This window comes from Bos indicus x Bos taurus, chromosome 21, assembly GCF_003369695.1.
Source record: "Bos indicus x Bos taurus breed Angus x Brahman F1 hybrid chromosome 21, Bos_hybrid_MaternalHap_v2.0, whole genome shotgun sequence".
Taxonomy (NCBI): Eukaryota; Metazoa; Chordata; class Mammalia; order Artiodactyla; family Bovidae; genus Bos; species Bos indicus x Bos taurus.
Genome location: NC_040096.1, coordinates 22,645,241 through 22,869,944, shown reverse-complemented (window position 1 = coordinate 22,869,944; position 224,704 = coordinate 22,645,241). Strand labels below are relative to the sequence as shown.

Sequence of the window (224,704 nt, the reverse complement as noted above, 5' to 3'; positions counted from 1 at the left end):
ATCTGATTTATCTGTTTTTTCCTTTGGTTGCTTGTGCTTTAAAAAATCATTGCCTAACCCAAGGTCACTGTGATTCATGCCTGTGTTTTCATCTAAATACTATACAGTCCATGGAATTCTCCAGGGAAAAATACTGGAGTGGGTAGCTGTTCCCTTCTCCAGGGGATCTTTCCAATCCAGGGATTGCACCCAGGTCTCCTACATTGCAGGTAGATTCTTTGCTGAGCCACCAGGGAAGCCCAGGAAATAAGAACCACCAGGGAAACTTCTTCATCTAAAAGTTTTGTAGTTTTAGCTCTCATTTTTAGGCCCTTGATCTGCTTTGTGTTAATTTTTTTATGTGGTGTGATGTACGGGTCCAACTTTATTCTTTTGCATGGAGATATCCAGCTATCTCAGCCCCATTTGTTGAAAAGACTGTTCTTTTCCCCATTAGAAGATCTTGGCACGCTTGTAGGAAATCAGCTAATCATAAATGTAAGGGTTTATTTCTGGACTCTCAATTCTACCCCATTAACCTGTACACCTGTCCTTATGCAGATATTACACAGTCTTCATTACTGAAGCTTTATAGATGGTTTTGGGCTTCCCAGGTGGTGCTAGTGATGAAGAACCTTCCTGCTGATGCAGGAGACATAAGAGATGCAGATTCAGTCTCTGGATCAGGAAGATCCCCTGGAAGAGGGTATGGCAACCCACTCTAGTACTCTTGCTTGGAGAGTCCCCATGGACAGAAGCCTGGTGGGCTTACAGTCCATAGGATCACAAAGAGTCAGACACAACTGAAGCAACTTAGCACATATAGAAAGTTTTAAAGTGATGAAATGTGCATCTTCCAACTTTGTTCTCTTTCAAGATTGTTTTGGCTATCCAGGTCTTAGGTATTTCCATATGAATTTTTAGGATCAGCTTGACAAAAAAAAAGGCAATTGGGCCTTTAAAAGGGGTGGTGTTGAATCCATAGATCAATCTGTGGATTGTATTAGCTTCCTAGGGCTGCCATAGTAAAGGACTACAAACTGGGTGTCTTAAAACAACAGGGATCAGCTTTCTCTTAGTTCTGAAGATTAGAAGTCTGAAATCAAGGTATCTTCAGGGCCATGCCTCCTCAATCCTATAGGCAGATCCATCCTTGTCTCTTCCTAGCTTATGGTGGTTTCCCAGCAACCTTTGGTGTTCATTGGCGTGTAGGTGCATCACACGTGGCACCTTTTTATAAGGACACCAGTCATATTGATTTAGGGGCCCACCCTATCCCAGTGTGACCTCGTCTTAACTAATTACATCTACAAGTGACCCTATTACAAATAAAGTCACTTCTGAGGCATGGGGTTGAGATTTGAACATGTGGCTATTGGAAGGGTATATTTAATATACCAGGAGGAGCAGGGGGGCGACAGAGGATGAGATGTTTGGATGGCATCACTGACTCAGTGGACATGCATTTGAGCAAACTCCAGGGAAGAGTGAAGGACAGGGAAGCCTGGCATGCTGCAGTCCACGGGGTCGTAAAGAGTTGGACACAACTTAGTGACTGAACAACCACAACAGTATATATCATTGATTCTTTATTCAGTATTTATTATTGATTCAAACAGTATATATAGTTGATCTTTTTCCATTATAGATTATTAGATATTACCTATATTTCCTTAATTTCATTCTTAGTCATTCATAGTGTGTAGAAGTAGATGATTTTCTATTGAAATATAATTGCTTTACAATGTTGTGTTAGTTTGTGCTGTACATGCAGTGAAGTGATAGGCTTGATTTTTATATATTGAAATTGTATCCTGCAACCTTGCTGCTTTTGGAAGGAGGACATTTCCCCCTACCCCTTTTGAGTTCTTTTGGCTGGTGTAATAATCGAATAGACACAAAACAGATTAATGGGAGGGAAAGGAACTATTTTGTACACATGGAGGTCTCATACAAATGAGACTCCCAAAGTGACCAAAGCAGGATATTTTATATATCAATTCTGAACAAAGAAACAATTATTTGTGAAAATTTAATGAAGGGGCTTGTGCTTAAAGTTGTAAAACTTGTTTATACAGCTTTCTTAGCCTTGAATTCCCTAACTCTGGTGATAAGGATGCTTTCTGTTCTCCTGGTATAGGGAGGAGATTGTCTTCCCTCTTTAAGGGGGAAACAGGGAGGTCAGAGTATTTTTTATATCATTTTGTCCTCTATTTCTCAAAGAACTTCAACTCAAGATCATCAGTATGCCATGGTGGCATATCTTGGAGTGGCCTGCTCTGATCACAAGTGAAAATGAAAGTGAACATTGCTCAGTCGTGTCTGACACTTTGTGACCCCATGGACTATACAGTCCATGGAATTCTCCAGGCCAGAATACTGGAGTGGGTAGCCGTTCCCTTCTCCAGGGAATCGTCCCAAGCCAGGGATCAAACCCAAGTCTCCTGCAATGCAGGCAGATTCTTTACCATCTGAGCCACCAGGGAAACCCCTCTGATCCCCAACATTAGGTCTAATGGGTTTGTGTGTGTGTGTATTCCTTGGGGTTTTCTATATATAAGATCATATTGTCTGCAAATAGACATAATTTTAATTTTTCCTTTCTGATCTGGAGACTTTTCTTTCTTTTTACCCCCCAGTTTTCCTGGTACTTTGCCTCAGTACAATGTTGAGTAGTATTGAGAGCAGGTATCTTTGTTTCATTCCTGATCTTGGGCAGAAAGTTTCCAGTCTTGCACCACTAAGCAAGAAGTCAGCTGTGGGTTTTTCTATGTCTAGTTTATTGGTATTTTTTTTATCATGAAAGAGTGTTGAATTTTATCAAATGCTTCTTGAGATAATCGTGTAGTTTTATTCTTTGAGTAAAATGTGTTACAGTGACTTTCCAACATTGGACCAATCTTGCATTCCTGAGATAAATCTCACGTTTTTATGTGTAGCTGCATTCAGTTTGCTAGCGTTTTGTAGAGGATTTTTGCATCTGTATTTATAAATGACACTGATTGATAGTTTTCTTGATATATATTTGTCTAGTTTTGGTGCCAGAAGGGTAATACTGACCTCACAAAATGATCTGGGAAGTGTTCCTTCCTCTTCTGTTTCTAGGAGGAATTTGAACGGAATTGGTGTTAATCCTTTTTTAGATGTTGGTAGAATACAGTGGTGAAGCCATCTGGTCTTGAGGTTTTCTTTGTGGGAAATTTTTTGATCACTACTTCTACCTCTGCTTATTATAGATCTATTCAGCTTTTCAATTTCTTACTGAGTCAGTTTCATTATTTTGTGTCTTTCTAGGAATTTGTACATTTCACCTAGTTATCTCAAGTGTTGTTATATAGTTATTCATAGTATTCTTTTATAATCCTTTTTATTTCTGTAAGGCTGGTAGTGTTGTGACCCCATCTTTCATTCATGATTTTCTCTCTTTTATTTTCTATCTAGCCCAAAGCTTTTCAATTTGTTCATCTTTCAAAGTATCAACTTCTGGTCTTGTTGATATTTCTCTATTGTTTTCCTGTCTTTGTTGCAATTACTTCTGCTATAATCTTTATTATTCTTTCCTAAGGTTTGCTTTGATTTAGTTTGCATTTCTTTTACTAACTTATTAAGGTAGAAAGCTGTTGATTTGAGTTGTCATCTTTTTAATGTATAATTTACAGCTGTAAATTTTTCTGCAAGCACTGCTTTCGCTACATTCCGTAAATTTTAGCCCCTTATATTTTCATTTTCATTCATCTCAAAGTATTTTCTAATTTCTCTTGTTATTCATTGATCTTTTAGTGATTAAGGATTATGTTGTTCAACTTCCACGTATTTGTGAATATTCAAATTTTCCTGTTATTTATTTCTAGTTTTATTCCATTTTGAGTAAAGAATATACTTTGTATGAGTTCAGTCCTTTTAAACTTATCGAGCCTTGTATCATGGCCTGTCATATTCTCCAGGCAAGAATACTGCAGGGGATCTTCCTCCTCCTGGGGATCTTCCTGACCCAGGGACTGATCCTGTGTCTCGTGTCTCCTGCATTGGCAGGCGGGTTCTTTGCCACTATTGCCATCTTTGAAGCCTAGTTGCTTTATAGTGTTGTTCAAATCTATCTCCTTGTTGATCCTCTGTCTACCCATCATTGAAAGCGGGGTATTGAGGACTCCTCCGATGATTAGGAGTCGGACACGACTGAGCGACTTCACTTTCACTTTTCACTTTCATGCATTGCAGAAGGAAATGGCAACCCACTCCAGTGTTCTTGCCTGGAGAATCCCAGGGACGGGGGAGCCTGGTGGGCTGCCGTCTATGGGGTCGCACAGAGTCGGACACGACTGAAGCGACTTAGCAGCAGCAGCAGCCGATGATTATTGTTAAATGGTCTAATTCTCCGTTCAGTTCTTTCGGTCTTTGCTTCATGCATTTTAGTGCTCTCTTATTAGGTATATGTTTATAATTGTTAAATCTTCTTGATAGAGTGCTTCTTTTAGCATGATAAAATGTCCTTCTCTGTCCCTGTTAACAATTGTTTGTTGTTTTAAAGTGTATTTTGTCTGATATCAGTATAGCCACTGCAGTTCTCTTTCAGTTGCTGAGGGATAGATCATTTGTATCCTTTTAGTTTCAACATGTTTTGTCTCTGAATCTAAGGTGTGTCTCTTGTATTGATTGGATAGCATGTAGTTTGATTGTTATAACCGCCCCCCCCCCTCAAAAAAAAGTCCCTTATGACAGTCTCCACCTTAGTTGCAGTGTTTGGTCCACTTGAGTGTCCTTTCTGACAAGGTGGGATTTACGCCTTCCTTTTGGCTATTTGTTTTCCCTGTGTCTCACATCTTTTCTGTTGCTCTATTTTTCCACAACTGCCTTCTTTCTGTTAAACAGATATTCCCTAGTGCACCATTTAAATTACCTTGTCATTTCTTTTGTGTCTTTTGAATTATTTTCTTAGTGGTTGTTCTGGATATCTTCATTTCTAATAATCTGATCATTGAGTTCAGATTAATACCAACTTTATTTCAATAACATGTAAAATTTTGCTCATACGCATTTCTATTTCTCCCTTGCTTTGTGTTATTATTATCCACATTAAATCTTTATATATCAGATGCCCACCCACATCCCAGTGCCATGGCATGTCACTGCCTTCTGACCTCCATAGTTTTATGATGAGAAATCGGCTGCTGCTCTTATTGAGGATGTCTTACACATAATATGTACTAAGTCACTTCTCTCTTCTGGCTTTTGAGATTCTCTTTCTCTGACTTTCAATAGTTTGATTATGATGTGTCTTGGTATGGTTGTCTTTGAGTTTATCACATTTGGAGTTCATTGAGCTTCTTGGGTCTGTAGGCAAATGTTTTTCATCAGATTTGGGCAATTTTCTGCCATTATTTTTCAAACACCCCTTTTGCCCTGTTCCTCTCCTTCTGGAGTTCTCCTTATGCTCTGCTGGTGCACTTGATGCTGCCCTAGTCTCTGAAGCTTTGTTCAGTGTTATTTTTCTTTCTGCTTTTCAAGACTGGTAAACCTGATTTACCTGTCTTCAAGATTACCAATTCCTTCTTGCATCTGCTGAACTCTGCTGTTGAATAGCTATAGTGAATTTATCATTTCAGTCATTGTACTTTATAACTCTAGACTCTTTATTTATAATTTCTCTCTCTCTATTGATACTCTCTTTGGTAATACATTGTGTTCATACTTTCCTTTAGTTCAAATAGTATTTCCTTTAGTTCTTTGAATATATTTTAAGTACCTGATTTAAAGTCTCTAGTCTGGTCTTTGAAACTATTTCTTATTGATAAGGTTTTGCCCCCTGCCCCGCCCAGTATCTGGATCACATTTTTTTTTGTTTCTTCGCATGTCTTGTGATATTTTCATGAAAATTAGCCACTTAAATTAATATAATGTGGTGGCTTTGGAAATCAGGTTCTTCCCTCATCCTCAGAGGTTTCTGTAGTTGCTGAAGTTACTTGTTGGGTAACTTCTCTGAACTATTTTTGTAAGGTCTGTATGCTTTTTGGTGTGTGTCCACTGACGTCTCTGCTTAGTTAGATTAGTGCTAACAGTTGGTCAAAGATTTCCTTTAATGCCTGGAACAATAAATCACCTGGTCATTGCCAAGGGGTTCTGTATGCTTGTCGTGGTATGCCTTCAACACTCGGCCAGAGACTTAGTAATATCTCTGCCTTGCACTTCACTTTCTGCTTGTAAAGAGCCTCGGTGTCAGCTTGTGGTGAGAGGGCCTTATCAGTTCCTTTCTGAGCATTTACACAATCATACTACCTGTGCCTCAGCCTTCTGGATTCTGGGGAACATTTCAGATTTTCAAAGCCCTTATGGACATCTCCTGCCCTAGATTTTACTTTTAAACTTTTTGAGGTAGCCTGTTGTTTGCCTCAATAGCGTGCAGTAGCCATAGCATCAAAAAAAATTACCTTGAAATGTTTTTACCAACACCCTCAGGGAAAAGACTTTCCTCACTGGACAAGCTCCAAGTCTAATCAATTAGGGCAGCCTTGCAATCGAGGCTTCCGGGAGCTACCAGACAGGTCACATGATGGCAGTTCTGTGGGAATGAGGCTTTCAAGAAGCGCCGACCCCAGCTTGCCTCTCCTGCTGTCTGCCAGGCTGCTGTTTTCCACTGTGATTGTGGTTGTTGATTTTCAAGGCTATCATGGAGCCGGAGAGAGGGGGGTGGAAATAAGACAAGTTAAATTGCCCCAAAGCTCACTGTCGTTACTGAGTTTTGGTCACTTTTCTTGATTGAAACTTCCCAGATTGCTGAAATCTTCTGGTTAATTTCCAGATTCTGAAAAGCTGGTTCTGACCACTTTTGTCAGTTTTCTTACTGCCTTTCTGGAGGTTGGTTAGAATTTTTGAATGTCCTTACTCCACTTTTACTGATACCACTGCCTGGGTAACATCTTGACTGTAACTCTGAGAGAGAGACTAAACCAGAACCATCCTACAAAGGCACCCCCAAATTCTTGACCCACAGACACCGAGATAATAAATGTCTGTTCTTTTAAGTTGCTAAGTGTTTGAGTAATTTTTTAGGTCATGATACCATTTGTAAGGAAATACATATATTTCTCTCCTCTTGCTGCTGCTAAGTCGCTTCAGTTGTGTCTGACTCTTGGCAACCCCATGGACTATAAACCACCAGGCCCCTCCGTCCATGGGATTTTCCAGGTAAGAGTACTGGAGTGGGGTGCCATTGCCTCCTCCAGTGCATGAAAGTGAAAAGTGAAAGGGAAGTCGCTCAGCTGTGTCCGACTCTTCGCGACCCCGTGGACTACAGCCCACCAGGCTCCTCCGTCCATGGGATTCTCCAGGCAAGAGCGCTCTACACCGTGTTCTACAAGTTTTTTACTTAGTGAATAGTGGTTTCTTTCTTATTTCTTTAATGTTTGGCTGCATCAAGTCTGAGTTGCATCATGCAGGATCTTCTGCCGTGGCACACGGACTCTACTTGTGGCGCGTGTGCTTCGTTGGTTACGGCGTGATGACTCAGCTGCCCTGTGGCATGTGGCATCTTAGCTCCCCGACTAGGGATCAAACCAGTGACTCCTGCATTGCAAGGTGGATTCTTAACCACTGGACCACCAGGGAAGTCTCCCCCTTTCTTTTTTATGGCTCTCTCAGATATTGTGCATACATTTGACGAGTAACTTATGATGCATATCTGCCTCTACTCACTCAATGATGTATATTAAGACTGTGTCCAGTCTTCTGCTCTTTTAAATAATTCTGGATTGTGGTAGTTTTCTTTCTGGCACATGTGTTAAGTTTTCAAATGGGCCTGGCTCTGCCACATATGTTATATAGGAGCTGGCAGAGGCTTGATGACAAAGAGGTCTCTTTCTAGCCTTTCCTGCACCAGAGACGGGCTCCCACATGTGGCAGGCTATGTCATAAGTTGATGTCCTTACAGACAGGCTGACATAGACCTGTCTGGCTTGAGGAAAATGTCTGCTGAGGGGTGTTCCTCCATTCCTGTGATGGATTTGAAGAAAAAAAAAGCATAATGCTGGGATGAATAGTCTTATTTCTTCAAGATTTCTGTTATGTGTAGAAAATTCCCATTTCTAGTTTTGTGTTTGCCCTCTAAAACCTGAGCTTTTACATTTTGTTTCCATAGAAACAAAAAACCTGAATGAATCTAGTATTCTCCCACAGGACAGGCAGTTATCTCACTGAACAGGAAGTCTAGAGTTTTGAGGGTTCCAGGGCTGGTTGATAACACTGAAAACCCAGGTTTCTTCCATCCTTCACCATTCTCTCTGTTGGAGGTGGCTTCATCCTTGAACTAGGAACAATATGGCTGCAACAGTGCTGGGTATCACATCCAGACCCAACCCACCTAGAGAGAGGGGAGAGAGAGAGAGACTCTTTCTGTGGCTCTCTGGGGGGAGTGAGAACTTGATTCACAATCATTCTTGCAGATTTCTCCTTATGGCTTACTGGGCAGGATAGGGTCACCTGTCCATTGCTGAAACCGTCACTGATAGCTACAGGGTAAGCATTCGGTGCGGGAGGCAACCCCAGCATCAGTGAAGCAGAGATGGTGGCCTTCCTGCAGGCAGTGAGAGTTAGCATTAAACCTGAACTTGGAGCTTTGTTCTAAGGTCTTTATGTCACGTTGTTGTTGTTCACTCACTCAGTCATGCCCACCTCTTTGTGACCCCGTGGACTGCAGCCCGCCAGGCTTCCCTGTCCTTCACGATTCCTGGAGCTTGCTCAGACTCATGTCCATTGAGTCAGTGATGCCATCCAACTGTCTCATCTTCTGTCGTCCCCTTCTGCCCTCAATCTTTCTCAGCATCAGGGTCTTTTCCAATAAGTCGGCCCTTCTCATCAAGTGGCCAGAGTATTGGAACTTCAGCTTCAGCATCAGTCCTTCTAATGAATATTCAGGACTGATTTCCTTTAGGATGGACTGATTTGATCTCCTTGAGTCCAAGGGACTCTCAAGAGTCTTCTCCAACACCACAGTTCAAAAGCATCAATTCTTTGGTGCTCAGCCTTCTTTATGATCCAACTCTCACATCCGTATATGACCACAGGAAAAACCATAGCTTAGACTCAGTGGCAAGCCACTCCAGTAGTCTTGCCTGGAAAATCCCATGGATGGAGGAGCCTGGTAGGCTATAATCCATGGGATCGCAAAGCGTAAGACACGACTGAGTGACTTCACTTTCTTTCTTTTCTTTCTTTCTTGACTATATGGACCTTTGTTGGCAGAGTAATGTCTCTGCTTTTTTTAATACGTTGTCTAGGTTTGTCATGGCTTTCTTTCCAAGGAACAAGCATCTTTTAATTTCATGGCTGCTGTCACCATCCACAGTGATTTTGGAGCCCAAGAAAATAAAGTCTGTCACTGTTTCCCTTGTTCCCCCATCTATTGGCCATGAAGTGATGGGACTGGATGCCATGATCTTTGTTTTTTGAATGTTGAGTTTTAAGCCAGCTTTTTCACTTTCCTCTTTCACTTTCAAGAGACTCTTTTGTTCCTCTTTGCTTTCTGCCATAAGGGTGGTATCATCTGCCTATCTGAAGTTACTGATATTTCTCCCAGCAATCTGGGTTCCAGCTTGTGCTTCACCCAGCCTGGCATTTCGCATGATGTGCTCTGCATATAAGTTAAATAAGCAGGGTGACGATATACAGCCTTGACGTACTCCTTTCCCAATTTGGAACCAGTCCATTGTTCCATGTCTGGTTCTACCTGTTGCTTCTTGATCTGCATACAGGTTTCTCAGGAGGCAGGTAAGGTGTTCTGGTGTTCCCATCTCTTTAAGAATTGACATCAATTTTGTTCTGTTTTCCCTTTGACTGCCAGGAAACTCTAAGCTAAACTTGCTGCTACTTGGAGCAATTATGGGACATCCTGGCATGTTTTATCCTCCCATTAGCTTTTTTATCTTCATTTTTTAATTCTGTGTGAAATTTCTGGAAACTACATTCTTGGAGTGGAGCTTATTGAAAATAGTATTTTTAATTTTCAGTTTTTGAAAGTTAATCTTAAGGGAAACTTGAGTCTTTACTTTTTGTAAAATCATTTGGAAGGTAAATTTTTTTTTCTCTTCCGAAATCATTTTCTTTTTGAGAGCTCCACCACACCTGCAGGTCTGTGGCCACATCACTAGGTACCTGGGGATATTTTAAGCTGAACAGTGGAGTGAGAGACCAGTGCCTCATGTGAAGCCAATCTCTGTCCAGAAGGAAACATATTTTTAATATATGAAAATGCTCAGATAAATTCTTATTTCTTCTATTATTAGAAACACTGCCTACTCCACACTCCGTGAGCGACTCGCGCTCGGGCCCCCTCTCAGTCTCCGGGACAGAAGCGCCCGGCGAAGCCTCAGTCCTCCCCACGCCGCCTCCTGCATTGTTCTCGGCCTGCAGTGTTGTTTTTGGCCCCTGAGTTAATGCTATTGCTTCCTGACGGCTGAGTGTGTTTCCTCCTTTTCTCGGTTTTAAATAGGATCTTTTCCACGGGACAAGAATGGGGCCTTTCAGCTGGGGTCTGAGGGGTTGGTGAGGTGGGGGTGACAGGAAATGGGAAGGGTGGCTTGTGAGAACACCATGTTGCAGGGCCCTTCATTCTACAAAGAGAGTGTCTGTTAAACCTTTTCAAAATCAGCGTGCTGGGCCCAGACTGCTGAAGGGCAGGCTCTGGGCAGCAGGTCAGAGGGCCAGGAGGCGACGTGTCCAGCCAGCTGCTGGCAGTGCCCACACTGCCGGTGCACTGAGAGGTTTCGTTTTCTGGTGCACAGGCCTTGTGGGAGGAGCAAAGACGCGCTTTTCTCTCGTGACGCGAGCCGTGACCGTGTCGGTGGAGTGAAAGGGCTTCTAACTGTACGCACGTGATGGTCCCTGACTTTCTGAAATTTCCTCTTTTTATAGCAGGATGAGACAAACTGTTCAAAGTTTATTCAGCTTCTTCCTGAGCTTGTTGTGAGCCCATGGTTTTAATAACTCCTTTCCCCATTGTTTCTGATCCCGATCCTTGGGGACAAGGTTTCCTTGTGACTCAGAAGCCTGTTCTTCCACATCCAGTTATTTCTTTGAAGAAGATGGGGGAGCAAGACTGCTTCCTACTTTCCTTTGACCTTTTTCTCCCCTTGCTGGAAAGGTTCAGCTCAAACAAGGTGGGCAGACAGACCTTTCTCTCTGCTCCCGAGGGCAGCACCCACTCACCACTGTCCGTTCCTGCCGAGTCCTCTGTGAGGCTCAGGCAGGAGGTGGAAGGTGTGGAACACGGTTATTGCTCTGCTTCTCCCCCGCCTCGGAGTGCCTGGGGGCTCAGGCCTTGCCCGCGGCCGCCCCAGGGACCCCAGCAGCAGGGACTAGAGCTGCGCCCTTCGTCTGCCCCCTCCCCGCCTTGCCCCTGACTGCCTCAAGCTTGTGTCGTGTCCACAGAATTAAACATGAGGTAGGCTTCACTGCAGAGTCCAGAGTCCACCTCCAGCTGCCTCCCTCCTCTGGTGTCCACAGGCCCTCAGCGGTCACATCCCCGTCTGGACTGGTGGTTCCCCTCTCGAATCCTGGTTATGGACTCACACCACCTCATCCGCCATTCAGATTTCAAACCTTGGAGTTATAGAAATAACCACAGGTATTACATTTAGAGAAACCCAGAAAAGCACAAGGCTGGCAGTGAAGCCCCAGTGACCCCTGCCTCCACAGACAGCCCCCGCCTCCACAGACAGCCCCCACAAAATGCCAGTGCATTTCCTTCCTTCTAGTTTTTTTTTCCTAATCACATGAATCTTCTCCTCTCCTTCCAAAATGGGTCATTCCATATTCTTCAATGAGTTTTCATTTAATAACACAGCCTTGAGGTTGTCCCGTTTCCCTGATTTACTAAATCATTATTTTTAGTGACTGCAAGCAACTCTGTTTTGGAATCACACCAAACTTTTCTTCTCAACAGTCCCCTTTGCTGGGCATTTTGATTGTTCCCAGTTTCTAACTTATAAACAGCTGTGGTGCACACCCTTGAGGTTTCCCTGTGGTCCCCATCTCGCTGGTTGTTGCTTGAGTTAGTGCTGTGTTCCAGCTTCCCCATCCCTCTCCAGCCCCTCCTGGCTTTGGCCCAGGGGCAGATTGTCTTGTCTCTTAAACTTGGGTGAAATTAGCAGGGTTTTGTTGTTCTGTTGTGAAATAAACTCTGTATTTTATATCATGCCTTTTCCACTGTGAGGTGATAAGGATATTTTCTTCATTTTTTTTTCTAATGCTTGTATGTTTAATTTTCACTTCTATAATTTTAAAAAAATTTTGGCTGCACAGGGTCTTAGTTGTGGCATGCAGGATCTTTGATCTTTAGCTCTGGCCTGCGAACTTGTAGTTGTGGCATGTGGGATCTCGTTCCCAGACCGGGGGTTAAACGTGGGCCCCCCCTGCATTGGGCGCGTGGAGTCTTAGCCTCAGGGCCACCAGTTGTGGTTTGGTTGGTAAGTCTTTCTGACTCTCTGCGACTTCATGGACTGCAGCATGCCAGGCTTTCTTCACATCTCCTGGAACTTGCTCAAACTCGTGTCCGTTGAGTCGGTGATGCCAATCCAACCATCTCATTTTCAGTTCTGAAGCGCTGGCACACTAGGAATCACTTTCTCAGATAGCTACGCAGTCCTCCTCACAACATGTATGGAGTAAATCCATCTTCCCTCCAGTGGTGTGGAGCAGCAGCTGTACTGTCCTACTGAGCCCCTGTGTCTGTTCTGATATACTCCTGGCTCTATTCAGTTTTATGTATTCATGTAAATAGGAGTCAGTGTCTCAGTGTTTTAATCATGGCAGCTTTTTATGTTTTCATGTCTTAGGCTAGTCCTTTCTCTTCACTCATCATTTTCAGAATGTTCCTGATTTTCCTTCATATGATAGATTAACATGAGAATGACAACTCCATTAAAACGACTTTGAATTCATAGAATAAGTTAGGGAGAAATTGACAGTTTTACAAAATTAACTTATCCTGAAAGTAGGGTTTGCCTTTTCATTTATTCAGATCTTTTACATTCCTCAGGAGCACCGTTCAAAATTCACATATGGACACAGAGTGACCCCTGGTCCCCACAGGCAATCCATGTCACCTGTTCCGTGTGTGCATAACCAGAGATTTTGTTTATGTAGTATTTAGACAAATGCTAGCATGTATGTGCATCATTCTGTGTTATACCTTGGCAATCTCTCCATATTAGCACGTGAGGAACCTTCTCATTCCTTTTTATACCTAAAAAAAGCATAGGATTCTATTGCAGGGACAAACCATCATTTATTTACTCATCCTTCTTAAATCATAGACATTTAAGGTGTTTTCAATCTTCTACTAGTACGAGCAGGACTGTCATAAACAATTCTGTGTATGTATCTTTTCCCACATATTGAGCATATCTTTGGGGTTTCCCTCGTGGCTCAGATGGTAAAGAATCTGCCTGCAGTGTGGGAGATCTGGGTTCGAATCCTGGGTCAGAAAGATCCCCTGGAGAAGGGAATGACTACCCACTCCAGTATTCTTGCCTGGAGAAAGAATCCCATGGACAGAGGAGCCTGGCGGGCTACCGTGCGTGGGGTCACAGAGTTGGACATGACTGAACATGGCTTTAGGAAGATGTTTCTGGAAGTGGAACTGCTCGGCCATGATGCACCTACAGTTGTGATCCGGGCACCCTCAGCAGTGCTGCCCTCCAGAGGTTATACCGTTTACACTCGCCGCCACATGTAAGAGTGCCTGTGTCCACACTCGACCAACACTGTCTCTTTTGTTTACTAACCTTAAAAGTGAGAAATATCTCAAATTGGTTCTACTTTGCATTTCAATCACTATCAGTGAGACTCAGCATAAACTGGAATCATTTTATGCTTTGAACTTTCTGTTCATATCATTTTCCTATTTTTTCCTACTGGTTATTGAGTTCACAAAAATCGGTATTTTGGGAAGTACACTTTTTGTAAAATGAATGAGAAACATTTCGTTTCTTTTGATTTATTGTGGTTGGTATCTAGAATATTTTTATAGCTGAGTTCATTACTGTTTTTTCATATGGCTTCCCTGTGTTGTATATATACCACTTAGACTTTCTCTACTTAACATATTCTCCTAGCCATCTAATCAGCAGGCATGGTGACCACATTAAAAAAAAAAAAAAATGAACTATTTCAACATTTAGAAGAGTATAGTGATACATTTTTAAAAGACAGATATACCCATCACCAGGGCTTCCCAAGTGGTGCTAGTGGTAAAGAACCCTCCTGCCAATGCAGGAGATGTAAGAGATCCCTGGGTTGGGAAGATCTGGAGGAGGGCATGGCAACCCCCTCCAGTATTCTTGCCTGAAGAATCCCATGGACAGAGGAGCCTGGTGGGCTACAGTCCATGGGTCACAAGAGTCGGACACAACTGAAGCAACTTAGCATGCAGCACATACCCATCACCAGAACTAATGGTAACGTTTTGCCGTGTCTGCTTTAGATTCGTCCCTTTGAACGTCCCTCCAGTGACAGTGCCTCCCCTGCCCCTGAGATCACTGCCTTTGTGAAGTTGCAGTGTGCCCTCCTGGTCATGGTCGGGGGCCTTGACTTTGAGACTGAAGAACCCCCTCAGGCTAGCTGCACTGGAAGGGATTTATCAGAACTCTTGAATGAGTTTCCTGGAAAGTGTCCCTAAAATACAGATCAGGGCTTGGGCTGAGTCAGCTGCTGTGCCCCAGAGCCCCTTGCTTCCACTGCAGTCAGCGCTGCCAGTGGGGAGAATGCAAAGTCAACAGCTCTTCACGTGTTCTCCGTTTATGACGTGATTCTTTTAATTTTGGTTGCGCAGCACGGCATTAGTTCCCTGATCAGGGATCGAACCTGCACCCCTTGCAGTGGAAGCACAGAGTCCTAACCCCTGGAGCACCAGGGAAGTCCCTGTGCAACATTTCTACATAGAGCCTTGTACACTTGCATCTTTGCCCGTGTATGTGCTACGTCGCTTCACTCGTGTCCAACTCTTTGCAACCCTATGGACAGCTGCCCACCAGGCTCCTCTGTCTGTGGGATTCTCGAGGCAAGAATACTGGAGTGGGTTGCCATCCCCTCCTCCAGGGGCTCTTCCCGACCCAGGGATCCAACACTCGTCTCTTACATCTCCTGCGTTGGCAAGTGGGTTCTTTACTGGAAAGCCCTTGCATCTTACAGGGGAACCTAAGGGAGTATGGAGGGAAAAGCACTTGCTTTTCTAGTTTGTGTCTACACCAGGAGCTTGGTATCACACAAGCCAGTTCACAGCTTTGGTAAACTTCCTGAACGTTTTAATGCTCCTACTATTAATTTTTCCATGAGCAATAGAGTATTGTTTCGGGTATTCAAAACATTGACGCAAATGGTATCATACTGCAACTTAGCCTTTTCTTTCAGTATTCTTAAGCCTTTCCCTGTTGACATCTGCAGCTCTACCTCATTCTTTTTAACTGCTGTGTATTGTCTGTGTATTAGTTGTTATTGTGTAACTATCCTAAAATTTACTGGCAAGGAACAGTGTTTACCATCTCCCCGTTTCTGTGGGTAGGAACCTGGGGGTGGCTGAGGTGGGTCCTCTGGCCCAGGGTCTCAGGTGTCTGCTGCAGCTGTGGTCTCATCCAAAGACCCAGCTGTGGCAGAATCTGCTTCCAGCACACTCGCATGTTTGTTGGCGGCATGACTCCATGGTGGCCGTGGGCTGAAGGCTGGCTTCTTTACAATGTAGGCCTCTCCACAGGACAGCTCACAGCATGGCAGCTTGCCTCATCAGAGCAAGCAGATAAGAACAAGAGAGAGTGCAGGGTGGGTGTCACCGTCTGTAATGAATTGTGGTTTAGTCACCCAGTTGTGTCCAGCTCTTTTGCAACCCCATGAACTAATGCCCACCAGGCTTTGTCCATGGGACTTCCCGGGCAAGAATACTGGATTGGGTTGCTATTTCCTCCTCCAGGAGATCTTCCCAACTCAGGGAATGAACCCACATCTCCTGCTTGGCAGGCAGATTCTTTACCACTGAGCCTCCTGGGAAGCCGAGCAGGTTGAATAATCTCCCCCCAAATTCAAATACCCTGAAACCTCAGAATGTGACCTGTTTCTTGCTATTATTCCCTGCTCCCCCAACTATACCTACTTAATTTTGTCTGGATGTTTACCAATCTGTGCTTACCATTGCTTTCTATAGATACCCCACCTCCTCTTTCTGAACTCGTTAAAGAAGTACATCTTTCAGCAGTTTTTTTTCCCCATAGTGTTCTGTTCATGATTAACATATGTGCATGTCTGGAATAATCTTTATTTACCTTCGCTCTTGAACCAGTTTGGTATGTAATTCTAGGCTGACAATTTCCTTTAGTATTTTGAAATACTATTTGTCTTGTTGTTGCAAATAAGAATTCTGATGGCAGTCTAAACGCTCGTTCCTTTGTAAGCGATCTGTCTTTTCTCACGGCTTTCAGGTTTTTCTCTTGAAGCCGAACACTCTGCATTTTCACGGTGTTGTGTCGTCCTGTCTGAGATCTGACGTGCCCTGTAACATGAGGAGTTGGTTGTCAGGTCTGGAGGGACTCCCAGGCGCTCTCTGGACAGCGCTTCTCCCCACTTCTCCTCCCCGCCAGATCACCTAATTTAGACACAGTTCGGAGCATCTCATTCTACCCTCCATATTTTAACATTGGTTTCACATTTTCCATTTTTAATCTCTGTGCTACACATTGAGTCATTTCCTTAAATCTTCCAATTGGCTACTTCTCTCTTTAGTTATGTCTGGTTTTCTGGTAAACCTACACAGAAGTTTTCCATTTGTTTTAATGACTATGTTCTTCATGCCTAGAATGTCTCTCTGGTTCTTTTTCAGATTTTTTTTTCCCAAAACTACCTTGGTTTACCTTATGGTTTTCATTGCTTCAAACATGTTAAGTGCTTTCATCCTAAAGTCTCTTGCTGATTATTCTATCTCTGCCTCATGATGGTTGAGTTCCTCGTGGGATCACTCTCTTCTTTCCTGGAGGGGAGAGGACTTTCTTCCCACGTCAGTCAACAGTTACCAACTTGGGTCACCTGTCTCCACACAGGAAAAGGGGGGGTTTGTTTCCTTAGAGAGACCCTGAGGGGCTGGCCTTGTCAGACCTCCAGAGTGAATGGGCATCAGGAAGCCAGGACCATCCCTGGGAGCCCCTGTGCCAGCCCTCCGGGGCACATGGTCTCTCTGAATGGGCACCTAGTGGTGAATTAAAGGTATCGCTGAGAATTCTTCAACATATTCTGGCCCTTAGTGACCCCAAAAAGTCATTTAACTATTTATTTCTTCTGTCAAAAAAAAAAAAAGGTATCTTCTTTATTTATACGGAGAAAAAGATAGAGTATTTTAACTATAAGACTTCAAAGAAAAGGTGACACATGTTTTCTTTAAAACAAATACTTTAATTTCATTTTTATCTGGAAAAAAAGCATACAAGTTTAAAGGAAACAGCAAGATCTTTGACATGTCACTGTTGTCTTTTTTTTTAAACGGTACTATAACTTGTTCAAAATGTGAAGATACAGAACTGTTATAAATTTCTGGAATCAAAGACTCCAAATACAGATGAAAACAGATTAGTTATAAAATGTCAATTCACGAAATATTCCATTTTCTCTGTTTTTTATCAGGAATATTCTATAGAAACACTGTATACAAAATAAGGCAGACTTTTAGAAATTCAAGTATAAGAGTTTTAGGAAAAATAAGTGTGAAGTCCGATTTCTTTCACTTTGGGGAGTCGCCTGCAGAGCTGGTGTTGGGGCTCTGGCTGCTGCACAGAAGAGCCCTTTGGAGCGCTTCTGGGGCCACTAGTGGTTGTTCAGTCACTCAGCCGTGTCTGACTCTCTGCGACCCTATGGACTGCCACACGCCAGGCTTCCCTGTCCTTCACTATCTCCTGGAGCTGCTCAGACTCGTGTCCATCAGGTCGGCAATGCCATCCAGCCATCTCAACCTCTGTCGTCCCCTTCTCCTCCTGCCTTCAATCTTTCCCAGCATCAGGGTCTTTTCTAATGAGTCTGCTCTTCGCATCAGGTGGCCAAAGTATGGGAGCTTCAGCTTTAGCATCAGTCCTTCCAATGACTATTCAGGACTGATTTCCTTTAGGGTTGACTGGTTTGATCTCCTTGCAGTCCAAGGGACTCTCAAGACTCTTCTCCAACACCACAGTTCAAAAGCATCAGTTCTTCAGCACTCAGCTTGCTTTCTGGTCCAATTCTCACATCCATACATGACTACTGAAAAACCATGGCTTTGACTATACAGACCTTTGTTGGCAAAGTAATGTCTCTGCTTTTTAATACAGTGTATAGGTTTGTCATAGCTTTTCTTCCAAGGAGCAAGCGTCTTCTAATTTCATGGCTGCCATCACCATCTGCACTGATTCTGGAGCCCAAGAAAATAAAGTCTGTCATTTTTTCCATGTTTCCCCATCACTTTGCCATGAAGTGATGGGACTGGATGCCATGATCTTTGTGTTTTGAATGTTAAGTTTTAAGCCAGCTTTTGCACTCTCCCCTTCCACTTCCATCAAGAGGCTTTTTAGTTCCTCTTCACTTTCTGACATAAGGGGCAAATCATCTGCACATTTGAGGTTATTCATATTTCTCCCAGCAGACTTGATTCCAGCTTGTGCTTCATCCAGGCTGGCATTTCACAAGATGTACTCTGCATATAAGTTAAATAAGTAGGGTGACAATATACAGCTCTTAACATATTCCTTTTCCAATTTTGAAACAGTCTGTTGTTCCATGTCTGGTTCTACCTATTGCTTCTTGACCTGCATACAGGTTTTTCAGGAGGCAGGTAAGGTGGTCTGATATTCCCATCTCTTTAAGAATTTTCCACAGTTTGTTGTGATCTGCACAGTCAAAGGCTTTAGTGTAGTCAACAAAGCAGGTGTTTTTCTGGAATTCTCTTGCTGTGAGCCAACAAATGTTGGCAATTTGATCTCTGCTTCCTCTGCCTTTTCTAAATTCAGCTTGAACATCTGAAAGTTCTTTGTTCACGTACTGTTGAAGCCTAGCTTGGAGAATTTTGAGCATTACTTTGCTACCATGTGAAATGAGTACAATTGTGCAGTAGTTTGAACATTCTTTGGCATTGCCTTTCTTTGGGATTGCAATAATAATATACCTTTTCCAGTTCTGTGGCCACTGCTGAGCTTTCCAAATTTGCTGGCTTATTGAGTGTAGCACTTTCACAGCATCATCTTTTAGGATTTGAAATAGCTCAACTGGAATTCCATCACCTCTACTAGCTTTGTTTGTAGTGATGCTTCCTAAGGCCCACTTGATTTTGCATTCCAGGAAGTCTGGCTCTAGGTGAGTGATCACACCATCGTGGTTATCTGGGTTATTAAGATCTTTCTTGTATAGTTCTTTTGTATATACTTGCCACCTCTTCATATCTTCGGTTTAGATATCTTAATCTTTTTATGTTAGGTCCATTCCATGTCTGTCCTTTATTATGCCCATCTTTGCATGAAATGTTCCCTTGTTATCTCTAATTTTCTTGAAAAGATTTCTAGTCTTTCCCATTTTACTGTTTTTCTCTATTTCTTTGCATTGTTCACTTAGGAAGCCTTTCTTATCTCTCCTTACTACTCTTTGGAACTCTGCATTCAGATGGGTATATCTTTTCCTTCCTCCTTTGCTTTTCGCTTCTCTTCTTTTCTCAACTATTTATAAGGCCTCTTCAGACAACCATTGTGCCTTCTTGGATTTCAAAAGTTTTCCCAATTAACATCAATCAGAAAAGCCTAACATACACAAATTTTTTTTTTTCACTTAAAAATTTACTTATTTTTTAAAATTTATTTTAGTTGGAGGCTAATTACAATATTGTAGTGGTTTTCGCCATACTTTGACATGAATCAGCCATGGGTTTACATGTGTCCCCCATTCTGAACCCCCCCATCCCATCCCTCAGGGTCATCCCAGTGCACCAGCCTGGAGCACCCTGTCTCATCCATCAAACCTGGACTGGCGATCTGTTTCATATATGATAATATACATGTTTCAATGCTATTCTCTCAGATCATCCCACCCTCGCCCTCTACCACAGAGTCCAAAAGACGGTTCTATACATCTGTGTCTCTTTTGCTGTCTCACATGTAGGGTTATTGTTACCATATTTCTAAATTCCATATATATGTGTTAGTATATTGTATTGATGTTTTTCTTTCTGGCTTACTTCACTCTGTATAATAGGCTCCAGTTTCATCCACCTCATTAGAACTGATTCAAATGTATTCTTTTTAATGGCTGAGTAATACTCCATTGTGTATATGTACCACAGCTTTCTTATCCATTCATCTGCTGATGGACATCTAGGTTGCTTCCATGTCCTGGCTATTATAAACAGTGCTGCAATGAACATTGGGGTACACGTAACATACACAGATATTTCTATAGTGCAGTAAAAATGTATCATTTATTTTAAATTTGCATTATGAAAATAAGTCTATACACCAAGTGATACGTATTTTTAATGACTATGAATCATGTAAATTTGGTCATGGCATCTAAAGTTGGCTTTGGCTTTGAAGTATTTTTAAATTCATAGAAAATAGTGAACTTCTAATAAAATAAATAAAACATTTTAATAATTGATATTAATAATCAACTTCAGAATTTCTTTGTCTTTTTCATTTGCCGTTTAATTTTAAAAGAGAAGTCACTTTCAGTAGTGTTCCAAAGTGAATGATTGCACCTTCTATGATGTGGAAAAGATCCTATTGCCATTAGCTCTTCTTAAGCGCTGAATATAATTGAGAGAAACTGCAACAAGAAATTCTCTGTCATCAGCAGAAACTCTGTCAGCGTTCTTGGCTGGGCCTCCCGAGCTCAGGTTTGGACAGACGGACGCTGATGCAAGCCGTGTTCTCTGAGACTCTCCGCGGAGCCCCAGCAGCAGGCTGGCACAGTGAGTGGACGAAGCCTCGCTCTACGGCAATGGCATCAGGTGGTGGTTAGGGAAGGTGACCGCGTCCCTGGGTGCTCTCGTAGGCTCTGTGCGTCGGGGGGCTGATTGGCTAATACTGAAAGGAACTCTGGCCGCCCTTCCCCGGTGACCACAGGGGTACCGCACTATTCGGGAGGTGGGCGCAGGCTCCGCAGCTTCATGTCGTCCAGTCCTTTCCAGTATTTAAAGTTGTTGTCGAGATGCTGCATTAACTCAGGCAGGTCTACAAAGGCTGCAAGAAAGACAAGAGTGTGATAAGACTGCACCTTCCCGGGATGCACATGGAGGCTTTCTAAGGAGAGGGACAGACAGGAGGGGACAGTGCTCCGTGCTCGGCAGACATGGAACAGCCCACGATAGGCTGAAACCCCATCTGCACCCAGTGCCCACCGCGCCTCTGCCACCAGTGGACAGAGTGGAGGGGGCTCGCCCGTTTTATCACCATTAATCAGCACCCTGGGGCCTGGGCTGCCTGATTCCAGCCCTGACCAGCTCTCTGGGGCGTCCCATCCCCCTTCCTTGAGCCTATCCCCTTCTACCTGCAGCTCGTGGCACGAGCAGCAAGCTAGTGAAGAAAACTTGGGCCAGGAGTGGCCACATCTGGTCTGGGCCCAGAAGCAGTGAGCAGAGCCTGCAATCTGGCCCGAGGCCCCAGCGCCTTCCGCCACCTCAGTCCTCCGTCCCCCGCCTCTCAGCATGGGCTCGTCTCCTGCTGACGGGATCCAGACTGGACATGGGTCTGCCTCCCGGCAGGGGCCCCTTGCCTAAAAGCCCTCTACCTGCCAGGGGGCTCCGCCCGCGCTGAGGGCTACAAGGAGGGCCGTGCCCCCGTCAGAGACCAGCCTGCCCGCAGGTCGGCTACTGGAGAAGGTGGAGAAGCTGGGTGAGGGGACAGCAGAAGAGCTCCCTCAGAATGTTGAATCCCGGGCTTTTGACCAGCAGCCCCTTCAGCCCCGTGTTCAATGCTCTCATCTTTGCGACTGGGACAACAGGTAGCCCCGGAGCCGGGGGCAGCTGAGGAGAAAGCAGAGAGCGCCCCATCTGCCGGGACCTCCTTGACAGCGCCTGGCTTCTCGGCCTCTGCACACTCTGAGCCGCTGAACATACTCTACAGTCAGAACAGCACTATGCGGTCCTTAACGTGGGCTCCCCATTACTGAGGGAGATACACTCGGTGCATTCTTACCATCCCAGGCATCAAACATGTCTGTGATGAAGTAGTCGATGAAAGAGATCTGGGATTTGGGGATGCTGCAGGTATTTCTGTCAAAAACCGGCATCACCACAGGCAAGTCCCGTTGCTTCTCTTCGTCTGTCTGCAAGGCAGAAAATGCCAGAATTAGGAGACCCCAGGACCAGGCTCCATGCCCACCAGAAGCATTCCCTCCACCAGAGCCTTTCCGGGCAGCCCAGGGAGCTCATGGGAGAAGCCGGTCACAGCGCCAGCGAAGCACCCGGACCCTCCATGACATGTCATGTTGTCCCCGATGGGACCACCCAACCCACATCTTCAGCACCTGAAGGCTCCTGCCGAAGCTCCTGCAGGTGCTGTGTGCAGTTCCTGCACTGCAGGAGCACAGCAGTCTGCCCAGCCGTCTCCCACCTGTGGGCATGTCAGGGGCCTGACCCAGGGCCACAGTGCGGAGAAACAGCCCCCCTCACAGAGAAGGGACGAGTGTCTGCTTCTTACCTCAGGCCAGATTGTTTCATTTAAAAAAGGTCTAAACACCCTTGAGGCAAAAAAGCTCTAGGATGAAGATTTTATGTACTCTGATAGACCCTTAGAAACATCTTCAGTATTCCAATAGTGTGTGTACAAAACTGGAAATATAATGAAGATCCTAGTGGGAAGTAGGACGCAAGTTTATCTTAAAAGATATAAGGGAATTTCTTGTTTTTTGTTTTCCTCATGTTGCTTTCATCAAAGGATCCAGGAGAAAGGATGAAGTGATGCCCAAAGGGTGATGATGAAGCAGGGGGTCCTTCCTGGAGTGAGGTATGAACTTGGAGGGTTTGACGGCGCCATGGGAATCACTGAGAGATCCCTGGGGAGCCAGGCAGCCAAGGATGAGAGTTAAATAGATGGCTACCCAAGGGGCAGGATGAGGGGTCTTGAGTGCAGGACCAAGTACGGCTGGGGTGAGCCAGGCAAGAGGACTGGAACCATCTCCTGGCTCTGGAGGCACAGCTATCCTCAGGGGTCCAGGGTATTTGTTCTGTTGGTCTGGGCAGGCTGCCCCTGTGGGCAGCTAGTGAGAAAGTGATGGAAGGGGCAGCTCAACATGGAAGACAGGCTGGGAGTTAACACTTAGGAAGCCTGGTCTGGGTGCAGGAATTGGTTCTCTAGGGGCACCCAGCAGGGAGGGTGGAGATCCTGGGACGAGTGGACCTGCTGACCAATCCTGGCTTCTCTGGACAGTGGTCAGTGAGAGCAAGGGCTGAGGATGGGAGGTATGCAGTGCATTCAGCCATCAGCCAGAACCTGGCTCTGTGAATGAGCTCTGTGGGCCATGTGGGGCTGTGGGAAAGTGAAGGACCTCTGTTAAGCGTCTAATACGGGGACCAGAATTCAGGTGTTCCACGGGAGCAAAAGAAGACCTACACTTGGGGCTGGAAGCCTGTCCCTCCAACGCTTATACCTGGACCTGTTCCCACAGGGCAAACCGGGCCAGTCCTCCTTGTCCTCCCAGCCCAGGGCTGTTCTGGACAGCTGGCCAGGAGCTGCCTCCCTGGTTCCGTTCTGCTTCTGTCTTTTCCGAGGCCTGGCAACCACAAGCAGGGTGGCAGGGACTGGTGAGAAGTTACGGCCACCTCGCCCTGCACATCGATGGGTCCGAGGCCCAAGACACTGGAAGAACTGGCTCCACAGCTGAAGGCAGGTGACTTTCCTTGGAAGTGACAGTGATTCGCTACAGCTCTCAACGTGAAATCTCCACTGGAGGACAACAGGCAACCTCTGGGGGTTTTCCCGGGAAGGGCCGTTCTGCACGTAGCACCATGCTGCAGAGACACGCTTGTGCGAGGAGCTGCGGACAGTGCTGGGGACAGTGCCAAGGAAGAGGCCTGGGCTCCCTGTGCAGGTGGGCGGTGCCAGACTCCGGGCCAGGGCAGGAGCCAGCAGGAGGGGCTGCTGCTGTTCCAGGCCTGGGGGCCGAGGCACACAAGCTTGGCTGTGACTGCTCAGGCCAGGCTTTCCTGGGAGGCAGGGCAGGGACCATCTACACCAGCTGTTGGGCCAGGAGCACACCCCAGGAGGTGTGGGAGGCAGGGTTGGGGGCTCTGGGCAGAGGATGAGTGGGGAATACTGCCAAGTCTGGGCTTCTGCTGTGGTGGAGCCTCTGCTGTCAGGCCAGTGCTGGCTCAGCAGGGTCAGCTCCGTGCGAATCTCTGCCCTGGTGCGTGTGTGGCAACGGGTGGAGGGTGCATAACAGCCTCAGATGCACAGCCCACCGGCCTGACTGCTCAGAGAGCAGGGCCCTGGGGTGGGTGCTCTCCTGACACGCCTTCCCTGGTCAGCTGTTCAGTTAAGAATCTCTGCACGTGTTCCTGAGGGTAATGAGCTGTAACTCTTTCCTGGGATGCCTTTGTCAGCTTTACGTACCAGGATAATAACAGCTTCAGAAAATGAGTTGGGAAATGTCTCACCTCTGTTTTCTGGTTTAATTTGTAAGACTAGCATTATTTATTCCTTAAATGTTTGACAGAATTCCTCAATGAAATGATTTAGAGTTTCATTTAAAAAAATCATGAAAACATTTTGACAAAAAATTTCTTTACTATGGACTTTCTTTACTATGGACTTTCTTTACTATGGATTATTAATCCTGTCAGTTAGGGTAAATTGTATTGACAGTTTTTAAGGTATTCATCCATTTCATCTAAGTGGTCACATTTATTGTGACATTCCTGATATTGGTGATCTGCATCCTTCTTAATTATTTTAGCTGTGTATTTACCAATTTTGTTAATTTTGCCAAAAAAAAATCCAACTTTTGGCTTTGAAAATGTTTATTATTCTTTTAAATATTCCTTACTTTTTATTTTATACTGGAGTACAATTGATTTACAATGTTGTGTCAGTCTCAGGTATACAGCAGAGTGATTCAGTTATACATGTATCTTTTTAAAAAAATTTACTGGAGTATGGTTCATTTTCAATGTATTAGTTTCAGGTGTATAGCAAAATGGATCCGTTTTATATATATATATATATATATATATATATATATATATATATATATATCCACTCCTTTTTAGCTTCTTTTCCCACATAGGTTATTAGAGAATATTCAGTGGTGGTCCCTGTGTTATACCGTAGGAGCTTGTTGATTATCTCTTTTATATACAGTAGTGTGTATCTGTTAATCCCAAACTCCTAATTTATCCCTTTCTCTTGAAGTCTGTGAGTCTGTTTATGTTTTGTAAATAAGTTCCTTTGTATCATTTTTTGAGATGTCACATAAAAGCTGATGTGATATTAATATCTGTCTCTCAGATTTACTTCGCTTAGTATGATAATCTCTAGGTCCATCCATGTTGCTGTAAATGGCATTGTTTTATTTTTTATGGCTAAATAATATTCCATTTTCTTTTCCATTCCTCTGTCGATAGACATTTAGATTACATCCATGTCCTGGCTATTATAGTGATGCAGTGAACACGGGGGTGCATGTATACTTAATGATTTTCTTAGGATATATGCCTAGGAATGGGATTGCTGGATTATATAGTAGCTGTTTTTAGCTTTTTAAGGAACCTCTATACCTCCATAATGGCTGTACCAATTTACATTCCACTAACAGTGTAGGAGGGTTCCCTTTCTCCAAACCCTCTCCAGAATGTATTGTTTGAAGACTTTGATGAACATTCCTGACCACTGTGAGTGGTAAATCATTAGAGTTTTGATTTGTATTTCTCTAATAATTAGTGATGATGAACATGTATGTCTTCTTTGAAGAAATGTCTATTTAGATCTGGCCATCTTTTTATTAGGGCTCCCTGGTGGCTCAGAGGTTAAAGCGTCTGCCTGCAATGCGGGAGACCTGGGTTCGGTCCCTGGGTCGGGAAGATCCCCTGGAGAAGGAAATGGCAACCCACTCCAGTATTCTTGCCTGGAGAATACCTCGGATGGAGGAGCCTGGTGGGCTACAGTCCATGGGATCGCAAAGAGTCGGACACGACTGAGCGACTTCACTTTCACTATCTTTCTATTGGGTTATTTGGGTTTTTTGATATTGTGCTACATTAGCTATTTATATATTTTGGAGATGAATCCCTATCAATCACTTCATGTGCAAATATTTTCTCCCATTCTGTGGGTTGTCTTCATTTTGTTTATGATTTCCTTTGCTGTGCAAAAAGCTTTTAATTAGGTCCCATTTATTTTTTCATTAATCTAGAAGTGGATCCAAAAAGATAACTGCTGTGATTTATGTTAGAGTGTTCTGCCTATGCTTTCCTTTAAGACTTTTATAGTATCTGGTCTTACATTTAGGTCTTTAATCCACTGAGTTTTGTTTTTGTGTATGGTGTTAGAGAATGTTTTAATTTCATTTTTTACATGTAGCTGAGAGTTTTCCCAGCACCACTTATTGAAGAGACCGTCTTTTCTCCATTGTATCTTCTGACCTCCTTTGTCATAGATTAAGGACCACAGGTGTATGGGTTTATTTCTGGGCTTTCTATCTTGTTCCACTGATCAGTATTTCTGTTTTTGTGCCAATACCACACTGTTTTGATGACTATAGGTTCGCAATATAGCCTAATGTCAGGGAGACTGATTCCTCCAGCTCTGGTTTTCCTTCTTGGGATTGTTTTGGCTATTTGGGGTCTTTTGTGTTTTCATACAAATTAAAAAATTTGTTCTAGTTCTGTGAAAAATGCCATTGGTGATTTGGGAGAGATTGAACTGAATTTGATTGCCTTGGGCAGTAGAGTCATTTTGATAATACTGATTCTTCCAATCCAAGAAGGCCAGAGGCATCCCAGAAATGGAGCCTGCAGGCTGCTGGGTGGGGACAGGTCTCAGTGCCAAAGTGGTGACCTCTAGGAGAGCTCAGCTGAGGAATTTACCACAGGGCCTCCCCCACTGGTGTTCCTGCCCCTGCAGTGGGCCACAGCCGACCCCCACCTCCAGGAGACCCTCCAAAACCTGCAGGTAGGTCTGGTTCAGGCTCTAACGGAGTCACTGCTCTGGCCTGGGCACCAGTGCTCATGAAACCTTGTGTGTGCCCTCAAGAATGGAGTCTGTCTCTCCCAGTCCTGTGGAGCTCCTGCACTCAAGCCAAACGCTCTGGGGGCTCCTCCCCCCGATGCCAGACCCCCAGGCTGGGAGCCTAACGTGGGCTCAGACCTCATTCCGGTGGGAGAACCTGAGCAGGTGTGGGATTTGATTACATCGTGAAAGTGCTCGTCCTCCTGTCTTGTGGTTCTTGGTCTTTGGGTGTAGAGCATCTTTCTAGGTAGGTGCCAATCCTTCTTTGATGAGGTTGTCCAGCAGTTGTGATTTTGGGGTTTTCATGAGGAGATGAGCTCAAGTCCTTCTACTCCACCATTTGCCCTTCAATTTTTTCTAGTGTTTCTTTACTGTTTGCTCATTTTTTTTTTTGCTCTTATGTTACTTCTTTCCTACTTACTTTGGGTTTACTTGGTCTCTTTCTAGTTTCTTAAACTGAAACCTAAGATGTTAACTTTAGGGCTTTTCCACTAATTATAAATGTCCCTCTGATAACTGTTTTGCTTGCATCCCACAATTTTAATATACTTTGATTAATTTCCTTTATCTGAACCTTAGACTATTTAGAAATGTCAGTTTCTGAATATTTGGTGTTTACCTAGGTACCTTATTCTTACTAATTTCTGATTTAATTCCACTGTGCCTGGAGAATAGATTCTGTATGATTTCAATTATTTTAAATTTACTGAATCTTGTCTGTGACCCAGCATGATGCATATTGGTGAACATATCAGTGTCCTTAATAAATATTCTGTAGACATGTGATACGTGTTTTATAAACATTAAGTAAGGTAAGGTGGTTAACAGTGTTGTTGGGATTATGTGTTTTTACTGATATTTTAATCTGGTTGTTCTATCAATTGCTGAAAGGGGGTACTAAAATCTCCAACCATGTTGTACTTGTCTCATTTATTTTGAAGCTCTGTTATTAGATACACACACACTTATGCTTATGTCTTCCTATAAGACTTTTTATCACTATGACGTCTCTCACTATCTCTGGTACTATTCTTTGTCTTGATGTCTGTTTTGTCTGAGATTAATATAGCCGTTCTAATCTTTATATTTACAGTCTCCATGGTATATCTCTTTCCATCCATTCACTTTACACCTCTCTGTTCTTTATATTTTAAGTGTGTCTTTTGTAGACTGCATGTAGTTGGGATTATTTTTTCAAGATCCATCCTGATGATCTGTATTGGAGGGTTTAGTCCACTGAAGTAAGTACTGATGATTAGAGCTGGAGCTCCCATTTGACTGTTCTCCTGCTGCTTTTGTATAATTTAATAAATTTTAGAATTCCATTATAGTAATATATCTATTAGCTTTTAAGGTACACTGATTGCTCTAGGGATTACTAAGTACATTTTGGGATTACTAAATATATCTTTCACTTCTCAGTCTACTGAGCTAATACTATAACACTTAATGTAACATGTAGAAACCCTGGATTCAGGTAGATCCATTTTACTTTCTGCCATCCTTTATGCTATAGTTGCCATATAGCTTATGGTTACATATATTATATCCTTGACAATTCAGTGTTATAACTTGTACTTAAAATAGTCCTATGTATTTAGAGAAATTCCAAGGAAAAAAACTTTTATAGTTAGTTACCCAGCTATTTATCATTTTTTAAAGTGTTTTTATCTTATTTTTACTGAGGAATTTGATAAATAGCATTATATTAGTTTCAGATGTACAACATAATGATTCAAAATTTTCATATATTGCAAGATGATTACCATAATAAATCTACTTAACATCTGTCACCATATATAATTACAGAATTTTTCCTATAATTACAACTTTGAACATCTACTCTCTTAGTAATACAGTACTGCATATTTGAAAGTTGCTAACTACAGTTCCCATGCTGTACATTACAACCCCATGACTTCTTTATTTTATAGCTGGGAGTTTGTACCTTTTGACTCCCTTTAACCATCTTGCATCCACTCAGCTAGCAACCACAAATTTGTTCTCTGTAAGATTCCACATATAAGTTAGATGATATCATAGTTGTCTTTTTCTATTTCACTTAGCATAAACCAAATGGCAAGAGTTCATTCTTTTTAATGGCTACATAATATCCCATTATATGTGCACACACATACCCACATCACCTTACTCACTGACCTATCAATGGGTGCTTAGGTTGCTTCCAACTTGGCTACTGTAAGTCATCCTGCGGTGAATGTGGGAGTGTGTGTATCTTTTGGGGTGATTAGTGCTTTTGTTTTCTTTGGATAAATACCCAGAAGTAGAATTACTGGATCACATGGTAGTTCTGTTTTTAATTTTTGGAGGCAGCTCCATAGTGGCTGCACCAATTTACATTCCCACCAACAGTGCACAAGGGCTCTCTCTTCTCCACATCCTTGACAATACTTCCTATCTTTTTGATAACAGCCATTCTAACAGATGTGACGTGCTATCTCATTGTGGTTTTGTGATTCACCATTTTCAGCGCTACTCTCTCAATCTGTCCCACCCTCTCCTTCCCGCTGTGTCTACAAGTCTGTTCTCTACATCCGCATCTCTATTTCTGCCCTGCAGATAGCACCGTTCTTCTAGATTCCACATATATGCACTATATACGATATTTTTCTTTCTTTCTTCACCCTGTATGCCATCTCTAGGTTTATCCACCTCATTAGAACTGACGAGTTCTTTCCTTTTACATACAATGGAATATTACTGAAGCGACTGAGCACACACACACCACAACTTCTTTTATCCACTCATCTGTCAGTGGACATCTGGGTTGCTTCCATGTTCTGGCTATCATAAACAGTGCTGCAGTGAATGCTGGGGTGCATGCATTTTGAGTGCCGGTTCTCTCAGGGTAGATGCCCAGCAGTGGAGTTGCTGGGTCACAGGGTGCTTTTACTCCTAGTGAGAGTTTAAGAAACCTCCACACTGTTCTCCACAGTTTGACAGTGTCTATTTTGCCTCCATTCTTGAAGGATATTTTCACTGGTTACAGAATTTTAGGGTGACAGTTTTCTCCTAACAACTTTTTAAAGATGATGTTCTGAGGTCTTCTGGCCTCCATAGTTTCTGACATGAAGTTAGTGTAAGTAATATGTCATTTCTCTGAGTGATTTCAATTTTGTTTCTGTATCTTTGGCTAGTAGCTGCTTGAGTATGACATACCTGGGCATGGGTTAGATTTGTTGAGTTTCTCATATGCATACAGATTTATCTTTCACTAAATTTGGAAAAATTTTAGCCATTTTATATATATATATATTTTTCCCCCACGAGAATTTTTTTCTACCTAGAGAAACTGGGAGGGGCAGCCAACAGTGTAATAACATCTTTAAAGTGCTATTAGGAGAAAACGTCAAATATCTGTTGAAAATATCCTGAAAGAATGAAAGCAAAGGCAAAATAAAACACATTTTCAAATGAGGGAAAACTAACAGAATTCACTGCCAGTAAGCCTGTAATATAAGCAATGTTCTTCAAGGACAGAATTTCATTTAGAACTCCACTTCTAGTTTTAAGTCCATTACTTCCTATGGTCCTCATGGTGTTTCTCTCTTTTACTTGAGGGAACTTCAGAAGCTGCATCTTACCTGAGAGAAATACTCTTCTGAGATGCGCGCAGCCCACTCGATGCACTGCTCCAGGGGCCGGCAGGGGTTGGACACGTCAGCACACTTGATCAGCATCCTTTTGATCAGAGTCCGGTTCTCTGGAGCCCTGAGCATGGTATTTATGGCTTCTTGATCTTTATCAGTTTCCTAAAGCATGAGTGGAATTCAAAGCAATCAAAACGGGACCCCAGGTACCAAGCCCTGTTTTACTGTTGTGGCCCCACCGTAACCACGGTGGGGCTCTGTCTGGGATCTACGGTTAGGGTCTCTCAAAATAGTGCCGGGGATGCTCTGAGGTTGGCCCTCACTCTGCAGTGGGGAAAACCAAGGTCCAGTGAGATTCCAGCAGAACCCAGAAGTACAGCGTAGCACTAGAGGCTGGCATATCTACCTTTCCCCATCTTGACTCTTTCTCTGTTTCTCACAGTTGCCTTTTCTTTCTGTTCTATCACTCACTAAGTACTCAAAAGACTGGCTCTATCTTGTATTATTTACATTCATTAAAAAACACTGAACTGGAAAGTGAAACCTTTCTCTGCCCTTGCCACTGACGGTCCTGTGGTCCGCCAGGGGCTCTGCTGCTCCCCACCCAGCCCTGGGAGAGGCATGATCCTGGGAGTCCGCCACCGGTGTGCACAGCGTGTCGGATACACTGATGTTCCTAAACTCTGCCCTCACATTTTATGGTGGACAGAGGACTTAGTCATGGTCTTGTGATCTGCACTCACAAAGATATCTTGTGGTAGGCATGAAAATCAGTATAATTTACCATTATATTTTACAGATGAGGATGACAGGACTCTGAGAGGTGAAGAGACTCAGCCAGAGGTACTGAGCTGGCCCAGGATCAATGCGTGAGCCCTGCCTCTAGTCTGGACTCTTGTCTCTCCACAGTAGTGCCTGTGTCTGACTCACAGGGAGCCCCTCTGGATATGGAGCCTCAGCCCCTGGGGTGAGGGGCCTCTGAAACAAATTCAGGTTGGAAGAGTGAGTACCGGGTCAAAGACATGAGCAAGCATCTCCTCTGATTCTGAGCCACCAAGCAGCTTCCAGAGGAGTCAGCCACGTGGTTTCTGTAAGCAGTCACAGTCATCCCCTCTCGGTGGGGACAAGATGGGTGGGGGGGACCCTGAGCCCAGGCTGCCTGGTCTCCTCAAAAGTGACAGACACCGTGACCTCAGTGATTCTCATCTCCCACTGCCCACCAGCTTTGTGCTGACCCTTCTCTCTGTGCAGGTGTGTGACTACTGTTCTGTACTGCCCGCTGGGTGACTATTTTCTTCCACCTGCTATGACCCACTGGATCCTGGTTTCCAGTCTCTCAGTAAAAATCTAAGTAGTGACAGCAGAGAGGAGGAACATGACTGTCAAGGAGAATGAAAACTCTGCTGAGTCTGGAAACTTCCCAGAATGAATGGAGGAAGCCAAGTCTGCGAGGTACGTGGTTTCTTTCTGTGGGGTGGGGTCAGCTGGGGTATCTGTGCATGGGAGAATGACTGAGTCCTTGGAAAGGGCGTAAAGTCTGACAGACTGGAGAGGGTGAGGAGAGCAGAGTTCTCAGCAGGTTTCAGATCAGGTGAGACAGGGACAAGTCTGAAGGGTGATAAGCTAGAAAGCCAGGGACAGACAGAAGCCCCGGCCAAACAACTGAGCTGCAGCAGTAGAGCTGGAGTTCAAGGGCTGTCTTCTTAGGATGAGTCGTCTCTGTGCTCGGTGAAGACTGGCAGGGGGCGACAGGAGTGGGGAGGAGCCTGGGGTTGGTGGTCGGGCAGCTGTGGGCCTCAGGCGGGTGCTGCGCTCACACTGACCTAGCGTAGCGGGTGCTGTTTATCCAGAGCACACCTTGTGCCGTGTCCTCAGCGCTGCGCCTCGAGGGCTACTGTGCCCACTCGAGACAAGCAAGTGGTGAAAAAGAGCTGAGAACTCAGAATGCCTGCTTTCTCAGCTGTGGGCTCCTGTCTGGGGAAGCAGTTAATGTTCTTCTCTTGCCAGAAAGTTCTGGACTCCATGCCTCAAATCCAACACCACCAGCACCCTGTGGTCCAAGTCCAGGAGCCTCCCCAACCTCCTGTGACACAAATCAGCAGAGGACAGGTCGGCTGCACAATGGGCAGTGGCTGGCGAGAGACCTCGTGGTCTCCAACTGGCCCCAAAGTGCTCAGAGGCAGGGGACAGGGCAACTGTTGAATGGCCCACCTCTCTATCGTCAAGTCCCTTCAGAATTGTCATGCTTTTTCTTGTATGTCTTGCCAGGTCTTTGTACTTTAATTTCCATTGGTTAAAAAAGTATTTATATGCAGTGAGCCCAGTGCAGGGATGATAATACTCATGATCTCTTAAGCCCAGGTTTCCCCACAACACACAGGAGGAAGAGCCCTAAACACAGACTCCATTTGCAGTCAGCTCACTTACCTCTTCTTCTTCTAATGCTACCAAGGGCTTGTTGATGATGTTGACAAATTTGTTGACGTGCTCAAAGTGCTTTGTCATTTCTGTGGCTAAGACCATGTCAATGATACCCTGGCGCAGCGTCTGGTAGTCGTTCCTGTTTCAGACAAAAAAGGAGAGGCTGCTGCTGATTACTGATCCAGACCAGACAGGTGCTCCTGGAAACCAGCTGTGATCTAGGCCCTGTGTCCACTGCGGCTGAAATTCTAATGAACTGGGCAGCAGTGGCAGGCCATGCTTTAAAGAATGTGAAGGTTAAAGGTTGCTGCCTAGACTGCTATTAGTAAGGAGAACCTGAACAGAAATTAAAATGAGAATCTTTGGGCAAAACTATGGGGTTCCTTGGTAGCTCAGCTGGTAAAGAATCTGCCTGCAATACAGGAGACCCCAGTTCTATTCCTGGGTTGGGAAGATCCCCTGGAAGAGGGATAGGCTACCCACTCCAATATTCTTGGGATTCCCTGGTGACTCAAACTGTAAAGAATCTGCCTGCAATGCGGGAGACCTGGGTTCTATCCCCAGATCCCCTGGGGAAGCACATGACAACTCACTCCAGTATTCTTGCCTGGAGAATCCCCATGGACAGAGGAGCCTGGCGGGTTACAGTCCATGGGGCTGCAAAAAGTCGGACATGACAGAGTGACTAAGCACAGCACATGCGTAAGACTATAGATACAGTGTTCATAGTGTTCTCATAAGCAAAAGGCATGTAGTTCTTAAGATTAAAGAAAAGCTAGAACATAGCCAGCTGGGGTTATTAAGAACATATCCCACACAGAGGAACCTTGAGACCCAACAATCTTGGAGCCCAGAAACAGAGGGTGAACCATCTGAAAGCTGAGAGAATCAATGGTGCGTACCTGATGCCTCTTCCTCTAGCCCTTTATATTTATTTTAAAAATTTATGTTTTGAGGATGGAAACCATTTAATTAAAAACATAAAAGGTACAAAGAGTATAAACTGAACTCTATGCAGCTATGCTGTTCTTTTCCCTGGAGACAGGCATAGCTGTCAGGGTCTTGTGCATTTTCCAGCGATAACTGATGTATATGTAAGCAACTATGGAAAAACCTTTAAGTCCACATATGAAATTCTAAAACATAGAAAAAAAGGTTTTTTTTTTAATCCCTTAGGTTTAATAACTTTCCTTAAAATCCCAATTAGTAAGTATTCCTCATGACAGATCACTTCTAACAGCCCCACCCTAGACAGTGAGGGCACCATCAAGAAGAGAAGACACTAATCTCACAGCGTCACCAATCAGACATGAGACGTTTGCTGGGCAGAGTATGTTGGGAGTCTGCCAGGCAGAGATGTAAGATGACAGCTTCTGAATCTGTCAAGGTGTTAGCCTTACACTGTTGTCTTGAAATGTTCAGGACAGAACGGAACTGAACCTTGAAAACATCATGCTTGTGAAAGAAGCCAGACACAGAAGACCACATCCTGGGGTGCTTCCAATCGTCTGAAATGCCCAGAACTCACAAAGCTACGGAGGCAGAAGGTAGATCTGCGACTGCCAACCCGGGGGCAGGACAGTGACTGCTCATGAGTTCGAGGTTCCTTTGGGGGTGATGGAAATGTAAATGTCGACTATACAGAAGACTGCACAACTTGGAATATACCAAAAACCCCACACGCTTTAAATGGGTGAACTGTATAGTACCTAATTATATCTTAACAAATTGTTTTTTAAAGAGCAAAAGTAAACATACTTTCCAGCTCACTGTTCTTACCGCTCCATGTTTTTAAAGATGTTGCATTTGTCGTCGCCGGTGGTCAGCTGGAAGGCCAAGGCCGCGTGGTGGTGCTCCAGCACAGCCATGTCGTTGTAGAGAATGGCCAGCTCGCTCCCGGCATTGCACAGGAAGGAGTTAGTCCTCCCGGGGTGGTCCACATCGTGGATAGTGGCTGCGATGAGGGCAGCAACCTCATCAAGTGGGTCTAAAGTTTGCTGAAAACAAGAGTTCTTTTAAAAATTGCGGCATGGCACTGAAAGCAAGGTAGCCTTCTGTGTAGTTCTCTTTCTGCCCTTCTGACTTTAAGGTAAGAATATTTCAAACTTCTGAGAAAAGCATAGTGTTGAGCAAATCCAGTTTTCCTAACTCTACTCAGAAATAGTTTCATTTTTGCATGTTTCAGAGGAAACATTATCTGATTCTCAGTCTCGCACAAGTTAGGGATTTACCAAGACACAGGGTGTCCTTACCAGACCGGAGTCACCTCCTCAGCCAGTCTGTCTTTAGACCCATCACATAAAAAGGTCCTTAGTCTGAGGTATTGACTTTCTACTTGGAACATTGATTTAAAATTATCAATTGGGAAAGTAAGATCCCACATGCCATACAGCATGGCCAAAAGTTCTCATTTAAAACTTTAAGTACAGAAGTGCAGGGTACTTTCTTCTAGTAGTCTCCATTTCTAATGTGTATATTCCTGTTTTCTGTATTTTGATTAGTCTGACTTGCAGTGAATTCTCTTGGTTGTTTCAAAGAACAATCCCAGATGATCACATTGCTCTTCTCATTCTATAGGTTTTGATACATAGGTTTCTCATTTTGTTGTTTTCTGTTATTTTTGATTTCTTTGTTTAACCCCAATTTGTTCGAAATATTTTCTCATTTGTAGTGGCTGACATTTTTAAAGTTTTTTGAAGTATATCAAAACTGTGTCTTAGTATCAAGATCATTTTTGGAAATATCCTACGAACACTTGAAGAAAAGGTGTATATCTAATTAACCAGGCTTGTAAATTTATTTAAATTGAAATTCAATAGTTTTAACTTAAAAAAAAGGTTTTTTGGCCGTGCTGCATGGCATGTGGGGTCTTAGTTTCCAGCCAGGGGCTGGACCTGCAGCAGCTGCACTGGAGGCATGGAGTTCAACCACTGGACCACCAGGGAAGTCCCCAGGGAGTTTTAACTTTAAATGGGTGAATTTTATGATGTGAATTACATCAGTAAATTATGTTAAAAATTAACTTATTAATAGCTTTCTGAATGTATATTTGTATGTTATCTATCAAGGAGTTTCAAAAGCATTAAATTACAGCAAAAATTAGGTTCCCTTTATGCTGAACCACATTGACGCAGATGTCTCTCCTCTGCCCTCTGTGTTCATACTTCATGAGAACAGACCTCTCCCTGGACTCTTGTTCTACCTACAGTCTTAGTCGTGACCTTTAGTAAAACAACAACAAAAAACCACCAAAGAACACAGCTAGAGGGAGGCTGGACTTGCCTGCCCTGCACTCGTGCCGGGAGGCTGACCTGTCTCATTCCTCACGAGGCCCCGATTCTCACTGATTCTTCCGCTTTCAGGTGCTTCTGAAAGTGAAACGGCCGTGCACCAGCGCTCCCTGGTCTTCTGTGCCAGTTTATGGCGGATGCTGATGGAAATACTAATAACACAAATACTCTGGCAAAGCAGTGCAGGTCTAGTTGCTGCTTCGAACATTTCCCTAATGAAACAATTTACAATGTGAAAAGCTTTCTTAGGAAGCTTGGTTTGGAAGTGGGCAGTGAGCAGAGTGCCTTGGATGGCACTTTCTTCTCTGACACTCTTACTGTGACACACTCACATTCCCTTTGCTCCTGAGCCCTCAAAGCTGGAGCTAAAGTGGCTCCTATTTGAAGGCGGAATGCCCAGGGCCACATTTGGAATTAATTATCCACTCCCCAGAGCCAGGGTGTGGTCCTGCTCCTCAGGAGGCCGCACCCTTCCCGGGCCAGACTGCACCCTATACCCTGCACCCTCACCCCTGCTGTGAAGCACAGGGCACCAACACAACTCACCTTGATCCTCTCTTTGCAGAGAAAGTAGGCAGTGGCATGCAGCACATCAGCAGAGTGTGTGGAGTTGTGGTAGGGGTTGGAAGCGTGATAATTGGCTTCGATCACCTGTAACCAGGATCTCAGCGTTGCCTCGGGGCATTTTAAGAATTCACAGACTCCGAAGCGAGCAAACACTTTGAGACCAAGGTAAATCAAAGGCCTATAGAGAAAAACATACACAGCATTAAATCAAAGTAGAGAAACAGGTAGAGTGTCTGATCTGTTCAGATCCAACAGGCAAACCTGAGCCAGACTTCCGGGAGTAAGCGGGACAGAAAGTGGAGCCTGTGAGGGTGGCCTGCAGGGGGCACCCTGTCGCCCTCTCTCCTGGTGGCCAGCACCAGCCCTGGGCAGAGCCCAGCTGCAATTCTGGGGGCACCTGCCTGGTGCTCCTACTGCCCTAACTGCTGCAGAGTCCTCCCGGCACCAAGAGGGTCTCTAGGTCAACGTGCTGCCAGGCTAACTGCGTCCTCCCCTGTGGCCTTGCTGGATGTGTGTCACTGGCCAGACGTCTTGTTGGAAGAAGATACCAGTTCCCCACGGCAGCACACAAGCCAGACGCTGGCACACATCATGTGATGGTCTCAACACTCTGGAGGTGGGGGTTTCCCCAGACAGGTGACCAGCTGGTGCCAAATGAGGCCTGTCCTTGAGAGTCACCGTCATCCAGCCTCTGGCCTTTGCTTTTGGCTCTGTTGAGGCAGTGGCCAAACTGGCTGGGCTCCCAGGACTTGGGCAGACTTGCCCTGTCCCAGCTCACATTAGGATGTAAACCAGTGCCCACAGCTTTGTTTGCCGCTGTCACTGGCCCTGTGGGGCACACAGATGCAGAATGTCTTAGAAGCTTGACTTGCTCTGAGTGTGAGCAAAGGGCAGGGGCTGTCATGGGGACCACCACCCACATGGGATGAGACCTGACGAGTCTCCTGTAACGGCCCCTCTCTGCCTGTCTGCTGGGGTTGATGCCTCACCCTCCTGAAGGGCAGCGCTGGCTGGCATCAGGTCTGAATGCCCTTCCCGTGTGCCAAGCCAACCACACTCCTCTGGCTGAGTGTTCTCCAGTGAGGTATAAAATGGGAGGGGAAACCCAACCCTTCCCTGCTCTAGGGGACCACACTCAGGTCAGGATGCTGGAGTGTGGGGTGTCCCCATGCCTGTCACCAACACAGCAACCAAGATCTGGGGACAGCTCTTATCAGCATGTACATCCATGTATTATTTTTTTGGTTGTGCTGAGTAGCATGTGGGATCTTAGTTCCCTGACCAGGGATCAAACCTGAGATCCCTGCATTGGAAGTGTGGAGTCTTAACCACTGGACTGCCAATGGTTCTGAGCTCTGAAATGAGACTCTTTGCTGCAGTGTCAACATATCACTACTTAATACCTACAGGAGAAATTAATAACCGTATCTTACAAAAAGAAAACCTCTGCTACTTGGAGACTCCAAGTAAGTCACTTTCTCTCTCTGTGGCAGTCATGGCCAGGCGAATTCCCCTTGGCTTCTCCCTGATCCCTTGCTGACGCTGAGGCCCTGGAGACTCAAGGTATCTGCTGCTCTTTCCCTGGGGCCTCCTCCCTGACCAGGGACCGGCTCTGGGCAGAGCCTACACTCCCGGAGAGGCTTTCTCCACACTGGCCCTTGGAATCAAACTCCCTGTCTGCTGAGCTTCCGTGGGCTCACCTTTTATGAGTGGCAGCCTCCAGTTCAAAAATACTGAAGTCCCAGTACTCCTCCTTTTCCATGGCCCGAGTTATCTGTGATGGAACATCATGAAGGGAGATGGGGACAATGCTGCTGCTGGGAGCCTGCTGAAGGTCTGCAGGGTAAACAGAACGGGATCAACAGGCTTGATGGCGTTTGCTGTCCCTCAGGGGGAGCAGCAGAGCTTTGGGGGCGGATGCTTTGTTTCTTCGGGTTTATGATAAACCAAAAACTTCTTACTGATAAAAAAAAATCTCAAAATTTTTATCTGAAACTTTATCTTCATTACTTAAGTGTGGCTATAATACTAATGAAAGTATTAGTCACTCAGTCGTGTCCGACTCTGCAACCCCATGGACTATAGCCTGCCAGGCTCCTCTGTCCATGGATTCTCTAGGCAAGAACACTGGAGTGGGTAACCTTTCCCTTCTCCAGGGGATCTTCCCAACCCAGGGATCGAACCCAGGTCTCCTGCATTGCAACCAGATTATTTATTGTCTGAGGCACCAGGGAAACCCCAATAGTATTAGCTAAAATACTAATAGCAATCCAATACATTAAAAAGGAAAAACTTACTTTTTGTTGAAAGAACATACTCATTTCCAGATAATCTTCGCAAACCATCCTGATAAAAATCAAGGAAATAAACAGGGAAATCAAAAGTATTCCTTACTCCTTGAAAACCCAGGACAGCCAGTCACAGAGGACAGCTGCGGGCGGCTGTCTCCATCCACACGCGCACACCGAAGCTCCCCTGTGATCACCCGTCTGATGACTGCTGACAGCCTTACTGGTATGAAATCTAGTGGCTTTAGCAAGCACCAATTAGGCAGGGAGGTGAATTTTTATTTCTGAACTTTGTCACCAAGACAGAAGGTGACAGATGGTAATGGAATGGTCTGTTTTCCATAGAGCTGGAGGCCTCTATCCTAGACAGCTGGAGGCGGCACCTAGAGCCCGTGGTCCAAAGCCTCCAGCTAACAAAATGATCCCCCAGCCTCCTCCCACGATGTCACCTAGTCTGTACAGGACACTCTGGAGGGAGCCAGTCGTCCTGTTCTGTAACACGGTATCAAACACTTCGTATTTTTTTCTGCCCCAGTTTTCAAAATCTTCAAGTTTTATTTAAATCAACTACTTGTAGAGCCCTTAAGTAAAAATGGAGACCCAACGCAGCAGACAAGCTGGCTGTCCTGAACACTCTCCTCCTTCTGTTCCAAGCTGAGGTCCCCCGTACCCACCACCCCCCTGGATAGGCAGCAAGTGGGTGACGGCTCAGCAGGAGGGCAGCTGAGCCTGGGCAATGCATGATCTATGCCATGGCTGACCCCACACACAGAGCACTGTGTAGGACAGCTTGTCAACAAGTGACCTCTGAGAAAACGAATGAGAGCAGCGGGATGGAGCCAGCGGCCTGTCAGGACACTCACAGACACCAGGCCCCCGACGAGGTCATTGGCGTGAGGATCATCGTCCTTAGCACCGAACTGTGGTGAATATAATTCAGTGGTTCTTAGAATTTCCAACACACGGTCTAAAGCTTCTGTCACAGGCATGGGACTGCTTTCCTGGGCAGCATTGATGATATTGATGACCTATAATAATACGGAAAGAAAAGTCCTGACTTTCATCACCTTAAAGGCAATGTGAGAGCAACCCAAAGAGTCAGGCTGGCAGCAGGACTCATTGTTAGCTTAAGAAAGCCAAAGTGCTCCTGCCACCCTCCTCCCTCCTCAGAGGCAGCAGCTCCATACACCTAGGAGAACCTCATCACTGCTGCGGGTCACTGTGTCACCTTGGTGATGGGCGCCTCGATCGTCATGGAATGGATCCGGGCCATGGAAGAGTGTCGTCTCTGGCTGGAAACTGTGGAGAGACCAGGTGGTACAGGGATCAGGGTGAGCGTGGCCTCACTCACTGCCTCCCACCCTCTTCCAGGCCCGAGTGAAGGGGCAGGACCAGAGCTACCAGGTGGCTCAGCTCCCTCCCCATCCTACCAAGCCCAGGATTCTGGCAGACCAACTCTGCCTCCTTCAGTTCAAGGCACTGGGAGGCATGTGACCCCCTAGACTGAACCTCTGAGGTCACAGGCCATCGAGAGAACAGAGGAAGCAATCTAGCAAGTCGAGGCCACACATTAGCCTCTCTGTGTCTGTAACAATAACGTTTTATAATTCAGCTTGCTGCTACCCAGGAGAGAAGCGTTCTGAAAGACAATGCCACACAGGCCCTTTGTTTCACGGATGGCGGGAACAATACATACAACTCAATTAACTGAAATCTGTATTTCTGGCTCAGTTTTTCAAGGCATCCTTGGGTGCTTTTCACTGTTCTGCTTGAGATAGTTACCTAATCCGTCTAGATTAGCTGAGGTAGGTGGCAGTATTATGCTCTAATGTTTGTTAATTTTTTGTTGCTCCTGTCAAGACTCAGTTCCTCTGGGGTGGGGAGAAGCCCGGGCGGTGAACAGGCAGGAAGACACTCACGTGGTGTTCTGTCTCTCCCTGAAAGCCCCACTGTCCAGCCACATGCTGTTTACCAAGGGCCAGAGAGGACCACACACTGCTCTACCCGCCTGAGATGTCGGCCTTATTTTACCAAACAAGGGCCTGAGGAGAAACCACCAGGACTAACCTACTCAGGGGCTCTCACATGCTTCAAATTGCAGAGACCAACAAAAACTACCTAAATCTAATGTTGGTGACCAGCACATGGATGCTGTCCCATTTTACCCAACAAGGTCATTAAACCAAAAACAGAAACCACTATTCTATCACTATGTCATAACAGGACTTATTCTCATTAAAAAATATAGTGAAGGTGACATATAAAAACCAAACAATACAGTAAATACAATAAGGTGAAAAAGAATAAAGATTGTTGTGACTATGTTTGCAGAAAATCTGAAAGACTCTACAAATGCTACACTTACAATCACTAAGTTTATCAAGATTACTGGGTGGAAGGTCAATACACAAAAAGTCAATTATATTTCTACATATTAGCAACAAACAACTGGAAACTAAAAAACCATTATGACAGCATCAAAAAAATCAGTATTCAGGAATAAATCTAACGGATATCTAAGTGTAGGACTTCTATACTGAAAATGCGAAACACTGCTGAGAAAAAAAGACAACCTAAATACAGACAAAGAGCATGTTCATGTTTTGAAAGACTCAGTATTATCAAGATTTCAAGTTTCTCCAACTTGATCTATAGATTTAAGACACTCCCAAATAAAATCCCAGGAGGGTGTGTGTGTGTGTGTGTGTACACTAAGTAGCTGATTCTAAATGCTATATGGAAATGCAAAGAACCTAGAATAATCAGGATAATCTTGAAGAACTTTACCAGATATCAAGACTTACCATATAACTGTAGTAACTGATCATGGTATTGGTGCAAGCAAGGACTAACGGAACAATGAAACAGAACCCATGAGTCCAGAAACAGACCATATATTTACAGTCAGCTGGTTACAAGAATGATACTATAGCAAAAGATGGATTTTCCATATGGTGATGGGCCGGTTTGGGTTTCCCTGTAGGGAGAAAATTCATCCTTGATCCCTACCCTCACTCAATATAAAAATTGATTTGGAATGAATCATAGAGCCAAAGTGAAAGATAAAACAATAAGGCTTATAGAAGAAAATGTGGGAAAAGTCTTCATGACCTTGGGATAGAGAAAGAGTTCTTAAACACGACACAAAAAAGCACTATGTGTAATAGAAAACACTGATTAAATGAACTTTAAGATTCATTAAGAACCTCTGTTCATTAAAAGACTATTAAGAGTGAAAATGCAATCCACAAACTAAGATCAGTGTGTCTGGAATACTTATATCCACATCTAGAATATGAAAAGAATTCCTACAACCAACAAGCAAGAGATAACCCAATGAAAAAAGTGGGCAAAATTTATGTATATCACTTCACAGAAGAGGATATCCAAATGGCCAGTAGGCATATGAAAGGGGTGTCACATGGAAAATTAAAATTAAAATCACATCTGGTAGAGTAACTATAGTTTAGAGCCTAGTGTAACCCAGTGTGAGAGAATGAGGAGCAACTGGAACGCTCGAAGATGAGGGATGGCATGAGGCACAGCCCCTGCCGGGAGAACTGTGCACAGGTGCCCAGAGGCCCAAGGTGCCAGTGCTAGGCGATGGACCCACATGTCCACAAAGAAAGACCTGCACAGAAGCATGCACAGCAGCCTTACCCTTAACAGCCCTCAAATGGAAAGGTCAACACAAAAGGACCATTCCTAAGAGAATGGATAACAGATCGTGGCACATACAATGAAGTACTACCAAGCAATAGGGAAGAACCAACTGCTAACCACCCCCAGCAACGTGGATGGACCTCCAGACGCGAAGACGAGTGAAAGGAGCCATGCTATGTGCATGCTGTGCGACTCCATTTCTGTGAGGCACAAGAAGAGGCCAGATTAACTCGTGCAAGAAATGAGTGGATGCCTCTGTGTGGTGGGACCTGTGCGCAAGTGCAGGCCTGCAGGTGTGTATTTTCTGAATCTATTTTGGGGTGGGTGGTAACAGTCTATACAGGTCAACGGCACAGAACTGTCAAAACTTATTGAACTCAACACTTAATATGAATTATATGTAAATTTCAAGGCAATCAAAAAGAACAAAGGTTAAAACCCAAAAACATTAAAAGAAAAATGTTTAACTCTTCAAAACAGAGAAAGGGACGAAGGAATGCAAAGGATGAAGAGGAGTCACAGTGTGGCAGCGAAGATGGTCTGGGGCACCCGAGTGACCTCTGCTCTGCTCAAGGGCCGTGACAGGGAGGACCATGGTGAAGATGGTGCCAGCAGCTGCCATGACCCCTGCCAGGCACCACACACACTCAGTTAATCCTTACGTTGTCCCCTGTGGACCGCAGAATTATCCCCACCTGATGACGTGGAAATGGAAGAACTCAAGTCCACCCCCAAGGCTGCACAGAAAGTAGATGAAGCTGGGACCTGAACCAAGGTCAAGCTGAGGCCTGCACCCACACACTTCCCTGTACCACCTCTGCCCCCTGCCCCTGCAGCAGAGGGGGGCATCTATTCTTTATTCCCTGACTCCATCAGAAGGGTCAGATGAACCTACTGGCAAAGGAGTCAGGGGCGAGGGAGAAACGCACGCAGACTTCTATAGGGGCCCCCTGCCTGCTGAGCTTGAGGGTGGGGCAGTGACCCAGACAAGATGAGGAAGGGAGCCTCATGTTTCCACGTGCCCACCACTCAGAGGAGCACGTTTTTCCCCTCATCTTTGTCACCTACCTTCATTTGTTCGAGAGGCAACAGTTTTGACATCGAGGGAGCTTTTTCTCCTGTCTTTATGTTTGCCTGACTGATTATCTGTGGAAATAAATGATAAATTACCTCCATGAAGAGATTTTAACAACATATTAGTAAAATTACCAATATGAAAGCTTTAAAAGACAAAATTTAAGATTTAGAATGCCATTTAGGATGCTGCAAAAATCAACACAGTACACCAAGATGAACTCTCTGAACAACTGGGTTTAAGGGAGACCAACTTTCTCAAAAAATTTTCCACTCACCATAAACGAGGGTCTCAGGCCACAAAAACTGTCAGAAATGAACTCAGGAGAATTTCACCTACTTCTACATAGTTGGGCAAGTGGTGGGAAAATTTTGATCCCCGTCCACCCTTGTCCCAAAGTGAAAAAGTCTTTTCTGTGTTTTTTCTACAATACAAGCCCTAAAATGTCCCGGGGGAGACTGTGCCTCTCTTCTGGAGGCAGGACAGGGAGCGCTGGTCTGGGGTCTACTTCTCTGCGCCCACTTCCTGTGGATGGCACCACTGACCCTCCAGCCCAAACAGGAGGGGTCCGACTCCTCTCTCCCCGCAACCCCTCGCCAATCAATGACAAGGCCAAGGTAACCTTCCTTCCTGAGCCCTCCTCGGTGTCACCCGTGGTGCCAGGCCTCTCCAGCCTGTCCTCATTTCACAGATGAGGACATTGGGAGCCCCGTGAGATGAGCTCGTCTCTGCCTTCTCCTGGCTTCCTCCCTGGACTCTTGCTTGCATACAGGATCCGGCCCTTGGTACTCCTCTCCACCATCCAGAACCTTCTCCACTTGCTCGCTGGTACATTCTCCTCTCTGTGGGCACTGGTAATGACCTTGCCAAGGTCGCTGATGACCTCCCTGTTGCTACCTCTGAAGGACTCGAGTCAGTCGTAACCTGACTCGTCTGACTTGTGTACTAGACACCAGTCAGTGCTAGACTGAGCTCGCTTTCTGGAACCTCTGGTCCACACACGTCCACCCTGGCTTTCTCTGTGCCTCTTGCTGTTCCTTCCTGGTCTCCATCACCAAGTCTCCTGTTCCTCAGCACCCTGTTGTTCCCATAGGCTCATCCTCTGCACCCCCTTCTCTTCTCAGACAGCACAGTCTCCTCATTCTTCCCTACAGCCTTTACTCAGTCCCGTGCTGCTACTGTATTCTGGGCCTTTCTCCCGAGCCCCAGACTTCCATCCTCCCCAGTCACTCGTCACTTCCATGCGGACGGCCCTCAGAGCTTCAGAAGAGCTAGCCGTCTTCTCCAGGCCACTCCTCATCCCAGTCACTGGGCAGCATCTACCTGTCCACTCAGCTGGAGGCCAGTCGTCCGTGACGCCTCCCTGCCGCTCTCCCTCAAGTGCGCAGGTGTGGTAACTGTCTAGATTCTACCTCCTAAACATCTCTCCCCGCTCCTTCACTGTCCAGGCTCGGACACCTGTCATTGTCCTCTGGGTTACAGGGACAGCCTGCCTCACCGGTCCTACCAGGCCCAACCTTGCCCTCTCCGACCCATTCTCTCCAGACAGTGCTCACTCTTCTGATTAGAACATTTTAATGGTGCTTCACTGTTTTTAGGGTCAGATGTAAATTCCCCAGTGTGGACCCAGGGTCCCTTGTGTCTGAACCTCGTCTCTCCAGCTACCATGAGTTACCTAGGATGTGCTAGGCCACCTCCCAGACCTCTCTGCCGTGGCACTAACTGCTCACCCCCACTTAGGAGGGCGCCCCTCCCCGGCTGCCTTCTCCTCCCTCTCTGCCTTCTCCACCTGGTTAACACTCCGTCCTCTTGGAGATGCAGTTCAGGTATCCTGCCCTCTGGGGAGCCTACCCCTAATGCCTCAGCCCCAGCCCGACCCCACCCCGCCAGGAACCACTGGCTTTACTCTGTAGCTCACTAATTGTGAACGACGTGAAGGCAGAAATGACGTTCCCCGCCCCTTCCTGGGTGACCAGCACTGCCAGCACGTTGCAGATGCTCAACAGACACGCGTCTGCTTCTCCACACATATGCACACACACAAACCAAAGCACCACTAACAAACCACTCCGAGTCCATGGCTCACCTGCTCAACACCCTCAGCACCTTGGAGGTAAAGAGGAACTCCCTGGCAGTCAAGGACAGGAGCAGTGTGCTGGCTGCAGCCAGCCGTTGATCTCTCGCAGTCTTGACCACATGTGAGCTGCATGGGCACAGCTCTCCTGTCTCAGGAAGAGCCTTGACTCCGCTCTTCCACCTCCAACCAGGGACACGGTGCCCACCCAAATGCTCATTACCCCGTCCAGCCACACCTACTCTCAACCACTCAGACTGTGGTGTCTCCTTGCTCTGAGCTCAGAGGAGATCCATGTCCAAACAGCAGGCAAGAAGCTGCGCTGTGACCTCCTGCAGTTCCCTTCTTCTCCCTTTCTGCCACTCAGCAAACATTCGCTGAGCACCTGGGGCAGGTCAGGCTCTACGGCAGGCATGGGGATGTGAAGACGACTGAGGCTGCTGCCTCCAGATGGAGATCCTAATTTCCCCCCAATACCGAAGGACCCTCCACGATCCCACCTCCTTCCCACCTTTTGTACTGGTCGGAACGTCACCCCGCTCTTTCTAGAACACACTCTGCACTCTCCCTCTTCCGTCTAGACCACTTTTCCTCTGCACCCGTCCCCTCCCCTCCAGTCCACCTCTCCCTGTCTGGAACCTGCCTCGTTCCCCTGCCCTCCTCCCCTGTAACGGTCATTTTCGACCACGTGCTGTGTGCCCCTCTGTCCACATGGCCCTCTTCTTTTCAGGTTAAAGCCTGATCACTCCCGGGGCGCCCCGGGGAACTGTCCCAGCACGTGCCTCAGACTCCTAGAGCTGGCCATCTGGGCTTGAGTGCCAGCTGACCGCTTCGTAGCTAGATGTCCGGGAGCAAATCATGGGGCTTTTCATCTCCTTGTCTGTAAAAAGGGAACCTGGTCTGTAAGGTGTCTCCCGCACTTAAGTCCTCCGGAGACAGCCCTGAGGTGAGGCAGGTCTGATGGGGTGTCCCTGCTGAAGACATGTGGTCCGACACCAACACCACTGCCTCTTCAAGCATCAGGCTGACAGACCACACTCTGCTCAACACACTTCACGGACGTGCACGCACTGGAGGTAAGACCTGCCCAGGACACCTGTCAGAATGCCCACCTGTGCTCAGGACCCAGGAGTCGGGGAGAGAGATGCTGCTACAGCGCTAGGAAAACACAGTCCCACCTACGCACCAGGTGAGCTCATCGGAGGTAGGGCTTGTTTTCAGTTTTTCCAAAGCTCAATGAACCCTAAGGATGAATACAGGGCACCGTACCTGCGTAACTGTCCGTCTGAACACATTCAGCTATCGTCTCCGCCTAGAAATGAATATCAGAAGCCATTAGTTCTGAGTGCCTGGTGACGCAGTAAGGGAAATCTTGCTGGGCCCCTAGGGCCCCCAGGGCCCCCCCTACATACCTTATTGTTGCCATTGCACACTCTGATAATGGACACATAGTGTCTAATTTTTCTGCAAGTAGAAAACAATGCATTATATTCCTCCTGGCCCACAATTCTGGTGGAGAGCTAGCTAGTTTTTCTAAAAGCATCTCTCTTTCACAACACACACAAGGCTTGGAGAGAGCAGTTCTATTGCTTGTGTTCAAGGCTGCCAATAAACAAACAAGAGTCCACATGCATTCCCTGGTGTTTCTGGAGAAGAGAGGCTGACTCTTCAGTAAAAATAACAAAATCCTTCCAAGTCATCACAACATACAATAAAAAAAATACTCAGGTTTCAAAAATATATCCACGTTAGCCAACCAAAAGCCTTTAGTTCTGTCACATGTTTTCATGTTTACAAGCCTTTACTCTGATGCTCGTCTTCGAGTTTCAGCAGCGTCTGCTCACAACACTCGTGGAAACAGTCACAGGCCCCTCTGGGGTTGAATGTGCGCATCTAGAACCAGGCAGCTGAGGTTCTCTTGCGAGTTGCTGACTCTCCTCACTTATTTACTGTTCTTTCCATTTTTCAGCTTTTCCCCTTGATAATCCAATCCCTACACAGTTAGCCCCCACCCAACGAGGGAAGGACATAAAAAGGCAGAGTCAGAACAGAGAGCGCACACAGAGCCATTTCCCTGAGGCAGTCGCCAGCTGGAAACCAGGTCTGCTGACCAACACGTGAGCCTCATGGGCAGTGTGGGGGTCTGTAGCACGGCTCCACCAAGCTCTGTGACCAGGCCCTGGGCTGAGCCCACCTCTCTCAGCCTCAGCTTCCTCATCTGTCAACCAGAGACGGTCACAGTGCCACCACTGCAGGGCCGTGGTGAGGAGGAGGAGAAGGGACGCCCAGCAGGCCCTGAGCACCTGCCCAGGGAGGGAAGGGCTCCCAGACAGCAGCGTGGTTACAACACTGTCTCCACACCTCCTCCTTGTCTTCATGACCAAGAACATACACTAGGTATGATTTTACATTTTGACTTTTGTATTTATCATAAACATTTTCTCCTGTGATTTAATTCTCTATGATCATCATTCCTAATTGTGGTATATTTTATTGTTGAGTGTTCTGCAATTCACACTCAATTTTCCACTGTTTGTATTATTTAACATAGATTCCGAGACAAACTATGACACTTTTAGGCTCCTGATATATACTGCCTTTTCCAACCTGTGGTCACACCTGTTTCATATGAGTTTCTATAAATGACAGTATTGGAAATACTTTATCTAATTTGATAGTTCTGTGCAGAAATGATACAGAGGCTACCAAAACCAGATGTGTGCATGTGCTCAGTCATGTATGACTCTTTTGAGACCCCATGAACTGTGTAGTTTGCCAGGCTCCTCTGTGCATGGGATTTTCCAGGCAAGAATACTGGAGTGGGTTGCCATTTCCTCCTCCAAGGGATCTTCCCAACCTAGGGATCGAATCTGAGCCTCCTACACTGCAGGCAGATTCTTTACCTGCTAAGCCAGACAGAAAACTTTTAAATATAGAGTCCCAGTGAGTGTTCTTGGCACAAAACTCAGTGAGGTGGCATCGGATTTAAATGCTTTCATCTTTTATGTATGTGCTCACACAGCTTAAGCAGGACTGTTGGAGTCTGGTGGCTCTGGGCTGCCAGCAGGAGGGTCGGGCTGTGACCATGGGGAAGCCACCCTGGAAGGTCACACTTTGGTGGTAACTGACCTGGTTACCAGTCCTTCTTAGAAGTTTCCATGTGCAGTTCTTAACTTACTTAAGTATTTAAAGCATATGCTGCAATAAGCCAAACATGGTATACTGACTGAAGTACTTGTTTTTTCTACTTACCCTCCCTGTCCAATGACAGGTATTATCTTCACATTTTGTTGTACGTTATCTCCATTTTTCTTCCTGACAGAGTAAATTCCTTGCCATTCCTATAAATGGAATGTGAGCATCATTATACACTGTGTTCCAAACATGAACCTAAGAACATCCTCCACCCCAGGCTCCTGTTCACTCCCAGTGGCCACTAGAGCAATTAGGAGAACAAGATCCAGCTCAGGAGGACAATTCAGCCAGTGACTCTGCTTAGATAGCAGAGTTGCCTGTAAGTTTTCCAGTCAAATGGAAACAAAAAGTATTTGCTCAACACAGATCCTATTTCTTAGCAAAAATACAACAGAAGTCAAAGTTTCAGATCCTGAAAATAACAAAGTCCTACCTAGAAAGCTATCATGAAGAGAAAATCTGTAACACTCACAAACTCCTCACCAAGTGCTGACACACAGACGGCCAGTAAGTGGCCTGTTTGGTTTGGCACGTGTCTGTCTGTCTGCGCTCCTCTCAGAATGACACGAGGCCTGCACCTCCCTCTACTCCAGGGCCAGCTCGGCAGCGAGCGGGACGTCTCTGACTACTGGGACAGGCCCTGCGTGGTGGGGTCCGCGGCCTGAACAATTCCATCATCGCCATCCAGCTGTCCTACCCGAGGGTGAGCACAGAGCTGGCACATGGTAAACGGTCAAGGACCACTTGGGGCCTTCGTTTACTGACCAGAAAAGCTAGACCAAGGTCAGACCATGGAATCCTGGCGGCCAGGCTGAGGGACCTGAGCGCTCCACGAGGGGGTGACGTCATTGGCGCGACGACCTGGCGAGACCGTCTCCAGCAGCCGTGGGACTGCCTGGGAGTGGGTCCCGGGTCGGGAGGCCTCACTGCGCTCAGCCACCGCTGTCTCGGAGTGTGGGGAGGAGGCCCTGAGCGTGCTCAGCACCAGGCCGTGGACCCAGCCCTGCTGATGGATTTGATAAAGAGGGGACGAAGGGCGAGGGAGAATCCAAAACCACTCCAGGATTCAAAGTCCAAGCAGGTGTGAAGACAGTCAACAAGCAAAGACAGATGAGGACCCAGAGACACTGGGTTTTCTGTCAGTGGGGGATGAGAGAGAATCATCGCTCTACATGTTGGTTCCAAGATGACAGCAGGTGTTGAGACAAACCTTGGAAAAGACCTTCGGGTGAAAACTGGGGAATGGGAGCCATGTATGCAGAGAAGGAAGGATGCGCAACGACACAAGAGCTTTTGAGGGACCAGCAGGGGACAAAGCGCCCTGTAAATCTGGGAGGAAAGGATGGGAGAGGGGAGCTGGAGCGGTGAGTGGGAGACTCCCGGGGGCTGCAGAGGGCACAAGGGGTGAAAAGCCGGGACTCCCTGGTTGCCCAGTGGTTAGGACTCTGCACTTCCACTGCTCAGGGTACAATCTGCACAGCGCAGCCAAAAGAAAAAAAATTATAAAAAGCTGAAGGGCTCCCTGTTTGCAATATTTTCCATTTGAACATCACTGGAATTTCTCCTGTGCCCCCAAGAATATCTGGCTGGTTGGACACCTAGAACCTGACACTCCAAAGTCCCCACCCATCATCTGACCTGTGAAGGCTCCAGCCCAGTCCCCAGCACAGGTCTGAACCCTCTCCACGGACCACAGCCCACTGTTTGTCCAGGCTGGCCCCTTCTCAACAACCCCTTCTTCTCCCTGGGAAGACTCCATTAGAAAGGCCATGTATCTTTCTCCTCAAAAAAAAAAAAAAAAAAACAACTGCCCAGCTAAGTGGTCTGTCCTGCTTCAGGGCCAGCCAACTAGGAATGACCAACGACGGACATGTGGCAGCTCTCACACTCTCCCCAGGAACTCAAGACCATGCAGAACCAATGCCCTGGCTCCGTTCTGAAATAAAGCAGTTAAGTATAGAGCTTGATAATAGGATAGTATGTCATATTCTCTGCTCACAGCAAACACAGATGTTAGAGAACACGTGTCCTACTGTTGGCGTTTGAGGCCCTTCATACCTAGTGCCCCATGGCATGACTCAGGAGGTGAGACGCTGCCCACAGGGGTCTGGGGGGATCCCTGGGCCTGCAGCTAATCCGCTGGATTCCCCCATCCCACCCCATCTCCACTTGCTCTCCTGAGAGGGAGAGGAGTGCCTCACTGACCCTGCTGCTGCCAGATGGAGGGGTGTGAGAGCCCTCGTGTCTGTGTGACACCCCACAGAGCCTTGCGACAGAACCGCAGGCTGACCCCGTGGCTGCCCTGGACCTGGGCACCAGGACTGGGGAGGCCACCATGGGTCTGCATGGCTGCTCTTCTGTGGCTGCCTTTGGAGGACGGCCCCTCAGACCAGCAAAGAAACACCAGTGGGCCTGCGTTCCTACCTTCTCTTTGTTTATTACCGCCTCTTTCTCTTTCCAGAGAACCTGCCACTCATTCGGGTAAGAAAATCTTCATCCTTGACAGAAGGAAGAGCTGAAGGAAATCAGGATGCGTGCAGCGCCCACATCAGCTACTCCCCGACGGTGCACCACCCGGCCCTGCAGCTGGCCAGTCCCTTCCCTGTTCTCACTGCAAAGCCACCCCTGAGCGCACAGGACACCCACCCACTCACAGGGTCCTTGGCAGGCCCAAGCCAAGTGGGGCTATGAGCCCTGCACAGCCCTTCTGCCCCTGCTGGTAGCCTGCCCTCGTGGGTGACCAGACAGGCATGGGGCCACGTGCCCCAGGGACAGGGCTTCCATGGGTCTCCAATGGCCGGCAGGACAGCAGCTCACAAATTTCTCAAATGTTTTAAAAAATCATATTCACTGTCCCAACTCCTAAAAGTTAAAAAGAGCCCAGCAGAAAAGCCTGAGAATGACTATGGAAAGCAGTGGCCTTTTCCTTCCTGGCGTGTTTTAAAAGCTAATACCAGTGAGGCGCTGACAGAAGCCATGGTTCAGAGAGAGAAACAACCTCCAGCTGGAGCCCGCCTCTCTGCCTGTCCTCAGTACCGTGGAACTGCGACTTCTCCTGTCACAGTTTATCTGTCTGTTCTGTGTCCTGGAATGTATTCTCTGAGCAGTTTTTCTCTGCTCGTCTTTCTATACGGGAATTCCGCACAGTGCCTGACGTTCAAAAAATGCTGACCAAGTGAACAAGGCCCAGAGAACTGATGGGCTCAGCTGTGTTCTGAGAACGTGTGGATTCACTGGCCATCCTTTACCCTGACCGCTGGAAATATCCATCACTGACAAGATTAATTATTAGAAAGATCAACTTACTTATTACAAAAATGAAAACAATGACTTTATGTGTCAAAGTTACTCTTCCTGGCTGGGCAGGTTGTATGTACTTTCCTAGCCTCAGTTTCCTCATCTGCAAAGTGGGCACAATAAGGATAACACCACCTACAGTTCCCCAGGCCTGAGGTCCCCCAGCTTTGGCAGTACTCAGTGAGTGCTCAACCTCCTTCCACCCCTCTCTGTTTGTGGAAGGGACCAGGGTGCCACTCTCTTACTCACCTTGCATGAATTTATAGTATCAAGCAAATCAGCCTTTTTTTCGTTTATAGGCACTTCTGCTATCTCCTTCCCTATTAATTCACCTGACTGATAGCCCATTGTCGTTTCGAACGCTGGATTTGCATACTGGGAGGGTGGGGAGACAAAAGAAAAAATCAAGTGAATTAAAAGAAATGTTGTAAAGAGGACAATCAAAGGTGTTCAACCTAAACCATCATACTTTCCCCCCAGAAAGCCAGGAGCCTGGCGCTCACTATGACGGTTCTCAAGCTACAAGAGCACAAGCCCAGGAAAAGCCTGGAGTCTGGAGAAGCCTCTGCTCTAGTGATGCTGGGCTGGGCTTGCTGCCCCGTCCTCCTGAGGCCCAGGGAGGGCGGTCGGCTCGCTCCCACTTAAATGCCCTTGGAGGAAAGGCACATGGAGACAGCTGGGGCTGCTGCACAAAGGCTGTTGGGATTTCGATACTGAAAGAAAGCACTGTCTGGGAGTCTGACCCACCCAGCCCCTACTTCCAAAAGTCACTTAGCTCCTCCCAGGTTTCAGTCTGCACACCTGTTTAATGGGGATGAAACATTTATTTAGCCTCTTTCACATGATGCAAATGAAAAATGAGTTTGGAAAGCAGGCTGTGACAGAGGAAGTGTTTACAAATATAAGGCTTTACGGTTAAGTTTCAAATAGGACTGTAAGAGTACAAGAAAATGCCTGTGAAAGCTGTGTGTGTGCTAATAAAAATAACAAATAATGACGATGATAAACAACAGCCATGCTGTTTAAGGTCTGTTTTCCTTGCTAGGCACCACAGCAAGCAAGTTATACACATTAACTCATTTCAGTCCTCAGAACATCCTTACGAAAGGCAGGTGGTTGTCAGCATTAATATTATTCCCATTTGTACAGACGAGAGAGCAGATTCAGACAGATTGAGTAACCTGCCCGAGGATGCTCAGCTCGGGAGAGGCCGAGAATAATGGAACGCAGGCCTGACTGACACCAAGCCTGTGCTCTCAACCACCGGCCAGTGTCATGTCTCAGGGCCCTGACTCCTGAATGTGGACATCATCAGACTCTTTACCAAGAAAGTCACAGTTACAGTGAAGAACTGCAGTGCTCATTACTAAAATCAAAGTGGGGCTCACTCTCAGACACAAGGAACATTCCCCTGGCACAACTCCCTCTTTTGCTGTCATCTAGAACACGTGTTATCTGTTTGCTGTTATCTGAAAGCCATGTGACCCTCTTTTACTTTTTAATTTTATTGAAGTCTAGTTGATTTACAATATTGCTTTCACTGTACAACAAAGGGACTCAGTTATACATACACATATATCTATTCCTTTTCAGATTCTTTTCCCATATAGGTCATTACAAAACACTGAGTAGAGTTCCCGGTGCTGTCCTATAGGTCCTGTTGCTTATCTATTTTTTTAAAGGTTATTTCCTTTTACTGTGGACCATTTTTAAATGAAAGCTATATTATCTTAAGTCACTTATATGAAGCCACTTTGCTAATAATTTGTTAAGTAGCTACTAGATTATTTTTGAAATTTTGAGTAGTGTCCAGTAAATTTCTATAGTTTCTATAGTAAACTACCATCAAAAACAGTTAAGAAAGGAAAGCGCACACAGCCCTTATGGGCAGGGCCTCTCCTTGTTGCAACAGTCTCTCCCCACCCAGCTCCAAAGTCCTGGATAAAAGCCCCTCCTCACGTAATAAACAAGCAAAAAGGAGAGAAAAAGTAAACGCCAGTGCCATATGTCTACAGAATACTTTCCAGCACATTAAGTAATTATTAGAAAGAAACTTTTCTTACCCCAGAGGGAATTTATCTTAGACTTTGTATTTTACAGATTTTGTTCTGATAAACCTCTAAGGAAAAACCGGTCCCTTGAACTTCAAAGAGAGAAAGAAAGAAAAAAAAAAAATACCAAAGGGGTTCAACCCTAAAAATGCACACAAACCAGAAATGCAGGACAAACTTCCAAAATAACAAACCTGGATAATGTGGTCTTCACTTGTAATTTCAATTGCTTCTTGACTTTTCTCTAATGCAGCGAACATTGAATTACAAGCCCTTTATGGGTAGAAAAGAAAAAGGACTGATTAATATAAATATTATAAAATGAATTATAGTCTTAGGATACTACATTAACTTACTTGAGTTCTTTGATTATAAAGGTAACTGATGCTAACTTGAGAAAAAGAAGGGGTTAAGATTAAAAAGCAGAAGGAAGAAATAAACGCCTCCTGCAACCCCGCCACTTGGGATCACGACTCTGCACAACCTGGTGCTCTTCTCTCCATTCCAAGGACAGGTGGGCCGGGGGAGCCCACACAAGGGTCAGAGCACAGCCCTTCACTGGCTGTGGGACGTGACTCAACCTCCCTGGGTGTCTCCCTTCTCACCACATGCAGAGTCCTCATGAGGACTCAAAGAGAAAGCAGACTCAAGTTTTGGCAGAAAAGAGGCGGCCCATCGTTTGCAGCTGCCACCTTCAACAAATTCTTTTCACAAAACAGATCACCAGGATCACTGGCTTTGTTCCCTGCTTCTACTTAGCCTTATATTGTGAGCATTCTCCCTGTCCTTGGTGGTTGAAAACATTTTTGAGTTACACAGGTAACAACGGTTTTTTTTTTTAATTAGAAAATGAAAATAAATGAAATACTACATCATACCCACTAGGATGGCTATAATCAAAGACAGTGTTGGTAAGGAACCCTCATACACTGCTGGTAGGAATGTAAAATGATACAGCTGCTTTGGAAAACAGTCTGGCAGTTCCACAAGCTGTTAAGCACAGAGTAACCAATTTTACTCCTAGGTAGGTACCCTACAGAAAAGAAAACATACATCCACAGAAAAACTTACAGCCCATAAGTGGAAACAACCCTAATGTCCATCAACTTATGAATGGATGAATAAAATGTGATGTGTCCACACAATGGAATACTATTCAGATATAAAAGGAAACACAGTCCTCACGTGTGCCATAATATGGATGAATCTTAAAAAACATTATGCTAAGTTAAAAGAAGCCAGTCACAAAAGGGCCACATATTGCGTGATTCTATTTTAATGAAATGTCCAGAATAGGCAAATCTATATATACGGAGAAATTAGATTAGTGGTTATCTAGGGCCGGAGGTCATGGAAATGTTCTAAAACTGTGGCGGTGGTTGCACAACTCTGTGAATATACTCAAAGCCACTGAACGGGGCACTTCAAATGGGTGAATTGTATAGAACGTGAATTATATCTCAATGCTAATGCTGCTGCTAAGTCGCTTCAGTCATGTCCGACTCTGTGCGACCCCATAGATAGCAGCCCACCAGGCTCCCCTGTCCCTGGGATTCTCCAGGCAAGAACACTGGAGTGGGTTGCCATTTCCTTCTCCAATGCACGAAAGTGAAAAGTGAAAGTGAAATCGCTCAGTTATGTTCAACTCTTAGCGACCCTGTGTACTGCAGCCTACCAGGCTCCTCCGTCCATGGGATTTTCCAGGCAAGAGTACTGGAGTGGGGTGCCATTACCTTCTCCTTATACAGATTTATATCTCAATAAATCTGTTTAAAAATAAATGAGATTAAATCATCTGAAATCCCAACACCTACACAAATCAATTGGTGTTCTAGGCAATTTCTTATATAAATATACATGCAAAATATATATATATTTATAAAAATATAATCATACCCTACAGTTTTATAATCTTGTCCCACTGAAAAAATATATTAATATGTTTCCATATCATTAATTAGTTCCTTATCATCACTTTTAATAACATATGTAATATTCTAAAGTTATATAATAATTCATTCAAACAAATTTTCCATTACTACACATTTAGGTTGCTTTCAGCTTTTTTTTCTTTTTTTTGCATATGCCTCAGATGATGAAAAAAAGAATGCAACTGTCTACTTCTTCATAAAATTCGTAATTGTTCATATAGTGCTGTTACATTATTCCTGGTATTACTAAGCTATCTAGGTAAATAAGACAAAACAGCTTAGCCGATAAAAACTAGTCCTTCTTTCTTGGCATATATGTGAATTAGCCCAATAAAGCTATTATTTAAAAAAACAAGAATGAAAAATAAGAAGTTTCTACCTCTGATATAGCAAGCTAGGAGGAGATGGATCTGTGAGAAGCCCTACTGGGTTTTATCACGTTTTTAAATTTTTGCTGATCTGGTAAATAAAAAATGGTGAATCATTTTAATTTCTTTGGTTACTACTGAAGCTGAACATTTTTTTCATGTTCACTGGCCATTAATAACTCTTATAAACTGCTTGTTTATGACATGTCCTTTGTAATTTTTTTTCCATTTTATTATTTTTATTACTATTTTTTAAATTTTATTTTATTTTTAAACTTTACAATATTGTATTAGTTTTGCCAAATATCGAAATGAATCCGCCACAAGTATACATGTGTAATTTTTTTATACTGGGTGTTTCTATCTTTAAACTGATTCATCAAAGCTCTTTACATATTTAGGATATTAATCTGTCTGTCCTGAACGTTATGAATGTATTTTTCCTAGTTTGCTATTTGTCTAAATTTTTAACATTATGTGGGCTTCCCAGGTGGTGCCAGAGGTAAAGAACCCAGCTGCCAATGCAGGAGATGCAAGAGATGTGGGTTCAATCCCTGCGTCAGGAAAATCCCCTGGAGGAGGAAATGGCAACCTACTCCAGGTTTCTTGCCTGGGAAGTCTCATGGACAGAGGAGCCTGGTGTTAAGGTATTTTTACCATCTGAGCCACCAGGGCTTCCCAGGTGGAGGTAGTGGTAAAGAATCTACCTGCTAATGCAGGAGACACAAGAGATGTGGGTTCAATCACTGGATCATTTGATCCCTGAGTTGTAAAGATCCCATGGAGGAGGAAATGGCAACCTGCTCCAGGTTTCTTGCCTGGAGAATCCCATGGACAGACAAGCCTGGCAGGCCACAGTCCATAGGGTTACAAAGCGTCAGACACGAAAGAAGCAACTTAACACACAAGGTGTTTTCACTGGGACAAGCTTAACATTTTTATCTTGCCTAATCTGCTTCTCTTCCTTTATGCAATCTTTTTAACACCACACTGGGTTTACCAAGGCTTCATTATCCAACGACATATGTTCACTTACACTTTTAGTACTTTTGTGGCCCTACTTTTTAACATGATGCACACTGCAGTTTATTTTGGAACTGGGTGTGAGATTGGGATATAACTTAATTTTCTTTCCACATAGTTAATAAATTGTCACAATTCTGTTCACTGGAAAAATTTACCCTTTCCTGTGTGGATTTGAACTGCCATGGTGAACATATATACTTATGTTCTCAGTTCTTAAATACACTCATGCTCGTTTCTAGACTTTACATTTCTAGGTTACTGATCTAGCAGTAACACAGAGATGCTTGTGACACATAGCTTTTTAGTGTGCTTTAGTATCTCAGATGAAGTCTCTCTCTATGGCCCTCAATTCTCAGCCCCACACCCGCCCCTTCCCTGTCCTATCATCCTATCTCCCTGCACAGCAGACCTCTCCCTCTGGCTGTCAGCTGGCACACCAGAGACAAAGCACAGCATGAGGAGAGACGGTGAGTGCAGCTCTGAGGCTGTGGGTTACAGCCAGAGGATGACCTTTGTCCTGTGCCACGTGTGAGAGCTGGGACGAAAGGCAGTTAACCTCCCTGGGTATCGGTTTCTGCCAACAATAAGCTCCATGGCTCACAGCGGGACTGTGGCAGCCAAGCTGTGGAAGACCCAGGAGTAAGGAAAGGGGCAGGCTCAAGGCCAGCCATCCATCTCAAGCTACCCTGAAGAGTTTAGCAACAAAAAGGAGCTCTTTTGTAGACCTCACCAGCCCTGAAACATCTCTGCTCACAGCACTTCTCTGCTACCTCACGCTTCATTTCGTTTCGTCTATGAAGTATTTTCTTCTCCGCATGTGGTACCCTGTGCTGGTCCCCGCCAATCTTTATACTCCAAATTCTAACCCCCTTATCTCCCCCTGAGCATGTACAGACAGAGTGATTCCATTCTCTCTTGGATCCTGGTAAAGGAAATGTCAAACAGAACCCAAGGAAGAGACTGAGGATGAGAAAGAGCTACTGACATTTTTTTTCCACTTCTGTCAACCTCAGATAATTTTACTAATTTTGCTGCTTTTCTCACTCTACAAAGAACTAGGTTTATATTCTTTTCAGGTAAAAAAAAAAAAACTGTTTAGCAAGAGCAAATTACAAAATGTTTATTGTAGAAAAGAAAACATGTCACCTACCGGAAATATGTATGTACATATCAAAAAGAATTTTTAATTAAAAAACAAAACAGGTAATTCAATATATATACTTTCACATCCTGCTTTTTCATTTGCTATTATTTTGGTGCCCCATCTGTTTTTTTTTGGCTGTGCCATGCAGTTTGTGGGATCTTAGTTCCCCAACCAGGGATCAAACCTGGGGTCCTGGCAGTGAGAGTACTGAAATTCAAACACTGGATCACCAGGAGTCCCCACTGGAGCCCCGTCTTTAAACGTTAAGTCTCACATCACTAACATGCCTATCTGTTAGACATCCAGGCAGACTCTGAAAGTCTTATGCAAGGAGAGGTGCTTTCCCTCCGCTCCATCCTATTTTAGCAGGAAGTCAGTAACAGCCACAATGGAGCCAGCTGCCCACACTCAAGACCTCAGTTGCAGCCACACCCTGGGCGGTATGGTGGGCTCTCCCGAAGCAGCAGAATTACCTGAGTTTCAGCTGTGAGCGCACCTCTCCAAACTCCAGCTGGAGCAGTTCATTGTAACAGGCCATGGGGCTGGGGTTTTCTATATACCTCTACAAACAGAAAGGGGATGGTGTGGATCAACACACGTGTACCTTTAAATTATTATACACAAATAATGCTTTCCAACAGACTTCTCAATTTGGTATCTGACATCTAAAAAATAACTTATCCTCAATGATAAACAGGAAATGAGATGAAAACTTACAATACCAAATCAGCATTTAAAAAATAGTGCTTGCACATACCTGAGAACATATTAAGAAACCACTGAATTGTATACTTTAAGTGGCTGAATTGATCAACTGTACCTCATTAGAGAAAAAAAGGCAGAAAGGAGGAAAGAAAGAAAAGGGAAAGTGTTTGCTGGAAAGAGAAAAATAAAATTAAAAATCTTTAAAATAGTTTTTTAAAACTAGTATAACCATTTAACGGAACAGCACGCGGTGGTGGGGATGTGAACGTATATGGAATGATGCACAAGATACACCGTCAAGTGAAACAAAGACATGGAAAATCATGTTATAATTAGTTATGTATTTCTTCTATAAAAATGTTATATCAACTTTAAATAAATAGCTGAATTACATGGAAAGTGAATTGTATCTCAATTAAGTAGTCAATAAATGAATAAGAAAAACAGGGTTCATTCTTGGGCATATCCAGAGAAAACTATAATTTGAAAAGACATGCACCCTCAAGTTCATAGAGGCACGATCTACAACAGCCGAGACATGGAAGCAACCTCCTAAGTGTCCACTGACAGAGGAACGGATAAAGAAGGGGTGTGTGTGTGTTAAAGAAGGTGTGTGTATCCCCAAGTAAGAAGGGGTGTGTGTGTGTTAAAGAAGGTGTGTGTATCCCCAAGTAAGAAGGGGTGTGTGTGTGTTAAAGAAGGTGTGTGTATCCCCAAGTAAGAAGGGGTGTGTGTGTGTTAAAGAAGGTGTGTGTATCCCCAAGTAAGAAGGCGTGTGTGTGTGTTAAAGAAGGTGTGTGTATCCCCAAGTTCATAGCAGCACTATCTACAAAAGCTGAGATGGGAAGCAACCTCCTAAGTGTCCACTGACAGACAAATGGATAAAGAAGGTGTGTGGGTGGGTGTGTGTAATAGAATATTACTCGGCCATAAAAAATGAAACAATGCCATTTGCAGCAACATGCATAAACCCAGAGATCAGCATACTAAGTGAAGTAAGAAAGAAAAAGACAAATATCATATGATACCACCTATATGTGGGTTCTAAAAATATAAAAATGAATTTATTCACAAAACAGAAACAAACTCAGACATAGAAAAAAAACTTACAGTCACCAAAGGGGAAGGGATGTGGGGATGGATAAAGTAGGAACTTGAGATTAATAGGTACACCCTACTGTATGGAAGACAGGAAAACAAGGTCCTACTATGTATCACAGGAAACTACATTTCAGTATCTTGTAAAACCATTAATGGAAGAGAATCTGAAAAAGTATATATACATGTATGTATATACTTTGGCCACCTGATGCAAAGAGCCAACTCATCGGAAGAGACCTTGATTCTGGGAAAGATTAAAGGCAAAAGGAGAAGGGGGCAGAAGAGGATGAGATGGTTAGATGGTATCACCAGCTTAATGGACACAGATCTGAGCAAACTGGGAGATGGTGAAGGATGGGGAAGCATGGCATGCTGTAGTCCATGGAGTCACAAAGATTCAGACGTGACTGAACAGCTGAAGAACAGCATATATATATATATATATATATGACCAAATCACTTTTATGTACACTTTTCTGTGTTGTTCTAACACAACAGTGTAAATCAACTATTCTTCCACTAAAAAAGAGCTCAAGGGAAAAAAACCAGGGCTTAAGAATACTTTTCTTTCAGTGCCTTGAGCTATGAGGATTTTTTTGATGTCTACATGTCACTGGTAGAGGCTAGAATATGCAAAAGGAAGAAATTTATTAACGCAAGTCCCATTTATATTAACTTTTGGAGTCTCGTCACTTAGATGAACAGTATTTTGTCCTCTTTCGAGCTGCACAAGCTCACAGTAAGCAAAAACACACTTGCACACCTCTTCGCAGCTGTGTCACAGAAGTCACTCCCACTAGGCAATATTTCCCTGTACTAACATCAAACAGCAGCTCAGCTAAGCTGACAAAGGATCATCCTTCACAGCAGAGGGACTTGCAGAGCCATGGCTTCCCCCAGGCGCTCCTATTCCTGCGGACACTAACCATTCTCTACATGATGAAAACATCTCAACAAAGCAGACCACATGGAAATAGGAAGCCTGAGCCCATCCCACCAGATTAAGAATTTCATGAAGACATCTTACACATCACTATGTACCATCGCATAATTCCACTCTGCTGTAATATTTGTATTTACTTGCCCCCGTTTCTGTGGCACACTCTTGATTTCACCTGCTCAACACATGGATAATATTCTATCTGGTGAGGAGGAAGCTGAGGCCTCAGAGGTAGGGTATATGAAGGTCACTATCCACAAGCCAAAGCCAGACCAGCCTGGGGCATGGGGCCTCTTGTGGTGCTCCTTCTACCACCAGTGAAGGCAGACATCCCCCTGTTGGAACCATGATCTTATCTGTGTGTCAAGTAACCTAAGAGCCCAGCCCCTGGTTCATGTCTTAGAGCTGTATGATCCTCTACGAGGCCCTGAAGCTTCCAGAGCCTGCTTCCTTACCCGCAAAACAAGACCACCCTACATCTCTGACAATGACCACGAGAAAGCACTGTGCCTGCAGACTGCTGCATGAACACACAGCAGTCACTGCGGGCCCCTGGGAGGGAGAGCCAGGCCTGCTGGCCCTGGGCATGATGGTCCCTAGGCCCGCAGGCCAAACACAACCATTCCTAGCCACACAAGTCAGACAGGGGACATGCCCGCCAGCTCCCACCAACTGGGAGGGCTAAGAGTGCTGGCCTTGGGACGTCCTGGCGGCTTGGTGGTTAAGAACCCACCTGCCAGTGCAGGGGACACAGGCTTGATCCTTGGTCCAGGAAGATCACACATGTCACGGAGCAACTAAGCCTCACACCACCACTACTGAAGCCATGTACCCTAGAGCCTGTGCTCCGCAACAAGAGAAGCCACTGCAATAAGACACCTGTGAACCACAACCAGAAAGGAGCCTCCATTCGCTGGGACTAGAGAAAAAGCCTGTGTAGCAATGAAGATCCAGGAAGGCCATACATAAACAAAATTATTAAAAAGAGAGAGAGAGAGAGAGTAATGGCCCTGCAGCTCTCTCAGTCAGTCACGACCCCACAGGAACACCCAAGAACACTGCTCATCTGCACAGGTGCCCACCGCTGACAGGGCAGGAACAGCGGTGAGATTTCTGGGGCACAGAGTGTGCCACGCCAGGAGACAAGAGGTGGGGGACCTGAGATGGGCAGGGGTCCCCAGCTATCCCCGCACTTGCCCGGCCTCACCTGTTTTGCAGGCGACATCCTGGGACAGGGAGCCATGTGTATCGTGTGTCACAGCCTCCTGTGCATGTGGCCAGAGTTCTCACTGGGTGTGTACATCCAAACATCTTTATCCCAAAGGTGGATGTTCAGGCTAGAAAACCAGTGCATGTGGATAGAAGGACTGCATCTTTCTCCTGCCGTCTGCTCCCCACCTTGCTACCTCTGCTTGGCTCTGTGTCTAAACATCCTGTCTTTCCTGCCTTCTGCAGGTTTCATTCATGTCCTGAGGATTCCATGGGGTTGTGGAGGGTAGAGAAGGGCGTCAGGCCAAAGGAGCTTCAGGAATCAGGCTGCTGTTCCTTCAGCTTGAGCAGCAGCTGGTCTCTTCACCCCATCCCAGCCCATGAGAGTGGTAGGGCCACTAGCACCCAGCCAACTCAACCTGCCTCTCCCCAGAACACATCACCCACACGGGGGCCCCCCACCCCCAGTGCATCTGCATCCCTGGCTGCACATTAGAACTCCCTGCAATCTAAAAAGTAACACCAGCGTGCAGGCCCCTCCCCAAACCAACAGAACCAGGACCTCCTCAGGGACGCTTCTGAGGGAGTTCTAATGCACGACTAGGGCAAGAGACACCAAACCCTAACCTCAAGGTTCTGGTTCAAGATGGCAAAGTAGAAGGACGTGCGCGCATCTCCTCCTGCGAGAGCACCAAAACTGCAACTAGCTGCTGAACAACCATCAACAGGAGGATGCTGGAACCCACCAAAAAAAGATACCCCACGTCCAAAGACAAAGAAGAAGCCCCAATCAGATGGTAGGAGGGATGCAATCATGATAAAATCAAATCCCATCCCTGCCAAGTGGATGACCCACAAACTGGAGAACAATAATACCAAAGAAGTTCTTCCGCTGTTGTGAAGGCTCTGAGCCCCACATCAGGCTTCCCAGACTGGGGGTCTGGCAAAGGGACTGGGAATCCTGAGAATCTGACTTGGAAGACCTGCGGGAATTGATCACAGCACTGCCACAGAACAGGGGGAAACAGAGACTCCACTCTTGGAGGACACAAACAAAATATCTGGTGCACACCATGACCCAGGGGGAGGATGCAGGGGACTGAACCAGACCTACCTGTGACTGTTGGAGGGTCTCCTGCAGAGGCGTGGGTTGGCAGTGGCTCACCGAGGGGACAGGGACACTGGCAGCAGCAATCCTGGAAGGGGCCCCTTGGAGGGCGCCATTAACCCTACCAGAGAGCCTGTAGCCCCCAGGGCTGGGTTGCCTCAAGCCAAAAAACTAAAAGGGAGGGACTGAAACCCCGCCCATCAGCAGATAATTGGATTAAAGCTTTACTGACCCTGCCCACCAGAGCAACACCCAGTTTTCCCATGCTAGTCTCTCCCATCAGGAGGCTTACACAAGCCTCTTAGCCTCATCCACCAAAGGGCAGACATAAGAAGTAAGAAGAACCACAATCCCATAGTGGCTAGAATGAAAACCATATTACAGAAAGTTAATCAGGATGAAAAAGCAGAAGGTTATGTCCCAGATGAAGGGACAAGATAAAACCCCACAAAAATAACTAAATGCAGTGGAGACAGGCAACTTTCCAGAAAAAAAAAATTCAGAATAATGATAGTAAAGATGATCCAGGATCTTAGAAAAATAATGGAGAAGAAGCAAGAAACATTTACCAAAGACCTAGAAGTAAAGAACAAACAGAGAGGAACAATACCCTGGAAGGAATCAATAGCAGAATAACTGAGGCAGAATGGATAAGTGACCTGGAGACAGAATGGTGGAAATCACTGATGCAGAACAGAATATACAAATAAGAATGGAAAAAAAAAAAACGAAGATAGCCAAAGGGACCTCTGGGACAACATTAAATGCATCAACATTTGCATTTTAGGGGTCCCAGAAGGAGACGAGAGAAAGGACGGGAGAAGATATCTGAAGAGATAATAGCTGAAAACTTCCTTACCATGGGAAAGGAAATAGTCAACCAAGTCCAGGAAGCACAGAGAGTCCCAGGTAGGAAAAACCCAAGAAGGAGCAAGCACACACAGTGATCAAACTGACAAAAATTAAAGACAAATATAAAATATTAAAACAGCAAGAGAAAAACAACAAACAGCAAAAAAGGGAATTCCCATAAGACCATCAGCTGATTTCTCAACAGAAACTCTACAAGCCAGAAGGGAATGGCATGATATATTGAAAGTGATGAGAGAAGAACCTACAACCAAGAATACTCTACCCAGCAAGACCCTCATTCAGATTTGATGGAGAAATCAAAAGCTTTACAGACAAGCAAAAGTTAAAAGAATTCAGCACCACCAAATTAGCTTTACAACAAATGCTAAAGGAACTTCTCTAGGCAGGAAACACAAGATAAGGAAAAGACCTACACAAAATAAACCCAAAACAATTAAAATGGTAATAGGTCATAAATATCGATAATTACTTCAAATGTAAATGGATTAAATGCACCAACAAAAAGACATAGACTGGCTGGCAGATGAAAACATGTGCATGTATGCACTTCCTCTTACCACATCAGTCTACTTAACCCCCAAACCCTATGAAATTATTTTATACTGTTCAGCTAATCATGTTTTCCTTATGGCTTGCAATTGTAATGATCTTTTATTTTTTGTCAGACTATTGATTGTGAAAACTGATAAATATCTTTTACTACAGGGATTATGTAACTATCATTTGCTTAATACCATTGTACTATGATTGGTCAACAGAAAATAATAGAATTCTGTATCACTAAAACTACCATTTAATAAGAAAATCTGTAATCACTTTTTAAAATCCAGATGTGTATCAGAATGATCTTGGAATTTTTTGAAAAATACAAATGCCCAGGTTTTGCTTTTTCTCTCCAAAGCTCCAGATGTGTTTCTAATGAGCAGCTATGTTTAGAAACAACTGGATTATATGATGATCTTTTACTTTTATCTAGATGGTTTCACTTTTTCTATTTCATATTCAGTGTTCATATTTCACTTAACGTTTTCCAATTTCTCATCTTTTTTTAATGTTCTTTCTCAAGCCTTTACCAAGTGCAGTCAAAAAGCTTTTGTAAACATAAATAGTATGTATTAGATATATTTTAGAAAACATAAATGTTTGCCTATCTAAAACATTTATGACATTTTGATTCTACTTAATTGACTTAGTATGAATAGGATGCTAGATTTCTAATTTATATTCACTCAAAACTTTGACATAGTTCCATGTATTCTGGCATATAGTATTACTGCACTGCTAAAAGTCTAGAAAGTTTATCTTAGTCACATTAAAACAATTTTTTTGAATGAGGCTTGAAACTTCTAATCCAATTCTGAGGATATAAAGAAATACAATATTATAAAAAACAAACAAGAAATTAACATGTGATACAGTATTATTAACTAAATACAGATTTTGTTAAATTTCACAAAATTTTGTTAGTGTCCATTATTTGTTTTCATACCTTATTCAAGACTCCACACTGTATTTAATTACACTGAGCAGCTTCAGATGCATGCAACAAATTCTGGTAAATTCTCTTTTCATTTTTATTCCAATACAAATATATTTCTAATTTTCCTTGTTATGGCTTCTTAGATATATCCATCATTTAAAAGTGGACATTTAATTTCCAAATGCCTGGGATTTTTAAGGTATCATTGATATTAATTTCTAATTTTGATACTAATTTCACATTTAAATGCTTTCTTATCTTGAATCACCCTGTGTTTTTTCAGTCTTCTTTATTGAGGCTCTCAATGGCTAAGTCAAAGATCTCTCTTGGTAAAGTTACACTTCACTTGAAAATATGTGGATTGGGTTATTCTCAAATATCTTTTGATATTGATCTCTAACGTAATTTCACAGTGATAAGAGAACAGACTCTGTATGATTTTAATAACTTTAAACCACCAAATTTTTGCACCTGGTCTTATGTCCCTGGATATCTATCTTTCAGTGTCTCCTAGTTTATAATCTATGGGAGCTTGAATAGAATTTGTATCCTACTGCTGTGTGAAAATTGTATAATAAATCATAATTATTTCAAATTGGTTCATGGTGCTTTTCAGGTCTACATAAGATTCTACTTCTCTGTACATGCATTCTATTAATTTAAGAGTTTGATATTGAAACTACAACTAAAAAATCTTAATTTATCTACTTAAAAAAAACAATTGTAATATATATACTGGAACTATATGTAACTTTGTTCTGTATTTTCCAAGTCTCCTGTAAATGTGTTATCATGTTTTCATAACTGAAAAAATAAAAAAGAGGGGGGAAAAATCCCTAACCTCTGAGATTTTAGTCAGGAAGCTTAACTGCCAAGTCCAACTGAGGAGGTAAGCAAGTGTGCATCCACTGTGGATCCTGCACTATGGCCATTTACAGAAAAGCTGTCTGCCCTATGAATCCAGAGATCACAGTGCAGTGATGGCTTTCAGGTCTGAGGTTGGGCTCAAGCCTGGGCCACACTGCCTCCCAGCCATGAGACTTGGGAAAACCACCTTGCCTCCAGGCCTGAATGCTCTGCAATCTGTGCCCTCTGTCACCTCAGTATCCTTCTGATACCTGACAGTATGGGACTCTGCGTGAGAAGACAAGTTACCTCGTGTGGTCTTGGATGACTGGTCACCTAGTTGGATTCGTCACTTACTAAGTGGTGAGACTACTACATCCATATTTCCTAAGTCACAGACCTCTAAAATGACTATTTCAAACCTGTACTTTTTGCATGGAAGTGTTTTTCATAGAGACATGCACTTAACCACAATTCTGGCAGAGGCAGCAGGGAATACCTTGATTAAGTAGTGCAGGTGAGAGGGCAGGGAGAGAGTATGTGTCAGTAACCTTTGAATTTTACAATTAGTTTAATGATAACACAATTGTACTATGAAAACACGAGGCCCATGGTTAACTAGACTTTCTACCGGGATATACTTTGCAGTCCATGAAGCTATGCTGACGGACTTCCTTGTACAGAATTTTAAACACGTATTTCCAATATTGCTTATACAACTTCATACAAATAAAAAGCTTAATGACTCCTGGCAGCTATCAGTTCAGTTCAGTTGCTCAGTTGTCCAACTCTTGGTTACCCCATGGACTGCAGCATGCCAGGCTTCCCTGTCCATCACTGACTCCTAGAGCTTGCTCAAACTCATGTTCATCGAGTCGGTGATGCCATCCAACCATCTTATCCTCTGTCGTCCCCTTGTCCTCCTGCCTTCAATCTTGCCCAGCATCAGAGTCTTGTCTAATGAGTCAGTTCTTCACATCAGGTGGCCAAAGTACTGGAGCTTCAGCTTCAGCATCAGTCCTTCCAACGAATATTCAGGACTGATTTCCTTTAGGATTGACTGGTTTGATCTCCTTGCAGTCCAAGGGACTCTCAAGAGTCTTCTCCAACACCACGGTACAAATGCATTCATTCTTCAGCACTCAGCTTTCTTTATAGTCCAACTCTCACATCCATACATAACTACTGGAAAAACCATAGCTTTGACTAGACAGACATTTGTCGGCAAAGGAATGTCTCCGCTTTTTAATATGCTGTCTAGGTTGGTCATAGCATTTCTTCCAAGGAGCAAGCGTCTTTTAATTTCACGGCTGCAGTCACCATCTGCAGTGATTCTGGAGCCCAAGAAAACAAAGTCTGTCACTGTTTATGGCAGCTATAGGTAAGCAAACAACTCGAGGCAAAATGAATAATCTGTCCTCCTAGTTTCATTAGCTTCACTGGGAAGTCAGAAACATCAAAGGTCCTTGTTAAGAATGGCCAGTTCTGTAGCCTAAGAGTACTAACACAAGGAACTTCAGAGTTCTCAGGGGAAGTTTCTTCCTCATGTGAATGCTTCCCTAGGCAGTTTAAGGAGGGGTGACCCAAGGATCCGCTGGGAACAGGTGACCCACAACCTCCAACCTCGTATCCTTATGATGCTCACCTGCACGCTGGCTAGCATGGCTGTTCTCATACAAGTTCAACTGGAAGTCAGGGAATGCGGACAGGTGCTGACATGTGTGAATGTTGGCGAGGGTGGTGTCAAAAAAGGAGAACCACAAAACTATGTAATAATAACAATGTAAAATTTGTATATAAAATGTGTATTTAAAACAAAGTCTTAAGTTCCACCATATCTGATGTTGATATTGGAATTCCTGTGTTCCTTTTGTTTGCATTTACTTGTTACCTTTTTCTTTATTATTAACTTCCTTTTATCACTATCTTATAAACAACATATAATTGTATTTTCATAACCCAGTCTAATGGCTTATCCTTTAATGGGAGAATCCAGCCCGTTTTCATGCACTTGCTTTTGCTCCCATCTTACTCTGTTTATCACTGATTTCGCACTGTTGTTTCCTCTTCCTAGGATATGCCAATGGGATCCAGTTGCTAAAAATTCCATACTTCTTGGGCAAGGGTTGCTGCAAAGCTTAAAGGATCTTGGTTCCTTGACCAGGGATTGAACTGTGGGGCCTCAGCAGTGAAGTGTGGAGTCCTAACCACTGGACCACCAAGGAATTCCCACAAACTCCATATTTTATTAATTCAGTTCTTTTTAAAAACAATTTATTTTTGGCTATGCTGGATCTTCGTTGCTGTGAGGGCTTTTCTGTAACAAGCTGTAACAAGCAGGGTCTACCCTCTAGTTGCGGTGGGCAGGCTTCTCATTGTGGAGCACGGGCTCTAGGATGTGCGGGCTTCAGTGGTGGCGGCTCCTGGGCTCTACAGGCTCAGTATTGGTGGCTCATGGGCTTAGCTGCTCTGCTCCAGGGCACGTGGAATCTTCAGGGACCAGGGATCAAACCAATGTCTCCTGGGTTTGAACCATAAAACTGTGTAATAAGAGTCTAAAATTTATTAGATTATTTTAATAACCTAAGTGGATTTAGATTATTAAATAAATCTAATTTATTTAATAATAAATTAATGTATTTTATTTAGGCAGCAGGTGCTTTACCACTGAGCCATCAGGAAAGCCCCCAGAAGTTTTCTTAAACTTTTCTATTATTGGTTACTTTCCTTTTCACTGATCTCAAACGTAGACACAGATTTCTTTACTATTATTTGAAAACAAGATACCAATTAGTTCCAGAACAAAGTCTCTCCCATGAGCAGTGCTGTAGTCTGCACATTTCCCACAAAGAAGAAAGCTTCAGAATCCTTTCACTGCCCACCCACTTCCCTGTCCGCGAGATGAGCCACAAGAATGCGTTTACTTCCACTTTGTCCCCTGAAACCTTGAAGACACCTAGGGCAGGGTGTACTTAGATACCCTAGAATTTAAAGACTGAGGTATTATTGGATGTTATATAGTTACATATAAAGATACATATTCTACACTACACACACACACACAAATGTGTGTTATGTGCACACACCACCTCTCTCCAATACTTTCTCCCTCATCTTAGAGTTCTGTTCTACTTCATTGGTTGAATGGTTGAAGTCCTTATTTAATTATTTTCCTCAGACAGGGCTTCTGGGGAAATACATCTCTGAGTTTTATGTATCAATATAATGCCCAAAGGAATGCCTCTTGTGCCCTGCTGGGTAACAATCACTTGGTTGCTGTCGGATTCTCAGGTTATGGTCATTTTCCATCTGTGATCTCTAGTCAGATGAGATGCTGTTATTACTGCTTTACACAGTAGGAAAAGATGCTGGTGCTGGGCAAGATTGAAGGCAAAAGGAGAAGGAAGCGGCAGAGGATGAGATGGCTGGAGGGCATCACCGACTCAAATGAACATGAGTTTGAGCAAACTCCGGGAGATAGTGAAGGACAGGGAAGCCTGGTGTGCTGCAGACCATGGGGTCGTGAAGAGTTGGACACGACTGAGCGACTGAACAACAACAAGTGTGTTTGTGTTCACCCCACATTCAGGTTCTTGCTCCTCTTTCTTGTCTTTCAGGCCTCCCACTTGGGACTTAGGACTCATCTTGCTTCTGCTTTAAGTACATCCTCCAGAATTGTCCTTTGAGAATCTGCTAGTTACAAATTGCCTCAATTTTCATATTTCTGAAAGTCTTGATTTCACCTTCATTTTTGAAAGTATTTATGCTAAGTATAAGGGATCCCAGGTGGCACGGTGGTAAAGAATTTGCCTGCCAATGCAGGAGACGCAATCCATTGTAGTTATTCTTGCCTAGGAAATCCCATGCACAGAGGAGCCTGGCAGGCTACAGTCCATGGGGTCACAAACAGTCAGATATGACTGAGCAACTGAGCTGAGCACCTGAGCACAAGCTAGGTATAACACTCTAGGAAGGCAGTTATTTTCTTTTATCACATTGAAAACACTACTCCACTGTTTTCTAACTTCAACCTACTGCTGCCGTGAAGCCAGCTGTTAAGTCTACTGCTCTAATCTTTTTCCCCTCTGGCTGATTTTAATAGTCTCTTTGTTTGTTTTTTCACTATGATATGTCCTCTTTTTATTTATTCTACTTTGGAATTCTGGGATCTGTGGATTATAGTCTTCCATCAGTTCTGGAAAATTCTCTTCAAATATAACACCCCATTCTCTCTCCTGTTCTTCCAGATCTCCAGTTATACAGATTCTAAACCATCCGCTCTATCCTCCACTTTTCTAAACTTCTCTAACTTATTTTCTGTTTTTAGATCTTTGTGCCACATGCTGGATAATTTCTTCTGACCTACTAAGTTTTAAAATTTTCAGTTATTATATGTGCATTTCTCAAAATTCAATTATGTTCTGTTTAAAATTTGCTACGTCACTTTTTATAGCTTCCCATTCCTTGAAGATATTTCCAAGCTTGTCCTGTCTTTGTCTCTTTACATATAATAAGCATAATCATTTCACAATTTTATCTGACAATTCTAATTTCTGAGGACTGTGAGGGCCTGCTCCCGCTGCCTCTCTCCCCCGCTAGTTCCCACTTGCAATGCTGTGTTTCCTGATGGATGGGTTAATGCTGACTGAGGGCTGCCTGCCGCCCTTGAATGATTATTTGCAGAGACTCTCTGAGGCCGAAGAAGAAGGAATCTCCCTCTGGGAGGATGGGTATTTGCTTCTTCCAGATACTCGGTAGTGCTACCAGCCAGAATCAAGGGGTCTGGTTTCTCCATGACCTCATTGATATTTGGGCTACAAGTCTGCCCAGTGATCAGCCTTACGTGAGCTCTCTCCACCATGATTCCCAAGGCTCACTAGCAACTAGCTGACCTGCATAAGCTCTTTGGCTTAAGAGAAACCAAGAGATTAGAGCCAGGGGTAGAAAGAAATGGAGCCATGTTGGGGAGGTCTTACTTCCAGAATCCTTGAATGGGCTTTAAAGTTGCATGTCTGCCTGTAAGCATTATGACAACACATCCTACGGTACAACTTTTAACTAATAAGTAATTAAAGGAGATTAATTACTCATTAATTAATTAGTTTAATTAAAACTAATTAAAGGAGATTTTTTTATGTTTAGATGCATTTAGTAGGCATAGTTTTGAGCAACTGAGAAAGCAAAGTATCGTGGATTATTAGATTACCAGATTATAAAATTAAATCAAACTATAACACAGCACAAGGACAATTTTCTTTTTCAAATTAATTCAAAACTATTGCCAGGCTCTAAAGCTGAGATAAAATAATGTGTCATGCTGAATTGCACTTGCATAACAAAGAAGTGAGTACATACCCTTGTGAAGCCAGCAGCAATGAGGGACATTACACACGACTCCTCTCTCTCCACTCTTGAAAAGAACAAGTACATGGTTAGAGACAGTTTTGTCTAATCAGGTACAGCTCACATCTTTATTTACTAATTTATATAATATTATCATTGGCATATAATGAATAGTTTTAGATGAATTAGATTAACATACAAATCAAATGTACAAAGTTAAAACAATTTTCTGTTTTAGTTTCACACTGGCTTTTTGGCAATAGATATTAATGCTTGAAATACAGAGATTACACTAAGAGCCAGAACACAGGAGTGAGCACGTAGCTATGTGATATGTAAAAATTTTAATTCAGACTAAATTATTTTTATTCTTTTCTTACCTCCCATTTTAAAATGAAATATAAGGTTTCCCCGAATTATGTATAATGTAAATTCTCATAGATATTTTAGAAGTCCCTAAGAAATATATCCGGAAAACATTCATACTTCAGGAATGGCATTCTCCCTTGGTTGGCCCTGTTCTAAAGTGAAAGACAGTCCAAAATCACAAAACCTAGTGTGAAAATACAAACTCCAGCCATGAATTTAACTGCCAAAGTGAAAGAAAATGAGAAAGAGGAAAGGGCCAAACTAGAAAGGGTGATGCCTATCACAGGACACAAGCTGATACTCAGGCCTCTGTTAAGAACACACATTACACTGACATCTGAATTTCAACACTAAAAAAATAAAATTATCTTACCTGCGTACTACACCAATAATAACTGTGTTTTCTGAGAGTTTTGATGATCTGATTGACCTTTAAAAAAAAGTTTTAAAATAAATTTAAAGCAATTCTTTAAAAACTAAGTACACCTAAACCTAAATTTTGGTAGAACAGTTAAAGTTGGGGGAAAGCGAAAGATCCCTCCATATTCTGGAGTCACCTTCTTGGCTAACCTGACCTTTCTTTCTTCAGGGGACAAACTGCTAACCAGTGGCCCGTGGTGACCCTCAAAATTATGGAGCATGAAGACAGCAGCCAGCTCTGATGACATGCCTTCTATTTGTTCTTGTTCTGGTCTGAGCTGTTTCAGATGGAGAATTTTCCCTACCTGGGGAATCTCCCTTACACGAGAAGGGTCATTCGTCTCTTCCTGTCAAAGGAAGATGCAGGTCTACATGTATCACAGCCAGCGGATGGCAACCGTTACAGTGGGGGTGAGGCAGCCCGAGGCCAGCTCTCCACTGCATTCTAAGCAGTGCAGAGAAGGGCTCCTGAGCAGGAGGCAGGCACAACAGTAACAATAAATATTTAAAACTCAGAAATGCAAAGTATTCTTATGCAACAGAAAGAGGAGAATCAAACCTCACAGGCAAAATTAAGAACAGAAGACTGACTGCTCTACTGAAGTTACCCAAGGAGTATGAGGCCGCCCTTGGATGGCAAGCAGATCAAACCAGTCACTCCTGAAGGAAATCAAGTCTGAACATTCATAGGAAGGACTGATGATGAAGCTGAAGTTCCAATGCTTTGGCCACCTGATGCGAAGAGCCAACTCATTGGTAAGGACCTTGATGCTGGGAAAGATTAAGGGCAGGAGGAGAGGGGGATGACAAAGGATGAGGTGGTTGCATGGTATCACTGACGCAACGGACATGAGTCTGAGTAAACCCTGGGAGACAGTGAAGGACAGGGAAGCCTGGCTGCTCGTGGGGCCCATGGGGAAGCCTGCGCTGCCGTCCATGGTGCTGCAGAGAGTCGGACACGACTTAACAACTAAACAACAACGAGGCTGCCAAAGGGACTGAATTTAACCCTTCTGGAGAAGCAGCTCCCAAAGAAGCCATGGGGAATGAAAATTCAGCCATGAGATGAGAGAGGGCAGAGATAAACATGACGGAGAAGAGCAGAAGCAATATAAACTGCCCACTGAGACGTGCAATGGCTTTGACCCACCCAACACTGCAGGAAAGAGCAGGACTCTCTGGAGAAGAGGAGCCAGGCCATAGGAACGGGGAGGAACTTGGCCCCTGGCCTGGAAGGAAGACACACATAAGAGGGTGACTGCAGATGGAGGGGTATGCAGAGGGCTGGATTTGGACTCCCCCTGTCAAGACAGAAGCAGGCTGGCCCTTGGAGGATGTGTCCACGATGGGACAGAGAAGAGCCAAGACTCACGGCCTTACTTCAGTTCTGCTGGTTCAAGAATCACTCCTGTCACTTCTGAATCACAGAATATAGAAAATGACTGGCATGACTATTTCTCCACTGTCCCAAGGATGACACATTACCATTCCAGATGTGTAAGGGAAAAGCCAAGTCATCATATGCAAAGGATGCCTCAGTTTGGGCAAACTTTTTCTGCAGAGGGCCAGACAGTAAGTATTTTCGGCTTTTCATGTCATATGGACTATGTCACAAGTACTCAGTCCTGCCCCTGAAGCATGAGAGCAGGCACACACAAAACATAAATGAATGGGCCTGCCTGTGCTCCCCTGTGCTCACCCCTGCCTCAGGGTATTGAGGCTAAGTTTTCTTCTGGAGCTCAGGCAGAGGAAGGCTCAGAATCCAACAGTATATGCAGAACAGCTCTGAGGTTGGGAAGCTGCTCAGTGATGGAGATGCTTCTCCATCTCCAGGGAACAACCAGTCTCTCTCATGGGCCACACGGCTCATAACACATACACACTCTCTGTCAACATTTTTGCTTTTCCCAGTGTCCACTCTAGTGCTATAGCTTCCATTTCTGCCTAGCCTCTCCAAAGGGAACCAACTTAAAGGGCGCTTCTTGCATGGCTCTATCAGAGAGGTCACTGCAGGGCCTGCTGACCAGGCCCCAGTCCCACCGTGGTTGCCTGCTTGGAACAGAGCCGAGCTTACCTTCCTGGAGCAGGAGCCATGGAAAGGGCTGTGTGAGCTCAGAAGCATAACTGGCATGGCAGACACTCACACAGATGGGCCCCAGCCACTTTTCAAACCTACTGGCTGATACTCACCACAGCACTAACCTTAAACAGGGAATGAAAGATGTGGACTCACAAACAGTAGTTCCATGGCTCTTTAGGACATTTCTAGTTGTTCATCTGTTTATATTTCTATCATATCATGAAGATTTAGAGGGAGAAATGGCAACTTTGAAGTATGCCACCAGCCACCTCAAACCAGCTCATGTCTTTTTACAGGAGAAACAGAGATCTGAGTGGTAACAGAGCAGGTAGGCAACCACACAGATGACCTCAGTAAGCAGGTTGGGACACAGGGATAAGGGACATGAGGCTGAGGACAAAGTGGAAGGAAAGACCATGTTTCCCAGAGACAAGCACATCCCTCCAAAGGAGGTCTAACACTGTATGAAAAGGCAGGGGTGCTGTCCACTCTCACCACTATTATTCAACATAGTTTTGGAAGTCCTAACTATAGCAATCAGAGAAGAAAAATAAAAGGAATCCAGATTGGAAAAGAAGTAAAGCTCTCACTATTTGCAGATGATGTGATATTATACATAGAAAACCCTGAAGATACTATCAGAAAACTACTAGAGCTAATCAGTGAATTTAGCAAAGTTGCAGGATACAAAATCAATACACAGAAATCACTTGCATTCCTATATACTAACAATGAAAAATCAGAAAGAGAAATTAAGGTATCAATCCCATTCACCAATGCAACAAAAAGAATAAAATATCTAGGAATAAACCTACCTAAGGAAACAAAAGAACTGTATACATAAAATTTTAAGACACTAATGAAAGAAATCAAAGATGACATAAACAAATGGAGAGATACTCCATGTTCCTGGGTAGGAAGAAGCAATATTGTGAAAATGATTATATTACCAAATGCAATCTACAGATTCAATGCAATCCCTATCAAATTACCAATTTCATTTTTCACAGAACTGAAACAAAAAATTTCACAATTCATATGGAAACACAAAAGACCCTGAATAGCCAAAGCTGTTTTGAGAAAGAATGGAGCTGGAGGAATCAACCTTCCTGATTTCAGATTATACTACAAAGCTACAGTCATCAAGACAGTATAGTACTGGCACAAAACAGAAATACAGACCAATGGAACAAGATAGAAAGCCCAGAAATAAACCCACACACCTACAGGTACCTTATTTTTGACAAAGAAGGCAAGAATATACAATGGAGCAAAGACAGCATCTTCAATAAGTAGTGCTGGGAAAACTGGGCAGCTGTGTAAAGGAATGAAATTAGAACATTTTCTAACACCATACACAAAAATAAACTCAAAATGGATTAAAGAGCTAAATGTAAGAAACTATAAAACACATAGAGGAAAACACCGGCAGAACACTTGATGACATAAATCAAAGCAAGATCCTCTATGACCCACCTCCTGAAAGACTGAAAGCTGCTCAGTTGTGTCTGACTCTTTGTGACCCCACAGACTATACAGTCCATGGAATTCCCCAGACCAGAATACTGGAGTGGGTAGCCTTTCCCTTCTCCAGGGTATCTTCCCAAACCAGAGATCAAACCCAGGTCTCCTGTATTACAGGCAGCTTCTTTACCAGCTGAGCCACAAGGAAAGCCCAAGAACACTGGAGTGTGTGTAGCCTATCCCTTTTCCAGGAATCGAACCGGGGTCTCCTGCATTGCAGGTAGATTCTTTACCTCAGCTCCTAGAGTAATGAAAATAAAAACAAGTGGGACCTAGTTAAACTTAAAAGCTTTTGCACAGAAAAGGAAACAATAAACAAGATGAAAAGACACCCCTCAGAATGGGAGAAAATAATAACAAATGAAAAGATTGACAAAGGATTAATTTCCAAAATATACAAGCAGCTCATATAACTCAATACCAGAAAAAAAAAAATCAATCAAAAACTGGGGAAAAGACCTAAACAGACATTTCTCCAAAGACATACACATGGCTAACAAACACAGGAAAAGATGCTCAACATCGCTCATTATCAGAGAGATGCACATCAAAACTATAATGAGGTACCACCTCAAACTGCTCAGAATGGTCATCAACAAAAAGTCTACAAACAATAAATGCTGGAGAGCGTGTGCAGAAAAGGGAGCCCTCTTGCACAGCTGGTGGGAATGTAAATTGATACAGCCACTATGGAAGACAGTATGGAGATTCCTTAAAAAACTGGGAATAAAACCACCATATGACCCAGCAATCCCACTCCTAGGCATATACCCTGAGGAAACCAAAACTGAAAAAGACACATGTACCCCAATGTTCACTGCAGCATTATTTACAATAGCTAGAACACTGAAGCAACCTAGATACCCATCAACAAATGAATGGATAATGAAGTCGTAGAACATATATACAATGGAATATTACTCAGCCATAAAAAGGAACACAATTGAGTCAATTCTAATGAGGTGGATGAACCTAGAGCCTATTATACAGAGTGAAGTCAGTCAGAAAGAGAAAGAGAAATATTGTATACTAACACATACATATGCAATCTAGAAAGATGGTTCTGATGAATTTATTTGCAAGGCAGCAGTGGAGAAACAGACAGAGAACACTTACGGACACGGGGAAAGGGGAAGAGAGGATGAGATGTATGGAGACAGTAATATGAAAACTTACATTACCATATGTAAAATAGATAGCCAATGGGAATTTGCTGTATGTCTCAGAGAACTCAAACAGGTGCTCTGTATCAACCTGGAGGGGTGGGATGGGGAGGGAGACAGGAGGGAGGTTCAAGAGGGAGGGGACATGTGTATACCTTTGGCTGACTCATGTTGATGTTGACAGAAAACAAAATTCTGTAAAACAATTATCTTTCCATTAAAAAATAAATTTAAAAAAAGGTAGGAGTGTATTCTAGGCTTTTTCTGGTCCATAAGAAAGAAGAACTGGCCAGGAAATAGAAATGTCAGGAACCTGGATTGAAAACTAAGCCTCTTTACCTTAGAATTCATGAAAACCAAGAAAGAAATGACATGGTGCCATCAAGATGTACCCCCAGATGTGAGGAAGGAAGACTTCAGGAAGTCAGGAGAAAAGATGGGGCGTGAGTCCACAGCGTGATGTTCTGCAGGCTGCGCAAGCACAATGGGAAGCCCCCAGAACCAGGCTCCCTGGTGTGACACTTGTGTCTGACTCAGCTGCGCACAACAGAAAACTCTAGAGAAAGCGGCTTCAGCAAGACTCAGCTCCCACATGGAAGATGTGCAGAGGCAGGGAATCCAAGCTGCTATGGCACTTTGCAACATCAGGAACCTGGCTTCTCCTGTCCTGGTTTCTTCCCATAATCCAAGATAGATGCCGAGCTCTAGCCATAATCTAGAGAACCGTTAAGGGCATGCTTCTCCCTTCATGGACACTTTCCAGACAATGCATGTGACATGCCCACTGCCCAGCGGCAAGAAAAGCTAGGGGGCGCAGTGTATGTTCCAGGTGGCTGTCTTCCCACCCAAACACTAGAAATTCTACTATTTAGAAAAGAGTAGGGACTGCACTGGCGGTCCAGTGATTAAGATTCTGCACTTTCACTGCAGGGGGCGTGGGTTCGATCCCTGGTCAGGGAACTAAGATCTTACATGCCCCATGGGACGGCCAAAAGAAGAAATGAAAAGAGCAGAACTGGATATGGAGAGGGGAGAGGGGGGCGGGCAACTACCAGTGTCAAGATGCACCAGGAAACTACAAATAATTCTGATGATGGTCTTGACACGAAACTAGAGGAAGGCCACAAGCCGGAGGCTTACTGTAAGAACACAGCAAAGCCTTTCCATGAGTTAAATTTTACAAAAGCCCAACTCCATCACATGTACTTTGACACTGTTCCCTCTGCCATGGGGAATGAGGTTCACATGGACAAGAATGGAATTTACAGTAGTAAATAAAGGATGATCTTCAGACCACGGTAAGTGCAGAGATGGTTATGAAAGCATCCAGCACTCTTGAGTGCAGTCTCGCTTCTACACTTAACACAGAACATTCTGTCCATGTATGTGGGGTTTCTGTGTGGTGCTTTATTTCCCCCATCTCCTTTTATAAAAATCTCCCCTTTCATTACGGTGCCCTGCTCCTGTTGCACAGAGGAGTATTTCTTCATTTCTTCTGAGGACACTAAGTGTATGTCTTCTAAAAGGTTCTTCGGTGGGGGGAGGGGGGCGGGTTTGTGGCAGCTTTTAAAAATAGATTTATTTATCTGGCTGTGTTGGGTCTCAGTTGTGGCATGCTGCGTCTTTAGCTCTCGCCTGAAAACTCTTAGCTGCAGCATGTGGGATCTAGTGCCCTGACCAGGGATGGAACCCAGGCCCCCTGCATTAGGAGCACAAAGTCTTAGCCACTGGACCACCAGGGAAGTCCCTTCAGTTGCTTATAGAAAATAATTTTCTTAGTCTTTAAGGCCATTCTTTCCCCCTCCATTACTTGGCAGCTTTTCACAGGGCCCCATCTTTGCTCTTGAACTGGAGCATCATCAACCAGGCAGCATGTCTGTAGCAGGGAGGGTTGGAGGCATCTCCCTGGGCATTAGCAGCCATCCTTCTCTTAGGTCTGGGCCTGCAGAGCAGTCAACAGGAGCAAGTTCATGCTCAGAGCGTGCCGCCAGCTGGTGTGCACGGGTCTGCTACACAGAGTGGCCTCCTGGCCTGCTCTCTCTCTCCTTCTCTAAACTGAGAATTAATGCAGTTCGCTGCTTTGATACCACAGTAGGTGAAGGACTGATACCAGGCTCCTCACACCTCCAGCCTTCTTAAACACAGCAAGAGAAACCAGATATTTGTCTGCCTCCCTCTGCTCCCTGTCCTGTGTTTCCAGTGGATGTAGAAAGCGAGTCACAGAAGTGGTGGTGCTCGGCTCTGGTTGGTGGGTGTGGCTCCAGCAGCAGGCTCAGAGGTACGAAGTCGGAGTGAAGGTAGCTTCTTCCCTCTTCCTTCCTCTAGGGCCTGGGATTTCCGCTGCAGAGGACATTCCTGGAACAGGCTCCTCTACTAGTCCCCATAGCATAAGAGACTTGGCAGGGAACCTGTCCTCCTCTGTCTCCCGACTTCTGACACATCTGTCATCTTATCTTGGTTTGCTAATGGCTGTGGTCAGCTTTTGTCGCCATGGAAAGTTGGGAGGTGGCCCTGGCCTCAGCGGGCTGGCTGGGCTCGGCCCTGTCCATCTCCTACTTCACTCTCCAGGTGGCAGCCACGACTGCTGAGAAAAGTCAGCAACTGACAAAAAACCCTACTCAGGGGTGTTGATCAGGTGTCCCAAAAGGAAGATGAAGGGACAGACAGAGCTCCGCCAGGGCTAAGGTCTCGTGAGACGTTTAAGTGGAGAGCAGGTTCAGGAGGGAGATCCTGGACAGAGTCCTTGAAGGGACAGTCAAGCAGGCAGGAGGGAGATCCTGGAGAGAGTCCTTGAAGGGACAGTCCAAAGTGGGCAGGCCCCCTTAAAGGGATGATCTCAAGGGACATAAACCAGGTAAGGGCCAAAATGGAGACGAAACTGACCAGCAAGATAAATCAAGGCCCATTCTTGCCTCTAGAAAACTCGTTACAAATGGCACAAGGGTCCCTCCCCCTTGCAAATCCTCAGCCAACAAGACAAATATGATGTGGTAGAAAACAGCTAGTGAGAGACACTCCGGATTCTCGACGGGGCTGTGACACAGCCATCAGGAAGGGAACGTGACTGGGGTGCGTGTGTAGAGGTCAGCTCTCCAGCCAACACAGGGGGGAACACTGCTCTGCTTGCTCCACACTCGTCCTCCCAAACCTGTGGGCTTTTCAGTTCTGGAGCCAGGCTGACAAGAGCTCCTGACTGGAGGAAGGTATGGAGAAGAGACCCTCTTTCTGGGACTGGAATATGAGACCACACTTTGTGACAGCAGTGAGGATGTGCCACCCCGAAAAGACCGTCACTGCCCTCAAATGTTGGAGAGTGGGGGAAAGGGATTAGAACTGCTCTAGTGACCCCTGGGCCAAATATGGACAAAGCTGGGCTCAACACGGAGAACTTCTGAAACTCAGGACTGCCCCTTGGGACCCCTAACCCCCAAGAGAGGCTAGACGGATGGTGGTGGGGACTTGGAGAGGACATGCACACATGACAGTCTATATGTCTCTAAAACCACATAGGAAGCAACTCAAGCCACTTTCTCTATTTTCAAACTGTAAAACTGGACATTTATATATCAATAAAAATTTACGGAATAACTTACCCTATTTGTTTACAGGGCTTCCCTGGTGGCTCAGATGGTAAAGAATCTGCGTGAAAAGTGAGAGACCCAGGTTTGATCCCTGGGTCGGGAAGATTCCATTCCCAAAATGTATAAAAATAGAACATTTTCCTACCTAAAAAAGCAGAGCATAATTGCATGTTATATGTATTGGTTGTTGTTTATTCACTAAGTTGTGTTCGACTCTTCTGTGACCCCATGGACTGTAGCCCACCAGGCTCCTCTGTCCATGGGATTTCCCAGGCAAGAAACTGAAGTGGGCTGTCATCTCCTCCAGGGGATCTTACTACTCCCAGGGATTTGGAACCTGTGCTTCCGCCACTGGCAGGCAGATTCTTTACGAGGGAAGTCTTATATGTATTTTTCAGTTCAGTTCAGTCGCTCAGTCGTGTCCAACTCTTTGCGACCCCATGGACTGCAGCATGCCAGGCCTCCCTGCCCATCACCAACTCCTGGAGCTTACTCAAACTCACGTCCATTGAGTCAGTGATGTCATCCAACCATCTCGTCCTCTGTCGTCCCCTCTCCTCCCACCTTCAATCTTTCCCAGCATCAGGGTCTTTTCAAATGAGTCAGCTCTTCACATCAGGTGCCCAAAGTACTGGAGCTTCAGCTTCAACATCAGTCCTTCCAGTGAATATTCAGGACTGATTTCCTGTAGGATGGACTGGTTGGATCTCCTTGCAGTCCAAGGGACTCTCAAGAGTCTTCTCCAACACCACAGTTCAAAAGCATTAATTCTTTGGCGCTCAGCTATCTTTATAGTCCAACCCTCACATCCATACATGACTACTGGAAAAACCATAGCCTTGACTAGATGGACCTTTGTTGGCAAAATAATGTTTCTACGTTTTAATATGCTGTCTAGATTGATTATAACTTTTCTTCCAAGAAGCAAGCGTCTTTTAATTTCATGGCTGCAGTCACCATCTGCAGTGATTTAGGAGCCCAAAAATATAAAGTCTGCCACTGTTTCCCCATCTATTTGCCATGAAGTGATGGGACTAGAGACCATGATCTTAGTTTTCTGAATGTTGAGTTTTAAGCCAACTTTCTCTCTCTCCTCTTTCACTTTCAACAAGAAGCTCTTTAGTTCATCACTTTCTGCCATAAAGGTGGTGTCATCTGCATATCTGAGATACTGATATTTCTCCCGGCAATCTTGATTCCAGCTTGTGCTTCTTCCAGTCCAGCGTTTCTTATGATGTACTCTGCATATATGTTAAATAAGCAGGGTAACCATATACAGCCTTGACGTACTCCTTTCCCGATTTGGTACCAGTCTGTTGTTCCATGTCCAGTTCTAATTGTTGCTTCCTGACTTGCATACAGATTTCTCAGGAGGCAGGTCAGGTGGTCTGGTATTCCCATCTCTTAAAGAGTTTTGCAGTTTGTTGTGATCCACAGTCAAAGGCTTTGGCATAGTCAATAAAGCAGAAATAGATGTTTTTCTGGAACTCTCTTGCTTTTTCCATGATCCAATGGATGTTGGCAATTTGATCTCTGGTTCCTCTGCCTTTTCTAAAACCAGCTTGAACATCTGGAAGTTCACAGTTCACACACTGTTGAAGCCTGGCTTGGAGAATTTTGAGCATTACTAGCATGTGAGATGAGTGCAACTGTGCAGTAGTTTGAGCATTCTTTGGCATTGCCTTTCATTGGGATTGGAATGAAAACTGACCTTTTCCAGTCCTGTGGCCACTGCTGAGTTTTCCAAATTTGCTGGCATATTAAGTGCAGCACTTTCACAGCATCATCTTTTATGATTTGAAACAGCTAAACTGGAATTCCATCACCTCCACTAGCTTTGTTCACAGTGATGCTTCCTAAGGCCCCCTTGACTTTGCATTTCAGGATGTCTGGCTCTAGGTGAACAATCATACCATTGTGATTATCTGGTTGTGAAGATCTTTTTTATATAGTTCTTCTGTGTATTCTTGCCACCTCTTCTGAATATCTTCTGCTTCTGTTAGGTCCCTACCATTTCTGTCCTTTATTGTGCCCATCTTTGCATGAAATCTTCCCTTGGTATCTCTACTTTTCTGGAAGAGATCTCTAGTCTTTCTCATTCTATTGTTTTCCTCTATTTCTTTGCATTGATCACTGAGGAAGGCTTTCTTATCTCTCCTTGTTCTTCTTTGGATTCTGCATTCAGATGGTTGTATCTTTCCTTTTCTCCTTTGCTTTTCGCTTCTCCTCTTCTCACAGCTATTTTTAAGGCTTCCTCAGACAACCATTTTGCTTTTTTGCAATTCTTTTTCTTGGGGCTGGTCTTGACCCCTGTCTCCTATACAATGTCACGAACCTCTGTCCATAGTTCATCAGGCACTCTATCAGATCTAATCCCTTGAATTTATTTGTCACTTTCACTGTATAATGGTAAGGGATTTGATTTAGGTTATACCTGAATGGTCTAGTGGTTTTCTCTACTTTCTTCAATTTAAGTCGAATTTGGCAATAAGGAGTCATGATCTGAGCCACAGTCAGCTCCTGGTCTTGTTTTTGCTTACTGTATAGAGCTTCTCTATCTTTGGCTACAAAGAATATAATCAGTCTGATTTTGGTACTGACCATCTGGTGATGTCCATGTGTAGAGTCTTCTCTTGTGCTGTTGGAAGAGGGCGTTTGCTATGACCAGTGCATTCTCTTGGCAAAACTCTGTTGGCCTTTGCCCTGCTTCATTCTGTACCCCAAGGCCAAATTTGCCAGTTACTCTAGGTGTTTCTTGACTTCCTACTTTTGCATTCCACAGTTTAAAAAAAAAAAAGTAGAGCATATATTTAAAATGGATAACCAAAATAAATAAATAAAGTAGATAACCAACAAGGTCCTAGTGTACAGCACCAGGAACCCTACTCAGTGTTATGAGGCAGCCCGGATGGGAGGGGAATTTCAGGGAGAATGGATACATGTACACGTGTGGCTGAGCTGCTCTGCTATGCACCTGAAACCACCACAATACTGTTAATCAGCTATACTCCCACAGAAAACAAAAAGTTAAAAAAAAGGCAGAACATAACTACCACAATTTAATCTCTCCCTTAGAGCCCTGGACGGTCTAGCAAGGCCATGTTTATAAGTGTGAAGGTCACTGTTCTGCACACACCTGTGGCCAGGTATGGACTTGAATAAGACTATAAAGGAAGCCAGGGTTTCCTCAGCACCTCACCCCTCTCACCTCTTCTATCTGGGCTCTCTGGCCCTCTTCAAATACCTCTCCTGCCTCGCAGCACTCCATCAAGACTATAAGCACCATGTAACTGAGACATTTTCTTCCCTTCCTCTGGATGCCATCCATCAAATGTTTGAGAGAGAAAGGATCGTGGAAACCAAATGTTCCAGATTTACAGCTAAGAAAACACATCCTCAGAGAAGATGTAAAGTGACCTGAAGGCCAGAGGCTAGGCCCCGGGGTCAGGACTCCCTCCACACCTCCGCAGCCCTCACGGGTGCACTGCCAGATGGCATGTCTGACAGATCTGGCTCCAGGGACAATGTTACTGTAATCAACCCGACAGGAAAGGGACACAGGCAGCACAGCAGGCCTGAGACCAAGGCCGGGGGCAAGTCTGAACAGACGTGGATCACACCAAGGCAAAAGCTACCCTGTCTGACCACCTGACAGGTAAATTCTCAAGTACACAGGAAGTCACCATGTACCTGTAAACAGCCTTTTGATGGGATGTCAACTTCTTGTCAGCTCAGTTTTTAAATCGTTACATTAATATTTAGCTTTTCATCTTTTCTAGCTCTTAAAAGCCAAGATTTAAACATCCCTAAAATTAACTCTTAGCCCCATCACTTCATGGCAAATAGATGGGGAAACAGTGGCAGACGTTATTTTTTTGGGCTCCAAAATCACTGCAGATGGTGATTGCAGCCATGGAATTAAAAGACGCTTACTCCTTGGAAGGAAAGTTATGACCAACCTAGACAGCATATTAAAAAGCAGAGACATTACTTTGCCAACAAAGGTCTGTCTAGTCAAAGCTATGGTTTTTCCAGTAGTCATGTATGGATGTGAGAGTTGGACTATAAAGAAAGCTGAACGCAGAAGAATTGATGCTTTTGAACCGTGGTGTTGGAGAAGACTCTTGAAAGTCCCTTGGACTGCAAGGAGATCCAACCAGTCCATTCTGAAGGAGATCAGCCCTGGGTGTTCATTGGAAGCACTGATGCTGAAGCTGAAGCTCCAATACTTTGGGCACCTGATGGGAAGAGCTGACTCATTTGAAAAGACCTGATGCTGGGAAAGATTGAGGGCAGGAGGAGAAGGGGACGACAGAGGATGAGATGGTTGGATGGCATCACCGACTCAACAGACATGAGTTTGAGTAAGCTCCGGGAGTTGGTGATGGGCAGGGAAGGCTGGCATGCTGCAGTCCGTGGGGTTGCAAAGAGTTGGACACGACTGAGTGACTGAACCGGAACTGGAAAATTAACACATTATAAAATTTTATATTCAAATTGTGATTTGTCTTCCCCCAAGTAAAGCCTCCTTTTAAATAAAACTGATATTTCACTTTTGCTTTGCTTCCATCAGCAACAAATGACTTTTCTTGAGAAAGTACCTTTCTTAGATTTATGTCTGCTACACAAATTCTCTCATGATATTGATTTTCTGCAAGTATTAAAAACAAGGCACATTTGCCTAAGACTGGAAGACAGTTTTCAAATGTGTTGTAACTTTTAAAACATCTAGAAAGTGACAGTAACTGTTGCTGCAGTCCTATGCAGGTGACAGTTGTGGTTCATGACATACGGGATTTCATCTTAACCCTTAACAGTTTACATTCATATTTTCTTACTGCTTTAAGCAACGCGAAACGCAACAAAAGAGATAAAGACCACTCCTAGAAGTAATAAAATTCTAAAGTGAAAGTGTTAGTTGCTTAGTTGTGTCTGACTCTTTGTGATCCCATGGACTGCAGTCCACCAGGCTTCTCTGACCATGGGATTTCCCAGGCAAAAATATTGGAGTGAGTTGCCATTTCCTTCTCCAGGGGCTCTTCCCAACCCAGGAGTCAAACACAGGTCTCCCACACTGCAGATGAATTCTTTACCGTATCAGCCACCAGGGAAGCCCAATAATATAGTCTAACGTCTTGTTCACTTTACAAGCATGGAAGGCACCTTAAAAGACAGTGAATTCAACTGAATGTATTTCAGGACTGCATTTATTGTCACAAATGCCACAGGACTCTCGAGGCCCACTTCTCAGGCTCACCTGCACAGTGCCTCAGCATCCAGATGTCGGGAATTTCTGTGATCTATGATGATGATGTCATGGTGTTTGTCCAAGAAACAGGCGAGGGCAGTCTGAGCCTCCTTGGTAACTGTACACATAAACCCTGCTTTTTCACACGCCCTGCAGAATCCATTACACTGGTTATCTTCTTTGGTAAACACTAAAAGTACCTGAATCAAAAAAGCATGAACACTTCTTTAAAAAAAAAAAAAAAGATGCTGTTAGAACTGTGATGTCTTAGAAGCCCATAGAAAACTCCCAGGTGTTTTCAAGGCAAGTATACAGAGGTAAGCATTACAATCTGTTGAGTAAATCCTTTTCCTCCATGTAACTCAGCAACGTTACTGCTCAGCTCCCTGAAACCAGTGCTATTCTAGCTGTTCTGAGTCTGGAAGTCAAAGCATGGGTCAAATGCTTATTTCTTTTGCTAATAAGCCCACTGGAAGAATCAACAAAGACAGTATTTCATCTTAAAACCAAATTGATCAAAACACAAATTTTAGTTAACAGGAAGTTAACTAGGTTAAGTCCTTAGATGGTAAACACCAATATTTCAGTCAAGCTCTTAAAATACTTAATACTTTAAATAATATTTAAAGTATTAAATAATCTGACTCAAGACTTCATAATTCCTCCAAGTTTAAAAAAAAATACTACTTTGTTTGTAAGAGAGGAGATTCAAAGCAGACCAAAACGTGACACTTTCAAACCTGCTCATTTAGTGACACGGGAACAGCTCCAGGTGCAAGAAGCAGCTGGCTGTCCCTGTGCCCTGCCTGGGCAGGTGAGGCCTGCGGCTGCCTCTGCCCTGTGCGGCCAGGTCCCTGTGCCAATCTGGTACAGGCGTGCCGCCCCATCCCCCTTCACACCCAGGCTGACCGGCCTCAGGAGAAGAGAATGCAAAGCCGACAGAAACCCTGTTCCTGAGGACTGGGTTCCTCTAAGCTTACTCGGGTGCACAAATACAACAAAAGCAAACAGCAAATTTCCACCAGTGTTTTTCACATATTAAAAAGTCTAACAGTTTGTGTACGTGAGGCATCAGGTCACTTTGGAGCTTAATTTCAGTTGGTTATTTTGTTTAAGATTTTGAACTAGAAAATTTGCAGATAGTTTCTCTCTGCTGGAGCTGATTCAGTACCCTTGCACAGACTACGCTTTTACTCTGTTTTAGAAAATTTCAAACCTACAGGAAGTTATGAATGACAATGAATGCTAGTGACCCCCTCTTCTAATTTCATGAACTGGTAACATTTTACACCTTTGCTCTCTCTTTCCACACACACACACACAATTATTATTATTTTTTTGCTGAACCTTTTAACTTTTAAAGTAGGTTGCAGACATTTCTTCATCTGTAAATACAGATGATTCATACAGAATAAATACAGAATAAATTCATCTATATTTCTAAGAAAAAAATATTCCCTGATATAACTCTGGTACTGCTATCAAGTTCAGGGAATTTAACATGGATCCAACGTTTTATCTAAAAGAGAAGATTACTTTCAGTGTATACCTTTAGATCCTTTCCCTCCCCATCTTTAGAGACAATTAAGGTGAGGATTATAGCGCTGTGTATTATTACCTGGAGTTGATCTGGATGAAATCTCATGGGGCCAAATTGCACATCAGCTATTGCTACCTGAAAGAAAAAGATCTGCTTAAAATTAAAAAGAAAAAAAAAAAAAAAGATAAACTTGCTTAAATGTTGCTCTCTCTAATCAGTGCCACAGATGAAAGTGAAATTTCTACTCTAGAGAGAAATTACATAAATACTTATTAGATGGAGGGAGCCCAGATTTCTCCTTATAAACCCCAGGAAAGGTAGAGCGCAGAGAAGGACAAATAAAATGTGTCTGCTCTCGGCTTTTCTTTTTCTAGCTGTGTGTGACTCTAAGTGAACTGCCCACCTTCAGCCTCAATTCCTCACTTGTTACAGAGATCAAGAGGCATATAATTATAAAGAACCCCACAAATCAGACACTGAACGAACACCGGGTCCTTCCATGTCTATTTCCATCTTTCCCCTGACGGACAATAAACCCTTACATCTAAAACGGCACAAAAATCATGAAATCCAGTGAGCAGAACCACAGGACATCAGAACCAAAGACACCTTCCTTATATGCGATGGTTATCAATAAATGCTTATTGGAAATTCCCCGGCAGTCCACTGGTTAGGATTCCGCACTCTCACTGCTGGAGTCCGGGTTCGATCTCTGGTAGGGAAACTGTGATCCCACAAGGCACACAGAGGAAAAAAAAAAAAAAGCTTATCTACTTGAGAACTTAAAACCAACACACAAAGATAAATACAGTATCATTGGGGACTTCTCCGGTGGTCTGGTGGCTAAGACTCCACGTGGCCAACGCAGGGGACCCAGGTTCGATCCCTGGTCAGAGAACCAGATTCCACATGCCTCAACTAAGAATTTGCATGCCACAAACATAAAAAAGATCCCATGTGCTGCAACTTAGGCACAGCACAGCCAAATACATAAGTAAATTAATAATTTTTTAAAATACAATGTCATAACCCAACCCCAACAAGTAATAAGAATCACAGTGCCAATGGAGAGCTCAGCATACCTGGGTGCTGCACTAAGGGCTGAACATATGTTATATCTCACTGCATCTCTGCAACCTTATATCTCACTGCATCTCTGCAACATGCCGGGAGTTCACACTGGGAAACGGAGGTTCCAAGTACTTCGTTTAAGGCCACACAGTTGCTGGGACTGCGCCAACCAGTCTGTTTAGTTCTATAAACTGTGCTGCAAGCCCAGGGCCACTGGAAGGGCTGGGAAGTCTGTGCGCTACAAAAGGAGCACAAGGGAGGCGGAGTGGAGGCTGAAATCCAGCCCCAAGCCATGAGCCCCGGCCCTGGGCTGCTACCCGGAAGAACAGACACATTTTTGCAGTTTCTCCAGAAACACTGTGAGTGTTGGCAGGACTCCTACACTACTTGAGGCCTCTGGGTGATGGTACGATTTCAAACCAAAAGCACAGCAGCAGTAGAACTAGATCTGGAAACCTTCTCACAAGATAACTTCCTACCTGCCTGCCCAGGTCACAACTCTCCCCTCAAGAAGTGATCTGCTGCTGCTGCTAAGTCGCTTCAGTCGTGTCCGACTCTGTGCGACCCCATAGACGGCAGCCCACCAGGCTTCCCCGTCCCTGGGATTCTCCAGGCAAGAACACTGGAGTGGGTTGCCATTTCCTTCTCCAATGCATGAAAGTGAAAAGTGAAAGTGAAATTGCTCAGTCGTGTCTGACTCTATCGACCCCATGGACTGCAGCTTACCAGGCTCCTCTGTCCATGGGATTTTCCAGGCAAAAGTACTGGAGTGGGGTGCCATTGCCTTCTCCTATCCTACAGTAAATCCATGTAACAAAACCTGTGGAGTGATGGAGGACATCCGTGTCTATTTCTAACTGTGAGAAGCTGATATCTACTAATTATGGGACAAAGGCTCAGTCTCCTTGCTTTGTAGGGACCTCATCTCTCAGAAGGTGTAAGAATGAGGGTTGCTGCTCCTCTAGACCCGAGACTGAGGACGGACCTCTGCAGTGTGAAGGAAGGGTGAGCACAGACATCCCATGGCACCGTCTCTCCTCCAGAGCTGGGCGGCCACAGGCCAACCTCATCAGGAGCCACAGATGGATGCTGCCAGAATTTCTGAGAGATGATGATCCAGGAGGCCCCAAGAGAGTCTCAAGAGAGAGAGAGGCACTCTGTACAGTCACTCTCACAAGGCATTCATTAGGAAGGAAGGCAAGAGGCACCAAGAGACACCAAAGAACAATGAGGTTTTTGTTGCTTTTTATTAAGAAATGAATGAAATCAAAGAACAAGAAATGGTAGAAGCCTACTCCATGAAGAAGACAGTGAAGCCACTGAGGAAGAAGGAAGAAAATGACAGGAAAAAGAAGGAAAATTCATTTTGCTAATTTTCTACAGTGTTGAGAGGTGGAGTTTCATGAAAGAAAAGAGAAAACAGTCAACAAGAGGGCTGTGTCACCACCCAGGATAAAGCAGCTGCAACACTTGGGTCCTCCATGTGAACCACGGGCTGCAGCCTCTTACAAAGGATGCTCATGACATTTGCTGTGAAGGATCAAGGAGATAAAAAAATGAAGTCTGAAAGGGGAAGAAAAAGTACTTATGAATAGCATAAAAATATGTACCAGGTCACAAAGAAAACCTTAAAACATATTCCTAAAAGCAAAACTTGTACAGTTTTTATTTCCAACCATAAAGCAATCAAACCAAAAATAAAAACATAAGAAATAGCCCCTCCCTGGAAATTTTAAAAATATTAACTCATGTAATTGCTGGATCAGAGAGGGGAATACAAACGCTACCTATAGATTACTTGGAAAATAATAAAAACAAGAATATAATGTAACGAGGCCTACAGGATACTAGGAAATTTTACTCAGAGGCAAAACTTAGTCTTAGATCTTTCTGTCACAAAAAAAGAATTAAGTAAATATACTAAGCTTCCAATTCACTAAATTTGAGAAAATCAACCGTTTAAACTTTAGAAGTAGGGGAGAGAACAATAAGTTAAAGGCAATAATTAGCAAAACTTTAAAATGCTAATGACTAGCTTGATTTTTAAAAATACATATGTATTTGTATATAGTGTTGGTCACAAGCTGAAGGACAAGATAAAAATATGGGCAGCTAAGGGCAAAAGTCCCACTCCTCCTGGGAAAACCATTCTGAGGATATGGTCTTCACCAAAAGTGGATGAAGCAACTTTTACGAAGGACAATGTAACTTTATGATCTCAACTTATAAAAGTAACTCACCATTGCATTAATTCTAAGAAGGAAAAGAAGCTCCAGATTGTCTTTAAAGATCTTAGATTCCACCTCAATATAATTTTAGCAGTGTCATTTCAAACATTAATGTCTCAGCAATTCTATTTTGTCATGAACACTGACTGTATTTACTTAACTTGACTGCATTCTAACCTTACATCCTGTCTATGGGGTATGTCCGGCTCTCAGGACCTCTGTTGAGCGGTGTACCGGCAGGGCCAGACAGCTACTTACCATTGCCCCCCCCAAAATAACCACCACCAGGAAATCTGATGACATTACTCAGCAAGCAGACGTCAGCAGCTGGTCCTCAGAGAGTAAACAACTTCCCAAGAGCTCTGGATTAGGGGATCGGAATGACTAGAATTGGTGGATCCATTCTTTCTTTGTGTATCAAAATCAGAATCAAACTGACCTAATACTTCAGACCACGGCCCTCTTAATTTTTTATTTTTCATATTAATTTTAGAAGGGAATAGTCATTTTCAATTTTAATAACACAGCTATCAGCTTCGAAAGCAATTGATACTTTTAGGTAATATAAAAACAACAGTATATTTGTGGGCTTATATTAGTAATTATACAAGGGGCTGAGTTAGTCTTTCGGGTTTTTTAATATTTATATGTTTGTTAAGATTTATTGTTAAATTGGGATATTAGATTAGGATGATGTTTGTACTTTAATAGTTCAAAGTAATTTTTTGTTAATATGGCTCATGGAAGTCTAAAATAAATTATTATTAGACGCCTTGATGAACCACCTTTCAGTGGTTCTTTTGTTTGCCTAACTGACCTAACATCATGACACTGCAGGGCAAAGTTACCGTGTTATGAATCTTGATCACAGTGGGAGAGGACAGGAAAGAGATATATAATTCCATCCTGTCTACATATTCTACTCCCCTGACCCTCCCTGTCCTGTCCCTTGCCTGCTTTTTTTTTTCCCTGTAGCTTTAGTTCCCATTTCCCACACTACATATTTTGTTATCTTCTTATTAAAAGAGTGTCTCAAGATTTATCTGCCTTATTCATTGCTAAATTTCCAATACCCAAAACAGTCCTTGGCACATGGTAGGCAGTCAAAAAATATTTCTGAATCAATGTTTACTCAACAGCTAATCTTTTTTAACCAATCATTTATCTAAAAATCATACTCATACAAGCTTATACATAACACGGGTACATAACACAGCACTTCCAGGTTTCAGAGTATTTTCACTTATTAAAGGAACACAAAGAAAGGGAGGAATCTTCGGAAAAGCCTGAACACCAGGAACCACAAAAGAATCATGTGATCTATCTTTTTCCTACATCCCCTTATTAGAAACAGAAAGTTATGCTGGGATCAATTTATATTAATTGTTTACAAACCCAGGAACTACAGTGAAGATGTAAATCAGATTTTGTCTTCAGCCTAACTGTCCGTGCCCTCCAGGCTTGCGGGTGCAGCCAGTGGCTGGCTGTCTGCCTCTGCCTCTCCCAGCAGAGTGGCAACTTCATCAAAGGGGCCCAGCCTGGTAAAGAGTCAGGTGTGTTCTTAGGTGGGAAGAGTCAAAATTAGTTCAGACATTTGTGGACCACAAGGCATGCAGAGAGCCAGGTACTAGGAGTGAAAAGACCAAATGCCCACCCTGTCCTTGAGTGGTAGCAGGGGAATACGTAAATGATGACAATGTGGTGCAGGTTTAAAAGAGAAAGAAGGTGTCTGAAAGTGAAATTGAAGTCACTCAGTCATGCCCGACTCTTTGCGACCCCATGGACTGTAGCCCACCAGGCTTCTCTGTCCATGGGATTCTCCAGGAAAGAATACTGGAGTGGGTTACCATTTCCTCCTCCAGGGGGGTCTTCCCGACCCAGGGATCAAACCCGGGTCTCCCGCATTGGAGGCAGACACTTTAATCTCAGCCACCAGGGAATGTCCCTACCCTATGAGTAGGATAAGCTCATCAACTCCATTTTATTGATGACCAAACTACAGCGTCCCTGGAGGAGGAAATGGCAACCCACTCCAGTATTCTTGCCTGGAAAATCCCATGGACAGAGAAGCCTGGCGGGCTACAGTCCATGGGGTAGCAAAGAGTCAGACATGACTGAACCACCACCACCACCACCACCAAACTGAAGCTTAGAGCAGTATGGTTAAAGCGCTGGTAACAGGCAATGGTGGCAACTGGGTCCAATTCTTGGGAGCTTAATTCTCGTGGTCTTTTCATGATCTACTGGGAAAGACACCTGACTGTAATCTGTATCTAACTGAAACAAGACAGGAACCTGGAAAGCAGCATCTGTCCACTCCACAAACCTTTGTCAGGCACCCACAAGGTATCAAATGGTTTCCCAAGCACTGGGCATTCAACAGAGACCAAATAACATCTCTACACAGCAGGGAGGGATCTGATGGAGAGTAAGTGGGCTGCTGTTTGGAATCAGAGTCAAGGAAGTCTCTCTGAGGTGGCACAGGGTGGCACTGTGGAAGGTGAGATTTGGACGAGGAGTCAGCCATGCCGGGAAAGGACGGGGGGCACCAGGCAGAGCATAGGACTGGGGGTGGGAACAGGGGAGACATCTGAGGAAAGGAGGGGGAGAGAGGGAGATGAGCTTAAGGCCAGGCAGGAGCTGTAAGATGCAGAGCTTTCTAAGCCGGGACAAGAAACCAGGGTTTTATTCTAAATTTCATGAAAAGCCACCAGGGAGTTTTACACAAGGGAATGATATGATCCAATTTTTGTTTTCTAAAAAGATCCCTTCAGCTACCTGTGGAGAAGAGTCAGTGAGAGGGTGAGAGGGGAGGCAGAGAAACAGGAATAAAGCTCTTGGAGTAGTAGTCCAGGTAGGTAAGAGAAGATGCTTGCTTGGCCTGGTAGTTGCCATGGAGATGGGTAGATGAATCTGCAATGTTTTGGAGATGGACTGATCAGGACTTGTTGATGAACAGAATACAACCAAATCCACTGATTCCCAGATACAGCTGTCATATCTGACTAGAAGTTTTGTATCTGCGTTGTGTAGAAATCTGGGGTTCTGAAGCAGGGCATCCTGGTAGAAGCGGTGTGGATCTGCTTGGTCTTTTCCAGATCCACCCACAAGATGGCACCAAGAGCTACCCTGAGGCAAAGCTCCCTCCTAGCTTCTTCCCCTGGTCCTTGTCTCGGGGCAATCTAAGCACTCCATGTGTACGTACTAAGTTGCTTCAGTCATGTCCGACTTTTTGCTACCCCCTGGACTGTAGCCCACCAGGCTCCTCTGTCCATGGGATTCTCCAGGCAAGAACACCAGAGTGGGTTGCCACTTCCTCCCCCAGGGGATCTTTTCTACCCAGGGATCAAACTCAAATCTCTTCTGTCTCCTTCACTGGCAGGTGGGATGTTTACCGCCACCTGGGAAACCCAGTATCTACTTTCAATGTCCTAGTCTCTTCTCTCCGCTTACCTACTCTTAATTTGCCCTCCAGTCAATTTACACAGCACATATTTACAAGAAGCCTTTTATGTGTTACCTCAATTGGATTCCAAAATCAAGTCACAGGCTACAGTGAAACTGTTCAGGCTCTTTTTTCCCCAAACCCCATAGTGTTGGGCAAAAAATGGTGTCTGGATTAAATGAGCTATTTAAAGAGCTTAACACAATTCCTGATAGTGAGTAATGTGCAGTAAATTCTAAATATCTACAGAAAAGGTTTTCCAAGAAGTTTTTGCTATGAAAGTATACTTTTACTAACACACACACACAGAGGCATTTTTAAAACTATATTTTTCCAAACAGCTATTTCTTGCAGAGCACTCAAGTAATCGCTAGTAAGAACCATGAACATCATAATACCTTGAAATACTGTACAAAATAGGACCCACTTCTTAAATATTAATGTAGTTGGTACAGGGGACAAATCAAGGTTTTCTTGAAACCCTTGAAGAGGACTGACTGCCTCTGAAGGTGAAAACAGAAAGAACCAACCCAGAAAAAAATGAGGCTAGCCAACTGAAGGATAACCCAACCCATGTGCCTCTCTTTAACTGTGTCACTGAAATTTAAGAATCCCTCAAATCCAACAGCAGAAATCTGAGATGTAACATCACGGAGGCCAGACGAGAGTCTACTTCTCACCCATGCATACCTGCTTAGTCGCTCAATTTGTCCGACTCTTTGCAACCCTCTAGACTGTAGCTTGTCAGGCTCCTCTGTCCATGGGATTTTTCAGGCAAGAATACAGGAGTGGGTTGCCATTTCCTTCTCCAGGGAATCTTCCTGACTCTCCCGTGTCTCCTTCACTGCAGGCAGATTCTTTACCTGCTGAGTCATGGGGGAAGCCCACTTCTCCCCCAGATCCTCCTAAAAGAGGAGAATGACCACTTGTATGAACTGGTCAGAACGAGAAGAAGGTTATACAGGCTGCCAGGGAGTGCAAAGAGAGACACCGAGAACTCAGTGTTATTGACTCAGCTCCCTCCCAGAGAAAACCTGAATCCAGAAGGCATGGATGACGTGCATTCAAGAGGATATTCCTGACCAAAGAAGTAAGTTAGCACCTTGCCTCTGTCTGGGACAAGTCTATTTCCGGCATATTTTCATGAACAGGTCATGTTTATTGCGCACCCGGCACACTCAGACAGCAGCCCACCTTGTTCAGAAGGCCCCAGCTGCCTGCCTGCTAGCTGACCACACCAGCCATCCCGAAGCAAACACCAGCCCAGGTTTTACCAGGTTAGCTTCATAAACCTCAATGCTCTCTGAAGTGGGTTACACTGAGAATGGCAACCCACACAACACAATGAATTCTCCACTATCACCCAAGCTTCCCTTCACCAGGGAAGGGAGGTGGGAGAGAGAGGGGTTTGAACTCTGACCTCTCTTCCCTCAAAAAACGGTAACTTTAGGCAAGTTTCTTCGTTTTGCTAAGTCTCGCCTGGGAAAAGCAGTGGCTGTGAAGCAGAAATGAGTAGCAGATTCGCAGCTCTCTGCATGGTGCCGGCATAGAGCCATTATCACTAGTGAAAGGGGCTGCATACACATTCGCAGTGCCCCTCACCAGCTTCCAGAGCAAGGACGAAATCCTTACTAGGTGTGGAAGCTAAACACGTAGGTGTTGGCAGAAAAGTGGGCTTCCAAACTGAAAGCTATTTGAAAAAGACACAGAGTTAACACTGCTCATCCTCACCTCCTTCCTGTGTTAAATCATCAGACGCCCTGAACACAGCAGTTCTCAACCCGAGGGTCTACTGTTGAAACCATCTCCCAGTCCTCTTTTACGAGGGCTATCCAGAGAGTCTCAGTAATGGGCCTACATGGTTTTGTTTAACAAATAATACTGGTTTCTTTAAAACTTTCTTTTGGAACATTTTTCACTACTAATTATATCTAATTCCAAATTTCAAATAACCAGCTCAGAAAAATCCAGGAAGAAGTCATTTTCGGTTTAGAAAACTGAACTCTACTCTGAGTTTCAGAAGAGAAACCACTAGGAAAAGAGGGAGGTATATATTAAATAGTGAAGACAGTAACACTATCAACAGAGATGAGGAACCCGTGGGGCAGATGAAAGCCTTGGATCCAGGATGGGGGTTCAGCATTGGGGTTGAGGGGAGAATGGCTAGAGCCTTGGCCCTAAGTCATGGAAAATCCCTGCAGTGCTCACAGCAGCAAACAGCCCAGGCGAGAGGCTCCCTGGGGAGGCTGTCTTCTCCCAGGGCTGCTTCTTCCTAATGGTTTTAAGCTAAAATCTTGACCAGAAGTTGTCTTATTGTATTTTTAAAATGCATATTTATAGCCTCCAAACTACATATATATATATATATTTAATAATTTTATTTTGGGCTGTGTGGGTCTTCATTGCTGCACGGGCTTTTCTCTAGTTGAGTGGGGCTACTCTCTAGTTGTGGTCCGCAGGCTTCGCATTGCTGTGGTTCCTCTTGCAGAGCACAGTCTCTAGGCACGCGGGCTCAGTAGCTGCAGCTCCTGGGCTCTAGAGCACAGGCTCAACGGTTCTTTGCCTTTTCTAGACTACCAAGCAGTTGGAATCACACAAGTATGTACCTTTTCCAGATTGGCTTCTTTGACTTAGTAATATGTATTTAAGGTTCTTCCGTAACTTTTTTGTGGCTTGATAACTCATTTCTTTTCAGTACTAACTAATATTCCACTGTCTGGATGTACCACAATTTACCCTTTCACCTACTGAAGGACACCTCAGTTGCTTCTAAGTTTTGACAATTATGAATAAAGCTGCTTAAAAACATCCTTGTGCAGGTGTCTGCGTAGTGTACGTTTTCAACTCCTTTGGGTAAATACAAGGAGAGCAAATGCTAGATCTATGACAGGAGTCTGTTTAGTTTTGTAAGAGGCTGCCAATCTGTCTTCCAAAGTGGCTGCCATTCTACATTCCCTCCAGCACTGTTTACATTTCCCACCCCACCCCGGCCCGTTGCACCACATCCTTGTCAGCATTTGGTGTTGTCAGTGTTCCAGATTTTGGCCATTTAAATAGGTGGGGAGCAGTATCTTACTGTTGTTATAATCTACATTTCCCCTGACACATGATGGGGTGCATCTTTTCATATGCTTATCTGCTATCTGTATATCTTTGGTGAGGTGCCTGTCAAGGCCTTTGGCTCATTTTTTAATCAGATTATTCATTTTCTTTTCTTTCTTTTTTTAATTGGAGTATAGTTGTTTCACAATGTTGTGTTAGGTCTGGCTGTAGAGCAAAGTGAACCAGTTGTACATATACTCATCTCCCCTCTTCCTTGGATTTCCTTCCCATTTAGGCGACCACAGAGCACTGAGTCGAGTTCCTTGTGCTATGCAGTAGGTTCCCATTAGCTATCTATTTTATACGTAGTAGTGTGTACATGTCAATCCCAGATTGTTCACTTCTAATTATCGAGTTTTTAAGACTTGTTTATGTATTTTGGACATCAGACACTCTCTGACATAAATTGCAGCAATATCTTTTTTCAATCCATCTCCTAGAGTAATGGAAATAAAAACAAACGGGACCTAATTAAACTCAAAAACTTTCACACAGTAAAGGAAACCATGAACAAAATAAAAAGACAATCCACAGAATGGGAGAAAATATTGGAAAACAGTACAACCGACATGGGATTAGTCTCCAAAATTTACAAACAGGTCATGGGGCTTAATATTAAAAAAAAAAATTTAAAAAATGGGCAGAAGACCTGAATAGACATATCCAAAGAAGACAGATGGGCAAGAGGCACATGAAAATATACTCAATATCACTAATTATTAGAGAAATGCAAATCAAAACTACAATGAGATAGCAGCTCACACCAGTCAGAATGGCCATCGTCAAAAAATCTACAAACAATAAATGCTGGAGAAGGTATGGAGAAAAGGGAACCCTCCTAGAATGTTAGTGGGAATGTAAATTGGTACACTCTCTATGCAGAATAGTATGGAGGTATCTTTGAAAACTAAAAATAGAGCTACCATACTGATCCAACAATCCCACTCGGGTATATACCCAGAGAAAAACATTTGAAAGGACACACGCACCTAATGTTCACTGCAGCACTGTCTACAAAGCCAAGACACAGGGCAACCTACACGTCCACTGACAGCTGAACGGACAAAGATGTGGTACATATCTACAACAGAATTCTACTCAGCCACTGAAAAAAGAATGAAAATAATGCCATTTACGGCAACACAGATGGAACACAGATGGACCAGAAAATTATCATACTAAGTCAGTCAGACAGAGAAAGACAAATATTATATGATATTGCTTACATGTAGAATCTAAAAAAAAAAATAATTAAAATAAACTTATTTATAAAACAGACTGACAGATTTACAGAAAAAATTTATGGTTACCAGGGAGGAAGGGGAAAGAGGAGGGACAGACTGGGAGTTTGGGACTGAAATGTACATACTGCTATATTTAAAAGAGATAAAAGAACTATGGTACGGCACAGAGAACTTTGGTCAATATTCTGTCATAACCTAAATGGGAAAATAATTTGGAAAAGAATAGATACATGTTTATGTATATGTATAAATTAATAACTTTGCTGTACACCTGAAAAAAAATTCTTAATTAACTATACTCTAATATAAAATACAAATTTTAAAAATGTTTGGTAGAATTCACCAATAAAACAATATGGGCCTGGGGCTTTCTGTTTTGGAAGGTTACTGACTACTGACCCAATTTCTTCAGTAGATAGGTCTATTCAGATCTATTTCTTTTCACGTGTGCTTTGGCAGATACTGTCTTCTCAAAGAATCGGTCCATTTCATCCAGGTAATCAAAGTGCAAGCACAGAGCTGTGAAAGTATTCTTTTACTATCCTTTCAATTTCCATGAGATCTGTAGTGAAGTCTCCTCTTTCATTTCTGAAATTAGTAATTTGTATCTTCTCTCTTTTGTAGTTAGCCTTCCACAAAGGCTAATACATTTTACTGATCTTTGCAAAGAACCAGCTTTTGGTGTCAAGGATTTTCTCTACTGATGTCTTGTTTTCAATTTCACTGATTTCGGTTCTTGTTGTTCGGGTGCTCAGTTGTGTCTGACTCTTTGCAACTTCATGAACTGCTGCACACCAAGCTTCCCTGTCTGTCACTATCTCCCGGAGTTTGCTCAAATTCATGTCCACTGAGTCAGTGATGCCATCCAACCATCTCATCCTCTGTTGTCCTCTTCTCCTCTTGCCCTCAGTCTTTCCCAGCATCAGGGTTTTTTCCAACGAATCAGCTCTTCGCATCAGGTATTGTATTGACCATGTAAGGTGTTGCATCAAAGTATTGGAGCTTCAGCTTCAACATCAATCTTTTCAATGAATATTCAGGACTGAATTCCTTTAGGATTAACTGGTTTGATCTCCTTGCTGTCCAAGGGACTCTCAAGAGTCTTCTCCAGCATCACAATTTGAAGGCATCAATTCTTCAGCACTCAGCTTTCTTTATGGTCCAGCTCTCACATCTGTACATGACTACTGGAAAAACCAAAGCTTTGACCATAGGGACCTTTGTCAGCAAAGTGATAGCTCTGTTTTATAATATGCTGTCCAAGTTTGGCATAGATCTTCTTCCAAGGAGCAAGTGGCTTTTAATCCTGTGGCTGCGGTCAACGTCTGCAGTGATTTTGGAGCCCCAGAAAATAAAATGTGTCACTATCTCCCCATTCATTTGCCATGAAGTGATGGGACCGGATGCCATGATCTTAGTTTTCTGAATGTTGAGTTTTTAGGCAGCTTTTTCATTCTCCTCTTTCACCCTCGTCAAGAGGCTCTTCAGTTCCTCTTTGCTTTCTGCCATTAGAGTGGTGTCATCTGCATATCTGAGGTTGTTGATATTTCTCCCAGCAATCTTGATTCCAGCTTGTTGAGTCTTCCAGCCTGGCATTTAGCATGATGTACTCTGCATATAAGTTAAATAAGCAGGGTGACAATATACAGCCTTGATGTACTCCTTTCCCAATTTGGAACCAGTCCATTGTTCTATGTCCGGTTCTAACTGTTGCTCTTGACCTGCATACAGGTTTCTCCGGAGGTAGGTAAAGTAGTCTGGTATTCCCATCTCCTTAAGAATTTTCCACAGTTTTTTGTGACCCACATAGTCCAAGGCTTTAGCATGGTGAATGAAGCAAAAGTAGATATATTTTTGGAATTCCCTTGCTTTTTCTACGATTCAATGTATGTTGGCAATTTGATCTCTGGTTCCTCTGCCTTTCTAAACCCAGTTTGTACATCTGGAAGTTCTCAATTCATGTACTGTTGAAGCCTAGATTAAAGGATTTTGATAATTACCTTGCTAGCATGTGAAATGAGTGCAATTGTTGGTAGTTTGAACATTCTCTGGCATTGCCTTTCTTTGAGACTGGAATGAAAACTGGGCTCTTCCAGTCCTGTGGCCACTACTGAGTTCTCCAATTCGCTAGCTTATTGAATGCAGCACTTTAACAGCATCATCTTTTAGGATTTGAAATAGCTCAGCTGGAATTCCATCACCTCCACTACCTTTGTTCATAGTAATGCTTCCTAAGGCCCACTTGACTTCACACTCCAGGATGTCTAGCTCTAGGTGAGTGACACCATCGTGGTTATCTGGGCCATTAAGACATTTTTTCTATAGTTCTTCTGTGCATTCTTGCCACCTCTTCTTAGTATCTTCTGTTTCTGATAGGTCCTTGCCATTTCTGTCCTTTATTGTGCCCATCTTTGTGTGAAATGTTCCCTGGCTATCACCAATTTTCTTGAAGAGATCTCTAGTCTTTCCCACTTTATTGTTTTCCTCTATTTCACTGCACTGTTCACTTAAGAAGACTTTCTCATGTCTCCCTGCTATTCTCTGGAACTCTGAATTCAGTTAGGTGTATCTTTCCCCTTCTCTTTTGCCTTTAGCTTCTCTTCTTTCCTCACCTATTTGTAAGGCCTCCTCAGACAACCACTTTGCCTTCTTGTATTTCTTTTTCTCGGGGATGGTTTTGGTCACCACCTCCTGTACAATGTTACAAACCTCCGCTTATACCTCTTCAGGCACTCTGTCTACCATATCTAATCCCTTGAATCTATTTGTCACCTCCACTATATAATCATTAGGGATTTCATTTAGGTCATACCTGAATGATCCAGTGGTTTTCCCTACTTTCTTCAATTTAAGCCTGCATTTTGCAATAAGGAGCTGATGATCTGAGCCACAGTCAGCTCCAGGTCTTGTTTTTGATGACTGTAAAGAGCTTCTGCATCTTCAGCTGCAAAGAATATACTAATTCTTATTGTTTTTCTTTGGCTTACTTTGGATTTAATTTGCTCTTCTTTTCCTCTAAGTTTAGATTACTGATTTTAGATCTTTCTTCTTTTCCAACATGTGCGTTCAATGCCACAAAATTTTCTCCATGCACTGCTTTTGCTGCAGCCCACAGATTTTGATAAACTATGTTATCATTCTCATTCAGCTCAAAATATTTGAAAATTTATCTTGAAATTTCTTGTTTGACTCATGTATTACTTAGAAGTATATTATTTAATCTCCGATTATTTGGGGATTTTCCAGCTACCTTTATGTTATTCATTTCTAGTTTAATTCCACCATGGTTGGAGGCCAGACATTGTTTGATTTCTAGTCTTTGAAATCTGTTAAGATGTTGTGGCCCAGAATGTGGTTCTAATAAGTGTTCCATAAGAGCTTAAGAAAAATGTGTATTCTGATACTGCTGGATGAAGTAGTCAATAGATGTCAATTTTATCCAATTGACTGATGGTCCTATTGAGTTCAGGGCTTCTCAAGTGGCACAGTGGTAAAGAATCTGCCAGTTAATGAAGGAGACACAGGTTCAATCCCTGGGTCAGGAAGATCCCCTGGAGAAGGAAATGGCAACCCACTCCAGAATTCTTGCCTGGAAAAATCCCATGGACAGAGGAGGCTGGCAGCCTACATGTACTTCACGGAGTCGCAAAGAGCTGGACGTGACTCAGCAACACTATTGAGTTCAACTATGTCCTTACATAGATTTTTGCCTGCTAGATTTGTCCATTTCTAAAAGATTGGTGCTGAAGTTCCCTACTATGTTAATCCACTATCTCTCCTCGCAGTTCCACTGGTTTTTGTCCGATGCAGTCTGATGCTCTGTTGCTGGGAGCATATATATTAAGAACTGTTATGTCTTCTAGGAGAGTTGATCTCTCCATCATATGTAGTGCCTCTGTTCAGCTTTACTCATTAAAAGCTTCCCTGGTGGCTCAGATGGTAAAGAATCTGCTTGCAATGCAGGAGACCCAGGTTTGATCCCTGGTCAGGAAGATCCCCTAAAGAAGGGAATGGCAACCCACTCCAGTGTTCTTGCCTGGAGAATTCCATGGACAGAGGGGCCTGGCAGGCTAGGGGTTGCAGAGTTAGACACGACTGAGTGATTAACACACAGCTTTAGTTGTTAGGTCAGAGTGTTGACTTCCAAACACCTTATATACAGAACTGGAAATCAGAAGTCCAATACATTTTGAATAAAATTACGTGCAGGAAGTCTCAAATTATTATCCAAATATACTTGTTAGATGACAGTAGCTATAACTGTATAAGCATTTTGGAAAGTAGGAAGTGTCTAAGGGGATGTGCATCTCTGAAATGCTGCAGAGAGGCCAACCTAGAACCATCTTCCCTGGGCCCACTCCCTGCTTCCTCTGACAGGTGATGGGGCTGCAGGAAGCAGGCAAACGGTCCTTATTAGTGCCTTCAAAGCAACCACTGGTTAATAACCACGGTGATTTGAAGGTGTTATTTTAAGCATTTTACACTTTAATATGCTAGACTTATTTATGTGTGGTAGTTTAGTCAGTTTCAGTTATGCTTTAGGAAATAAGTTCAGCATTTTGAGTTCACTTATAATGAATTGTAATCTTTCCCATTCGAAATAGTAAGAAATGACTCCTACTTGAAATTTTCACTTAGAGTACGTGATGTTCAGGAACCAACTATTAAGGTTAAGCCAAAACTGCCTATGCATACCCTACATTCCAGAGGTGAGAATTTTGGGTCTATTCACAAAGATCTTTAGGGGACATGTGCAAAGATGTTTGTCCAGGGTTATACAGTGGCAAGGAGTTACACGTGATATGGATATATCTAACTGGGGGACAGTAATATGATAGACCCTTTTTCGTTTTGCTGCACCAGGATCTTAGTTCCCCAGCCAGGGATTGAACCCATTCCCCCTGCAGTGGAAGCACAGAGTGCCAACCACTGGACCACCAGGAAGTTCAATGTCACAGATCTTAGAAGCATATGCTAAGTGAAAAAAGAAAACAGAATGAGATCTGGAATACAGTACTATTTATATAAATTAAAATACTTAAGTACGTAACAAAACATATTTTCTAAGAATACATAAAAACAAAATGACACACAGTAAATACATTAGAACGGTCACCTGCGGTAGGCAGGGAGGGGGTGGAGAGCCAAATAAAGACAAGCCAAACAACAAAATGAGAGAGGAACCCTGGGAAATACGCAAGGATTGTTAAACACGAAAAGCAATAACCAGGGGAGGGAGGAGGGTTCAGGATGGGGAATACATGTATACCTGTAGCGGATTCATTTTGATATTTGGCAAAACTAATACAATTATGTAAAGTTTAAAAATAAAATAAAATTAAAAAAAAAAAAAGAAAAGCAATAACCAAGCTTCCCTGGTGGTTCAGTGGTAAAGAATCTGCCTGCCAATGCAGGAGACACAGGTCAGATTCCTGATCTGGGAAGCTCCTACAAGTTGTGGAGCAACTAAGCCCAAGCACCACAACTATTGAGCCTGTGCTCTAGAGCCCGGGAGCCACAACTACTGAGCCCACGTGCCTCAGCTGCTGAAGACCACGTGCCTGGAGCCTGTGCTCCACAACAAGAGAAGCTACCACCATGAGAAGCCCGCGCACGGCAACTAGACAGTAACCCCCTCATTCAACTGCAGAAAAGCCCACACAGCAACAGATCCAGCACAGACCAAACAAACAAATAACAAAATAAATAAAAATTATTTTTTTAAAAGTAATAACCATAAAGAAAAAGATTAATAAATTAGATTTTTTAATTAGGAGTGTTGTTCATCAAAAGACCCTAGTCTGAGACTGAAAAGGTTAAGTAACAGAATGTATTTGCAAAACATATAACTGAGAAAGGATGCATACCCATGATATATAAAGAATGCCTGAAGATCAGCAAGACAAAACTAGACAACCCGACTGCAGAGAGTCTTGCACAGACGGATGATGTTAATACGCTAGGAACTGGGAAGGATAATTCAGTCCTCTGTGTCGGAATTCCAACCAGGAAAAGAAAGTGAGCTCATCAAGAATTTAAGTTTTAACAATTTTATAAGAATGTATGTAAGTAGGAAATTTGAACAGATATTTTAAACCTTATAAAACATAAACAAATGTCATTCGCTAAAATCTCTTCTATTTTAAGAGAGTTCTTGAGAGAAAATGGAAAAAGCATCTGCATTAACAATTTGTGTATCTACAAGGGGAAATGAGTTACTTATGCAATTACTACACAGTAGAAAGCTTTGTTTCCATAGAGATTATGACACAACTGATTTAGGCCTTAAATTAGAATATTCCGATTTGAATTGAGAAATGATCTTTTTGTCTAAATGAATAGTGTATTCAGTGCGAATAAAAGCTCTGCACATCTGCTGATATCATTTCCTCTGCACTTCAGTAATAATTAATAATGAGAATACATCCACACAAGTCCTAAAAATGAATTCATACCCCTAAAGTTTCACAAGTGCCTGAAAATATACAGGGAATGACACATTTCTACAGGATGTACGAAAATACATAAAGAACATAAAACATTTCAAGATGTCTTCCTGCTCATTTCACATCTATTACATTTAAACAGTCTTGTGAACAGTAAGACCAAAAATGTCAATTCTGTTTTCCTTCTGTCATCACTACCTGAATTTAACAGATAAACTATACTGTGGGAGATGGGAGGGGTAAGGAATGCATATTAATCCAAAGCACAAAAATATCAGAATGTTAAGTTTCCAAAGGAATGAAACATCATACGAGCCATAAATACAGTATGTGTAAAATCCTTCAATGGCCCCACACTGCCCAAGGTAAAGCCTGGACTCTGTTACGGCATTCAAGGCTCCTGCAGTGCTTAAAGCCTGAACTTTAACTGCCCCAGTCTCTCAGAACTCCTTGGAAGTCCACGTCTCTTGCTGCGGCCACGTCACTCATTTGGTGTGGCACATTCCTGACTTCTTCCTCTTCTCCCCTAATTCCTCCCCATCTTTCTAAACTGTATCAAGGGGAAACCCTACCTACACCTCTGGCCCCAACCTCCATCTGGATGAAGTGTCACACACCAATGTGTTTCCAAGGCATCCTGGGTTTATCTCCATCATAGTGGGATTATATGCACTTGTTTTTCCTACCAAATTGGCTTCTGAGTTCTATTCACTTTTTTTTTTTTAATTTTATTTTTGAACTTTACAATATTGTATTGGTTTTGCCAAATATCGAAATGAATCCACCACAGGTATACATGTGTTCCCCATCCTGAACGCTCCTCCCTCCCCATACCATCCCTCACTTTAAAAAAACTGGAATCTAAGAAAGTAGAGCCCTTGGTAACTGCTGAATCAACTAATGAATTCTGAACTCAATTACTAAATGACTGAAATCCCCAATATTGCCCCATGTTTCCATATTAAATGTTCCTAAAGGAAATACCTAAGAAAATAAAGGATGAACAATAATCCCAGATGTTAGAGTAATATCAAGATGGACTAGGTTTCCTGATAGGCTTCCTGATAAGTCACTCTGCTCTCTTTCTAATTTCACTGTGAGATCTTTCCAGCTGAATGTATGTTCCATCTCACTCTCAAAGGTCTCCAAAGCAACGATCCAATCTTTAGTTTTGTTACTGGTAAGTATATTCTCAATTAGTCCAATAGTCAAACTAAGTTCTGCTTGATTAGATTCTTGTCTTGCTGCTGCTCTGGGCATTTTGGCTCTCCAGTTGAACTGCTCTTGTCAACCACTTTTGTTTAGGTATCATAGAAAGGGCCTGACCTCCTTTTGAAAAATTGTTTTCCATTAAATTATAACATATAATAAGTGAAAAATAGCATTGGTTTTGAGCATGCATAATGGACTCTCAAAAGAAAGCATGATATAAAAAAACAGGATGTAAGCCCTCTCTACATCAATCAAAGGCACAATTTTCATATAAAAATGTTAGGATATGACCATATGACTTGTGGAAAAATGTGTAAGAAAAATCAATAAATAAAAGCAAAAATATTTTGGAGACTAATAACAAATTTTGAATGTGTACCTATATACACTCAAAATATCTTTACATACCAAAGTAAATAAAACTTGAATTTTATCATACTGATTTAATAGTGTAGGAAAACTTTCCCAATAAAAAGACTTATTAGAGAAAGTATTAGAGGGGACTTCCCTGCTGGTCCAGTGGCTAAGCACTCCCATGTGCGCTAACCACAGAGGGCCTGGGTTCTATCCCTGATCAGGGCACCAGATCCCACATGCCGCAACTAAGACTTGGTGCAGCCAAATAAATAAAAAATATTTTTTTAAATGAAAAAGTGTTAAAATATCAAACATACATGGCAGTGATAAGGAATAAATCTAAAACATGAAGTTATATTCCTAAATCAGCCTCAGAAAATAAATGACGGCAGACCACTTCTGTAAGTAGCTACTTTCATTTATTCTACATTAATTTCTCACAAACAATTTTCAGTAAACAGGTGGCTGAAGGATTTTGGGAAACACACAGATTCCTAGCACACTGAAGACTTTTCCAGAGAAAGACACTATGGGAATCCATGGTGGGGCTAGCTTAATTTACCATACTATAGGTAGTCTGAAAAACGACTTTCAACAGAAAAGAACAAAAAGTCTGAATATGTGGTTTTGTTTTCATGGCCATTTAACTTGGATTAGCTCTACGCACTGCCAGGCAGAGCAATCACTTCAGGGCATCTGAACTGTGGTGGATCTGAAGTCAGGGCCCCACAGGAATCACTGAAGATCTGCTCACAGAGGTGAATGTGCTTGCGGAAAGGGGATTCAGAAGAAAGTGCTGATAGTGAATGAAATGCATGAAAGAAATGTGGGAAAAGTTTTATCTCTATGGCCCTTCTGGAGGTGAACACTGGAGAGTTTGATATTCCAGTGAGCCAAAAGTTTGCATCTGCAACTGGTATGTTGAATATGCCAGGCTCTTGTGCAGGGTAACCAAAAGTGACTTTAAATCTTTTCCCCACTTTAAACCTGTTAATGGAAAGAGTACTTCCTCTACTCCTAAAATGAAAATGTCTGTGTCTATATCTGTGAATTTTGTTGTTCAGTCGCTCAGTTGTGACCGACTCTTTCCAATAGCCTGCCAGGCTCCTTTATCCATGGGATTTCCCAGGTAAGAATACTGGAGTGGATTGCCATGCCCTCCTCCAGGGGATCTTCCCAAGCCAGGGATCAAACTCCCATCTCTTTTGTCTCCTGCATTGGCAGACGGGTTCTTTACCACTGAGCCACCAGGGAAGCCCAAAACAAAGATAAGTCTTGTAAAATTTTCTGCCCTTTTTTTTTTCTTTCATAATTGAGATTTTATTGGTTGTTTTGAGGATCAGTACATAGACATTTCAAAATGTACGCAATTCTTCACATATGTACCAAAAATCTAAAAAATCATGTAGTTGTATTTCTTAACAGTTATTCCAGTGACTTTCCAGCTTAAAATTTGGAGCATATTTTCCTTAACAGGATATTAAGTACCAATACCTTCAAATATTGATATGCTGTTACATCCTAAGTCCCACTGATTCACATTTTAATATCATATACAGTACATACTCAAACTGTCAATCGTTCACAGCACATTAAAGAAGTAACTAGGAAAACTGGATCACCACAACCAAAGATGTAATAGGGTGCACAAAATCCTGACCAGGAGAGCCAAGATCAAGGAGTGAGTGGTTTGCTATAGGAAATACTACTACCAAAACAATATGGGAAGAGAAGTAATTTAAAGTGTTCAAGACATTAAATGCACAACTGACTCCAAACTGCCATTCATTATGCTTTGTATTATAGGATATAAAAGCTATCTCCCATCTATGGAATGTTAAGCTGACACCCAAGACAATCAAAGCCTCCCGTATTCAATATCCCGCTATTTTCTGGTTGTACCAAAAAATAAGCAACCAGCAAGTGATTTCACCTCTAATAAAAAGCATTTACACTTTAAAAATGGGATAAGGTGGGATTCCCTCCTTTTTAAAAATGTTTTTAGAGCTACTAAAAAACCTGCATCTACAAAATAGTTGATAAAAATATTCCTCTGGATTATACAAGAAGGGAACAGGGACCACTGAGAGGACCGAGTACGGTATGAGTCAGACTTGGCTTCTTCTGCTTCATCAGAGGTGGGCTCTCCTCGTTTTCAGTCTCTCCATTTTTTGCAAGTAAGTTTTCTTTAGTCTCTTGGTTGGCCACTTCCACCTGTTTTCCCTTTGCTTCTCTTTTTCCTTTTGTTTGCACTTATCTGTCTGAAGACTTATCCTTTCCCACCACCTTTTTTGGCTTCATTTCCACTTTTGCAGGAGCCGGTTTAGGCCGATCTCCTCTTGTGCTCCTCCTTTGTGACCTTCCTCTCGGGTATCATGGCGCAGGGCAGGTGCCTGAAGGCCGCAGCTCACCGAGAGCCTTTGCAAAGCAGAGTAGCCTGACCGCTGCCTCTCCTCCCCGCTGCCAAAGCTGCTAGGACCCATGGTGGGGGCGGTGGGAGAACCAGATCTGCCCTTTCTATCCTAATCCTAGAGTTGCATTTTGTTAGTTTCCTAGGGCTGCTGTAACAAGTGACCACAAACTAGATGGCTTAAAACAACAGCAAGGCATTCTCTCATGGTTCAGGAGACTACAAGTCCAAAATCAAGGTGTGAGCAGGGTTGGTTCCTTCTGCAGGATCTGAGGGAGAAGCCATCTCACGGCTCTCTCCTAGTTTCTGGTGGTGGCCGGAAGTCCTTGGCTGTGGCTGTGTCACTCCCATCTCTGCCTTGGCCATGGCAAGGCCCTCTTAGAAGGACAACAGTCATTGGATTTAGGGCCCACCCAAATCCAATATGGGGCGTCCCAGGTGGTGCTAGTGTTAAAAAAACCCATCTGCCAATGCAGGAGGCATAAGAGACCTGGGTTTGACCCCTGGGTGGGGAGGATCCCCTGGAGGAGGGCATGGCAACCCACTCTAGTACTCTTGCCTGGGAAATCCCATGGACAGAGGAGCCTGGCAGGCTACAGTCCACAGGGTCACAAAAAGTTGGATACAACTGAAATGACTGAGCACACATAATCCAGTATGACCTTAATGAACTAATTACACCTGCAAAGACAATTTTGAAGTCAGTCACAGTCTGAGGTTCCAGTGGACATTCATTCTGAGGACACTACTCAACCCAGTACACTAAGTCACTCGTATAGCCTCAATTTAGTAATTAAAAATGGTCAGTCTACTTCATTCACATAAAGCTCAAATGTGGCAAAACTAATCTGTAGCATATTCTGGCAGGGAGGTAGTTGCAGGGGGCGGGGGGAGGCAGTGGGTGACTGAAAGAGAATACCAGGAAGCCTCATGGGTTCCTGGAATGTTCTAGCTCTTGATTGGGATGCTGGTTATTACATTTACCAAATTCATCAGGTTGTACACTTCTGAGTTACGCATTAACTGCATTAACTTTCAAAAAGAGTTTAGGTACTTTAACAAGAAAACCACCCATCCAGCAGCTTAACGGCTCTTCAGTTTTCGGCTGAGGAAGGTTCTCTCTCCCCAAGCAGGGTAGGGTGGGCAGCATGCCTCCAGGGGTGTCACTCCTCCCCCCCACCTCCTCCCCTACTTGCCAGCTGCTTCTAAAGGAGACAGGGAGCGAAGGACCAGAGAGGAGGTCTCCCCTGACTGGTACTATTCGCCCATCTCTCACTCTAGGAGCCTGCTGAGTTTTAAAGCTTTTTGTCTCAAGGAGGCAGAGTTTCGTGGTTTCTCTGGGGTGTCCAACTGTGTCCCTCCCACTGCAGTGCCTCTGCTGTTAGGGATCCGTATCAGTGGAGTATGTGATACGACTGATGACCTCCAATTTCCACTTATATTTACTGACATGATAGTCTGTGGCCTTAGTTTCATCAGTTAGTTCTGTTACCCTTTGTAGAGACTGTTTATTTTCCTTTGTGTCTATATTTTGATATTTAGGTTTATAATCTAGTAGTTACTTTTATTAATAGCTGGAAAACATCTTTCTTTGGAGGGTATCCCCATGAGGAATGATGCAATTAAGGTATTTTCTTCTCTTGCACCATCGCTCCACTATCCTATTTTAGTCCATCATACTATATAGCATGTTTAACTTTGTACTCAAATATGTACCTCAGTTCAGTTCAGTCGCTCAGTCGTGTCTGACTCTTTGCATGAATCGCATGCAAACCCATGAATCGCAGCACGCCAGGCCTCCCTGTCCATCACCAACTCCCAGAGTTCACTGAGACTCACGTCCATCGAGTCAGTGATGCCATCCAGCCATCTCATCCTCTGTCGTCCCCTTCTCCTCCGGCCTCCAATCCCTACGAGCATCAGAGTCTTTTCCAATGAGTCAACTCTTTGCATGAGGTGGCCAAAGTACTGGAGTTTGAGCTTTAGCATCATTCCTTCCAAAGAACACCCAGGGCTGATCTCTTTTAGAATGGACTGGTTGGATCTCCTTGCAGTCCAAGGAACTCTCAAGAGTCTTCTCCAACACCACAGTTCAAAAGCATCAATTCTTCGGCGCTCAGCTTTCTTCACAGCTTTCTTCAGCGCTCCAACTCTCACATCCATATATGACCCCAGGAAAAACCATAGCCTTGACTAGACGGACCTTTGTTGGCAAAGTAATGTCTCTGCTTTTGAATATGCTATCTAGGTTGGTCATAACTTTCCTTCCAAGGAGTAAGCGTCTTTTAATTTCATGGCTGCAGTCACCATCTGCAGTGATTTTGGAGCCCAGAAAATATACCTACACCTCTATTAGTTTGTCTGTTAGCTGTAAACGATACCCTTTGAACCTCAGCTATTAGAGATGAGGGGAAAAGATTCTAAACTTACAACTGTCTTCTTTCCCCTTCTCTCAAATTTGGTTAGATAAAGAATTTCATATTTTCAGGTCATATAACCTTTACTTTCTGTTCTATTGCACTGATCTTCAAATTTGTTTCAACCTACAGGTAAACAGAGCTTGTAGCAGTTGTTTTGCTGGAGTTTTTCCAGTTACCACTTGGTGGACTGAAGTTTGTCTTTGACTAGATTCCTTAAGAAGAATTCAGGGGAATATTCTTTCTCAATTTCATCTATTTAAGAACTTGTCTTCTTAAAAAATACAATTTCAGTGAATATAAAATCCTTGAGTCAAACTTACCTTCTTAAGGATTTTGTCAGTCTTTTCCCAGATTGACTGATTATAAGCAGCAGCCAAATTTTCCCCTTTTATACATTAGTCCATCTTTTGGCCTAGTTGTCCAAATAATTTTTTCTTTTCTTTTTTTTTTTGACCGTGCTGGATCTTGATTGCTGCACAGGCTTTTCTCTAGTTACAGCAAGTGGATGCTACTCTGTAATTGCGATGTGTGGGCTTCTCATCGTGGTGGCTTCTCTTGTTGCCAAGCATGGGCCCAAGGGTGAACGGGCTCAGGAATTGCTGCTCCCAGGCTCTAGAGCACAGGCTCAATATCTGTGGTGCATGAGTTTAGTTGCTCTGCTGTATATAGGATCTTTCTGGACCAGAGATAGAACCCATGTCTCCTACACTGGCAGGTGGATTCTTTACCACTCAGCCACCAGGGAAGCCCCCAAATTGGACTTGGAATGTAAAGCTCAGTAACTTTACTGGGATGCCCTGCAAGGCTGGCCATTCATTGCTAATTTTTCCTGAGTATGGTGCATCCTTTCAAACTACAGATTCAAATTCTCTTTTCTGGACACTTTTGATGCTTTACATTTTCAAATTTTTGTCTACTGTTTTTTTCCTCCTTCAGCAAATTTCTGTACTTTTCATTCATAACTATCAGATTTATAAACTATTTTCACTTCACTTATTTACTTCACTATTTTCTATACATTGTCTTATGTCACTGCTAACTCTGCCTTCACTTCTTAGATGGCTTTCATTTTTAGCTTCACATTCCTGAATTTAGATTTCTTTGCCTGCCGACCTGCCACCTCTTCCCAAAGTTCCTGTATTTCTGATTTGTGCTCCAACTCTTCACAGCAGTGAGCTGACTTTTTTCTTTAACTTGTAAAATATTTGGTCAAATTTTCACTTGTTCTGTGCCAGTGTTTCTCTAGTGAGTACTGTTCATCGTCAGCTCTTTATTTTCATGTTTCTTCATCATTAAAAAAAAATAATTATGTTTGGTAAGATCCTGACCTGGTCCATTTTTTTTATCTATCTTGGTTTAGCTATTTGAAGAAGGTTCACTTGGGAGAGGAGCCAGAGCCACGTCCAGGGGGGTGGAAGTACTCTTTCCTTTTCTGGTGTACGTGGGCACTCAGGGTGGGGGGAGATATTCTTGAGCTTCTCGTCCCCCACCCAGGTGGTTGTGGGCGCTGTTCACAGCAGAGTCCTGTCCCTCCTGCCCCCACAAACACTACTTGTGTAAGTCCTCGTTCAGTGCACCCTCCTCTGCGTCCTGGAATCAAACTGGATCCGGTAAAGCTCCCGCCACCAGCCTGTGCGGTCGCTTCCACTCTTTCAAACCAGACGTTTTGGTTCTAAACCCCAGGGTGTATCCCTCACCTTGGAAAGTGCTATTTGCTAGTTGAGTTTTCTTTTCCAGAGGTCTGCAGCTACGAGTGTTTTCTACTTCCTCTCTATCCCTGGTCCAATCTTTCAAGAACTTTTTCCACTTGTTTTCTGGTTTGGGGTTGCAGACATCTCCTAATTTCTCCAAAGACAGAGTTTTCATTTCCAGGATTTTTTTCAACCCCCTCCCTAGTTGCTTGGGATAATTTTCAAGGGAAGTATGAAGAAAGGCTAACTTTACCACGTTCAAATCTTAAGTTTTCCTTTTTTTCCTCCAAAAAGAAAACGCTTTTATAGTTTCTTTGAATCTAAAGTAATACATGGTCACTCCAAAATCCAGACAGTACAAAAAGGATGCAAAGGAAAAAAGAGCTGTGACCTGAAATCTATCTCATTAACCTAAAGTAGTACTCCATGTTAGCAAATGAGCACATATCCTGATGCACACATAAATCAACTTTTCCCACCCTTTCCCTTAAAACTGAGAATTTTCTTGCAAATACGGATCTAAGTTACAATTTTTAATAGCTACATGATATTCACAAGAACTTCCTTTTAACTGAGAGTATCATGAGACACTGAAATGTTTAAACTTTAAAATGAAACAACCCAATAAAACCAGAAGTTGTGCCTCTTTAAAGACCAAATTTTCCACATTTTAGTTTCTGTATAAATCTGAGAAAATGAGGGACTTATTCCACTGGCTTTTAGAAATAAAACAAGGAGGCCTAGGTCTTTAAAAGCTAGGTTACTAAGGGTTCTTTTTAAAAGTTACTGTCTCCAAGACCTTTGTTCCCTGTATATAATAAGTACACTGTATTTTCCTGGTTTCTCATTTACAAGAGGGAGAAAATCCAAGCAACAAAATTATCCAAGTTTTATACTAAGGACAGTCTCTACAGGTTATTAATCAAGAAGAAAGTCTAGAGAATTTCAGGGTGCTCCTTTCACAACCCAAGGTGAGCCTGCACCATGGTGTCAAACCAGGGAATGCATGCAAATTGCCTGCAGTCTGAGATTTCATTAAATTGCCTTTTCTAATCCATTTCCTTGATTATTGACAATAGAGACTTAGAACTATATAAACACTGACCCTCAGAGCTGGTTGGAGCTGTTCAGTAAAGAGAAAACATTCTGTTCTTTCGCTCAGCAGACCACAGAGACATTTTTTCTTTCTACAAAACATCCCTGACACAAATAAGCAAACCTCCAAATGGCAGAGCACTGGCAGGCACCAAGGAACGACAGTTGTGAGTGAATATTATTCACAAAAATACTCCAACAAGTACTTGAGCATAGCCTGGAGGTTAAGATATGCACCTTACAAAACTGGGCAACGCCTGATTCAGCAGTAAAGCAGTCAGGCCCAAGAAGACCTGGAGCTCAAGAAGCATAGTGATCTGCCTCCAATGGTTTACTATAATCAAGCTACCACCACCAATAACAGCCTGTAACATCTGGGTGTTTACTATGTACCAAGGAATTTCTAATTCAATACTCTCATTAACCCTATGAAATAGGAACTGTTATCACTACTCCTGATTACAGACTAAACAGACTCAACAACGTTAATCTGTAAGTGGGGGAACGGAACCTGGAACTAGAGCTGAGTAACACCCCAAGACCCACACCTGCACTGCACCACACTGCCTCACGAGCTAAACAGTTAACGGAACTCAGAAAAGGGGTAAGGTGCCTTTGATCAAGAAAGGCACAAGAGGCGAGAATCAGGCTGGGTCTGGAGAGGCAGGCTGGACTTGGGCGAGCAGGCAGGCAGAGAAAGGGCAAAGTTCTTGTAAGCAAAAGCATACAGAAAAGGAAGGCAGAGGCAGTCTTTGACAGCCATGTGGGTGATGCTAATTACACAATCTCCTCCCCCTCGCCCGCCCCCTCCCGCGTCCCATCTATCTGGCAAACTCCCGTTCAAGAAATTGGAGGACGAGATGTGTGAGAGACAAAGATAGGAGTCCGGTCCCAGTTCTGCCTCTCATCATTATGTGGCCTTGGGTTAGTCACTTACATCTCTGGGCCTCTGTCTGGTCAGCCAAGTAAGGAATGTAATGGGCAATCACGTTCAGGTACCATAATCGTATCCCATGTATTTTAAAATCTTTTAGGATATATAAATTTCCTTTTGTAAAAAGGATATGAAATTAGGTATTTAATCAGCAGGTTTGGATACGAAATTGTCATTCCTTCATCCAACAAATATTTATAGAGCCACTTTTTATGGGCTAAACCTTACTGAATACTGAGGTTATAGAAATAAAAATATGGATCTTATCTTCCAGAAGCTAAATATAGAATAAACATAGAAGGGCAAAAAAACATAAAAAAAAATAATTACAACACTTTGTGAATGTTTAACAACAAACACTTGTACAGAGCATGGCTGAGAAGTGACTGATTAACCTGCCGGCAGGGGGGCAGAGGGAGACGCAAAATTCTTGACTGTGTTCAGGAGAGTGATGCCTACTCAGGTAAATCCTCAAGGAACTGCAGGGCTGTGCCCAGTAAGGAGAAGGAAAGGAGCATTCTAGAAAAAGAAAATGTTATGTACCAAGGCAGGCTGGAGCCAGCATGTTCAGAAACAGCCAGTGGCTCATTGTGGTTGAGATGGAAGATTCCCTGGTAGGTGAGGCCGCAGAGGGTTCGGGTCAGAGAGCAGACGGCCAGGTTCACCAGCAGGCCTCAGCAGTTAGCAGTGCCCCAGTCAGGTGAGTACTCAAGGGCCCAGGCACAAATTCCAGGTAAAAATAATAAAATGGCTCCCAACCCCCAGCAGCAGGTTCGAGCCGCTCCCAAATCCCCGACTCTGATCACAGCCAGAACCAGAAGTGAGCAACTAAGTCTCACAGAAGGAGGAGACCAGTGGGCTGGGGGACTGGTGCGGGCAGCAGCTGGGACATCAAGGCAAACTGGGTCGGGTTCAGTGGAGGCTGAGGTTCAGGAAACTCAAGATACCTCACAGGCAGGAAGACAACTCAGGAAAAGCCATGACAGCCGCTGTCAGACTTCTCAAGGACTTCATACACGGAGAGAAAAGCTGAAATGGCTGTGGGATTTCGCCTAGTAGGCCCAGCCCATAGAAGTTGATAGAGAGGTTCGAGCTGAATGAAAGACAGGAGAATGCCTGAGATGGCCTCTGTAGGATGCCTTCTCCACAGCATCTCCCCATCTCCTCCCCGCTGGCGCTTCATGCTGTGGCCCTCTGTGGAGCACAGGCACCTAGAGCCCAGGGCCAATGGGACCTGAGGGGCAGTCTGCTAATGGGGAAAGCCTGACTGTAGCCCACCAGGCTCCTCTGCCCATGGGATTCTCCAGGCAAGAATACTGGAGTGGGTTGATATCACCTCCTCCAGGGGATCTTCCTGACCCAGGGATTGAACCCAAGTCTCTTGCATCTCCTGCATTGGCAGGTGGGTTCTTTACCACTAGCGCCACTTGGGAAGCCCCAATGGGACACAGTCTGGTGGGAAACCGCTTCCTCCCTGTTGAAAGAGTGAATGAAGCTTTCTGGACTTCCCACTGGTGACTCAGTGGGAAAGAATCAGCCTGCCACACTGCAGGAGACACGGGTTCCATCCCTGGGTTGGGAAAATCCCATTTGCTGTGGAGCAAACTAAGCCCATGCACCACAACTACCGAGCCTGAGTTTTAGAGACCGGGGGCCGCAATTACTGAAGCCCAAACGCTTCTAGAGAAGCCACAGCAATGAGAAGCCCACACAGCAATGAAGACCCAGCATAGCCAAACAAACAAACAAAAAAAAAGTGAACCTTCCTGCCTGAGACCATATCGTGTGAGTACATGATGCTGAGGACAGAGCTGCTGCCCTGCAGTTGAAGGCAGACAGGCTGCCTCAGGGATACAGAATTAACCATCCCAGGACCCCTCCTCCAGACTTTTTGTTACGTGAGAAAAGTAAGTAGCTTTGTAGTTGTGAATGCTGTTAGCTGCAGCACAGACAGTCCAAGACTCAGAGAAGAACAGACCAGAAGGGGCAGCTTCAAAGAAAGGTCTTGGCTGAGGCCTGGAAGGGAAACTGTAAAGCAGAGTCTGGCACAGAACATGTGTCTTCCCCAAGGTTTCACTACTGGACCTTCTCATAGTTTTACTCAGCATCACCAAAAGTATCCCAGTAGGGGGAGGAAAAAAAAGTGGAAATAGAATGCTGTATACTTGGGAAGAAGTAGGATAGAAGGTAAATGCAATGGGCACTGTAAGTACAGAAAAGAACCTTTGGTTTAAAAAATATCTCTGCAGGGACCTCCCTGCTGGTCTGGTGGTTAACTCTCTCAGGTCCCAATGCAGGGGGCCCAGGTTCGATCCCTGGTCAGGGAACTAGATCCCACATGCTGCAACTAAGACCTGGTGCAGCCAAATAAATGAATAAATATTTTTTAAAAAATCTCTGCAAATTTGTAAATGATGCACTGATGTTTAAAGAAAGTTTAAAAAAGACCCATGAGTTCTCCAAAGAAGACATATGGACGGCCAATAAGTACATGAAAAGATGTTCAACATCTCTCATTATTAGAGAAATGCAAATCAAGACTACAACAAGGTTTACTTTATACTAGTCAGAATGGCCATCATTAAAAAGTCTGCAAACAATAAATGCTGGAGAAGATGTAGAGAAGAGAGAACCCTCTTGTACTACAGGTGGCAATGTAAACTGATACAGCCCCTATGGAGAACAGTATGGAGAGGTCTTTAAAAATCAGGGATAAAACTACCATATGACCCAGCAATCTCACTACTGGCCATATATATGCCCTGAGAGAACCACAATCGAAAAAGACGCATGCACCCCAATGTTCACTGCAGCACTGTTCTCAACAGCCAGGACATGGAAGCAACTAGATGTTCACTGACAGATGAATGGATAAAGAAGTTGTGGTATACATATACAATGGAATATTAGTCGGCCATAAAAAAGGGATGAATTTGAGTCAGGTGAACTGAGTTAGATGAACCTTGAGCCTGTGAGAGTCAAGTAGGTCAGAAAGAGAAAAACAAACGTAATATATTAAAGAATATATACGGAATCTAGAAAAATTTTTACAAATGAAACTAATTGCAGGGAAGGAATGGACACACAGACAGAGAACAAACTTGTAAACACAGTTGGGGAAGGAGAGGGTGGGACGAAGTGAGAAAGTAGCATTGGCATATATACACTGTCACGTGTAAGACAGACAGCTAGTGGGAACCTGCTGCATAGCACAGGGAGCTCCGCCTGGATGCTCTGTGATGACCTAGAGGGGCGGGATGAGGAGTGGGAGATGGGAGAGAGGCTCAAGAGTGAGGGTTATATATATATATAGTTATGACTGATTCATGATGTTATATGGTAGAAACTAATACAACATTGTAAAGCAATTATCCTCCAATTAAAATAATAATAATAATAAAACACCCATGAGGACAGACTAAAGTTCGAGGCAAATACAAGGTGTGGAGGGAAGAGAAAAGCAATAAAAATAAGAAACGTTAACTTCCTGACTGCAGCCAACGCTAAATTACTTATTTTTAAATTTTCATTTATTTTTACATTGGGGAAATTCTTACAATTGTGTGTTGTTTTCTGCTGTACAACAACACAAATCAGTCATAATTTTATATACACACACACACCCCCCACTTCCCTCTTCAGCTCACCTCCCTTCCCTCCCCCATCCCACTCCTCTAGGTCATCACAAGCACCAGACTGGGCTCCCTTCCCCAATTTATTAAGAAAAGAAATTTTAATGGAAAGTTGGGTCATTTAAAAGAAAATTCTTGGCTTAAGGAGATCTTACTACCTATGGTTAAAATAAGTAACTGACAAAATATGTCAGTTATTATTAACAAAGCATTTCAAGGCTGGCTGCCTAAATGAAATACCATTCATTCTCCAGAGGGCTCTGCATGGTCTTTAATTGATGGGCGTTTTTATTCTTTGTATCTCTCTCTCCTAAGAGCCTACTTTCTGCAGCCATCAATCCTTTCTGGTGGACTCCAATTTAACTCAGTATTTACTAAGTCCTAAACACCCACACTGAAATATGCTGCATGCAAAAGAAGATTTTAAAAAATAAGAAAGACAGGGCTTCTCTGGTGGTTCAGTGGTGAAGAATCTGCCTGCCAATTCAGGGGCTTTGTCTGTCAGTTTCCTAAAAGGGTGGGCAAGAGGTGTGACATGAAGAGGGCATACTTCTCTTTGTAGATGGTCCCTGGTCTGGAAAGATGCCACATGCCACAGGGCAACTGATCCTGTGCACCACAACTACTGTGCCTGTGTTCTAGAGTCTGGGAGCCACAACTGAGCTCACACGCTGCAACTACTGAAGCCCACACGCCCTAGAGCCTGTGTTCCACAACAACAGAAGTCACTGCAATTACAAGCCAAGAGAACACACTGGTCATAGCAAGCACCCACTTCCAGCAACATAAGAGACGACTCTACACATGGACATCACCAAATGGTCAATATTGAAATCAGATTGATTATATTCTTTGCAGCCAAAGATGGAGAAGCTCTATACAGTCATCAAAAAGACCTGGAGCTGACTGTGGCACTGATCATGAGCTCCGTATTGCAAAATTCAGGCTTGAATTGAAGAAATTAGGGAAAACCACTAGATGATTCAGGTATGATCTAAATCAAATCCCATATGATTCTACAGTGGAGGTGATGAAGAGATTCAAGGGATTAGATCTGGTAGACAAAGTGCCTGAAGAACCATGGATGGAGGTTCACAACATCGTATAGGATGCAGTGACCAAAACCATCCCAAAGAACAAGAAATGCAAGAAGCCCGCGCACTGCAACTACAGAGCAGCCCCCACTCGCCGCAGCTAGAGAAGAGCCCATGCAGCAAGACGACACAGCACAGCCAGAAATCAATAAAGAAATCTTTTTAAAAATCAAATAAGAAAGATAGTGTCTGATGCTCTCAAGCAAACTACAGGTGTTTGAAAAGAACCAGACAAGCCCACAGGGCAGAGCAGAAGGGAATTCTTTGTCTTGCTGGGAGCAGGTGTGGGAGGGGTCAAGTAGGAGATGGGGTTGGAGATGAGCCTTGAAGGACAAGCAGGCTTTCCAGACGCCAAAAGGGCAAAGAGGAGGCTACAACTCAAGTCACACAAGCAAGCAAGAAGTGAGCTTTCTCCCTATCAAACTGCCAAATACTAGCAACAGACGACACTTTTGGTAGGAGTATAAACTGATAAAAGACAATTCAGCAGTATAAAGTATCTCTAAATGTTCATGCTCTTTGATTTAGCAGTTCAAGTTACATAAACTTCCCTAAAGAGAAATCATAGTATTTTGTATCAAATGCATATATTACATACTCAGAAAAACTTGAGAATAATGATGGTGTGGCAAAAAATATTTAATTATATGGAGGGTCCCCACAACATTGTTTATAACAGTCAAATATTGTCAGCAAGTAGTTAAGTTCTATCCGTATACGATGTGATGCTATGAAGTGTTTAAAATAATATAAGTACATTAGTTGGCATGGAATGTGTTAACATAAGTTTTAAGAAAGGTTTCAGGAAAATGTACTATAAGAGCCCATCATTTGTTTTTAAATGTATATATAGACATAGAAAAATGACAAGAAGGATATGCAACAAAAAAAATTCAGTGATTTTCTCTGAGTGGTAAAATAACAGACAATTTTTATTTTGACTTATTTGTATTTTCTAGCTTTCTAAAGTGAACCTGTATCATTTTCACCTTGAGGAAAACATAGAATTATGTAAGTTTTCTAAGATATCTGAATTAAAATGTTGTCTTTTTTATGGTACTACCCCTGATAGCTCAGTAGGTAAAGAATCCAGCTGCAATGGAGGAGACCTGGGTTCGATCCCTGGGTTGGGAAGATCCCCTGGAGAAGGGAAAGGCTATCCACTCCAGTATTCTGGCCTGGAGAATCCCATGGACTGTGTAGCCCATGGAGTTGAAAAGAGTTGGACACGACTGAGTGACTTTCACTTCACTTCACTCCTCAAATACAGTACATTTTGTGAGATGACAGTGAATGTCACTGCTCAGTCAACTTTACACATTTCCTTGAAGGGACAGAAGTAACTGCAGGGAGGAGAGAGGAAAGCAGATTCCTAGCAGAGTCCAATATCAATACTTCACCGTGGTTTCAACACCAACGGGGGACACCTCTCCTGAGACCGGTCTACGGCAAACTTCCCTTTCCTCACAGCGGGGTCATTCTTCAGCCAACATATCTTTAAATATTTCCTGACCATCTACAGAGAGAAGTATGCCCTCTTCATTTCGCACCTCTTGCCTACCCTTTTAGGAAACTGACAGGCAAAGCTTAGATTAAAATTCCAAGGAGGGGACTTCCCTGTTGGTCGAGGGGTTAAGACTCCACCCTTACGATGCAGGGGGCGTGGGTTTGATCCCTGGTGGGGGGCCAAGGGGCAACTACTGAAGCCCGTGTGACACGACGAGATCCTGTGCACCACGACAAAAGACCCCACAACCCCACACGATGCAACCAAGATCCCACGTACTGCAACTACGACCCAGAGCAGCCAAACAAATAAATATTAAAATAAAAAGAATTCAGGAGACGTTCAGGCTGCCAGTCCAGCCCATAGCCCATTCTGAAGCGCACTCACTCTCCAACGGGACCTCAAGTTTCTCCTGGTGGGAGACAACAGACCCAGACAGGAAAGGCCTCAGAGGCAATAACGATCAATTCCTTAGGCCTTCATCAGTGACCAAGAACTAAACATGGTAACCTATTAGCTGAGGTGTTAAGAGATAAAATGTGGTGTTCATAAACCAAATTAGATGTTACTACAGTTAAGCAGTGTTTCAGAAAAACATTTTGTAGAAATGTAAGGAAAACAAGTTACATCATGAACCAGAATATACAGATACACACAACTGAAGCACCAGTTTCACACCAGTATTTATTCTTACTACAGGGGCCACTTCTTTATTTTATATTCCATTTCATTTAAAAATAACACAGGGATTTCCCTGGTGGTCCAGCAGTTAAGATTTCACCTTCCACTACAGGGGGTGCACATCTGACCTCTAGTCGGGGGAGGCCAAGATCCCACATGCCTTGAGGCCAAAAACCAAAACACAAACCAGGAGCAATGCTGTAACATATCCAATAAAGACTTCAACAAAACAAAAAATAAGATAACCTGTAACGGTTTTTAAGACAATCACACACTTTTCGACCCTGACCTCTCCCCCTGAATCTGGGCAGGGTCAAGACTGTTTCAGACAGAGAATATATGCTCTCTGGACACTTCCTTTAGCAACCTTCTCTCCTAGAAAACCAGCCACCACGCTGTGAGAAGTCCCAACCAGATGGAGAGGCTACATGCAGGCACTCTGGTGCTCTGCTCAACCCCAGTGGGTCCCCCATCAGTCTTCACGGCATCCCAGCCCCAAGATCAGATATGCGAGTGAGAGAGACTTCAAAGCATTCTAAATTCCAGTCATTTGAATCACTCCGGGCCATCTGAGGCCCCAGGCCTCCTGGAATAGAGACAATCTACTCCCTATCATGCCTGTCTGAATACCTGCTCCCAGAATCCATGAGTATAAGAAAAAGACTGTCGTTGAATGCCACTAAGTTTGGGGTGGGTTGGTCACAGCCATAATAACTAGAACAGTGCTGGGCATAACCTGCAAACTCGATGTCATGATCCATCCGGGCAGACTGGTTCAGAGGACACTGACTCAGTACCAGAAGCCTGGCATGCAACCAAAGTTTCCGCTGAGTCTGTGCACACCCAGACAAGCTGAAATTTTTACAACTGGGAGCAAACGGGGTGGATGGAGTGGGGTAAGGTAGACAGTGGAGTGCTGGACCCCATATAAATGTGCCAGCATCAGAAAGGTTTCCAGTTCACTCAGGCCAAACTCTGAAACATGGTGAATGATGCTGAAAGCTGGATCACGTTGTTCTCGTCTGACTCTCCAGGTGTCCCCAGCTTCTGAGGGATGGCACAGTGCCACTGCAGAACAGCTGACAGAACGGATACTTATGGGTCTCCACGAAAACGGTTTGGTCTAAAAGCTGCCTATTTACTTATATCCACTTTCAATGCTGTCAGAGCCCTATGGTTTCAGACTTTTCTGTCAATGGATAACTTCTATCTAAATATAAACTCAGATCAATCTGTTAAGGATGAGCAGATTCTTAAAAAGACAGGATGGGGATGAAAGCATTTCTGATGAATGGAAAATGTCCAGTGGGTCTGGGGCCAGAGATTTTAACTGTCATTGGGCTTTTCTTTAATTGGGCTTTTCTTTCTTTAAATGTTATCCTAATATTACAGTACTGCCTCTGAGGAAAAAAGCAGGAAATTCATGAGTAGCACAGGACTGCCAGGAAGGACAGCCTCAGATGGGAACTGTGAGGAAACCCCCCCAGGGAGGGGCAGCGAGTTAAGCACACCCTCCTCATGGAAGCAGGACCTCTCAAGGGACTGGCCTCGAGGGAGTGCCCCTTGAAAGGAAAGGTCCAGATCAGAGAAGTAGTGGGAGTAGGGGCTGAGGGGCTCTCAAGTCACAATTCAGGTGACTTCAAGGGCAGCAGATCTGATGCAGGACTTATGGTGGCCTTGGGATATGAAGAGTCTATATTAGATTCTCAGTGACCGCAAAACCAAGAACACACACATCTGAGCTTGAGACAATGGAAGGTCAACCAGAAAGGTAAACTGGAAACCAGTGAAGAAGCCTAAGCAAACTTAACTGATTTATACATGTCTTCCCCTAACCTCTAAAGGAAAATGTTGTACTGTTATTACCTGAGAGAAATCTGGTTTGAGTCCTTTTTTCTTTTTTTTTAATCTAGATGTACTGCTGCTTGATTAATTCTTTAACGTGTAATGCGCACAGGTCACTGGGTATTTGAAAAACTGTGTCTGGGGCAACTGGTAAATAAACTGAAGTCACTGTTGATGAGAGCAGGGAGCAACCACAACTGCAGGCCCATTCACACATGTAAGCCAGTGAGCACCAGCAGGAGACAGACAGGAAGTACAGAAAAAGGCCTGCTTTTTGCTTGGCATGTAGGTACTCGGTAAGAATCCACAGGAGAATGAAATACATGGACAAAGAGGCTAGGAATTTTGGGGAAACTGGGAAAGAATGAAGACAAACTAGTTTCTTTTAACCTCTTCTACTACATGCAGAAGGGAGCAAAAGGGAAGTTAACAAAAACAGAAGCCTGAGCAGGATGAGGAGATGGACTGTGGCCTGCATAGACATTAGCTGGTCACTAAGGAACAACTCACTCACCTGCATGGAACTTGGCTGCTACTGCTACTCAGTCACTAAGTCCTGTCTGACCCTTTATGACCCCATGACCCCACCAGGCTCCTCTGTCCATGGGATTCTCCAGGCAAGAACACTGGAGTGAGTTACCATGCCCTCCCCCAGGAAATCTTCCCAACCCAGGAATCGAACCCATGTCTCTTATGTCTCCTGCATTGGCAGGTGGGTTCTTTACCACTGAAACACCTCCTCAGCCCAAGGAACTTGGCTAAGTTCAAACTAAGAAAGAGTCTTGTGACGTCAAAAAAAGATTCAACATGGGCTAACAAAGGAAGGTCATCTGTTAGGGAAGAAATCACAAACTAGAGCAAACTCACTTAGGAGATGGCAATTCCATACAGTTCAACCAAATGTGTGCCAGGCGCTGTGCCCAGGATGCAAAGACACTATCCCACCCTCCATCAAGGAGGTTACAGGGTCCCGGAGAGAGACAATGAAGATATACAATGTGCAGGAAAGGGGGCTACAGGAAGAAGAAACAATGTCAGCAAAGACTTACTGACCACCGTTTGGAAACCCAAGCAAACGGCACTCTCCCCTAACCTCCAGGCATCCGTGGAAGCTGTGGACAGCCAGTTCCAGCACACATCCACAGTCAACCTTGGCAGACGATCTGTCACCTTCCCTGAAGGTGTCCATGCGCTCCTGCTGCCCGGCTTCATCCCTGCTAAACTCTCCCTCCTTCCCTGAACTGGGACAGTCAGCCCTCCCCTCCACCAACTACGGCCTGCTGTACCCTGGTGGTGTCAACATCCAGGTTCACAGCCCTTCCAGCAACTCCAAGGTCCCTGACAACCCCCGACCTCTACCTCCACCCTACTCCACGCCAGCCTCTCATCACCCAGAACTGTCTCGCAGTGAAACGCTAAACTCCAACGTCCTTCTTCTCTGACATATACCTGGCTCTGCCAGCTCTCTGGAACACTTATTCCTCCTCCTTAATTCTCTGACTTCTAGTCCTGTCACTATTCCTTCTTCCCAAGTCACCACCTCCCATCCTGTACAGGCCACATGGTCCACTACACAGACCACCGCTCCAGAGTTCTACACTCCCAACCCACCTGCTGGTCTCCCACCTCCTCCTGCCTTTCCAACACAGTACGTGGCAAAGCCACACGCCCCAATCAGTGCAGCTGCTCATTTCCTCTATTTCTATACCGGGACTGCTGGAGAAAACCACACAGCTTTACAGAATGAGGCCATCTCTACCCTCAGATGCCTGGAAGCATTTCTGCGAGCCCAGCCAGCTCTTCCTCCTTCCTATCCAGGGATGTCTTCAAGGTCTGTACCCTCTCACTCTCAGGATATGTCTTCTTCACTTTCAAGATATGATCTAGCTCCTATTTCGTAAGAAAAATGAGGCAATCAGGCCACAATTCCTTCATATTTGTGCCTACTTCTAATCTATATAAAAAAACGATGTTCACTTCCACACTCACATTGTTCCTTCCAACGCCTTCCTAAAAGAAATGTCCATCCTCCTGCTCAGAGCCCAACCAGAGGACCCTCTGCCTTAATCATTAATCTCTCTACTGACTTATTCTCTTTGGCATGTTAACATGCTCATAAATAGCTCTCACTTTAAAAAGAAAAAAGAAAAAAAGAACAAATCTTCCCTTAAGCCCTTTGGCTATAATTCCACGACATGCTACCATCCCACACACACCCTCCTGAACGAAGCAACCTCAACTAGCTTAATCTACATGACACAGAACAAACCAACTAGACACAGCTCCCAATACGCAGACATGGCTGTCTGGACCAACTGGTGCTGGAGCTCAGAGGACAGCAGACAGGCAGAGGCAGCTCAGTGCCCACCCATGCAGCAGCGGGGAGAAATGGACCCAACCAGTCCTCTCTATGGGCTTCCCTGGTGCCTCAGCAGTAAAGAATCCACCTACAATGCAGGAGATGCGGGTTCAATCCCTGGATGGGGAAGATCCCCTGGAGAAGGAAAGGGCAACCCACTCAAGCATTCTTTCTGGACAGAGGGGTCTGACATGCTAGAGTCCACAGGGCTGCAAAAAGTCGGACACAGTTGAGCAACTGAACAGCAACAAGTCCTCTCTAAGGAAGTATAACAGAACCGCCAAGGACCCGCGTGCCTGGACCACTGTCGAGACCTACTTGCTCTTTTCCATAAAGCTGCTGTACCTCAACTAGAAAGGCAAGAAGCAGACCTGGAGTAGCTGAAAAACAAAGCATCAAAGCATGCTGCCCAGCATCTACACTTCCCACTTGGTGATCCTCATGGGAACTCTTTCAGGCAAAAATTATTAACGGGTAAGAAAACTGATTGGTCAAAGTTCAAAGAAAAAAACGGGACATTTACATAGCTTCAAAATACTTGCCCAGAAGTTATCCATTAATTTCAAAGGCAGAAATGTGTTAGGGGACCCAGCAGACACCATGTTAATCAAGGAAGCACAGTGAGCAGCTTCCATAATGGAACAAATGTGCCCTCCGATACGAGGCACTGAGGCGGCTGCAACGTCACTTGTGGTGGTACTCCAACAAAAACGCATGGTCTGAATCTACTATGAGAAAACATGAGACAAACCAAAATAACCACAATGCTACAAAGTAAGTTGCTGTACTCTTCAAAAATGCCTAGATCCCAATAGACAATTACCAAGGGACTGTCTCAAACTGAAGGCTAAAGAGACATGACCACTATATGTGTGATCCTGGGCTGGATCCTAGATCAGAAAATATAATAACTTTCTCTTTGGCTGCAGAGGAAATTAGTGAGAAAACTGATGAAATATGAATAACATCTATGGATTAGGTAACAGTATTGTAACAACATTAATCTCATGATTTTAATAACTGGATTGATTACAGAAAATGTCTTTCAGAAAGAGAAGAACAAGCTGCATATTAACGCATATATATGCACTGATGCACTATATATGCATCATAGGTACTGATGAACCTATACGAAGCCCAGCAATGGAGATGCAGACAAAGACAACAGACTGTGGACACCACCGGGAAAGGAGAGCGAGGAACTAACTGAAAGAGTAACACTGAAACCAACCCTACCATGTGCAAAACAGAGAAGCCAGTGGGAATCTGCATGTGACACAGGAGCTCAAACCTGGTGCTCTGTGACAACCTAGAGGGATGGATAGGGTGGGAAGCTGGAGGGAGGTTCAACAGGGAGGGGACACACACACACACACACACCCCCCTATGGCTGATTCGTGTTGATCAATGACAGAAACTAACACTACTGCAAAGCAATTATCTGCCAGTTAAAAATATAATTTAAAATGTTAAGGGAACAAAAAATGTTTTTGCTTTTAGGAAACACACTGAAGTATTCTGGGGTAAAAGAGTGTCATATCTACAGCTTACTTTCAACTGGTTCTGAAAATAACAGCAATATGGATGCAGAGAATGAATGATAAAAACACCTGCTAAAATGTCAGCATTCGGGGCATCTGAGTGACAAGTATGCAGAAATTCTCTGTACTATATTTTTTACAACCTTTCTGTTAAATCTGAAATTATTTATTTTAAAAATTGTTTGTTTTGTTTGTTTTTTAAAGCCCAGTGTTGTGAGAACTATAAGGAAAAACTGGCGAAAACCACAACTGTAGTGAAGGACTTCAAAATGCCACCCCCCTTGTTTGGCAGATTAGGCATGTACAAAACAAACACAGACACAGGATTCAGAAGATTAATAACCCCTTGATTTAACTGACACACTCAGAACTTTGTACCTAACAGAGAACATACATTATTTGCAAATGACCATGGCTATTTAAATAAAGGGACAATAATGAGCCTCCTTCCTTGACTCAAAACTGACTTCAGCGGTAGCTCCATCTGTGGTGTGTGGGTCATCACCTACAGAGTGCCAAGAGAAAGGGGCTCAGGAGGAATTCTAGACACTCCAGAGAAAACCCCCCAGCAGCCTTGTAAAGATCCAAGAAGAGCCTTTTAAAAAGTTTTCATTATGAAAACTTTCAAACATACACAAAAATAAAGAATGGTATAAAGAACCTCCACATGGCTCAGACTCAATAATCACCATCATTTGGACACACCTGCTGTATCTATGCCTTTTCTGATACGGTATTTTAAGGCACATCTCTGAAATTTTTCACTCCTAAAGATTTGTGTGTGTGTCTACTTTTCTACCCCAAAATTCCATTATTATGTCTAACAAAATTAAAAATAATCTATTAGTATCTATCATCCATTCACATGTCCCTGACACAAGAGCTTTTAACTCCTAAGTTTCTCACACCAAGACCTTCAGCCCAGAATGGCAGACCATCAGTGAAATGACTGCTTCAGAGGGCAGCCTCTCTAGACAAAGACTCAGAGAGCCTGGACCACTCCCACCCAACTAACTATGCTGCTGAGACTCTTACACAGAACAGTTTCTAAGTAACACAAAAGCATGAAAATCTAATTTTATTTATTTATTAAAAAAAATTATTGAGGGGACTTTCCTGGTGGTCCATTGGTTAAGACTCTGTACTTCCAATGTAGGGGGCCAGTGTTTGACCCCTGATGGCACAACTAAGATCCCACTTCCGTGCAGCATAGGCAAAAAAATATTTTACTGAATGAAAATCTGTTTTTAAGTGGGGGAAAATATTTTCACTGTAGAGTCAAAGAGTAAATGTCCTATCCCAAAATAAGAATGATCGAAGAACGTAAAAAATTAGCAAAGAGAGAACTATCAATTCTCAAAAAGATACATGAAAACTATTCAGTCTTACAGTAATCAAACGAATGCATATTAAAATAATGACTTTCTATGTGTCATCTAAATTAGCAAAAATTTCTTGAAAAAAAATTCAGTGATAGCAAAAATACGGCTCTGTAAGTGGGTACAATCTTTCTTGAGAACCATTTTTTCAATATGTTCCAAAACTCTAATTCTATTTCCAGGAACTGTGCTAAAGCAATCACAAGAAGACTTCCCTGGAGGTCCAGGGCTAAGAATTCACCTTGCAACGCAGGGGACAGGTTCAATCCCTGGTCCAGAAAGATCCCACATGCCACTGAGCAACTAAGCCCAAGTGCCTCAGCTGCTGAAGCCCTCCCACCCGTGCTCCACACCAAGAGAAGCCACCACAATGAGGGAAGCCCCGCGCACCGCAACTAGAGAAAGCCCAGGCGCAGCAACAAAGACCCAGAACAGCCAAAAATAATCAATACATTTTAAACGAAAGGAATCATAAGAAATACACACCTAACTAAATAAGAATTCAAAGCAGTATTATTTATTTCTAATACCAAAAAGAAGATGTGGGGAAGAGGTGCTGAAGCATCTCAATGTCCAATAGTAAGAGACTGGTTAACTAAACTGTAGCATTAAAACAAAAGTACTCGAGATTGGTGCTGCTCAAAGAGTGGCCCACAGACCTGCTGCTACCAGCTCACAATGAAATAAAGACTTTGAGCCAGAATGTGAATCAACCACAAAAAATTTTTAACAGCAGGATATTCTCAATGAAGAAATCAGCGTGTTGATTTACACCTGGCACAAACTCCTGACCTTGTCCCGAGACAGAAACGGTCTGCCTACGTGACTACCTGAACAGCACCACTACAGACTCAACCTCCCAAAATCACATCCCAAGGTTGCCCACATCTGTCCAAATCTACTGCTACCACCAAGCCCAAACTACCTCTGTGACTGGACTTAGCCTTCTGCTACTTATGTGTCCCCTATAATCCATTTTCCACTCAGCAGCCAAAGTAACTGGGGCTTTTTCTCCCCCGGCTTCATTCAGAGAGAATCAAAATGATCATTTTGAAATGCCCATCAAACCAGGCTTATTCAAGATACACTGCAAATACATTTAAAAATCTTGAAAAAAAATTTTTTTCTAGAAACAAACTGAAATTTATAAAAGTGGACAAAACCAGAACAGGACAATAACCAAAGGAAAAATTGAAAAGGTTATACAACTAGCACTAGCAAAGGTTCTAGAGCGTGGCAGGGGCGTCTCACACTCACCCATATTTGGTTCTCTCCTGGCACACACAAGGATTACTCTTCCCACCCCATGCAAGGAGGCCATTAAGCTAGTTCTACCCCAAAGACTGTGCACTGATGCATGTCAGTGAGGCACGTACTGGATAGTGTGCAAGTCACCAGTGTCTTCTGCACCTCCCACAGAAAATCCTGAACGAGGTGCTGAGATGGCAATGACGTAAGATGGCAGAGCCCCTGATAAACCTTCATTTATCTTTTTTCCTATACAATTGTTTTTAAAATTAGAATTATACAGTAACAGTTCTACTATTGTTTAAAAATAATTTTATTTATTTATTTGGCTGTGCTGGGTCTTCACAGCTTCTCAGGCTTTTCTCTAACTGTGGCGAGCAGAAGCTACTCTCTGGTTGGGGTGTGCAGGCTTCTCATTGCAGCAGCTTCTCGTCTTGGGAAACACAGTCTCTATAGTTGTGGCGCACAGGCTTCGAGGTTCCAAAGCACAGGGGATCTTCCTGGATCAGGGATTGACCCCATGTCTCCTACACTGGCAGGCAGATTCTTTACCACTGAGTCATCAGAAAAGCCACTACTATTTTTTAAATCACTTAAATATAGTATATATTTTCACATATTTGAAGACAGCCATTGAAATTTCATCAACTATTGAGAAAATGATTAGATACTATACTATAAAGTTGAGAGCAACAGATGATCAATTTATTACAACCATCCTTGAGTATATTCCTACCCCACTTTGAAAGGAAAAACAAATAAAAAATTTCTCCATGTAATTTCTTGCCACTGTTCCTTTTCTCAATGTAAAAGTCTGCTAAAGTTTAAGGAAGAAAATGGAGGAAAAACTAGAAATTTCCTGAAAAACTAGAAATAAGATACTATTTTATATTAAAAACAAAACACTTTCTTTTCTATTTTACACTGCACTGGAGATACCATCTAATGTCACCGGGTCAGTTCAGTTCAGTCAAGAGACTGCAATTAGTGATCTAAGAACTGGGAAAGAAGAGGTAAAACAATACACATAATATCATAGTATTACCAAAGACTTGATGGAAAAAATATTATAAATCAGAAAATGTAGCAGGTTATACAATAAACATACCAAAAACCAATGGGCTTCATTTACAGGAAATTCAGTTATAAAATACAATCAAAAAGAAAACACTACTTATAAAAGCAAAAAAAAAATTTAAACTTAAGCTTAATAAGACCCTCTATGCAGAGAAGTATAAAAGCATTCCTGAGGGTCTTCTCTGGTGGTCCATGGACAGAGGAGCCCGGCAGGCTACAGTTAGCAAAGAGTCAGACACGCCTGAGCACTCATGCACACACACACCAGTGGTTAGGACTCTGTGCTTTCACTGCTGGAGCTCAGGTTCAATATTTGGTCAGGGAACTGAGAACCCCAAGCCAATAAACAGAAGAAACAAACAAAAGGCCCTAATCTATTTTTTAGACTCTAATAGATACTATATGTTAAAACTATGACAAAGCTGAATCTTTCATTTTAGGCAACTGCTGTTTGTTGAGTGTTTATAATTTTTTAGGCATTGAGCAGATTGTTTTATAGTCATCATGTAATCAAACTGTGATGACTACCCTTACTTTAAAAATAAAACACTTGGGCTCAGAGAGGTTATGTGACTTGCCAAAGGTCAAAAGGCAGGGAGAGGCAGTGCTGGGATTCAGACCAGTACCGCCTGGCTCTACAACTCGGCTCCTGACCACTTTACACAAGAAGGAAAAAAATCTACAAAATCATCCAACAAACCAACTTAATGTAAATGCACTGTCTTAAACGCTTCTTTCTGGGTCAATGAGAGCAAAGCTCTTGGCTTAATGCTGCCGGTCAGAACAGTATATGAGAACTCTCCATTTTCCCACATCAAGTTGAAAGGGACAACTGAAGTTCAGAGATCAACATAGAAGATATTTACATTTCTTTCAAAGTTGCTTCAGAGAACAATTTAGGAGGGAAGTGTAGGGAAGACAGCCAAGATTTCAATACTAAGGAAAGAAAAAGGAAATAGGGACTCTGGAATGAACTTCCAGGACATATTTCTCAGGCTTAAAATAGGCTTGACCTTAGGACTGTCATGAGAAAAGCCAGGAGAAATGAAGTCATCATATATAAACTGTTTGTCCTCAATAACATGACTAGTGGGCACAGAGCTCAAAACTAGGTTAAGGGACAGTGGCTGGTCAGCCAGCTCTGTATCATTCTTTCCACTCCTCTACAGGTCAAATTTGAAGGCAATTAAAGTCACCATAATCTCAAAACGTTCCACACAATCTCATAAGGAAAGTTCAAGCTCATGGCTCCTTCAAGCTTGCACTTCACCCACCTAAAAGTAGAAAAGCATGGAGAAAAAAGGCTGCTCCCTTTAAAGTCAGCACACTCAGTTTATTCATTTGACAACTAGCAATGGATGTGAGCTCTGGGGCAGCCCTGGAGACACCGTGGCTGGTGGAGCCAGGCCTGGCCTCTGTCCTCCTGGAGCCTCAGGAGGCGTGCGTGCGTGTTCAGTCACTCAGTTGGGTCCGACTCTTTGCAATACCATGGGGTGTAGCCCACCAGGTTCCTCTCTATCCGTGAGACTTCCCAGGCAAGAAAACTGGAGTGGGTTGCCATTTCCTTCTCTTGGGGATCTTCTTGACCCAGCGACTGAACCCGAGTCTCCTGCATTGGCAGGCGGATTCTTTACCTTTGAGCCATCTGGGAAGCCCCTAAGATCAGAAGAGGCCTGCAAACACTCACACAGACATGTGGCGTCAAAGCTGTGCTTCAGGACATGGTGCCAACAGAGCCTGTGACAGGAAAACTGGACCCTGCGTTACTGGAGAAGGGAGGCAAGCAGGTCATCACGGGAGACTCAAAAGGATGAGAAGGAGCGAGGGCAGAGGGAGCGAAAGACTTTTACATTTTAGACTGGGGTGAAGGCACGTGCCAAGCAAGTCCTGGAGACCAGACGGACAGATGTTGTACGTCCACGAAAACTCTGACTCGAAGATGATACACAGCTGAGGTTCTTAATACAAATTTTACACTCAACAGTTGGCTTCTGAAATTCATCCACGCTGTCGCATGTGGCATGGTTCTTTATTTCCAGTGCTGCAGAGTAGTGCACATATCTCTGTGGGGTATATATCCAGGAGTGGAATCGATGGATGAGAGTAAATACTTCTGAAAGGTCTTCCAGTATTCTATCAAAAGGTGGAAGGGAGCTAAGGTGGTCTCAGGTTAACTTTCTACAAGACTGGCGCCTACTCACAAAGTAAAAATTCCTCTTCCACTTGCCCACCCAACCTTCTCCATTTTCAATATCCCCCGCCCGAAACAACAAAATCTCTCTCCCTCTCCCTCTCTCTCTCTTTCACACACACACACACACACACACACACACACACACACACAACATCCCAGGAAGAACAAGGAAAAACACGCAAAAGTCCTGTGAAGGGCACTTCCTTCCTTTTTCTTTTTTCAGGACTCAAAAATCTGTCCCTCCCATGTGCCCATTGTCAGCAGAGGAGCCCTGAAGACAAAGGACCGGCTGGCCTGGGAGGTGGCCAGGCGGGCGGGCGGCCTGCCTCACAGGCTCACGAAGGTGGAGTAGGTGCCTGGCTCCTCAGACACTGCAAGAGGGAGGCTCCCTCAGGCAGGAAGAGACCAAACCGGCACACAATGCTGGCAGACCCTGCCTGAGGGAGCCTCAGTGAAAGGCGATGGCTCAGCATTGGGCAGGATGGGGCAGGGTGGAGGTGGCAGCAGAAGATTCAGGGAGAGGGTGGGCGAGGGTGGGCGTCTGCCAGGTGCTGGGACCTCACCCTTGTGGCTGCAGGCAGAAAAGGGGGCTGGGGCCAAATTCAACAGAGGCCTCAGCTGTTGAGGGGAAGCCAGGGCACTGGCAGGAATCTAGGAGAGAATGTCAGAGCCAGACCCACACCTGGCAGTGGAATTAAAGATGGGAGTACGTCTGCAGCACCAAGGGCCAGTTGCCAGAAATGAGACTGTCCCAGAGCGTGGAACTTGGATGACTTTAATTTCCTCCAACTAAATTCCACTCCAGTACTCTTGCCTGGAGAATCCCACGGACAGAAGAGCCTGGGGGGCCCCAGTCGCAAAGAGTCGGATACAACTGAAGCAACAGAGTGCACACACACAAACTGCGGGGGAGGAATTACACATTGAGAAGGAATGGTCAGGTGGGGCCAAACAAATCTAGCCAAGGTCCAAGGAGAAAGGCACTGACAAGAAGCCAGGCAGACCACCACAGGTGTCAGCAGACTGGGAGTGGAATTCAGAAAAAAACACTAAAGCAGATGTCATTAACCTATATTTCACTGCCACAACCCAGCATACGTCACCTGGCTCTGACATCTCTCTGGGCCACCAGCTAGCTACACGACAGAGACTGCTGGGAAAGCCCTGGGATAAAACTCCGTGAAGGCCACAGCTGCTCTCCTTCAAACCATGCTGTCAGAGGGAGGCCACTCCTCATCCCCCCGCATCACCCTGGTCAGCCCCCAGCTCTGACCGTCTGAGATCTGCACCACCCCGAAATGCCACGGGCCGCTCACACTCATTAAGGGCCCTGGCCTCTCAACATCAGCCTTCTCCACTGCGAGTCCTAGGCAAGGCCACGGTCCATGTGGCCACGCCAGCACACCAGGGTTCCTTCCATTTAATTCTGACTGCTCCCAGGTCCACCCCACCCCACTCAGGACATCAACTAACAGAGTGTCCACCAGCTTTCTATGACCACATATTCTTTTTTTTTTGACCACATATTCTCAATTCATCACTTCTGTCTCCTATCTTTTCAGTTTATGCTAGCAATAACCACTGTTAACAAAAGTAACAAATACTAAGGAGCGTTTACTATGTGTTAGGCACTATTCAGAGCACTTGACGTGTACTGACTCACTTAACCCTCACAGTTCTCCTGGAGTGTGAATGCAGTTATTATCTCACATGACATGACTTGAAACTTGAAGTGAAGAAGGCGAGTAACTTTCCCAAGGTCTCGCAGCTCTAAGTGGATACAGAGAGCTTTGAGAACAAGTGGTCTGGCGCAAAGTGTGCTCTCGCTCTCTCATTTCCTTACATTCTACTGAACACGCACAGAGGAAAGTGCATATACCATAAATGCACTAGTAGGTGAATTTTCACAAACTGAACACCGTGCACAACCAGCACCAGATGAAGAAGCCACACTCCTAGTGTCCTGGAGGCCGTCGGGCTCCCCTTCCGGTGCCACTGTGTGCCTCTAAGGGCAGGATTCGTCTACCGCCTCCAAGCCTCTCTGCTGGCCTCGCTGCTCGCCGCCGGGGCAGGCTGCTGTGGACAGTCAGCAGAGCTGAGAGGGGCCACATGGCAGACGCTGCGCTCAGCACTAGGCTCGTGTTCCCTTCACAGGGATTACCGGGTCTCAGCCCACCTGTTCTCCTGGGTGCCCAGGCCTCTTCTTCGGTCGGGTACTCCCGTTAAACCCAAACTCACAGCCCTTACTCTTGCCCTCTCATCTGCCTTGTCAATAGCTAGTGGACATTCTGAGAAATGCCAAACTCTAATTCCAGATGAGCCCAACTGCCCAGCTCGGGCCCACACACACAAGACTGGCTGAGCACTGCTGGAGTCACATGACCTTGCAGGACGGTGTCAAGGGATGGCTGGGGGCCCGTGCAGCCCACGGTGCTCTCTGTACATCCTGCACACTCCTTCTCCACTCCTCCGAGAGGCAGCTCCCTACATTCCCCCTTCTCAAGCCAGCTTCCCTAACCCCATCCTCCCCCCAGCACAGTCGAGTATCGCACTCCAGTAGGCAATCCTAGAAACGTTTCCCATATGCAAATTTCAAAGGCAAACTAGAAAAAAAAGTTATTAACCATAAAAGACAAATGGACTAATAAGATTCTTAACTTTTAAGAAATTTCATGCAAATTAGAAAAGAGCTCCTTCCAGGTTCTCCAATAGCAAATGGCCAAAGTAAAAGACAATATACAAGACAGCAATTATAAATATCTGGAAAAAGACTTCTAATCAAAGAAATGTAAATAAAATTGGCCAAGATTAGAAAATGATATACCTTTTATCAATAAAAATATCCTTCTTTGTTTCATTTAAAAATAAATTTGTTCTACTGTTTAAAAAAAAAAAGTGGTAATATCATTCTCACAGAGAATGAATTTTAATCCCTGAATCCACTTAGCGGGAGCCTGGGCCCACGGACTCTGGTCTGACCTGGAGCCCACGTGGAGCATGATGCCCTCAGCTTGCACTAAGGGGCCCTTTCCACCGTATTTATTACGTGAACATTATTGAGAGCCTTGACCCTCAGAAAGGGCCCAGGAGGGGGGTTTCTTCAGGCTTCGGCTCAGAAACCACCTTCCCCTGAGTCACAAGCCCCTGTGACTTCTTGGGAACTCGGGCTGTTTTCCCATTTGTGGAGGCTGCAGAAGCTCCTGCCAGACGTGTGACCCAACCCCCTGGTGACCGCCCAAGTTCCCCTGGCGGGCGCTGCTGCACACAACCTGACTCCCGCCTGTCCCTGTGCTCCCTCAGCCCCAGTCCTCTCTATCTGTTTGCTTTTTAAGCCTACAGTAAGTGTTCTTTACCTCAGATCTCTTGAAATAAGCACAGGAGGGCAGCTCTAATGATGGGGCTGTCAGCCCTCTGCTGTTCTCCGAACTGAGTTGAGTCAGGCGGGACCTCCACGGTTCACATTTCGACACCACAGTGGCAGGAGGTGTCTGTGTGCTGAGCTGATGGCTTCTGGCTGTGCAAATTAGCTTCCTGAACAATTTCTAAATACCAGATTATTTTCAATTGCCTTAGTGAGTACCACATAATTCTCCCAAATTGTTCTTTAAAGAACACCATGTGGCAATTTTTTTTAAAGATAGAGCTACTATAAAATCAACAAATTTGACAAACTGTTCTAATTTCAGAAAGGCTTAAACACTTCAACTCAAGAAATAAAGAAGGGACATATATATCTCTATATACACTATAGAGATAACACTCAGCTATATAAACCAAATGTATCCTGCAATGTGTACGATATATTTATTCCGTAATATTTTCCTGATGAAAAAGAAAACTTTAGAGAAGTTGCTAAATAAAACACGGGAAAAGAAAGCATATGAACTATGTTCTGTTCACTTTGGTAGAAGATAAATAAAAATTCTGAATTTATTCTTCAATGAAATTATCTTTCAATTCAGAGAGAAATCATTGTTTAAAGGGTTTAAAAAAAAAAAAAAAGGAGAAGAATGTTAAAAAATACTTATCTCAGCTGTAATTCCAGGTAACTGAGAAGTCAAACTAGGATAACGTCCATTGAGGTTCTGCTTGGGTGTTCAAGAATTCGGAGAAACATCACAGATACGGTAGCAACGAGCCAAAGCAGAACTTAGAGATCCAGATTCTATCCTTTCTCTTTCCCTGTTCCCCCTCCCTTTCATGAGATCTTTCATAAGTTCTATCAGTCAGGACACAGCTGGCCGCAGGTAAAGAAAACTAACCTCAAATACTTTATGATGAAGTGGATTTATGGACTCATGCAAATGCGAAGGGCAGGGTGAGATCTTCCGAGCCTCAGGATCAGTTCCCTAAGGCTCTGGCTCTGTGACTGCAATTCCCCAAGCCTGTTCCTACATGAGCTGGCAGGGTCCTCACTGGGGGGTGGAGGTGGGCACATCCACCCTCCAGTTACTGCAGTCTGACTGAGACAGTTTATGTCATGTGGCTGCCTCTGAACTCTGGCTTCAGCTTGGGTGATGCGTCCACTGCTGAACAAATGACTGTGGCAAGAAGGACATGAGAGAGCCCCCTGGAGCTGGGGGTGGGCTCAATCCCAACCAAACTTTACTAGTGCTCTGCACAAGAGAAGGGAAAGGAGAAGAATTACAAATGTTTCCAAAGAGGTGTGGTGGAGACTGGCTGGCTGTTGAAAGCCAGTTCCTCTCCTTGCTGGGCACAACTGGCGTAGACGGATCATATTCCCCAGCCTCCAGGGCAGGGAGGTGTGGCCAATGGAACGGACAGACATGAACTATTTCCAGGTCTGGTCCCTCAAAACCTCTCACCCACAATCTTTCATGCTCTTTCCCCTTCTGCAAGCTGTCTGTGCAGACAGGCAGGGTGATCTCAGGGAGCCGTGTGTTGAAGATGGCAGAGCCACAAGATGGAATGAGCCTTAGTCTCAGAGCTGCCGCTTAGAGAAGAGTCCTCCACTGATTGGGAACACCTATTTTAAACTTTGGGCTTCCCTGGTGGCTCAGTGGTAAAGAATCCACTTGCAGTGAAGGAGACATGGGTTTGATCCCTGGGTTGGAAAGATCCCCTGGAGAAGGAAATGGCAACCCACTCCAGTGTTCTTGCCTGGAAAATCCCATGGACAAAGGAGCCTGGTGGGCTATAGTCCATGGGGTTACAGAGTTGGACATGACTTAGTGACTAAACAACAACAATTTTAAACTTTACGTGACTGAGCAACTTCTTTGGAGGTTAAGACTTTTGTTTATTTGGGGGTTTGTTACATCAGCCTATCCTAATAGGTGAAGAAATTAAGGTCTGCAAGTTTGAATGACTTGCCCAAGATACACTTAACTGACAAACACAAAAACAGGATGCAATGATCCTGCCACAAGAATGCAAAAAGGGAAGAGAAGACAAGTGACAGATATAAGCACCAGATAAAATGAGAAGTGATGAGCAACACAGCATCTTTGAGGCACAATGCACAAGTAAGGAAGCAGGTCAACCGGGAAGCCCTTTCTATGTCCAAACTGGTAGAAATTTCCCCACAAGTCATCCATTTTTCTCTTACCGAACAGAATTACTGGAAAGTTTCTCTGGTAAGTGAGAATGCAAACTGCCTCTGAGTCACAGCTAGGAACAATAACTCTCATTACACATAAAAGTGGGATTAATTCTCAAGCTGAAAAGCATTTGGGGACTTGGGCTGGATCCCAGTGTAGGGGAGGCTACTGTCTGTCTGACCAACACTCCTCTCTTCCTATGAGAGCTGCTCCCATCCAACTTTCTACTTCGGTGAAAGCCGCTGCTCATCAGAGAAGCCACTGCTGGCCACTGGGAAGGTAGATGTTCCGAGCTAGGCTCGTCTTGGTTCCTCCTACGGACTCTTAAGTAGAGTTTAGCCTCTACTGGAAGAGACTCAGTCCCACTCCACTGACAAAGCTGTGAAATTTAAAGCCAAGAGCTAGCGGTGGGCACTGCTTCTTGCTAAGCAGAAAAAAGCAGACCAAGACATGTATCCAGAGAAAAACATGATCTGAAAGGATGCATGCACCCCAGTGTTCACTGCAGCACTATTTACAAGAGCCAAGACATGGAAGCAACCTAAACGGATATTTACGGAAGGAGGGATAAAGAAGATATGGTACATCTATACAAGGAATATTACTCAGCTATTAAAAAGAATGCAATAACGCCATTTGCAGCAACATGGATGGACCTAGAGAGTGTCATACCGAATGAAGTGAGTCAGAGAAGGAGAAGTATAGTATGACATCCCTTATATGTGGAGTTAAAAAAGAAATGATACAATGAACTTACTTACAAAACAGAAAGAGACTTACGGGCTTAGAGAACAAACTAACTGTTTCCAGGAGGGAAGGATAGGGGAAAGGGCTAGTTAGGGAGTTTGGGATGGACATGTACTCACTGCTATATTTAAAATGGATAACCAGCGAGGACCTACTGTACAGCACAGAGAACTCTGCTCAGTGTTATGTGGCAGCCTGGATGCGAGGGGAGTTTTGCGAAGAATGGATACACATACGTGTATGGCTCAGTCCCTTGGCTGTTCACCTGAAACTGTCGCAACACTGTTGATCAGCTCTACCGCAATACAAAATAAAAAACTGAAAAGAAAAAAAACAAAACCCTGACTAATATAATCAGCAAAACTGCCTCAAGAGCTAAGACAAAAAAGTTCACAACATCTCACAGATCTCCTAAAGTGAAATGAAAAGCACACAAGTATAGCAATGACAAGTGCGGAATCAGAAACCAGGGCACTGGGGTTTAACCCAAGTGCTGCCAGCTTCCGGCCAGGAAACCTCGGGGAAAGTGTTTTAAACCTCCCATTTGCCTCGGTTTTCTTACTCCTACAGGGGAGCCTTTAGGATAACACCAAGCCCACTGGGTTTCCTTGAGGATTAAATGAGTTAATGCACATGAAGCACTTGGAACAACACCTGGGATGCAGTGAGCAGTCAACATGTGCGTTACTGTTACGCTCCGTCAACATCAGCTGACGGCTGTTAGTGACCCCCAAGCAAGTCAAGGTGGATCAAGCCAGGTGAAAGCAGGCACCACACTGACCACAGAAGAAAACACGTCTGTCCCACACTACCCCACCGTCACAGCACACCATCAAATCCTGACGCTCTTTCCATCTGTAAGGAAGGGACAACTTCAGGTGCCCACTAAGGATAGCAACCACCTCAGGCTCTCTGGGAGGTGAGCAAGGATGCACTGTATCAGACACCAGCATGCCCCTCTGTCCGCCAGGGTATCTGTTCTCTCCAATCTCCTTCAACTCCCTGGGCCCCCAGGAGCCACAGTGAGATAGCAGGGTTGGGGGCGGCAGGGACACAAATGCAGCCTCAGACCTGCCCATGGGGACCTCATCCATCTTCTGAGCATGCGTGATCTTGACCATTTGAACCCTTCATCCCATCTTAGGCTTGTCTTCCCTTCCCCACAAGGGAATTTCACAAACACAAAAATTTGAGGGTACTTGTTCCAGACATAAGATGCTTCCTATGACAATCACCTACTTCCTTCATAGAGCTCTGCCTTCAAAGTTATTTTTGCTCTCTCTGCTGATTAAGTTGGGGAGAAATTCTCAGCAGAGTGCTTTTCTGGAAACTGCACAGTTTATTAAGTCCCTGGAAGTACAAGGAAGAGCTTGAAGCGTTCAGTCTGTAAAGGCATGGGATGAAGCTAGAGGAGGATGGGTGTTGAGGTCATGGAAAGGAATGGGCAGTGGGCAGCCACAGAGGGTCTGAGGCAGAGAATGGCACGACCCCTCTGCACCTCCTCTGAACTTCTGCCTCCAGACATCTGCATGTGGGGCCCGCTTCTCTGGAAACTTGGAGATGTGGAGAAGGCTAAGAACACTGGGAGGGGGCAAAGCCCTCAGGACACCCATCAAAAACCCCCAACTCCAAAGCAACCTGGTGGGGAAGAACAGGGGCCCAGCAAGAGTGTCAGGCCCACAGGGCTTTCTAGAGCCTAGCCAGGGGTCAGGAGTGCTGCTGCAACTGGCTAGCGCCTGCCCACTGGAAGAGTAAGGTCAAAGCCCTCTAGCCCTGACCAGAGACCCCCTCCGGCCAGCCTACACGATTCTATTCCAGCAGAAACCGAGCACAGTAAGCAAGCTTTCACACTGTAGCAAAGCTAGCCATATAAACAAGTGACCCCAAACCAAAGCTGTGTGATGACCCGGGAGTACCCGGGAGATCCATTTGGGATCTGAGGCATAAATATCCTTAGCCTCTCAAAACAAACACAGGTTTTGGCACTGAAAACTGTTTTTTGGTTTACAGGCCAGCAAACCACGGCACCGCTGTTTATTTTTCCATTATCTGTATATTCAGCAGCACCGAAAGGACCGTAACAGCTTCCTACTCTCCTAACCCACTGGTGAGAAAATGCAATTCTGATCCATAAGCAAACAGACACCAGAAAAGTCTGTCACGTTTATGGTGCCTGACAAGTATCTTTCCACGCCTTCTCTCCAACACTTGTTTCAACTATGAGGAACTGTGGTTCACGGACAAGTGACACAGCTTGTCCCAGCTGAGTACCAACACCAGAATGCAAACCCAAGTCTGATGCCAATTCCCTCTCCTCTTTGACTGTATCACTGCAAGAGGTATGTTCAGATTTCTGGACAAGCACTGGAGAATCAAGGGTTGGGAAGACACAAACAGAGGCAAGCCAGTTCCCTGGCACGTGTACCCTAAAGTGGGGGCTACGAGCACTCGTCTCGCGTTACTGCCATGCCTACTGCAGACCCTGGTGCACAGGGAGCTCTACGTAAATGTGGCCTGAATGAAGCAAGACTTTGTTATGATCCAATACCTCGTGGTCCAATAAAGAATCAGGGACCATCATGCCAACTCACCAAACCAGAGTTCTTCATGGAGATGGAAAGTTGAGGCGGAAATTCCTACACTGGGGAGAAATGAGACCAGAAGACCTCTAAAACACTTCCAAATCAGCCTCTGAAAACTAATCTCACTGGAGATCAGAGTCTCGTAGAAGTACTGACTGACTTTTTTGAGTATTAAAAGTGAGTGTATGTTGGCTCATACTGTCACCTACCAGGTGTCCCCATAAGAGTGTTCTGAGCCTCTGATAACACTGCTCGACTCACTGCCAGGCTGACCAAACCTCATGCACACCTTCATCCCAGGCAAGGCTTCACTGCAGCTCACTTCACTTGGAATCTCTGGCTTTTAAAGACTATTTCTTAATGCTAGAATAACAAAAAGACATGACTTCAGCGCTTCGGGAAGAAAAAGAAACAAAACCTTCTGCTTTTACCTACAAATGTTAGGGCAGTAAAGAGAGCTGGTCAAGTACGTATTGAATGACTACATAAATACTGTAGGTTCCCTGCATGCCAACTCCAAGTCCAAACGTATGAGTTAAAAGCGAATAAATACACAGGTATAAAGAGAACAAAGACACAGGTATCTGTAAAGCAACTATCCTTCAATTTAAAAATTAAAAGAGAGAGAAAGACAGATATCTGTACATGACATTAAAATGAATACAGAACCATTCCGCAATACGCAACTCCATTAACAATATCCAAATTCTGATACCCAAATGATATCAGAAATTCCACGTGTTTGATTTCTTTTTTGCTTCTGATACAATCAAACCGCTAGACGGAGAAGGCGATGGCACCCCACTCCAGTACTCTTGCCTGGAAAACCCCATGGATGGAGGAGCCTGGTGGGCTGCAGTCCATGGGGTCTCGAAGAGTCGGACACGACTGAGCGACTTCACTTTCACGCATTGGAGAAGGAAATGGCAACCCACTCCAGTGTTCTTGCCTAGAGAATCCCAGGGATGGGGGAGCCTGGTGGGCTGCCGTCTATGGGGTCACACAGAATCGGACACGACTGAAGCGACTTAGCAGCAGCAGCAACAGCAACAGAGTACACTATGCCATTTCCTCCTCCATAAAATGGAAGCTTGGCAAGAGTAAAGTTAAACATCTCACTAAGTAATAAAATTCTAACAAAATGAAAGATTTCGATACGTAAATGTAATTTATCTGGCCAAATTCATAAATAAAAATTTTACAAAAAACACAATGCTTTTTCATTACAGACTCCCCAAAAGGTCTTAAAACGTGCTGTACCAGAATTGTTTTTAAATCAAGACTCAAAAATAATAGATTCTCCATCTAAAAATAAACCCTAATAAAATGATCACAGATATGCATAAAAACTTAAGATCGACACGGCAGCACAGCGCTGCCATGTAAATTAGGTTTTGAATAACTTTTAATGACATGGGAAAATGCAGTGAGCTCTCTGTACCCACATGTAGAGAACCCACAGGTACACAGGGCCCACTGTGCTATACTATTTTATACAAGGGACTAGAGCATCCACGGACTTTGGCAAACCACTGGGGTCCTGGAATCAATCTCCTGAAGATACCACGGATCTTTAAAAAAAAAAAAAAAAAAAAAGATAACCAAGGATCGACTACAGTTTCAATTTATTATTAAATTTAAAAGTCAGGATATAAAACTGTACAAAGTACCTGCTTAAAATTTACATTTAAAAATTGATTCAATGGATACACACTACTATATATAAAATTATAAACAACGAGGACCTACTGTATAGCATAGGGAACTATATGCAATATCCCATAATACTCTATAATGGAAAAAAATTTGGAAAGGCTATATATATATATAACTGAATCACTTTGGTGTACACCTGAAAACTGTAAATCAATTCTGTGTGTGTGTGTGTGTGTGTGTGTGTGTGTGTGTTAGTTGCTCAGTTGTGTCTGACTCTTTGCGACCCCATGGACTGTACTGTAGACCACCAGACTCCTCTGTCCATGGAATTCTCCAGGCAAGAATACTGGAGTGGGTTGCCATTCCCTTCTCCAGCAGAGCCTCCCGACCCAGGGATCAAATCCAGTCTCCTGCATTGCAGGTAGATTCTTTACTGTCTGAGCCACCAGGGAAGATTAAATCAACTATACTTCAATTAAAAAAAAATAGCAAAAACAATTTTTTTAATGTAAAATTTCCTATGCATGCATAAGAACAAAGAATGCAAGGAGTTACTAATATATTATGTACAAATATCTTGAAGCATATTGTCTTAAAACCAAAAGCAAATATCACAGCTCAGGGTGAAGAACGAGACATGTTGCTATTAACATCAGGATAAAACGAAGATGCACATTAACACCATTATTATTTAACAAAGTTCTGAAACTCCAAGCCAATAAGAAAACAAGAGATGAAGTATTACTTTTACAAAGGAAAACACAAAACCATCAGTCAGCTAATAACGTGAACATTTACCTCAAAAACCCAAGACACTATACAGTTAAAATTCATATATTTCACAACAACAACAAAAGACAATCAACTGAGAAACTACACAATTGTTTACTAAATTAGGTAACATCAATATATTTCATCTAATTGAAATAGTAGATTTAATGAAGATTCTGGCTACAACAGAATTATCCTATTAATAAAAAGGAATGAGACCCATATTAAAATATTTAAAGATAAATGAATAATAAATTCATACTTATGACAGAAGAATCCTATAAAGCTACCGATTCTTCTCAAATTACAGTGGATTTAACTCCAATACAGGCTTCCCTGTTGGCTCAGACGGTAAAAGTCTGCCTATAATGCAGGAGACCTGGGTTCGACCCCTGGGTTAGGAAGATCTCCTGGAGAAGGGAATGGCAAACAATTCCAGTATTCTTGCATGGAAAACTCCATGGACAGAGGAGCCTGGTGGGCTACAATCCATGGTGTCACAAAGAATCAGACATGACTGAGTGACTTGCACTCACTAACTCCAATACAAACAAAATCTCCCCCAAATTTGAGAGTAGAACAAAATCATTCTAAAATTGATATGGAAGGATAGAGAAGAATGGGTTAAGGAAGCTTTCTTTAATGGGGCATAATAAGAAAAAGGATTAACCTTATCAGTTCAGTCGCTCAGTTGTGTCCGACTCTTTGCGACCCCATCAATCGCAGCATGCCAGGCCTCCTTGTCCATCACCAACTCCCAGAGTTCACTCAGACTCACATTCATCGAGTCAGTGATGCCATCCAGCCATCTCATCCTCTGTCGTCCCCTTCTCCTCCTGCCCCCAATACCTCCCAGCATCAGAGTCTTTTCCAATGAGTCAATTCTTTGCATGAGGTGGCCAAAGTACTGGAGTTTCAGCTTTAGCATCATTCCTTCCAAGAAATTCCAGGGCTGATCTCCTTCAGAATGGACTGGTTGGATCTCCTTGCAGTCCAAGGGACTCTCAAGAGTCTTCTTCAACACCACAGTTCAAAAGCATCAATCTTTGGCGCTCAGCCTTCTTCTTCTTAACCTTATCAGACACTATTAAAACATATAAAGCTATAAAAATGAAGTCAGTGCTGTAACAGGGCGAGTAAGTATAGGTAATTAAAAATAGTGCAAAGATATGATAAAGGTGAGAGTATAAATCAACTGCGAATAAAAATAATCATCCACATAAAAAGATGCTGGAATAATGACTATTTTGGAGAGTTATGTCCACCAGGGAAGCCCTAAAAGTAATATTTTAAAACCCAACACATTCATTACCATTTGAGGCACCAACTCCTTACTATTAAAACTGTTAAAGGGAAAAATCAAGCACTTATACCTTATACTTATACCTTTCCAATAGGAACTGTATCTTATAGTAGTGACAGGCCTAACTGTTGAAGAAACTTCTGCTTTACAGAAGAACACTAACTACTTCATGGAAAAGTAAAATGAATTGGGAAACATCATTTCCTAATACCAGGGAGAACTGTTACTTTAGATAAGGATTATCAAGTGGTGCTATAAAGGAAGGGAGGCAGGGAGAAAGAGAAAGCTTAGGTGAACAGCTTATGGTGAATTAAACATTTGTAGGCACTTCCCTGGGGGTCCAGTGGTTAAGACTCCACACTTCGCCGAAGAGGGTGCAGGCTGATCCCCCATTGGGGAACTAAAGTCACAAATGCCCTGGGGCACAGCCAAATCAATAAATAGACAGATACACTTTAAACACACACACACACACATCTATATTATGCCAAGGGCCACAAGGTCACCTTCTAGTCATATGAAGAGAATCTACAAGTTCTAGTGGAGTAATCAGATGGTCATCACCCTAACCCAGCAGTCAATCTGAGCATCTGTAATGGTGGGCCAACAGGACATCGTGTATTTTCTGATGTGATTTGTGACTTGCCAATGATACAGCCTAACCCAAAACATCTAACTTTAATCCATGTTGGATGTGATTTCTAGTTTATAGGAAATACAGCAGATAGAGGGGAAAAGAAGGAACCAGTAAGATGAATCCAGAAATCAGGACCAAGGAAGTGGTCAGGTCTCTTCAACAACTCAGTGTAATGTAAAAGGTGGGGATGGGCAGGCTAGTTTAAAAGCAAGGTAAGGGTCATGACAAGCAGATGCAATGCAGGAGACATTTCTGGGATCACTGGGGATATTGGTATGGTATGATACAGCTATTAGATAAAACAAATTACTGAAATGGAAATATGCAGATTACTGGCTGCAAAAAGTCTATTGCCAAACAGTATGTACTTATGGTGGTTCCTCAAAAGATTAGAAACAGAATTACTGTATGATCCAGCAAGTTCACGCCCCAAAAGAATTGAAAGCAGGAATTCATAGATATGTATACCCATGTCTGTATGCAGCGTTATTCACAATAACCCGGACGCAGAAGCAATCCAAGTGTTCATCAATGGATGAACGGATAAACTAAATGTGGTGTGTGCATACAATGGGATATTATTCAGCCCTAGAAACGAAACTCTGATACATGTTACAACATGGATGAACCCTGAAGACACTGTATTATGTGAAATCAGACAGTGACAAAGTATGTGCTCTATGGTTCCACTTACATGAGGGACCTAGGGTAGTCCAAAGGGAATGGTGGTTGCCAGAGGCTGGGGAGGAGGAAATGAGGAGTTTAACATCTGAAGTTTTAGCTTTGGAAGATCAAAGGATTCTAGAGGTTGACAGAGGTGGAGACTGTAGAAAAATGTGAATGTACTTAATGCCACTCAATTGTACACTTAAAAGTGATTAAACTGGTAAATGTTATGTATACTTTATAATTTTTTTTAAAAACCATTATGTACTGTGTAATCTAATTTCAGTGGAAAAATGTAATTATATACAAAGATAGATGGGGGGAGGACAGGGAGACAGGGGAGGGGGAGAAGGAGAAGGAGATGGAGGGGGAGATAAAGAATCTGGAAGGACATGTACTAACATGTTATAATAAGTGATCTCTAGCTGTGGAGGCACTAGCTAATTTTCCATACTCTGTACTGCCTCTGTAGTAAGATAGGATGTTGTATAAAGCAAATAGGAAAAAACATAAAAGGAAGAGTATAGATTTGATTTCACAAAAATATAAAATGTTTACAATTTTAAAAATAAAATATTCAGTAAAGAGAAAAAGACTAGAGAAAAAGATATGCAATAAGCATGAGTGATCAAAACTTAATTCCCAAACACATTAGAAAGCTCTTATAAAATTTTTTAAATTCTAAAACCCAGAGAAATAGGCAACAGACATAAATTCAGTGAAGGCAAAGTTCAAGTGTTCAAAACACACTTGGAAAATAAAAAGGTAACCATAAATGAAATAAATTATAACTAAAATACCAATACAAAATATCACTCTCCCACAATCGGATTGTTGAAAGCCTAAGAAGCACTATCATATACTCCTGTGATATTAAAATTTGATCACATCTTTCTGGAGGGCAAGTTAACAATGTGGATCATGAGCCTTTAAAAGTTAACAGTCATGGGACTTCCTGGTGTGCAATAGGTAAGAATCCGCCTGCCAATGCAGGGGACACGGGTTCCATCCTTGATCCAGCAAGACTGCACATGCCTCAGGGCAACAATGCCCGTGTGCCGCAAATGCTGAGCCCACGCACCTAGAGCCTGTGCTTGAAGCAAGAGAAGCCTCCTCAATCAGAAGCCCACACACCACAGCAAACAGCTGCCCTGGCTCCCAGCAACTAGAGAAGCACGGCGCAGCAACAAAGACCCAAACAAAAAAGTTAATAGTCACAGTACTATGAATCACTCATACGTGAAACAGATGAATCTCAAAAACATAATGCGAAGTGAAAGAAATATTATATAAAAGATTGTATACTACATACTTCCACTTACTGCGAAACTCTTAAACAGACAAAGCTCACCTGTGGTGGGGAAAAAAATGAAAAGGTGGTTGCAAGGATGGCAGGAAAAGAGCCTGGGAAGGAGCAAGAGTGAACTTTCTGGAAAGACAATATTCTAACCTTGACAGAGGTTTGACTTACACAGATAAATGTATGCATCTGTCAAAACTCAGCAAATGCACAATAAATGTTTATGCATTTGACTGCATATAAATTTTATCTCAAAAGAAAAATCTAAATACTGGACTAATTAATGATATACACGCTGCAATATTTTAGGCAAAGTCTGCTGCTGCTGCTGCTGCTGCTGCTAAGTTGCTTCAGTCGTGTCCGACTCTGTGCGACCCCACAGACGGCAGCCCACCAGGCTCCCCCGTCCCTGAGATTCTCCAGGCAAGAACACTGGAGTGGGGTGCCATTTCCTCCTCCATAGGCAAAGTACAGATGTCTGCAATTACTTTAAAATGCATCAAAGGAAAAAAAAAAATAATAAAATGCATCAAAGGAAAAGGAAGTAGAGACGACAGAGACTGACACACGCTTGTCTCCTGGTTTCTGTGGGCACTGCTTTCAAGACTCCCTCAGATACCAAGCCCATGGATGCAAAAGTCCCTTATATGAGAGGCACCGAAGTTACACATAACCTAAGTACAGCCTTCTGTATGCTTGTACTTTGAATGGCTTCTAGATTACTTATACTACCTAATACTATGTAAATGTTACATAAATTGCTGGAAACACAATGTAAAGGATATGTAAATCATTACCACAAGGCAAATTCAAGTTTTGCTTTTTGGAACTTTCTAGATTTCCCCTATCACCCCCTCTCACACCCTCAATGGTTGAATCCCCAGAGGTAGAACCCATGGAAACAGATGGATGAGCATATATGATAAAGTACAGTAAAGAACATATATGATGCAACATATATGCAAGTAGAGTAAAATGCTACCATAAAATACAGGAGTTTGGGGTATACAAGTGTTCACTGCAAAATTCCTTCAAGAATTTTGACATAGTGTCTAATGAAATGTTAGAAATATTAGAAATACTAAATTATAGTCAAGAGCCACGAGGCAGTCCTCTGGAGTGCTGGAATATTCCCTCCTGGTCTGGGTGGTCATTATATGTAGCATATATGGGTACAATTCAATCAAGCCACACTCTTTAAGATTCTATATACTTTGCTAACTGCATTTATACGTCAAAAAATGTTTAAATAAACAGCATTCAGAATAGGACTTCAAAGCATATGTAATTAATATACTCAAAAAGATAACAGAGTATGCTCTAACCAAAAAAGAAAGAAAACCATGAATTAGCAGTTATAAAAAGCACACACCATAAATCTTGAACACAGAAACTGCAGCATTTAAAAACTCAATGGACTAGATAGCTGAGCAGACCCTGAGGAATGACTCAGTGAGCTAAGAGAGTTCAAAAACCTTTACAGATGCCAGCACAGAGATGGAAGCACAAGTAGTAAAGAAATACAGCACAAAGATGTGCCTAACTCCCACAGTGGGAGCAAGCTGCAGAAGGGGAGTGAGGAATGGAAGAGCACCAATCCAAAGAAGAACAGCTAAGTGTTTCCTAGAACTAATAAAGAACAAGTAAAGAATAAAACTATCAAGAAATATTTTAATTAATCTACATGAATGCAAGGCAACACCACCAATTTACGCGTTATCTATCTCCTGATTATGCAATTCAAGTGATCCATGTCCTTTTGCAAGTTTTCTAAGAAGAATATTACTTTTGTAATGAGAAAAATAAAAGCTTACTTTTCTTGTTTTGGTTTGTGGGGTTTTTTGTTTTCTATTTCACTTTTAATTGGAGGGTAACTGCTTTACAATATTGTGTTGGTTTCTGCCGTACTACAATGTCAGTCAGCTCTAAGTATACACACGTCCTCTCCCTCTTGAGCCTCCCTCCCACCCCTCCATGCTGTCACAGAGCACTGGGTTGAGCTCCCTGTGTTATAGAGTAACTTCCTATTAGCTATCTATTTTACATATGGTAATATATATGTAAACACTTATGAAATAAATCCAGAACCACGAGACAAGAAAGGCTTTTCTAAAAACTCCCCAGCCTCTCTTTCCTCTGGCTTCTACCCTATGCTATTACAAGAACCTGCTGCTGAAATAAGTTACCACGACCTTGGGCAAGTCATTTGATCTCTTTAAAGTTCTGCTTCTTTTAGGTCTTCAACAGGGAAAATAACACTGTCCTTTCTACTTCACAGGAGTTTGGAGAACATCAAATGAGATAATGGATAAAAACTGCACTCAGTATAATCTGATTTCTCTTCAGATCAAATAAATCTTTCCCCTTTTAATGAAGATTTCCATGGAGAGAAACAATTCTGAGATTCACAGTCCAAGAGAACAAATTTCTTGTTACCAAAGGGGAAAGAGGGGAGGGATAAATCTGGAGTTTGGGATTAGCAGATACAAACTACTACATATAAAATAAACAAGGTCCTATTACTATATAGCACAGGGAACTATATCCACTAACTTGTAATAAACTACAATGAAAAAGGATATATATATAAACTTGTTCACTTTGCTGTCCCCCAGAAACTAATACAGTGGAAAGCAACACAAAGTGCAAACCAACACAACAGTGCAAACCAACTATATTTCCATTTTTAAAAACCAGCAGCCAGTCACCTGGACAGCACAGTACAAACGGAGGCAGGCCATCAGTCCTGAGCTGCAGACCCCGTCTGCACCGCCCCTCACCCCTCACCCTCACCCCTCACCCGCTGAACCCACTCCACTCCCCAGCCGGCTGGCGGGCAGGCCCTGCCTCCCTTCCCAGAGCACTGCACCACACCTTGCGCCTGGCCCAGCACCACAGCCCCGAGACACGCCCCACCTCCAGCGTCAGTGCATCTTCCTCCTAAAACTTCATATAATATATTCATCCTGCAACCACAGTGTTGAAAATGAAAATGCTGAGGTTCAGAGGATGGACTCCGAACGCCTCATCCTGGCTTTCAAGCCTCCCCTCCTGCCCCTGGTCAACTCCTCACTGCCTGTGGAACAGTCAACTCTCTACCCACCCAAGTCCTCGGGTCTTCTGAGCCGAGCCCCAGGCAGGCCAAGCCCCTCCCGCCTTCCGCCCTCTGCACCGATGATGGGCCCAGACCAAGATCCTGCCTGTTCCCTGAACACCCACTCCACCCCTCAGGCGCCACCCTCACTTCCAGGTCACAGGCCCCACCTTTCCAGGGAAGACTACTACTGTCCTGAGGGCAGGGCCTCCTGCTTGGCTCCAGATCTTCTGTAGGAGGCACTCAAATCAACCTGCCAATCATTTCAGTCTGTAAAATAAACTTTCTCTGCCTAACTGAATTTTATAGTAATTATTTCTCTGGGTTTTCTTTACAGTTTTAATATAATATGCATGTGCATATCACATACATTCCTACATAATATACTGCTTAGCTATTAATCTTTAAAAGGGTCACACTTTACAAAGTCTTCTCTAAGTTTTCTTTCAACATTGTTTTGAGACTGGTCTATGTTGACACCGGTAGCTATAAGCTATAAGCCATTCATTTTTTTGCTCGTTTTCCCTGAACTTTGAACTTTCTCTTTTGTATTAGGGTGTAGCCAATTAACAATGTGATAGTTTCAGGTGAACAGCAAAGGGACTCAGCCACACACATGTATCCATTCTCCCCCAATCCCCACTGCCGTCCAGGCTGGCACATAACACTGAGTTCCATGTTAAGCCATTCATTTTCAAAGCTGAAAAGCATTCTTTTGCACAGTACAACTTATTCATCCATTATGTTGCTGAGGGATACTTGTGTTTTATCAAAAAGGTTGCTATTATCAATAAAAGCAATGCACCTATGAACATTCTTATCCATATCTCAGCACACATGTATTTCTAGGGTTAAAACTGCCAGGTCACAGGGTCGCATGTTTAGCTCTCCTTGGTAATGACAATGGTTTTCCAAGCAGTTGAACTGATTTACACTTTTACTTACACTGTTGAAGAATTCCTCAAAAATACTGTCAGGTTTTTAGAAGACACGGAAGCAACCTAAACATCCACCAACAGAGGGATGGATAAACAAGATGTGGTACATAAATACAATGGAGTATTACTCAGCCATTAAAAAAAAATGGAATAATGCTATTTGCACCAATATGGATTGAATCTAGAGACTGTCATACTGAGCGAAATAAGTCAGACAGTGAAGGAGAAATATCGTATGACATCCCTTACATGTATAATCTAAAAAGAAATGATACAAATAAACTTTAAAAACAGAAAGAGACCCACAGACTTGGAGAACAAATTTATGGTTGCCGGGGTGGAGGGAGGCATGGGGGGCAGGGTTAATTGGGGAGTTTCGGACACACACACACACACTGATGGGTTTGAAATGGACAGCCAACAAGGACCTGTTGTATAGCACGTGAAACTCTACTCAGTGCTGAGTGGTGGCCTGGACGGGAGGGAGATCTGAGGGAGAATGGATATGTGTGTATGTATGGCTGGGTCACTTCACTGTTCACTTGAAACTGTCACAACACTGTTAATCAGCTATACCTCAGTACAAAATAAAAAGTTAAAATACTGTAAGGCTTTTAAACATTTGCCCATTTGGTGGGTATAAAATGTTATTTCATTGTGGTTTTAATTTGCATTTCTCCAATGAGGCTGACATTTTTCACACATTTATTGGCCATTTGGTTTCCTCTTTAATGAGCTCCTTGTCCAAGTCTTTGCTTATTTTTCAATTAAACTTTTTCTTACCTATTGTAGGAGTTCTATATATATTCTGAATACTAATCCTTCATTGGTATTAGGTGTTGCAAATGTCATCTTTCAGTTTATGGTTTCCTTCCTTTTCACTCTCTTTTGCTGAGAAGTTCTTTATTTTAACCTACTTGAATTTATCACCCTTTTCCTTCCAGGTAAATGCTTTGAGTAACTTATTTAGTGCAAACAGGAGACTTTCTCATTTGGGCTTCCCTGGTGGCTCAACGGTAAAGAATCCACCTGCCAATGTAGGAAGCATTGGGTTCAATCCCTGGGACAGTTAGATCCCTTGGAGAAGGAAATGGCAACCTACTCCAGTATTCTTGCCCAAGAAATCCTATAGACAGAGGAGACTGGCGGGCTACAATCCATGGGGTGGCCAGAGAGTCGGAGGTGACTTAGCGACTGAACAACAGAACCCAGAAACCGTGATGACACATTTATATTTCCTTTTAATATACTGTTAAAATGAAAACTTCAAAAAAGGAAGTTATATAAACAATTAACACATGAAAACATTCACAAAATGATTAGCCATCAAGGAAATGAAAATCAAAACCACAAGGACATATCACTACACACCCACCAGAATGGCTAAAATTAAGACTGATAACACCAAACTGGGGCAAGGATGTAGACCAACCAAACTTTCATTATACTCTGTTAGTGGGAAGGTGAAACTGGGGAACCCTGAAGAAAGGTCAAGCAGTTTCTTAGAAAGCTAAACATAATAGATAATAGCTATCCTATGACCCAGCAATTCCACTTCTTGACATTAACCCAAGAAAGATGAAAGTACATGCCCACGTAGTAATTTATACCAAAATATTCATAGCAGCTGTACTCTTAATAGCCGAAAATGGAATGCAGGCCTAGCATCCACTGACAAGAGAATGAGTACGTGAGCTGTGATCTAGTCACACAACAGAGTACGACTCAGCAAGAAGGAGCCACCTACTGACCCATGCGACACAGATGAGTCTCAAAAATACTATGCTGAAGCCTTAGACAAAAGAATACATTCAAGGCTCTATCTCTATGAAGCCTAGAATAGGCAAAAATACTTTATAATGGAAAAAAATATAAGAACTGTGGTTGCTGATGGGTAGGGTTAGGAATGGAGAAGGAGCACAGAGAACTTTCTGGGGTGACAGTAATATTCTGTATCCTGACAGAGATTCTGCATTACATAAGCATACACATTTGTCAAAAAAAGAGACAAATTTTGAATTCTAGGTGATATACATAGTGAAGTGTTTAGGAGTTAAGTATATTGATGTATGCAACTTACTTGGAAATGGCTCCAAAAATAAAACAGATTTCTGGGTGGACAGAGAATGATAAAGCAAACGAAGGCAAGTGTTGCCTATAGAATCTTGGTGGTGGGTACACACGTGAGAATTCTTTCAACTTTGCTATATGTTTGAAATTTTTCAAACTAATAAAATATTAGGGGAAAGATAAAAATATATTTTTAAAAGGAAGAGATTTGCTTTAAAAAAGAAGCAGATAGAGGGTTTCCCTGGCAGTCCAGTCCACACTGCCAATGTAGGTGGCTTGGGTTCAACCCCTGGTCGGGGAACTAAGATCTCCCACGCTGTGCTGCACAGTCAAAAAAAAAAAAAATTAAATATAAGCAAATATATTTAAGCAAAGTTTGTCCTTGAAAAAGGTACCTGAAAGAAAAAGATCAATCCTTACATGTACTGGTGCTTTGGAATTAACAAAACATATGCACACAGACTATTTTAAATGATCTTCACCAAAATCCAGGTATTCTAGTCTCATTTTATGCTTGAGAAAATGTGGGTCAGAACTTGCTAAATATCACACAGCTGGTACCTCATGGTGCTGGCTTTAAAAACACACACCTGTGGCTCCTCCACTTCTCTTCTTTCCAACATACCTCACTTGGGAGCCGCTATAAACCTCAAACATGTGAAGACCGTGTGGAAACCGTCCATGGGCCTCCAGCCCTTCGCTCGTCCCAGGAGCAAAGGACAAGGCTGAAGCAGTGCTGCACTGACGTGCAGGACACGAAAGGGAGATGCATGCTGACAGGCAACGAGCACCATCTTAACTGAAGGTGAATTTTCAACCCACACAGAATAAAAGCGGACCGTTCCCGCTCTGTCCATGGGGTTCTCCAGGCAAGAATACTGGAGTGGGTTGCCATGCCCTTCTCCAAGGGATCTTCCCGACCCAGAGACTGAACCCGGGTCTCCTGCATTGCAGGCAGACTCTTTACTGTCTTAGCCACCAGGGAAGTCCTGGTGTTCTTTGAGCCCATCCAGAAAGTGTGGGGAAAGCTGAGCTTGCCTTTCCGTCTACGCGGATGAGGCCTGTAGCAAAGAAACTCCAGCACAAGACTTGTCAAAACAGCTCTCTCCCAAGATAGTCCAGCACTCATCTTATAGAGCAGAACAGAAGCAGAGCAGAGGGACGGGACCCAGGCACGTTTGCTCAACCCTGACACGGCCAACATGAGAGGCAAAAGCTTTACTGATCACCCTGCGGATTAATCACTGGCTTCAGGGTATTTTGGCTTTTTGTTAAAGCATAACACACCCCAATAATTTCTGTTAAATTTAAACAGGTGAGATAGATCCATGGAATAGAAATAAAAGCCCTTTCAGCCTTAGAGACGGGCGTATTTATCCAAACACCTACTCAGTGCACCAAACGCTTTGGGAACTGTACTGAAACCAGTGCATAGCCCCTGCCCTCCAGAGGCCTATCATCAAGCAGCAGGCTTGGGAGAGAAATCTGAGCCCACGAGAGCTATAGGAGAGGTGGCAAGAGCAGAGGAGAGTGCAAGTGCAACCGAGGGCTCAAGACAGGACATGTATGTGTGGAACTGGGGGCAGAAGAAGGGGTGAGGGGTTGCCCTCCAGGCTGGCTCCTACGGAGGTCCTAGCTAAGGAAGGCTACCTGCAGCCTGAGCAGGAAAGGGAGGAGAAAGCAGCCCCAAGGGATGCCTGCCGACTGATTATAGAGAGTTAAGAGGGGAGATTAGAGGCATTACCTGGGACAGGGCCAAATACAGCTGCAACATCCACAGACATGAGAACCTAAGCTAGGACTGGATCTCCACAGTAAATCAAGACTTGAAATTTTAATAACAGATTCAGGATGCCTGCTTAAAGCCCAGGTGGACCCACGATGCTCATAGCTGAGTGGGAGGCCAGAGAATGGTGGATGTAACACTGGGACAGGTGGTTGGTTATCAGAGCAACCAGCCAGGAGATAAGCACCAGGAACAACGGATTTGCATCCCTGCTTAACTGTTTGCCCAGGGTGAGTTTCTAACCTCTGGCACCTTATCTGCAGAAAGGAAATGACACCAGCCACCTCAGAGGGCTGAAGAGAGATAAGGTCCGCAAGGCATCCAGCAAAGTGCCTACAATACAGGAGGCATCGAGGAAAGCCAGGTGCAACTCGGACGAAGAGCTTGCACTCCAGAACCTCAGAGTCCGAGGCCTCCTACCACCGACCCCTGTGCACGGAGAAACCAGGCGGGAGCCACCAACGGTGGACACACCCAAGGGCTCACCCATGTGCCAGTCAACTTCTCCCTCTGTTCTCTGATTTCTTTTTAATTTTTAAAAATACTCTGTCCTTTAAGGCATTTTAGGTAATTCTGAGATGACTGCCTCACCCCATGGCCTCACATCCCGAACCATCCCCTACGGAAGAACCCAATCCAAACAGGCAAGCAGTCCAAGGGGTCACCAGCATCACAAGACACTTGACAGGGAACGTTTGTGCCAGAAGGGACCGAACACTCACTTCAGCAAGGAGACAGTCAAGGCCGGCCAAGGGTAGGTCTGAGCTGACAGAGCTGTGACCTTCATCACATCACGCTTTTACAGTTATGGTGGTAATGACATTAAGCACTAAAAAAAAAGTGTATAATACAAAATATTTTATGTATATAATAGGCATTCAAGAAAATTTAAAAAGCAGTTATCTTTATAGCTAGGCTTAGCAAGATAATGAGATTCTATATACCAAAAGGCATAAGAACACAAGGGATTAGAGAACTCAGAGCCCATGAGCTCAAGATAAAATTCTAGTCACTTACTTCAGGAACAGAAAGTTGGGTCCCATTTTCTCAACTATGCTTTTACAGGGAAACTTTCAGTACTTTATATAATCTATAATTCAAGGGTCAATGACCCTAACTTGGGGGGGGGGGGGCGGTGCAGGGAGAGTGGTCACTCAGGTCACACAAAAAGAAGACTTCACTTTCTTTTAGGGAAATATAAGAGTTGGATTAATCCACTCTATATATTAACAGCAGACAACAAATTTTACTCCAGAGCTAGGAAACACTAAGAAACCAGCAAATTTTGATGGCCTAGGATGATTCATGTCACCAATTTTATGGAGGATGGTGGGCTGGCGGGGAAAAGGAGGGAGAAAACACTGGGAAGAAGGAGAAGGTGGTGAAAAATTAGAGAAAACTAGGTGGAGGGAAAGAAAATGACACAGCAAATACTAGAGAAGGACAAACGGCGAGTCAGCCTGAGAGCTGACGGCAGTAACCCCTGGTCAGAGGTCAGCGTTGGCCGCGCTGTTACCGGTCACCTCTGTGTACTGCCCACCCGGCTGCACTAATCCTTAAGTCTTCACGGGGAAATCTGGGCTCACCAGAGCAAAGACGGATTATTTCCTGGGTACAAAAGCGCTGAAAGAGGAATACCAGACACTTGCAAAAACTCAAGTCTAAATTCTACAGCCTTCACTCTAGTTAAAACTGGCTTCTATTTCTCCTTTACTAGGACTGGCTGGATTTTCCACTTCTAACAGCCTAGTTCACACAATTCTCCAATTCAACCAATGTCTGTGGAAGGCCTACTGTCTGGGGCGGGGGAAGGGGGGTGGACAGTGGGGCGAGCACAGCAGAACAAAACAGAGGGGCTGCCCCTTCACAGGGCTGATGAGTGACACAGGGGGAGGGCGGACCCACCTTTAGTTGTTCCCTGCGTGTCTCCAGAAAGGGAGCGGGGGAGCAGAAGGTCTCCTTGGACACTCCCGCCCCCACACTCAGATCTTTCAAGGGCAACTCAGAGTCCTAGCCAAGGAGAAGGAAAACGGAGTAAATCTAAAGACTGACAAGAAAATATTAAATGTTACAGTTAAAGTGCACCCTGATTCAAAACAAAACAAAACTGTAAGTGTTCAAACTGAACACAGCATTCATTATCTGTAACCACAGAGACTATAACTCCTGAAATGAATAAACAGCCAGCGTATTTTTAGTAATACTTAAATGAGTTCATAAAGATGAGCCAACCTCCTGTATTACGAGATCCTGAAGTACCTTTGGAATCATTAAGAAGCAAGTTATATTTACTGAGTTGTACTGTTCAGTATATTTCTTGCACTTTGAATACTGGTTATCTCATGTTAGGAATCACGACTTAACATGTGGCCTGCCTAAGGTACACCGCAACAAATGGGCTCCATAATCAAACACGTTTGGGAAGTGTTGCACATTCTAAATACGGCTTGGAGGTTCACAATGTGTTTCAGGAAATTAAGTTTTCGACAAATCCTGTATTAAAGAAATCTGACAAATTTAGCCTGAGCCAGTATTTCCCTAACTTGACCACAGACCCTTTATTCATTTAATACTTATTAATGGTCCACAAATTGCTTCATGGAACACACGTGGGATACGCTACAGGTGCAGGGGATGCAGTGCTTAATTAATCTGAAAATACAATTGATTATCAATCTCCCAAGCATTCTGATGAACTGGTGTTTACTACATGGTATAGAAATACAAAAACTTCCCCAGTGAATTTCTGACTGGAATTCACTCAATAAGCTGACTTACTATATTTTAATAAGAAGTTATTTTTTAATGAGCTAAAATTGGATCTTTGTATGTTTATATAAGGGAATTTAAGTTCATTGTGTAATAATTTGACTTTGCTAAATTGCTGAAAGCTTATCTTCTCTAAACATGGGTTTTTAAATTTCCAGAACATACTGAGTATCTTAATTTCAGAAGACTCATTCCTTTAAAGGGAAAAATAGTGAATTAAAAATATGCTGATATTTACCTCTGCCTGTCACTTGACAGGGCGCGACCTGGCGACTAAACCACCACCATCACTTGATCTGGGCTCCCTGGTGGCTCACTAGACAGGCCTAATCACAAACATCTGTAACTGAGATGTGGCATCAACATGCTGGAGTTCATGAATAACAAGCATGGGACTATTGATTCTGTGGCTGTGGTGTTATTTATAATTTGGCTCCTCCTCTTGAAAAACTAACCTTAAATCCTGCACCGGAGGTTTTACAGAATCCAATTCCAGTGACTGAAAACGTTTCATCATTCCGTTAACAACAAAAATCAAACTCAACATTTATTTAGCACCTATTATATGCATGCCACTGGATTAAGCACTGTAATGATGAATGTATTTTTCCGGGTCCCCACTCAAGACAATGGTCTGACAAGACTCTTAGAAACTCAGGGGTTCTCCTGACAATGTGGGTGGCAGAGAGCAAACCGCTGCACTTACAGATGCTTACAAGACACCTGAGTGAATTTAGGACATCCACAACTGCCCCCAGTAGGCCAATAAGGCACAAGACTTCTTGAAAAACTACTGGTGTTAACTAAAACCTTACTATTACTTAATGCAAGATAACCAATATCAGATCTGGGTCAAAAACTTGACAGCAGTTAAAGCTTCGCTATTCAACTTCACCTGTGTAACACTTTAAAAAAAAGAAAAAGCCAGTTAGGTAGCTTACTTAACCCACAAGCATTACAAAGGTATTAAGTGCAGCTTAGGTAAGTAGTTCAAAACTATCACAGAGTTCTTCAATGACTCTAGGACTCCCAAATCGGAGGAACAGAGTGAAGCTGAATTTTCAGAGAGCGTATGAGAGGGGAAGAGTGTTGCATCTACGTTATGCAACACTGAAAAAGACTTTTCACTTTCATGTAGAAAAGGAATGATGACTGCTGGAAATTTAAGAGAGAAAATGAACCAATTTCTAACCCTCTAACTGGAAGATCTAGCAGTAAGCAAGAAAATCAAGACAATTCTACAAATTACTCTTAAAACACAGCAGCAAAGAGACTGATGAGCCTCAACAATCTATATAGCCGTGCATACAGGAATATTTCCCCCTAGATTAATACATAAACAAAAGCATGAATTCCAGCTCTAAAATTTCAAATCAGAGAACCAAAAAGCGTCTGCAGTCTGTCTTCACGAACTTTTTTTCCTTTTTTAAAAAAGGAAAAACACCTTTCCTTTAGAAAACCTTAACAAAGACGAAGCCCAGAAACTTTGGCAAAACACAGTCAAGGCAACAGGCGCTGGAGAAGACACGCAATTTAAAAAAGTTACCAAATGTCCCAGTAAGACTGGTTGATAAATTAACTTCGTTCTGCTGAATGCTTCAAAAACTGCGTTTCTGATAGTATTTTCTAATTACACAGGCTTTAAGAACAACATGTATGCTAATAAACGGGGACCTCAAATACATGTGCAATGAAGCAAAGCTGATATTCCAGATTACATTTTAAATAGTTCAAAGAAAATGGAAAACTGCAACTGCAGGCTTGCGCAAAGCCCAAACCGGGAAAACACAACTGGGCGGCAGGGTCCAGTACCCCGGCTTCGCAGGCTGGCCGCCCTTCCCTTCCACCGGGAGAACCAGAAGAACAAAGTTCACACTGACTGAACGTTCAGGGTCGCGCCAGAATATCCGGGGCGGGGGGCGTCCTCCGCACCCGCTGTCCGGCAGGGAATGGATTCAAGCGCCTCGGTCAAGTTCACAAGACGGCACGACAGACGTGCCCCAGGAACCGACACCGCGGTTCAGGGAGCGTCCTCCTCACAACTCGGCTAAGCGGGGCCCCCAGGACCGGGGTCGGTCCTCCTCCCGGCGCCGCCCGGGCCAGGACAGTCCGCGGGCGTCTGTCAAAGCCGAGCGAGGAGGGCAACGCGGCCGAGGACCGAGCCCCGCCCGGCCCTGCGGGAAGGCTGCCGCCCCGCGGGGCCCGAGTTTCACCGCGGACCGCAGTCCCGGAGCCGCCCGCCCGCCCGGCGCCCCTTTACCTTGCTGCCGTTGCCTCCGCGAGGCTCGGACTCTGCGAGGCTGGAGCCGGGGGCCCGGGTCGAGGCGGCCGTCTTCTGGCCGGGTGGGAGGCTCGGCCCGCCGGGCGGGAGCGGCGCCGCCGCGGGGCCCGGCACGTCCTCGGCCTCCTTGCCGCCGGGGTACACCCCACGGCTCTCGGAAATGTGGATGCTCGGGGCGCAGCCCATGCTGGCGGCAGCGCCGCGGACACGCTGGCGGGCAGCCGCGATCCGGTCAGTAAACGGCCCGCCCGGCGCCTCGGGGCCGCCGCGTGCGCCGTGTCATCTCCGCCTGGGCGGGCGGCGGCGGCGAGCGCGGGTCTCCCGTCAGGAAGTGCGGCCGCCCCTTTTATCGCGGTGCGGGCGCGGCGGCGGCGGAGGCGGCTGCGGCGGCGGGGAGGGGGCGGTGGGGCGGGCAGCGCACCGCGGCCGCCCCTCCGAACATGCCCTTCCAGAGGAGGGAGCCGCCGGCCGTCTTCCCTCACATCGCCGCGCTCGCCTCGGCCGCGCCGCGCTTCCGGGGAATTTCGGGGGAGGAGATTTGCGATCTCCCGGCCCGAGAGCCGACAAGTCCCCGCCGCGCGAGCGACGCCGCCCTCGCCGTGAGGCGGCGCGACCCCCCAGGGGAGGTGTGCTCCCGGCTACGCCCGCTCCGGCTCCGGAGGCGCTGTGGCCGGCACCTCCAGAGGCCCCGGGCTCCCACGTCCCTCCGCCGGCCGCCCCACGGATAAATGCCCTTGGTCCGAGGGCTGGTGGCGGAGAAACCTAGACTAGATCTCTGGCGGTTGAGCGGTGCGGGCCGGAAGAATCCCGTCGGGACAGCAAGGCCGCGTCCACCCCAGGAGGGACGGAGGGACGCGGACCTGAGGCCGCGCCGTCGAGAAGCGCTGAAGCGGCGGCGCTCGCCCAGGAGCTGCGGGCGACGCGGCTCCGGCTCCGCATTCCGGGCCGGGTCTTGCCGGCAGCACGCCGCGCCCAGCCCCCAGCGGTGACCTCCAGCGGGTGCTGGCGTCAATGCAAAGCAGCTGGGGTGCCCGCCGCCGCCTCCCGGCTCCGCCCGCCACGGAGCATGCGCGGCCACGACGGGAGGGGCGCGCGGCCAGGCTGCCGGAGAGAAAACGACTTACCCATGGCTGCACGTGGTCACCCCTGAGCCAGTGGTCTTGATCTCCGGCCTGAGGCCACTAAAACCCATACCGCAGGGTTCGAATCCCGGCTTCGGAACTTAGCAGCTGTGTGACTTCGGTCAGGGCCCTGTCACTGAGCCATTCAAGAGCCAGGAGGGCGGGGGCGGTGACGGGTGTTACTGACTCGGGCTCAGTCCGTGTCCTCGCGCGCCAAGACCTGGAGCCCTAGGCCCGCCTACACCGGCGACTGGGAGGCTGGGATGACAAGAAGCCACATTTCGTGTAAGGCTGGGGATGCCCTCCTACTCGTCCTTAACCAGAGGAGGCCTGTGATGACGCCAGACGCGTTGGCAGAAGGGCACCCCACACACATCGCCACCCGCTCACTGTGTGACCTTGGGCGAATCCCTTAGCCTCTCTGTGCTGGGTCTCCTCCCACGATAAACTGGAGGGTGGCACCCCTGGGTGTACATCACGTACCCTGGAGTTGCCCACCTCGGACCCACCCTCACTCCCGCCCCTCCATCCCTGCGGCTCGCGGTTAGCCGAGACCCCGGCACAGCACGGCTAGTCCCTTTCCTCTGCCGCCGTCCACACCTTTCCCTAGCGCGGCCCTGGAACGACCCTGAGGTGCCGCCCACTCCCGCCTTGGTCCCGGCTACTCTGAAGACCTGGAGGGGTATTCCGGGCTGGAGTCCCTGCTGCGGCGCTGGCACTCCCGCAGGGGCTCCAGCGCCGGGTACCCTGCGGCGGCTCAGGCTTCACGGTACCAGGGAACCGAAGATCCACAGCCCCCGTGCCCCCTCCAGCAGGGATCTTTAGGGCCCGAGGTGGGCACCGGGCAGTTCCCCGAGGGCAGCCGAGCAGAAAGGCCCGGTAACCGGGGAGCAGCTTCCCGCTACCCGCTACCGCTATCGGCCCTCTTTATTAGCCTAGCTGGCCCAATCCACTGGCACATGATTTACATTATCAAGTTCAAGCACATTTAGCAATAATCATAATACCCTCCCTGCCTTATAAAAGTACCAACGGCTTAATGACGATGTCTTAAAAGACACAAGGGATGATTTTTACTATCACCAGTAATTCTACCAAAACTGCAGTATTTTCTGCCTCAGTGCTCCTGGATTTAGAAGGTAATTTTTCCAGGCAGAACCTGACTCTTCTAAATAAAGAGTAATTGGTGAAGAAAATGCTTTCAACCATCATAGAGTTTGAAAGTCTGTCTCAAATCCTCTGTCCTCCCTGCCCTGCCTCACTGAGAAGTCTGGCCTTGATGACTACCAGCACTGACCTTGCCTCCTTCCAGCACTCCAGGGTGCCTCCTGGGCCCACCTTCTAATACAGGACATTGTTGTCCTGGCCTCTCTCTGGAAATCCTTGAGCCCTGCTCTAATTACGGGTGAGGACACTTACCCCCAGCTGACCCTGATCCCATTATCCATAGCTGGCCTCCTGCGCTGCCCTGTGCTGTCCTGAGCTGGTCACTTACCCTCTGTTCTCAGAGAACTGTTGCATAGCCACATTAACTGATTTCCAGGTCTGCAATTTAGGAATGCTAAACTTAGAGACCTAAAACCAAGAATGAAGTAGGAGAAGGCAGGAATGGTGGGAGACATTTGCCTACTTCTGGGGTCACAAGGAGCAACCCCCCACTCACTTTCATCCATACTCTGGAACTCAGTCTGGAACACTCCAGGAAGTCACAGCTTCCCCCCTCACCTCAGCTTCGACTGCCTAGCATCAATTCCACCACAGCCCTCCTTCCCTGGCCATCATCTGAACCTCAAAGTCCCTGAACACTTCTCTACCCAGTTTCCCCAGACCTCAGTGACAAGGGACACAAAAGGAGTCACGGTGACAGAACTAACCCAAACCTCACTGGCATGTGCCACTCACTGGCTCACCCAGGACTCCTGAGCCCCTGTGAAGAATCCCTCCATGTGGATGTGTGTGGAGAGAGCTCACACACAACCCCACTCCTGCTACAGGAGAAGCACCCCCAGCCATGTGGGTACCTGGAAGTTGGTGGCATGCAGGAGAACATACTCCCCCACCACCCCAATCCATTCTCCCCTACAACTGCAGGGACCCCCAAACAGGACTGCTTGACCCCCCACCAGGCTCAAACTTGTCAATGAATGTCGACTTCAGTTCTTATTCTGCATGAGGTCAACGGGACTGGGAAAGGACTCAGCCAAGGGACAGAGGCCAGCCTGGCACCCCCACTCCCACCCCCCCACACACAGGCCATTTCCAGGAGACTCCTCAGTCCTCTGACCCCCTCCCCAGTTCATGAGAGACATGAAGATGCAGCGTTCCACGCAGCTTTATTCTATGTAAAACCCAAACCAGCTTATTTCCCTCGCCTCTCACTTGTAAGCTGATCCTTTTCTTTACAACTGGTGCTCCCTCCGGCTTTATTTCCTCCCCCGGGAGTCAGCATTCAAAGGCTGCTCCTGGCAGCCATGGCACCCAGTGTTCCGCTCCTCTCCTTGCCTCCCCTGAACTGGGCTGGAAGCAGCCAAGAGCGGGAGAGATCCCACACCCTGAGGTGCGAATCCCAGTCCTGCCACACGCCCTCTCTCCAAGCCACTTTCCTTCACTGTAAATCTAGGATTAATGATATCTACCCCTCAGGGATTAAATAGGCTAACTGATGTCAGATGCCCAGAATAATTACTGAGCGCCTGTGTCTTAGCTTTTGCCAGCTTCTCCTGGGTCCTTTCAACACCATCTTCCTGCAGGCCTGCCCCTAGACTGCCAAAAACTGCTGGAGGAAATAAAATTACCCAGAGGATCCATACCACTATACATCTGTGGCGTCAGACTTCGGTTCATCTCTCTAAATTGCAAGGTTTTGTACAATGTGATTTTTAAATCTTCTTAAATCACGTTCATATGTGCTAGAAAAATAGTAAAAAAAAAAAAAAAAAAAAATTAAACTTAGCAGAAGTATATAAAATGTGCAGAGGCAAAGGAAAGCCTTTCTTCCTTCCCCACTCCCTTCCTTCCGTAGAGGTAACTATTGTCAACAGTTTGGACCATATGCTACCAGACCTGTTTCTATGTTAAATAATCACACACACACACACACGCACACACACAGCTATTAGAATATCACAAGCAGGGCTGCAGTGAACATCCTCGAATGCATCTTTTTCTGTTAAGATGGACTCCTAAAAGTTGAATTGTTTGGTGAAAAAGTATGTACCCTCTCATCCCATCCCAGCTCCAGAAGGGATGGAAGGAAATGAAAACATAGAGCTGGGCTAGCTGTGCGATTGAAAGGGGGAACCCTTTAGCCACGCCCTCTGCACCTGGGTAGGGAGGATCTAGCCACCCCAGATACAAAACTTCTGTTGATCACCCTTTCCAGGCCCCTGGCCGGCTTACATTCATCTCTCTCCGTACTCCCAAGCCCTGAGTACTGTGTTTGAATGTTCCTGCCTTTCTCGGGTAAGGGACTGGGTGATCCACCCTGAGGGCCAGAACCACAAGGAGAGAGCAGCAGTTCCCATAGGTGAGGACGGCAGAGAGAAGCCCCCGGATGCTGTCCTCTGACTCCACAACCCAGGCTCACCCCAGCACTTCTCTCCTCTGGCTCTGGACCTTGGTACTCAGGATTCTCCTGGAGCTTAGAACTGACCACCCACTATGCACCCCTTTCTCAGAATGACCATATTCGCTCCTGCCATCTCAGACTCCCCAACAAGGGGGCTCTGCCTCCAGTGCTGGCTCCCCGCCACCCTTGACTCCAACCACACTCTCCCACCAGGTCAGGGGGTCACACCTCTCCCACCTACTAGAAACAGTCTCAGATTCCAAACACTGCTGTATCTGGTTGTAAAGGTCAGAGCCACACTCTGCCAGTTCAGCCAGTGTTAGTTGCTCAGTTGTGTCCGACTCTTTGTGAACCCATAGACTATAAACCACCAGGCTCCTCTGTCCATGGGATTCTCCAGGCCAGAATACTGGAGTGCGTTGCCATTCCCTTCTCCAGGGGATCTTCCCAACCCAGGGATCGAACCCAGGTACTTCTTGCTTCATTTCCTCAGAATACAGGAAGGGAAAGGGAGCGCAGATCAGGGCCTCAGATGCCACTAGGACCATCTCACAGTCCTGACTGCTCGACTCTCGACATAATTTCTTGTGATGCTGAAAACATGACCTTTAGGAACTCCCATCTCTACCTTCCCAGCCCCACAATGACACTGTCGGTTTCCACTGCAGAGTAAGTTCCTTGTCCGAGGTTCCTAATTTGGTAGGTTCCCTACCCTCAGGACCCCATGCTTAGAGAGGCCCCAGTCTTGGTTGATGCTCAACCATCTTGAAATTCCTAACGAGTGTTGAACAAGAAGCCCCATATTTTCCTGTCACACTGGGCCCCACAAGTTCTGCAGCTGGTTCTGCCTCCCTCCTCTGAGAAGTGCTTTGTTCAGGTGCGTGCAGGGGAAAGAAGCACAGGGTAGTGCCAGCAAAGAAGGTGGTGTCTCAGGAAAAATTCACAGGGCCTTCCCTGAAGGTCCTGCTGTTATTTCACAACAACAGTCCTTGTCTCCATCTGCCCTGGACCCAGCACCCCAGCCCGGCTCAGCCTCTGGCCTCACCCTACCTCCCTGGCAGGTGGGACAGGCCTCAGGTTGCCTCAGGAATGGTCACCTCAAGAAGCAGGCCACAGGGGTTGGATAACTGTTGGCTTCCCCTTTGTGAGAGCAGGAGTAGGGGAGCAACACAGGGTCCCCCAGCCTAGAGGAGGAGAGCAGTGTGTCCAGACAGCCCTGAGATGGGACCCTGATGATACTAGCCAGCCAGACTGTGTTAGGATTTCTGCCAAGCACACCACGTGTGTGACCTCATTTATTCCAAAGGCACTGAGGCTTTTTAGAGCGAGGGCTGATGCAGGTCTTTAATAACCCAATACCTATCCTCTATAAAGGCTATGAAAAACAGAAGGATGCTTCTTTAATACAATTAAGTGTATTTATTTCCAGCTAAGAGCTTTCAAGACATTTAATAGTGAAGCCCTAGAATACTCCCCAGGGCTGGGACACAGCAGGTCTACTCTAAAGAGAGTCCCAAGACCAAAAAGCACTTGAATGGAGCATAATTAATGGATTCAGAAATAAAACAAAGGGCAACCACCCTCGCTACTGTTACCTAGTGTTGTCTAGATGGTCTGAGAAATGCAATGAGGTACGGCTTAGAAATGACAGCACAGATATTTGGACTGGAGAGAAAATTGATCATTAATGGTGGACAATATAGCTTTATATGTAAGATACTCAGTAATCAATGCAAGAGTTATTAAGATGAAAGATTTCTCTAAAGTGACGAGATTAGAAGTAAATAAGTGAGACTTCCCTTCTTTGAAATGAGAAGCTGAATCACAAAATGTTAGATCTAAAAGGGACCGGGAGGACTTCCCTGGTGGTCCAGTGGTTAAGAATCCACCTGCCCGTGCAGCAGACACTGGCTCGATCCCTGGTCCGGGAAGATTCCACATGCTGTGGAGCAACTAAGGCCGTGCGCCACAACTCCTGAGCCAGCGTGCCACGGCTTCTGAAGCCTGCCCACAACAAGAGAAGCCCACACGCCAAACAAAGAGTAACCCTCCATCACTGCAACTAGAGAAAGCCCGAGCAAAGACGCAAAGAACCAGCGCAGCCACAAATAAATACATAACTTAACTAAGTAAAAGACTGATACTCTAGACTATCAATGGCCCGTCAGAAAATACAATGACAAAATGGAACCCAGGTTTCCCCAGACTTCACCTGGGTCACCGTGGTGGTCATAACCCACATTTTGCTGGCTCTTTCCCCTCTACTAAGGCAGGCCTCCAGCCACGTTTCCCCCAGTTACTTCTGGGAGTGTCTGAAGGTGGGTCTGAGGGAAGGTAGTGAGATCACCCACCATCCTCTCGTTGCTGGTACCCCTGTACCGTGGTAACTGCAGGGCCTCTGGCACAGACTCCTGATGCTGTGAGAGCTGAGGCTCTGGGGTCCTCAGGGCACTGAAGCTCCTCAGGGCACTGGGCTCCAGGCACACACTGGGGGAAAAGGACACACTTACAGGGTCACCAGCCATGTATCAGTTTGCCCAAGACTCTGCTGGTTTGAACACTGAAAGTCCTGCACCCTGGAAACCCACAATCCAGGCAAACCAGGCTGGTTGATCATCTTACACCTCCTTCATACACATGTATGCACTCACACACGTGCACATATAAACACACACACAATGTCTCACATTGTCTCCTAGGCCCGAAAGCCATGCTGTCTGTGCCCTGTGTCTTGCAGAGTTTATATCTGGGCAAAGAGCCCTTCCGGGCTTCCTTGATGGCTCAGCAGTAAGGAATCCGCCTGCAAGGCAGGACACTGGGGTTCAGTCCCTGGGTAGGGAAGATCCCCTAGAAAATGAAATGGCAACTTGCTCCAGTATTCTTGCCTGGAAAATCCCATGGACAGAGAACCCTGGTGGGCTCCATGGGGTCACAAAGAGTCAGATATGACTTCATGACTAAACACACACACACACACATATATATTAACATTTAAAAATTCTATGACATTCAAATATCTGCATCCATATATGAAGTTTTACTGGAACACAGTCACACCCGCTTGTTTACACATTGTCTATTGTTAGGGAAATTAAATAAATCATTTTGTTTAGGCTTAGGAAGCAAAGCAGAGCAGGCCTCTGACCCTTGCTTCTAACCTGCCTGGACACTGCCCTGACTGTGAGTGACTGCCTGCTGTGAGTACAAGACTTGCAGCACCATAGATAACATGGGGGAAGCATTTTGAGATTAGTGAGCCCCTGGAGGGGACCTGGCCAACCAAGCCCCAGGCTTAACAACATTCCAAGTTTTACAAGACAAAACAAACAGCATTAAAATGAAACCAGGCTTGCGATTTGGTCACTGATGATGATATCAGTTTGAGTCCTGGGATTATAAGCAGGAACCCAGAACTGCAATCTTTGAAGTCTTACCACGGAGCAGACATGCTGCCTGGGACCTGGGCTTCAGATGTGCTGACAAGGGACTTGCCAGCGCTGTTTAAGTCTGGATGTTGGTCAAAACCCAGTTTGATGATGTGTCCTCTGCTTTTTATATTTCTCTTTTCTTTTAATGTTAGTATATTGAAAGTAAGTTAGATAATTCTCTAATAAATATATGTATTATTTATTTGTATATAATGAGTGGCTTCTTTTGTTAACAAATCCTTTAAACCTGAGACGAAAGTGAAAACTTTGGGCAAAACATCTATGGCTACTTTTGCAACCCTTCCAGCGTCAGTCCACAGACTTCCTCTTGGGGACTCAGACTCACACCCGTGCCTGGGTAGTGCAGGGAGACCCCAGAGCCTGGTGACTTGCCCTGTGCTCCACCCTCACCGGACAGTTTGCTCCTTCCCACCCCTTCCGTCAACCTGCCGCAGCATCAGCTAAACGTGGAGCCTGCCCTACATAGAAGCATCACCATCTACATCTCCCCAAAGCCCCATGAGGTTAATGTTATCTACTGGGGGGGACAGGGAGGCTCAGAGAGGTTAAATAACCTATCCTAGGTCACACAGACACCAGACAGCAGAACCAGGCTGCCCGAGCTGACGCCAAAGCCCAACCTGTCCCTACTGTGCCAGCATTTCCACAAAAATAAGCTTTGGCTTATTTTTAATAAGTTGTTGTTCTTGTTATTTAGTTGCTAAGTCTTGTCCAGGCCCATGAACTGTAGCCTGCCAGGCTCCTCTGTCCATGGGCTTTCCCATGGACATACTGGAGTGGCTGACATTTCCTTCTCCAGGGTATCTTTCAGACCCAGGGATGGAACCCACATCTTCTGCATTAGCAGGCAGATTCTCTACTGCTGAGCCACCAAGGCAGCCCTGATAAATAAGCTACATATGGGAAACTGAGGAGCTGAACATCATGGATACTCGAGAGGCAGAAAGTGAAATATGACACATCCCAGAGCAAATACAGGCTGCTTCACTACCAGGATAAATGGGAGATGAAATGCAGGGCAGCACACTGTTTACCAAAAGTATTTGGGGCTTTTGAAATGTCAGCCGCGATGATCGTGAATCACTCCTCTTAAAGCCCTTAATCCAGAGTAACCCTCCTTTTTCCGCTGGCTCCTCTCCTGATTCATCGAGTTGCCTGAATCACCAGCCCAGAGTTCTGGGTCTCAGGCCTCCCAGGTTCCATGGGAAAATTGTCATTTGCTTCCCTGGGGAGGTGTGTCCTATGTAAGTGTTCCCAGGCCTGCCTGCAGGGGAGAGAAGGCTTCCGAGGGGGAAGACTCTAGCCTAACAGGCAAGTGTAGCTTGAAAAAGTCAAGGTGACAGGCGGAGTCTGATTATCATAACCAGGGTCCCGGATTTATCCCCTTGTGCACAGTCTCTCTTAAGTGTCTAGCACGTGTAGGCACTAGGCTGGATACTGGGGACACAGCGATGGCAACATAGCCCCTGCCTATTAATGGAGCTCATAAGCTGCTCATAAGGCAGGCGTCGTTCAACTTCGTAAGAGTATAATTATAAGTTGATGAGTGCTGTGACGCACGAGGAGCTCTGAGAGTGTATCACAGCAGGAAATGACTTAACCTCGGATAGAGGAGGGTGAGCACCAGGATGTTTTCCCTAAGCTGAAATATGACTAGATAGCTATTCTCCATGCCCAGCACCCATTCATCCTTATTGTTCAGTCGCTCAGTTGTGTCCAACTCTTTGTGACACCATGGACTGCACCACACCAGGTTTCCCTGTCCTTCACCATCTCCCAGAGCCTGCTCAAACTCATGTCCATTGAGTCAGTGATGCCATCCAGCCATCTCATCCTCTGTCGTCCCCTTCTCCTCCTGCCTTCAATCTTTCCCAGCATCAGGGTCATTTCCAATGAGTCATTTCTTCACATCAGGTGGCCAAAGTATTGGAGTTTCAGCTTCAGCATCAGTCCTTCCAATGAACACTCAGGACTGATCTCCTTTAGGATGGACTGGTTGGATCTTCTTGCAGTCTAAGGGACTCTCAAGAGTCTTCTCCAGCATTCATCCTTGAAGCTACCTCATTTTCACCTCTAGTATAACCTCAAGCTATTTGGGTGGAATATTTAGGATGCACCACATCCCTGGCTATAGAAATTAATCTAGAAATAGGCACATGATCCAATCCAGAGTTAATGAGTGTCAGTGTTATTGGTTGAACCCCTGATCAAGCCATACCTAAAGTTAGAACTACATTTGGACTTTTCAGCTTTAACAACTGCTGCTTTTGATTAAGCCTCTTTGTGGGTCTAAAATTTTGGTCTCTTGCAACTAAAAATGTCCTATCTGAGCTACAAGGATGAGTCAGAAAGTCATATATAGGATATATAATAGTGAGTGAATGAGTGAGTGAGTGAAAGTCTCTCAGTCGTGTCCAACTCTTTGTGACCCCATGGACTATACAGTCCATGGCATTCTCTAGGCCAGGATACTGAAGTGGATAGCCATTCTCTTCTCCAGGGGATCTTCCTGACCCAGGGGTCGAACCTGGGTCTCCTGCATTGCAAGCAGATTCTTTTCATCAGAGCCACCAGGGAAGGGATCAGCGGGCAGGAGGAAGGGAAAAGCCAGTCTGGCTCTGGCAGCATCGTGGCAGTGGCTGTGGCTGGGTTGGTGGCAGCAGTAGTGGGGGGTGGGGTGAGCATAGGGGGCAGGACCTCTAGCAGCTCAGCAGTGAGGCGTGTGTCCTCCTGGAGCCAAGCAGCTTCTTGACCCCTGGGAAACACCCTTGTCACGTTTCTATGTCTCCAGCTCTTTCAACACCTGTTGGCCCATTCCCCTCATTAAATTGTTACCTTTGCCTGAGATATCTCGAGAGGTTTGTAATTTCCTGGTTGGCCACTGATGGATGTAATCACCGATGGGGTGACTGTTATGAACCGCTGCTCTCATTGGCAGAAGGTGTTACTCCCAGTGGCTGCCAGGGTAGTCTGCTGGCTTAGGAAATAGCAGATAAGACAGAGGAAGATGGGGTTTAATCTTGCTTGCTCTGCCTTGGGAGCTTTTAACCACTGTGCTACAGCAACTTCTCATTAAGGTTATACTGAATTTGGAGGCAGACACATTTCAAGGGCTTGAGTTAACACAGAAGAATTATGTCCCAGGATGACCATGGACTTGCGGTGACTCCAGAGAAAAAATATTTTCTCAGAGAATCAGATGTGTAGTTCCAGACTTGAAATCACCCAGGCTGGAACCAACAGCTTGTGATGAAATAGTTTGTCTGAGAGTCAGAATTACATTCACCCCTGACTGCCACCAACTCCTGGTGGAGAAAGGCCATGGACTGGAGAAAGGCCCCCTCACTCTCAGGTCCCTATCTATAAAAGGAGGAGCCCAGCCATGGCAGACAAGGTTTGTTTCCTCCCCGACAGGTAGCTGTCCCTCTCTCACCTGCTTCCCAGGTCCTTCCCAGTCCATGGGGTGATGCTTGATTGGTTCCAGCCAATCGTGGTCATGCCTTTCCCCACATCAGAGATTGGTCTGGTCATGAGCATGTGACATACCCCTGGCCCATGCGACGTCTGGGGTGCTCTGGGGGTGTCGGGGGTGTGGAGAGGGGTCTCTGGGAAGGTGTGCTCACTGAAACAGAAACACAACAAAGACACGTGGGAACTTCCCAGGTCGTCTGGTCGTTAAGACTTCACCCTCCAATGTATGCGGTGCAGGCTTGGTCCCTGGTCGGGCAGCTAAGCTCCCACATGCCTCGAGGCCAAAAAACAAAACGTAAAATAGAAGCAATATTGTAACGAATCCAATAGACTTTAAAAATGATCCATATCCAAAAAACAAGAGAGAGAGAGAGATTGGTTGCTTTCTTCCTCTGGAATGACTGGGTGAGAAAAGGATGCTCGGAGCCATTTCAGCTACCTGGCCCCTGTGAGGGGACAGCCTCCAACGCCTGAGAATGGTGGCACGGAAAGATGGACCGAAACTGTGCCGTCACTGTCCCCGGGGCATCAGAGACCTGCGCAGCATCTGAACTCCTTGTTATGTGGTGTAAAAGTTTCATTGTGTGAGCCACTTTCAGTTGGGTCTCCTGTCATCTGCAGCCCAAAGCCCTCTACCTGACATACAAGGCCACCAGTTGAATTTCCCTGTTCTTTTACTTTTTTTTTTAATTAAAAAAAAATTTATGTATTTATTTATGACTGCGCTGGGTCTTTGTTGCTGCCTGTGGTCTTTCTCTAGTTGCAGCGAGTAGCAGCCACTCTCTAGTGGTGCTGTGTGGGCTTTTCTTTTTTAAAAAAATATCTATTTGGCTGCTCTGGGTCTTGGCAGTAGCATGATAGATCTAGTTCCCTGACAAGGGATCAAACCTGGGCCCCTGCACTGGGAACGCAGAGTCTTAGCCCCTGAAGCACCAGGGAAATCCCTCTTTTTTTTTTCAAACATTTTATTTTGTATTGAGGTATAATCGATTAACAATGCTGTGATAGTTTCAGGTAAACAGCTAAGGGACTCAGCCGTACACAGACACGTATCCATCCTCCCCAGACCCTGGGCGTGCAGACTCAGCAGCTGTGGCCCATGAGCCTAGTTGTCCCACAGCATTGGGATCTTCCCTGGACCAGGGATTGAACCCGAGTACCCTGCACTGGCAGGCGGATTCCTAATTACTGGACCACCAGGGAAGTTCTCCCTGTCCTTTTTAGATCTAACATTCTTTGACTTGGCTTCTCTTTTCAAAGAAGGAAGCAGGGTTGGCAAGAGGGGACTTGTCCAAGGCCACACTGTGTGTGACAGAATTCAGACTCCAGGCTGCTGCAGCCTCCCCCACCTTACCTGCTTTGTCTGAGCCTTACTACAATGATGGAGGTCAGTTCTTGTTTCTAAGAAATGCTTCATCATGTCACTCACAACTTCTCTGAGTGGGAGGGGAATACAAGATTGGATAAAGACGATCCTAGATAATCTCCCGCCCTGCAGCCTGCCCCTCTGCATGTGTGCCCTTGAGACCCAGAAGAACATGTCCAGAAGTCTGGATGGGGGCGGGATGTTTTCCCAGCTCGTAATTAGTAACCTTGGTAGTGAGGGTGCTGCCGGCCTCCATGGACCCCCCCGATGACTGTGCTCCCAGCTGCAGCTGATCAGAGGATCAGAGTTCAAAAAGAGTCCTTTTCCTTCTGAAAAGTGAGAGCCCGCCAGCACCCACATGAAGGATACAAAGAGCTCAGGGAATCCTGATTTCTGGCCCACCTTTAGGAGGAGAACCTTGCGTTAGTCTTTCAGTCGTGTCCAACTCTTTTCGACCCTGTAGACTATAGACTGCCAGGCTCCTCAATCCATGGCATTCTCCAGGCAAGAATACTGGAGTGGGCTGCCATTCCCTTCTCCTGGGGATCATCCTGACCCAGGATCAAACCTGGTCTCCTGCATTGCAGGCAGATTCTTTACCATCTGAGCCATCAGGGAAGCCCAGGAGACCAGACTTGTGTAAATTTACTGTTCTCCTGGCTCTTGGTGGCAAATTCTGAGATCCTCTTGGTTTCTGGCCATCCAAAGGACAGAAGCTGGAAGTCTCTGCTGGAATCAGCTCCATTCCAAAGTTGAGCAAGGAATCTCAGACAGGAGAGAAGGAGGGGAAGGATTCCACCCCTCCACAGAGACTTAGTCACAGACCTAGCTGGAGAAGCAGGCAGCACCAAAGTTGTATCATTACAGCAAGCAATTTTCTTTTCTTTTTTGGCTGTGCCACATGGCACATGGGATCTTAATTCCCTACCAGGGAACTAACCTGTGGCCCCTGCAGTGGAAGCTCGGAGTCTTAACCACTGGGTGTCATTGTTTACTTGCTCAGTTGTGCCCATCTCTTTTGCGACTCCATGGAATGCAGCCCACCAAGCTCCTCTGTCCGAGGTATTCTCCAGGCAAGAATACTGGAGTGGGTTGCCATTCCCTTCTCCAGGGGATCTTTCCAACCCAAAGATCAAATCTACATCTCCTGCATTGCAGGTGGGTTCTTTACCACTGAGCCACCTGGGAAGCCCCTTAACTGCAGGACTGCCAAGGAAGCCCCTTTCTTTTGTATTCTCACCTAACTGTGACTACTTAGGCATGTAAAAGCCAAGTTTTCTTTCCCCTTGCAGTGCTTGTTCTTAGACCCTAGATGACCAAGTCAGATTTGTGAAGTTTGGAGTGATGGCCACAGGGGGGCCTGCAGCCTAGGAACCCACCTCTCCCTCTTCCCTAAACAAGGCTGGTGATCTAGGTTTCCTCTCTTGTATCTGCCAAGGGCTTAGGTTGTGAGTCACAGAATCCGACACTGGCTGTTTTAAGCAAAAAAGGAATTTGGGAGAAAGGCTATCAGGATGCTTCGGCCTCTAAATAGCACAATAATAACAGGACTTCTCATGTTGAATAACAAGAAGCGAAGCAACAGGTGCTCCAGGACTGGTTCGGTGGCTCAGAGGGGTCACGTAGTTCCCAGCCCCCAACATGACCCGATGACCCTCACCTCCTTGTACCTGCACCCTTGTGTGATCCCTCTCATGTTAAGTACTGCTGTGATGTGAAGATGACAGGACACTGCAGAAATGTCAGCAGGTAACTTCTAAGCTATGAAGTCACTGTGGTTTCTACCTTGCTCTGTCCCTTGGACAGCTCACTCTGGAGGAAGCCAGCTGAGGTGGGGTGAAAGTGTTACTCAGTCATGCCCAACACTCTGTGACACTGTGGGGTGTAGCCCCCCAGGCTCCACTGTCCATGGAATTCTTAAGGCAAGAATACTGGAGTGGGTAGCCATTCCCTTTTCCAGGGGATGTTTCAGACCCAAGGATCAAACCAGAGTCTCCTGCATTGCAGGCAGACTTACCACCTGAGCCTCCAGGGAAGCCCGTGGTGGGATGAAGACTCAGGCGGCTCTAGGAGAGGCCCATGTACAGAGGAACTGGGGCCTCTAACCAACAGCCTAGGAGGGCGCCATCTTAGAAATGCACCCTCCAGACCTGATCAGGCCTTCAAGGGTCTGCAGCCCCAACCAACAGTCTGACCACAACCTCGTGAGAGATCCAGGCCTGAACCACCAGCTTAGCCACACCGAGCTGGGCCTCGGACTGAAATTTTGCATCTAAGCCTCACAATACCCATGCACTAGTGTTATTGTTTCCCACAAGCAATGGTAAAGAATCTGCTTGCCAGTGCAGGAGACACAAGAGACGTGGGTTCGGTCCCTGGGTTGGGAAGATCTCCTGGAGAAGGAAATGGCAACCTACTCCAGTATTCTTGTCTGGAGAATGCCATGGACAGAGGACCCTGGCAGGCTACAGTCCAGGGGGTCAGACATGACTGAGCACACACACACACACACACACACACATATGCACACTGTGTATGGGTTTATTTCTGGGCTTTCTATCTTGTTCCATTGATCTCTATTTCTATTTTTGTGCCAATACTACACTCTTTTGATGACTATAGTTTCACAATATAGCCTGATGTCAGGGAGACTGATTCCTCCAGCTCTGTTTTTCTCTCTTGGTATTGCTTTGGCTATTTGGAGTCTTTTGTGTTTTCATACAAATTTAAAAAAAATGCTATAGTTCTGTAAAAAATGCCATTGGTAATTTGACAGAGATTGAACTGAATTTGATTGCCTTGGGCAGTATAGTCATTTTGACAATACTGATTCTTCCAATCCAAGAAGGCCAGAGGCATCCCAGAAATGGAGCCTTCAGGCTGCTTGGTGGGGGTGGGTGGGGGGGACAGGTCTCAGTGCCAAAGCGGTGACCTCTAGGAGAGCTCAGCTGAGGAATTTACCACAGGGCCTCCACCACTGGTGTTCCTGCCCCTGCAGTGGGCCACAGCCGACCCCCACCTCCAGGAGACCCTCCAAAACCTGCAGGTAGGTCTGGTTCATGCTCTAATGGAGTCACTCCTCTGGCCTGGGCCTCACTGCTCATTAAACCTTGTGTGTGCCCTCAAGAATGGAGTCTGTCTCTCTCAGTCCCGTGGAGCTCCTGCACTCAAACCCAGCTGGCCATCAAAGCCAAATGTTCTTGGGGCTCCTCCCCCCAATGCCAGACCCTCAGGTTGGGAGCCTAACATGGGCTCAGAACTCATTCCTGTGGGAGAACCTCTGCAGGTGTGGGATTTGATTACATCATGAAAGTGCTCCTCCTCCCCTGTAATTAAATTGTCTATGATCATCATTTCTAATGGTGGTGTATTTTATTGTGCTGTGTGCTTAGTTGCTCAGTCGTTTCTGAATCTTGGTGACCCCATGGACTGTAGCCCTCCAGGCTCCTCTGTCCATGGGATTCTCCATGCAGGAATACTGGAGTGGGTTGCCAATCCATCCTCCAGAAGATCTTCCCAGCCAGGGATCAACCTTCCCAACCCAGGTCTCCCACATTTACCATCTGAGCCACCAGGGAAAGGGATTCTGCCGGGCCAAATTCTGAAACTCATCAGGACAAGGAACTCCTTTCTATGTCTGTTCCATTTACTTCCTTCCTGGAATAGGAATGTCTGTAACTATTATCTTCTGTATTAGGCAGTTAGAATAGGAAACAGGAGTTCCAGAGTGGCGGTGGCTAAAAGACAAGGAAGGGAAAAGCCCGCAAAAATAGAACAAAGGAAGGTCCAAGGACCAGAGTGAGGACCTCAGGTAGAACAAACAACACTCCTGGCCAGCCCAATTTACATAGGGCAGGCCCAGGGGGAGGAAAAAAACAAATAAAAAGAGGAGCCAAAGGGCTCTCTCTCTTCCTCCCTCCCTCCCTACCTCCCTCCCACACACACACGGGCACTCTTCTCTTTGCGTCTTTGGGTCGACATGCCCTTACGCCTCGAGGATGGATTTTCCTGCTATTTTCTAAATAAAATAGAGTTGTAACACGGAGCTGTAACACGGATTTGTCTAAGAACTACAACACAGTCCGTTGGAGACCTGAGAGCTATAACACGGTCTGTCCAAGACCCGAGAGCTGTGACACGCCGAGGGCTTTAATGTCCGTCACTCCACATCTTTGTTGTGACGAGAGAGAACCCAGGAGCATACACTCGCCAGACATCTATGGTGCCGTGACTCGGATTTAACCTGGCTGAAGCAACCTCAGCAGGGCCGCAAAGAGGCCAAGCACAGCAGGAGCCAACTCAGCGAAAGCTCCGGCAGTAGAAGTGGAACGCAAAGAAAACCCAGTGCAAGGGAAGTGACAAGAGGCCTATCGTGCTGGAAACCGGAACACCGAAAAACAAACTCAGCAGAAAGCTCACACGGCTCAGTCTCAGATTCCAGAAAACCTCTGGTTAAGGTAGGAGGTCCTCGCTCCTATAGCTGAAGGGACATATGCCTAACAAAATCTTAATTCCTTTACAATCTCTCGTTTCTTGTTTCCTCGAACCAGCCCCCACCCCCACCCCCCCCAATTGGAGAACAGGTGGGCGGCAGTGGGCGCAGCTGAGGGACTCTGGAGAGGCTGCTCTCTGGTATGTCCCAAAGGCACTATCTGCTGAGCCCCAGTAGCTGTTACCCAAGCCGGTGGGGGTTCTTCTGTCCTTACTCTTCTTTGTGCCAAGGATCAGGCCAATGAAATTGTGAGCACCAGTCAGATATTTAGCAGATTTTCCAGCAGGCTATGAAGGGGATTCCTTGCCACGTTTTTCCCACTGCTTTTTCGTCCTGTCCTTCAGCTCTCTCTCCCGATACTTGAGCCCGGCCAAAAGCAATAGGTAAGAGGTAGATTGCTTAGGATTCAGAGAGAAGCACACTCTGCAGGGTGCAAGCCATGGAATGGGGCCTGGCTAGGTTTTGCAAGCGCGAGCGCCGGGTAAATTCATATGCTAATGAGTGGGAGGATCAGCGCAGCCATTGGGGAACCACCCACTCCTCTGTCTCCTGACAGTGCCTTAGAGCTGTCCTGCCACCTCTGGGTGTGTCTTTTGGTTTATAGATTGGGGATTAAGGTTTACTTGAATTTGACTTGTCGTCTTGGCCCCAACTGATTTTCATCAGTTTACATTATGCGCTTATGCTATGTCATTCTTTCAAAGGTTGTGCTCTGCCCCCTTCCCTCCTGTTTCATGCTCTTTTCCTGAGCCCCGTCCAGACCCATAATGTCGCCTCTACAATCTTCTGGAGGTACAACCAGAAAATAGATGGCCCTTGGGAGGGAAATGCTCTATAATATCCAACCCCTCTAGATATTCAGCCCTTCATCTTCCATGTTTCCTACAACATATGCAACACCAGCATCTCTCAGTGAACCCGCTAGGGCGGGCGCCAGGCACACAATGCCTGCTAGAAATCCATCAGCTGGCATCCCTTCAAAGGCAACTGGGCTTCCAGGGATAATGTTTGCCACTTTGGGAGTTAGCCCCGCAGTCCGTTTGGGCCCAAACCCTTACCACCCTTCTCCTAAAGTTACAAACATACCCTTGGATCAAATCTCCACTCCACTTTTATGGAACATCTGGTCTGTTGCCTCTTAACAAGTTTGCTCTTAAGCCAATTACTAACTCCTATAATCAGGACCCTACCCCCTTGTAGGCAACATTGCTCCACCCAGCCTATTATTAAAATACCTTAATGTCCCTAACAGGGCCAGATAACCCACTCCTTTGTCACTACTTCTGTTATTACCTAAAGTGGGTCTATGACAATGAAATGCTTACCAGGGGATACACCCTAACCTGGTCTTAAGAAGGACTAGGGGAAGAAATCAGTGACTTACACTCCCTTAGAGTAAGAGGACAAGGCTTATGACTGTTACACTGTTTCCCAGTCTCAGGGCACAGGCTTGGATTGCTTTACATCATGATATCTATTCCCATCTACGGTGGACAAACCAGCAATGAGTTAAGATCACAACCCCTTAATCCTACCCAGCACTGGTCACACTGGAGACCTTGGGGACGCCCAACTCCAGTCCGGGGGTCCCAGGAAGTCGACCTGCCTTGACATGCCTAGGGGTCGGTCTTCGAAAGGTTGTCACGCCTCAACCTGCTTCGGGATCCGCCAGTCCAGGGGTCCCAGGAGGTCGTCACGCCTCGACCTGACCAGGGACCCAACTCTTGGGAGGCCAACTTTCCTCGACCTGCCCAGAGATTCGATCTCCAGGAGGCTGTCACGCCTTAGCCTGCCTGGAGATCTGCACTCCGACCGGGGGACACCTTGCTTTCAGGTTGCAACAGTACTGGGTAGGATAAGTGTTAGGTAGGTAGAATAGGGAAAAGGAGTCCAAAATGGCGGTGGCTAAAAGACAAGGAAGGTCCGAGGACCAGAGTGAAGACTTCAGGCAGAACAAACAGAACAAACAGCACTCCTGGCTAAGCCCAATTTGCATAGGGCAGGCCCAGGTGGAGGAAAAAACATATAAAAGGAGGAGCCAAAGCGCTTTCTCACGGACTCTCTCTCCCGCGTGCGTGCGCTCTTTTCTTTCTCTCTCTCTCTCTCTCTCACTTTCCTGCTATCTTCTAAATAAAATAGAGCTGTAACACTGATTTGCCTAAGAGCTGTAGCACGGTTTGTCCAAGACCCAAGAGCTGTGACGCGCCGAGGGCTTTAATGTCCGTCGCTCCAAATCTTTGTTGTGACGAGACAAAGAACCGCGTGACAATAAGCTTCAAAAAGACTCACCCCTAAGGAAGTCCACCCATGGAAACTGAAGGAGGCCTATTAGTTTTTTTCTTTTTCTCCCTGTCATGACTGTCTTTTAGATGGGAAATAACCAATCCACTTCCTGGCAGATGCCCTTGAGATGCATCCTTGATAACTGGAAGCTGTTCGATCCTCTAAGGAGAAGTCGCTTAAAATTCTTTTGTGCCACTGCGTGGCCACAGTATCCACTGGGGGACGAGGAACACTGGCCTGAGGATGGGAGTTTAAATTACAATACTATCCTGCAACTAGAAGTATTCTGCAAAAGACAAGGGAAATGGACAGAAATCCCTTATATCCAAATTTTCTTCCAACTAAGAGATATGAAAGAACTCTGTCTTAAGTATGGGATTGTTGTACACCCTAAAAGTGAGCCCACTAGGCAAATGGTGTTAGGCACAGGCAACCAAGAGAAGGAACCCCCCAGCACCACCCCCCCCCCCCCCCCGTAAAGGCTCACCTCCCATACTCCCAAAGAGACTGGAGCCTTCCATAGCTCCCGAGTTGCCTGGTGCTCCTTCCTTGTATCCAAACGTGCCCCCATATCCAGGAGCACCCCCTCCACAAAAGCCAGCTGGAGTATGTCCCTTAGTTGAAACTGGAGGAGAATTTGGACCAACCTGGGTCCATAAGCCCTTCTCCCTCTTAGAACTAAGACAGATCAAACAAGACCTGGGAAGCTATACAGATGACCTAGGCAAATATATAGATACATTCCAACATATTACCTTGGCCTTTGACTTGACGTGGAAGGACATCATGGTCATATTTAGTCAAACTTTATGTGACCCTGAACATACTAGGGTCTTAAAGGAAGCCTGAAGGTGTGCAACAGGACTTCACACATCAAGCGATAAATACCCAGTAGGGGAAACTGCAGTCCCCTCCTCCGACCCTAATTGGAATTATAATGACCCTGAGCACATCTGGGAAAAAGATCATATTCTAATCTATGTGAAGGCAAGACTGAAAGCAGCCCAACAAAAAGTAATTAGCTGTGCCTGGGTCTCAGCAATAACTCAGGAGCCCAATGAGAACCCCATTGCCTTTCTGGAAAGGCTAAAAGAGGCCCTCCAAAAGTTTACCAATCTGGATTTAGACTCTTACGAGGGACAGGTGATTTTAAAGAACAAATTGGTGTCCCAGTGTGCATCAGCTGTCAGAATTAAGTTACAACAGTTACACCAGCAGGACCCTGCTGTCTCTTGAGATGAGATGGTCCAGACCGCCACCATTTATAACAGAGAACAGGAGAAGGAGGCCCAGGCCCAGGAGAGGGAGAGAAGGAAAAAGACAAGGCATGCCCAGATGCTGGCCGCCCTCCAGGGAAGCCCTATGGCAAACCCCGAGTCCTTGAAGGACAAGGCACGAGGCAAATGCCTAATCTGTAGACAGGCGGAACATTGGGCCAGAGTGTCCAAACCGTAACAAGTCTCCTAAAATGGCTTGCCAAAAATGCCATCAACTGGGACATTGGGCGGCACTCTACCCTGGGGACCCAAGAGCCTCAAGGTCAAGCGCCAAGCCTTCCCTCACAATGGTTCAACAGGACTGAAGCGACCCGATCCAGCCAGCCCGCCTGTCACAGATAACCATCACGGGGCTGGAGCCAAGGGTGCAACTGGATGTGGCAGGTAGGTCTGAGAATTTTCTTTGTTGACACGGGGGCTACCTACTCTGTCTTGATCTCCTAATCTGGAGCCTTCTCCTCCCAAGCCTGTACCATTTTGGGTGCTACAGGAAAAACAATTACTAAAAGATTCACTCAAGCACTTCTTTGTTGCTGGGATGGACAAATATTTTCCCACCGGTTTCTGATGGTCCCTGAGTGTCCTACTCCCTTATTGGGAAGAGATACACTCACTAAACTGGGGAAAAGACTTGTGATGGGAAGCTTTTCAGCCCCTAGAGCCCTACAGCTTCTGATTACTACTGAAGAACCCATTACACCTTCTCCAATAGAGAGGGACCAAAAACTATGGGAAGACAAAATTAACCCCCATGTGTGGGACCAGGGGATTCCTGGATGAGCCCACCAAGCTGAACTGGTCATCATTGTTCTCCGAGATCCCACTCGGTTTCCTAACCGGAAACAGTATCCTCTCAAAAGAGAGGCTCAGGAGGGACTACAGCCTTTAATAAATAAATTCCTTGCTTGTGGGCTATTGGTCCCCACCAGTTCGCCATGTAACACCCCAATCCTCTCAGTAAAGAAAAAGGATGGAACCTGGCGAATGGTTCAAGATCTCTGGATCATAAATGAAGCTGTAGTCTCCCTCCATCCCACAGTACCCAATCCCTATGTAATTTTGGGAGAAATCCCACCCAGTGCCAAGTGTTTTACAGTCTTGGATCTCAAAGATGCATTTTTTTTTGCATCAGTTCAGTTCAGTTCAATCGCTCAGTCGTATCTGACTCTTTGCGACCTCATGAATCGCAGCATGCCAGGCCTCCCTGTCCATCACCAACTCCCAGAGTTCACCCAAAGTCATGTGCATCGAGTCAATGATGCCATCCAGCCATCTCATCCTCTGTCATCCCCTTCTCCTCCTGCCTCCAATCCCTCCCAGCATCAGGATCTTTTCCAATGAGTCAATTCTTCACATGAGGTGGCCAAAGTATTGGAGTTTCAGCTTCAGCATCAGTCCTTCCAATGAACACCCAGGACAGGTCTCCATTAGGATGGACCGGTTGGATCTCCTTGCAGTCCAAGGGACTCTCAAGAGTCTTCTCCAACACCACAGTTCAAAAGCATCAATTCTTCGGCGCTCAGCTTTCTTCACAGTCCAACTCTCACATCCATACATGACCACATAGCCTTGACTAGACAGACCTTTGTTGGCAAAGTAATGTCTCTGCTTTTCAATATGCTATCTAGGTTGGTCATAACTTTCCTTCCAAGGAGTAAGCGTCTTTTAATTTCATGGCTGCAATCTCCATCTACAGTGATTTTGGAGCCGAGAAAAATAAAGTCTGACACTGTTTCCCCATCTATTTCCCATGAAGTGATGGGACCAGATGCCATGATTTTAATTTTCTGAATGTTGAGCTTTAAGACAACTTTTTCACTCTCCTCTTTCACTTTCTTTCTTTTCTTTTTTTTTTTTAGCACAGGCCCATGATTCTTTATCTCCTGGGTCTGCGACCCACATCTAATCTGGTCGAGTAACCGTAAACATTGCCAAAACGCCCAGAGTACGCCTAGGGAAGCCGGCGGTCACTGAGCACCAGAGGAGCCGGGTAGTGTTGCCTGCAGGGAGTTGTAGGCTGACGGCCACAGGCGTTTGCGCAACCTCCTTGAGAGGACTGTGGGATGCTGTGCCATGTAGATTGAGCCTGCAACAGCTACTGCAGGACCGTGGTGGGAAAACACAAATCTGACCTTGCTTTCTTGCTTGGAATCATTTGGCGAGGATGAGTTCTCATCACTCAAAGGATAAATTCATAGTCCTAAAGTAACATTGTGTCTTTTTCATCATGATTTAGTACCCGTGGTAGCCTTAACATTTCCTAATTATTCTTCAAGACGATTCTGGATGCTTCCTCCGAGAAAGGGACTTGCTTTGGACTTCTCTTTTCTGTGCTTCCACAGCACTATCTTACAATTCTCTAATACCATATACAATCACGGCTAGGTTTCCCGAGCGCTTACATGGTCGTTCTAGCCTAAACTATTTACCCTCACCAGCTCAGTAATTTTCACACAACAGTTTGAGACAGTTGCTGTCAGTCCCATTCTGCAGATGAGGAAACTCTGGCCTAGAGACGTTCGTTCACTACTCAGGGACAGTCTCCCACTAGACTACGAGTTCCAGGCTGGCACCGAAAGACCAGATATTTGCTTTTCCGCGGGCCACGCCCTGGGGCAGGGTCTGGTGACGACACTGCGTCCCATGGTGCTTTGCCCGCCAGCGCTGCCATTGGCCCGGCCAGTCGGCTCCCTTCCCAAAGTGAGGTGCCCTGTGGTTGCCTGGCCCCCGGGGCCCGGACGGAGACCAGGTCTGCGACTAGAAGGCTCTGGCCAGTGCGGGGAAGACGCTACGGTCAGTCACGGTTCTTGGGCGACAGCAACCTCCGCAGGCACGCCAGCACCCGCCAGGTGAGGAGGGCACCCAGGTCCGCGTCAGCTGTCGAGCCGCTCCACGCCCCTTGGTGCCCGAGTCCGCGACCCGGCCCTCCCAGGGGATAGTCATCGCGTCCCAGCAGAACCCATCCGCGAAGAAGAAAGACCAAAAGGGGAAGAACATCCAGGTGGTGGTGAGATGCAGATAGGGCGAGCTTGCAGGGTTCCGAGCCCTGGGCTTTGCTGCAGGGCTCCTTCCTGTGCTGTCCGAGGAGAGGGATTTTGTCTGCAATTTTCTGAAGGAACCAGACCTTCCTGTTTCATAGTTTCCTGCGTTCTAAAATTTTCTTCAGAAATGTACACTCCATTTTTTTCACGAGTTGCAGCAAGATCCCGTTTCAGACACTCTATCTCTTATGTATATTCCTTAATCAGAGCTTTCTTGGTGAGTTTCTGGTTAATTGAGTATGAGTTTCTGGTTAATTGAGGCTTATTGAGTATGTTCTTTGCTCTATGAGAGCAATGTACTCAGAGTTTCCAATGTACTCAGAGTTTCCTCCAGATTGAGAGATGCAGGAGAAACTTTTGCAATGATAAGATGTTCTTGTCCGTCCCCCAAGAGAGTCCTGGAGGATTCTAGTCAGGTTAGATTCTCGATAAGGAACATGAGGTGTTCTTTCTACAAGAGCAGTAATAACCCTTCCCAGAGTCAACAGGGACTGACTGATATTTCCAGCTTCCCGAGCTCTCTTGTCGACTGCTCCAGAACGGCCAATGTTTTTCTCACTGCCTGCAAGATCAACCAAGTTCAACTTTCCAATTTTAACAAGCTCCTCTCCATCAACTGTGGTTTCTTTCTTAGGTATTGTAACAGAGAAAACTGAGTGGGATCGACTAGAGCAGGCGTTCATCAAAGTTGCTCGGCTGTCTTTTTGCTGCCTCCTTCTCCAAAATTTGATAGACTTCATCCTTGTTGTGTACTGTAATTTCTTCTAAACCTTTGATTATCACTCCCCTCTTGTTATGGGGATCATCAAACATCTGCAGCCTCTCAGAAACATCAGAAGACGGATTAAGGAGATCAAAGAGCTCTTCATTATAGATTTCCAATAGCGACACTTTCACTGAAAATTCAGTACCATTATCAGTAAGTTTCTCAAAGATGTGATGAGGAGTACGTGGAATTATACCAGCCAAAGGATCCTCCTCCCAAGTATACTCTTCATTAGGGAGCTTTCACCTTCCATTGTAAAGGTTTTGCCTGTGCCGGTTTGGCCATATGCAAAAATAGTGCAATTATAGCCCATAATAACTTCATCCAGAACTGGACAAACAACACTTCTGTAAACGTCAATTTGTTTAGTATTTGCTCCAAAAATCATATCAAAAGTGTGTGTTTTCCTTGAGCTTTTGTCCACCAGTCCTCCAGTTCGAACACTAACTTCCTTCCGAACACTAACATTCTACTACCGAAGGGGCATTAGCTTTCCGCTCTGTCAAATTAAATGGTCTGCATCTCACCACCACCTGGACGCTCCTCCCCGCTTCATCCCTACCCCCGCAGATGAATTCAGCTGAGACGCCATGACCGTCCCCCAAGAAGGCCGGGCCACGGACCCAGGCGCCATGGGGCGCGGAGCGGCCAGGCGTAGACTGGGCGCCTGTGGAAATCGCCATCGCCCAGGAACCGCGACTGACCGCAGCGTCCACCTCGCACCAACCTGAGCCCTCCAGCCACAAACCCAGCCCCCGCTCCAAGCCCAGGAAACAGCAACCACTCTCAAAAAGGAGCCGACTGGCTGGGCAAACGGTAGCGCCAACCCTCTTTCACTTTCATCAAGTGGCTTTTTAGTTCCTCTTCACTTTCTGCCATAAGGGTGGTGTCATCTGTATATCTGAGGTTATTGATATTATCCCAGTATCTTTTTGCCTTTGAGTGGGAGGCCCCAGGAGAAAAACACCAACAGATGACTTGGACAGTATTACCTCAGGGGTTTGGAGATAACCCCAACTTGTTTGGACAGGCCCTCAGCTGGGATCTCCTAGATCTGGACCTGGGACCTAATGGGAAAATATTACGTAGATGACCTACTAATCTGCTCTCCAGATGAGAAAAATGCCCAACAACATGCAATTCAGGTTCTAAACTTTTTGGCAGAAAGGGGATATAAAGTCTCCCACGCTAAGGAACAGATGGTTGAGACAAAGGTCACTTACCTGGGAGTTCAGATTACACACGGGTCCAGGAGGCTGTCCTCTGATCAGGTACAAGGAATCCTCCAGTTGTCCTCTCCCACGACTCGAAAACAATTGCGAGCTTTCCTGGGGCTAACTGGGTATTGTAGAATCTGGATACCCAACTATGGTCTAATTGCCCAACCCTTATATGCAAGCTTAAACAGATGGGTTGATTCAATCCCACTGATGTGGTGAACTCCTCAAAAGAAGGCAGAGGCTACAATAAAACAGGCCTTAACTCGGGCACCTGCCTTGAGGTTGCCAGACCCAGAAAAAGCATTCCAACTTTGTCCATGAAAGAGAGGGAATAGCCTTGGGAGTGTTAACTCAAAGGTTGGGATCTGAGCCCCAGCCTGTAGCTTACTTATCCAAGAGGCTCGATCCAACTGCCCAAGGCTGCCCTCCCCATCCCCCCACCCCCCCAACCCCCCGCCTTCTAAATCTTGCAGCTATTGCAATCATGATAGAAGATGCTTTAAAACTCTCCTTTGGGGGCAAACTAACTATTTTCACCAGCCACCAAGTAAAACAACTCCTAAATGGGAGAGGCCATCTGATCAAAGAATCCTCAGATATCAAGTAATGCTGATGGAAAATCCGGGCCTCACTATATCCCCGTGTGAGGTTCTTAACCCAGCCACCCTCCTGCCAACCCTCTGAGGGCTCTCTCCCCTTTCACTCTCGTCTAGAAACCTTGGACCACTGAACAAAACCCCAAGAGGGATTATCGGAAGATCCTCTGACCAATCCTGAGGAAATCTGGTACACTGATGGAAGCAGCTTTGTCTTGGATAGAAAAAGAAGAGCCCAGGTATGCAGTAATCTCCAATTTTGAGATCATAGAGGCTAAGCCTCTGCCACCAGGTACTTCAGCCGAATCACCTGAGCTCATAGCCCTGACTCAAGCTTTAGAGCTGGGAAAAGGAAAAAGAGTAGCCATTTACACTGACTCCAAGTCTGCCTTTCTGGTGCTACATGCACATGCCGCCACGTGGAAAGAAAGGGGCCACTTGACCACCTGAGGGTCCCCAATCAAATATGGTGATCAAATTCCTAGATTCTTGGAGGCAGTCCATATGCCCACTGAGGTTTCAGTCTCCCACTGTAAAGGACGCCGAAAAGGGAGCACAGAAATGGCACGAGGGAACCAAGCAGCTGATCAGGCAGCTAAGAGAGCAGCATTACAGAACAATGACCTAATAGGGCTTGCCACCCTAGTTCCACTAATTTGCCAGAAACTCCTTCATATACTGAAGGTGAGACTCTTAAAGCTAAGAGTGGGGGCTTTCAAGATCATGTGGTGGTTCCAAAAGGAGGGACTCCCTTTTCTGCCTGGGAACCTCCAATAGAAGTTGGTTAACTCCTTACATGCCACCACTCATTTAGGGGAAAAGGCCCTCCAAAGATTACTAGAAAGATTCTTCAGAGGAACAGGCCTCCAAACAACTATAAGGAAAGTTGTCTCCTCTTGTCCCACTTACCAATTAAACTACCCCCAAGGAGCTCGAAGACCCCAGCTGGCCCAGCCCATCCAACGACTTGGGGCCTACCCAGGAGAGGACTGGCAGATGGACTTCACCAGATGCCAGTTTCTCAAGGGTATAAATACCCATTAGTCATGATAGATACATTCACAGGATGGATTGAAGGCTTTCCCACCTGGACTGAGAAGGCTGAGGAGGTGGTAAAAAACTGCTCCATGAAATCATTCCAAGATTTGGTCTTCCCAGGTAATTACAAAGTGACGATGGGACATCATTTACTTCTAAGGTCACCCAAGGGGTCTTGAAAGCATTGGGCATTCCTTATTATCTCCATTGTGCCTGGAGGCCTCAGGAGGTCTTCAGGAAAAGTAGAAAGAGCCAACCAATTCTTAAAATCAGTGATAAAAAAGATAACCCAGGAGACCTCCACACCTGTATTGCCCATAAGGAACAGGTTGGTCTTAGTCCTTATGAGATGCTATATGGGAGAGCTTTTGTTTATGTCAATGACCTCTTCCTAGATTCAGAGGTTCAGACCCTCCAGTCTTATACCATGGCCATTGGGCAATTCCAACAGGATATACGTTTGTGGGGTATGAACTAGGACCCAAAAGATTCTAAGGAGTCACCACTATATGCTCCAGGGACTCAAGTCCTAATTAAAGTCTGGAAAGATGGGTCCCCAAAGGCTCAACTCCAGCCCACATGGAAGGGCCCCTACCCTGTAATACTTTCTACCCCCATAGCAGTCAAGGTACCAGGACATGACTCCTGGATTCACTGCTCACTAGTCAAGCCATGGAAGAAAACAGAAGAGGACACTCAATACACCTGTGAGCCCTGGGAGAGCTCAGATACCTATTCAGGACTACAGATGAATGCCATTCTAGTGAACACCCCCAAAATCTGGTTTCTGGGGATAAGATTTCTCAGGATAGCTCTATAGAGCCAACACAGCTTGGCAGGGATTGTACTCCAAAACAGACAGGAGATAGATACTCTGATCCCTGAACAGGGAGGGACTTGAGCCATCCTGGCGATGGGAATTTGGAGTTGGCTAATGTGATTCATGGGGTCGCAAAGAGTCAGACACAACTGAGCGACTGAACTGAATTGAACTGAATGCCCCTACTAGTCCTTGTTATCAGAGAAGGCAATGGCAGCCCACTCCAGTACTCTTGCCTGGAGAATCCCACGGATGGAGGAGCCTGGTGGGCTGCAGTCCATGGGGTCGCTAAGAGTCGCACACAACTGAGCGACTTCACTTTCACTTTTCACTTTCATGCATTGGAGAAGGAAATGGCAACCCACTCCAGTGTTCTTGCCTGGAGAATCCCAGGGACGGGGGAGCCTGGTGGGCTGCCGTCTATGGAGTTGCATAGAGTCAGACACATCTGAAGCGACTTAGCAGCAGCAGCAGCAGCAGTCCCTGTTATACCATATTGATGCTGCTTATGATTGCTCCATGTATTATCAGTTGTCTAACCCGTTTTGTCTCTGCCCAGGTCAACAAGCTACAACATGCAGTGCCAGCTCAACAAAGATATAAAACTACAGCCGACCACAGAAAATATCACTCACCCTTAGATGGACACCGCTCTAAGGACTCTGAGACTTGAGACTAGCCGAGGGGGAGGCCCAATACCCCTTGCCATCCTAGTTCAGCAGGAAGTAGCCAGAAAGACCTCGACACCCCTATTCCCAAATAATTGGGCCTCCCATCTCTTAAGGGGGGAATGTTAGGTAGTTAGAATAGGAAACAGAGTCCAGAATGGTGGTGTCTAAAAGACGAGGACAGGAAAAGCCCACGAAAATAGAACAAAGGAAGGTCCGAGGACTGGTGTGAGGACCTCAGGTAGAACAACACTCCTGGCCAGCCCAATTTACATAGGGCAGGCCCGTGGGGAGGAAAAAACATATAAAAAGAGAAGCCAAAGGGCTCGCTCTCACTCTCTCTCTCTCTCTCCCTCCACCCCCCCCGCCCCGCCCCGACACACTGGGGCGCTCTTTTTGTGTCTTTGGGTCGACACGCCCTCACGCCTCGAGGATGGATTTTCCTGCTATTTTTTAAATAACATAGAGCTGTAACACGGAGCTGCAACACTGATTTGTCTAAGAGCTATTACACAGTCCGTTCGCGACCTGAGAGCTATAACACGGTCTGTCCAAGACCCGAGAGCTGTGACACGCCAAAGGCTTTAATGTCAGTCACTTCACATCTTTGTTGTGATGAGACGGAACCGAGGAGCATACACTCGCCTGACAATAAGCCTATCCCATTGCTGTATTTTGGAAGCAAGGGCCCTGTTGATGTCATGGTTCACTGATTCACAGATGTAAAGGAATTTTGCCCTAAGGTTTGACCTGTTGCTGATTTAGATGATCTAGATTTTATTGTTGAGTGTTCTGCAATTCACACTCATAATTTTCCACTGTTATTATTTAACATAAATTCTGAGACAAACTATGACACTTTTAGGCTCCTGATATACGCTGCCTTCCAATCTCTGGTCACACCTGTTTCATAATGAGTTTCTATAAATGACAGTACTTAAAACACTTTATCTAATTTGATACTTCTGTGCAGAAATGACACAGAGGCTGACAAACCAGATGTGTGTGTGTGCTGTCATGTCTGACTCTTGAGACCCCGTGAACTCCTCTGTGCATGGGATTTTCCAGGCAAGAATACTGGAGTGGGCCGTTCATCTCTTGCAGTCTTGACCACACATGGGCTGCATGGGCACAGCTCTCCTGTCTCAGGAACAGCCTTGACTCCGCTCCTCCACTTCCAACCAGGGACACGGTGCCCCGCCCAAATGCTCATTACCCTGTCCAGCCACACCTACTCTAACCACTCAGACTGCAGAGTCTCCTCTCCTCTCTCTGAGCTCCAAGGAGATCAGTGTCCAAACAGCCGGCTGAGAAGCTGCGCTGTGACCTCCTGCAGTTCCCTCCTTCTTCTCCCTTTCTGCCACTCAGCAAACCTTCGCTGAGCGCCTGGGGCAGGTCAGGCTCTACAGCAGGCATCGGCATCGGGGATGTGAAGACGACTGAGGCTCCTGCCTCCAGATGGAGATCCTAATTTCCCCCCAATACCGAAGGACCCTCCACGATCCCACCTCCTTCCCACACTGACCTTTTGTACCAGTCAGAACGTCGCCCCGCTCTTTCTAGAACACACTCAGCACTCTCCCTGTTACGTCTAGATCACTTTTCCTCTGCACCCATCCCCTCCCTCCAGTCCACCTCTCCCTGTCTGGAACTTGCCTCGCTCCCCTGCCCTCCTCCCCAGTAACGGTCATTTTCGACCACGTGCTGTGTGCCCCTGCTGTCCATATGGCCCTCTTCTTTTCAGGTTAAAGCCTGATCACTCCCTGGGTGCCCCGGGGAACTGTCCCAGCACGTGCCTCAGACTCTTGGAGCTGGCTGTCTGGGCTTGAGTGCCAGCTGACCGCTTCCTAGCTAGTTTTTCTAAAAGCATCTCTCTTTGACAACACACACAAGGCTTGGAGGGAGCAATTCTATTGTTTGTGGCCGAGGCTGCCAATAAACAAACAAGAAGGCTGCCAATAAACAAGAGGCATTCCCAGGTGTCTCTGGAGAAGACAGATTGACTCTTCAGTGAAAACAACAAAATCCTTCTGAGTCATCGCAACATACAATAAAAAATACCAAGGTTTCAAAAACGTACTCCATGTAGCCAACCCAAAGCCTTTAGTTCCATCACGTTTTCATGCTCACAACCCTGTATGCTGATGCTCATCTTCAAGTTTCAGCAGACAGTCTGCTCACAACACTCACGGAAAGAGTCACAGGCCCCTCCAGGGCCGAACGTGTGAGTCTAGAACCAGGTGGCTGGGGCTCTCATGAGCTGCTGACTCTCCTCATGTATTCGCTGTCCCTTCCATTTTTCAGCTTTTCTCCTTGATAATCCAGTCCCTACACACCCCAACATAATTTTAGTTTTAACATTTTTAGGTGTTTGTATTATACTATTATTACACTCTTTTTTTTTTTTTTTGCCACACTGTGCAGCTTGTGGGATTTAATTCCGGGTCAGGAATCAAACCTGTGCCCTTAGCAGTGAGAGCTACCTTGTTTCTACCATCCTTTGGGGGATATTCTTCTGAGTGTGTTAATGCTGCAGAATTACTGTTTTTTTCATCACTGCCTGCAGGTCAGAATCTCAGAGTCGAGTAGCTCTGATTCTCTTCCTCTTTCTGAGGCCTTGATAAAACCTTAAAATAAAACCTTAAATCCTTACCCAGGGAATTCCCTACACTCCATTTTTACAGTTATGCATAATCATGATGGAGTCATATAGTGTACTATGATTTCCATCCTTGCAAAATGCTTTGGTTTTCCCTTGAGTAAATAATTGACTTTTGTCTGTCTACTCGCTTACTTATATGGGATCCCAGACTTTGATCTATCCTGACCTCTCTCAAGAGGCTGAGACGTTCCTAGGGCATTTCTTAGGGGTGCTGTCACTTTCATTTGTTTGTAAGTGTCCCTCCAAAACCTCGTGACCTGCTCCAGCATGGCTGAGTTGTCCTCTGCACTCAGCTTGGACAGCTGAAGTGAAAATACTTTCCCACCCCTGTACTAAACATTCCCAGGACCAGGCAAATTAACTCACCGCTGGGCTTCCCCAGTGGCTCAGCTGCCACATTTCCAGACTGAAGTCAGTTCCCAGACCCAGAGGCCTCTGATGAACGGGCAGGCCTGGTGTCCTGAGGAAGAGACCTGCAACACTGCTGCAAATACAGGCTATCTACATCTTCCTGACTCCTCCCCAGAGGGGCTCTGGAAGGTCACGTATGCCCTGGAAAAAAGGAAATGCCAAGACCTTTGGAGATGGCTGGATGTTATCTCCGAAGTGACGTGCTTTCCTAGGAAATGTTCAGAAAACCTTTAGGAAGCCAAAGGGCTTCCCTGGTGGCTCAGGTGGTAAAGGATATATGCCTGCAGTGCTGGAGATGTGAGTTCGATCTCTGGGTTGGGAAGATCCCCAACAATATGGGGAGATTCCAGTGCAGACACGACTGGGCAGCTGAACACACCCAAGGGCTTGTGTCCCGCTGCCTCTTCCCCCTAAAGCTTCACTTCACTCTTTACCCCCCGACTCATCCCTACTTCGCCCACAGAACCCTACTGAGGTGCCTAAGAGGCTCCTCTCGCAGGAAAGAGGATTGATCTGGGGACCCCAGCGCCAAGAGACCTGGGGTCTAGGTTACTTTTTAAAACTCAAGGCCAGCAGGTCGGGCAACCATCCTTTGGTTGAGCTAGGATGTCTGGTCGCAGCCAGACAGCACAGGTTAAAGAGGGGGCTCAATTCAGGACAGTCAGCATGGCTGTTCAGTCCCACTCCAGGTCAGTCACGGGATCCAAGGCTGCCTAGACTCCAGGGATGAGAGAGCAGCCCAAGTCAGGGAGGAAACTAACTACGCTTTGGCTTTCTTTGTTTTCCTTTAATCTAATGGTGATGCTATGTGGGAATATAGTTGATTTGCCATTTGGTGCCTGCGGTCATTATACAGCTGCCTGATTCAGTAAGACATATATTAACATATGTCATATCTGTTCTTTTTTGGATTGTTTTGCCCTAGAGGTTATTGCAGAATTTCAAACAAAGTTCCCTGTGTTTGTGCAGCATCTGTTAGATACACAGATTTCTGTGTAAATGTGGAAGAATGAAAGAAGGAGATAATCCTTGTGGACTACCTATTACAGATACAGCTTTTTGGGTATATCTTAGTATCAGCCTCCCAATTCATCCCTGGCTTTTCCCTTTTTTTGGGAAAACTTTGTGTTTTAATTCTCAGAGTCTCTTCTTGTGTTGTAAATTACTTACCCTGTATTTCTTTTTTAAATTTTGCCTAGAAGAGACATCATCTTCTAGTTTCTTCGTCTATTGCTAACTTTACTTAAGTGTACGATCCTCCAAATTCCATCCTTGTGGGGACCATTGGCAGAATTTCATAATTTCAGTGGTGGTTTTTCATGTCTCAGTAAAGCCCATTGTGTATAAGTACCACATTTCTTTAAGATTTAATCTGTTCATGGACGATTTTTTGGGTTAGTATCTTGGCTATTGAAGTCGCACTGCAGTGAATGTTGGCTTGCATGTGTCATTTTGAATGATGGCTTTTCTGTAATATAGGCCCAGCTGTGGGTATGAAAATCCTAGGCTTAGCTCTCTCGAAATTTTCTTTCTGGCCTATTGAGGCTATCCTTTCTAGGGACTGTTGCCAATGTCCATTCCCACTGAACGTCTGTGTGTGTGTGTGGGGGGGGGGTGGTTCCATCACCTCTCAGCTCTCTCCACCATTTACTGTTTGCAGATAGGATGGCTCTCTGTCAGATGCGATTTGGTTTCTTGTTGTCATTTTAACTGACATTCCTCCTGTAATAACTAGGGAATTTGAGCATCTTGTCTTGTGGCTGTTTGGTTTTTGGTTTTTTCTTTTTTTTCCCTTGAAAGATGAGGGAAAATTTGCCTGTTTCAATTGACTTCTCATAAGTCGGTTGTGTTTGGAATTTATTTTTGCAATACCCACCACAGGACCTTTCCTGAGGGCAACGCCATTAGCAGCCCCACAAGCCTTGTGAATTGGAGGTGCCCTTAGCTCTGGATGGCATCACCGACTCGATGGACGTGAGTGTGAGTGAACTCCGGGAGTTGGGGATGGACAGGGAGGCCTGGCGTGCTGCAACTAAGGACACGACTGAGCGACTGAACTGAACGGAACTTAGCTCTGGTGGTCAAGTTGTAGTTATAGGACCTGTCCACAAGGCGGCAGCACTTCTCGATGCCCGACTCTGGTTTGTGTCTTGGCAACCAGAAGTACCACTGCAGTGAACGCTGTCATGCATGTGTCATTTTGAGTGATGATTTTTCGTAATATAGACCCAGGTATGCAGCCATGAAATTAAAAGACGCTTACTCCTTGGAAGGAAAGTTATAACCAACCTAGATAGCATATTCAAAAGGAGAGACATTACTTTGCCAACGAAGGTCTGTCTAGTCAAGGCTATGGTTTTTCCAGTAGTCATGTAGGGGTGTGAGAGTTGGACTATAAAGATAGCTGAGCGCCGAAGAATTGATGTTTTTGAATTGTGGTGTTGGAGAAGACTATTGAGAGTCCCTTGGACTGCAAGGAGATCCAACCAGTCCATCCTAAAGGTGATCAGTCCCGGGTGTTCATTGGAAGGATTGATGCTGAAGCTGAGACTCCAGTACTTTGGCCACCTGATGCGAAGAGTTCACTCATTGGAAAAGACCCTGATGCTGGGAAAGTTTGAGGGTGGGAGGAGAACGGGACGACAGAGGATGAGATGGTTGGATGGCATCACCAACTCGATGGACATGAGTTTGGGTGGACTCCGGGAGTTGGTGATGGACCAGGAGCCCTGGCTTGCTGCAGTCCATGGGGTCGCAAAAAGTCGGACACAACTGAGACCGAACTGAACTGAAGCGCTGGTGGTCAAGTTGTAGGTACAGGAAATGTCCACAAGGCGGCAGCACTTCTTCATGTCCAACTCTGGTTCCACATACTACCAGAGCCTCAGGCAAAGTCAGCTTCTTGGGCTGTGAATTAAGAGTGAAATGTGCCTGAGCAAACACCTGAGGGCTTGAGTCCCACTACTTCTTCCCTCTGAAGCTTCACCCCTCCCTGCTAGACTGTTCTGCACCTGGGACAGCGCTCCCTGCTGTGGTCCTAGTAAGCGTCACTCTCAGGAAGGAGGCTGCAACTGGGTACCCCAACGCCTGGTGGTGCCTTTACCCTGGTCCTCAAGGCCAGAGGGTCAGGCCACCATCTTTGGGGTGCACTAGGGAGTCTGGTCCCAGCCAGAGAAAAGCAGGCAGCACAGGTTTAAGGGGAGCCTCTATGAAGGACACCATTCACCTTGACTCCACATCAGTCCAGCCCTGGGTCTCGTGCCTCCTCAGGCTCCAGGGATCGGATAGCATCTCAAGTCAAGGAGGTTGGAGGGAATTTCTTTTCTTTCCTTTTCTTTTCTTTCATCTCATGCCGATGCTATGTTGAAGTCTAGTCAGTTGCAGTTTTGTGCTTGTCCTCAGTATACAATGGACTGATTCAGTTATGACATATACATACAGTTTTTGTTACTTTCTATTGATTCTTTTGCCAAGAGGTTATTGAACAAGGTCAAGTAAAGTTCTCTGTGCCGAACATCAGTTCGCTTTGGAGTAACTATTCAGTTCAGTTGCTTAGTCATGTCCAACTCTTTGTGACCCCATGGACTGCAGTACCCAGGTTTCCCTGTCCATCACCAACACATGGAGCTCGCTCAAATTCACGTCCATCGAGTCAGTGATGCCGCCCAACCATCTCATCCTCTGTCGTCCCCTTCTCCTCATGCCTTCAATCTTTCCCAGCATCAGGGTCTTTTCCAATGAGTCAGCTCTTTGCATCAGGTGGCCAAAGTATTGGAGTCTCAGCTGCAGCATCAGTCCTTCCAATGAATATTCAGAACTGATTTCTTTTAGGATTTACTGGTTTGATCTTCTTGCAGTCCAAGGAACTCTCAGCAGTCTTTTCCAACACCACAGTTTAAAAGCATCAGTTCTTTGAATCTCAGCTTTTTTTATAGTCCAATGTTCATATCCATACATGACTACTGGAAAAACTATAGCTTTGACTAGACAGACCTATGTTGGCAAATTAATGTCTCTGCTTTTTAATATGCTGTCTAGGTTGGTCATAGCTTTTCTTCCAAGGAGCAAGTGTCTTTTAATTTCATGGCTGCAGTCACCATTTGCAGTGATTTTGGAGCCAAAGAAAGTCTGTCACCATTTCCATTTTTTCCCCATCTATTTGCCACGAAGTGATAGGACTGGATGCCACAATCTTCATTTTTTTAATGTTGAATTTTAAGCCAGCTTTTTCATTCTCCTCTTTCACCTTCATGAAGAGGCTCTTTAGTTCCTCTTCACTTTCTGCCATGGTGGTATCATCTACTTATCTGAGGTTATTGATATTTCTCCCAGCAGTCTTGGTTCCAATTTGTGCTTCATCCAGTCCAGTATTTTGCATGATGTACTCTGCATATAAGTTAAATAAGCAGGGTGACAATATATAGCCTCGATGTAGTCCTTTCCCAATTTTGAACCATTCCATGTTGCCATGTACTGTTCTGAATATTTCTTCTTGACCTGCATACAGATTTCTCAGGAGGCAGGTAAGGTGGTCTGGTACTCCCATCTCTTTAAGAATTTTCTACAGTTTGTTGTGATCAACAGTCAAAGGCTTTAAATTATTAGTGAAACAGAAGTAGATGTTTTTCTGTAAGTCTCTTGCTTTTCCTATGATCCAACGGACGTTGGCAATTTGATCTCTGGTTCCTCTGCCTTTTCTAAATCCACCTTGAACATCTGGAAGTTCTTGGTTCACATACTGTTGAAGCCTAGCTTGGAGAATTTTGAGCATTACTTTGCTAGTGTGTGAGATAAGTGCAATTGTATGGTAGTTTGAACATTCTTTGGCATTGCCTTTCTTTGGGATTGGAATGAAAACTGACCTTTTCCAGTCCTGTGGCCACTGCTCAGTTTTCCAGATTTGCTGGCATACTGAGTGTAGCACTTTAATAGAATCATCTTTTAGGATTTGAAATAGCTCAGCTGGAATTCCATCACCTCTACTAGCTTTATTCATTGTGATGCTTCCTAACGCCCACTTGACTTTGCATTCCAGGATGTCTGACTAGGTGAGTGATCACAGCATTGTGATTATCTGGGTCACTAAGATCTTTTTTTGCACAGTTCTTCTGTGTATTCTTGCCACCTCTTAATATCTTCTTCTTCTGTTAGGTCCATACTGTTTCTGTCCTTTATTGTGCCCATCTTTGCAAGAAATGTTCCCTTGGTATCTCTAATTTTCTTAAAGCAATCTCTAGTCTTTCCCATTCTATTGTTTTCCTCTATTTCTTTGCATTGATCACTGAGGAAGGCTTTCTTTTTTTTTTTTATTCAAATATTTGCATTATTTAATTTATTTTTTAATATAAGTTTATTTATTTTAATTGGAGGCTAATTACTTTACAATATTGTATTGGTTTTGCTATCTCTCCTTGCTATTCTTTGGAACTCTGCATTCAAATGGATATATCTTTCCTTTTATTCCTTTGCCTTTTGCTTCTTTCCTCAGCTATTTGTGAGGCCTTCTCAGACAACCATTTTGTCCTTTTGCATTTCTTTTTCTTGGGGATGGTCTTGATCATGGCCTTCTGTACAATGTCATGAACCTCTGTCCATAGTTCTTCAGGCACTCTGTCTATCAGATCTAATCCCTTGAATCTATTTGTCACTTCCGTTGCATAATCATAAGGGATATGATTTAGGTCATACCTGAATCGTCTAGTTGTTTTCCCTACTTTCTTTGATATAAGTCTGAATTTTGCAATAAGGAGTTCATGATCTGAGCCACAGTCGGCTCCTGGTCTTGTTTTTGCTGACTGTACAGAGCGTCTCCATCTTTGGCTGCAAAGAATATAATCAATCTGATTTCAGTATTGGCCATCTGGTGATGTCCATGTGAAGAGTCATCTCTTGTGTTGTTGGAACAGGGTATTTTCTATGACCAGTGCGTTCTCTTGGCAAAACTCTGTTAGCCTTTGCCCTGGTTCATTTTGTACTCCAAGGCCAAACTTGCCTGTTACTCCAGGTATCTCTTGACTTTCTACTTTTGCATTCCAGTCCCCCATGATGAAAAAGACATCTTTTCTTGGTGTTAGTTCTAGAAGGTCTTATATGTCTTCATAGAACTGTTCAACTTCAGCTTCTTCAGCATTAGTGGTTGGAGCATAGACTTGGATTACTGTGATACTGAATGGTTTGCCTTGGAAACGAACAGAGATCATTCTGTCATTTTTGAGATTGCACCCAAGTACTGCATTTAGGACTCTTTTGTTGACTGTGAGGGCTATTGCATTTCTTCTGAGGGATTCTTGCCCACAATAGTAGATGTAATGGTCATTGAATTAAATTTTCCCATTTAGTCCATTTTAGTTCACTGATACCTAAAATGTCAATGTTCACTTTTGACATCTCCTGTTTGACCACTTCTAATTTACCTTGATTCATGGACCTAACCGTCCAGGTTCCTATGCAATGTTGTTCTTTACAACATCAGACTTTACTTCCATCACCAGTCACATCCACATGGGTGTTGTTTTCCCTTTGGCTCAGCCTCTTACATTCCTTCTGGAGCTATTTCCCCACTCTTCTCCCGTAGCATATTGGGCACCTACTGACCTGGGGAGTTCATCTTTCAGTATCCTATCTTTTTGCCTTTTCATACTGTTCATGGGGTTCTCAAGGCAAGAATACTGAAGTGATTTGCCATTCCCTTCTCCAACGGACCATGTTTTGTCAGAACTCTCCACCATGACCCCCGTCTTGGGTGGCCCTACATGGCATGGCTCATAGTTTCACTGAGTTAGACAAGGCTGTGGTCCCTGTGATCAGTTTGGTTAGTTATCTATGATCGTGATAAGAGCTTGTGGAAGCTTCCTGATGGGAGGGACTGGCTGTAGGGGAATCTGGGTCTTGCTCTGATGGGTGGGCCCATGCTCAGTAAATCTTTAATCCAATTTTCTGTTGACAAGTGGGGCTGTGTTCCCTCCTCAGGGTGAGGCTGTGGCCCCAGGCCAAACTATGGTAGGGGTAATGGCGACCCCCTTCAGAAGGGCTTATGCTAGCACACCCTGCAGCTCGCAGGACTGTCGTATTCCATGCCCCTGGTCACTGCTGACCCACGCCTCCACTGGAGACGCCTGGACACTCACTGGCAAGTCTGGGTCAGTCTCTTGTGAGGTCACTGTTTCTTTCTCCAGGGTCCTGATGCACACAGGTTTTGACTGTGCCCTCCAAGAGTCTGTTTCCCCAGTCCTGTAGAAGTTCTCTAATCAAATCCCACTGGCTCCAAACTCAAATTCCCTGGGGGTTCTCCGTCCCTTTGCCAGATCCCCAAGTTGGGAAATCTGTTGTGGGCCCTAGAACTTTTGCAACAGTGTGAGAACTTCTTTGATATAATTGTTCTCCAGTTTATGGGTCGTCTGCTCTATGCTCTAATGGTGACCTCCTCCAAGAGGACTCATGCCACATGCGGCGCCTCCCAGGACTGCTGCAGCCAGAGCCCCATCCCCGTGCAGCCACTGCTGACCTGTGTCTCCGCAGGTCAAAGGCAGGTCTGGCTCAGTCTCTGTGGGGTCTCTGGGTCCAGGTGCACACCAGGTTTTGTTTGAGCCCTTTGAGTGTCTCTGGCAGGTATGGGGTTTGATTCTAAATGCAATTGCACCCCTCCTACCATCTTGCTGAGGCTTCTCCTTTGCCCTTGGATGTGGGGTATTTTTTTTGGTGGGATCCAACATTTTCCTGTCAATGGTTGTTCAGCAACGTGTTGCAACTTGGAGTGCTCGCAGGAGAAGATGAGCACCCGTCCTTCTACTCTGCCATCTTTTCTACTCCGTAATGATACGCAGATGATACCACCCTAATGGTAGAAAGTGAAGAGGAACTAAAGAGCCTCTTGATGAAGGTGAAAGAGGAGAGTGAGAAAACAGGAATAAAATTCAAAATTCAAAAAACTAAGATCATGGTATCTGGTCCAATCACTTTATGGCTAAGAGATGGGGAAGAAATGGAAACAGGCTCCAAAATCACTGCAATGGTGACTGCAGCCATGAAATGAAACACCTTACTCAGAACTCCAAAAGATGAACCACAGACTGGGAGAAACTATTTCCAAAACACATCATAGAAAGGATCTGTGCTCAAATGATACCAAACAGTTCCTTAAAGCTTGATAAAGATTGAAATACATACCTGGCCAAAGAATATAAACAGATATGTACGTAGAAATTTATATCAATATATAGAGAATTGTTTATATCTCTCTGTAGATAGATGTTTACACATTTAGGTAGATAGATATTTATCTCTTGGTAGATAAATATTTACTTTGCTACATAGATAGATATTCTATAAAATTAATAACTTCCATAAAATTAATAGCCTCCATAAAATTGAAAAGTTCCATAAAATTAAAACTTCCATAAAATGAATAGCTCTCATAAATTGAATAACTATCATATATTGAATAACCCTGTATACGAGACAGCAAAAGAGACACTGATGTATAGAACAGGCTTATGGACTCTGTGGGAGAGGGAGAGGGTGGGAAGATTTGGGAGAATGGCATTGAAACATGTGAAATGTCATGTATGAAATGAGATGCCAGTCCAAGTTCAATGCACGATGCTGGATGCTTGGGGCTGGTGCACTGGGACGACCCAGAGGGATGGTATGGGGAGGGAGGAGGGAGGAGGGTTCAGGATGGGGAACACATGTATAATTTTAAAAAAAAAGAAAAAGAAAAATGAACCTTACAAAAAAAAATTATTAACTTTCCTAAAATAAATAACTTTCATACATTAATAATATTCATAGAATTACTCACTTCCATCCAATTACTCACTTTCATACCATTAAAATAAACTTCTTTAGAGAATTAAAACCTTCCTCAGAAAAATAAAAATTACAAAATTAAAAACGTCTACTCTATGAAACACCTCATTCAGAAAATCAAAAAATGAACCACAAATTGGAAGAGACTATTTTCAAACCACATATCAGATAAAGGATCTGTACTCAAACGATACCAAACAACCGGAATAAAATTTTGTAAGGATTGAAACACACACCTGGCCAAAAAAGATAAACAAGGAAAGAAGGACTAGGGTGGGGTAGAAACAGCCCCTTTAGACAGCCAGCCCTCTGATCTGACCTTCCCACACCTGGGCTGATATCCTGAGAAAATCAACATTCAAAAAGGCATGTGCACACTGGCCTTCACTGTGGCACTCCTTACAATAGCCAAGACACAGAACCAGCAAGATGTCGCCCGCGGGCTAAAACTTATAGAAGGTGCAGTACATGTAAGTAATTGACTGTCACTCACCCGAAAGAAACTGCCACTGAAACTGAAATAACACCACTGCTAGCCACAGGGATGGACCTTGGAAGATCACACACTAAGTGAAGCCAGCCAGACAGAGAATGACCATAGCATATGAGTCCATTCTAGAAAGTTTAAAAAAGCAGATACAGGGAACTAATTTACAAGACAAAAAGAGACTTTGAGATTTCCAACACAAACAAAATAAGCCAAAAGAAATGAATAAATAAAGGCTTTATCTCCTTCCTTCCATCCACTGTGCAGAAACTCTGCATCTCTAATAGACACTCCACAAGGACCTGAGGATCATCACACGGAACTTTACTTGAGTTTGTGCAATATCCTCTATGGAAAAGAATTGAAGGAAACAACAGATATGCTGTCTGTATATGTCACAACTGACTCAGGTGGCTGTACACTGCCAACAAGCACAAACCGGAAAACTGTCCCAGCACAGCTACCCATGAGATTAAAGAAAGGGAATTACTAGTTTATACCCTGCCACCTCCTTAACTTGGGCTGATAACTCATTCCTGGAACCTGAGTAGACTTGAGTCCCAGGGCTGGATTGGGGTGGGGTTGAGACAGGCCGGGAGGTGCCCTTCATTGACACCCCTGTTAAACCTGCACCGTCTGGCTTGCCCTGGCTGGAACCAGAATCCCTAGTGCCCCCTAATGATGGTGGCCTGACCCTCTGGACCAGGGTAAAGTCACCAAGAATCCAGGTTCACTGGTGCTGGAGTCCCCAGCTGAAGCCTCCTTCCTAAGAGCGCAGCCTCAGCAGGGAGCCGTGCCCCAGGTTCAGATGAGGCTGGAGGGAAGGGGCTCAGCTTCAGGGGGAAGCACTAGTGAGACACAAGCCTCGGGATGTTTGCTCAGGCACATTTCACTCATTCATAGACCAGGAAGCCCGCTTGCCCTGAGGCTCTGGTTGCAGGTGGAACCAGAGTTGGGCATGAAGAAGTGCTGCCGCCTTGTGGACGTTTCCTGTGACTACAACTTGCCCACCGCGTGTTTACGAGCACCTCCAATTAACAAGGGCTCTGGGGCTGTTCCTACCAATGCAGGAGCCACAGGAGACTCAGGTTCCATCCTTGGGTTGGGAAGATCCCCTGGAGAAGGAAATGGCTACTCACTCCAGTATTTTTGTCTGGAGAATCCCACAGTCCATGGGGTAGCAAAGAGTTGGACATGACAGACTAACACTTTCACTTTTTTTTTTAACTTTCCTCCCACAAATAGAGAAATCTCAGAATCTCTGTGAATACACAGAAATCTGTATCACTAACATATACACAGAAATCTATATCTGTAAGAAATAATCTGCAAGATTATCTCCTTCCTTGCTTCCTTCCTCCAGATATAAACAAAAGTCTGTATGTCTAACATATATTACCAAAATCTGCATCTTTAACATATACACAGAAATCTGTATCTCTAATAAATACTCCACAAAGACCTGATGTTCATCACAGGGAACTGTGCTAGACCTTCTGCAACTCCTCTGTGGTAAAAGAATCCAAAAAGAGAGATATGCTGTATGTGTACATCATAAATGAATCAGGCAGCAGTATAATGAGGACACTATAATAATTTCTTGGGCTCCAAATTCACTACGGATGGTGGCTGCAGCCATGAAATTAAAAGTCCTACATGACTAATTTTCCAGTAGTCATGTATGGATGTGAGAGTTGGACCATAAAGAAGACTGAGCACTGCAGAATTGATGCTTTTGAACTGTGGTGTTGGAGAAGACTCTTGAGAGTCCTTTGGACTTTGAGGAGATCAAACCAGTCAATCCTAAAGGAAATCAGTCCTGAATATTCATTGGAAGGACTGATGCTGAAGCTGAAGCTCCAATACTTTGGCCACCTGATATGAAGAACCGACTCATAGGAAAAGAGCATGATGCTGGGAAAGACCAAGGGCAGGAGGAGAAGGGGACGACAGAGGATGAGATGGTTGGATGGCATCACCGACTCAATGGACACGCGTTTGAGCAAACTCCAGGAGATGGTGAAGGACAGGGGAACCTGGTGTGCTGCAGGCCATGGGCTTGCAAAGAGTCGGGCACAACTGAGCGAGTGAACAATGACAACAAAATCAAAACTACTATGAAAAGTCACCTCACACTGGTCAGAACAGCCACCATCTGAAACATCTACAAAGAATCTGTGCTGCAGAGCATGGAGGCAAAAGGGAAATTACTACAGTCTTGGTGTGGATGTAAATGGGTACAGGAACTATAAAAACCAGCAAGCAGGTCCTTTATAAACTTAATATCCAGAAACCACATGGTCCGACAATCCCACGTCTGGATGTGGACCCAAAGAAAATCAGAATTCACAATGACCTATGCACCCTTCTTTTCAGGGCAGCACGGTTAACAACGGCCAAGAACTAGAATTGCTGCTGGACAAAATAATGGCCTTCTCTGCCCACTGAAACCAAATAAAAATTACGGAGACAGAGTTTGGAGGAAACAGAAAGTGACTTTAATTCTCAGCCAGTGGAGAGAGGAATACAGGAGGCTCGTGCCTCAAGAACTGTGTGCCTCCCCACCATGAGGAGTTTAGGGGCTTATATAAGATGAGGGCTTCAGTCAGGAATCAGTCATGAGGAAAGCTGATAGGGTCTTGATTCCTTCCTCTTGCATCATTTCAGACAGTCATAGACTGACACCAGTAACCGAGTAATTGAGTCTGGGGTTCGGGGGCTCTGCGGCCTTCTTTCTGAGGTGCAACTACAAGCGGAAGAGTAAACACCAGATAGGGGATGTATTTAGCACAGAGTCAAAGGAAAATGGGTGCAAAGTGTGGCTCCTGCAGAGTTAGGGGGCAGAAAAGCAAACTTAGTCACAGACACGCAGAGTTAGGAGCACTAAAGTGAAAAAACTAGGAATGTGCGGGTCTGCTCACTGTTCTCTTTATCGTCTGTGTTCTCAGGAAAGTGAAAGAAAAAACTCGTTCCTCTTTTTCTTCCTTTTCCCTGCAACAAATTCAACCAAGAAATCCATCAACAGAAAAATGAGGACCGAGTAGTGCGCCTCTGCACTGGAACACTGCTCAGCCGTGAATCAGAACAGAATAACGCCATTGACAGCAGCGTGGATGGACAGTGATTACCAGACTCAGTAATGCAAGTCAGAGAGAGACAAATACCACAGGGCATCTCCGACAGGTATAGTTTTGAAATGAATACAAATGTCGGATATTATGCAATAGAAACAGACTCACAAGCTTAGAAAACAAACATGATTATCCAAAAAGATCTTAGGATTGAGGGATAAATTAAGATTTTGCAAATACCACATGCTCATTAATATATATTGAACAGTTGATCAAAATAAATACATTGAAACATACAGGGTAGTCTACGGAACACATTTTAATCATCTATATGGGAAAGAGAACCCCAAAGGAACTGATAAACGTCTGTGTATAAGTGAATCAAGCTCCCATATGCCTGAAACAAACACAATGTCAGAAAGCAACTCTACTGCCAAATAACAATGTCCAGAAAAAGGAAAAATTAAAGTGGACACGAAGAAATCCTGCCTCCTTGTGGACATGTTTTGTAACAGCAACTGTGCTGATTGGCACTTCCTATTCCAAAGGTCCCTGGGCCTGGAGGTAAGTAACAACTGCCCTCCAGTTGTCCCCCAAGGGTGGTCAACGAAAAAGAATTCAAAACTGGGCCCATGTTCAGGGAGCTGATTTCACCTTTAACTCACGCCCTTTAAGAAAAAAATCACATGACATGATGTCAGCATCGCTGAGGAAGGCCTGTCAGTCCTACAATGAGCCATCACCTCACACCGGTCAGAGCGGCCACTGTTACACACACCACAAAGGTTAAATGCTGCAGATGCTGTGGAGGAAAGGGAACCCTCCTCCTCTGCTGCTGTAAATACAAATTGGTGACAGCCAGTCTGGAGGACCGTGTGCTGGTCATTTCTGATGTGCCCAGCAGTAAGCGGCAGCAAGGGGGACCTGGAAACAGGGTCGCAGTTTCCCAGACCAGGAGTCCTAACCACTGGACCACAGAGCCAGCAGTCAGGGCTAAGGTTCCTAGCCCTGCCTGCCTGGTCAAGAATGAATTCAGGTGAGGAGATAGAAGGTGGAAAGTAAAGTAAAAAGTTTACTGAAAAGAAAAGTATATGCAGAAGGGTGAACGGGCGAGCTCAGAGACAGAGTTTTGCCTTTGGAAGCTGATATTCTTTAGAAGGGGCCAGTTCTCCGGGTCCTTGTCTTCCTTCAGGCCAATCATCTTGCTTTGTCTCCCCCCACCAACCCACCCAGTTACTGTGTCTCAGGACCCTCCCCTGGGGTGCACACACACACCTTAGCCAAGATGGATCTCAAAGTGAAGGCTTCTGGGAGGAGCAAGACTCATTATGGCCTGGAATCATCCTCTGACTTTTGACTCCAAGGAGCCTTTCTGCTGCACACATATGTTCTCCCTTATCCTTTACTCAGACAGGGTTTTGCCTCTCTTTGTCCTTGCCAAGATTATTCCCTTGAGGTATTTACAAGAGACAAAGACTGGCTATTTACCTGTTTCTGTTGTTACTTCAACTTCCAAGCGCAAACGGGGTTGGTTGTATATTTCTCAACAGGAACCTACCTATGTTGCCTCAGGAAATGAAAAGAAGAGGCCGGCTGATTGTGAATTTCCAACCTGGAGCCCATCTATCTCCTACCTCAGTGGTTCCTTCAATAGTGGAAACGAGAATGAAATTAGAATAGTCCCAAACACCACACACAAGAATAAACTCCAAATAAGATAGAGATAGAAAATTCCAGAAAAACCTCTACTTCTGCTTCACTGATATGCTAAGGCCTTTGACTGTGTTGATCACAACAAATTGTGGAAAATTCTTAAAGAGATGGGAATACCAGACCTTCTTATCTGCCTCCTGTGAAACCTGCATGCAGGTCAAGAAGCAACAATTAGAACAGGACATGGAACAACGGACTGGTTCAAAAACTGGGAAAGGAGTAGGTCAAGGCTGTGTATTGTCACCCTGCTTATTTAACTTATATGCAGAGTATATCATGCAAAATATTGGACTGGATGAAGCACAAATTGGAACCAAGACTGCCGGGGGAAATATCAATAACCTCAGATAAGCAGGTGACACCACCCATTATGGCAGAAAGCAAAGAGGAACTAAAGAGCCTCTTGTTGAAAGTGAGAGGAGAGTGAAAAAGCTGGCTTAAAACTCAACTTTCAAAAAACTAAGATCATGGCATCCAGTCCCATCACTTCAAGACAAATAGATGGGGAAACAATGGAAACAGTGACAGACTTTATTTTCTTGGGGCTCCAAAATCACTGTGGATGGTGACTGCAGTCATAAAATTAAGACGCTTGCTCCTTGGAAGAAAAGCAATGACAAACCTAGACAGCATATTAAAAAACAGAGACATTACTATGCCTACAAAGGTCCACCTAGTCAAAGCTATGGGTTTTCCAGTAGTCATGTACAGATGTGAGAGCTGGACAATAAAAAAGGCTGAGCACTGAAGAATTGATGCCTTTGAACTGTGGTGCTGCAGAAGACTCTTGAGAGTCCCTGGGACTGCAAGGAGAGCAAAGCAGTCAATCCTAAAGGAAATCAACCCTGAATATTCACTGGAAGACTGATGCTGAAGCTGAGGCTCTAATACTTTGGCTACCCAATGCAAAGAGCTGACTCATTGGAAAAGACCTTGATGCTAGGAAAGATTGAAGGCAGAGGAGAAGGGGACAACAGAGGATGAGAAGGTTGGTCAGCATCACCGACTCAATGGACATGAGTTTGAGCAACTCTGGGAGATGGTGAACGACAGAGAAGCCTGACATGCTGCAGTCCATGGGACGGCAAAGAGTCAGACATGACTGAGCGACTGAACAACAGATAAAGACCCCACCTTAGTATGGCTCAGTGGTGAAGAACCTGCCTGCCAATGCAACAGACTCAGGTTTGGATCCTTGGGTCGGGAAGATTTCCTGGAGAAGGGAAGATAAAGATCTAAATGTAAGGTTGGATACTATGAAATTCTTGAGGAAAAAATACAGGCAGGAGAAGCTATGACATTCATTGAAGCAAGCTCTTTTGGGATCTACCTCTTAGAACAATGAAAAATAAACCAAAAATAAGAAATCAGCCCACAAGGTGTGGCCCTTCACCACTTGTCACCAGCCCAGTGATGCTCCTAAGGGGCAGAGAAGAGGGAGTCAGGTGCAGCCGCAGGCACTCTTGCTGCCTGGAGGGGGTGGTGGTGGTGGTATAGTCACCAAGTCGTGTCTGACTCTTGTGACCCCATGGACTATAGCCTACCAGGCTCCTCTGTCCATGCGATTTCTCAGGCAAGAATACTGAGTAGATTGCCATTCCCTTCTCCAGGGGATCTTCCTGACCCAGGGGTCGAGCCTGCGTCTCCTGCATTGCAGGTAGATTCATTTACCACCGGAGCCACCAGGGAAGCCCTGCTGCCTGGAGGGGACTTGTTTATAAAGACCTCAACCCAGGCGCTGCTGGGAAGGGCTGGCAGACTCATCCAGGGCAGCCAATCCTCACCCATCAGGGGCTCACAGTTGCAGAAAATGGGCCTTGTCGTGCTGGCCAGGTGCAAGGAACAAGTGTGGGTCTGAGGGTTGGGATAGACATGGGGCTGCAGTTCTGACTTAATTTCTAATCATTGTATCTAGCCCAGGAGTGGGAGAAAATTTCAAGACCTTCTCCTAAGGAGAGGAACCCAGGAGTCAGGGAGAAGAGGGGTGGTAGGTGCAGACAGGGTGCAGTGGAAGCCTCTGAAGACCCGCTGGAAGGAGGGCGCACAGAGTGAAGTCCAGGGTTACTGACCTGCCCAGGAGCAGCTAGCTGTTTTAGTCCAGGTCCTGCTCTGAGGTGCTCAGAGCCAGCTCTTCCTGACCTCAGGAAGAGGGCTGGGAGGTGCTCTGCAAGTGTGCTCTGCACAGTTCCTGTGTGCTGAGCCCTGCCCAGACAGGCCCCCTGCCCTGGGAGGGCTCTGCCCACGTTAGCAGAGGGGCCCCCTGCCTGCCCTGGGAGGGGCCCCCTGCCTGCCCTGGGAGGGGCCCCCTGCCTGCCCTGGGAAGGGCCCCCTGCCTGCCCTGGGAGGGGCGTGTGAACAGGCTCCCTCTCTTTGCAGCTGGCACAGAGCTGCTTAGGATGCAGATTAAAATCAGCCAAGGACAGAGGTCAGGAGCAGGGTCAGGGGTCCCTCAGGTGTGGACACGCAGAAGTCCAAGCTTGCTATGCTCCCTCCATGACACGGGGTGTTGAGGCAAGGAATACAACTGTATCCTAAGGGCCGGCTGACCAAGAAGATGGCCAATTAATGTCTCCAAATAAGCATCTTGTCCGGGTCTGGATGCCAGGTTCTTTTACAAATTAGAGAAGGAGGAGGTGAAGAAACAAACTAAAAAGGCCATTAATCTTGCAAATATCTGGTAGAAAGGCAAGCCTCAGGCAGGGGATGTGTTAATTTCTCCCTTCCTGCCATCTACAGGCAGACAGGGTTCTGAACAAAGGCACTTCAGTTTAGCAGCCAGGCAGAGAGGCAGGATTCTCCCAGGCAGGCCGGCCCTTAAGTGTGATTATAGTAACAAAAGTAACAGAGCAAGTCAAAGACACAGTTCCAACAGTTGTGGAGTCAGGACTGGCTTACTCCTGAGCATCCTAAAGTGCAGGGTTTACTCAGGTCCTCCCACTGCCCTTGCCCTTCCCCTCCCCCAGCGCCTGGCACCACTCACCAACTTCCTGTCTCTGGATTTGCCTGTTCTGGATGTTTCTTGTAAATGGAACCATATAGGTTGTGATTATTCTGGGCTGGATGTTGGTGTCCTCCCTGAAAATTCACAGGTTGAAACCTAACCCCCACGGTGATGGTGTGAGGAGGGGGGCCTTGAGGAGGTGATGAGGTCATGACAGTAGAGACCCCATGAATGGGATTAGTGCTCTTATGAAACAGACCCCCAAGAGGCCTCCTCAGCCCTTCCTCCACGTGAGGACGCAGTGAAGACCCCGGCCCACACCAATAAGAGAGCTTCACCAGAACCTCACCATCCTGACGCCCTGATCTCAGACGTCTGGGCTCCAGAGCTGTAGGGAATGCGTTCCTGTTGCTGAAGCCCCCAGCCTTCTATTTAGCCATGGCAGCCCAGGCAGACTAAGACAGTGCGTCCTTCTCACTGAGCATCGTGTTCAAGGGGCATCCACATTGTAGCCTGTGTCAGAGCTTCACTCCTTTTCATGGCTGCGTCATATGAAGCTGTGCTGGGAAGTGGCTAGAGATGGAATGATGGGGGGTCATCAGGAGGTGGATCACGACAGTCTTCATGAGCCACGATGAGGAGCTGACACTGCCTGAAAGGACGCCTGGACCTCCTGCCTCTTAGCCACCCAGGTACCTGTGTACCGCTCAGCTGTCGTCCACGGCGTGTCCTGAGTCAGTGCCGTCATGAACTGGCCTGGTGGGCAGTGGCAGATGGTAGAAGATGAGATGTACCAGGACCCCCAGGAAGGTATCCAGGCCAGGCCAGTGTTGAAGATGAACCAGCCCTGCCCGCTGCCACTCATGGGGTGATGGGCGTCCCACCCCCTGCCCACCACTGGGTGCGGTGGCCTCTCCCCTGCTTCCAGAGCTGGGCCCTGCTTGCCCCCGTCCCTCTGGTCAGGAGGTGTTTTGACAGGCCATTCTAGTGGGACCTCAGGATGGAGGCTTTGAGGGGCCCTGCTCAGGAGCACACAATCAGTGGGCATCTACTCCTGCAGGGAGGGCCACAAGGGAGCCACATGCTTGCTGGTGGGCGTGAGAGCAAGCACCAGGCTTAGGGACTGCAAACCTGCAGTGGTCTGGCCTATTTCTTTTTTTTTTTTTTCCTAATTCAATTTAAATCTGACTCAAAGTCACTATACCGCTGAACTGGTAAGACACTGGGTCTCAGGTAGCACACTCCGCAGTCCCGAGAATCCATCTCTTGCTTCAACAGGGTTTGGATGAAACAAACCCAGGGACGCCCCTTGCTGTTCCTCCACCAAGGGACCCTCCTCCCTTTCTTCCAGTCGCAGTCTTTGGAATCAGCCACTCAACTATCCTCGTGCCTTGAAGCGAGTAAGCCTGTGCAGCACAACTACTAAGCCTGCGCTCCAGAGCCCCCATTTGCTGCAACTGTTTAGCCCACATGTTGCAACTACGGAAGCCGGGTGCCTAGAGCCCCTGCTCCACCGCAAGAGAAACCACTGCAGTGAGAAGCCAGCGCACCGCAACTGGAGGGCAGCCCCGGCAGCTGCGACTAGAGAAAGCCCTTGTCAGCAACGAAGGCCTACCACAGCCAAAAAAATAAAATAAATCAATATATCTTTTAAAAAAAAATGCTAACCAAATACATTTTTAACCCAATAGTTGTCACCATGACAAGTACATAATGTGAACACAAGGTTTATATGGGATTTGGCATTGCTGTGAACTCTCTAACAAACATGCAATTTGGAGTGATAATAGAATAATTTTGTCATTTCAATTTGTTAAAGAACTTTTCCTCTTATACAGGCCATTCACAATTTTTAAAAATGTATATTTTTATCTCACTAACTGTTAAGTCAGCTTGGGGGTTGTTCTGTTCCATGTGTTTTCACCCCAGAGCCCTGGCTGGCCAAGAAGCCCCTCTCTGACTTGCACCATTCTCTAGGGAAGCAGGCCGGTGTGATGGCTCAGAGTGCGGCCTTGCACTCCAGCAGGCCTGGGGTGAAAATCCGGCCTCATCAGAGTTAGTGCTCACAACACCTCTGTGAGTTAACAGGTCATTTTCGGCTCATTTTACTGATAAGCAATCCAGAGGCTGATCATCTTGCCCAAGGTCACACAGGGGTATGGAGGCGTGAAGCCGCAGCTCAGCCATAGGCGCACCTGGCTCTGGAGCCCACCCTCTCACTTCACCCTGCCCTTCTGCTCCTGCACGGCAGACGCCGGTCTGCCAGCTAAACGTGGATGATGGAGCACATGCATTCAGCTGTTTGTTCTCAAAGCCCCACGAAAAAGACAGGAGAGAAACAAGATACTGATGAAATAGGAAGGACAAAGAGGATGGGAGCAGCAACAACAAGGGGAAGAGGGGTTGACGTTTTGGAAGATGAGAAGCAGTGGAAGGAGGTGGCAGAGCCAAGAAGGCAGGACCACGAGGACTCGGAGGCACCTGTTCCGGCAGAAGGTAGGAATGGAGGTGGGGCCGAAGGCAGGGTTGGAAGTGGAGTCCCCAACCCACTGGCCTGCTCCACGCAGCCCCAAGCATGCCCCAGCCTCTGACACCCACACAGGAAGCTGGGCTTTTATTCTGAGCAGAGGTTGAATCGGGGAAACAGGCACAGTGGAAGGGATGCGGCTCTGTGTTTTACTTTATTTATTTAAAGGATTTTTTTTTAATGTGGGCCATTTTTAAAGTCTTCACTGAATTTGCTACAATAGCGCTTCTGTTTCATGTTTCGGCTTTTTGGCCACAAGGCATGTGGGATCTTAGCTCCTGACCAGGGAACCTGCACCCCCTGCCTTGGAAAGTGTGGTCTTAGCCACTGGACTGCCAGGGAAACCCCAAGGCTCTGTATTTTAAAACAGGGATTAAGTGAGAGATTAAGTCCTCCCGATTTCTGCCACCCCATTCTCAGAATTCTCTCTGCCCGATGGGTACACCTCAGGCAGGACACTGGAACATTCTTCCCTAGAGAAACACAAGGACCCCAGGACAGTGATCTCTAAGTACTGACACATAAGTACTGTTAGGACTCTGCACTTCCACTGCAGAAGGCATGGGTTTGATCCCCGGTTGGGGAACCAAGATCCTGCAAGCTGCATAGCACGGCAAAGAAAGGAAAAAAGAAAAGAAAAGAAACATAAGATGAAAAACAACAGATCACCAGACATCTGAAGAAAGCATTCAATATAGAAGACAGAAGTAAAGAAAAAAAGGAGTGGAGAGCTCAGAGACAACACAGATGGACAGAGAAAAATGCCTTAAAATGATTAACATCCTCAGACAGTAGGGGATGGTATTACATCCATGAAACAGAAAAAAGATGCTAAAAACAAATAAAACTTAATCATAAGAAGCATTTGAAAATTAAAATTATGGCAGCAGGAAAAATATTGAGAGAGAAGTTGGAAGATAAGCTTAAGGGACAATTCCAAGAAAGCAAACAAAAATCACAAAGAGACCACAGAAGTAAAGTAGAAGATAAATCCAGAAAGTGCAACAGTCAAATAATAGTTCCAAAAAGAAATAATAGAGGAATCATAACGAAAGGAATCCCTGGAGAAGGGAATGGCTACCCACTCCAGTATTCTTGCCTAGAGAATTCTATGATTAAAAAACTTCCCAGAGTTCAGTGACACAAATTCACAGACTGAAAAGGCCACCCTGGAAAGCTGCATGCACCCTCAATGTTCACAGCAGCATTATTTACAATTGCCAAGATATGGAAACGACCATATCAATAGATGAATGGATAAAGAAAGGGTGGTATATGTATGTATACAGTGGAATACTACTCGGCCATCAACAAGAATGCGATTTTTCCATTTGCAGCAAAATGGACGGACTTGGAGGGCATTATGCTGAGTGAAATAAGTCAGAGAATGACAAATATTATACGATTTCACTTATATGTGGAATCTAAAAAACAAAGCAAACTAGTGAATATAACAACAACAAAAAAAAGGCAGACTAACAGATACACAGAACAAACTAGTGGTTACCAGTGGAGAGGGGAAAGGGGAATGAGAGGTAGAAATACTAGGTATAAAATAAGCTATAAGGGGCTTCCAGCGATAAAGAGTCCGCCTGCCAATGCAGGAGACACAGATTCATCCCTGATCTGGAAGATCCCACATGCCTTGGAGCAACTAATGCCATGCCCCACAACTACTGAACCCATGCCCTAGAGTCTGTGCTCAGCAACAAGAGAAGCCACCGCAATGAGAAGTCTATGCACTGCAGTTAAAAAGTAGCCCCCACTCGCCACAACTAGAGAAGAACCCGCACGGCAATTAAGACCCAGCATAACCAAAAATAAAATAAGCCACAAGGATGTATTGTATAGCATAGTAAATATAGCATTTTATAATAACTATAAATGGAGCATAGAGTATAGCCTTTAAAAATTGTGAATCACTATATTATACACTGTGACTTATATAATATTAAAAGTCAATCATATATCAATTAAAAAAAAAAAGACCCACCTAATTCCCAGCACAAAGAATGGAAAAAGATCCATTATGATGCTAGAATACCAAGGATAAGGAAATTATTCTAAAAGCTTCTAGAAAGGAAAAAGCCATTAATATACAAGTGATCAAAAATGAGAATAAATGGGATCAGCTTTCTCAGCCAGAACACAGCCAGATAAAGTCTTCAAAGCTGTAAGAGAAAACGATTCCCAAACTTAAATCTATACCCTGTCAACTAGTAACCTAATGTAATGATAGAATAGAGACATTTTTCAGGTATGCAATGCCTCAGAAAAACTTTATCTCCTGTGTTTGCATTCTCCACCGAAATCAGAAAGACAAGAAAATAACTGACGTATACAGGCAGGAGATGTACTCTTTTGCTGGTACTGTTAGACTTGTTAGATCATGTGTATGGGGTACTCTGGTTTGGATGGAATGAAAAGAAGTGAGGAAAGGAGGCAGGAAAGCCAGGGTTCTCTGACTTTTCATCAGGAGGGCTGGGGACGATGTCCCTTGATGAAATCCTATTAACAGGGGAAACTGAGCCATTTGAAGGGGCTCCCATTGAGGAGACTGATCCCTCCTGTAGTGGGATGGTGGATCCCGCCAGGAAAATTTTGTTTTCAGGTCTACCTTCTTTGGGAGGCTCTGAAAGTGAAGTCGCTCAGTCGTATCCGACTCTTTGTGACCCCATGGACCGTAGCCTACCAGGCTCCTCCGTCCATGGAATTTTCCAGGCAAGAGTACTGGAATGGGTTGCCATTTCCTTCTCTAGGATATCTTCCCAAACCAGGGATCGAACCCGGGTTTCCCGCAATGCGGGCAGACGCTACTGCAGGCAGACGCTATACTGTCTGAGCCACCAAGGAAGCCGCTCTGCCTTCTCCCACTCCAGCAGCGGCCTTACCCAGGTCCTCCTGGGGTTCTGCTCTCTGCAGTTTTGGAACCAAGGATCCAGGCGCGGGAGGAGTCATCCACAGTATCGCAGAACCCACCGGTTCTTTCACCGCGCTGTGGGTACCGGCCGAGGAGGGAGCGGCCGGTGCATCTGCGCCACCTGGTGGAGGAAGGGAGATGCAGCCTGGAGCCAAGAATTTTTGCAACAGTTTCCCTATTGGGAAAAACCACTACTTTGCTACTTGGTTTGTTCTGGGCACTCCAGTGTTCTTGCTTGGAGAATCCCAGGGACGGGGGAGCCTGGTGGGCTGCCGTCTATGGGGTCGCACTGAGTCGAACACGACTGAAATGACTTAGCAGCAGCAGTCCTCAATTTCATCTTCCCCTTATTTCACACACTCTGAGACCAGGCATCTTTGATTCCTACTCCAGCCTCAGAAGTCCTATAGCATCGTCTCCCCCAGACTCTACTGATCAAAGTGGTCACAAGCCTGCAGGGGGACATGGACTGGCTTCTCAAAAGGAGTTCGCAGCCACGTTTTTAAACTGCCACAGAAGTCCAATACTATTAATCAGAACAAGAATAAGATATTAATGTTTTTACACATGTATCGGTTCATTGGGTAGATTCATGTGGAAGCCACAGTATTATGATGGTTAAGAGTCTGGGGTTAAACTCAAACAGAACTGAGTTCAAAGACTGGCTCAGCCGTGGAGCAGTGTGTCTTGGAGCAAGCCACTCCTCTGGGCTCAGTTTCCTTGCTGGTAAAATGAGGGTAAACAATATCTGCTTCACAGAGTTTTAGGGTTTTTGTTTTTAGAACTATACAGGATGGCATATGCAAATAATTTGTCTCATAATAAACATTCAGAAAATGATAATCCCCTTTATCCAAGTTATTTCAAAATTTCCATTAGTTCTATTATCTCAGACATTTTTAAATGTTTCATTTAGTGATTTATGGCTGCACTGGGTCTTCACTGCTGCATGAGGCTTTCTCTAGTTGCAGCAGGCAGGGGCCACTCTCTCATTGTGGTGGGCCGGCTTCTCATTGTGGGATCTAGGGCACGCGGGCTCATAGTTGTGGCATGTAGGCTTAGTTGCCCCTTGGCACGTAGGAACTTCCTGGAGCCAGGATCAAACCCATGCCCCCTGCACTGGCAGCAGATTCTTCACCACTGGGCCACCAGGGAAGTCCTCTCAGACTTTTTAAAGATGTGCTAGCATTGCACGTCTTTACAGATATGTGGAAAGAATAGCTGCCTTTCTTCAGGGGACAACACCCCTCATTCTTTGGGGGAATTGTTCAACCCCCTGCCTCCAACCATGCTGTCCGAACAGAAGCTGCCATCTTCTGCCTTCTGGTCACAGTGATAGATTGGGGAGTAGGGAAAAGCGCCAGACTGGACCAATGATCACATCCCACCTTCCAACCCTTAGTGACTGGCCTGGAGGAAGGCACATGACCCCAGAGGATCAATCACACTCCTGGAGATTTGCCCTCTTTTTATTCCCCCAACGAGCTGTCGGGGGCGGGGAAGTAAGCTTCCATGTGAATTCATGATTTTCCGATGGCCAGGATCCCAGTCTTAAGGAGAAAGCCAGTTCCACAGCAGGAAGTCACCATGTACATGGGAAGACACAAGCACAATGAAGAGCAGGGGCCGAGAGGCACAGAGAGTCCTGGACCATCCCTGGGTCCCGCTGCCTGGGGCTGTCCTCCTGCAACTACCTGGTGAGAGTCAATCCTCCCCTTTTCTCTGGAACTGTTTGTTTTCCGTGGCTTGCAATCAAATGAACTCTGAGTAAAATACTGCTCTGACTTATATATTTTATTAAAAAGGTAAATTGTTCATAAACTCCAGTACTTTCACTATTATAAGAAAACCAATAAATGACTAGTCTGGAGAAGACTCTTTGAGAGTCCTTTGGATGGCAAGGAGATAAAACCAATCAATCCTAAAGGAAATCAACCCTGAATATTCACTGGAAGGACTGATGCTGAAACTGAAGCTCCAATACTTTGGTTACCTGATACAAAGAGCCAACTCATTGGAAAACACCCTGATGCTGGGAAAGACTGAGGGCAGGAGGAGAAGGGGGCGGCAGAGGATGAGATCATTGGATGGCATCATCGACTCAATGGACTTGAGTTCAAACAAACTCTGGGAGATAGTGAAGGACAAGGAAACCTGGTGTGCTGCAGTCCACGGGGTTGCAAAGCATCGAACACGACTCAGCGACTGAACAACAGTAAATGACTGTGACACACCTCGTAAGGGATAAAACCCACCGGGCTGTTGAAAGCTGCTGACTTGAGCTTCCTAGAATTCATTCCAGCTTACGTAGATTACATGGATTCATTGAATGATGAAACGTTTCAGATATCACCTCCTTTTCCCTACCAGGCACCAAATTCTCTCACCTGGGGTTCTGTTCTTACCAAGATGACCCTGGACCCAGCCTCCAGTATTTGGCCATATTCTGGCTCAGAACAGCTGACGCTGCAAAACCCAGCTTGTCCCAGGTCCCAACAAAGGAGATTAGAGATACTTATCCCTGGGTCACTGTGGAAGAAAAGATCCTTTGAAAGTTGTGTACTTTGATACAGTTCATTTCTCCTCTAATGGAGGCATTGACTTTGAAAAAAATAGATTGGTTAGAATATAAACAAGCAATGCCTCTAAAAGTAGAAAACAGTCTTACTGAGAAACCAAGTTTCAGGAGATAAAAGCAATCTTTAGTTCACAAGGCAAGTGTCCCATCTCATCCCTAAATAATTTATCTTTTTTTTCTTGGAAAGGAAAGCAAAAATTTTGCTTGGGAAAGCAAAATTTGTCCTTTGACACCTGGCATTGAATAGCAGAAACAGCCCACATGTAGTAGATGGGCTGTTAGTAGTGGCTTCAAAAGCCTTCCCTGGCAGCTCAGATGGTAAAGAATCCACCTGCAAAGCAGGTGACCAAGACTCCATCGCTGGATGGGGAAGATCCCCTGGAAAGGGATAGCTACCCACTCCAGTATTCTTGCCTGGGAAATCCCATGGACAGAGGAGCTGGGCGGGCTACAGTCCATGGGGTCACAAAGAATCAGACACATAAGCTCTGTTTATTGCCTATCTTGTGTCTGCTCCATCGCTCAGTCATGTACAACCCTCTGTAGCTCCATGGACTGTAACCCACGAGGCTCCTCTGTCCATGGGATTTCCCAGGCAAGAATATTGGAGTGGGTTGCCATCTCCTTCTCCAATTGCTTATCTTACTTCACCTATGTGAAAAATGAGTCCCATCTTGGGAATTCCTTGGTGAACCGGTGGTTAGGACTTGGTGCTATCACTGCCAGGCCAGGTCTGATCCCTGGTTGGGGAAGGAAGATCCTGCAAGCTGAAAAGAAAAAAAAAAAAAAGAGGAAAAGAAAAATGAGCCCCATCTTGAAAAGATATGGAAAGTGACTGTTTGGAGAGAAGTCAAATAGCACATAAACTTATAGGAGAATTTGAACTCTGTTCCAAACAGTCCTCGTGAGGTTACCTTTTCCTTTTTCTTTCATTTTTATTAAAAAAAAAATTTTTTTTTGGCTGCACTGGGCAGCCTGTAAGATCTTAGTTCCCTGAACAGGGATGGAACTAGCACCTCCTGTAGTAGAAGGTGAACTTCTTAACCACTGGACCACCAGAGAAGTCCCTTCCTTGTTCTTTTAAACTCTATGTGTGTTAAGTTGCTTCAGTCATGTCTGATTCTTTGTGACCCCATGGGCTGTAGCCCACTGGGCTTCTCTGTCTATGGGATTCTCCAGGCAAGAATATCGGAGCGGGTTGTCATGCCCTCCTCCAGCGGATCTTCCCGAATCAGAGATTGAACCCATGTCTCTTCTGTCTCCTGCATTGGCAGGTGGGTTCTTTACCACTAGCACCATCTGGGAAGGCCTTTAAGCTCTATACACGATGTGAGACACTTGGTGGGCAGGAGGGGAGCTGCGGGGAGGAATGCTCTTCCAGCTCCATCCTGCTGCTCTCCAAGAGGAAAAACACAGGCCCCATAGGCTTGAGTCTGCTTTATGGACCAGGCCACGTTCACTAGTGAGCCGGGTCACTGTAGGTTCACCGGCTCCGCACAGCTGACTGGCCTCTTTCGCTCTGCCTGCTTTCCCGAGCCTAAGGCATAGAGTTGGTACAACCCTGCCATGACCCTTCTTCATTCCTTTCTCTCTGGTGGTCTCCTGTCAAAAAGCTGAATTGGAAACCTTTGCAGTTTGGCCCCGTGGCTCTCTCTCCACTTCCTCTCCCATGAGTTTCAAGACTCTGACTTTCTTCTTTTAGGCCTTGGTGGCCAATGAGTGGCACATTTCAGACTTGGACTTTATCAGATGGAGTGGTCATTTTTCAGGCTCCAGTGGACTCCACCAGCCCCAGGCTGCAGAGAGACAGAGAACCCGCTGTCAAGGGGTGAGGCTGGTTCTCACTTGTTTCCCAGTTTGTTTTTTGTTTGTTTGTTTTTTTTACTTTTTCATGCAGGATCTTAGTTCCCAGACCAGGGGTTGAACTTTTTCCCCCAGTGGAAGCCCATTGGACCACCAGGGAAGTTCCTCCCATTTGGTCTTGTTTCCCATTTGTTCATCAAGAACCCCACAGGGAAAAGGCAAAGCTGCTCTTTCATTCTATCTTCCTCTGCTTGTCCAGTGGCAGGGTGTGTAGGACAGATCCCAAATAAGACATGTACAAGATACATATTCTTCTTCACTCACATAAAGTTTGCACTGTAATGGCAATCTTGCTCTACAAAGACCTCTGGAGCTCAGGTTCCTTCTAATTTGTGGCTGTCCCATCCGTGGCTTGTTGCTTTTGTCTCCACGACCTAAGGGGGCTCACCTTCGAATCCGTGCTCCAGCAGGCTTGGAGCAACATTGTGAAATGTTTCAGGGACATGGAAGATATGTCCCTTTATCTAAGGCAGTGGTCAGCAAGCTACAGACTGCAGGTAGGCCATCTTTCCTACACTGGGTCAGATTTTGGTGACCATTATTTTGAAATTCTTGTAAGCCAGGTTCCTGATATTCATTTGCTGTTGTTGTTCAGTCCCCAAGCATTGCCTGACTTTTGCGACCCCATGGACTGCAGCATGCCAGGCCGCCCTGTCCGTCACCATCTCCCGCAGTTTGCCCAAATATTCATTTATAACCATGCTGATTTCTTTTGTCCTCTCTGCCTTCCTTTTCTCATTGGGATATTTTACCATAGCAGAACTAGAGTTCCATTTTGACTTCTTCCTGAATGGTTGTATTTTCAAGTGTGGAATCTGTGCCTGGCTATGCCAGCTTCTCCTTCACTTCCACTCACAAAGTCTCTGTGGGCAGTTACTCCCATGTTACCATTCCATGTCTTTGTCAGAACTTGGTCCAAAACAGCAACTCCCTTCCCCCTCTGGAACGGAAATCACTCCCCAGGCAAGTTAGGAACTTGTACCCTGGATGGAGGGTAGGTAGGAATCCTAATAGATGTCCCAGTGGAGAAGGTCCCATCCACTCCACTCATATCCTAGCTCTGGTCCCCTTTGTGATTTGGGTCAGGACTTCCTTCCATTCTCTCCCTCCATGACAATTCCTCCTGGCATTTTACTCTCAACACACAAGCTTCCAGCTTTGAGGATTTCTGAAGCAGGCATGTAGCTTCTTAACACTCCTCCATCCTAAGAGGTCTGCCTCTTTCAAACACCCTCCCAAGGCTAAATTCACTCTTTTGCCCCAACACATCATCTTGGTTACACCCGTAAGATCTTATTTACCACCCTGTTTTCTGGCTTCAATCTTGAACTTGCTCATGACTCATGAACTGTCTGTACATCAGGGAAGAACAACTGTGAATCAAGTCTGGGGCAACTTCTGAAACTATTATATTCCTATGTGAGTAACAACTGAAAGAACTCAAGGTTCCCAGTTCAGAACAGAAGACTGGATGGTTGCCATCTTTGAACAGCTGGAGGGCTATTTTGTGGAGAGTAGAACATTTCCATAAGGTTTCTATAAAATGTGATTTTTTAAAAACCAATGAGCAAGTATTACTTTGGTTTTGGGTGGGGGGAAGAACAATAAAGACACACACATGATTGGACTTGTTTATTCTGGGCTACTTAGAGTAGCCCAGAATGGCAAAACTTTTTGATGCAGAATCAAAACGAACCTTCAAAGAAGTGGAGTTGTCCAATATGAGACGAGTTGCCTGGAGAAGTAGTGAGATTCTTGTTTGGATGGTATGCAAGAAGATGACGATGAACACTTGATTTCAAGCGGAATGAGGAGCTGAACAATGTGGTACTCCGAGGCGGCATCCTCTTGATTGAAAAGTAAACGGAACCTTCTTGATTAGCTCAGGTTATAGGGGATTTGGGAAAGAATTCAGCTCTCATTGAATCCAAGGAAAAATTGAGCAACGAGGCTGCAGGAAGGGTGGAGATGAAATCAGCTCCAAGCCAGGTCCACTGTGATGACTCAGCTCTGAGCTGTGTTTCTTTCTTTTTCGTTTTTTTTTTTTTTTTCTTTAGTTTGATCTTTCCTGAAAATCTGAGAGACCACTGACATGACCGTAGGCTTGCTTCTCTTGAGTCAGGTGTTCAGTCCTGATTCAATCTACAATGTTCATAGGGGTGGAGTCTCATGATTCAAACGTAAAATCTCTCTGATGACAGAGACCATCCACGCTGTGGGTATAAAAATTCTCAGAAAAGTTGGGAGGGGCAGACAGCCTCAAAATGATACAAACAGTCCTGTCCAAACTCAGGGCTCACCAATTCTGAGTCATTAGTAATTTCAAGCAGATGATGTTCTCCATGTGGTTGTAAAGAGGCCAGGACTAATTCATATTCAGCCGAAGGCACGCGCTTGAATTAAAGTGAGGGGTCAACAGAGGTGAGAGCAGGACCATGAAGTGAGAGCAGAATGAATCAATGGA

General features: G+C 45.0%; 1 protein-coding gene, 1 long non-coding RNA gene, 2 other non-coding genes and 1 pseudogene across 6 annotated transcripts; 3 read left to right on the top strand and 2 right to left on the bottom strand.

Moving 5' to 3' along the window:
- Positions 1-7,722: 7,722 nt before the first annotated feature.
- Positions 7,723-7,870, top strand: LOC113880203. Its single transcript, XR_003507667.1, has one exon. It is a non-coding gene; the product is annotated as a small nucleolar RNA SNORA12 (small nucleolar RNA).
- A 12,545-nt stretch (positions 7,871-20,415) lies between these two features.
- On the bottom strand, positions 20,416-164,700 carry PDE8A (phosphodiesterase 8A). Of its 3 annotated transcripts, none has more exons than XM_027522011.1 (22): positions 164,208-164,700; positions 88,789-88,845; positions 87,180-87,370; positions 73,528-73,584; positions 72,798-72,852; positions 59,654-59,742; positions 54,906-54,984; positions 52,910-53,035; positions 49,421-49,509; positions 47,581-47,632; positions 47,438-47,480; positions 44,088-44,165; positions 40,585-40,655; positions 40,220-40,384; positions 39,366-39,414; positions 38,769-38,904; positions 37,048-37,246; positions 34,991-35,208; positions 33,218-33,350; positions 30,785-30,952; positions 22,152-22,281; positions 20,416-21,197 (listed from the first exon to the last, which is right to left on the bottom strand). In XM_027522011.1, exons 2-22 carry the CDS (start codon positions 88,813-88,815, stop codon positions 21,091-21,093), a joined length of 2,262 nt encoding a protein of 753 aa, XP_027377812.1. In that variant the 5' UTR covers positions 88,816-88,845; positions 164,208-164,700; the 3' UTR covers positions 20,416-21,090. The 3 variants fall into 3 exon arrangements, with proteins under 3 accessions (XP_027377812.1, XP_027377811.1, XP_027377813.1); XM_027522010.1 differs by lacking the exon at positions 164,208-164,700 and adding an exon at positions 163,063-163,368; XM_027522012.1 differs by lacking the exons at positions 72,798-72,852; positions 73,528-73,584; positions 87,180-87,370; positions 88,789-88,845; positions 164,208-164,700 and adding an exon at positions 63,134-63,989.
- On the top strand, positions 30,963-34,985 carry LOC113880029. The gene is made up of 3 exons (XR_003507569.1): positions 30,963-31,880; positions 32,042-32,242; positions 34,634-34,985. It is a non-coding gene; the product is annotated as an uncharacterized LOC113880029 (long non-coding RNA).
- LOC113880225 lies at positions 152,472-152,591 on the top strand. The gene has a single exon (XR_003507683.1). It is a non-coding gene; the product is annotated as a U5 spliceosomal RNA (small nuclear RNA).
- Positions 164,701-187,024: 22,324 nt separating the features above from the next.
- On the bottom strand, positions 187,025-188,815 carry LOC113879964 (annotated as a pseudogene).
- Between the last annotated feature and the right edge of the window lie 35,889 nt (positions 188,816-224,704).

What these genes read in the sequence shown, in the direction of transcription:
- PDE8A (XM_027522010.1), bottom strand. Translation starts at nt 163,269, where the DNA reads ATGGGCTGCGCCCCGAGCATCCACATTTCCGAGAGCCGTGGGGTGTAC. An exon ending in TCGTCGGGGGCCTGGTGTCT is followed by an intron (nt 39,415 to 40,219) that starts GTGAGTGTCCTG and finishes GATTTTTATCAG; the next exon opens with GATGGTTTGCGAAGATTATC. An exon ending in ATCTTTAAAAACATGGAGCG is followed by an intron (nt 33,351 to 34,990) that starts GTAAGAACAGTG and finishes TGTCTGAAACAG; the next exon opens with GAACGACTACCAGACGCTGC.